This window comes from Drepanopeziza brunnea (genome assembly GCF_022702325.1).
Source record: "Drepanopeziza brunnea f. sp. 'multigermtubi' strain 214-2 chromosome Unknown ctg19, whole genome shotgun sequence".
NCBI lineage: Eukaryota > Fungi > Ascomycota > Leotiomycetes > Helotiales > Drepanopezizaceae > Drepanopeziza > Drepanopeziza brunnea.
The window spans coordinates 494,837-737,500 of record NW_027094082.1 but is presented as its reverse complement, the minus strand read 5'-3'; the positions used below and the strand labels follow the sequence as shown (position 1 = coordinate 737,500).

General features: G+C 49.9%; 78 protein-coding genes across 80 annotated transcripts in view; 48 read left to right on the top strand and 30 right to left on the bottom strand.

Annotated features, from left to right (window-relative positions):
• Window positions 1-508, bottom strand: part of L3040_008986 (uncharacterized protein) — a gene marked incomplete at both ends in the record, with an annotated part of 1,381 nt that extends 873 nt beyond the window's left edge. Inside the window, one exon of the mRNA XM_007297821.1 lies at window positions 1-508. This exon is cut by the window's left edge and continues 779 nt beyond it. Within this exon, the coding sequence (XP_007297883.1) occupies window positions 1-508 (508 nt within the window).
• A 10,199-nt stretch (window positions 509-10,707) lies between these two features.
• L3040_008985 (uncharacterized protein) lies at window positions 10,708-12,823 on the bottom strand (the record flags this gene model as incomplete). The annotated part of the gene is made up of 7 exons (XM_066155793.1): window positions 10,708-10,830; window positions 10,895-10,913; window positions 11,158-11,442; window positions 11,578-11,836; window positions 12,145-12,260; window positions 12,312-12,420; window positions 12,469-12,823. The coding sequence occupies 7 exons, from the start codon at window positions 12,821-12,823 to the stop codon at window positions 10,708-10,710; spliced, it is 1,266 nt and encodes a 421-aa protein (XP_066010082.1).
• An 899-nt stretch (window positions 12,824-13,722) lies between these two features.
• On the bottom strand, window positions 13,723-18,501 carry L3040_008984 (uncharacterized protein; the record flags this gene model as incomplete). The annotated part of the gene is made up of 3 exons (XM_007297824.2): window positions 13,723-15,477; window positions 15,532-18,410; window positions 18,468-18,501. The coding sequence occupies 3 exons, from the start codon at window positions 18,499-18,501 to the stop codon at window positions 13,723-13,725; spliced, it is 4,668 nt and encodes a 1,555-aa protein (XP_007297886.2).
• Window positions 18,502-19,665: 1,164 nt separating this feature from the next.
• L3040_008983 (uncharacterized protein) lies at window positions 19,666-24,679 on the bottom strand (the record flags this gene model as incomplete). The annotated part of the gene is made up of 2 exons (XM_007297825.2): window positions 19,666-24,581; window positions 24,634-24,679. 2 exons carry the CDS (start codon window positions 24,677-24,679, stop codon window positions 19,666-19,668), a joined length of 4,962 nt encoding a protein of 1,653 aa, XP_007297887.2.
• Window positions 24,680-24,719: 40 nt separating this feature from the next.
• On the top strand, window positions 24,720-25,720 carry L3040_008982 (uncharacterized protein; the record flags this gene model as incomplete). The annotated part of the gene is made up of 6 exons (XM_066155792.1): window positions 24,720-24,786; window positions 25,012-25,022; window positions 25,077-25,202; window positions 25,259-25,282; window positions 25,334-25,645; window positions 25,697-25,720. 6 exons carry the CDS (start codon window positions 24,720-24,722, stop codon window positions 25,718-25,720), a joined length of 564 nt encoding a protein of 187 aa, XP_066010081.1.
• A 575-nt stretch (window positions 25,721-26,295) lies between these two features.
• Window positions 26,296-28,162, top strand: L3040_008981 (uncharacterized protein; the record flags this gene model as incomplete). The annotated part of the gene is made up of 5 exons (XM_007297827.2): window positions 26,296-26,392; window positions 26,467-26,724; window positions 26,793-26,996; window positions 27,093-27,238; window positions 27,320-28,162. 5 exons carry the CDS (start codon window positions 26,296-26,298, stop codon window positions 28,160-28,162), a joined length of 1,548 nt encoding a protein of 515 aa, XP_007297889.2.
• A 5,218-nt stretch (window positions 28,163-33,380) lies between these two features.
• L3040_008980 (uncharacterized protein) lies at window positions 33,381-33,885 on the bottom strand (the record flags this gene model as incomplete). The annotated part of the gene is made up of 2 exons (XM_007292737.1): window positions 33,381-33,555; window positions 33,614-33,885. The coding sequence occupies 2 exons, from the start codon at window positions 33,883-33,885 to the stop codon at window positions 33,381-33,383; spliced, it is 447 nt and encodes a 148-aa protein (XP_007292799.1).
• A 4,437-nt stretch (window positions 33,886-38,322) lies between these two features.
• On the top strand, window positions 38,323-40,676 carry L3040_008979 (uncharacterized protein; the record flags this gene model as incomplete). Its single annotated transcript, XM_007292735.1, has 3 exons — window positions 38,323-39,648; window positions 39,708-39,865; window positions 39,917-40,676. The coding sequence occupies 3 exons, from the start codon at window positions 38,323-38,325 to the stop codon at window positions 40,674-40,676; spliced, it is 2,244 nt and encodes a 747-aa protein (XP_007292797.1).
• Window positions 40,677-41,774: 1,098 nt separating this feature from the next.
• On the bottom strand, window positions 41,775-42,751 carry L3040_008978 (uncharacterized protein; the record flags this gene model as incomplete). Its single annotated transcript, XM_066155791.1, has 4 exons — window positions 41,775-41,838; window positions 41,947-42,312; window positions 42,381-42,638; window positions 42,693-42,751. The coding sequence occupies 4 exons, from the start codon at window positions 42,749-42,751 to the stop codon at window positions 41,775-41,777; spliced, it is 747 nt and encodes a 248-aa protein (XP_066010080.1).
• A 313-nt stretch (window positions 42,752-43,064) lies between these two features.
• On the top strand, window positions 43,065-44,674 carry L3040_008977 (uncharacterized protein; the record flags this gene model as incomplete). Its single annotated transcript, XM_007292733.1, has 2 exons — window positions 43,065-43,606; window positions 43,657-44,674. 2 exons carry the CDS (start codon window positions 43,065-43,067, stop codon window positions 44,672-44,674), a joined length of 1,560 nt encoding a protein of 519 aa, XP_007292795.1.
• Window positions 44,675-45,921: 1,247 nt separating this feature from the next.
• L3040_008976 (uncharacterized protein) lies at window positions 45,922-47,933 on the top strand (the record flags this gene model as incomplete). The annotated part of the gene is made up of 3 exons (XM_066155790.1): window positions 45,922-46,220; window positions 46,269-46,302; window positions 46,491-47,933. 3 exons carry the CDS (start codon window positions 45,922-45,924, stop codon window positions 47,931-47,933), a joined length of 1,776 nt encoding a protein of 591 aa, XP_066010079.1.
• Window positions 47,934-48,845: 912 nt separating this feature from the next.
• Window positions 48,846-53,581, bottom strand: L3040_008975 (uncharacterized protein; the record flags this gene model as incomplete). The annotated part of the gene is made up of 3 exons (XM_007292731.1): window positions 48,846-52,675; window positions 52,726-53,401; window positions 53,489-53,581. The coding sequence occupies 3 exons, from the start codon at window positions 53,579-53,581 to the stop codon at window positions 48,846-48,848; spliced, it is 4,599 nt and encodes a 1,532-aa protein (XP_007292793.1).
• Window positions 53,582-54,106: 525 nt separating this feature from the next.
• L3040_008974 (uncharacterized protein) lies at window positions 54,107-55,117 on the top strand (the record flags this gene model as incomplete). The annotated part of the gene is made up of 3 exons (XM_007292730.1): window positions 54,107-54,232; window positions 54,362-54,409; window positions 54,464-55,117. The coding sequence occupies 3 exons, from the start codon at window positions 54,107-54,109 to the stop codon at window positions 55,115-55,117; spliced, it is 828 nt and encodes a 275-aa protein (XP_007292792.1).
• A 1,101-nt stretch (window positions 55,118-56,218) lies between these two features.
• Window positions 56,219-59,358, top strand: L3040_008973 (uncharacterized protein; the record flags this gene model as incomplete). Its single annotated transcript, XM_007292729.1, has 8 exons — window positions 56,219-56,527; window positions 56,583-56,927; window positions 57,136-57,564; window positions 57,668-57,775; window positions 57,822-58,328; window positions 58,386-58,643; window positions 58,722-59,216; window positions 59,269-59,358. The coding sequence occupies 8 exons, from the start codon at window positions 56,219-56,221 to the stop codon at window positions 59,356-59,358; spliced, it is 2,541 nt and encodes an 846-aa protein (XP_007292791.1).
• Window positions 59,359-59,622: 264 nt separating this feature from the next.
• L3040_008972 (uncharacterized protein) lies at window positions 59,623-60,602 on the bottom strand (the record flags this gene model as incomplete). Its single annotated transcript, XM_066155789.1, has 3 exons — window positions 59,623-59,674; window positions 59,757-60,109; window positions 60,531-60,602. The coding sequence occupies 3 exons, from the start codon at window positions 60,600-60,602 to the stop codon at window positions 59,623-59,625; spliced, it is 477 nt and encodes a 158-aa protein (XP_066010078.1).
• A 1,257-nt stretch (window positions 60,603-61,859) lies between these two features.
• Window positions 61,860-63,273, top strand: L3040_008971 (uncharacterized protein; the record flags this gene model as incomplete). The annotated part of the gene is made up of 5 exons (XM_066155788.1): window positions 61,860-61,895; window positions 61,948-62,017; window positions 62,073-62,427; window positions 62,767-62,909; window positions 62,960-63,273. 5 exons carry the CDS (start codon window positions 61,860-61,862, stop codon window positions 63,271-63,273), a joined length of 918 nt encoding a protein of 305 aa, XP_066010077.1.
• Window positions 63,274-64,554: 1,281 nt separating this feature from the next.
• L3040_008970 (uncharacterized protein) lies at window positions 64,555-65,335 on the top strand (the record flags this gene model as incomplete). The annotated part of the gene is made up of 3 exons (XM_066155787.1): window positions 64,555-64,995; window positions 65,123-65,170; window positions 65,306-65,335. The coding sequence occupies 3 exons, from the start codon at window positions 64,555-64,557 to the stop codon at window positions 65,333-65,335; spliced, it is 519 nt and encodes a 172-aa protein (XP_066010076.1).
• A 190-nt stretch (window positions 65,336-65,525) lies between these two features.
• L3040_008969 (uncharacterized protein) lies at window positions 65,526-66,858 on the bottom strand (the record flags this gene model as incomplete). Its single annotated transcript, XM_007292725.2, has 5 exons — window positions 65,526-65,599; window positions 65,671-66,061; window positions 66,113-66,648; window positions 66,710-66,751; window positions 66,804-66,858. The coding sequence occupies 5 exons, from the start codon at window positions 66,856-66,858 to the stop codon at window positions 65,526-65,528; spliced, it is 1,098 nt and encodes a 365-aa protein (XP_007292787.1).
• A 307-nt stretch (window positions 66,859-67,165) lies between these two features.
• Window positions 67,166-67,877, top strand: L3040_008968 (uncharacterized protein; the record flags this gene model as incomplete). Its single annotated transcript, XM_066155786.1, has 2 exons — window positions 67,166-67,756; window positions 67,809-67,877. 2 exons carry the CDS (start codon window positions 67,166-67,168, stop codon window positions 67,875-67,877), a joined length of 660 nt encoding a protein of 219 aa, XP_066010075.1.
• Window positions 67,878-69,582: 1,705 nt separating this feature from the next.
• Window positions 69,583-71,262, bottom strand: L3040_008967 (uncharacterized protein; the record flags this gene model as incomplete). The annotated part of the gene is made up of 3 exons (XM_007292723.2): window positions 69,583-69,967; window positions 70,020-70,724; window positions 70,778-71,262. The coding sequence occupies 3 exons, from the start codon at window positions 71,260-71,262 to the stop codon at window positions 69,583-69,585; spliced, it is 1,575 nt and encodes a 524-aa protein (XP_007292785.2).
• Window positions 71,263-71,284: 22 nt separating this feature from the next.
• L3040_008966 (uncharacterized protein) lies at window positions 71,285-71,533 on the bottom strand (the record flags this gene model as incomplete). The annotated part of the gene is made up of 2 exons (XM_066155785.1): window positions 71,285-71,365; window positions 71,414-71,533. The coding sequence occupies 2 exons, from the start codon at window positions 71,531-71,533 to the stop codon at window positions 71,285-71,287; spliced, it is 201 nt and encodes a 66-aa protein (XP_066010074.1).
• Window positions 71,534-71,730: 197 nt separating this feature from the next.
• L3040_008965 (60S ribosomal protein uL10) lies at window positions 71,731-72,814 on the top strand (the record flags this gene model as incomplete). The annotated part of the gene is made up of 3 exons (XM_007292722.2): window positions 71,731-71,904; window positions 71,960-72,605; window positions 72,693-72,814. The coding sequence occupies 3 exons, from the start codon at window positions 71,731-71,733 to the stop codon at window positions 72,812-72,814; spliced, it is 942 nt and encodes a 313-aa protein (XP_007292784.1).
• A 1,243-nt stretch (window positions 72,815-74,057) lies between these two features.
• Window positions 74,058-75,065, bottom strand: L3040_008964 (uncharacterized protein; the record flags this gene model as incomplete). Its single annotated transcript, XM_007292721.2, has 1 exon — window positions 74,058-75,065. One exon carries the CDS (start codon window positions 75,063-75,065, stop codon window positions 74,058-74,060), a length of 1,008 nt encoding a protein of 335 aa, XP_007292783.2.
• Window positions 75,066-75,660: 595 nt separating this feature from the next.
• On the top strand, window positions 75,661-77,342 carry L3040_008963 (uncharacterized protein; the record flags this gene model as incomplete). The annotated part of the gene is made up of 5 exons (XM_066155784.1): window positions 75,661-76,357; window positions 76,412-76,649; window positions 76,696-76,752; window positions 77,074-77,088; window positions 77,231-77,342. 5 exons carry the CDS (start codon window positions 75,661-75,663, stop codon window positions 77,340-77,342), a joined length of 1,119 nt encoding a protein of 372 aa, XP_066010073.1.
• Window positions 77,343-78,760: 1,418 nt separating this feature from the next.
• Window positions 78,761-80,752, top strand: L3040_008962 (uncharacterized protein; the record flags this gene model as incomplete). The annotated part of the gene is made up of 5 exons (XM_066155783.1): window positions 78,761-79,075; window positions 79,126-79,412; window positions 79,464-79,782; window positions 79,846-80,228; window positions 80,287-80,752. 5 exons carry the CDS (start codon window positions 78,761-78,763, stop codon window positions 80,750-80,752), a joined length of 1,770 nt encoding a protein of 589 aa, XP_066010072.1.
• Window positions 80,753-81,081: 329 nt separating this feature from the next.
• On the bottom strand, window positions 81,082-84,495 carry L3040_008961 (uncharacterized protein; the record flags this gene model as incomplete). 2 transcript variants are annotated; one of them, XM_066155782.1, is made up of 2 exons in its annotated part: window positions 82,175-82,202; window positions 82,247-84,495. In XM_066155782.1, the coding sequence occupies 2 exons, from the start codon at window positions 84,493-84,495 to the stop codon at window positions 82,175-82,177; spliced, it is 2,277 nt and encodes a 758-aa protein (XP_066010071.1). The 2 variants fall into 2 exon arrangements, with proteins under 2 accessions (XP_007292781.2, XP_066010071.1); XM_007292719.2 differs by having other exon boundaries at window positions 81,082-84,495.
• A 1,170-nt stretch (window positions 84,496-85,665) lies between these two features.
• Window positions 85,666-86,062, top strand: L3040_008960 (uncharacterized protein; the record flags this gene model as incomplete). Its single annotated transcript, XM_066155781.1, has 4 exons — window positions 85,666-85,676; window positions 85,723-85,740; window positions 85,794-85,876; window positions 85,929-86,062. 4 exons carry the CDS (start codon window positions 85,666-85,668, stop codon window positions 86,060-86,062), a joined length of 246 nt encoding a protein of 81 aa, XP_066010070.1.
• Window positions 86,063-88,705: 2,643 nt separating this feature from the next.
• On the bottom strand, window positions 88,706-89,005 carry L3040_008959 (uncharacterized protein; the record flags this gene model as incomplete). The annotated part of the gene is made up of 1 exon (XM_007292717.2): window positions 88,706-89,005. One exon carries the CDS (start codon window positions 89,003-89,005, stop codon window positions 88,706-88,708), a length of 300 nt encoding a protein of 99 aa, XP_007292779.2.
• Window positions 89,006-90,853: 1,848 nt separating this feature from the next.
• On the top strand, window positions 90,854-91,966 carry L3040_008958 (uncharacterized protein; the record flags this gene model as incomplete). The annotated part of the gene is made up of 5 exons (XM_007292716.2): window positions 90,854-90,905; window positions 90,992-91,118; window positions 91,207-91,324; window positions 91,498-91,812; window positions 91,898-91,966. The coding sequence occupies 5 exons, from the start codon at window positions 90,854-90,856 to the stop codon at window positions 91,964-91,966; spliced, it is 681 nt and encodes a 226-aa protein (XP_007292778.2).
• A 777-nt stretch (window positions 91,967-92,743) lies between these two features.
• On the top strand, window positions 92,744-93,566 carry L3040_008957 (uncharacterized protein; the record flags this gene model as incomplete). The annotated part of the gene is made up of 4 exons (XM_066155780.1): window positions 92,744-92,800; window positions 92,874-93,285; window positions 93,409-93,482; window positions 93,555-93,566. 4 exons carry the CDS (start codon window positions 92,744-92,746, stop codon window positions 93,564-93,566), a joined length of 555 nt encoding a protein of 184 aa, XP_066010069.1.
• Window positions 93,567-96,812: 3,246 nt separating this feature from the next.
• L3040_008956 (uncharacterized protein) lies at window positions 96,813-98,773 on the top strand (the record flags this gene model as incomplete). Its single annotated transcript, XM_007292714.2, has 5 exons — window positions 96,813-96,965; window positions 97,091-97,135; window positions 97,293-97,453; window positions 97,508-98,246; window positions 98,336-98,773. 5 exons carry the CDS (start codon window positions 96,813-96,815, stop codon window positions 98,771-98,773), a joined length of 1,536 nt encoding a protein of 511 aa, XP_007292776.2.
• A 548-nt stretch (window positions 98,774-99,321) lies between these two features.
• Window positions 99,322-101,846, top strand: L3040_008955 (uncharacterized protein; the record flags this gene model as incomplete). The annotated part of the gene is made up of 5 exons (XM_066155779.1): window positions 99,322-99,346; window positions 99,404-100,149; window positions 100,201-100,927; window positions 100,992-101,591; window positions 101,710-101,846. 5 exons carry the CDS (start codon window positions 99,322-99,324, stop codon window positions 101,844-101,846), a joined length of 2,235 nt encoding a protein of 744 aa, XP_066010068.1.
• Window positions 101,847-106,410: 4,564 nt separating this feature from the next.
• L3040_008954 (uncharacterized protein) lies at window positions 106,411-107,355 on the top strand (the record flags this gene model as incomplete). Its single annotated transcript, XM_007292712.2, has 3 exons — window positions 106,411-106,601; window positions 106,743-106,982; window positions 107,229-107,355. 3 exons carry the CDS (start codon window positions 106,411-106,413, stop codon window positions 107,353-107,355), a joined length of 558 nt encoding a protein of 185 aa, XP_007292774.2.
• A 1,000-nt stretch (window positions 107,356-108,355) lies between these two features.
• Window positions 108,356-110,473, bottom strand: L3040_008953 (uncharacterized protein; the record flags this gene model as incomplete). The annotated part of the gene is made up of 6 exons (XM_007292711.2): window positions 108,356-108,735; window positions 108,829-109,141; window positions 109,194-109,486; window positions 109,546-109,785; window positions 109,872-110,218; window positions 110,322-110,473. The coding sequence occupies 6 exons, from the start codon at window positions 110,471-110,473 to the stop codon at window positions 108,356-108,358; spliced, it is 1,725 nt and encodes a 574-aa protein (XP_007292773.2).
• Window positions 110,474-112,322: 1,849 nt separating this feature from the next.
• L3040_008952 (uncharacterized protein) lies at window positions 112,323-113,601 on the top strand (the record flags this gene model as incomplete). 2 transcript variants are annotated; one of them, XM_066155777.1, is made up of 2 exons in its annotated part: window positions 112,323-112,655; window positions 112,708-113,601. In XM_066155777.1, the coding sequence occupies 2 exons, from the start codon at window positions 112,323-112,325 to the stop codon at window positions 113,599-113,601; spliced, it is 1,227 nt and encodes a 408-aa protein (XP_066010066.1). The 2 variants fall into 2 exon arrangements, with proteins under 2 accessions (XP_066010066.1, XP_066010067.1); XM_066155778.1 differs by lacking the exon at window positions 112,323-112,655 and having other exon boundaries at window positions 113,095-113,601.
• A 64-nt stretch (window positions 113,602-113,665) lies between these two features.
• Window positions 113,666-114,349, top strand: L3040_008951 (uncharacterized protein; the record flags this gene model as incomplete). The annotated part of the gene is made up of 1 exon (XM_066155776.1): window positions 113,666-114,349. The coding sequence occupies one exon, from the start codon at window positions 113,666-113,668 to the stop codon at window positions 114,347-114,349; it is 684 nt and encodes a 227-aa protein (XP_066010065.1).
• A 396-nt stretch (window positions 114,350-114,745) lies between these two features.
• On the top strand, window positions 114,746-116,004 carry L3040_008950 (uncharacterized protein; the record flags this gene model as incomplete). Its single annotated transcript, XM_066155775.1, has 3 exons — window positions 114,746-114,751; window positions 114,821-114,878; window positions 114,938-116,004. 3 exons carry the CDS (start codon window positions 114,746-114,748, stop codon window positions 116,002-116,004), a joined length of 1,131 nt encoding a protein of 376 aa, XP_066010064.1.
• A 1,645-nt stretch (window positions 116,005-117,649) lies between these two features.
• Window positions 117,650-118,892, top strand: L3040_008949 (uncharacterized protein; the record flags this gene model as incomplete). The annotated part of the gene is made up of 4 exons (XM_007292709.2): window positions 117,650-117,724; window positions 117,842-117,990; window positions 118,106-118,168; window positions 118,217-118,892. 4 exons carry the CDS (start codon window positions 117,650-117,652, stop codon window positions 118,890-118,892), a joined length of 963 nt encoding a protein of 320 aa, XP_007292771.2.
• A 678-nt stretch (window positions 118,893-119,570) lies between these two features.
• L3040_008948 (uncharacterized protein) lies at window positions 119,571-121,488 on the top strand (the record flags this gene model as incomplete). The annotated part of the gene is made up of 2 exons (XM_007292708.2): window positions 119,571-119,795; window positions 119,863-121,488. The coding sequence occupies 2 exons, from the start codon at window positions 119,571-119,573 to the stop codon at window positions 121,486-121,488; spliced, it is 1,851 nt and encodes a 616-aa protein (XP_007292770.2).
• A 56-nt stretch (window positions 121,489-121,544) lies between these two features.
• L3040_008947 (uncharacterized protein) lies at window positions 121,545-123,224 on the top strand (the record flags this gene model as incomplete). The annotated part of the gene is made up of 1 exon (XM_066155772.1): window positions 121,545-123,224. One exon carries the CDS (start codon window positions 121,545-121,547, stop codon window positions 123,222-123,224), a length of 1,680 nt encoding a protein of 559 aa, XP_066010063.1.
• A 2,249-nt stretch (window positions 123,225-125,473) lies between these two features.
• L3040_008946 (uncharacterized protein) lies at window positions 125,474-127,208 on the top strand (the record flags this gene model as incomplete). Its single annotated transcript, XM_007292707.2, has 4 exons — window positions 125,474-125,560; window positions 125,625-125,787; window positions 125,850-126,013; window positions 126,123-127,208. The coding sequence occupies 4 exons, from the start codon at window positions 125,474-125,476 to the stop codon at window positions 127,206-127,208; spliced, it is 1,500 nt and encodes a 499-aa protein (XP_007292769.2).
• Window positions 127,209-128,751: 1,543 nt separating this feature from the next.
• On the bottom strand, window positions 128,752-133,513 carry L3040_008945 (uncharacterized protein; the record flags this gene model as incomplete). Its single annotated transcript, XM_007292706.2, has 3 exons — window positions 128,752-128,841; window positions 128,905-133,252; window positions 133,299-133,513. 3 exons carry the CDS (start codon window positions 133,511-133,513, stop codon window positions 128,752-128,754), a joined length of 4,653 nt encoding a protein of 1,550 aa, XP_007292768.2.
• Window positions 133,514-134,386: 873 nt separating this feature from the next.
• L3040_008944 (uncharacterized protein) lies at window positions 134,387-135,779 on the top strand (the record flags this gene model as incomplete). The annotated part of the gene is made up of 3 exons (XM_066155771.1): window positions 134,387-134,448; window positions 134,502-135,643; window positions 135,712-135,779. 3 exons carry the CDS (start codon window positions 134,387-134,389, stop codon window positions 135,777-135,779), a joined length of 1,272 nt encoding a protein of 423 aa, XP_066010062.1.
• Window positions 135,780-139,699: 3,920 nt separating this feature from the next.
• Window positions 139,700-140,679, top strand: L3040_008943 (uncharacterized protein; the record flags this gene model as incomplete). Its single annotated transcript, XM_007292704.2, has 2 exons — window positions 139,700-139,872; window positions 139,929-140,679. 2 exons carry the CDS (start codon window positions 139,700-139,702, stop codon window positions 140,677-140,679), a joined length of 924 nt encoding a protein of 307 aa, XP_007292766.2.
• A 1,010-nt stretch (window positions 140,680-141,689) lies between these two features.
• Window positions 141,690-143,832, top strand: L3040_008942 (uncharacterized protein; the record flags this gene model as incomplete). The annotated part of the gene is made up of 4 exons (XM_007292703.2): window positions 141,690-142,454; window positions 142,574-143,007; window positions 143,072-143,535; window positions 143,684-143,832. The coding sequence occupies 4 exons, from the start codon at window positions 141,690-141,692 to the stop codon at window positions 143,830-143,832; spliced, it is 1,812 nt and encodes a 603-aa protein (XP_007292765.2).
• A 470-nt stretch (window positions 143,833-144,302) lies between these two features.
• Window positions 144,303-145,129, bottom strand: L3040_008941 (uncharacterized protein; the record flags this gene model as incomplete). Its single annotated transcript, XM_007292702.2, has 2 exons — window positions 144,303-145,032; window positions 145,098-145,129. The coding sequence occupies 2 exons, from the start codon at window positions 145,127-145,129 to the stop codon at window positions 144,303-144,305; spliced, it is 762 nt and encodes a 253-aa protein (XP_007292764.2).
• A 2,021-nt stretch (window positions 145,130-147,150) lies between these two features.
• Window positions 147,151-148,461, bottom strand: L3040_008940 (uncharacterized protein; the record flags this gene model as incomplete). Its single annotated transcript, XM_007292700.2, has 5 exons — window positions 147,151-147,399; window positions 147,537-147,817; window positions 147,867-148,081; window positions 148,135-148,400; window positions 148,456-148,461. 5 exons carry the CDS (start codon window positions 148,459-148,461, stop codon window positions 147,151-147,153), a joined length of 1,017 nt encoding a protein of 338 aa, XP_007292762.1.
• A 421-nt stretch (window positions 148,462-148,882) lies between these two features.
• L3040_008939 (uncharacterized protein) lies at window positions 148,883-150,048 on the top strand (the record flags this gene model as incomplete). Its single annotated transcript, XM_066155770.1, has 5 exons — window positions 148,883-148,949; window positions 149,107-149,244; window positions 149,315-149,670; window positions 149,751-149,818; window positions 149,910-150,048. The coding sequence occupies 5 exons, from the start codon at window positions 148,883-148,885 to the stop codon at window positions 150,046-150,048; spliced, it is 768 nt and encodes a 255-aa protein (XP_066010061.1).
• Window positions 150,049-151,822: 1,774 nt separating this feature from the next.
• On the top strand, window positions 151,823-152,360 carry L3040_008938 (uncharacterized protein; the record flags this gene model as incomplete). Its single annotated transcript, XM_066155769.1, has 2 exons — window positions 151,823-151,851; window positions 151,913-152,360. The coding sequence occupies 2 exons, from the start codon at window positions 151,823-151,825 to the stop codon at window positions 152,358-152,360; spliced, it is 477 nt and encodes a 158-aa protein (XP_066010060.1).
• Window positions 152,361-153,994: 1,634 nt separating this feature from the next.
• L3040_008937 (uncharacterized protein) lies at window positions 153,995-154,852 on the top strand (the record flags this gene model as incomplete). The annotated part of the gene is made up of 2 exons (XM_066155768.1): window positions 153,995-154,244; window positions 154,320-154,852. 2 exons carry the CDS (start codon window positions 153,995-153,997, stop codon window positions 154,850-154,852), a joined length of 783 nt encoding a protein of 260 aa, XP_066010059.1.
• Window positions 154,853-155,898: 1,046 nt separating this feature from the next.
• On the bottom strand, window positions 155,899-157,286 carry L3040_008936 (uncharacterized protein; the record flags this gene model as incomplete). Its single annotated transcript, XM_007292697.1, has 3 exons — window positions 155,899-156,204; window positions 156,390-157,150; window positions 157,220-157,286. The coding sequence occupies 3 exons, from the start codon at window positions 157,284-157,286 to the stop codon at window positions 155,899-155,901; spliced, it is 1,134 nt and encodes a 377-aa protein (XP_007292759.1).
• Window positions 157,287-158,015: 729 nt separating this feature from the next.
• On the top strand, window positions 158,016-158,659 carry L3040_008935 (uncharacterized protein; the record flags this gene model as incomplete). Its single annotated transcript, XM_007292696.1, has 2 exons — window positions 158,016-158,224; window positions 158,275-158,659. 2 exons carry the CDS (start codon window positions 158,016-158,018, stop codon window positions 158,657-158,659), a joined length of 594 nt encoding a protein of 197 aa, XP_007292758.1.
• Window positions 158,660-159,065: 406 nt separating this feature from the next.
• On the top strand, window positions 159,066-160,021 carry L3040_008934 (uncharacterized protein; the record flags this gene model as incomplete). The annotated part of the gene is made up of 6 exons (XM_007292695.1): window positions 159,066-159,099; window positions 159,159-159,204; window positions 159,252-159,266; window positions 159,319-159,353; window positions 159,410-159,650; window positions 159,703-160,021. 6 exons carry the CDS (start codon window positions 159,066-159,068, stop codon window positions 160,019-160,021), a joined length of 690 nt encoding a protein of 229 aa, XP_007292757.1.
• Window positions 160,022-161,138: 1,117 nt separating this feature from the next.
• On the top strand, window positions 161,139-163,082 carry L3040_008933 (uncharacterized protein; the record flags this gene model as incomplete). Its single annotated transcript, XM_007292694.2, has 4 exons — window positions 161,139-161,149; window positions 161,579-161,602; window positions 161,663-162,812; window positions 162,861-163,082. The coding sequence occupies 4 exons, from the start codon at window positions 161,139-161,141 to the stop codon at window positions 163,080-163,082; spliced, it is 1,407 nt and encodes a 468-aa protein (XP_007292756.2).
• Window positions 163,083-164,120: 1,038 nt separating this feature from the next.
• On the bottom strand, window positions 164,121-165,883 carry L3040_008932 (uncharacterized protein; the record flags this gene model as incomplete). Its single annotated transcript, XM_007292693.1, has 3 exons — window positions 164,121-164,227; window positions 164,379-165,603; window positions 165,656-165,883. The coding sequence occupies 3 exons, from the start codon at window positions 165,881-165,883 to the stop codon at window positions 164,121-164,123; spliced, it is 1,560 nt and encodes a 519-aa protein (XP_007292755.1).
• Window positions 165,884-166,284: 401 nt separating this feature from the next.
• Window positions 166,285-169,401, top strand: L3040_008931 (uncharacterized protein; the record flags this gene model as incomplete). The annotated part of the gene is made up of 9 exons (XM_007292692.1): window positions 166,285-166,902; window positions 166,958-167,276; window positions 167,327-167,367; window positions 167,432-167,701; window positions 167,750-167,837; window positions 167,892-168,304; window positions 168,363-168,637; window positions 168,683-168,831; window positions 168,878-169,401. 9 exons carry the CDS (start codon window positions 166,285-166,287, stop codon window positions 169,399-169,401), a joined length of 2,697 nt encoding a protein of 898 aa, XP_007292754.1.
• Window positions 169,402-170,153: 752 nt separating this feature from the next.
• Window positions 170,154-170,903, bottom strand: L3040_008930 (uncharacterized protein; the record flags this gene model as incomplete). Its single annotated transcript, XM_007292691.2, has 2 exons — window positions 170,154-170,576; window positions 170,670-170,903. 2 exons carry the CDS (start codon window positions 170,901-170,903, stop codon window positions 170,154-170,156), a joined length of 657 nt encoding a protein of 218 aa, XP_007292753.2.
• Window positions 170,904-171,810: 907 nt separating this feature from the next.
• L3040_008929 (uncharacterized protein) lies at window positions 171,811-173,773 on the top strand (the record flags this gene model as incomplete). Its single annotated transcript, XM_066155767.1, has 7 exons — window positions 171,811-171,939; window positions 172,000-172,081; window positions 172,142-172,388; window positions 172,468-172,523; window positions 172,578-173,215; window positions 173,299-173,347; window positions 173,403-173,773. 7 exons carry the CDS (start codon window positions 171,811-171,813, stop codon window positions 173,771-173,773), a joined length of 1,572 nt encoding a protein of 523 aa, XP_066010058.1.
• Window positions 173,774-180,725: 6,952 nt separating this feature from the next.
• On the top strand, window positions 180,726-183,775 carry L3040_008928 (uncharacterized protein; the record flags this gene model as incomplete). The annotated part of the gene is made up of 4 exons (XM_007292688.1): window positions 180,726-180,748; window positions 180,959-183,360; window positions 183,416-183,682; window positions 183,735-183,775. The coding sequence occupies 4 exons, from the start codon at window positions 180,726-180,728 to the stop codon at window positions 183,773-183,775; spliced, it is 2,733 nt and encodes a 910-aa protein (XP_007292750.1).
• Window positions 183,776-184,421: 646 nt separating this feature from the next.
• Window positions 184,422-187,126, top strand: L3040_008927 (uncharacterized protein; the record flags this gene model as incomplete). The annotated part of the gene is made up of 3 exons (XM_007292687.2): window positions 184,422-184,706; window positions 184,827-186,910; window positions 186,967-187,126. The coding sequence occupies 3 exons, from the start codon at window positions 184,422-184,424 to the stop codon at window positions 187,124-187,126; spliced, it is 2,529 nt and encodes an 842-aa protein (XP_007292749.2).
• Window positions 187,127-187,356: 230 nt separating this feature from the next.
• On the top strand, window positions 187,357-190,377 carry L3040_008926 (uncharacterized protein; the record flags this gene model as incomplete). The annotated part of the gene is made up of 4 exons (XM_007292686.2): window positions 187,357-188,074; window positions 188,134-188,765; window positions 188,821-189,393; window positions 189,454-190,377. The coding sequence occupies 4 exons, from the start codon at window positions 187,357-187,359 to the stop codon at window positions 190,375-190,377; spliced, it is 2,847 nt and encodes a 948-aa protein (XP_007292748.2).
• A 1,058-nt stretch (window positions 190,378-191,435) lies between these two features.
• On the top strand, window positions 191,436-192,175 carry L3040_008925 (uncharacterized protein; the record flags this gene model as incomplete). The annotated part of the gene is made up of 2 exons (XM_007292685.1): window positions 191,436-191,448; window positions 191,502-192,175. The coding sequence occupies 2 exons, from the start codon at window positions 191,436-191,438 to the stop codon at window positions 192,173-192,175; spliced, it is 687 nt and encodes a 228-aa protein (XP_007292747.1).
• Window positions 192,176-194,518: 2,343 nt separating this feature from the next.
• L3040_008924 (uncharacterized protein) lies at window positions 194,519-194,948 on the bottom strand (the record flags this gene model as incomplete). The annotated part of the gene is made up of 4 exons (XM_066155765.1): window positions 194,519-194,548; window positions 194,612-194,653; window positions 194,710-194,763; window positions 194,823-194,948. 4 exons carry the CDS (start codon window positions 194,946-194,948, stop codon window positions 194,519-194,521), a joined length of 252 nt encoding a protein of 83 aa, XP_066010057.1.
• Window positions 194,949-200,930: 5,982 nt separating this feature from the next.
• Window positions 200,931-202,708, top strand: L3040_008923 (uncharacterized protein; the record flags this gene model as incomplete). Its single annotated transcript, XM_066155764.1, has 10 exons — window positions 200,931-200,960; window positions 201,122-201,196; window positions 201,525-201,587; window positions 201,889-202,020; window positions 202,076-202,153; window positions 202,215-202,280; window positions 202,333-202,365; window positions 202,430-202,462; window positions 202,535-202,635; window positions 202,699-202,708. The coding sequence occupies 10 exons, from the start codon at window positions 200,931-200,933 to the stop codon at window positions 202,706-202,708; spliced, it is 621 nt and encodes a 206-aa protein (XP_066010056.1).
• A 3,954-nt stretch (window positions 202,709-206,662) lies between these two features.
• On the bottom strand, window positions 206,663-207,685 carry L3040_008922 (uncharacterized protein; the record flags this gene model as incomplete). Its single annotated transcript, XM_066155763.1, has 3 exons — window positions 206,663-207,328; window positions 207,391-207,615; window positions 207,683-207,685. 3 exons carry the CDS (start codon window positions 207,683-207,685, stop codon window positions 206,663-206,665), a joined length of 894 nt encoding a protein of 297 aa, XP_066010055.1.
• Window positions 207,686-208,039: 354 nt separating this feature from the next.
• On the top strand, window positions 208,040-209,786 carry L3040_008921 (uncharacterized protein; the record flags this gene model as incomplete). Its single annotated transcript, XM_007292680.2, has 4 exons — window positions 208,040-208,072; window positions 208,602-208,709; window positions 208,760-209,563; window positions 209,655-209,786. 4 exons carry the CDS (start codon window positions 208,040-208,042, stop codon window positions 209,784-209,786), a joined length of 1,077 nt encoding a protein of 358 aa, XP_007292742.2.
• A 3,771-nt stretch (window positions 209,787-213,557) lies between these two features.
• Window positions 213,558-215,061, top strand: L3040_008920 (uncharacterized protein; the record flags this gene model as incomplete). Its single annotated transcript, XM_007292679.2, has 4 exons — window positions 213,558-214,121; window positions 214,191-214,702; window positions 214,796-214,857; window positions 214,922-215,061. 4 exons carry the CDS (start codon window positions 213,558-213,560, stop codon window positions 215,059-215,061), a joined length of 1,278 nt encoding a protein of 425 aa, XP_007292741.2.
• A 1,171-nt stretch (window positions 215,062-216,232) lies between these two features.
• Window positions 216,233-216,967, bottom strand: L3040_008919 (uncharacterized protein; the record flags this gene model as incomplete). Its single annotated transcript, XM_007292678.2, has 1 exon — window positions 216,233-216,967. The coding sequence occupies one exon, from the start codon at window positions 216,965-216,967 to the stop codon at window positions 216,233-216,235; it is 735 nt and encodes a 244-aa protein (XP_007292740.2).
• Window positions 216,968-218,901: 1,934 nt separating this feature from the next.
• Window positions 218,902-220,265, top strand: L3040_008918 (uncharacterized protein; the record flags this gene model as incomplete). The annotated part of the gene is made up of 4 exons (XM_066155762.1): window positions 218,902-218,934; window positions 219,001-219,036; window positions 219,134-220,122; window positions 220,178-220,265. The coding sequence occupies 4 exons, from the start codon at window positions 218,902-218,904 to the stop codon at window positions 220,263-220,265; spliced, it is 1,146 nt and encodes a 381-aa protein (XP_066010054.1).
• A 345-nt stretch (window positions 220,266-220,610) lies between these two features.
• On the bottom strand, window positions 220,611-223,640 carry L3040_008917 (uncharacterized protein; the record flags this gene model as incomplete). Its single annotated transcript, XM_007292676.2, has 1 exon — window positions 220,611-223,640. One exon carries the CDS (start codon window positions 223,638-223,640, stop codon window positions 220,611-220,613), a length of 3,030 nt encoding a protein of 1,009 aa, XP_007292738.2.
• Window positions 223,641-224,474: 834 nt separating this feature from the next.
• L3040_008916 (uncharacterized protein) lies at window positions 224,475-225,738 on the top strand (the record flags this gene model as incomplete). The annotated part of the gene is made up of 4 exons (XM_066155761.1): window positions 224,475-224,601; window positions 224,808-224,890; window positions 224,942-225,503; window positions 225,578-225,738. The coding sequence occupies 4 exons, from the start codon at window positions 224,475-224,477 to the stop codon at window positions 225,736-225,738; spliced, it is 933 nt and encodes a 310-aa protein (XP_066010053.1).
• A 1,897-nt stretch (window positions 225,739-227,635) lies between these two features.
• On the bottom strand, window positions 227,636-228,413 carry L3040_008915 (uncharacterized protein; the record flags this gene model as incomplete). The annotated part of the gene is made up of 2 exons (XM_007292674.2): window positions 227,636-228,316; window positions 228,381-228,413. The coding sequence occupies 2 exons, from the start codon at window positions 228,411-228,413 to the stop codon at window positions 227,636-227,638; spliced, it is 714 nt and encodes a 237-aa protein (XP_007292736.2).
• A 3,881-nt stretch (window positions 228,414-232,294) lies between these two features.
• L3040_008914 (uncharacterized protein) lies at window positions 232,295-233,870 on the bottom strand (the record flags this gene model as incomplete). Its single annotated transcript, XM_007292673.2, has 4 exons — window positions 232,295-232,630; window positions 232,682-232,755; window positions 232,990-233,783; window positions 233,848-233,870. 4 exons carry the CDS (start codon window positions 233,868-233,870, stop codon window positions 232,295-232,297), a joined length of 1,227 nt encoding a protein of 408 aa, XP_007292735.2.
• Window positions 233,871-234,201: 331 nt separating this feature from the next.
• On the top strand, window positions 234,202-234,972 carry L3040_008913 (uncharacterized protein; the record flags this gene model as incomplete). Its single annotated transcript, XM_066155760.1, has 3 exons — window positions 234,202-234,271; window positions 234,329-234,562; window positions 234,623-234,972. 3 exons carry the CDS (start codon window positions 234,202-234,204, stop codon window positions 234,970-234,972), a joined length of 654 nt encoding a protein of 217 aa, XP_066010052.1.
• Window positions 234,973-235,317: 345 nt separating this feature from the next.
• L3040_008912 (uncharacterized protein) lies at window positions 235,318-235,971 on the bottom strand (the record flags this gene model as incomplete). Its single annotated transcript, XM_007292671.1, has 3 exons — window positions 235,318-235,495; window positions 235,658-235,770; window positions 235,825-235,971. 3 exons carry the CDS (start codon window positions 235,969-235,971, stop codon window positions 235,318-235,320), a joined length of 438 nt encoding a protein of 145 aa, XP_007292733.1.
• A 284-nt stretch (window positions 235,972-236,255) lies between these two features.
• L3040_008911 (uncharacterized protein) lies at window positions 236,256-237,505 on the top strand (the record flags this gene model as incomplete). The annotated part of the gene is made up of 3 exons (XM_007292670.1): window positions 236,256-236,278; window positions 236,334-237,426; window positions 237,482-237,505. 3 exons carry the CDS (start codon window positions 236,256-236,258, stop codon window positions 237,503-237,505), a joined length of 1,140 nt encoding a protein of 379 aa, XP_007292732.1.
• A 1,125-nt stretch (window positions 237,506-238,630) lies between these two features.
• L3040_008910 (uncharacterized protein) lies at window positions 238,631-239,831 on the bottom strand (the record flags this gene model as incomplete). The annotated part of the gene is made up of 5 exons (XM_007292669.2): window positions 238,631-238,749; window positions 238,800-238,804; window positions 238,853-239,446; window positions 239,589-239,715; window positions 239,765-239,831. The coding sequence occupies 5 exons, from the start codon at window positions 239,829-239,831 to the stop codon at window positions 238,631-238,633; spliced, it is 912 nt and encodes a 303-aa protein (XP_007292731.2).
• Window positions 239,832-240,584: 753 nt separating this feature from the next.
• On the bottom strand, window positions 240,585-241,477 carry L3040_008909 (uncharacterized protein; the record flags this gene model as incomplete). The annotated part of the gene is made up of 2 exons (XM_007292668.1): window positions 240,585-241,278; window positions 241,329-241,477. The coding sequence occupies 2 exons, from the start codon at window positions 241,475-241,477 to the stop codon at window positions 240,585-240,587; spliced, it is 843 nt and encodes a 280-aa protein (XP_007292730.1).
• Window positions 241,478-242,664: the final 1,187 nt, after the last annotated feature.

The following is a 242,664-nucleotide window of genomic DNA, read 5'->3' as shown; positions in this document are numbered from 1 at the left end:
CGCTGGGGAAATCGGAATCGATACCAGGAGGCACGGTGGCAGAGCTGTTGCCGTTGGCTGAGGGGGTGTCAGGGGTCGTCGGGTAAGAAGGCGTTGGATTGGAGGTCGGGGTCGGGGTCGGGGTCGCGGAGGTCGCCGGTAACTGTGGAACATAGGCTGGAACTGGAGTTGTGTTGATGCTCGGCTTCTTCTCCAGGAATACGGCGGGTGGGCTAAAAGACGGCGTTGGTGTGGCGGCTGAGCTAGGGCCCGCGATTGAAGTGACCTTGTCCCCATTAAGGATGTATTTGCCATTACGAATGCCAGCCTCCACCTCATCCCATGGGATGAACTCTCCATTCAGTTCATACACGGTCACGACGGCTCCTGGGACGGTGGTGGTGGTATACGCATCGCGCCCTTCCACAGGAGATCCGTTTTGTCGGACGGGATGCTTGTGTACGTGGTTGTGAGGTTGAGCGACAGCGAGCGTCGCCGCGCCGAGAACCGCGATACGTGAAAACTTCATTGTGAAGAAGCGAATTCGTGAAATATGTTTATTCTAAAAACCGTTAAAAGTCTCTCAGACGAGACTTCTTGTTCCACTTATATATATGCACCGAATATCGCCGGGGAGCCGTGGTTGCCGATTTTTTTCGCGATCGAAAGCTGCGCTGAGAGTTAGCAGAGCGTTCTCGATGTAGAGCGCACATGTATCGCCTTGGAAAGCATAACAACTTCGACCATCCGATCCGAGCTCCTCCCCTCTCCTCTCTATCCGTTGACCATGGTCCACCGCGCGCGCGCAAACAATCGCAGCAGACCGAGTCGAAAGGGTACATACGTACAGTGCAAGGTGACCGGGACAGATTGCAAAGAATCTGCGAATCCTTAGAGAGGTTGGGGATGTCGCGGCTCTTGGGTAAGGGGGAAGACCGAAGGTTGAGTGAGTCGAGCTGGCTGGCTGACTTGGGACAATCTGGAGCCGAAAGGCGAGGGAGAATGAATTGAGGTAGGTAGGTCTTGAAGACCGATTATAGTCGCTGTTCCAAAGGAATGTGGTAGAGAGGAAAACTCTCAGTTGGAGGGAATGCTTGAGACGGCGGTGGTGGGGAGGGAAGGGGGGGGGGGAGGGAGGGTTGAGGGTTGGCTGCAGGAGGGGGAAAAAAAGAAGGGAGTGAGATCTTGAATCAAATGGCGGGCGAGGGCAAGCTGGGATGAGAACAAGAAAGAAGAGGGTGGAGACGAAGTGAAAATGGGACGAAGAAGGGTAAATGTGACTTGACTGGGGGGGGGGAGGGGGGAATGCCAAGAGGCCAGGAGGCCAGGGCGCGTTGAAATGAGCTGTGGAGAAACACCGGGACTAGTTCGGGCGGGGCGGACGGGCTTACCTAGTTCGGCATGAAGGTGACGCTATCGCTTACGCTGACGCGGGTCCAGGAACGTGCCAAGCCAAGACGGACGTGGGTGCACAGGTGCAGGTACTGCTACAATACGCAGGAGACGGGGGCATCGGGACGGGGAACGGGAGACGGGGGGACAGGGGACGGGGAAGCGGTAAAGAAGACGAAGACGAAGAAGAAGAAGAAGAAGAAGTGGGTAGGAGAGTCGTCAGCAACAGCAACAGCAATAACAACAACGACAACAACAGCAACAACAAGAGCGATAACCACGACCATAATAACAGCGGTCACACCAAACACAAAAATAAAAATAAAAATAACAACACCAACACCAACCCCAACCCCAGGATGGTGAACAGAGCCTTCTTCACGTTCGCTTGCGCAAATTGCCTCCCAACTAAAAGCCAATGGTCGGTCCTTCCCACCCCCAGCAGAAGATCAAATCAAATCATCTCACTCCAACCCGCAACAGCAATCTCAGCACTTTTCTTCATTGGGCCGCTGCAATTTGACTACCACCGCCGCCTGCCCAAACCAAACAGATACAGTAGTAGGTACTACTAAGTAGGTAGTTCGTGCTCCGTAGATACTTGTACTGTAATTGACGGCCAGCCCAGGTACCGGTACTCTGTAAGCAGCAGCCAATCTCGCTTCGGCCCCAGCCACTCCGAGTCTCCGATAGGCTTTCTCTCCTCTGGGCGGTCTCTTCTTATATTTAACTGCCACGTGATCTCCGTCCGGAATAAGTACAGTAGGTATTACCGTACAGCTTTCCTGCACGCCCGAGTAGAAAAGTACGGTACCGGTACTACACAACCAACTCATCAACTCATGGACGGACGGACTGCCTTGACTGACTTATTTTTACCTCGAGATGCCGTGCTCGCCGCGGATTTCACACTCCACACTCCACACACCACACACCACGCAGTCCAAGCCCACGCGCATGCAGCTGTCGTGACCCCCCCGTGGGACCGGACCTCGTTAAGTAGCAAGGCGTAGTAGGTAGGGCTTATCCTTCAGGGCTAGGCGATCTCGGGGTCTATCCTCGACTCCGTAGACTCCATTTCTTCAGCCTCTGCGATACTGCTGCTGCAGCGCTTGGAGTACAAGCGCGCGCTTTTCAGCAGCTGTGGGCCGGCCTGGAGACCAACGATCGGTGGCGGAGGCGAAAGAAGAGGTTGGCCGGTTGGTTCAAGGGATGGAGCTCCACCCCGACCAACAGAGTTCCGAATCTACCAAGAAGATTTCTTCTCCGCATCGGTCCCAGCCAGCCACCGACCTACCTACGGTACTACATTCCTTGCCTGCCGTATGGCAAGTACGGAGTATGTGAATGGCGGGCAAAGAGTCGATTCGAAGTAGGTACCAACTGTAGATTGATCATCGCAAAGACGCTCGCTTCAAGCGACCAACCAAACAAACAACAATGGCACCCGATCCTGTAGGATTCTCGGTTAGATCTGCATGCGCTTAGAACTTAGCGCGTGCCCCTGCATAGCGATGCTCAATCGCCATGACCGTGATCGAGAAAGGCATGGACAGGTACCTAGTAGTAAGTCCCTGATGATGAGCTGGCTGATGTGGAAAGATAATCATGAATCGCGATAACAGAAGCAGTTCTCGCGAATCTAAACATTTCCGGGGTAATCAAAGTGGAGCAATGGAAGGCGGCAATGTCTGCGAACAAGCTCTCCGTATCACCAGAGTCTCGAGGTCGAGGATCATGGCGGCTCCAGCGAAAGTTGCTCCAGGTTGCACGTCGACTCCTAGACCCGTGATATTTTTTATCAAAACGTGAGGTGGTGAAGACCATCGTCTCCTTTGCTCGTAGCTACGCGGATCCGAACAACAGGACTAACTGTTCCTTACCTTATTCCGCTCCAGGCTCCAGCGGCTAGCCCGATGATTCAACATATCACCTCCTTCCAAAGCATCGCCCAGCGTCACTGCCTAGTAACAAACAACGGGATGCTCTCTCCACCACCGTCATTTTCATTCCCAAAAAGCACCTTTTCCCTTCGTCGATGCCGCTGCGCATGGGTCCTCTGGCTTGACCGCAAGCTTCTTCTGCTGAAGAGGGACCTACAGCAAGCAACCGACCGACAGCAGGATACCGGGTCTCCCTCGCTGCCAGATTTGGAGTGGCAAACCAAGGGCATATTGGTGGACTCTCCCGGCGGATCGTTCGTAGAACAGAGCCATATCAGAGCTGCGTTTTCCTTCCCTCGGAGCTCTGGCCCACTCCAATCGATCATAACCGACGTACCCGACTGAGACAAGCCATCCCTTTCTTTCTAGAAGCCCGACAAGCCATGCTATTGTCTTCCCACGTGCCGACCTCTCGGGGAGTACCAAACGAAGATTATTGGGAATCTGGGAATGTCACACCTGACACCAAGCTGCCAGTTCCAGCTGACCGCTCGATCCCGAAGCTGGGACTTCCTCTCCCCCTCGGCGGATTCACGAGGCAGGACGCATGGCATCTTTCGGATTCCGTGCTGGGTGGACTACAGCGAAAACATCAGCATTCAGCTGGAATGGAAGGTCGCGCGACTACAGACTCGCATGAACTGTTTCCATGACAAACTTCCCGACGCCGCCTTTCCCATCGAGGACTGGCTGACATGCATCCCTCACTGCCTCGAGATCAGACAACTTCGCCGTTCACCCGACAATGGGCTTCAGCTTCCCCTCCTCGACAGCTTTAGCGAGCGCATCCAAGTCCTCCGTCCTCCGTCCTCCGTCCTCCCCTCCACCTTCAAATACTTACTCGTACTGCACCCCGTTCCACCAACACCACGACCTGTAGAACCAGTCCCCGACGTTCAGTAGACCGAGCAGCCAGTTTGGCATGCTGGGACAAAATAGAGACCCCCTTGACCACTTGAACACCGTCCCATTCGGCACCGTACTAACCGATCCGACCATCCCGCCCTTCTTCATCACCGGCAGCGCCCCTACCGTCCCCCACCGTACCAAACATGCAGTCCACCTCCCCCTTCCCAACCGCCCTTACCAAATCCTCCCTCAGAGAGTCCACCACCACACCCGGCCGGCTCCCCACCGAGGCCCACCTACCGTTGTCACGACCCTCGCAGCCCCAACCACGTTTCCTAGCAAGCACCCGGTCTACCGTGAAGCCGCCCGTCCCGCTCCGGCCCACACCCACCAACACCGTCTCTGCCCCTCCAGCCAGCCACCCGGGCCCGCGCCGCTCTCCTCCCATGCATGCGCAGGGCCTGAGCCGCCATCATGTGGTGAGCCAAAAAAAAAAAAAAATAATAATAATATTGTATCTACCATTTTCTATACCAAAATTAGCTCTGAAAAAATCGCGAAAGTTCCAGTTCATGATTCGAAGATCTTCACAACGAATGAGAGTGTAAAAGATTACAAATATAAACTAAAAGAAAAAAAAAAAAAAATTGATCGGATTGGCATCATCGCCTAAGCCGCCCTTTCCATTTGCAGCGTCCGATTGCCTGCCGCCTCAGCGATCAACACCAGCGTGGGGCTGCGCTATCTACCGGTACCTATTTCTGATAGCCACAGACTCACGCACTACTAGCATACGGTACCCATCAATCAATACATTCAGGTCTGCACGATAAGGCGTGGTAATATCTGCCATAGAAAGCTCAGTGGTCTGTCTTGTCAACCCTTCGAAAACGAGATGAGATCGGCGTCGAGACCAGATCGGCGTCGATACGAAGGACCGGTAAAGTATCTAAGGTACGCTTGAAACCAATACTGTAGTAAGACTCCTCCTTCCTCTGATCATTTTTGAGTCGGTGCGTGCAGACATAGGTAGGTAGGTAGGTATACAGACCGGTATCTAAACTACGTACACGCACGTACGGATGGAAAGGCGAAAAGAAATCAGGACAGCCTTCTGTTTATCTTATTTGTTGGACGGGATTTATTTACGCTCATCTGCTAATACGTAGTACTTGCATGCTCAAGCTTACCTACCACCGGTACGTACGTACCCCCTTCGACTGTCAGTCAATAAATACAGCACACCGGTTTTGATGGTAGAGGGCTCGCTTATATGGTTTTAGACGCGTACCGGTATACCTACACAGCTCGTACTATCCCTCCCATAAGTACCGGTAGTAGTAGGTAGTCCTAGTAGGTAGTAGTAGGTAGTACCTACAGTACAGTACATGTCAGAAGACCCACTCGATAGAAGCCTATTTCAGCCGTGAAGTTGACCGCCGATTACGTACCGTAGTAAGGATAGGTCGCAAAACGATGTATACCGGTACTACTACATTGATTTCCTACTTAGTAATTTCTTAATACTATCTATCTTGTAAGCCCTCTCTCTTTCTGCATTAGCCACTGGCTTGATCTCGATCGCATTACGAATCATACGCAGTACCATAAAACGATGCATGCATTCCCAAAGGCCTGCTTCGTAAGCCTCTCAAATACTCACTCGGCGCCGATCCAGAGCTCTCGAAGCCGCGTCGCAGTAAGCTTAACGCTGAACCAGATCGCCTCTGGAAGCCATCGTTTCTCACCGGCTGCAGGTCTAACCGCGCTCGATCGGATTTTGAGGGCGGGAGAGGACCGGTACCTATCGAGGTTGCTGAATCGCTGGGAGACCTCGGCGGCGAAGGTTGGGTTCAGGGGAGCCCGTGATTGCTGGCTACGAGATATACCGTAGGGGGTTCGGCTGGTTTTTTTTTTTCAAGGGTGCGTGCGGGTCGTGTTTTCTACTTAAGCTAGTTGTAAATTCTAGGGGCTGACCTGTCTGGGCTCATTGCCATCTTCCCCCAAACCCCCCCCATCAACCCCTACGGTACGGTACGGTAGTACTGTACGGAGCAAAAATGTACTTTCGATGGTATGTACGTACTACCGGTACGTACCTGTCCATGGGTGGGGGAGAGTAGATCGCCGGTAATGCTTCGGAATATTACCAACCTTTAATTATATATTGGTCATTACATACTCCCCCATTAAGTACTACGTACTAGTAAATGTACTACTACGTACGTATTAATACTGGGCCTCCTGTGGACCGATTCCAGGGTGTATACGTAGCAGGGCGCATAGCAAGGGGTAATACTACGTACTACTTACTACTAGGTACGTACGTAGTACTACGTACGTACGTAGTAGGGTAAGCAAGGGTTTAAGCCAATTGAAATAAAGGCCACTTACTACTAACTCTCCTTACCCTCCTCCGTCTTGCATAAACCCTTTCTTTCCGCTTATAATTCTCGTACCACTCACTATATCCGACCCGTTCCAATCTCTTGATCGCTATAGTAGATAGTAGTATCAACCAGTTATTGAACCCATCCATTCTTTTCCCAACACAGCTTTTCCACGACTTTGGCTCCTCCAACACCGAAAAAAAAAAAAAAAAAAAACGACGGCGACGCTCGAACGAAAACGCCTCTATTGAGAACAAGATATTTTCTAGATATTTTCTATCTGTTTGTAACGAACGCTCAATCGTTCTCTGTCAAGAGAGTACGAGGAATCATATCCGAGGCTTGGGGACGCTATTCCTGCTAGCTAGTTACCACTATTACTATTACTACCGCTAGTAGTATATCGAATCTTGATCCGAATCGTAATAGAGGCGTTATCAAGCTACTACCGGTACTACTATAATCGATGCTCAAGGAAGGCCCAACTCTACACGAGATCAAATTCTTAAATCGATTTTCATATTTTTCTTTCTTCCGGTTGGCTTGAAACCCTTGTAGTATATATTCTACTATGTAGTACTTATTGTATCAGCCTTGCTATACCCCCTGGAATCGGCCTATAAGAGACCTAGTATTGCATTTATGTAAAGGGGGGCAGGGTGTTAAAGTACCAGTACAGTACAGAAATGCGAAAAACATATTGCCTCAATTTAGCGCCGTTGAAGTCTTTTTTCTTTCTTTTACATTTTCCCTTGATCAATGCCGGACCCAGTTTAGCTACACAAATCGTAGAGCGGTGGTTTCTGAAGGGCTCAAAGCCCTATCAACTCTATTGCACAGATCGAATACTACTTGCTTAAAGATACTTTCCCAGGCTGGATTCTTGTTCAAATACTACTTGCTTAAAGATGCTTTCCAAGGCTGATTCTTGTAAACTGATTGGTTTAATTAAGCCTTGGTAAGATCCCTTGCGAAAAATCATACTTTCGTTTTGTATTCATGGCTGTACTACCACTTCAGGAAAGGAGTTGCATTCTTTGAAGAAGTCTCTGCAGAGTATTGTACGGAGTAAGTTGCAAGCACGGCAAATCTTTTCCGCACCTTTTTTTTTTCTTCACCTCGTCTTGACGCTTTTGCCTTGAACTCTACACCCCCCGCAAGACTCCCGAGATCCCGAAAGAAAGAAAAAAAAAGGTAGTTATTGATTTTTATCCTACGCGTCGAGACGTGTTGGATGGAGATTGGGTAGCGTTGCCACGCTGGAGAAAAGCGGTGTATGGACGGACAGTCGATCGAATCTCCTGAGGCAGTCAACCAGAGCCAATCCGCCTCTTAATCTTTCCTGGGAAAAAAAAAAAATGGGAAAGGAAAGGGTGATAAAGGCTAATTCAAATCAAGGACTCCAAGACCAAAAAATAACCTTTTTTATCATGTCTGACACTCCGGCAGATAAAACCTCTTCCTCGGAAATCTGCTACGTACGTAGTAGTACGTGTAAATGGATGAACCAACTGAAACTATGCCAAAAAAGATAAGCATGACGGGAAGAGGCAGGACCTCCGAAGTCTAGCGGAGGGGGAAAGAAATCCCTACTGTACTACGTATTTCTGCTGCTGCTGGAGATGTCGTTATCTACAGAGGTACAGCGGTGAAGTGTTGGAACCCTTGCTACTCCACAGCTACTATTCTAATTCGTAGTAACTGAGCAATAACCTGACCTTAAGCGCGGAACCTTATAGAATTCCGAAATGCCTTGCGGAGTAATACTCTACTTTGTATTAAGGTCGGGTTATTGCGCAGTTAAGTTGGGATAGTGATTGTAGAGTAGCAAGGGCTACAACACTTCACCGCGGTACCTCTGTAAACCATTCTTGAATAGGGTGGTTTAGTACTGACTTCAGACGGTCCAATGACCATCTATTACAAAGAGGGTTAGAGTAATAGTAGTAGTAGTTCGTAGGTAGCAGCAGCATTGATTTACGTCGGGCGAGTATCCAAGACCCTAATCCTTAGACCTTGAGGACCATTCATAACGTACGGCGATGTGCTGAGGGAAAGAATTATACAGCATGTAAAGTACCATCCAATCGAAAATACAAACTACGTCAAGGAAAAGTTTTCTTTGAGATAGCTTCGAGTCTTTGATCCCGCGGTATCGCAAACTCCTATAAACCTTTTGAGAGCATTTTCTAGTAATACCGGTATGCGCCGAGTTTTATCTCGGTAATTGTCGAATACGTATGTATGGCTTGACGAGCGGCTTCGATTTCTACGAATACAAACACCGTTCTCGTGTATCGTCAAGCTGTAAAGGCTCGCGTCCGTAGCCTTTGTGTCAAGCCGGTGTGTTTGCAGAACGCTCCTCCGAAGGCGCAATACCGTGTTTTCGATCCAGCGAACGAAGCCTTTCTTATCTTTGCTACCCGTTCCCCTTTCATCGCAAATCCTTCTAGTCTTTTCAATCGGTAATCGTCGGCTCGCCCTAGGTGGGCCTCTCATCATCCTTTCAGTCTTCAGAGCCGACGATGACACCCGTTAAGTGTAAACCGTAGTCGGCGTAAGTGGTCGAAAAAAAAAAAAAAAAAAAAAAAAAAAAGGGAGGGCCGAAACCGCCGATAAAGAGAAATCTCTTCGAAGAGACGGCGCATATCGATGATGCAATTTCGGCTCTCCAGACTCTTTCTCCCGCGAGAAAGAGAGCTGGAGGTTCGTCCAGGGCATCTCGTACAGGTGAAGAACGAATCGTAGCCCTTCACTGATCAGCGCGTGGACTGCGCGAAGGTCTAGATGGACTTCGGAATTGCGCTAGAGCTGGGTGGGCGAAAAAAAACATATCCTCTGAAATAACCATATCCCCCGTCGGACTGATATTATTATTTGTTCTCTTAATATCTCTCATGGTGTACTAAAAGCTTGACAAAAAACAAGATAATCTATTAGAATACGATTATACGGAAATTTTTGATTCGGTTTGCAATACATTGATATGATTAGTTATCGTGTTATTTAGATTCCAATATGCTATTCACCTGATGAAAGACTCGCTTGATTTTAGCTTTGATTTTACGTATTCGCACTATGAAAATCCTTGAAAAGCATTGGAAACTTCTATCTCCTTCAATTCTTCGCTTAACCACGTAACAGTGGGCCTTGACGTCGCAACTTTTGAGGCCCCTTTACACAGACAAATCAAAATTTAACATATCGATACGATACGAATATACAGACTTGATCAGTAATTGTTATTCTTACAGCTTCAATGTTCGGTAAAATGCTCGCGGTTGAAATCGTTTAAACTCGTCATCCAAGCTCGTGGAAATCCACATTTATTTTGAATTTGGCGTATGATCCTCAATCGGGACCTGGCTTTGATATGAGTGAGTCAATCCAATCATGGAGCATAGGTCGTGTCGTTACACCAGAGGGGAACGGCCCCTTTTCATAGTAGCCGAGCGTTGAGAATTGGACTCGATCTATACAGATCGTTACTTATTACGCGAAGCTAATGATTTGAATGAACAGCAAACAAACCTATTGACTGGAAGGGTGGAGAAGGGCGTTGGTATCGTGCTATCAAAGCGAGAAAGGATAAGATTGAAGATATCGGCAAAGTCTATATATCCTGAGATCTTATAGAAAACCGACGGACGATATTGAGGGAGTGAGGTTAGGGGACGACCAGTGGGGCCAATATGAGACGACTTTCCATGACCGACACTCTTTCTAGGGCTTAAACGAAGATGTTATCGTGGAGTATATCAAGTGGGAGAATTGGTATCAAAGCCCAAGAAAGCGCAGAATGCGCTATGTTTCTCTTGGGTTAAAGGTATCGAATAGGAGCTGCAGATGCATAATTCGAACTAATGTGGTAGATGAATTTATGGGCCAAATGCCTTGAATCAGAAGCTGAGCTAAATGAATATTCGGACGTGGTCATTAATCGGGAAGCATGGAAGATCAAAGGGGATCGTGGAAATCGGGCTTCGGCGACTTTCGTAAGTAGCACAATCAGAAGGGAATAGTCATTTTTCCCCTCTCTTTTTCTGTTTATGATACGCAGTCCTCCCGGAGGAGACTGGGAGGCTTCGGTCAGGCAGTATAGCCCACCGTCCGAAGTCTGAACAGCTACGAACACCCTCTTCTCCTAAGCCCTTCTACTCGGTATGATCCAGGTTCTTCCTGTGCCAGCCTCCCATCATTCCGACCTGTTCCCAAAAAGAGCGGGTTTTCTCGACCATGTTCGCCTCATAGGCGTCGATAGCAGGGCGTTTCCAGACCTACGGGGTGTCAGTCCACGTCGGGTGAAAGAAGGGGTCCAAGGGGAGGAGGCGCGGTACGTACCAAGTTCGCCTTTTCAGGCCTGACGGGTGTCGTCTTCCAGTACACTTTCCAGCCTATATGTAAGATCGGGCACACAAAGACCACGGTGTAGTATGAGAAGAGCGTCCCAACGTCCCACCCTGATGAAATTGATGCAAAGTTCCCAGCGGGGGGGTCTCAACTTATATCCAGGCAGCAAAGTGGAATATCCATAACAGCACACCGTGAAAGTCATCGTGCCCAGACCAGCCCAGGCACAGTACGGTTGAGCCCACCCCACGTACGGCAGACCCCGCCTATCAAAGCCCTGCACCTTCAGCGCCCGATAGAAGTGCAAGTATATCCAGCAAATGCAGATGCAGTCTATGATCTGCGAGGCTTCGGTAAGGTTTGCGAGCCACATAATCACTTGACCGGAAGAAGATCCCAAGGCGAGGAAGCTGAGGAAAGGGAAGATCATGGTAACTGAGAGGCACCAGATGGGCACCCCCTTCTTCGCGCATTTGCGGAGGAGCCTTGGTGCGTGGCCGTCGAGGGACAGGCTGTACAGCGTTCGAGAAGCCGCGTATCTGTAAGATAGTAAATACGTGCAGCATCAAGACATGATAGTGCTGAACTTACACGTAAGAGTTTCCAGCCGAGAAGATTGAAGTCACCAGCAGAGCATTCGTGATGTGAGGGAGAACGCCATCCCGAGATTCTACATGGCAATGACAAACGGACTGGCAGCAGCGGCTCCGGAAGCCGAAGCGTCGGTCAGGGCATTGATGCGGTTTTCATCGTTGTGTGCAATGACGATCCCATAAACCAATGCCCCGCCGATGAAGAAGAGTCCGAACCGAAGGTGGATGGTTTTGAATGCTCGCTTCAGGTTCTTGCGCGGGTGGGACGCCTCTCCTGCCATCATGGAGATGTACTCGGTACCGACAATCGTGAAGCTGAAAGCACTCTTCACCAGAGGTCCTTGGATAGAAAAGTATCAACCATGCGTACGCAGCTTTCCATAATGCGGCCAAGAAGCCTTCAAATCTCTCCAGACTCCCAGTGGCAACATACTCCGCGAACGCTCCCTGTTTGGCAATTTTCAGCGTTTGAAGAGAGTTGAAGAGTGTGGTCGTTGTTAGAGGTTCCCGTTGTAGAGGCTTGGCTGGTAGCCGAGAGTAAGGACCTCTTTCGAACCGAAAAAAACGCCGAGGATCCCATGGGGGGAAAGAAAGTATCTACAGGCTCTCTCCCGTACCGAAATCCGTAAGCATCATGTTTCGGATTACCTCCCACCATGGTAACGAAAGTAGAGCAGAAGAGCATGATGATGAGCACCAGTTTCCCACCTGACAGCCAGGATTTGGACTCGCCATACCATTTGACGGCGAAAAAATTGATAATTCTGATCTAGTCAGAGCTTTCCCAAGCTTTGGCTTTAGGATGTTCTGATTACCCGTAGAGTAAAATGTACCCGGCGCAGACAGCAGCAAGCGGAATGTCGTTTCTCCAGAAAGTCAAGACGAGATTCAGAGCCGAAATCTTCCATGGGATAAGAATAGCCTCTTGTCACAGGGTTGGGGAGAAACATGAACGAGTGAGGATACACTGACCATATAAGCAGAAATTCCACTCGAGCATGAGACAAAAGGCTTCGTCCACCCATTTACTTCCCATCCTGACGAACCCACCACTCACCAGCATGAACACTGGCATCTCAGCCATACAATCATTGACCAGTGCCAGCCAGCACGAGAACAGCGTAAAAACAATGAACAGCGCTCCGGGACCGCCTTGAACAAGTCCACTTCCGATACCGACGAATAACGCCGTCCCGATCGACCCTCCCATTGTGATCATCTGGATCCGCTTGCCGCTCAGATTCCGATGCAGACCTTCGACATCATCAACATCGATGTTACCAACATCGCTGTCTGACACGTCGTAGACAGGGATATCCTTTTCCATGGAGAAGGAGGTCTTTGGTACACTATTGGTTTTTGCCGTCTTTACACAGGGCATACGTGATGGTTAAATCAATATGGTCTAGAGGATCTGAGCAGAGTTGGGCTTGGGGGCCTGGCTTGGCCTGGCGTGGATATATGGCATTTGTGAGATGGCCTCACTCGAGGACTAGAAATTTGAAGGAAGAGGGAGGGAAGAGGGAAGACGGTATCTGATCTGCAACGAATGGAGAGGGAATGCCGGCACTGCAGCAGTGCATCGCATCTCATTCGCTTCCCACCATCACCTCCTTCGCGGCCCCAGCGGATAAAGGTTCTGTAAAGGTCCTTTGCTATCTGTTGGAAGAAGGGTCGATGAGCTGCAATGATAAGAAACTGATCCAGTGTTGACGTTGCACGGCTCGTCTGTTACCAATCAGCATAATATTAACGTACGCGAAGATCAGATCTTTATATACGATACTGATCGGATTCCGGGAGTCAAAAGTCTTGCAAGAGCTTCTTTCCACACTTGTGAGAGAGTATAAGAGTAACGCGGTCGCCGGGGGAGTCGACGATATCAACGCCATAGAGCCTAGCGAGCGCGAGGCTCAGATCCGTGGAGTCAACGCAACCGGTGGAAGCTCACGTGAGGCGAGAACGAAAACGTTTCCGTCAGGCCTATATTGTCTTGATTCGTCATCGGCGGGATCAGCTATGATCCAGACGATCGAAGGGAAAACTTCAAACCTTCCCAAGAAAAAGAGAATCTAGGTGATCGTTCAGATCCAAAACTAGCGTAGTAAACACGCTTCACTAGAAACGAACAACGTGCTCTCGCAACGGGAATTTCGAATCAACGTCTCTAGGCCGCGCTTGTATTTGGACTGTCCATCTCTCCAAAATCGCACACGAACCTTATTTTTAGACCCCAGGAGCAGCTTCCCCATGCCCAAAACCCCTCCTCGCACTCTCAAGCAGCCAGGCGCCTCCCTGTGGCCCACTCGCATCGAGACTGAGAGTTGTCTGCAACGCATCGCTGATAACCCTCATAGTCTCTCCAGCATTTTTGTAGTCCGTCTCGCAACTCGCCACCGCAGCCTTCTTCGTCGGGCTCCCTGCTTCAGCAGAGGTAGGGCTGAGCAACCTCACCGCAGACTTGATATCCACGTGCGGAAACGGCAAATAACCTTCTCGCAATGGTACTAACACGATTGGGAATTTGAGCGTTCGTTTGCTATCTGAGCTTGAGGCTTTGCTGGGTATTCTGAAGTGGCCTTTTCGCTTGCCACCAATCAGCCAAGTATCGGTAGCACCCGAAACTTCGTAGAAGAACTCTAGGTAGTCGTCTGAAGAAGCTCCGCCGTTTGATTCCGGAGCAGTATCCCATAATCTCGAGTATTTGACCGCCAGCGAGGCTGAAACAGGTTGGTTGGAGGCCACCACGATTGGACTGGTAGAAACAGAGGGCCGAGGAAGTTTAAGGTCGGCAGTGCACACGACCGTCACAGAAGGAATATCGACTGGAATAAGGATTGATCGGCTCTTCCTAATAATGTCGTCTGTGATGGATATAGGTATCAACGGAAGGCTTGGCGTCTGATCCTGCCATTTCTGCAGACATTGCTCGATGAGGATGGCGACATCTTGATTCTGCTCTTGGCCGAGACCGTCAAAATGGTCCCGCCACCTCACGGACGAAATGATGGAAGTGGAGAATTCACTAAGAATGGCTATCCGCTCAAAATCGTAGGATGAAAGCGTTGCTCGTACTTCAGCAAGAACGGTCGATATTATGAGTCGCTTGTATTGCTGTAACGAGCCTGAGTCCAGTAGTCGATTGAGATCCAAAGTAATGGCGTCCTCTATTTCCTCATCGAGGCATATATAATTGAGAACGAGCGATAAAGAGGACTTTACTCCGCTGCGAGAATGGGGACCCGGCTGTGTAATCGACTTAGTGATCTTGTAGAGCATCGAAACAGGTTGGCGTGGAAACACAACAAGGGGCCTAGATATCGTGACCCCAGAATGCGCTTCAAACACTTTGGAACCTTCTAGCTTGGAGCCCAGCAAGCGCAGCGGCGTAGAAGTGGCCGTGGAGATGGTAAACTTCGAGAACAGAGCTTTGTGTTTAAAGACGTCCTGAACGTTTACTCCCAGCGGGAGCATGATGGATACCGATAGGGTCGTGGCGAATAAAAACGACCCACTGTCAGTTGTGTACGATATCTCCAACTTCAAAGAGATATCGTTCACTTCGTGCTCGAGACTGAATGGCATGATGATCTTCGCACTAGAAGCAGGCTCCATTGGACCAAATCGTACAACGCCAGTTTCCGTATTTTTTGAAAGTTCAAGAGAGCCACTGTTTACTTTGGCTTCGCTGGTCTGCACTCTTAGTCCCGCAGTGGCAGCTCGAACCTGGAGCTCGCCGCTGGTAACCTTATTCCACCCGGATGAGAGCTCAATTTCGAGCGAACGATTGCGATCGAGATGCATGTACCTAGATGCGAAAAGCTTGGCATCGAATGCCTCAGATCTGTGATAGATAAGAAGCTTCGGGCACTTAAAAACCATGGTAGAGGGAATATTTGCACTGCCGTGCTCATAATGCAAAGTAAGATTGTTACTCTGCAGAATGATATGGCTCACAGTGTATGTGCCTGGGAAGATAACCTTAACAACATTAGTATTAGTAAGGGTAAGTCTATGCATAAAAAATATACTCACATTGCTTTGCACGGACAAGTTCATTGTACCTTTCCTAAGAATGGTTTGGCCCTGCATTTCGAGCCATAGTTCTCTATTCAAGGCACCGCTCAGTGGTGTAATTTGGACTTTGGCCTTTTCGATCGGTAGTTCATCTGTCAACAAATAATGAAATCGAAGCAGAAGCCCAAAACTGTCCTTTTCAGTGTGGTATCTGATAGTACCATCAACCTCGATTCTATCACAGAAGTTCTGTAACGGCACACGGAATTCATGCTGCAATCCTTTGGTGGTCTCTAGTAGCCCAGGGAGGTATGGACCGTTTGGCAAAACATCCAGGTCGAACTGGTTGCTCTGACAAATTTTGAAGGCAGACTTTTGGAGAAGTCTGTCATGCTCTACCACCGCGGCTTTCGACAGTAGCTTCAGCACGACCCTGACATACTCTTCTTTACGCTCAAGCTTTCTAAGGCATGTTGCATACATCACAAGCATCGAAAGCTCGACCTGTGCCCAGCCATTTTCGCCATAAAAGGGAGTCATGCGATATAGATACGAGGCCGCCGCGGCATAATCTCCAAGATGATACTTGAGGACAGCAAGATCAGCCGTGCTTGCCTGGACAGATTGCAGATGATTAGCTACGGTATAGTGCCGAAGTGCCTTGTCTGTCAAGGTTTCATAGAGTCGATAGAAATCAGCTTGATTGTCAACCGCAGTGTAGAGCAATTTGCTATCAATTCCGTGGGAAGAGGGCGGAAGGACGGGCGTCTTCGGAACTTTAGATGAATCTTGATTTAGGTCAACTTCTTCCATCTCTCCGACATCGTTGCCTTGCAATTGGGACAATTCTGCCCAACCAACGCTCCACCCATGTTCCTTGCCAACTTGCACCAGAATGCTTCTTGATAAGAGGTAGAGCTCGGCTCTATGCGCAGCCAGTTCCTCCAAACCAGCCTTCAGGAATGTCGAAGGAGCGGCTCCTTCTGGTACACTTGCTCTCCGCATGCCAGGGAACTTTTCTACTGCTGGTGGTTCTCGAGATCTGGATCGCAGGGCTAGAGAGCTGCTTCTAGTAGGATGCATCATCGTCTTTGGCTCGGGTATACTGGCCTTGGGCTCTTGCCCACCAATACTCATAGTTCCACTAGGGGGAGCCAACGTAGATGGAGGAATCGGTAGCGCTTTCGTGGAAGTTTGGGCGAGTATTTGCTGAGCTATGGCAAATATAAACGAAATTACCATGTTTTCAATTACATGGTCCATGACAGGATCCAGAGAGTCGGAGCCAGCATCCTCTCTAGCCTGCTTGTTAGTTCTTCGGGAGTTCCAGATATCTTCTCGCATGATGCGTGATATTGATGGCATGAAATCCATGGATCTTCGACACACCTCGCCAAGAACAGAGAGGTTCTCGACATCCTCAGTGGGCTGAGAAGCAGGTCGCCGCGCAGCGACCCCTTGTAGACTTGACTCCCGCTGCTCTTTGAGTTTTGCAAGAAGTTCCTCTTGCGAGGAAGACGCGTTGGCGAGCCGAAGTAGCAACGTGAGTTGACGCGCAAAAATGTAACAACGGAAGTCAAAAATCGAGATGTCATTCGAGAGTATGAGCTCTCGATACCGTTTTTTGGTTGCGCTCAATGGGATCTCATCGGCATCGTGATCGGACGTATCGACCACAGATTGAAGATCGATAGGGTCATCAGTCTCATCAATTTGATCTGAACCTGAATCTTTAAGAATATCAGTTCTTGCCTTCTCAGCTCGCCGCTTCAGATTCTCTGTAAAGGGCAAGAAAGATCCTCCATGTTCTGCACCAGACCCTGTAGCAGATTGTTCCCTGACGATGAAATCGAGGCCCATTGCAAGCTCATCGTATCCCACAAGTGCATCTTCGATGAGTCCCACGCTTTCAAAGCCTCTCGCGAGACCTTCCTTTAACATGAAAAAAGTGCAAAAGTTCCATCCTGGGAGTGATCTCTGAGCATCCTTCTCCCGGATGTCTTCTTCGTACTGAGTGACGCGCATGTCAAATGAAGAAAGAATCTGCGATTTCAACTTGGAGATAAGGTCATGCCAAGCATTCTCATTCTCTTGCGGTGTCTCGGTATATGAGCCCGGGATAGCTGGAACCACTCTTGGGAGCATATCATAAGGAACATCGTTGATACCAATGCGAATCTGTGCAATACGATCAACCGAGGACTTGGAAGAGCCATTGAAGTCTGCCCGTAGCTTCTCCAGGATAGTTGATGAGCCCCCTCCCCTCCATCGCGTCGATGATTTCTCTGAAGTGGACCCCGAACTCCCTTCGGCCCCTTTCCCGCTCGTTCTAGGCTGCGTTGCGGCCGCAGTATTCGGCACAATTACATGAACAATTAACCATTCGTATGCATCGTGATTCTCTTGTGCAGTAACCTTCGCAGTACTCTGCGTCGGTGGTGTATGCTCCTTGATCCACTCTCGGACTTGCCGCCGGGCCTGCGCCTTATATGTATCATTATCGTCGCATCGTAAAAAGAACACTTTCAAGTATGGCGTCTGTCGTAATCCTGGGATCTGATGCCTGCGCTCCCTGGCGACATGTTTTGGTGGCCCCGACCGTGATTCTGGTTTTTCTGCCGCCGCTGTACCCAATGCCTGTGTTCGAAAGCCATCGTCGCCACTCAAAGTCGAATCCTCACTTTTCACTCTCGATGTATTCAATGCACTCGTAGGTCCAGCATCTACAGACTGAGGTGGCTGCAAGGTTTGGTCGTCAGGGACTAGGTCGATGTGGAGGGACGAGATTGATCTCAGAGGCCCGGCGTGTGATTCCCAGTAGAGGTTTCGGAGAGGAAGTCGTGGTAGTAGACCGGGTGACAGAAGCTGGTAAACACCAAACGGATCAGAGTATTCGACTGTGTGGAAGTGCGTTAGCTCAGGTTTGCTTTTCTTTTGAAAGTGCCCGGGAGTACCTGTGACTTTGGAGCTCGAGGATGGCTGCGCCATGTTTGATGCGCCTATCGCGATGGGTACATCACCAGGCAAAAGGCACAGGACTACAACTAAAATAAAGATCGGTTCTTGGGAAACGCAACTCTGGCTTCTGGCGCATTGTAGGTCAACCGCTGGTCGCTGATCGGGAGTTCAGATACTGCCAGTGCTCAACACTGGATCGAGGTTGAGGGTGGTGAGGGCTGGGGCGGTGTAGCCTACCTAGGCTTTCCTTCAGGAAGCTCAATGGAAGGAGTAACATTGTTTTCTTCACGCCATAAAATTAAGTTTACTTCCAGATTACAAACCTTCTCTTGCTTCTTCTCGAGTTGCTTTTCTCAGTCCAGACCTAACACGATGGCTAATCCTAGTAGTCTGATATATCCATATCCCCCCCCCCCCCCCCCCTCCTCAACCAAAGTCGCCCAGATATTCCAATATCTTGCTCTAGCTGATGCCACTAGCCTGGAACTATTCTCACCAGTCCTTCTCAAGAACCATCGCCATATCGACCAGTGAAGGATAAATTCTACTTGGCTCGCACATGGTCGCCTGCTCATCTCAGGAGCGCGTTCGAGCTAACACGGTCCAGTTGAAGGGGATATCTCGAAGTCAAGCATGTTCTCTGAGATTAAGCAACAGCTTGCAAATTTCCTCTTTTACATTATGATCTCAAGACGCCTGCATAGGTATCGTTCAATCTCATGATCAGATCAGCTCTTAAAATAATGTACGCACTCTAGAGGCACGGCGTAGAGTTCAGGGTCGTCCAGAGAGCATCTCTAAATAAGTCTGAAAATGATCCACCTGACGCCTATACTCAGGTCGGTAGCTGTTCCTATTCAGCTTGAGCGAGGGATGCGGAGAAATCCCCGGTTGTTGATTAAGGAACTGTACGCGACAGCCAGCCGCCAGGTTGACGAGAATGGTCATAGCGATGCAATGCCAGGTTCATGTCAGTATTTTACAGCAAGTGGTCCTTTTTTCCTTCCAGCCTTCCAGGTATGCTCAAGCATCCATAAACACGAGAACACAATCCCATACTTTGAACTCCCCTCGATGCCCCTTTTGCTAACGCCGGAACCCAATCCCATACTCCTTGTAACGTCGCTCATTCTAAGTCGTACTTAAACACACTCCTGGAATGTAAAATATTGATATACAAAAAATCTTGGAACTCTACCTCGCTCTGTGAGAGCGATGGTCTCTTCCTCGCCTTCTCCTACTCTTATCTTTGGGAAGCTCCAACGGGGTGCTTTTGAGCTGATCCGCTACCAATCTCAACAAGTACTCGTCTATCGATTGAATAGGCTCTCCCCATGCGTTATTCTCATCGTCCTCGATCACTTCGTCTATGGCAGGGGTATCGTCGGCAGCTGGTGTAGGAGCGCCGTCTCGCGGAGTTCCGGCGGACGTGGGTGCTGAGGCGATAGCAGCATTCTCGTCGAAATCCGCAGCGTCTGTCTGGACGATTTCTCGCTCAGCTACCTTGGCTGCTGCTACGTCCTCTTGGTCCTCAGCTTGTGCGAGGACATGAGATACGTTCTTGTTTGTGCCAGGTCCTCCCAAGACACGATCCATTGCATCGTTGGCAGCTCGATCGCCATCGAGGAGGTCCGGATCCGCAGCAATTACGTCTCGGACAGGTATTTTATTGAAGTGGTCAGTCGTGAATTCTCCCTCCTGGATGACCACGTCGTCTAGCATTTGCTTCTGGTTAGCCTTGCGAAGAATGTTCGCCTCGATGGTGTGTTCCGATACCAGTCGATATATGTGAACATCACGGGTTTGTCCAATACGATGACATCTATCTTGGCATTGTTTGTCCATGGCCGGATTCCAGTCAAGGTCGTAGAAAATGACAGTGTCGGCTCCAGTAAGGTTGATGCCCAATCCACCAGACCGAGTTGAGAGGATAAAGGCAAGAATCCGTTTGTCGTTGTTGAAGCGATCCGTAAGCACCTGACGCTGTTCGATCTTCGTCGATCCGTCCAGGCGAAGGTATTTGTGGCCGTGGATGTTGAGGAACTGTTCGAGAATATCCAGGACTTTCGTCATCTGGGTAAAGATCAAAGCTCGGTGGCCACCCGCTTCTAATCTGCGGAGGAGCTTCGCGAGAGTCTGTAATTTTCCACAGTCGTACTGGAGCAATCTCTTATCGGGAAATTGAATGGAAAGCCTCATGCGTGCCTCGTGGAATGGATCGATTTCAGAGCTGGTGATGGTACTTTGAACCGTGCCCAAGCTTTTGGGGGAGAGGATCGTGGAGTTTATATCTCTCGCAACGACAGGAGGTGTTACGCAAGCGAACTTTTGGATGGTTGTGTTGAGAGATTCGGATCTGGCCTCTAGACTGGGGACCATTGACATCAAAGCCGGGGAGCGAGTCTCCAACCAATTTAAGATCTTCTGTCTTTTATCCGGGCGAGGTTTGAAAGGTCGGTCGTGGACACCAATAGTAAGAAACTCCAACAATTTGCTCCCGTACATTGGTTTTTGCTGCCGTCGTAGAGCATTGAGGTAAACACAATGCTGAAGTTCCTCAAAACGGCCCCATCTGGAAGCGCTCTCCAGATAAGTCAGGTTCGATTTCGCCGTTAATGGATCGAAACTTGTCAAGGCATTCTGGGCTCGCGTACGCTGAGCTTCACGCATGTCCATAAGTACACGCTGCGCACTGAGAACAGCGCTTCGAGTAGTGACGGCACCAGAGAAGCGTTCGTGTTTTGTTGGGACCAGATTTAGGAATTCCAAGCTTGCCTTAGTCATGGGATCTTCGCGAAGGAGTCGCCTACGGACAAGAAGGTCTTTGATCTCGAACTCTGCAAGGGCAGACCTTTCCATGGGGAACGAGGTCATGATTGCTCGTTCAACAAAAAGATCTGGGTGATTGCAAACTTTTCTCAGCTGCATCAAGCAGTTGATAATCGACAGGTAGTTTCCTCCGGCCAAGGTATCTCGCGTATCTCCACGACTCAGGAATCCATCATACAATTCTCTTTGGCGCTTCGACAAGCGACAAAACTCGACATGCTCGTACTTGGCCGGCATCTGCTTTTCAACATCTACTTTCAATCGTCGCAGCAGATAAGGCCGCAAAAGTCTGTGTAGCTTGCTGATAATTGCTTTTGACTCGTCGTCCATTTGTTCTCGGCCGTGCTCGAGGATCTGCTCGGACGGCTTCTTGAACCAATCTTGAAATTCCTTCAGATCAGCAAATCCAGCAACACCTTGGCCTGAACCATCCGAGGGCATCAGGAAATACAACAGAGACCACAATTCCGTAAGGTTGTTTTGAAGAGGGGTGCCGGTGATCAAAAGCCGTGCTCGGGTATTGAAATTAAGCATGGTCTGCCACCTCAGGGAGTTGAAGTTCTTGATGTTGTGGGCTTCATCGAGAATCATATAATGCCATTGGCGTCGTTTGAAGACTTGTTGATCCTGAATGACGAGTTGATAGGAAGTGATACATACGTTCCAAGTATCTTCAGTCTTCCAGCCTTGTCGTTTCTTCTTGCGCTCCTCTTGATTGCCGTAGTAAGTCAGAATCTTGAATCCCGGACACCACTTCTTGAATTCCATTTCCCAATTCAACATCACACTCGTGGGCACAATGACAAGATGCGGGCCCCAAACTTCATGCTCACAAGCGAGATGAGCTAGCAGAGCAATGGTCTGGATGGTTTTACCCAGACCCATCTCATCGGCCAAGATTCCATTGGTATTTTGGGCGTAGAGACCAGCCAGCCATTCTAAGCCGTAGTGTTGGTACTCTCTCAGTGTTCCTCGAAGCAGAAATGGGATCCTTATCTTCGGTTTGTTCAGAGATTCTGGTGTGACGCTTCGTGTGACTTGACGACTACTATGGTGAGGCTCAACAGAAGAGGCAGAATCGACCTCGGAAGGTCTTGTTTCGGTCGTCCTTGGAGTAGGTTGACTACTGCGATCTGGACTAATGGGAACCAAGTCTGTTGATATCTGTTTCGAATGGCCATCCGCTTCTGGCTCGCTCGGCTCCGCAGCTATCTCAGTAGACATTTCCGCAGGCTCTTCGACATCCGGTGCTGGAATCGTAGGCAATTCCAAGCCTCCATTAACTGTTTCAGTTGAGTGCTCTATACCTACGGGATCTGGTGCCAAAGGTTTCTGTTTCTCTTCAACCTCAGGGTTTTCGCCATCGATTGCATCAGATATGGGTACAACACTACCAAGCTCGACGGCTTTTAGTTCCGAAGGGGCCAAAAAACCGAGAAGCGAGGATTCTCCCACGTCTTCATCGTCCTCTTCACCAGATAGGTCCTCCTCGTCGCTGTCCCTGTCTTCGTCACTGGATCCCATGTCGTCATCCATATCAATCGACTCGTCGCTTTCATCGCGAGTGTCTTCCATTTCGATATCTGAGTCAGGTTTCGACCCATTTGCCTGCCTCACATCTCCATCAACTATTTCTTCATCTTTAGGCTCAGGTTCTACAGCAGGCAGTGCAGCGTATTTCTCTCGAAGTTGATCCACGGTCAGATGTTCGTCATCAACCGCATCTATTCGAGCCTGGTCTTCATCGGCTTCGGACTCTGATGAAGACATGTTACTGTCCCTTTCTTCCTGTTCTGATCCATCGTTTGATCCATCATCAGTCCCAGAGTCTTGGTCCGATGCATCAGACCCGTCCGATTCCTCGTCAGAAGCTATATTTGAGTCCATGTGCGATCTTCGGGCTTGCAATTTTTGCGTTGATATTTCGACAGCTTGGCTGAGGGCCTTCCTGACTCGGGCTTGCTCTTGGGCATCCCATTCCACCAAGCGTCGGCGATTGACCTCCGCTTTCACATTCTCGAACATAGCATCAAGAGGCTTGGTGATTAGTCTCGTCCAGTAGGCCCTCCGGGCCAGGAAATTCTCCTCATCGATCTGTGCCTGGCTCTTTGGCTGCCTACGACGCCATTCTATTTGGCAGGCGTCTGCAAGTCGTTTGGCAGTGGCTCTGTGCTTCCTTTGCTCGATCAGTAGCAGCCTTCTAAATTCGATAGCGGCTCTGGTCATATGGTCTGCATGTGCATATTGTTGAGGGATCTCATCGTTTGCCTCAGGTTGGTAGGCAGAGCATCTCTCCGGGCTCAATATCCCACCAGGCTGAACAGCCTCCTCCGCGCGTAAAAGCGTAACCGTATCTCTGGTGATTTGGTCTTGGCTGTAGTCAGAAGGCTCGTCGGGGTCGTACAGCCCACCATTCTCAATAGATATGTTTGCTCCATTTTCGAAGAACTCTCTCAGTGTTGGGTACTGCCTAGATCGCGGCAGGACAAGTCCAGGATGTGTAAGAGGTATAGTAACAGATTTAACTTTGAATTTGATTCGTGCAAACGGATTCTTTGGGATAGGGACATCTTTTTCTTCGTCCGGTAGGGGCGTTATTCCATCAGGCTCCTGACTGTCCAATACCTCAACAAACCTCCCGGAGCGGCGGCCTTTGGCCGGTCGAGCTTGCGCCGGTGCAGATTGTGTTAAAGGATGTGGCGTTGGTTGTGGTGTTGGTTGTGGTGTTGGTTGTGGCGTTGGTTGTGGTATGTCTAGGTTCGGGGGCTTCTTCTTGTGGGAGCGCTTTGGGGCTGCTGCTTGGTCACTAGGCGTAGACTTGCGGTGATGGGATCTCTTTGGCGAGGCAGGTTTGGCTGGCTTCGGTGGAGGCTGAGAAGGAGTCCCAGAAGAGCCGGATCTCTTTCTTCCAGTTGGTGACGGCGGGGGTACCTCCCGGGTTTGAAATGGAGACTTCTGCCCATTCGCGTTGCCCTGCATGCCTTTGGTCGAGTGTTCCTTCTGCGCGCCTCTTGTCTGCCTTTTCCCGGACACAGGCTGCAGCTCGAAGGGTATATGGTTTGTACGGCCGGACTTCCTCTTTCCATCCAGAGTAAAGGACGACGGGCCTTCAGCCTTCACCTCTTTCCATGGTGGTGACGGAAACTTGTCCTTCTGCTTCTGTTTGGACAGAGGCGTTACCTCCTCGACTCGCTGCCTCTTGTTCGGGGGCTCCCCATCGTCTTTGCTGTCTGCCGGATGTTCACTCTTCGCAGGGCGTTCAATTTTGGTGGTAGGAAGACCTGGGTATCTTTATTAGCTACATATAGGCGCGTTGGTGGTTGGATAGCACACCGTCTAATTTTTGTTCCTCTTGCGCGTCCAACGCGATCAGTGACATGGCTTCTTAGAAGAGGGGGGGAAGCACTATCGAGAACTTCATGAATATCACATCTGAGAAGATGAAAATTACTTCGGAAGATGCGCAATCGACCCAAGTTTTCCTTGGTAAAATTTGAGCATTCACAGAGCTTAGTTGCGGCTTGCTTTGACGAAAATTGCAATTTTGGTCGAATTCGCGGTTGTCGTCAACTAATTTAATTGCTTAGGTGCTTGAGGCGATCCTAAACGGCAAGCATGACTAAGCCCAAAGCTAGCGGACCGCGACCATTTCAACCTCCAATCGATTTCGGGCTGTGTCAAAGGGACGACGAAACAGGACCATTGGGACAGCAAATATCAAGGTATGGGCTTGGAGTGTTGCGAGACTGTCAGGCACAATCTGACGTTATTCCCAGATGCTTTCCCGGCGAATTGCAAATGCACGCCCGCTACGAAATTCCATTCCCGTGGTCCGACGAACAGTTCTCCAACAACGAGGAGCGGCGCAACAGGCAGCATCTGGACCAAAGTATCCTAAACTGGTCAGTGTCATATCCTGCCGATAATTCGAAGAGCTCTGGCTAATGACCACATGCAGACCGATGCTGAGGATCCAGGAATGGTCGGTCAAAAGGAATACTTCTACATTGGTTTTGGCTGACAGGCTTCACAGAATGGAGGATATATCAATCCGCCCCCAATCAAGAGACAATTCCGTGATCCACATGCAGATTGGTGGGACAAGCAAGAGCGACGAAACTACGGAGAGCCAATTCATGAAGACAATGATATCCTAGGAATGTTCTCCCCCGAGGAGTACACACACACCAAGCCAGGAAAGGGTCTGTTCCAAATTGGTTGCTTCGTAGCAGCTGTTCTTGGTCTCTGTGCTGTAGTTGGGTCCGTATACCCGGATAAGCAGTCAGCGCCAAGGGAGTTTGAGGGTGGACTTGAACGGGAATTAGGTGGACCCAACGCAGTGAGGGTGGGTTATGTCTGGAGACCGTTGGTAGTCCAATTACTGACTTGTGTTTAGGCGAGAGCTCCTGGGGATGAATAGGTATCCGCATGGTCCATTTGTAAATAGAGAGGGCTGGTATTAAGAGGCGATCGATGGCTCCATCAAGCTCTTTAAAACATCAAAATGGTCTTTAGTACATTCACGTCGACTGAGGTATTGACATATCGAAATATAGAATCGAGAGGCTGCTCGAGATGAGAGATCCACTCGCGATCTAGATATTGGCAGACGTCAAGGCTCAACATTACCGGTCAAGTCGGGAACATACACTTTGGTTGGAACACAGTCTTTCTTCAAAGAGCTTTTGAGTGTATGCAATATCTCATTCTGAGCGGTGGCTCCTTCTTGCTCGGTGGTCCAGTGTCTCAGCTACATTTTGCACATTTTGGTGGCTTACCGCCAAACTCTGCCCTTGGCCCCTTCCGAATAAGATATTGGCAGTGTCCGTAGGCTAGTCCCGGCATCCGTCTTGCAACCGCAGTTTTCCACCCAGCTTCACTTCCCTTCTGCATTCTCTCCTTGATAGACAACACCGTCCTTCGGTCTCGCTACAGCTTTTAAGAGCTCTTGCTTACCGCCGATACTTCGTATACGCGAGCCTGCATCCTTTCGCAATGCGCTACCAGAACTGGGATGTTCTCCTCTTCCCAGACCAATATAAGGTTCCATTACAGGAGTTCAAGACTTCGTGCCAGGTCATCCAGGATCCGGGTCAGCATACCATCTACCTTCTCCCTCCAATCGGGAAAAATTCTATGCTTTTAAAAAAGCTGATCAGAACGCAGAAGCACAAAATCTGCAGCCTAATCCATTCCTCCTTCCTACGGTTACATCCTTCGTTCCAGGCATCGCTGCAGGAGCTGCTTTTCGTGTGTCTATCCATTGCTGGCAGAACCCAGAGATCAGCCGCTATGTCCAGTCTTTGAAGAAGACCGGCGATACTATAATGTTTGAAGCCCGGCTGTTTATTGATGGAAGACTCGCTGGGTCCAAATGGTTTCATCAGACGGGTCCATGGCCCACCATCATCGAGCTCAGTATGGGTATGAAAGCTCCCGTTCCCATGAGCTATCTGATGTGGTCAGTCAGTTCATCTGCTGACAACCTATAGATTTGGACAAGCATGGCGAGTTTGAAAAACTCAAGTTCCCAACCTTTCACAAGGAGCTTCTTTCACAAAGCTACTGGAACCCGGGTGATGACCTTGGCCGCGTCAAAGTCATCATCGCGGAAGGCTTTTCTCGAGAGCAGATGGCCTATCCGTTCGAGCGCATCAAGAACGTCGTTGCATTTTCTTTCCAACATGCTCCTCTCGGTAAGTCAATGACCGTCTCGCGAACTTTGACAATCCTGTTGGAGGATTGCCTGGACAGTCGTTGGACGTAGTGCTGATATCCCTTGCCCATTCTAGATGTACTTGAAGCCTCTTCTATTGCCTGGCCAAACGCTGGCATGTGGCGCCAAGTCTCCCACATGGGACCATACTTTGGACAACAGTTCTCCCCTCGCCAAGGAAGTGATGTCGAGGCCCACAGCCACTCTCCGCGACATGGACAGGTCTGTACATCTGAAAATGAAATCCGAATCCAAGCTATGTTCCTGGGACTTCGATTGAACGACTTACTGAAATCTGAGTAGCCTCTCAACTTCAAATCGGCTTTTTCGGCCACAACAATGGGCACCATGCCACCACCACCTCTTTTTCCCAAACAGTCTACTTTTGATCCATTCGTTGAGGCAGGTAACCCAGCTTTCTCTGGTTGGCGTCAAGCATCCAAATCCGACACTTCTATGCCCGACTACACCAACTCGAATACACGTACTGTCAGCAGCCGCCAGGTATCGGATCCAATGCAGTATGAGAAGACGAATGGACGTTACGAAAGTATCCAGATGCCCGGCGCTTTTGAATCCCTCTGCGAAGCTTTGCTCCCATCTGCCCCAGTAAATACACCGAATATGGGTACGCGACAGCCCTCTTCTACCGTTGTCCCAAAAACAGCTGGCCCAAACATCAAGAGCAGGAAGGAGAACATCCTGGATTCACCCTTCCCTTTGGTGGTGGCTGACCTCAATCCTGTTGGTAATGAAAATGCCACTCGGAAAGTTAGCTTGCCATTCGTCACGGACAGCCCAATTCAGAGCATCGTAGAGCCCATCCGAAAGCCTAGTCATCAATTGCCTTCTAAAGTCAACACGGTTAGCACACCTCCCGCAACAACAGCATCAAACTCCGCTAGCCTGGAGAACCCTATGCGCAGGGTAAGCCAACCTTTCACCACAACCAACAGCGGTACCAAGAGGCAGCGAGTTGTCACGCCAGCTGCGTCAAAAGTCATTGACGATGAAGACGAGCCAGCCAGATCTACACCATCGAGGGCTGCGTCACTCTCAATGAGAAAGGCGTCACAAGCCAGCATACGAGCGGCGGACAACAAGGAGAATGGGAGGGTTATATTGGGTGGGATTGAGAATGTTTAGATTCGGGTCGCTACAAGAAGGCTGATGCATGGCATTTTTACATTCCTCCATATTCAGTACAATTGATATTCAGGGATATCTGCTAGCCGGGGAAATTGGTGGAATTATGTTCCTCGGGAGTATACATTATCTAGTATTAGCCAGTAATAAATGCAAACGCAACAAGTGGAACACTAAACCGATTATCTACACTGCGCAGTAATAGTGGAATTCGGGAGTTTTTAAACCTGCCAAGGACGTGATCGATCGATCATCTGAGCTTTGAGACGAGGTTTGTGACGATAGAACTTGGATATCTGAAGAGTGCCGATAGCTTTGCGCCTCTCCGGGCACATTACAGACGCAGCGATGCCGTAGTAGGAGATGCTTTACATGAAGGCAGACATACCAAGAGCCAGTTCTTCTTTGTCACTTCCACTCCCTCTCCCCTTCCCCCTTCTCCACTTCAAAGGTCCTGGTGTCTTAACCCTCAGGCGGTAAGTATTACGCCTGGGAGGTAGTACCAGCATCCCCCCTCCCCACCCTGCTGAATAATACTCTACCGCCAGCATCTTTGTACACCGTACTTTACTCCGTCTCAAGCGGGACAATCATACCTTGAAAATATATGATAGGGGGTGCTGCTAAGTAAAGAATACAAAGTTTCCGAAATGACAGTATACATCGGAATGAGGAGGATCTCAAAGTGATGCATTAAAATCAACAACTACAAAAGGTAGAGGCTGAAGAAGGCCGAGAGAGAGTTATGTATAAACGGAGCCCCGCCAGGGAGCTCCAGGCGTACGCAGAGTCGATTTGAAACCAAGGGAGTTGACCCGTCACCCATCAACGTGGCGCATAGGTCACAGGCTAAGCAAGCTGCAGCTTGAAGCTGTCTGGGCTCGACGTAGAGAAAAGCGGAGAGAGCTGCTTGTTGCTTACACGAAGAACAGGCATTCGTTTTCACAAGTGTCGAGGGAAGAGACGGCTTTGTGTTCCTGTTCCAAGAGGGTCACCTTCAACCTTCTGTCGGCTTCGATGCGACTTCAACAGGATTGACAAGGAGAAAGAGATCCGACTTACTGCGTTCGTTGGGAACGTAGATATGTACATTAGAATCGGGATCTTCGCAAACGCCGATAGATTTTTCCTTCTCGCAAACCGTACTGAGTTCAGTAAGAAATTAATGAAATACAACTATCCTGATATTGTTTTTATTGTTGTTGCTGTTATTCCATTATGCTAGGTTAAAGGAGGTAGGTAGGTAAAGATGGGAGTGACCGACTTACTCTTGGGGTACTTAAAAGTTATTTCATATTATAGATAGGTGCATGCACTGACTAAGCTCAGGCGTTCGTTGTCCAAATTCCCAACCTCTTCATCAAAGTAATCAATCGCGCGAGTAGGTACGAGTATAGTCGTCCAGTCTTAAAGGATGTAAGGAGGCCCGCCTAAGCGTGCCGACGATAAAATCGATACAGTACTAGGCAACTGCTGTTGGCCACTTAAGCGAGAACATCAAAATCAATATCAGACACTCAGCTATCACTTCTTAATTACGCAATCATTACAAATCCAAGTTAAATAACAAAAAAAAAAATCTATTCTCTAGACTTCTTTTATTCTTTTCAATTTTTAAGCTAATACGTACGTATCACACCACCTGTGCTCATCATTCCATACCACACACCTGATCAGCCCATCCGCGCTTGATAAATCGCCGTCTGTCGTCTACGACATTCTTCACGCCAATCGTTGCTCGATTGGACGTGCGTTAGCCGGCAAGCTAAACCGAACCTGGTTACGATATCACAAGAGGTTTGCTTGCTTGCTCTGTGGGTACCTTATACGTACATGTCAGGATTGCCGTGTAAATGAATACCTTTTGGGACATCCCTGAGCGAGGAACAACGAGCGAACAAAGTTGACTTTCCTTGAAAAGAATACATTCTTCTGTATTACCGCTGCCTTTACTTTCATCGTATCAGGTATATATTTTCTTTGTTTCTTTGTGATGTAACAGAATCATGTGTTTGCCGTCGACGCATGCCTTTTTTTTTCTTTCTTTTTTTCCTGCAATTGGAGTCCTCTAATAATGAATATTAAAATGATTTCGAGGCTGACAATTTTGAAATTTTGATTATTATTCTCGGACACAGCTTTTTTTAAGCCACCTTTTCATACTCATTTTTAACTAAATCGCGATGGTTTTTAAGAGAAGACCTGCAAAGAATACCTTAAAGGCAGGTAAGGGGGTCATTTAAACGCTCAGCCGAGCATCCAGTAACCATCTCTTTCAAGGACGGTCTTAAGAAGCTGGTATAGCTAGTGGATCACCTTAGGTCTATGTCTCCATAGCTGAATCAAAATCAACCCTATACGTAGATCGTTTGAGAGATTTAAATAGCTACTGGCTCACCTTAGGTCTACCGGTACATAGCTGAATTAAAATCAAGCCTATAACGAGACCATTTGAGAAATTGAAACCACAGCTGAAATTGGAACCATCTCCCCCGATCAAACCGTCTTTCTACAAGAGCTCGTCTTTTCGCCCAAAGATTATTACTAAACTGAGACCGCCTTAAATCGATTGCATCGTCGTTTAGCCAAAGTCATTATTTTTTACGAAAAAAAAAAAAAAAAAAAAAAGAGAGAGGGCCATCCTATGTAGGACCGTCTACGGAAGAGGGCTATGGGCCAGTTGATTACTTATCCAAGCTGTTCAACATCAGCAAACACACAGAGAACCTACCTACCTACCTACCTACCTACCTTACCTTAATTACCCACTACCACTACCACTACCTACAGCACAGCATCCAAACCAAGCCCCGCCCCGCCCCGCCCCGCCCCAAGCAGTCTCACAAACCCTCTTTCCTATACCTACCTACCTACCTACCCACCTACCTCCCTACTTCAAAAAGAAAGTCAGAAGAAGCCCATCAAAACCATTAAAAACAACCCCTCAAGGACCTGCCTCCAAGCTAGCTAGGTACTACCTATAGATCGATAAGGCACCCAGATACCGATTTTCTCTCATGTCGAGGATACAAAGGCAGGTAGGTAGGTAGGTATTAATCCAGTTGGGCTTTCTACGCATACATATATACATATATACATACCGGTATATATGATCTTTTGTTTTTTTTTTAAAAAAAAAAAAATGGAAATAGGTGAAAAGATGAAAAAAAAAAAGGTGAAAAGAATATATATGTTTCAGATTGGTTGATACGGTAGAGAGAGTAGGTAGTGTTTCAACAGAGCCGTCCCGTCCCGTCCCGTCCCGTCCCGTTCCGTCTTGGATATGCTGGCGCTACCGAGTGCCAACCGACCGACCGACCTGGCTGGCTGGCTGGCTGCAGGAAGATAGGTACCTACTTACCTACCTACCTACCTACCTAAGGTACCTACTATAAGTCCAAGTCTGTATTACTTACTTACTTCCTGGACCTGTACCTAAGGTATTTATGCATCTAATAGCCGCCACACCTACCGTACCTACCTACCGGTACCGTACCTCACCCACGCCGAACTAATAAGGTACGGGAAACGATTGATTAGGTACCTTACCTTACCTTTTACCTTACCTTGACCTTACCTTACCTTTTACCTTACCTTTTTACCTGTACATTACCTTACCATACTTTACCCTTTACCCGTTACCTTGACCTTTCTTTACCTTTACCTTACCATACCATACACCCAAGTACCTACTACGTAACTCACTCGCACAGGGGAATGGAGAAATCCATCAGAGAAAGAAAGAAAGAAAGGGGGTATCTACCTAGCTACCCACCTACCTACCTACCCACCTATCTATCCATCTCCCCATCTTTTAAAGAAACCCCCCCTCCATCCCCCCTTTCCCCCTTCCCTCCCCCCCCCCCTTTCCCCACCCCCAAATCAAAAGAATCAAAAGAATCGATAAATCGATAAACCAATGAAACTGATAAATTCTCTCTCACCCACCCATCCACCCACCCATCCACCTATCCAACCCAGCCCAACCCACCTTACCAACCCAACCAACCCACCTTACCTACTTCATAAAAATAAAATAAAAAAATATGAGGAGCGCAGCATATGATACATACATACATACTCTTTATATTAACTTCCATAAATAAGTAAGTAGGTACCTTACTTTATACGTACTGTCTATCATTAGATACTCCTCTCCCCTCCCCTCTCCTCTCCCCTCCCCTCCCATCGTCCCATCCCACCCCATCCCACCCTATCCTCTCCTCTCCCCTCCCATCCCATCATCCCCTACCGTGTACCAAGCCCTCCCCCCCTCGCCCTCCCCCATACATACATACATACATACATACATACCACGGTACAGGCCTAAGTATTACCCCTCGAGGGTGCCTTAAAAGTTTAGTTTCCACTTTAAACCCCCTGTTTTCCCTACCCTCGAGGGGTAATACTTACGCCTGCGACGTAGTACATACATACATACATACATGCATACATGTGCATACATACATACATACCTCCAGTCCAGCCCTACCATGGTCCTGTGTAGAGCACCTACCTACCTAGCTCTGTTCTCCCATCTCCACCTCCATCTCCACCTCCACCTCCATCTCCACCTCCATCTCCATCTCTACCTCCATCTCCATCTCCACCTCCATCTCCACCTCCATCTCCACCTCCATCTCCACCTCCAACTTTGGAACCAGCCGCCTTTACCTTGACGGAACCTGCCGTGGGCGTCTGCTCGGCTCTCCGTGTTGGGGTTTGGGGGATGGCTTTCTTTCAGCTTTCTTTCAGTGTTTTGCAAACGGCGCGGATTAGGCACGCGTGCGAGTGAGTGTTGATGGATCCCTTCCCTTTTTGAGTTTGCGAGATAGAGATGCAATAAAAGTAATAGATTGATGATAGGCGTTGGGTGGTGCATGGTAAGGAAGAGAGGACGCCGACGCTGTATGCCTAAATCCAAGGGACCCCGTTTTCTCTGTAGAAAGCAAGCACCGATATCCGGAATGCGTACTTAAAGCGAGAAAAGAGTCAATAACATAATTCGTAAAAGCAAGACTGCCAACGCCCGCCGCAATGCCCTGCCCTCGCCTGCCTTTCCCCCTGATATTGTGAGTCCTCCTCCTGCTCGTCGGCCTTTAGTTCTGTGGTCTCGTTGATCGGATGTAATGAGTGGTGTTGATACATATTAGGCTTTGTTCTCCCGCTAGCTTGCAGCGCTCATGCGCGAGAGCGCGTGGTCCGCCAGGATGGCAGGTTATTTCTTCCTTCCTCCCGCGGCACCGGTAGCCGTTATCTTCGACGTGGACATCAGGTCGCCGATATACTTCTGCAGGAATTTATTGTTACTGTCCAACTTGTCGTGTTCTTCCTTCACGGCCTCGATGCGGTTGAAAATTTCCAGGAGCGACTTTTGGAGGATTTTGGCGTGTCTGTTTGACTCGGTTAGCTAGGCATGCAACCTGGTACTGCGAACGGGGACAAACGTACTCATTTAATTGCAGCTTCGCATCCTCACTCATCTTTTCCAGATCCTGACTACTCCTCCGCGGACTCATAGCTCTCGCGTCGTCTGCGTCAAAGACCTCGTCGCCTTCCTTCAGTTCGACTCGTGGGTGTTCGCGCGGGACGATGATGGTGCCGCTGCTCTTCCGCGAGTGAAGTCGCGGACGCGTGGGAGTCGTACCACCACCGTCATCGTGGACAGAGGAGAAAGACGAGGAGGTTGCTGAGAGGGGGTGTGTGGGCGAGGGCGAAGACATGGTATGTGTAGTTGGGTTGGAAAGATGTGTGGAGACAAGAGGTGGGCACGCAGAGGAGGCTCGAGTCGCCCTGCTGCGGTGCTGATTATGCTATGCTGCTGTGCTTTTGTGCCGTACGGCGGCGCCTGACGTCGCGATGTGCTTTGCCTCTTGATCGGGTTCGAGAATGCAGCTTCTCGGGTCGAGGGTAGACGGGGAACACGGGGCAGAGACGAGACGAGAAGAGAGGAGAGAAGAGGAGAGGAGAAGACGCTCTTTTCGAAGTTTGCCTTGCCTGTGGTGGCTATAGTAGTGTGGTGTGATGTGATGTAGTGTAACGCAATGCCTTGCGGTCACCGTCAGCAGGCTCCTGAGGTTGCGATGGTTGATATCCGCAGGAGGGGCTGGCGCTGCTGTTTGTCGGGTCGGGTCCTGAGAGCGGCGATTTGAGGATTTGGGGATTCCTTGGAAGATGAGGTGGTGGTGATGTTGTTGGGGTCGTTGTTGGTGTTGTCGGTGTTGTCGGTGGTGGTGTTGGTGGTGTTGGTGTTGTTGGGGTTGTTGGGGGGGGGAAGCATTCAATGAAAGGAAGCATCGAAAGCACAAAAGGTACCGACAGCTAAGGTGGACCCTGAGATTTAGTCCGTCTTTCTGGCAGCGCCGACGTCGCGTCGCCTCGTATTAGCGTTTGCGTAGCGCTGTCGAGCTCGAGCTCGAGGAAGTCGATTCGTTTGGAGTTGCAGATCGTCGTGCTTGGGGAGGGAAGGTGAAGCGACGAGGTGGAGCGTGGAGAAGGAGATTGTTACTTATCAACACCGAATAGGTAATCATCATGATAGTATTATTATTATTATTCGCATCATCATCATGGATATCGTCGCATATTTCTTGACGTTCAATGACACACACGACTGCAAGTACAAGTATAATACAACTATCACCATAGCTATCGCCATAACTTCAACAGCAAGCGTAAGCGCAACAATACTGTATAGACAGACATGGGGATCCTATGCTCAGGATTGCAAAATGACGCCGTCGGAAACCGAACGGATACCTAGGTAGGTAAGGTAGGTAGGAACATCCTGATCCTGGCTTCAGGGGGGGTATGCACGACCACATCATGTGACCAAATCAAATCTTATGCTACTAAGTACCACCGGTACCACGTACCACGTACGTAGTACTTACGGAGGTCCTGACTGTAGGCCCGTAAGGTGGTCCATCATACCTATCTCTCGTCTTGTTCTTCTCGATATCGTTTAAAACAGTTGGGACATCAAATCTGAAACATCCAACATCAAATATCGAACGAACATCAAACATTAAACTTCAAACTTCAAACATCAAACATTAATCACCACTCTTCCAATGCCGACAACCCCTATCCATCCCCATCCCCACCCCTCCTTCCCCAACCCCTTCCCCGTTCTCTTGACGTCATCCTCGTCATCATCAGCAGGGTCCCACCTCCAGATATAATTATCGACACCCCGACCGCATGTTCCCTGCATATTGATTGTTTTCCCCCCCCCCTTCCCGCCACCGCTGCTCAATTCCGCAAGCCAGTTCCCAGTTCCCAGTACCCAGCCCTCCCTTACCTTCCCTAACCTTGACTCCTTGGGCCTCACATGATCAGCCAGCAATCAGCGTCTGTCTCCGTATCTGGATCTTCCTTTCTTCAGGAAGATGTGCTGTCCCTGAGTCGAGATGGAGATCGACCTGATCATCCCGTCTGGATATGGATGGTAGTGGTCTGTCTGTCTGTCTGACAAGCATCTCGTCATTCGTGAGACGACACGAATGCCGAGTTCGGCTTCAACGAGTCTGACTGGCAGGCGGTGAATCACAATCGGCTTAAATCACGGCCTGTCCAGCCGCTTTGGAGGCCTCGTCCCGTGCCTGCATAGATCCCGGGATGCTCCATTCCATATGTCGCGGCACCATCGTCATATCATCCGTCTTCATTCTCATCTTTTACTTCTACCTCTCACATCTCATAAGGGAACCGTGCCCAATCGATCACGTTGGTGTCAGTCGGTTGGATACGGCCAGCCAGCTTTGTTCATTGGTTCGGTCGTTGTATGGACAGGCCGAGTCTATCCGATGATGCGATGATGCGATGATGCGATGATGGAAATTCAGGCATGATCCGTACGTACTACCGGACTATTACGGTATTGATAAAAAAGTCTATCCTTATCCTTTATGCGCCCGCGGCTACCTAAGGGGAATGAGGAAGAAGACTCTTTGGCGAGAGGAGTCTTGCTCCGTGGGGCCAAAAGATGCCGCCGGCAAGCACCAATCATCGTCGCTGTGACGGAGAATGAGACAGTCTGCAGTAGTACCACCGGTAGGTGATTGCATGGCAAATGCGGGTAAGCAAGCACGGCAACGGCGCATGCATATATACATAGGTACATACAGTACATACTACCTACCTAGTAGTTGTACAAGTGCTTTTACCGTACTCCTCTGCCTGTTGAGGCCATCACACATCATATTGGGACAATTACGCCTACCGAGTAAGAAAGTGAGTGGCAACAATAGGTAATACCGGTATACCGATCCCTATAATACAATACAACAGTGGTCATGTTAAGCGAGCTTCGACGAAGAGCTTTGTGCCGGGACTTTAACGCTGGCCTCTGCAGCCTTCTCATGGGTACGTACTACCACAAGTACGTACGACTTTGTGTCGTGGGTTTTGATGATCATGGTCATCCGGCACTCGTCCCCCCCCGCGCAAACTTTTGGTGTCGGTGACCCTGGCTGTACCTATCTCATCCCTACACGGGGAAAGCGTGCCGGGGAGCTAGCTATGCACAAGACGCCTCTCCTCTCCCCATACTGTACTACGTATTTTCTCTCGATGCTTCCGAGAAGCGGGCAGCCAGGGAACAAACAGTCTGCTCTGCGGACTGTACGTTGCGCGAGTGGGGGTGGGGAGGGGAGGGAGCATTCACGCGTAGCGGCAAGGGCAGAACAGAACAGAGGGGATGGCAGATGGGTGTACTGCGTGGTGTGTGAGCTAGCAGAGGTGAGTGAGTAGTCGAGAAGGTCACCGGGTAGGTACGTAGAGTGAGAGATGGAGAACTCCATACGGTCAGTACTGTAGATGGATGGATGGGTGGATGGATGGATGGGTGGATGGATGGATGGGTGGATGGATGTATGCCGCTGTGGGTGGCTTCAACTGTGACTGTGGCTATTGCACGTGTGAGAGCGGGACGGATCGAGCAGAGCAGAGCAGAGCAGATTCAGCAAAGCGATAAATGCCAGGTATCGCTTGTGACTTTAAACAGCGTGGAGCTGGTCTCTTTACTTTTCGCTCTCTTCTTCTTTCACATTTCTTCTTCTTTCACTTTTCTTCTCCTTCTCCTTCTCCTTCTCCTCCTTCTTCTTCTTCTTCTTCTTCTTCCGCGGGATCGCTCCCCGAGAAAGGCGAAACGGGAATACGAAGCCTGAACTTCGCACCTACCTCTTTTGGACCAGCCGCCTTGACTCCTCCGCGGGCCGCGTTCTGCAGCGAAGCAAAGAAAATAAGAAGAGTAAAAAGAGGGCTTCCGCTCTTGACACTCCAAGTCCGGACCTGACCTACTACAAACACGCCGAGATACCCGTACTCTTCCTGAGCATCCCCGTAGGCAAGCCTCCTCACTCACTGGCCTTGGCAACGAGTGTTTTTTCCTCTCCATGAGTGCGCTCGCTGAGGCGCCGTGTGGATAATCTGAAAACGGAACAAGAAGATCCAAGGACTTTGTTGGATAGGAGCATGCTCATTCCTCGGGGATCAGCGACTTTCCTTTCGCGACCTCTTCTCCAACTGCTGTACTCACCCACGGCTCAGTCTCACATGACCATCTGCCTCTGACGACTACCTGAAGCTCATCTTGAACTCCTAAGTCCATCGTATTTTCCCACTTGTGGCCTCCCTGCTTCTCATCTCCACCACGAGCTTCTCAACCTCATGGGCATGCCTCAATGCACACTTCAGGTCGTACAGTACCTCCATCTCCAAGAGACACCCATAGACCTCTCTTACGTACTCAATTCCGAGGCCAGCTCTGGTGGAAGTGAAGTCCTCACCCTTGCAAAGCATCACACCCATTCCTCTTTTCTCCTACACAACTGGAGGCTGACTTCGGCTTTGACGAATTCTAGACTCTGCCCGTGTAAGTACACTTTGATTACCAACGGGCCTCATCATCCACGTTTCGAACACGAGGTGTACCTACCTACCTCAGCACTCGGTACTTTCCACTATCACCTTCGATTCGCCATCTCAAATTTACATTTGTGAATACTGATGTCTACTGACGATGTGATCAGCACGGATAGATGGTTTCCACACCCAGCTGACCATCCGAGAGTGCTTTAACATTACGAAGTACTCACGACCCCGAGTCATAAGTCTCACATAGTTTCCTCGCAACAGCCGGAAGGCAAGCTGCCAGCATGTCTCCCCCATTTGGCGGGCGCAGGTACTCGCCAGTCAAGGACATGTCCAAGGACCAGATGGACAAGGCTGTCGCTGAGCTGCGTGCCATCTGCAACTCGCCGGAAGACGAGATCAGAGAGGCGATTCACGCCACCGACGGGGATCTGGATGCAGCTGGGATGCGCCTGTACGGAGAGCCGATCGAACAACACGCATCTGCTTCGGAGGAAGCTGCCGCGCGAAGGTCTGTAGCCGTCGACCAGAAGGCCGCGGACGAAGAGTTCCTCGGAACCATCACGGAGGAGGCCCAGAGGAGCGACGTGCGGAAGCTCCTCGAGATCTTCCCGAACCGCAAGCCGTCGCAGATCCAGCAGGCGCTGAGACGGCGGAACTACGAATTCACCGAGGCAGCCGAGGATCTTGCAGACCTGTCGCCCTCGTCGTCTCCAGAGCCTCCTTGTAGCAGGCCCAGGCTCAAGGTCAGATTCACCAACAGAGCAGGCTCTCACGGAGCACCACCCTCTTCGTCGTCGCCGTCATCGTCCTCTGGAGTACCCCGTCTCTCTAACCACGAATCCCCAAGTTCCGAGTCGGATTCACCCATCTTCACACCGCGGACTACTGCCAGCGTGTCGCCCAAGACGGGCTCAGCGGTCTTGCCACTTCGCTATGCTGATTGGGGATTCGGTGAGCTTGGTCGTCCGAAGACTCCTGAGAAAAAGCGCGCCGACGACGAGATGGCCCACGACGGCGACAGTTCGACACCCAAGACCAAGCGAGAGGGCCGAGCCCCCGCAGTGTCTCGGCCAAGTAAGTGGGATCACTACATCATTCTAGACTCAGACGATGCCGACGATGTTGATATGGACAGCCTGCTCGACAGACCAGTCAAGAAGGAATCGAGTCCGGCCACCAGCCACGAGTCCGGAAGAGAGATTGACGTCGACGCGCTCCTCGCGGGTGTGACTGCTGCTGACGGGCATAACGCGATGATGATCGAAAGCGATCAGAACCCGAGTAACAATCTTTTTTCCAAGGAGCCTGCTCCGGAGGGAGAGGGATTACTGGGAAGTATATCTTGGGACGACAAGGTTGAGCACTTGATGACAGTCTGTCCCGCGGCGGGACGGTCCATGTGCGCCGTCGAGCTACAGCTCGCAGATGGAAACGTCGAGGAGGCTTTCCGCGAGTTGGAAGGCGAGTTCGGTGTTGGTGGTGCGATGCGCGAAGAGAGTGCCGACGAGGACGACGAGAGCGAGGAGGGTGACGACGAGGACGAGGTAGAAAGTTCCGTTGCACGCGGAAAGCGTCCAGCTTCGCTGAAGAGGCGGGCACGTCCTTCGGTAAGTTTTTCTTATTTGACCCCCTAGTTAGCGAAGGAAGCTGATCTTTCACCCTGTAGAAGCATAGTCGACCACAGAAGAGACGACATCGAGCGGAGGAAGAAGCAGCAGCAGCAGCAGCGCTAGAAGAAAGTCGGAAAATCAAGAGCACAGAAGAGGAAGAAGGTGACGACGACGATGAGGCTGAAGGTCTGGAGCCAGCATCTCAATGGGTCCAGTGAGTGCATACCACCATGTCTACGAGCCTTACCTCATTAACGGTTCTCAGAAGCACCATCCACGCCGATGACGGCGTGACGATTATTCTCGACACGGGCAGCCACGCCTGCAAAATCCCGCGCAAGATCCTCCGCAAGCTCCCCGAACTGAAAGGGATCGAGTCAATCGACGACGGAAGCTTGAAAGTTCCCCACGTCTCGCAACACACCTTCGACCTCGCCCTGCAGTGGGCCGTCTGCAAGAACGGCCGCCTCGAAAAGGCGCAGCGCAAGGACAAAGCGGCCGAGGTCGGAGCCTACGTCGATCTCGCCGTCTTCGCATCTCGCGTCGGCCTGGGTCTCGGAAGCAGCCAGTCGCCGCTGCTCGCCCGGTTGAGAGCCGTCCTGACGAGCGACCGCGACGCCCTCCTCGGGACGCACATCCGCCAGGCGTACACCCGCCTCGGCGAGGGCCACCGCGTCCGCCAGCTCCTGCTCCAGGCGTCCGTCAAGGCGTACGCGCAGTTCAAGCACCAGGACCCTGCCGACGACGACGACGACGACGACGACGGCGACGATTCCGAGGACGTCTCGGCGGAGGAGGCGCTCGCTCTGAATCCCGCCCAGCGCGCGAGCTACCTCAAAGAGAGGTTCCGCTTCGGCGCCGAGATGAGAAGTATCAAGGCCTACCGTTACGACCTGATGGAGGAGTTCCAGCGCGTGTGGTGGAGGAGGACTTCGCACCAGGTCCGGTACCGTCGCACGGCTCACTGGTGCACTCGGACGGAGCTGACGGACCCGTTGTCGGATGAGCAATTCTTCATCTCGTAGGCTGAGCCTGACGCAAAGAAAGAGAAGAAAAAAAAAGGAAGAAGAATAAAGAAAAGAAAACAAGGCCTCGGGAAAAAATCCATGCAGCAACCTTTCCGACCCCGAACGACCAATGCAACAACATCTCTTGCCCCATCCGGCGCTATACCCGCGTTTTCTTCTTCTTCTTCTTCTTCTCTCTTCATCTCTGCATAGCGCGGCGTCATCTGCTAGGTGGTCCTGCGTTTTCCCACGCCAGAAGGATAAGCATGTTTTTGTTCCTGATGTGTACATCTTCCCCACCATATGGTGGCGTCACGATTTTTTTTTTGGCTGCTCTTGCAACACACACACACATACCTATACACACCCACTCACACAGGCACACAGGCACAAAGACAGAGACACAAGAGCACCCCCACAACGCATCAAAACAAAGCACAAAGCTTGCTAGCTACTTACTCAACCGACTTCTTGGGGCGGTATCCTCCCTACCCAGCTACTGTCCCAGGCTGATCTGATCTGATCTGATCTGATCTGATCGATTGAAGGAAGGAAGGTCGGTCGAAGGAGGGATTTTTTTTGCGGCAATCAATGAAAAGAGCTAAATAGCCGCGACCAGGAACGGGTGTTGCTCGCTAGGAACGGGTCGCTAGGTAGAAAGTGAGGTGGGAAGGTAGATAGATAGGTAGCACTTGCGAAGTTGCAATTCAAGCGAGCAATCATTTTTTCAACACAGCGCAGGATAGGATAGGATAGGATAGGAGAGGATAGGAAGGAAGGTGATCGCGTGATGTGATGCCGTGAGGTTACTGCGAGACTTTTTGAATCAGGAGAGATGGTGTGATGTGTTTGGCGTGACGGGAGGTGGTTGGGGCGCCTTTAAACGTGTGGTTTGGAGGAAGGGCGAACAGGAATGTGGAACATGAACATCAGGAAATCTCATGACGGACTTGGAGAGCAGAATCTTGGCGCGCGCCATCTTATATGGTCTGTTCCCGACCGCCTCTTCGCTTAATCCGGGTTTGAGAGTCAACAAAAGAAACTTCTATTGAAGCCTGCCATAACGGCAACTGGGCAACGTGTCTGCGAGAGAACTGCTCTCGGAACCAGTGGGATCTACATCAACAACCTCCATGCACCAAGAATCAAGGCCGCGGTACCTGTGCATACCCCCATAAGCCTATTCACCCAATTAGTAGGTGCATCAATCGATGATTCGGGGGGCCGAGAGGAAGTCCTCATCTCGGATACCCAGGATCCGAGAGTGTCAGGGCGAAGGCCAACATACCACTGCAAAGTCTGGAACTTGACCGCCTCCAGCTTCTCCCGCAACCCGCCTACCTCCTGCTCAATCTTCATCTCCGTCTCCTTGATCTTGAGCTCCTGCACTTTCGCCTCCTCCCTGATCCGCCCCTTCTCCAGATTAAGATCCAGCCTCACCGACGCCTGAGTCCTGACCACCTCGTCCCGCAGCCGGCTGTTCAGCTTCGCGAGGTCGTTGGTGAGGCGCTCGTGGGAGGCGCGCGTGGTGGCTACCTCGGTGGAGTCGGCGGAGAGGAGCTCGGAGCGGAGCTTGGCGAAGTCGACTTTCTGCGTGTAGGTTGCCTTGGCCTGGTCTTCGCGGAGGACCATGGTGCGCGTGAGGTTTTGGATACTGGAGGGGGAGGGGAGTGTTAGCTGGGTTGGGTTTCTGGAAGGGGCTTTGGGCAGAGGGGAGCGGACCTTTCTTCGATAACGTCGCTGAGCACCTTCATCATTGCGACGGACTGGGCCTCGGTGAATCCCTCTTCTTTCAGCCTCTGCACGAACTTGAGGGTGTCGAAGTGGTGGTCGCGGGACCGGCGGGCCGTGGCGTGGAAGGCTCGGTGGTGGGAGGGGTTTTGCAGGATGCTGCATCTGGGGCGCGGGATGCCATCTTGTCTTTTGCGAGTGAGGGACTTGCTGGAAATTGCGCCTCTGTGCCTAGAGGGCGCGATATAGCTGGACTGAGTGCTTAGAGCTCGGAATGTTTGTTGTTGCATGGGCGAAGCTTGCCAGCTCAGTTTGGGTAGGAGAAACCTTGGAAGCGCTTTGGATACGCCTGCGGTCGTCATGGTATATGAATAGTAGATGAGTAATGATTTAACGAAGTGCTAAGAAGTCTGCTGGATGCTGTAAGTATCTCCATTGACTCAAACGATGATTCAAAGACCTCGAATTTCCTCTGTCGGGCTGGTACCACGTGACACACACCCCTCGTTACCGCCCCGCTTCTATCTAGCCCACTCAAATATTTATGACTGTCCAGTAACTCTATCAAAAGACCTCTTTACGCCGCCACCGAATACCCTCGACATACGCACGAAACCAACCGCGAACTCCAACAGCCTCAATCTGAACCTTGCATCAAGACCCCCTACGCTCACCATGGCGGCGATCGGAGATAGGTACGGTAACGATATGGATAGCGACTCCGACTCTGCTCCAGGCTCCCCTGGTCTGGACGCGCAATACGACTTCGACGACAACGTCGAGGAACTCGATGAGAAGCACATCAAGTCCGCGTTGAAGAAGTCGCCAAACACGGAACCCGCGCCCCAAATAATCCGCCCTATCCTGCCCCCCCAAACAGAGCCCAAAGACCTCGACCTCAAGACCCTTACTCCTTTGACCGCAGAGATTATCGCCCGACAGGCTACGATCAACATCGGCACGATTGGACATGTGGCGCATGGAAAATCGACGGTTGTTAAAGCCATCTCGGGCGTGCAGACAGTCCGCTTCAAGAACGAGCTGGAGCGGAATATTACCATCAAGCTAGGTTACGCCAATGCCAAAATCTACAAGTGCGACAACAAAGAGTGCCCAAGACCGACGTGCTTTAAGAGTTTCAAGAGTGACAAGGAGGTTGATCCAGCTTGCGACCGCGATGGATGCTCTGGAACATACAGATTACTTAGACATGTCTCGTATGTATGCCAGGCTAGCAGGAAGAGGGCTTGTGGCTAACCGATCACAGTTTCGTTGATTGCCCCGGTCACGATATTCTCATGAGCACTATGTTGTCTGGAGCGGCAGTTATGGATGCTGCGCTCTTGTTGATCGCAGGTAACGAAACATGCCCACAGCCTCAAACCTCCGAACATCTTGCAGCCATCGAAATCATGAAGCTTGACAAGATCATTATTCTCCAGAACAAGGTCGATTTGATGAGAGAGGAGGGCGCAAACTCACACTACATGGACATCCTGAAGTTCATCCGAGGAACTGTTGCTGGAGGTGCACCGATTATTCCGATTTCTGCTCAACTGAAATTCAATATCGATGCTGTTAATGAGGCCATTGTCAACACCATTCCTGTGCCTCTGAGAGATTTCACCCAAGACCCACAGATGATTGTTATCCGTTCATTCGATGTCAACAAGCCAGGTGCCGAGATTGATGAGCTAAAAGGAGGTGTTGCCGGTGGAAGTATCTTGCACGGTGTTATCAAGCTTGGTGACGAGATCGAAATCAGACCTGGAATCGTCACGAGGGATGAGAAGGGAGCAATCAAATGCACGCCTATCTTCAGCAGAATCGTAACCTTGAATTCGGAGAACAACGAGCTGAAGTACGCAGTACCCGGTGGACTGATTGGTGTTGGAACCCGAATCGACCCTACACTCTGCAGAGCCGATCGCCTGGTTGGATTCGTCCTCGGACTGAAGGGCCGCCTCCCTGATATCTACATCGAAATTGAAGTCAACTACTACCTCCTCCGCCGACTTTTGGGTGTCAAGACCGCCGACGGAAAGCAAGCAAAGGTTGCCAAGCTGGCGAAGAACGAGGTCCTGATGGTGAACATCGGATCCACTGCCACTGGCGCGAAGGTTGTGGCCGTAAAGCAGGATGCCGCGAAGCTGGTTCTGACGAGTCCCGCGTGCACGAACGTTGGGGAGAAGGTTGCGCTGTCTCGCCGTATCGAAAAGCATTGGCGATTAATCGGATGGGCTACCATTGCCAACGGTGTGACCTTGGACCCAAGCACTTCTTAAGGGTGTTGTTAGTACCTTTTCTTATTCATCTGTAGCCATTGCATAGGGACTTGATAGGCGGTGAGGCAAAAGCTACGATGAGATAGATGGAAATTTGCACTTCATGAGTCATTCCTGGAAGGCTGTCCCGCCCAGCTAGGGATGATATGTATGTATCTAGACCCTGCAGGCCTTGAAGAAGCCTCGGCTACTCTTGAGTTCCGGGGCCCCTTAATGCCAAACCAGATTTATTCCGAAGTTGATGATGGTGAAGGCTGCAAGGATTAGTCAGTACCCAAGATAAAGTAAGCTTTGCCATGGACCTTAACTTGCTTAGGGTCAGGTTTCTCTCACTTAGAGTTCCCGGGGTCTTCGCTTGTCATGATCAACAAGAATGCCAAACCCAACCTCATGTTGACACTGACAAGCAACGTCAGCCGAAATGGCCTAGGAATCAATGGCCTCCTTTGATATTGACATGGTAAACGCGTTGCCTGTTCCAGTCAACCGAAGCGTTAAATACCATCTCAGACCCGGCTCGGACACTCCTCATACCTCTGCACCGGCTTTTTCGCACAGGCCGAGCCTATGACCGATCAAGCGACGCGGGCAGTGCAGTGCAGAATTGAAGAAGGGGAGAAACATGACATGACGACGGAACGACCGCCTGGCTGCCTCAACTCACCTGGACCGTTTCCTCGGAGATGTCATGGATCGATCCCTTCCGTCCACTTGTGGCCCCTCCGTTTGCTTGCAAGTCCATGTGCATTTCACATTCCACAGCACATGGATGGCATGGCACGTCGCCACCCGGTACCTACCGGTACCTTTCCTGTGTACGGTAGCAAATGTGACTCTGGAGAACACCAAGATTCGTCTTGTCTTGCTGGGTGCCGAGAATGTTGAATGTTGAATGTTGAAGTTGCGATTCGCTCATGCCAGCACGTTTTTTGAGCTCGTTGATCATCTACGAAGATGTAAGCTTCGACCGAGCAGCGGTGCGCTACTGTGAGGTAAGTAGTATACCAAGTAAGTACGGATAAGTAAAGATGTACTGTGCCTCTCTGCCTCTGTCTCTGCCTCTCTGCCTCTGCCTACCGCCTACCCCTGCACCCACCTGACCCTGATATAAAAGACTTCCCAATCTCCATTCCCCGTAATCCCCAAGCCTAGACAACTTCAAAACTCAACCACTCTTTTCGGGCTCTCACGCACCGGTAAAGCTTCTCCCCTCCACAACGACACGGCATACGCTACACTCCCTCACCATGTCGGATGTAAAGGCATACGAGATGCAGCACGAGCCCGCCACTGCCAGCCCGGATGATGCGCCGTCCAGGGCCGAGACGCTGAAGAGTCCTTCGACCGTGAACTTCATGGTCCACGAGAAGGCTGGTGGTGAGGCAGATGCCGCTGAATCAACGGCTCACCCAAACAAAGAGCTATCGGCGGTGAATGTAGAGGATTCGAAGGCGGATAGCTTGACCAGAATCAATACAAGTTCGGAAGGAACTGAGTATCCTACTGGTGTCAAGCTGGGTCTGATTTCTTTGGCGCTGTGCTTGAGGTTTGTTTACATTCCACCACGTGTAGAGAAGGTTATTGACAGTCGCAGTGTCTTCTTGATTGCTTTGGACAATACTATTATTGTAGGTTCTTATGTTGCTTTTCCTACCGTTTGTCCAGCATGATCCATAAAACCTTATACACCTAGATACATCTGAGCTACGGTGCAAAGGGGCGTCAGATCCAAGCATTCCTTGAGCCACTGATCACATCAGATATATACCATACAAAACCCAATGTCTCCAGTCTCAGAATGCTGATATAGCCACAGGCCACCGCTATCCCCAAGATCACAGACGAATTCCACTCCCTGCCGGATGTTGGTTGGTACGGTTCCGCGTACTTGCTTACGACCGCCTCCTTCCAACTTCTCTTTGGGAAATTCTACACCTTCTTCTCTATCAAATACGTCTACCTCATCGCCATCGCTATTTTCGAGTTGGGATCTTTGGTTTGTGGTGTTGCTCCCAACTCGACCGCTCTGATCATTGGAAGAGCTATCGCAGGTCTTGGATCCGCTGGCATCTTCTCTGGAGCTCTGATCATCGTCGCATACAGCGTGCCACTCGTCAAGAGACCCATGTACTCGGGCTTCATCGGGGGCATGTACGGGATTGCTTCAGTGGCGGGGCCTCTCTTAGGTGGCGCGTTCACTGACAAGGCTACATGGCGCTGGTGTTTCTACATCAACCTCCCCATTGGAGCCATTACCATGCTTGTCATCCTGTTCTTCTTCAAAGCACCACACAGAGAGAAGGCAGTAAGTGGAGGCTGGAAGGAAGACATCAAGGTCTTCGACATCTACGGAACCGCTGTCTTCCTCCCTGCGATCGTCTCCCTCCTTTTGGCGCTGCAATGGGGTGGCACCCAGTATGCTTGGGGCTCTTGGAGAATCATCTTGCTCTTCGTCTTCTTTGGAATTCTGGTCATCGCCTTCATCGCGATTCAATTCTGGAAACAAGAGACAGCAACTGTCCCCCCTGAGATCATGAAGAAACGCTCTATTTGGTCCGCAGCCTGGTATTCTTTCTCTATTGGATCCATGTTTCTCTTGCTCGTCTACTACCTGCCGATCTGGTTCCAAGCAGTGAAGGGAGCTTCAGCTGTCAAGTCTGGAATTATGAACATCCCTATGGTCCTGTCCCTCGTTGTCGTATCCATTAGCTCTGGTATCGGAGTTACCCTGCTGGGCTACTACACACCCTTTATGCTTGCAGGTACCGTCTTTGCAGCGGTTGGTGCCGGTCTTCTGTCAACCTTCACACCTGAGACGAACCATAGCGCTTGGATCGGGTACCAATGCATCGCTGGCATCGGTGTCGGCCTCGGCTTGCAGCAGCCCATGATTGCTGTCCAGGCCGTCCTCGACATCTCGCAGGTTCCCATCGGCACATCGATCGTCATCTTCTTGCAAACTCTGGGTGGCGCCCTCTTCGTTTCAATCGGTCAGAACGTCTTCACCAACAAGCTTGTTCAAGGTCTCGCCAAATACGCACCAAGCATCGACCCCAAGGCCGTCCTCCAAATCGGGGCTACTAGCCTCCAAAGCGAACTCTCTGCAGCCGAACTCCCCGGCGTGAAGATGGCCTACAACGAGGCTCTCACAAAGTCCTTCCTGGTAGCTGCCGCCATGGCCGCCTTCTCCATCATCGGCTCGGCAGCTATCGAGTGGAAGAGTGTAAAGGGCAAGAAGATCGAGATGGGTGCTGCTTAGCCTTTCGTCTGACTGCTTGCGCGCGCGGAAATATACCCCCCGGCGTTTGAAGGTTTATTATGCCACTAGATGGCTCTGGATGGTCGTCTTGCAGTTAGTTACTTATATGGACTTCTTGTAATCTGTAATTGTATTTTCGGGGTCTGACCATCCACATATGGGGATTATTACATTCTTGCATTTCCCTTTCTCTTCCGTGTGCATGGATCATGGATGGATGGGGATGGGTAGCCTTGGGTTATGGCTCTCTTTCTGTGATTGTAGCATAGCATAGCATAGCATAGCATAGCATAGAATGGGTGTTTTAGTCATAGAAATAAGCCACACCCTCTTCTCGTGATTACATTGATGTTAACATAAAGGTGCTTTGGAATCAATACACAAATACTTCTTCCATCTATATCTCTCTATCATCCATCGCAGCTACGAAGTATAGGCAGATGGATATACCCAGATAGAGAAAGATATTAACAAGACGGAAGGCTTGGAAGGGGGGGTGTCGCTACTTCGTATCGATGTCTGTCTGTCTGTCTGTTGGTTGATTGATTGGTATCCGGGATATTCTCACTCGGATGCTGGTTGCATAGGTTGCGTAGACACGGGAATCACCCGCCGCCTCCGTCTCGCTTTCCTCCATGTTAACCTGATACTTCCTTCGCACGTCCATATCAAAGACAGTCACACCATCCAGGAATTCGAAACGAAATGTCTCGACTCGTGGCCATTTAAGGAAGGGATCATTCATCCACCATCTACCCACCCTGCTGCCAGATTAAACTTATACAGAGAATCGCGTCTAGCCTACACGCCTGATCGCCCGAGTTCCACGCTCTAGATAAAGTAGCGGCAGAGAGTATCAACGCCCAGAAATACCCCCGTGTTTTGTTTTCCCTTGTCCAAGCAACCCCCCTGCTACTCATCATCGTCACCATCAGTCATTTTCCGGACCTTCGTCCCGTTCTTCAACAACGCAGCCTTTAGCTTATCCGTGACATCCTTCTTTCGCGCAACCTGCGCCCGCAATATCATCTTCTCCTCTGCCGAGTAGCCACTCAGCTTCTTCTTTGGGGGCGAGCCTCTCCCACGTGAACCAACAGACGACATCAACGAGTTCTGGAACCGTGAATGGCTGTCTTTGACACTTTCCGGGGTGTGGAACAAGCTCGAGGCACCGAGATTGCGCACCGATGCTCTGTTGTTGGTTGGGGTCGCGAATGGTGAGCCCTCGCGGCTACCACCAACAGAGCCGAAGCGAAGTCTACGCATCTGGCCCTCGAGGACATCGATATCGCCGCTGCGCTTCTCGGCCATGCCCGTCATCTTTGTGATGGTGCGCATGACGGCTTCAACGGTAGGGCCAGCGGATCCACCATCCCGGCCGTTATAAGAAGCATGCGAGACGAGCTTCGCTTTTAGCACGGATAGCCCTTCCTCAGCTTCTGAGAGAAGGCGTTGAAACTTGGTGAAGTCTCTTCGGAGGTCTGTTTGTTGTATGGCTTGGTCGGCGCTTAGAGGCTGTGCCCGAGCGATGGCGACCGTGTCGGGATCCAATAGGGAGTTCAGTGCCTTCTTGACTTCTTGGGACTTTGCTCGTAGTCTGTTGAGGTCTCGCTGTAGACTTTCGCATGCCTCGAGCTTGGTTTTTGCGTCTTTGACACGTGCAGCCTCGAGGTCTTGCCCAAGATTTTCCTCAACGAGTCTCGAAAGACGTTCAATCTCTGACAAGCACCAATCATCACTCTCCTCAAGATCTTCCCTACCGCGCCCTTCATCCTTGTACTGGTCTTCATGAGCCAGAATGAAACATTTCAGAGACCGTGAGTTCCATCCTAGAGTATCAATCATACGATTAATATCTCGGAAGACGGCCTCGATCTGTGCTGGGACGTTCTCCATCGTTGAATTGCCATCGTAATCTGTATGTGTTGCAAAGTCTTCCAGCTTTCTTGACGGTACGACTGGCGCATGAACTTCCGCCTGGAACTTCGCATCCTCTGCATCTAATTCCAATGTCTGGGATTCCTCTGCTTCCTGTCGGGATTTGGCGGCTTGGCGACGCCTATGTTCTGCTTGCATCTCCTCTTGGGTCTGTTTGAGTGTGTCCTGAGCAGGCCCATTGGGTCGAACGCCCAGACGTCGAGATCCTAGCAATTCAGATGCAAATCCGGGAGCGCTTGATGATCTGGGAGCTTCCGGACGATGTAGCCTGCCAGGTATCGCACTCCGTAAAGGGCTCGGTGATCGAGGACTGTTTTGCATCTTGGGTGGGGGAAGAATAGGAGCATTCCTGTTTACTTCGCCAAAAAGGGATCTTGTCTGACTCGATTGATCTGGCTTGTTGATTTTAGTGAAAACGTTTGCTTCCTGGTTTCGGGTTTTCGTTCCACCAATGGAACTCTCTGGAGAGAACGCCGGAGTCTGGTTGTTCTCCGATGTTGGGCTAAGGTCTTTTGCAACATCTTCGCCGCTACCCTCTTCGCTGAGCTCCTCACTGGCTTCTTCGCTTACTTCGCCCTCCTCTTCTGTCAAAAAACCGGAGTCGGAACCCTCGTCTGGGCCGCCTGGTACATCACTGGGAGGGATAAGATCAGCTCGGATTGGATTGAGGACGGGCAGAGCTAGGGCTGGAGCTGGAGATGTCTGCTTGCGCTTCGTGCTTAAGAAATCTGGAGGCAGAGGAGCATCATTTGTGACAGAAGATCCGCTTGATTGTCCAGCGGCATAGCTAGATTTGCTAGTCGTATCCGGCGGTAGAGGAGCCTCGGGGATTTCTTCACTGTCTGAGTCGGGTTCTGGCTTCACTTTAGGCGAAGACGGAGTCTTCGGGAACGGGGCTTGTGTTTGAGACTCAATGAGTGTAGGTGTCTTGGGGCCAGGTGAAATGTCTTTGTTCAAGTTGCTGAAAGTACTAAATGGGCTGGGTTTTGGATTGTCACTGGATGATGGGTCAAATACAAAACCTGCAGAGCCTGCCTTGGGGGGTTGGTCTGATGGGCTTCCAAAGACATTGCTTCCAGCGGGAGCTGAGGTTCCGAAAAGCGACGTTTTTGGCGGTGCTGGAGTAGAAATTGGTGTTGTGGAGCTGAATATTGCGGGCCCGTCTTTGCGAGGACTGTCATCGGCATCCATATCAGCTTCTTTCGACACGGGTGTTTCTGCAGTCGATTGATTTGCAGCTTCTCCCAGAGCACTATCGAAATTGCTACCAAAGAGCCCACCAGACTGGCCCGGTGGCTCTGAGTCGTCATCCTTGGCAGAAGGATCGGCCTCGAAAGAAGATTTGAGGCTGAATCCACCACCAAAAATGTTCTTTGACTCAGTGGCGGGAGCGCCACCGAAGAGAGTGTTCTTGCTAACAGGAGTAGCGGCAAATGATGTGCTGGTCGTGGCGGCAGGAGCTCCAAATGGTGTGCTGGTCGTGGCGGGAGGAGCTCCAAATGCTGTACTGGTAGCAGCGGACGAAAAGGGGTTTGGTGTCTGAGCAGAAGTACCAAATATACTTCCGCCTGATGCTGCAGCCGCTGCGTTACTCCCGAAGCCACCCTTGGTAGCAAATGCAGCAAAGCCAGAGGACGCCGGGGCATTGCCAACATTTGCGGGGGTTCCAAACGGCGAGGCTTGAGTGGTCAGTCCGCCAGGCTGGCCAAAAGCCGCGGCAGGGGCTGTGCTCCCTCCAGTTGCCCAGGGAGAGGCTCGGTTTCCTAGAGAAGGTACACTGGTAGCTCCAAAACTTGGAGTTCCAAATGATTGGTTTGGTGCAGCGGAAGTAGCACCGAATGCTGTTGATCCAAATGCTGGGCCACTGCTTCCAGCCGGCGCGGCAGGACTAGTACCAAAGGTTGATGATCCAAAGGCCGGGCCACTGCTTACAGCTGCTGGTGTTGCGCTTGCACCCCAGGGCGACTGCTTATTCCCGAGACCAGACGGGGCACCAAAAGCACTAGTTGAAGGTACAGAGAGGGCTGGAGATCCAAACGCAGCAGTGGGTCGAGGTGCTCCAAAGGCAATGCTGGTACTTGGCGATCCTCCAAAGGGACTTGATCCGAATGAAGGCTGCGCGGGTGAAGCAAAGGCTGGAGCCGGGGCCGTAGATTGTGTTGATTTTGGTATTGTTGCCGTAGTCTGAGATCCACCTGCAGCCACAAGGCCAGGAAATGCCGTACCTTGCCTGATCGAGTCCAGATAGATAACCCACCAAGCAGCCAAGACTCCCTCATTATTCAGAACCATAAGAGCAGGCACTGGAGTGGGCGATTCGTTCATTTCATCCCCTGGGATAGGCTTCTCGACCGTTTCCTTGCTGGATAGATCCATGGCGAAACCAATAGGGGAGGTATCTGACAGCTCCGCAGTCATAGGAAGAGCCGCCCGACGAGAGTCATCTGACATCTCTGTCAATGTGAAGACCCCCGTAATCTGGTCTGCTGGCTTGTCAGAAGTCAAAGGGACCTTCGACCTGCTAAATAAACCAATGTCTGCCGATGCTGATGAGGCAACAAGGATGAGATCTTGCAGATTGGGTGGAAAGTCCCTGAGACGAAGAAGGAAGTGATGAGGGGGGGAACGATTCAGTCCAAATGGCCCAGCCGGGTCAGCTATTTTCTGGAACATGAAATTTGATGGCTGCTGCTGTTGTCTAGTGACGATGTTGAATGTTGACTGTGGTGCCACACTGGTATCATACTGAGATGGCGTATAAACCACTAGGAAGACGTGGTTTTCGAGCCATGTAATGGAAGAGACTGTGTATGTTAATGGACATTGCCTACTATTTGATTTAGAATTAGCTTACCATGGTCTCCACCATTTCCACCTGGTGGGAAAGGAATTACTGCTTTTCCCTCTCCTTCTGGGGTCATCTGATAGGCGGTACCGTCTCCAAGGCCGGCTACCAGCTGTTTACCCTTCGCACTCCAGGATACACAGCTCACACCATCCTTGAGGACCGATCCATTGGGTCCAGCCATGATTTTCTTTTCCTTCAGATTGGCCATCATCAACTTGCCATCTATCGTTACCAGGGCGATCAGCTCTCCCTTCTCTGGTGTAGGATTGGGAACAAGAGCCCTCAGCGACAATTGCTCGGTAGAAATCTGGAAGGCCGAATTTGTATTGCCTTGCAGCAAGGTCTGAACCTCATAGACAGCTAGTCCCCCTCCGGTCTCGGCAGACAATACTAGGTACTGCTCATCTGCAGTGAACGCAACCTGGGATAGCCGCATAGACATCTGGATCCTCAATTGCGGTTCGAATGGCTTTACGTCTCCCCCATCTGGACCCTCAAACGCCTTGCGAACCGACTCGGTGGTTGCGAGTATGACCGTATCTGGTCCAGCTGCTGCAACGAGACCTCGCTGCGAAGCTATGCTCATGAGAGACGATGTGGGAGGTGGTAGCTGGTCCGCGGGCCATGCTGTTGGAATTAATTGGATCTTCGCCGAACCAGACAGTGCTCGAAAGTATATGTTCTGCGGCGTAGTTAGCATCTCGCTCGTGTATTGCGCTTAGAGCGACCAGCAACCTTGCGCAGTTCCCTCCTCTCTGTTCTTACATACCTCTGTTTGAATTACTGGAAGGTCGGAACCGGTCTGTACATTGGGCCCCACAGACGCCGCTGCCGGCGCAGAGTTCCCAAAGCTAAATGCCATGACGGTCGCAAGATATCCAGCCTTGGGAGGGGTTGCGAGCTACGGGAGACTCCTGCGCATTGAGTCCAGAGGTGTCGTGTCGACGTTGATCAAGGCCGAGAACTTTTTGTAGCTTAGGCACGCGCTGGGCTGGGATTTGAAAGTTCTTGTGAGTACAGACAGACCGCTCAGCTTCGAGATGAATTTCGTGTTAGAGACGCAAGCTTTGGAGGTGAGTGCAAAGGTGGATTTTCCAAATTCCAGTGCTCTTTCTTGACCTTTCCCTCGAGATGGTTTACTGGGAGATGGTTGCTGGTGAAGCTACGGGAGACCCAAGAAAATAAGCACCATGTCACGTGCCTGGTAGCTCTCCCTGTCGTTTGGACGCGAGGCGCGAGCTGCCTGCGATTGAATTACAACCGAAGCAACAGCTCTCCTAACAGCCTCCGTCAACACCATAAAATCATCTGCCCCGTATCTCGATCCCGCCACCCGCCATATCTGCTACAGATCAAATTCACAAGTTTCTGAGCTCCATCTGCCACCATGCCCGGCTTTGACTTCTCTAACCACACTCGCAATGCTGCGTTGCACGCAAGAGGTGTCCCGCTCCCCAAGGCTACCAGTACTGGAACTACAATTGTTGGTTGCATATTCGATGGGGGCGTTGTGGTATGTACATGTACTATTCCAGAATACTGGCCTTGAAGGGATGGGATTGATGCGACTCAACCTTGTGCCCAGAGAGCTTCCTCCAGACTCAAAACACTTCATGGTTCGTTGCTAATTAATTGTCTTCAGATTGCTGCGGATACCAGAGCTACCAGTGGACCAATAGTGGCTGACAAGGTAAGTTATTGAAGATATGTGGTCAGGATCATGAGCTGATCTCCATGTCAACAGAACTGCGAGAAGCTTCACTACATCGCCCCTCAGATCTGGTGTGCCGGAGCTGGTACTGCTGCAGATACAGAATTCACAACCGCCCTCATCTCCTCACAACTAGAACTCCATTCTCTCTCCACTGGCCGCAAGCCTAGAGTCGTTACCTGCATGACAATGCTCAAGCAACATCTTTTCCGTTACCAGGGACATATCGGGGCGTACCTGGTCGTAGCTGGTGTAGACCCAACCGGTGTTGGATTGTTCACTGTCCACGCACACGGAAGTACGGACAAACTTCCGTATGTTACCATGGGAAGTGGTTCGCTCGCAGCTATGTCCGTTTTCGAGACCCAGTGGAAGTCGAAAATGACAGAACAAGAGGCAATCGACCTGGCATCTAACGCTATCCAAGCTGGTATTTTCAACGATTTGGGCTCCGGATCAAACGTTGATGTCGCGGTCATCACTAAGGAGAAGACGACACTGAAGAGAGGTTACATCAAGCCCAACGAGCGAAGCAAGAAGCAAAAGAGCTATGTCTTCAAAAGAGGTACTACGGCTGTTTTGAACGAGAAGATCATCACAAGGGAAGAGATCAGCAAGTATGTGACGGTACACGAGCTGGAGGGAGGGGAGGCGCAGTTGGGGGAGAAGATGGATCTGGATGTTTAGAGAAGATGTTTGGAGAAAGGACCAATTGTACCAACATCGTGGCTTGGAAGGCTGCGTATTCGTCTGGTGTGTATTATGAGCAGCTGACGAAAAATGCACGATTTTCGAAGCATTTGCATGATATTTTTACCCAGAAACGCAATTTCAGTGACGGTTACTCGACAAGCTCTGCAGGGTATCCTTCTGTAAAGCTTGTTCAACAACACAACATAGTTATCTCGCAGATTCTCGAACCCATTCGTCAATGACATGTGTACGGGGCCCGGGTGTGTTATCGACGCGACATCACATTTTCGAGCTTCGTTTTGGCTGACGCTCCATCGCTATCACTGTCGAAGCATGAGCAAAGGAAAACTCGCCATCTTTTAACTTGTGTCCTACTAGGCGAAAGCTGGTCCCTGTACTATACTGCGAAAAACTGGACAATTTCCAAGATATCGACCTGAGTCGCGAGCTACAATCAAGCTGAGGTCCGGAGTTGTCCTCTTGTTTTTTTTTTTGGCTTAGTTGGTTAATATCTAATTATCCAAAATTTCTCAGATATTTGCAAGGCTCTAAAAGCTCGGTGCAATAGACCTCCAAACATGACGAGTACCGTACCCGCGATCAACAACTAGCTTTTGCCGTTATTAGGGAAAATGATTTGTCAGGGAAAAGTAACCCCAATGCTACTCGGGTTCTCCTCTCTTTCTGGCCCGGCTTTATTTCTCGTCCTCATATAATGACGAAAGTTGACTACTACCTATACCTGCGACATTGCTACGCCTGTACGTATAATAAGCGGAAAATACGCCCCCAGGTATCAAAACAAGCCGCTTTCGAGAAAAATTCTTGACAATTGGAACATCCCATACTCGTTCTTGACTAATTTCATTGGTTACATATAGTTGGACCAACTTGCTGACTAACCGAGTCAATACCAGCCTGGTCTTGCACTTCCACATTCAAATCCGGCCGAAGATTGAAGTCTATGCATGAGCTCTGAGTTGAGACCGTTAGGATCCAATAATTATCATACCTGGGCTGGATTTATAACAGTAGTTAACAAAAGCTGCCCCTGAATCCTGGCCGTCTTCCCCACTCGAGAAGCCTTTAGACAACATGGATTACTATACAGGCTTTGGCAACGCCAACTTCCAAGAGCAAACCTCTCCTGAAAAGAGTCAGCAGTCCTCTAACGACGCTGTGAACTCGTCCTATGTTCCTACAGCTACCGAGGGCTTCTCATCACCAAGTTCTTCCGCGCATGCAGCTAGCAACGCAGCATCGATCTCGTCTAATCAAGCGCCACCTCCACGCATCAGAAGGAGGAATCGCATGATAACAAGTTGTCTAGAATGCCGTCGCCGAAAGCTGAAATGCGACAAGTCCCACCCGTGTACCAATTGCACCAAGTTCAGGAGGGATTGTGTATGTCCCCTGCTTATCGAGAAGAAAGTACATACGATATTGACATACTATTTAGGTCTTCCTAGCGCCTGCGCTCGACCAAGCGAGTCAGCTCAAACTCAACGAGATCAAAGAGAAAGTTGGCTCACTAGAAAGGCTGCTGGAACGAGATGTCGCAAAGAACCCTCAGAACTCAACGACTATGCCAAGTCAGGATAGAGCGTTGCCTGATGATACGGATGACGACTTGCCTGCGAAGGAGGATGAGAAAGACTTGGAGGTCACTCCTCTTGCTGTAGTTGATGCTGCCTATGAGGTAGATTGCGAAGATGACGATCTCTTGGACCTGGGAATCCAAATGGGGAAGATGAGAATTACCGAGCGCATTGGAGGCTTCTTTCGTCCAAAGATCAGTGAAGAGGTGTGCGAGTTTTCTGTTGTCAACCCTTGTCGCCTGTGATTTCCCTTCTGGTCTCTGACGAAATCATGATCACATTTCGAATATTCTCCAGGTACTCGAAGTACCTGAAGACATTGTCGGCTACACATGCTGCGACTATTTTTTTCTCTCTCTCGTTCCAAGTTCAGTGGTTTTCGCAGAGACATGTTTGTTGACCAGAAACTTGTAGCTGGAATTTACGATGTCGGAAACGTTTATGACCGGTGATAAGAATGGAGACGAAGAAAAAGTACTTTCAAAGCCCGAGGTTACATCACCACCCCCTGCCACAGAATGGCTGAAGCCAGGGCCCGCTTACATTCTACCAACGTCTGGCTTCTTCTTTGGGGGCACTGGGTCACAAGCTTCACTGGTCGACTTTCTCCCATCTCGACTTGCCGCGGACAAACTCATTAGGCAGTATTTTGCCTGTGTGCATCCAATCTGTCAAATTTTGCATCGACCTACGTTTGAGAGAAAATGGGAAGCCTTCTGGAAAGAGGTGACCCTTGGCATTGAGCCGCCAAGCTCAGTGCAGACAATTGTGTTTGCAGCCATGTTCTCAGGCGTTGTCAGTATGGATGATTCTGAGATCATGCGGGGGTTTGGTGTCTCTAAGGTATGTGCTCCTGGGCCTTGACGGAGTGGATTCAGAGCGTTTTATCATTTCCAAACCCCTTTCAATTTACTTGAATGTGTTGCTGAATCAAGGTCAATTACAGGCCAGTCTGATAGAAAACTTTAAGCTGGGTACCGAAACCGCCCTGGCAAGAGCCAATTTCCTTAGAACGACCAAGATAGAAACTCTCCAGGCGTTTGTGATGTATCTGGTAAATTCTACCACTAAGTCATGTTTACTCGGCTAATGCTAGCGAGATACCCCTTTGTCGAGCAGAAATGTCCCGAGCGCACTCCGTCCTACTAGGTGCTGCAATTAGAATGGCGGAATGCATGGGACTCCACCGCGACGGACAAACGTACGGCATGAACCCTCTGGAAACCCATGTCCGCCGGCTGGTCTGGCACCAGTTGTGCTTCCTCGATATCCGTACCTGCGAAGCTCAGGGCCCGAGACCGACAATTCGCCGCGACGAGTTTGATACCAAGCTGCCCCTGAATGTGAACGATGCCGATCTTCATTGCACTGGGAATGCACCCGTAGGCGCCGATCAGTGGACTGACGTCACTTTTTCCTTGATACGATTCGAAATCAATGAAATGATCCGAACCATCTGGATCGATAGACCCCGAATCGAGCGCCGGAAGATTAGTCTGACGGCAGTGCTCAGCAAGATCGAGACTTTCCGTTCGAACATGGCAGCAAGATACGATCATCTGATCGATGAGAGAATACCACTTCAGAAGTGTGCAAAAATTGTCAAGGTAAACAAGAACCTGCTAAACATTGATCTGAGGATGTTTTTTCTGATTTTTTTTTAGGCCCTACTTATGTCTCGGCTGCAAATCATGGTCCTTCATCGCTATCACAGCTCCATTGTAACTCCAATGCCAGATCGGCTGAGGAAGATAATGCTCTCCGCAGGTACAACCACACTGGAGACAGCCATTGCTTTGGAGACTATCCCAGAATTAAAGCCTTGGTCCTGGTATGTTGGTGCTTACCAGCAATATCACACTGCTTTCCTTCTGCTCATGGAAGTATATGTCTATCCTGAGAGGAAAGAGGTAGATCGAATCGTAAGTGACCGCCTCCCTCGTCTCGTTTCGCCCAGAGTATTGTTACGGATTTGGGACATCTATATTGACACTCTCTAGTGGGCTTGCCTAGACTACGTTTTTGAGACAGACGCAAGCCAGCCCCGGGGCTCCAAGGGTAAGAAGATCTTGCAAGAGCTGCAGCAGAAGACAGCCGTTTACCAAAGCATGCGCGGCATGCGGGCGCCCATAGTAATGGAGAAGCACGTTGGACAGCGCGAACCACGGGTCGCCGACAGGCTGAAGGCCGCGCTACCAGAACAGCAGAAACAGCAACAGCAGCAGCAGGTTGATCCCGAGCCGCTGCTGTATGAGCAGACTGCACTGCCAGCTTCAGCATCTGGTATGATGCCGACGGTAGGCAAGGTACCCTTTGCTATGGCACGAGACATCCAGTTCGCAGGCGTGAGCGACGGACAGAGTCTCTGGGCGTTGCCGAATAGCCAGTCGAGTCCGGAAGCGAGTAGTGACACGGCGAGCTTGCCAGGTCAGATGGCTGGGAACGCCCTACCGGCTGGCGCGCTTCAAGACGACCTGATGGCTGATATTGACTGGGTCAGTGTTCTGGGGCGGCAATCCCTCTTATCTCCTTACTGATGATGCTCAGGATGCTTTCGACGCTCTGTTTCCCCCAGGACAGCAGGGTGAACCTGAAATAATCGGGTTCTCGTTCCCAGGGGCTCAGGGTGTTTACTGATCGGACACAATCGTAGGGGGATGATGAGGGTGCCAAAAACATCAACAGAGATAAGAAGGGTTGGTCGGGGAGAAGGAGAGTCCAAATTTTTTACTTTTGAGTTGGTGCTGGTGCTGGGTGCAGGAAAAGGGCAGATTTGAGCCCATGCTTCGCTGCGCAGAAATGGTATCCACGATCACAACACCTCGTCCGCATACTAGAAACCCAATGACCCCCCGTTTCCAACGATCATGAATATCCAGCTTCTACATACTCCAAATTCATCTACTTCAACTCCTTGGAATAGACCCTCTCCTCCTCTCCAATATCCTCATTCCTACACACTCTCCAGTCAGCTCGCTCTCCATCCTTCCCACCTCCCCTCCCAAGCTCGACCACTTCCCACTAGAACGACTCACCAAATCTCCGGCTTCTCCCTGATAAACGCCTCCATCAACCCCCTACACTCCTCATCCCCCAAAACCACGACCTCCACCCCCCTCTTCCTCAACTGCGCCTCGCCGCCCAGGAACGTCTGGTTCTCGCCAATCACGACGCGCGCGATGCCGTACAACAGACAGGCGCCGGTGCACATATCGCAGGGCGACAGCGTCGTGAACATGGTGGCGCCCCTGTAGGCTGAGGCCTGGAGACGACCGGAGTTCTCGAGTGCGGAGGTCTCGCCGTGGTGGATCGCGCTGCCCTTCTGGACGCGTTGGTTGTGGCCGCGGCCGAGCAGGGTGCCGGCGCGGGAGACGAGGGCTGCTCCGATCTGGGGGTGGGGGAGAGAGAGGAGTTTAGCATGTATGTCTTCAGTAGCAAAGTTGGTTCAGTCGAGAGACGTCTTCTGGCATTGATGTGGTTGAGAACGTGCTGTGCCGCATCTTTGGGCTGAAGTTCACACACACATATATATATATATAGATGTGTGTGTGTGTGTTTGTGTGTGGTAGGCTTTCTCTCGGTGGACTGACGATACCTGCGCAATGTTCCCGAGAGAAGTTGGGGATATTGAGGATTCAAAGAGACAAAATCTTGAGCAGGTAATGCTCGGGCTTGAACCAAATGTTGACCATCGCACCACACTATCATCATCTCACTGCCCCATTCCAAATTTTCTTGGTGAAGCTCGCGACGGGTACTGCTGATTCATCGAGGTAGAAAGACACGGGAGGACGAGCGGAATATCTCACCGGTACTCCACCTTCTCTATAGCTGATCTTGGCCTCGTCCACGGCGATGGCGAAAGCTTCTCGGTCGTTCATGTTAAGGAAAATGGATGTGAATCGGTAAGCGAAAGGAGAAGGTTGAACGAAGTGGTGTACTTTGGATCGATAACTCTTGTGGTTTATGATATTTATCTTATTACTATATGTTTGATATCTTCGGCCTGACACTTGAGTATTCGTAGATGGATTCGCTGAAGCCGAAGAGTTGTAAGTATATAAGTAAACAAGCAAACAAGTAAACAAGTAAACAAGTAAACCGAGTATTTCTTTTCATGCATTTGACGTCTTTCTGTACCCCACTTTACCCCTCCACTCCATGAGTCCATTCGATTCGACGTCGCTGTTGACCCGGACTTGTTTGTGGCTTTCGAGTAAGAATTCAGATGAAGCATTCCTAGCTGGAAATCATAGGTATGAAGCATCCTCTCCATGGCCATCTTGGAGTTGGGATTGAAATCATCAATGTACAAGTAGTACCGGTACCCAGTGGAGGAGGATTGCTTTTTCATTTTCCTGTTTGATCAGACTTCCTTGCCAGGTTCTTGGTTCCCATTGGCTGTACGACCAACTGCGGATCCACCATCGCAGCGCTATGCTATTCTGGGATGGAGAAAATGCGACTTCTATCGAGAAGAGCTCATAAATCCGTGGAAAATATAATTAAAACAAATGTATTAAGCTCTCAAACATAGCCGTAACGTGCGGCTATGTTCCAGTAGATTTTTCGCGAGGTGTTGTTTGCTATCCAATCCCTTTATTTGCCATTTTCTTCGGCGAAAACCATGGATACCGAAAGAATCACGGCCTCGAATTTATTCCGCTCCTAAACAGCAAGCAGAAGTCGCCATTGCAACCAAACTTTTCTCTCTTCACAAAACAACTTCAAAGTCTCTCAAGCAAATACGCCAAAGATCGAGATTCTCCCAGCTTCCAACTGGAAAGACTTCTACGATTAATTACGACAGCACGGCGAAAAAGCATCGTTCGTGCGCGCAAGTCCTCCTCAGCCTCAGCAACAAACCTGTCAGTCTACCCGTCTGCTTCCACCCTCTGCCGCCTGACCCATTGTGCTGTATCTCTCCATATGCTGCGCAGGAGTGAAATGGGACACTAGAGATCTGCGATTGCGATTGCTATCTCCATTTAGCCCATTAGAACTGGACTAACGGAACATTCTAGACAGACCTTACCGCGCCCCTCACATAAGAAACTCGAAAATACCTCCTCACAACGAACCCGTCTGCTGGTTCAAGTAATACCTCAAATCCTCTCCCTCGCACACAAGCTGCAAAAATGGTCAAGGACACGAAATTCTACGATATCCTTGGGGTAAGCTTATCCTGGCTCTTCTGGGTGAGGCGGACACTCAATTACGACATAGGTTTCCCCATCGTGCACCGAGGCGGAACTCAAGAAGGCGTACAAAGTCGGGGCACTGAAGCATCATCCTGGTAAGAGCCTCGAGCTATCCCCAAGCCCCGGAGCAGAGATTGACACAACTCACAGATAAGAATGCACACAATCCCGCTGCGGAAGAGAAGTTCAAAGATCTCTCCCACGCTTATGAAGTCCTCTCCGATCCCCAAAAGCGCTCTATCTACGACCAGTATGGCGAGGAGGGTCTGGAAGGCGGTGCAGGTGCGGGTGGCATGAACGCCGAGGATCTCTTCTCGCAGTTCTTCGGCGGTGGAGGTGCATTTGGAGGCGGTGGTGGACTTGGAGGCATGTTTGGCGGTGGTATGCAACAACGTGGACCTCCCAAAGCCCGGACGATTCATCACGTACACAAGGTCTCGCTGGAGGATATCTACCGCGGCAAAATTTCCAAGCTCGCGCTCCAAAAGTCCATCATTTGCGCTAAGTGTGAAGGCCGTGGTGGAAAGGAGGGTGGGGCCAAAAAGTGCTCTGGATGCGATGGTCACGGCATGAAGACGATGATGCGCCAGATGGGGCCCATGATCCAGCGTTTCCAGACGGTCTGCCCAGACTGCAATGGAGAGGGAGAGATCATCCGCGAAAAGGACAAGTGCAAGGCTTGTGAGGGAAAGAAGACTGTCATCGAGCGAAAGGTGCTCCACGTCCATGTGGATAGAGGTGTTCGGACTGGACACAAGATTGAATTCCGCGGCGAGGGTGACCAAACTCCTGGCGTTCAGCCTGGAGATGTCATTTTCGAGATCGAGCAAAAGCCCCACGCCAGATTCCAACGCAAAGAAGACGATCTTGTCTACCAAGCCGAGATTGACCTTGTTACGGCGCTTGCTGGAGGGACTATCTTCATAGAGCACTTGGACGACCGGTGGTTGAGCGTTGAGATTCTGCCAGGAGAGGTCATCTCACCAGGTAAATTTCCATGCTTCCTATACTGCTAATACTTAGGCTAACAAGAGCAGGTGCCGTCAAGTTGATCAGAGGTCAAGGCATGCCTTCCTACCGCCACCACGATTTCGGCAACATGTACGTACAATTCGACGTCAAGTTCCCCGAGAAGAACTTCACCGAAGACCCCGCCGCCTTCGAGGCCCTTAAAGCCATCATCCCGCCCTCAAAGACTATCACTACCCCTCCCGCAGAGACTATGACCGAAGCCGTCGATATCGAGGACGTCGACCCCTCCCAGCAAGCAAGAGCCCAAGGCGCCGCAATGGAGGAGGATGACGAGGATGGCCACCCAGGCGGCGAACGTGTTCAATGTGCATCGCAATAAACTAGACACATCGAATTTGCGTGCAGCTGAACATGATAGGAGGCGATAGAGTTGAAGGACTTTTATTTTGCATCTTTGCATGGATCAAGTTGTTATCGTATGCGCAGCGAGCATCGTACTATTGGGAAAGATCCGCCTACTCACGTGCCTATCTATGCACGGCAAATGCTACCTACACTCATCACGAGGGACGAAACGGGAAAACGACGAAACCTATATGCATTTGGCGGTTCATGTGCGGATGAATGGATGCTTTTTTCTTCTCTTTTTTTTAACCGGATCATGAGAACGTGAGATGGGCTACTATTCTCGGACCAAAATTGGGGCCTTGTTCTTCTCCTTTGTTCTCATGTGCTAGGTCTGGTGGCTGGCTGGTGCGCTGAGGTAATTGGGAAGATAGGTATTGTGTCTGCTTTGATGGCGTTTAGACGGATAGATAGCACCCCTGGAAAATTAAACCTTTCAAAAATAGCATCTTGTCCATTTCAACCTTAAATGGATGCGGCGGGTGGGATGGGGACCAGAGAAGAATAGAGAGACCGCGAACCAACTACCTAACGTCGCTCGACCCGAGTTCGAAATGCAAGCTTCATTTACTCCGAAGGAACAAAGTTGAAAAGTTTAATTTGAGCCCGGCCCACAACTCAAGGCTTCGCAAATTACAACCTTTTATTGGATCTTTTTTTAAAAATCCAACAAAAGAAATTACAATACTCTAGTTATACACCGGGCCTCATTAAATCATTAAATGAATCCTCTTTCGGCTCATAATCCTAATATCCTAATGTGGACTTTTCTTTTATTTTGTCTATTTCTGACCACTCGGAGGGAAAATTGTGGTATTATCTGTATATTAGGTGTTACCTAATTAGGCACAACAACGTCCTCGGTAAGGTAGGGGATGGTAGGCACCAACCATTACCTAGGATAGGCAATTGTGATTACACCCTATTATTGGTAGGTGCCTATTTGGGCCGAGGAAGAAGTACTACTCCCAATGTTTCTATAATCGATCCATAGGTAGATTATCCAGCTGCTCTCTGCAATGGTTCTGGAGTACTTATAGTCTGCCTTGATACTCCAATTCTGAACACTTCAGTAGCCAGTCAGTCTCAGTCGCTCATTCTTCAAGATCTCGGTCTTCTCCACACTCGTTTTTCCAAAGACTTTCTCTCTACCTTTACCTTTACCTTTAGCTTCACCTTCACCTCTACCTTCACCTTTACCTTTACCTCAAAGCTAACAATCAATCAACCCATCGTCCTACATACATCGGAAACCATGAAGTTCAATCTCTCAAGCCTCTTCGTCTTCGCAACGGCGATGCTCGCCGTCAACACGTTACCGACCATCCCGACTCAACACGGCGTAAGCCCGGCCCTCGCTATCACGGAGCCACGGGCAGAGCACTTGGTAGCGCGGGCCATCCCAGGCTTCTCGGGCTCGAAAGGCATCGGCAGTAGCGTCAAGGGATTCTTCACAACCAAGAACTTGAAAAAATATGTTCCCAACAAAAAGAACTTGAAGAAGGCGATGAAGGAGTTAGAGGTGCAGAAGAATAAGGCGATAAAGCAGGTGAAGGCGATGAATGATAAGGCGCGGAATGCGATGAAGGCGAGGAAGGCGAGGAAGGAGAAGGCGGAGAAGGCGAAGAAGGCGGAGAAGGCGAAGAAGAAGGAGAAGATGGAGAAGGCTAAGAAGGCGAAGAAGGACGCGAAGAACGTAAGTCTACCTAACGTCCTCAAATTTTCGCGCAGATTCCCTTGTGCTGTGCCCTCGACTTTTCAAAAAGGGATTTTCCCTCGGTCAAGAAACGTAATTCGAATATCAAGCTTACTCGTTACTATAGAAGAGTTCGAACGGCGGTTTCATGAAAGGCAGTGTCCAGAAGATCAAAGTAAGTTTTTTTTTTACCCTTTGACACCTTTTGTGTTTTGCGAAAAAACCAGGAATGGCTCCAATTGCCTATTCGCAACAAATAAGTAAAGCAATGAGACTACATGAGCTGATAAAATATTTCTACGAACCTCAGGATATGGGCAAAAAATTTGTGCCGAACTAGGCTGTTAAATGCAGTTGACAATCGTATTCGGAGACAGACAAACATGAATGTACTCTTTGTATAATAGAGCCTGGAGGCCTAGCGCTCTCTTTATGTAGTATTAGGGAGTTCAAATCTCAATCATTAGTACTTTTTTGGAATGCAAGGTTCAGGTTGCTTCAATGTTCGGAGCTTGTTCAAGGTTTGAACATCAACTGCTAGTCAGGCGGTGGAGCTCCTCAAAGTAGAATTTCAAGTCATCCGGCTTGACTCCTGGTGTGATTCCTAAAAAGGGGAAGGGGGGGGGGGGGAATGTTAGCCGAGCTCAGAACAGTCAGTACCTTCCAGGGACTTACCGTGACCAAGATTCGCAATCCATCCCTGCTTTCCTCCGCCAAACCCCTTCACGATCTTCTCAACCGTAGAGGTAATATTCTCCCGCGTTCCGTACAAGATTCCCGGGTCCGCGTTACCTTGGAACACAATGGGTCGGTTCCCTCTGATCTTGACAGCCTCCGCGGGGTCTTGCAGCCAGTCTAGTCCGACTACTTGATATCCCAGATCACATAGTGAGTCGAGCGCGTACCAGGCTCCTTTGGCGAAGACGACCATTGGGACGAGGTCTAGCTTCAGCTCCTTCAGTCTCTTGGGGAGATTCGCGGAGATGTAAGCGAGGTATGGTTGAGAGAACTCTTTGAACGCATCTGGGGAGAGTTCTGCTGCCCAGGAATCGAAAACTTGGATGAGCTGTACCACATGTCAACAAGCACCCCTGCCATGTAAGAATTGAAGGCGTACCTGAGCTCCAGCTTGAACCTGCAATGCCAGATACTCCACACAGATCTCCGCAATCTTCTGCAAGAGATCCTTCGTAGCCTGGGGGTACTTGAAGATCCAAGTTTTCGTCTGGATAAACAGCTTGCTACCACCACCCTCCACCATATAACACAACAGCGTCCATGGCGCACCGCAGAACCCGAAAAGCGGAACTCGCCCCTTCAGTTTATGCCTCGTCATAGTGATAGCCTTGTAGACATAGTCCAGCTCAGCAGCTACATCGACTTTCTTGTTGAGCACCCTGCTGTACTGCCCATCGTCAGGGGACTTCAACGGCTCCGGGAAATGCGGGCCCTTCTTGTCGACCATCTCAACGGTCATGCCCAGGGCTTGAGGAACCACGAGGATATCGGAGAAGATGATCGCCGCGTCAACGAGGCCGGCGAACCGGTCGATGGGCTGGAGGGTCAAAGTGGAGGCGATTTCTGGCGAGCGGCAGCATTCGAAAAAGTCGTTGGTTCCTTTGGCTTCGTGGTATTCGGGGAGATAACGACCAGCTGTCTACATGTATTAGAGGAATATTATATATGCAAATCGCCGTGGAAGGGGGAAGTAGACCTTGTCGCATAACCCACATAGGGGGTCTCTCGACTTTCTGGCCTGCTTTAAGTTAGCGTGAGTTCATTGATTGAGTCGATAGACTTTTTCCTACCCCATGCTGTTCTCAGAATGAGATCGTTCTGCAATGGTTCGAATTCATGAGCCATATTTTCGAAATGTAGTCAATTTTGTAAAAAATGGGCACCTTTCAACAACAAAGCGAGCACCCCGCCGGGGCTGCCCGCATGTTGTTCCTAAGCTTGATCCAACCACGCACGGGCCACAAATCAGACAGGTTTAGCGACTTCAATCTCGAAATTCGATTGAGCTCAACCTGCGTCTGCCCTTGGAGCAATTGGGCCCTGCAGCTGTCCTGCTTTACCGGAAGACATCAATTGATAAGCTCCCTCTCTCTCTCTCTCCCCGAACCATACAACAAAGGCCTTTCGAATGCGGCGCGAGTCTCCATAGCCCATGCTCCCCCAAGCTCCTACCTGCCGCCGAGCACTGCAGCGACAGGTGACAATATCCTCAGATTCACAATGGGTGTCCGACGAAGCTCTGAGCCACGCGTACCAGCGCTTCTTCGCTGTCTCGAAAACCAGGAAACGCTATGGAAGCTTCATACCGGGACCGCTGGAGAGTCGACGGAGGATAGGCAAGAGGAGGATGACCCTGCAGTCTGAAGCTCCTCAAACACCAGCAACTGGACTTGGAACCCTATGGGCGGGGCTCTTTGGTGGAGCGGACCGGATGGATTGGCAATGGCAAGCGCCAACTCCTCAGGATATGAAAGCGGAAGAAGCTGTGTCGTCATTGGCAAAGTGCTTTAGGGGTTGGAGGAGCGCTGCAAAGGTGGCTATGGCGAATCCGACAGTACCGTCGGAGTCTACAGCAGCAGCGGTTAGAATGAGGGCTTGGAATTTCAGGGACGATTTTCTAACGTTTCGACGGGCGCTGAAAGAATGCACCGCCCAGAATCGATCAACAATTTGCTACGACTTTAACCAAAAACTGAAGCAAACTCTCTATCTTGGCCTCGACTCGAAAAAGACTGCCTCTAGTGTTCTATTGCTCATCCCTGGAGATATTCGAAAAGCCTTTTCTGAGTCTGAAGACCAAGCGAATCGACACTGCCTGGAACTTTGTCAAGCTATCTGGGAAGGCATATCAGTTTGCAAAGTGATGCAGCCGACTGACTTTGATGCTTGGATCATTTCTAAAATGATGATAACTCTCTCTGAGTTGAATATGTGCCAAGGGGTGCAGACTTTAGCAGATCAGATTTGGTCTGCAGTCTCTGTCCACCAACTTGAGAGAATGAAGCCAGGCATAGCTCGCCTAATCGATTCCTGGGCAGAAAGTTGGTCACGTCTAGCGGTTCCCGACTCGTGCAAGCATTTATTGGCTTTGGCTGAGGAGGCTGTACTGATTGTTGAACGCCTTGCTCTCGATATGCAGACTTTTCTTCTAACGACCGGAAATACTTCGTTTTCTGAAGCAGATCTTGAAGCAGCTCGTAAAGTTCTGGAGCAGGCGAAGTCAGCGATCGATCGAGCTGCAGATGCAATTATCAGAGCAGATGACTTTCTTATACCTCAGCGGCAGAGCACATGGGCTTTGGCCAATGCTCTCAATAACTTACCTCATTGGATTCGCAAGGCCGTGATAATAAGCTGCTCTGCCCGCATCGCAAACGCAAATACAGCTTCTCATGCACCATTCAGTACAATACGGAATTGCTGGCTATCTGTTGTTGCCAAAGTCGATCATGTAGACGTGACGCCAATGTTGGCGACTAGCTGGAAAGCCTTTGAAGAAACCAACGCTGTCGCGGAAGATGTTGCTAGCGAAGTTATCTTTGATCTCTGGGTCAATCAGGGCCTTATCGAACGGCCATCATTGACTCGAGTTTTCTTTGAAATTGCCGCAGCAGAGAAAAATCGCCGGGACTATAGCATCTTGTTATTCGCTCTTGATGCAGCGAGACAGAATTTCTGGAGTCGGGCTATGTCCCTTTTTAAATTCATTGATAAACTTAGTCAAGAAAATTTTGTTAGAGACACTCAACACACAGTTATCTCTGATACCATCCGACGCATGAGGGAGTTGCAGATGCTTTTACCACATTGGGTTTTCGATACAACCCTCGAAATGATGGCAACCTCGATGGCAACACAGCAGAATTTCAGCAATATCCGCGAGACCCTCCGTTCCTTCGAAAGGATGCGCATCAATGAGTTGCCTTTACGACTTCATAGATGCCCCAACTTCATATTCTTCCTGATTGAGGAACGAAGCGAGAAATTCAGTACGAGTTATTTCTGGGAACAAATCGGTATACCTCTCTACGAAGCAATGCCCGCTTCATCACGAGCAAAGCATGCCTTCGTTGACCAACGGACAACACCTCCTCTTACCCCCGCCACGATCGGAATCATTACGAAAATGGCGATGCTGTTTGCATTCAGCAAGCAGCTCTCATCAAGAACGGCATTTCGCAACGTCATGCAATGCGTCGTTCATCTACGGAGACACCACGTCCCAATCACCCCCGAGCTAACAAGGGCGATTGTGCACGCTGGGGTCACACGTAGCATACTGAATAGAAGGTGGATTCCAAAGGCGAGAGTGAGATGGATGCTGAGTTTAATTGAGATGGGTGAAGGTACGGAGGTTGCTATGAATATTGATGATATGATAACTGTGTGGAATCAACATTTGTCAGAGAAATTCTCGATGCAACATACAATTCTTGCAAGGGAGAGGAATGTATTGCGTAAATATTTAATTTAAAAGGACGGGTATACACCAATGAAGGATCAGCCGTGAATATGCAATTCAGTTCATATCATGGGCGGAAAGACAAAGCTCGGGTGTCTTAATAGGCCTCATTCGCTTTTGCACTCCTCGTTGTCCCCCTCCCTCTTCCTCAAATTTTCAAGATTATACAACAGACCCCCTAAGCGGTCAGGAGGACCACTTTCTCCTTCCACATCATCAGCTGGCGAGAACGCTACTCCTCCTTCAACCAACATCCCCTCTTGGAACTTGTATGACTGGAGGGAGCTTTGGAGATCCGTCTTACTCTCTCTCTGCTCGCTTGTCGACCCAGCCTTATGTATGGTGTCGATAGACACAGCCAGGCCAGCGGTAGCATCAGATTGTTCACCTGATGTGATGATAAGCCCCAAAGCATTGCCTAATAGCTGTAAAGTCTGGAGATGCTCTAAGGTGTTCTGGCCAGTAAGAAGGAATGTGAAAAGCGCCGGAACGCTAGATTGGTATCAGGTTTAGTTCTCCAAAGGTGAAGGATTGGAATGCTTACCCTTCACACGTAACAACGATAGCATCTTTCACCTCGCCCCCAATTGTCAATTCCACAGAAGAAATCCCCGAGACGACACTCTTCGCCGGGACCTCACTCCCCTCAAACATTGATAAGCCGCTCCGCACACCATCAACGTGCGTCTTTAAATCCACCTTTGCAAGCAGGCGTCCAGATAGCCACTCCCAGACATACAACTCATCATCTCCACCCCCTGAAATCAACAGATCACTCCTCCCCGCCAGAAAGCAAAGCCGGGTAATAAAATCAGTTTGTCCAAGACAGAAACACTCAATGATATGCGCCTGCGGAATTCCCCTCGAGACACGGATATGCTCATCCCGGTCCGCAGTCACGATGTAAGTGCGGCCCTCGACGGCAACGAGGGCGACGTCGGTTAGCATGGAGACGTGGCCGAGGAGGAGCTTGTGCTCAAATGTTGGCTCGGTCTTCTCGACGCGTTGAGCTGCCTGGCGTTTCTGGTTCTCGAGCGCCCTGCGGTTGCGCTGAGAGTGGATGGTGAGTTCGTTGGCGGCGGGGACAAAGGGCTTCGCTGCTCGAGTTGGTTCGGGCGTTGAGTTCTGAGTGTCTTGGATGGGAGAGGGGATTAGGGGGAGGGAGTAGACGTCGCCAAATTTGTCCGCGCTGACTATGGTGGTGGAGTCGAGGGAGAGCGTAACGGAGCAGGGGCGCTTGGGCATGATACTTCTCACTTGTTAGACGCATCTTGGATTTTAAAAAGGTTCTGCACGGTATACCGTTGACTTATCTGGTTGAGCTTTTGCACTCCACCCTCGTCGGTGCTTTCAAACACCCTGATGCTCTTGTCTTCTCCCGTCACGGCAATCACGTGTCGTCCATCTTTCGTAGCAGCCAGTGCAATAACAGCTGGAGCTTCCAGACCACTTGACACAGCAGCTGATCTGCTGTTCGGCTTCGCCTTCTTCTCATTCTTTCCCCTTTTTTGCTCGGACTTCTTGTCTGGATCCTCGTTCGGTTCCGGCTCATCAGATAGCTTCCTCTTCTTTGCAGGAGGGCCAGATTCCTCATTAATTTCTTCTTTTAACGGCATTGGCTCTGAAGTCTCGGTTGTAATCGGCAGCTCTTTGGAGTTTCCATTCTCATTTTTGGTCTCTTGAGAAGCTGGGCATTTCCACACTGATAGTAGCGAGCCGGTTTGGAGGTTGAAGATGTCTATGCTGGACCCTCTGGCTGCAACCAACTTATTTCCGGACTTGGCCATGCATTGATAAGGCATGCTTGCACTAGTAAACGGTGACATTCTGATTCTCAAGCCAAGTTTCCGAGAAGCGGCCCAGATGCTCACTGGGCGAAGATTTGAAGATCTAGCAAGCCATGTGAATGGAGATCCTCTCATTTGACGGGTATCGTACCTCAAGTGATGGGATTTTAGATAAGCAAGCCCGAGGAGTCTCAATGATGAGATCTATCAAAGATTTAAGCCTCAAATTATACATCATGCCTGCTGGGAGTGAAGTTGAAGAAAAGCTCATGATGATTTTAGTGGGTCTTACCAACTAGGGCTTAGCGCCACACTAGTACACGCACACAGCGCACATAATCAAAAATTATCGCGATGCCCAAACTTTCCTCTCCATCCATCATCTCTCCAGTCTCAACCGCGCGAGACCATTTCACCAACACCCAAAAATCTGACCCTTAAAACATCCCTGCCTTCACAAAAGAAGATATGGGGGGCAGATCCGACAACAAGGCTGGCTACTTCGAGAAGCTCAAGACCCTTCTCGAGGGATACAAGAGCATCTTCATCGTCGGCGTCGACAATGTCAGCTCTCAACAAATGCACGAGATCAGACAATCCCTCCGTGGTGAGGGTGTCGTCTTGATGGGAAAGAACACCATGGTACGATCTGCCCGAATCGAATCCATGGGATGCAAGCTGATGTAGAGGTGTATAGGTCCGTCGTGCCCTCAAGGGCTTCCAAGTCGACACGCCCGAGTACGAGCGTCTCCTGCCATTCGTCAAGGGCAACGTCGGATTCGTCTTCACAAACGGTGACCTGAAGACTATTCGTGACAAGATCCTCGCCAACAAGGTTGCCGCTCCCGCCAGAGCTGGTGCCGTTGCTCCCGATGATGTCTACGTCCCCGCTGGTAACACTGGTATGGAACCCGGAAAGACCTCTTTCTTCCAGGCTCTCGGTGTCCCAACCAAGATTGCCCGTGGTACCATTGAAATCACCACCGACTTGAAGCTCGTCGAGGCCGGAAGTAAGGTCGGAGCCTCCGAGGCCACCCTACTTAACATGTTGAACATCTCTCCCTTCACATATGGAATGGGGATCTTCCAGGTTTACGACCAAGGCAACACCTTCCCACCCAGTGTTCTCGACATCGAGGAGTCGCAACTGCTGAAGACGTTCTCCAGCGCCATCGCTACCATCGCCGCTATCTCATTGGCTGCCAACTTCCCAACTCTTCCATCTGTTATGCATTCTGTTGTTAACAGCTACAAGAAGGTTCTGGCCGTTGCCATCAGCACTGATTTCAGCTGGCCCGAGATTGAGGAGCTCAAGGATCGCATTGCCAACCCAGAGGCTTACGGTATGTCACCATCCACCCATCTGCTATGCACACCGAAGCCGAGGATCCTCGCCCAATGATTACTTACTATACTGACCGAAAAATTAGCTTCTGCCGCTCCCGCTGCTACCACCGAAGCCGCTCCAGCTGCTGCTGCCGCGGCTGCTCCCGAGGAGGAAGAGGAGGCCGAGGACTCCGCCGACGAGGGTTTCGGAGGCATGTTCGACTAAACGGGCCAACAAAATCTCGCATAGACTGATGGGTTTCATGAGGGAGGGCTTTACGACACGAATTCATGAAATCACAACATAGATGCAGATACACTAATGCAGCTCACCAATGCATATTCGGGGAAAAACCACTGGGACATGAGCAGAATGGTGACTGAGTTTGGAAGTGATATGCTAATCTGGATTGGATGGCTATTTCTCGCAATCTTGAAGGTCAGTTTATCTCGCTTGTGTCCCTCCACCCGCTTCGCACTTTGGAATGATGACAAACTTTACCCTTAATGGAATTCACACCTTGAAGGCATTTTTCTAATTTTTTACTTACCAAATCTTACCATTTCCACCTCTTGGTACTTCGCACATATCGAGATATCTTGCTAATTTTGACACTCAGGTTTCCAACATTGCAGCCTATCTCCAATCCTTGTATGAACACCAACTCCAGTTCCACCAAAGGTTCGTCCATACAGCTTCATTTTAACTGCCCACTTCCATTACGCATAATGATGAGCACTCAAAAGCTTTTTAACCCTGAACGGAGCCACCTCCTTGCAGACAAAAACACAACAACAACAAACTACCTGAAGTTTGCCCCTGTCCCATACTTCTCAGTACATTTACACACAAATGAGAAGTCATGCTGACTTTGATACATGAATTCTCAGCCTAGACTCATTCCCCTTTCGACCATGATGAAACTTACTAGTCTGAAATTCGAGACCCTTCCCAGATATTTACCCTGTCTTGCTTGTGACTTCTATTTTGCCGTTCGGCATGCCCTCACAGCTCATCCACTTTTCATCTCACCTCGCGTTGCTTCTCTCTTCTCACCAGTTCTCCTTCCGATTTCATGCTCTCCTTACGACCTATTTTCCAAAATCATGCCTCCTCCGAGCAACGACTCGTCTTAAGCAAACTAGTGCGAGTCCGATATTGATCCAGGTGACGGAGACCGTTCCCGTCACGAATCTTACTGGTATCTTACTGGTCCTCTTAGTATTGCAGAGCTCTGTCAGAGTCCACAGGAGTATCGGCGTTGGTTTAATTTCTGCCTCGTTCATTATTTGCCGTTTTCCTTGTTACCTGTAATTTGTTGGTGATTTACCGGGTACCTCATCGTTACAAAACGGGATAAGTTGTGACCACAGGACGAATCACACTGACTGGTGCAAAATTGGACTTCAGTCTGAAGTTGAAATTTCATTGTATCTTCGTACATTACCTGCCTTGCGCTCTTCATGTATCATGCAAGCCTGACACTCTTCTCGCACCACTCGGATTCCCCCTCCTCTCTCTTCTCCTCCCCAGTAGTCCTCTCCCCATCTCCAAAGTTCTTCTTCAACACCCTATCGTAGCTCTGCCACATACCCGTCATGACCAAGCCCAGTATAATAGCCAACCAGCTCGGTATTTCCCCTTGATCATTCGCGAACACTTTGCCAAGCCGGAGCAAAAATAGCAGTATCGGCATCCACACAGCAGCAATCAATGCATGGCCCGCTCTTTGTCTTGCAGAAGTGATGGTGTAAGGACGGAGGCTATATAGATAGGCCATGTACTCCTCCGGCAGCTCATGCTCTTCCGCGCCAGATGTTATGAGGCGTAAATAGCGGGCGGAAGCTTGAGCGTAGGAGGGGTCTGGACGGACTACGCCATCATTTGTCCTGATATCTCCTTTTTCTTCATCTGATGGTACAGGTCTCATAAGAGTGTGCGCGGAAAATGGAGCTCCCGCCGGTACATGGTGTACGGATTTAGACCCAGGTGGGATGGCGTAGCAAGGGACAATCACATCCTGGTAGGTGGCCCCTCCACCCTCTGTAGCCACGATGGTTCTATAGTCTTCGGGGGTGACCTCGTAGACGACGCCAATCAGACCTTTATGCCACCGGTCTTTGTGGTAGTCGCTCGTGGAGATGGGAGGAGGTGAAGCGTAGCGGGTGTTGGCGAAGCAGGGTTCGGTGTAGGGTATTCCTGGGAGGTCGAATGTGAGGGTCAGGGAGGGGACGTGGACATTGCAGGCGGAGATGGGCTTGACGCCTCGGTTGCCGCTGAACGTTTCTGCGGAGAGATTGCTGCCGTAGGCGAGGTATAGAATGGTCTTCTCAGCATTTGTCGAGTTGAGGCGTTCGGCGGAGGTAGCTGGGAGCGGAGCTAGTTCCACGGAAGGATTTCTGGAGCCCCATAGGTTCTGCAGAGATGTGAAAGCTTGTTGGCCGCAATAGGCAGTGAATGGTTGCTTGGTTGCCATTCTTTTTTGATATATTCCTTATTATTTATATGTGAAGAGTAGGAAGTGGGATCACAGAGGGGGAGAAAGAAAGAGAATCTGAGCAATTCAATTATTGGGAAAAAGAGTACTCTGTACTCTGTAAAGAACATAAGGAAAAGTTGCAGACAAACGTAGCTTTGATAAGTGTAGAGACGTCTAGACATGGCGATCTTGATGGCCTACCAATAGGAAGAAAGAGTCAAAAATTCCGCCGACGCGGACGTACGGAGCAAGGTAAATGCTGAGCCGCTACTGCGACACGAGATGGAGATAAGGAGAGAAAGAGTTGAAGATATGCACACATTGCTGCTTGTTTCGACGGCGAATAATATGCGAGAAGCTGGAGGTACTACAGTATTGCACCGTGGGATTTAGCCCAAGTCTCGTCGTCGAGGCTATGACATACGGAGTAGGCTTTTGAGGGGGCAGGTGTAGTCTCTGATTGGCCACCTTAGCGATCCGGCTGGGACAGGCAGTCCAATTCCTTAGCTCCTCTATGAAATCTCACCCTCCCGATTCTCACTTAGGCTGCACACATTCAAGTCTAGATACGGTACAATCGAACACCACCAAAATGTCTCTCGTATCTGGTCCTGGCCGTGCCTCCACTACCACTTCCTCCCTCCCCACCGAACTCCAACTTTCCATCGCCGCGCACGTCAAATACATCCAGTCTCTCGACACCCGCAAAGACGAGCTCGAGTACCACCTTACCGAACACCTCCGCCTAAACGGACTCTACTGGGGCCTAACAGCCCTCCACCTCATGAATCGCGCAGATGCCTTACCTCGAAAAGAAACAATCGACTTCGTGCTAAGCTGTCAAGCGGAAGATGGGGGGTTTGGCGCAGCGCCGGGCCACGACGCGCATATTCTGTATACGTGCAGTGCGGTGCAGGTTTTGGCTATGGTCGATGGGTGGCAGGAGTTGGAAGAGAGGGGAGTGAAAGTTAGGGGCGTGGGAGGGAAGAAGGCTGTAGGGGCATGGATTGCGGGCTTGCAGAATAGGAAAACGGGGACTTTTGCTGGCGATGAATGGGGCGAGGAGGATACGCGATTTATTTGCTCCTCGCTGATCGGACTTTCGCTGCTGAAGCTTTTGCAGCTGGCTGATGTCCCGCTGGCTGTTGCGTATATCACCTCCTGTGCGAACTTCGATGGCGGGTATGGGGTTAGTCCGGGGGCAGAGAGTCATTCTGGGCAGATCTATGCTTGTTTGGCGGCGCTGAGTATTGCGGGCAGAATCGACGTCGTTGATCGGGAAAAACTTGGTAGGTGGTTGAGTGAGAGGCAGGTTGAGCAGGGGGGGCTGAATGGGCGGGCAGAGAAGCTGGAGGATGTGTGTTATAGTTGGTGGGTGGGAAGTAGTCTGGCTATGATCGGGAAGCTGGGCTGGGTGGACGGGGAGGCGTTGAAAGGTTTTATCTTAAGGTGCCAGGACCCTGACATGGGTGGCATTGCGGATAGACCTGGAGACGTCGTTGATGTCTTCCATACGGTGTTTGGTATTGCTGGGTTGAGCTTGCTCGGGTACCAGGGCTTGGAGGAGGTTGATCCTGTTTAGTACGTTCTCCACCCCCTGATTGCTTATTCGACTGACGTGATCTAGCTGTATGCCGAAAAAGGTCATTGCACGGGAGCTTGGTCATGGAAGTGACGGCGAGCCGTAAATGATGAGTATATCTAAAAATACAGTCTCATGATACCCCTTTTCCGTCTGCAGGTACAAAAATTATAACTTGATTAGAGATATGCTAAGCCAGACTCGAGCATCTACCTACGGTATTATGTCTCTGCGACCTCGAAACGGAGTAGGACCATCCAGAACAAGAGACCTCCTGCCATCTAATACCCTCGTATCTATACATATATAGTGGTTCTAGGATACAAGGCAGGAGAAGAAGAACTTCATGGTTAATGAGAGCGCCTACATGCAGCACTCCATAATGTAGGCGCTCAAAAAGCCTTGACACATGCGTAAATACAGAAAGTATCACGCAAAGTAACGTAATCCTTCTTTCGTAGTCGTCTTTCCTTCCCAACCCCAACCTCGTCATAATTTTTTGTTATCTTGTTATTTTTAAGCGATGCGTGAGATTCGTCTTCTCGAGCTCCTGTTCCATTGCTGATCGCATCAATGTTAGACTACCTCTGCAAACACTGTGGGCTCCGGTGATATTGATTGCCATGATAAAGCTCGCTCTAGTTGATATGGGATTCATTGACACCGGGCCTGCGCCCAAGTCTATGCCGTGACTATGAGTTTTGTAAGCTTCTGTTGCACGTAGCCGAGTTATGGTTATTTGGCTCTTTAGTATATATTACGTATGTTTTGATTGTCTGATGATGTATGAGATTTGTGCTTTCACAGTCGCGCTCCTCTCTCTGTTACCTCGTTTCGTGAAAAGACCAAGTCCCCATCTATCGAGCTATAGGCAATCCTCGGCCAGCGGCGATAAAATACACCGTTCAGCGATTTCGAATTCGGCACGTGTTATCCTGTTGTTTTTTGTTGCATGTCGCAGACAGATTGTCGAATGTGCCCGAATCGGATTCGAAGTGGAGGTTTTGCAATTCTTGATTTCGATGTTAGGTTCTCGCTCCTAGTCTTATGGACGATGTATTTACTCACCGACAATAATTTCATTGAAGTCTTCTTGTTTCAATTGCTCTCCTCCTTCGTCACAGCTGTAGTTGTGGTGTGTACTCACTCTGCTAGAAGGGAGTTCGACGTTGAGCAGTACTATATAGGTCTTCCTCTCGAAGCTACTTACCCCCATCATTGGGAGGCAACACAGCACAAAGCCCAATACCGCTAGAGGATGTAGCAGTATCGAGAGGTTGAAGTACGAGTCGGAGTGTGGTGATCGGTGTGATATTATATTGCATTGCTGCAGGTGTCGTTTATCACGGCTCACGTGAGGACTTCACATTCACTTCTTCCTCTGCCTGAACTCTCCTCCGAAAAGGAATCGGAATTTCCCTCATCCTCAACTCCGCTGTTACTTTCACCTTTCCGTCTCGAAGTTGAACTCGCTCTGCTCACTTCTCACTTCTCTCTCCTCACTCCTCTCTCCTCTCTCCTCATGTACCGAGTGTCATTCACTCACTCACCTTTCGCTTCCGTCTGTTCTTCACTTCTCCCATTGACCCCTCCATTCCCCATTTGGTCTCCGACCTCACTCTCCTTCTACTATTTAAGGTCAAGACCTTCTCCTCCTTCTCTTCCTCCTCCTCCTCCTCCTCCTCCTCCTCCCCCTTCTTTCTCTTCCTCGGCACCTTCCTGCCTTCCTCAAACCTGGACACTTCATCTTACAATTTATAACCTTCCTCAACACCACAGCTTCCCAACTCGTGGTTCCCCTCCTCAGCTCTGCATCCGTGGCTGACGAACCTCGAATTAATACAACTGGTAACGATTGCTCATTCCCCAACTACTGTCTTTTCCACACCTCGCCCAGCCGTGCAGCAGCACAGCTGTGAGCCCCTTCCTAAGGTCAGTCAAATTACTCGCATTATCTTCGACGATCTTTCATCCAATTGAGCATCGGCGAATTCAGTTTTACTGCAATTGAAAGATCGGCTCTTACATCAACCTCCCCCCTCCGATCTTCCAGCAGCTGTCCCTCGCACTAGACAATGGCTAATCGATCTCAATTCGCAGCACCGCCAACATGCCGAAAGCAAGAGTTGGCAGCAGCTTCGCTTTGGAGTGCAGAATCTGCCCCAATGACCCTGTCTTCTCCGACGTCTCTCACCTCCTCACCCACGTTTCCTCCAAGTCCCACCTCTCACACATCTTCAAGCTCACAATTCGATCTTCCAAGGAGCCTGATTGCAAGAAGAAACTCGAGGACTACGATGTATGGTACAACCAGAACCACCTTGGTAACTTGCTTGCGGATCGACTCGAGGCCAAAGATCAGAAGAAGTCTAAGAAGAAGAGAGGATCCAATTCTTCTACTGCTACAACTGCTTCTAGTGCTGCTGTAAGTGTACAGTTCGAAATTAGCTTGCTATTGTAGCTAATAACTTCAAGGCCGCTCCAAAGCAAAAACTCAAGCCCCAGGAGAGAAAGACAACGAAGAGGGGCAAGAAGAAGGAGGAGGATGCTACACCAGAACTGGCCAATGAAGTTCTCGCACAAACTCCCGTCTTCAGAGCCCCCGTCCCCCGCATGCACGAATGGGAAGATGAAGGTGGTGCTATTTCGCCTGCGGCTGATGGAAACTTCGAGGTATCTGTCTATGCCACTCCCACGGCAAGACGTCAAGTTCCAAACTTCACTCGTCAGCGCAATGCATCCACTGGCAAGGTTGATCCCAAGTATGTTCAATCAGACTGCTAACCACTCCACTCTACTGATGTTTCTACCAGTCTTAATACCCCAACCCGGATCAATGGCATGGTAGATGACGAATATGAAGAATACACCGAGGAGGCGAGAAAGCCAGGAGAGAAGTTGACTGACAGTGCCACACTCAAGGGTGTCGTCTGGGATGGGATGGGAATCTTCGACTCTGCCACACCCGAGATGAAGCGTATGAGAAACCAGCGCAAGGATCGTGCCGTTCTTGATGAAATGAAGGCAACTTCTCTATCAATAGAGCCTGATGAGGTCAGCTTCCATCCTAATGGTGAGTTTAGAGCGTCCAGAGATATCTTTGGCCCTCCATCCGCGGAGTCAAGCCCTGTCGTAAGTCCTCGCCTGTCCAACCGCTACCTCTGCCTGCTTGATGTCAGTACTTACTTCCGGCAGGCTCGATCACCCCCGTCCCCCAGAAAGCGGAAGACACGCAAGGTTGCCAATACCCTCTCGGACATGAGCGTCAATGCTCCTCGTATCAGAGCTCCACGTGCAGCAAAGAACGCCAATCGCAGTCCCCAGAAGAGACCGATGCCAACGACACAGTCTCGTCCAAACGTCTTCCTTCAACCTGCACCTGTTCTCAATCCACTGGCCTATGATAGAAGATACATGCCCAGAGGAGAGCCGTTTGCACCCACTCTCGATGAAGAAGAGGAGTTCAGATCGACTGTTGCCGAGCTCAATGGTAGTAAGAAGCGGGGGTTCAATATCTTCAACGACGGTTTTCCTGAGATTAGCCCAGGTCGCACTGAAACCCCTCTCGAGGATCATCGGTATGAAATTGTCTGGCTCCCAGAAGGATGCCGCCCTGCTAATGAAGTCCCACATCAGATTCGATTTCCCTTCTTCTCATGGTTTGACTTCATATCACAGCAACTCGATGACCTCGGCTCATGGCCTTGCCTCCCCAACCCCAGTATCCAAGCCAACTTCACACCGAGCACAGGGAAAGGAGAATGGACAGCTTGAGATGTCCTCACACCACCACAATAGACGAGCCCTTTCTGATTCACAGCTCTACCCTACACATGTTTTCTATGACTCGGCATCCAACCCGCTGTTCAATCAAACCCACACCCGTTTTTCAGGCTTTGGTGCCAACAACTTCCACAGCTACGTTGGCAGCTACTCTGGCTATGGTGAACAAAGATCCCCAGGCGGTTTCGGCTCTCAGTTCCTCGGTGACTACAACAAACACCAAAACCCAATGAGCTACTTGGAGCAAAATCAAAACTCTGGTATGGGCAACAGCAACGTCAGCAGCGGCCACAATGGTGGCATAGACTTTGGCATGTGATTCCAGACTGATGACAGGGCGTTATTTCGTTCCAAGGGGCTTCATTTTCGTTCTCATAATAAATTCACGAAGACTCTTAAGAGGCACAGGGAGTTTGGCGTTTAAAAGGAAAGGGGTGGGTTAATATGGCTGGCATGGAATGGGTTGGGAGGCATGGATGGCGCTTTTGATGATTGCATTTCTTTGTTCATTAATTTTCTTCTGCCGCTTATTTGCTCAGTCCTTTCATTTCGCATTTCGACTCTAGGACGCATGGTGGATGGGGTTTCGAGTGTTATGGATTGCTACTACTCTTATTCTGCTTATTTCGACTCTGTATCATACATACATCATAGCTCCTCCATAGACATTACAAGTTGCTCTAGGTCAACTTGAGCTTTAGAAGCAGACATTACATCAACTATCATTTTCGAAACGCTCCTCAACTTCTTTTGTTTCACTTCCATCTCCAATTCATGAGACTTTGTCGCAGCCATGTCCAACACGGCCTTTGGGACGTTTGCTAAGCGGGCCACATTCAACCCATAACTCCTATGCGCCACCCCTGCACCCACCTCATACAGAAAAGTAATTTCCTCCTCGCCGTCTCCTCCACCCTCGCCAATTTCTACCCCACTCCCTTTCTTCGCAGCACTAAACTTCATGTGCACATTCCTCAACTCCCCATCGAAACTTCTCGCCACACTCGCCAAGCTCTGATAATGCGTAATAAACAAACACAGACACCTCGTCTCCCTGACCACATGATCCAGCACCGCACCGGCTATGGCCACGCCGTCGTGGGTACTCGTCCCGCGGCCGAGCTCGTCGAGGATCACCAGCGACTTGGGCGTGGCCGATTTCAGGATGCTGGAGGTCTCTGACAGCTCGACCTGGAAGGTGGACTGGTTGGTGAAGAGCGAGTCGTAGGCGCCCATGCGGGTGTAGATGCCGTCGAGCAGGGAGAGGGTGGCGGAGTCTGCGGGCACGAAGGAGCCGAGTTGGGCGAGAAGGCAGATGAGGGCGACCTGGCGGACGTAGGAGGATTTGCCGCCCATGTTGGGCCCTGTGATCAGGATGGCGCGGGGGTCTGTGGACGGGGAGGGGGCGTTGGAGAGAGTGGTCGAGTTGGGGATGTAGGTTGAGGGGAGCAGCTGCTCGACCATGGGGTGGCGGCCTCCTTGGATGGAAATCTGGGTGTCCGGTGAGGAGACGAATGTGGGTTTTGTGTAGCCCGGGAAGGCGGCGACGGTGGCGAGGGACAGGAGACAGTCGAGGGTGCTGAGGCCTGAGATGGCGTCTCGGAGGGGGCCGTAGTGCGCTGATATCGAGGAGAGGAGGGTGTGGAATGCGGTTTCGCAGGCGGCGGAGAGGGATTCTTTGTGTTGGTCCCTTTCTCGCAGCATGCGGATTACATCTGGGGTGTGGAAGCGCGACGCCTTCTTAGTACCCGAGACTTTCGTCCACGATGCTGGTACGCGCTTGAGGTCTTGGTTGGGCACTTCGATGAGGTACTCGATACCTGCTACGGTACTGTATATTATCTTTTTGCGTTGGTGAAGGGTATCGGTCGCGACTTCGCGGTGGGCATCGAGTTCTTGCTCCACGGCTGCGATGCCGAGTTTATGGTCTGTGATGTCTTCCGTCTCGTGGTCTTCGTGGAAGAAAGCGTATTTGTCGTCCTTGCGAGCTGCCTCTGCACTGATCATATCCAGGAAGGCAATCACTGTTTCTCCGATAGCTGGTAAGGAGGCGATGGCATTATTGATCAAGGCCGATTTAAAAGGGGCATCAGCAGGGCCACGGACGTAGGAGTACTCGTTTGATATCCGCTGCAGAGTTTGGAGTGCCGTGAGGAGCTCAGGTCTTGTACACTTGCCGTAGTATATCCTAATCAAGCTGCGCTCGAGATCGATTTTGATATTCCGAAGCAGAGCTTGTAATTTGTCGACCTTTGGGGTCTGGTGGCCGTCTTTCAGCTCTTCTACTGCCGAGACTCGGTCTTCGAGTAGAGTCTGGTCAAGCAATGGATGACCAACCCATTTTCTAAGGAGTCTTCGTCCGAAGCGAGTCTTCGTCTTATCGAGAGTCCAAAACAGGCTCCCTTTCTCGGAATAGTCCGTCTGGTTTTGGTATACCTCCAAACTCGTCAAGGTGTTACCATTCAGGAGCATGTGAGACCGAGTGCTGAAAGACTGGAAGTACTTCGTGAGGTCGAAAACGTGTTCAAGGCCATATTCGGTCATGTGGATGATCATGGCCGAGAGACAGAGAGTGACTTGCTCAGGAAGCTTGAGCACCTTATCGAGAAGGCTTTGGTCGCGGTCTTTTTCGCTTTCATTCTCTTGAGCCTTAAGTTTATCTGCGTAGAACTGTGTGACATGCGAGTGGGATTCAGCAACCATGGTCTTGCCCTGCTTGACCCGCTCCACACGAATTTTATCGCCAAATTGGTTGGTGCTGCTCCCCGATAAGTGCTTTATTAGCTTGTCCGTGGCCTTGGTCAACTCTCCAACAAGCAAGAATTCGCAGGGCGCGATGTGCAACAGTCTCGTCTCTAGCTCACTTCGCATGAAGCCGTCCTCGAATGTGTCGTAGATAATATCACCCGTCGCTGGCTGTACAGCTAGAATTCCCACATCCACTTTCTCATCTGTACCCCATCCTTTGGCTTTGGACTCTGTGATGCACAACAAGTACCCAGTAGCAGGAGCGGCTCCTTCTGTTTCCTGGTCCAGACCATCGATATCGTCTACATATGTGCCTTTCGTATAGACATTTGTCAGCTTCCGAGTGAAGGGTGCATTCCTGTTATCTCCTGCCTTCTTTAGTGCTGCTGTCTCGATCTGTCTGACAACTCCAACCTTCAGACCCGCGCCGACCAATCTCTTCGCGTGTACTGACAATCTATGGACGGGTATACTAGCGGATGCGAATCGGTCCAAGTGGGCTTCGGAAGGGTGCTCATCATATCTGAATTTTCCTGGTATGCACACGATACTCAGCACCTTTGCTGCAGTCCTTGCATCTTCCCCAAAAAATTTGAACTTGTAGCCCACTTCCACAATCAGCACGGTGTCCATCTGTTTCCGCTTGATTTCCAAGAATTGTAGTTCCAAAGGAGTCAATTTCCCTGTCTTGGCTCCTTTTTTCTTGGTCTTGGGAGGTGGTGCTTCTTCCTCTTCCTCGCCATCATCTTCGTCGCCCTCGGTGACTACTGAAGGTTCCTCATTTTGCCGACTAATCTTCAACCCTCCAATCTTCTTCACCCACTGCTTGTGCAATTCCACCTTTCTCGCTTTCTCAGCCTCGTCCACTACCTCCTCCTCAACTTCGGGAATTGTGGGTTCGCTGCTGACAATTTGACTTGAGCCTGTGTACACGAATTTCACGGTCCGCGGAGAGATGATCGCCTTCGTAGATGCTGTGGTAGCTTTGGAATTTGCAGATTTAGAGGCAGCAAAGAAAGCACTGCTTCCTTCTTCCTCGTCGCCCTTCTTCTTCTTCGCCAGCGGCTCTACGCTCTGATTGGTTTCGTTCGACACGTCTGCCAGAGGCCTCTTGGACGAAGTCCTTCTATGCGCCACAACAGGCTCGCCATCCTCCCCAGAATCGGCGTCGTATAGGTTGCCGTCTTTTTCCGGTGGTGGCGAGCTTTGGGTCTGTGCCGGTTGGGACGCGTTAGGGGCTTTTCGCGAGAAGAAACTCGAGATGGCTGTTTGTTTTCCTTGAGAAGAAGTCGGTGTTGAGGATAGCTTCGCCATTTTTCCACAAATGGGCGAGCAAGGTCTCTGCTGAAATGGCGATGTTGGTTGAAAGGCAGACTTCGCTTCGCTGGTGGACGCGACTGACGCGTAGAGTGGATCACAGCCTCTGAAATTTAGCGCCATCAAGGGTTTAGCGACAGCACCAAATACACCAAATACTATACTGGCCGACCTCTCTCGCATCGCGATCCTGGTCTTCTTTCTTTTTGAGCATCTCGTTCAGAACCACAAACCACCATTCAACCCAGTTTTTCAGGATCTGTTAACCACACGCGAACCAGGAGACTGTAGTCGATCCTTCTCCGGTCGAATAATCATCGTCACACGGATCCCGACAGTCTTCCGTGTCTGATCCCAATCCAATGTCTGCTGATTCTGGGTCCTTCATATAATTTCAGCCCTCATTGGGCCTGTGTAACCGTCGCCATGATCCCAACGAGCTACATATCTACACGGACCTTTCACTCGATTTTGCACAGACTCGGCTTGAAGTTCTTTCTTCGTTGTCTCCGTAAGCCTCGGAGAAGAGGAATTCTATGATCAGTGGAGGGCTCCAGGCGAGGGATCATGCGAGATGTTGACGACGATATATCATGTGTATCGTTGTCAGCAGCTGACGAGCCTGACCATCATATGCCTCTTCTACATCCTGTCATGCCAGGGTGCTCACTATATACGAGAATATATGTAGATGGGCTCAAGAAGCTGCAACAGGTCGAACATCTTCCATAGGGAAAGCGACCTGTTTCTGCTCCCGAGAGTCCCTGTGCACTGAACATTCCTCTATGGCATCAGACTAGCCTTGGAGGCGCAAGCGACCCAAAGTCTGTTTCATTTAATCTCTTGCGATCGTCTTGAAATAACGGCCGTAACTGGGTCAGTTACTATATCGTTGAACGAGCCTCTGGCCTACATTGGTCCGGTCTATGACTGACTGTCTGAGCACACCGGAAAATAACCCCAATGCCCATGTAGAGTTTGATCCTCAACCCCAATTTTTCTCTTGATGTGAAGACGATTCCCCAACCTCCAAAGTACCTCTCCTTGCCCGTGAAATGCTTGCAACAACATGAGACTCAGTGTGTTGTTCTCGACCTTCGTCTTCTGCGCGACGGTCAAGAGCCAGCAATCAACACTGTTAGAAGATTACTTGAAGAATTACCCACAATGCGCACGCAGTAAGGTATTCGTCATCAGTATTCAATCATTAATAACAATTCTCAGGCGCAATGTGTTCTACCGGTAATCCAGGACATGGGCTTCGGCATACCAGTACACAGTATCACAGATATCAGCACAAAAACGTGCCCCGATATCTCGTCCACTAGGAGTATATACTTTTGTATTCAAAGAAACTGTAGCTACGCGGACGAAGTGGGTATGCAAACTGCAGGTCTGCACTGCAATAAAACAAAGCTCACATAATTCAGCATCATGGCCAATCCAGGAAGCGCTTTGTCCAGGCCATCAGGTGCCTTTTCGGGCTGGCTATATCCGAAATCTCACTTTGACCATGACTCTTCTTACGGCGGTGTTCGTGCTGGGATCGATTAAAGCGTCATGAGGCCATAAGGCAGAAACAAGCATAACACAGCCTCCTTCGCTACTTCTCCCGCCACTTTTCCCGCTACTTTCTTCGCCGTTTGATTTAAAGCAAATTCAACGAAATAAAAACTATTTTTAGCTTCTTAATAATACCAAGCACGTGCGCTCGACTTCTTTTACGTTACCTTTATTTTTTTTTTTTTATTTTAGCTAATTATAAGCTATTTCAGCCTTAAATAGATAACGTGTATTCAGTTCGAAATAAACCACTACTTATATTAAAAAAGCTTTACGTTTATTATTACGTTACGTGTTGATTCGAGCGTGCACGTAAAGCTCTTTAAACTTCCGCTTTTAGCCTTCTTTTTGTTACTATACGGTGCTAGCAAGCAGGCCTTGGTTAAAAGAATAAAGGCGAAGCTAGCGGCCGCTTAACGAGCCTCGCACGTAATATTCGAATCAAATCAATCACGAGCGAAGCTTTAAATTCGATTCGAACTCGAATTTTTATAGTATCGGAGTTTAGCGACTTAGCCGATTTTGTGAGCGCGTTTATTAGTCAATCGTTTACGGAATAGTTAATGCGGGAATAATATAGGCTATACCCGATTTAGATTAGCTCCGTCGGAGGTTCGGCGTCCGAGTGGCTGTCTAATGCGTGTGTGCCTGTTTCTGCCTTATGGCCTCATGATGCTTTAATCGATCCCCACTAGACGGACCCATCTTCTATAAGAGGGCACACATCTCCTAGCTAGAACAATCAACGATCTTTCCACCCATCTTTTTTGCACTCCCTTGTGAGGACCATGAGGTCCAGCCCTGATGCCGGGCTTCTATACGACACTTCTTTTTTGGCGCTTCTACATTGGGAGTCGAATTCGAATGGTTGGAACCCCAACAGGAGGCGATGAGACTACTCAAGGAAGCCCTACTCTCTGCCCCTGCCCTGATCAAAATCGATTACAGCAAGGAAGGAGGAAAGATCTACTTGACGGTGGACGCCAGCCTCAAGGGATGGGGAGCCGTGTTGCAACAAGAGGACTCAGACAAGAAAAGACATCCAGCCAGATTCGAGAGTGGCCTTTGGAACCCTGCTGAAAGCAAGTACGATGCAACCAAACGAGAATGCCGCGGCGCCCTCAAGGCCATGAAAAAGATGAGGAGCGAGCTGTACGGAGTCCACTTCATCTTGGAAACCGATGCTAAAGTACTTGTTGATCAACTGAACGGATCCGCGAGCGACCTACCTGGAGCTCTTGTCACGAACTGGATCGCATGGATGAGGCTGATGGACTTCGAGGTCAAACACATCCTTGGCACCAAGAATGCGGCGGCGGACGGTCTGTCTAGGAGGGGAAAGGAACATCCTTCGGATAAAAATTCTTTTTTATTGGCAATAAGAGAGAGTTTTTGCCGGGGAGCCGAAATATTGCACTTTGGCCATTGCGGCATTCCGAAGTCCGAACCCATCGGGGATGGGGTTCTGATGATTTGAAGTCGTAATTGTTGAGTATGAGGAGGGAACTGAACGAAGGTCAACTTGACTGCGAATCAAGCGATTATAATGAGCTGTATAAGGACAAAGACCAAAGGTTTGAATCCCTGCGTAGGTCACCAATATAAAAGCACCAAAAAAGAGGTGTCGTATAGAAGCCCGGCATCAGGGCTGGACCTTATGGTCCTCACAAGGAAGTGCAAAAAAGATGGGTGGAAAGCTCGTTAATTGTTTTAGTTAAGAGATGTGTGCCCTCTTATAGAAGATGGGTCCGTCTACCGGTAGTGTGGCCTTAGTGGCCAAGGTGTTTACAATACCTTTTCACAAATACGAATAGCGTATAACTATAAGACGGTTCTATTCCATATTATTGTTTGATAAAGTTAGGTAAAGCAGAAAGTATAGAAAGATAGCTTTCGCTTAACATTTATAGTTATACCCGCAAATTTTGGAAAGGATAGAAAAGAAAACAAGAGGGGAGCGATTTCAGCTCTTATCTTATGCATCTAGTTCTATTAAATAAGCAGATTTAAGCTTCATGGTCCAATTAACTAGTTTCCCAAAGGCGGGACTGATGTATTATGGCTAATGTGTTTTTTTTCTTCGAAGTGTTGACCCTTTGTTTTGGTGCGAAAAGTGGGTTTATGCATTATAACATCGTTAGTGCTGTACGTACGCAAAATGTATAAAAATAACTGCAGCCCCAGAACTGCCAGACGCCATGATATACCGCCTAGAGCCCACATTAGATGCAGGGCAGGTGATATACGGAGCCTCTCGAATGCTTTTCCCGCTCGAAAAGCGGGAGCAGAGATGGCCCTGGATAGCGAGAAGCTCAGATGCAGGTCCCGCGCTGGGAACGTAAGTAGTGACGCCGCCATCGCGGAATCTGTGGGATGAGTTCCAGACGATGAAAGGCTGTATACGGCGCGTGGTTCCGCATAAGAAAACTTGATGATGATGATAACGACAATGATAAAGGATAAGTTTGTAGAAGCTCTCCAACATTTTGGTATCCGGAGCTACTTCACTTACTCAAGCTGTTACCTCTGTTGTAGAAATCGAATGATTGTGTAAGAGGTTGCTGGCGAAGCATCATGCACTAGCCCAGCTACAGTGCTGGTACCAAGGAGAAGCCGAGATACGCCAGAATAAGACCATCGAACCCTACCTTTGGTTTTCGATTGTGTGGTACTCTGCGACGACAGCTTCGAGCTCTAGTAGCACTTCTTCGATGTTGGCAATCATTCGCGCAAGACTGTCGTTGGCTTGGCCTTGTCCACGCCTTTTCGTAGGCGACGCTGGATCTTTCAAGTCGCTTACAAGAGCCTCAAGGGTTCTGTATGTACCGTATAGTTGGTGGCTCCGCTCCAAACAATCGCCTTCGCCATCGGAGAATATTCTCCAGAGCTTGGAGGCGGGCTCGCTTTCTCGAAGGATGTCGCTGACGCCGAATCTGAAGGACATGTTGAGGAAAGATCGTGTTTTGAAGATAGCAGCCCTGGATATGTTGAGATTTGAGGAGAGGGGAGATAATTTGCACGAGAACTATCTATCAGGACTTGTGGTTGAAGCCTTATTGAGGTTACTCGAAAAACTGTGTACAACACATGTACTAACACAGACCAGTCCTTCTACGGCTTACCTCCTCAAGTGGTGGCGGAGCGAGGCCGAGGATCATATAGAGCTAGATTATTGCGTGTCAACACATTGCCGTTATCTTGTTTCGATACCTTTACGTAGGCTTTTCTTGTCGACTTGATATTCGGGATCGCTGAGGTTGGCCCAGCTAGCGGGGTCAATGTGTTGGGTTTTAAACGATACACTGGACGCACTGTATACTGCTGGATACCAAACTAAATTCGACTCTCTATCTTTGTAATTTTATCGAACTCAAAACCTTATTTTTGGAGTCAGAACAAGTGCTGCCTCGTCTTTCACGCATCCCCAAATCCCCGGGCCTACATATTTCGCTTAATCTTGGGGATGATCCAAGCGGCCTTGTTTACACCTGGGTCGCTCAATCTTCGGGATTTGAGGACCTAGAAAGCGTTGGAGAATCCCAATATTGGTGTATAGTTCCCATTGAACGTTCTTGCTTCCAAGAACTTGATCTCCGGAGTAGGCTGTGCAGGGTTTAAAAGCATACACCCCATCCCCAAAAGAGGAGTCACGTGAGTACATGAATTATCCATCAATACTTATTCCGATGAGGGTTTCGTAGCGATTAAAAATCATCTCAACTTTGAAATCTTCGATCGTCCTTATAATACTCTATACAAAGAAAACTCTTTATTCAAAGCGTGTAGTCAAACAAATACATAAGACCTCGCAACCAGAGGAGAAAAGTCGATATTCTAAATACAACGAATACTCGAATTGAATTCTCGGTTACTGCGGCCGACAACTGCAAGATCTGTGCCGGACTCAAAATCTGTACACGGTGCTCCACTCAATTCCAGATCAATCTTCAGGATCTAGGAGTCAAGGGCGTTGCGCTGGTACTCACGAAGTGGCAAGACCTGGGAGAAGGAAAGGAGCATGATGACTGGACGTGGAGGAGTCACTTGGATTTCCAGGACAAGAGGGAGAGCAAGTCCGATGGATGGGGATACCACTATAGGAAGCCACAAAAGCGCAAGGGTGTGTATAGCAATCTGAGAATCCGCGACACATACGAGGGGGTGGGAGTTGATGCCGGCGGAAATCTGGTTTTGAGAGAGCCGGAAAAGCCATTCACGCGAAGAGGAAGCCCTACGATGGAAGAGTTGGAGCCTTTTTTTTCTGACGGAGCTTGAATCTAAAAGTGTCAAGAATGAGGATCGAGATGAATGAGAGACTACCCGTTGTGTCAGTATTCGCGGATTCGATTGAATACGAACATATGTATTTTTCTTGGTCTCAAAACACTGGGGGGAAATGGGAGACAGGATTTTAAGAGAGGATAGACGAATGGAAGCAAACATCAACGCCTGAAAATCTGCGAATGAGGTGTTCGCACTTATATTTACAATGTCAGTAATGCTAAATCCGGATTACTACAAGAGCTGGTAACCATAATGTCATTTGAAATTTGAAGCAAACTATATCTGAGATTCAAATGCTCCTTATAGGCGAGAGGCAATGGAGTATCCTCGGAATTTTTAAATCGTAAATATCCGAGAAACCGATAGAGACTTGTTGTTGCGATATACCATTTGGGATCGTACCTCGGCTAAGTTGCCGATCCGGGAAGGCCATGGCCAGACCGTGCGTTCTCCAGCCGTCCTCAACAATCTTTCGATACTGAATACTCAACCAAGAACACCAAACGCAATGATGAGACCGTCGCCCCGAGGTGCCAGCCTAACAATCTACGTCGACTGCGGTACCCACCCTTCTCAGCCCCCTTAATTATATCCAGCACCCACCGAGTATCACCGTCTCAAAACGATACTGACTAATAAACCTTAGTATCGCCCTACTCGTGGTTCGGCACCACTGCCCTGCTTAAGCACCGGCCGGCTATTCTCGCGCATGGCGTAACTGTCGATATCGTGCCGTTCTTTCTCGGCGGTGCCCGAGATGCGGCCGGGAATCCGTGAGTGATTTATCCCTTGGAGGCCTCGTCAGAAAAACCACCATCCAGACGGAAATTCGTGTTACTGAATGAAGCTCGGGTTGTCTAGATGGCAGCCCCCGCCCAAATACAGAGAGGCATTCTCGAACCAGGATACAGTTATGACGGGGGAGCTGCTCGGATTGAAGATCGTGACGCCGAAGGAGTTCCCGATCATGAGTCTTTTTGTAAGTACTAATAAACATGTCGCTTCCCATTACCATGGTTGGAACGTGTCCGTTTCAGCCTCAGAATTTCGGGGACTGGAGAGTCTCGGGAGCTATCTGGGAATTCACGAGTTGGAGGGGGGACGATGGAGGACGGGATCGGAGATATTGACACTCCTTGTTGACTGTCCCAGCCCGTCCGTGTAGCGACCTACATCAAATCCCAGCACTCCGCCGCCAGGTTCGAGGCTTCCTTCCTTGCTCTGGCGGCCGGGTACTGGTCCAAGGGGATCAACATCTCCAAGCCCGAAGGCATTATCCAAGCTCTCTCCGGTATCTTCTCTGAGGAGGAAGTCAGAGAGATCATGCAGGGAGCAGTGAGTCCCGCGAACAAGAAACTCGTGCTGGATCGCACGAGGGAGAGTCAGGCGTTTGGCGCGCCGTGGATCGTGGGGGTGAATAGCGAGGGGGAGAAGAAAATGTGGTTTGGGAGTGATCGGTGGGATCAGGTAGGTAACGGGGAGCTGATATCTTCTTTTCCTTCTCCGGAAACCCCCCTAGACAGACATCTACTGACTCTCCCCTGTCCATCAGGTTTTCTATCATCTGGGTGTGCCGTATAAGGGGCTGGAGGTTCTGGGTGTGAAGGAGAGTAAATTGTAGGGCTGAAGAAAGGATGAATGTGTAAAGTAATGATAGAACCAAACCGTTCCAATACCGCAAGTCCCGGCTTGAATGCTACTACTTTCCTCGCTTATTCATAAAGATATATCAGAGAAAAGAATTCCTAGGTCAATATAACGATAGCGCAATGAATAGAAATGATACTTACGCAGAAGTGATGAAGAAAACTACTCAAGCCTATCTCGGCATAAGAACGCCGACGATAATTGAATTCGTAATAGCGAAGCTCAGAAATACTATACATACCGACTTGACTGATGGAATCAGAAGTCTTCAATCTGTCACATCAGAATAATTTTAATTCCATAATTTTAATTCTAAACATATTTAATCGTCGGTTACCTTAAATTTAATTCGTGAACAATCCCGACCTGGCGTCTAACCGACGATGAGATCGTAGACATTGAAAATTTCAAAGCCGGGCCCTTCGAAGTCGCTGATAATGAATACGTAATATGTGACAGAAATATGAGGTTTCTGGTCCTGATATCCTTACTAGAGTTAGCCTCTTGGCTACCTCCATTGTATATAGGTAAGTAGGTAGCGCTCAACTCTCTCTCGCTAAAATCTACCGGAGGCCTGTTGCTCTCTCATAGTAGCAATTCAGTGAAATCAATCAAATGTCAATCGATCGATAAAAAAAAAATAACAACTCTCTCATAGCTTGCGTGTTCGGACGTAGCCAACCTGCTTGTACAACGGAAACGCTGCAAAGTGTCTTTTGTAATAACAACAACGACCCTCGACAACAACAACATGCCGGGACAGAGCGACGATGAGAAGGCTATAGTCCTGAACTATGATATCTTTTTTGTCTGGAAACCTGGGGCGATCAAGGAACTGATCAGCCAAGGCGTCCTGAAGTGGGCTATTGGGCCTGTTCCAGGCTCAGCCTGCAGCAAACGATGAGGCTCTTGAGGATTTGGAATGGATATGGGACGAGAACAATCGAAAGGCTCTAGGTGTAATCTGCGATCTTTTTGGCCCCGCCATATTCGCCAAATTCATGGACACAGCTATAGAGGGCGACCCCCACCAACTGTGGGAAGTCATTACTACAACCCAGGGCGCCATAGCACTAAACAACGAGGGCGCCTCGAATATCCTCAGGGGACAGCTGGCCACCGAGAAGTCAATCCCTGCGGAGGAATCTATCGACCAGTACTTCTCACGCCTGCGATCTCTTCAAATGCAACTCGAAAACTACCCCAGCCCGCCGAGTGACGGTCACATGACGTGCATCATGTGGAATGGACTTCCTAAGGATCCAACGTGGGACGTGATCAAGCTTCGAATGAGTAGGCCGAGCAAAAGCCTGAAGAGACCTTTCTCGAGCTAAAATACAAGGAGGCTTCATACGCCGCCGAAATTCGCGCTGTCAGTACGGCCCCCGAACCTGACGCTGTGGCGTCTCATCGCAGGGCCCGAGGTCTATTTAACAGTGGTGGATGAGGTGGTAGACGTGGTGGCGTACAGAAGGGGGAAAGAGGCCGTGGTAGGTGCGATAGGGGCTGAGGAGGCCGGCTGGGACTGGAACAAGGACGACGCATCGATAACGATTGCACAGGGAAATGGGTGATAAGTGCGAATATTTACTCGAGTGGTTGGAGCCAAGTATATGCTTAAAGTCTGCGGTTTGCAAACTGGACTCCGAATGAGCGCTATATGCTGGTGCCAAGGCATACGTATCTAGTGTACTTCGTGATCTAGACACGTGACCTAGAAGCCTGATTGCCTATGTTCCAACACTGGCAAAAAAAAGGAGGGAAGATGGGAAAAGGACTCAGAATCAAAGGTTCAGCGGATATTGAATCTATCAAAGGAGAAGTGAGAGCGATGATAGTGGGAGCTGACCTCGTAACTTTTGGGGCATAAGCGTTTGGCCAGCCATGAGGCTAACTATCCATAGTAGTGAAAATGAGGGTCAGAACCTTACTTACACTTCTATCAGTATATGTCTAGCTGCTTCGCGTAATGTTTTAAATCTGGATACACATATACATATATCTACCGACCTATCTATAATCATGTATCTATAATCATATCCTTCAGCAAGGTACGTCGTCTATCTATTTACCTAGACCCTCTCGTACCAAACCCGCATCTCTGCACTCCCCCCCTATCCCACTCAACCGCAATTCAAAATTTCAAAGCTCTCATTATTTATCGCCTATATTCTCGGCGCGAAAAAAAAAAGTTCAATATCAATCTCAATATCAACAAGCCCCCCTGCTGCTGAACGCCCAACGGCTACCTGCGCACAGCTACCTAGATACCTAGCACCAGCATCAGCATTCTCAGCAGGAACTATGTACATGTAAAAGTACGCGCATGCATGCATGTATACACAGCAGCATCTTCCCGACTTGGACAACAGGAACTAATGTGGCTCTATGCTTTCATGTTATCCCGTTTATCGCGCTAGACGTACCTGGTACTAGAGGGGGCGGATACTTACCTACCTACCTACTTACCTGCAGCAGCATAGGATAGGATAGTAGGATAGAATGTAAGGCTAGCCGAAATCGACTTCGAAGTCGAAGTAGTGGGCTGTGGGTTTTGTAGATTGGAGGAAAGATGAAGAGAGGAGAAGATAAAAAGGGAGAAGGGGTTGAGTTTTGATCTGAGTATGTTTATGTTGTATAGCATTTATATAGACGGATGTTATTGCGATTGAAAGAGTTTGAATGACTTCTGCAAAAGGGATCTTAGCTGTTTGTTTGTTTGTTTGTTTGTATGTTTGTTTGTTTTGTGCCGGATGTATCACCAGCACGTCATGCATGAAAACCAAGCTGTACGCTGTTGTTACTATACGTGGTCGTTTTATTCCAGCACTACGTCCGTATACCCTTTTCAATTTTTCTTCTTCTTCCTTAAATTATGTATATATACCATAGAGTATGCATCGATGAGTATTAGATTTGAGTTGTGAAGAAGGGTCCCGGGAATATAGGACAGACTGAGAGGAATGGAAAATTCCCAAGCGAACTTTTTACCTTATCTGTATTTTCTTCGCCTTGCAGTGTTAGCTGCATCGTTGATAGGGAGGCGATATTTCAGCCTAGGTTAAGATAGGGGGCTTTTCTTCTTATTTTCTCTATACGTGTATGTACCTTCCTTTCCAGTGTCCACCCTGGCTAGGCTGCATGGCTGGCTGGCTAGCTACCTCGAAGTCAAGATAGCCGAATACGCTTCCGGGGCTTTTTTTCGTTTTCAAAGTTCTTGATATTGATCTTGACATTAATCCTGTGGGAGTGTGGATATGGACATTGGGGACATGCCATGTACTACTACTCCCCGCGTACACACGTAGAATAGCTTCTCTCCTTAGAGTTTACAACACTGATACACAGAACTATATTTGAACGAGGTTTCAGTCAGTGTGCATACCTATGTATTACAAACAGATCCACCTGCCTACTCGGAAGACGGCGGCAAGCCTTTGAGCCCGTAGTGATCAAGGACGACCAAGAGGAAGGTGGATACGGAGGAGTATGGATGCAGAGTGAGAGGAACGCAGGAAGATGGAAAAGAACGTAAGTATCTGCTAAAGAGGGTTTGGGGAGCTATAGCTCAGTGCTGATGACTCGCCGACTCGGTAGAGGACGAGGAGGTTATCTGAAGAGGGAAAAACGAGGGGTTGGCGGTGAGGATTAGGGGCTGGCCTCTCATGCGGGTAGCCGCTGGGAAGTCTGCATGAAGGGATGGATATTGGCCGCTTCTTTCTTCCTCTTCGTAGCGGTGCAAACACGCACGAGGCCGGCTGGATTGAGGCGCTGGGATGCAACTTTGAGTCATGCATTGATCGATCGAGATGCCGGGAGCCTTCGCGTGCTTGCTTGCCTGCTTGCAGAAACTGGTAAGAACGGTTGCTTTTATGCTGTGTAAGCGTACGGCAAATGCTTCAGACCCGGGCCGTACGTGTATATCCATCGCGCTTAACTCCGAAGCCGATGTGATAGGGGCTCTCCTTTCTCTTTTGTTTTGTTCGCCTAATTAACTCGCTCGCTTCCCCACGTGGAGCCCCCAGATTCATAGGCCGACGACGCTCGAATGAACTGTAATCCGGAGCCATGTCGGCTTAAAACAAAGAAGGTGGACGGATATCATGCCAGCCTTAAGGGATTTCGAGGCTCGTGATGTGTATGGAACAATAACAGCTTCGGTCTGGCCTGTTCCTAGCAAATAAGAGTGGTGTTGCTGCGGGGTTGTGGAGAGAAATCCTGGAGAAAGTGCCGATCTCTCTTGGCCCTGAGCAATGAGGGTATCGTCACATGTGTTGTTTACTTGTAAGAAACGATGAAGAAACGAGTAAGAACGTGTTTGATTTCAGGAAAGTTCTCGTCCACAATAGGAGAGGAACATATCAGTTGCCCGGGTATTTTTTTCAATCAAAACTTTGACCGATTGAGTGACTCGAGAGCCGTCCTCGTCATACTCATCCTTCTTCTCCTTCACCTGTTCCCATGCCGGGGGACACAAAGACAATGTCCACACACATTAGCGGAGAACTCAGAGCTCCCCTAACAAAAGCCCCGAGTACCAGGATATCGGCTCTCTGCATCCGTTCTGTGCCTGATCCTGGCAAGTAAATCCTTTGACAGGTTGGGGCCATCTTCCTCAACCTTCGTCGTCGTCGTCGAGATCTGCACGTCATCCCATTCTTAAATCATCTTTCCCTCTTCCTCCTTGTTCCCCTTATGCCGCCACTCCGATTACCTCCCCGATTCCTTTTTTGCACCATTTCATAGTACTGGACTGAGAAAATCGATACTGCATACATTACATACAATAACATATCGCAACGTGGTATAGAGTCGCAACCATGAGCGCTCTCCAAACCAACACGTCGAGAAGCGACGAGAAGCTCTCCCATGGCGGCAGCGAGGATATTCATGTCGACAACCAGCGCAGTACCATGAATGACCTCCCTCCTGATCCAGATGCGCACCTGACCGCCGAGGAGAAGGCCGCGGTGGTAAGCTTTTTCCAAGACACGGGTATGGGGTAGCGCGGGATATACTCCGTATACACATATGTATACATATCCTTGGCGTCTTTGAAAGTGCCTGGGCTGATTGATATTTGGGTGTGTCCTCGCAGGATCGCAAGTTGCTTTGGAAGCTGGATCTCACGCTGATTCCTTGGGTATGTGGTTTTCATTTTTCTTCTTCATTTTTCTTTTCTTTCTGGAGAAGCGCTCATAGAGCCAGGTCGATGATTTATCAATGAGACTGGGAATGAAAACTATCCAAAACTGTGACCCAGATCATTTATCTACTCATGCTAACCATTTCTTGTACAGTTATGCATCCTCTACCTCCTCGCCTTCCTCGATCGAACAAACATCGGCAATGCCAAGATCGATGGACTGCAAACGAGTCTAGGTCCGCCAGGCCATCCTATGACCACTGGAAGATACAATGCCACTCTGTCCATCTTCTTCGTCTCCTACTCTGTCTTTGAGTAAGGCTCCTCTGAATGTTAGCATATCGCAATCCAGCTGACTGACTTTTATAGGCCATTGACCAACATCCTCCTCAAGCGCCTCCGACCATCGGTCTTCATCCCAATCATTATGGTCATCTGGGGACTCTGCATGACGTTCATGGGTTTTGTCGAGAACTGGTCTGGACTCATGGCTGCGCGCTGGTTCCTTGGTCTCGCAGAAGCCGGCCTCTTCCCTGGTATCAACTACTACCTCTCCTGCTGGTATAAACGATCCGAATTCGGTATCCGCGCCGCCATCTTCTTCTCCGCCGCTGCCGTCTCAGGTTCCTTCGGAGGTCTGCTCGCGGCTGCCATCGTCAAGATGAATGGTCTGGGCGACCTTCCCGGCTGGGCGTGGATCTTCATTCTCGAAGGAATCGTCACCGTTCTCTTTGGATTTGCCTCCTTCTGGTGCGTCCACGACTTCCCCGATGGAGCGACTTTCCTGTCTGAGCAAGATCGTGCCCGCGTCATCCGCCGTCTGAAAGTCGATAAGCAAAGCTCAGCCGAGCATGAAGAGTTTAAGATGAAGTACGTCTACATGGCTCTCAAGGACTACAAGATGTGGCTTGGCATGGTAATTTACATGGGTTGCGACATGCCACTCTATGCATTCTCACTGTTCCTGCCGACTATCATCAAGCAGATGGGTTACAGCAACAACACTGCTCAGCTTCTTAGCGTTCCTCCGTATGCCGTTGCTGCATGCCTCACTGTCCTTATCGGGTTCATCGCTGATCGCACACGTCAGCGTGGCCTTTGCAATATGGTAGGTGATGAGCATGTCCTCTCTACTCATATTCTTTTCCTCAAAGCCTTTATGAGCAGGCATTCACTGACTTCCCTGCGTCCCTCTAGGCCGTCGCATTGATTGGTATCGCTGGTTTCGCCATGCTGCTCGGATCTGATCAGCCAAACATCAAATATGCAGGCACTTTCCTCGGCGCAATGGGGATCTACCCTTGCATCGCCAACACCATCTCCTGGGTCGCAAACAATACAGAAGGCGTCTACAAGCGCGGCGTCGTCCTCGGCTTCGTCATCGGGTGGGGAAATCTGAACGGCATCGTTTCATCGAACATCTACCAGAAGTCCCCATTCGTCTCGGGGCATGCAACTGTCATGGCCTACATGATCGTTTGCTTGTTGGGTGGTAGTGCGCTCCTGAGGTTCCTGTTGGCGCGAGAGAACAAGCTCAGAGGTGCGGGCCGCCGAGATCATTGGGTCGAGGGCATGAGCGAGCGAGAAGCTGAGAAACTGGGTGACATGAGACCTGACTTTAGATACACTTTGTGAATAAGCGCTTTCTTTAGTCGGTTAGATATCGTTTGTATACGCTGCGTGAGAATTTCAGAAAAGGTTTTGATCGCGATCGTCGAGCTTGCGTGGATGAAATTCCGACCTTGAAGTTGGTGAAACCCAACAGGCTGAGTGAAGCTTTCGAGAGGACTGTGGTCGAACAATCGGAGTAAATAAAGTAAATCCGTCAAAAAGCTAAGCTTATGTGATGCATGTTTATCGGCATGACAATAGATCTTATTAAGCGAGACGGTTTGGATTGGGAATCGCCTGGAGTCAGGTGTGCCAGGATCAAATCCTCGCCATACTCTGTACACCCCGCAACCCCAGATTCTGCAGTCATGATCAGAATCTCGGTTCCCATCTCGACTACAGCTGACAAGCACCCCAGTCTCACCACTCGGTTGTAAGCTGTCGATCTCTCATCAATCTCATATTAAAAGACCTGCCGAAGCCTTTCGAGTCCCTCCCAATACCCTTGACCTACTTTCATGATTCTGGCTTCCAAAATATTGAAGTCAAACTCGAGACGGCATCTCAGCGCCATGGCTAAACGCGTCTGCATAATCGGTACGTATCCTCCTCTCTCAATCCCAATCCCAGCAACATCATCTAACATCTACACAGGTGGTGGTCCTTCCGGGCTCGTCGCCGCCAAAACGCTCACGCACGATGCACCACCAGGCGCGTTCCACGTGACTCTCTTCGAGTCCTCTCCCCGCATTGGAGGGCTCTGGCCTGTGTCTACCGTAGACGACGGCCTGGTGAACCCAGACATGCGTACGAACCAGTCCCGCCATACGGTCTCCTTCAGTGATCTGGCGTGGGAGAGTAGCGCGCCAATGTTCCCCAAGGCGTGGATGGTGGGACAGTATCTGCAGCGGTACGTGGCTGTTTACGGGGGAGGGTGGGACGTCAGACTGGGTCGCCGCGTTGTGAGCAGTGAGATGCTAGGAGATGGGAGATGGAAGATCCTGGTTGGGGATGGGATGCCGGCCGAGGAGATGCTGTTCGATTATCTGGTTGTCGCGAGTGGCTTCTTCGGGAAGGAGAGAATGCCTTCTGGCCTCAGCGGCTCTGGTGTTCCTGTGGCGCATAGCTCGAAGGTCAGGGATATCAAGACCCTTTTGAGCGATGAGATGGGGAAGGCCAAGGGGTGTGGGAGGAGGATCGTGGTTGTTGGGGGCCAGATGAGTGGTGTTGAAACGGCGACTGCGGTTGCGATGCAGATCTCAAGCGCGGCTAATACGCCTGGGGGTGAAGGGATCGAGGATGCGGGGAGTTATGTCGTGGAGCATTTGGTGCAGAAGCCGGTCTGGGTCATGCCGCTTCACTTCCCTAGGAATCCATTTGTCGAAGTGGATGGGAAAAAGGTCTGTCACCAATTCCTGATATGTGAGGAGCGGGCACTGAGGAAGAAGCAGGAAAAGAACCGAGCGCCTGAGTTCCTGCCAGTCGACTTGGTCACGTATAACATCGGTTGGCGGCCAGAAGGCCCAGTGGCGAATTCGTCCGGACACATCACGGCCGAAGCTGCAGTCATCACCCACGCTTTTATGGAAAGCTATATCGGCAGCGATCAAAGCGATTTTGGGCCTGATCTGGCAGTTGTGGGAGGAAATCGGTCCGAGCCTCCGAGGCTGTCATTCAGTGATCAGTATCTCGAGTTTATCCGCCACAAGAAAATCGAAGTGAGAACAGGTCGCTTTAGAGAAGCTTCAGGCGACAGTGTTACTTTGGAAGATAGATCCGGGCACCTTGTTTCAATTTCGGGCGTTGCAGCCATCGTCTGCGCAACAGGCTTTGACGCCGCTCCTTCCTTGGAATTTCTCCCTCAAGATGTACTCAGAACTTTGGACTTCAATTCAACAGACGAAAGCTTTCCTCTCGCCCTCAATTTACATACGACGCTTAGCAGAAAGATACCAACTTTAGGATTCGTAGGGTTTTACAGGAGCCCGTACTGGGGAGTCATGGAGATGCAAGCACGATTACTGGCCAAGCTGTGGAGTGGAGATGAGAAAGCCAAGCAGGCATTACAAGAAGACACGACGATGGAGACGATGATGCAGCTGAGGGGAGATCCTAGGAGAGCGCAATTCCCGATGGGGGATTATGCCTATCTGATGGAGTCCTTTGCTGGGATTTTGGGTAAGCTATCCATGCCATACTGACCTTGCTATCAGTGTGTTTGGATTTACTGAGCACGAAACAGACATCAAGCTTCAAGAGACTCCCGATTTCTCTGGCCGAAGCGGAATCATCACACCCTACCGCTACACTTACGCCACAAAATCGCCTATCCAACAGATCGAAGTTAACAAATCCATGGCAGAATACAACGCAATCTTTGCTGCCTCTTCCAAGCAAGCAAAATTCGTTCCCAGAGCAGTCTTCCGCGGCCTCCAAGGAATCTGGACACTCAACCGAACCATCACATCCCGAATCCCCACCTTCCCTTCCGGAAAGCTCGTCGGCACCGCCTCACTCCTCCCTCGAAATCCTACCGACAAGCCCTCCCCCGCTTCCAGCTCGACCACCCCCGGTCAAGAAGGGGAAAAGGAGGAGGAAGCAAAAGCAGACATGGAATACCTCTACTTTGAAGAGGGCGAATTCAAGACGGACTTCGGTGCTACAATGACCGCGAAACGCAGTTACGTGTATCGGTATTTTGAGGAGCGGGATTGCATTGATCTGTGGTTCGCGAAGCAGGACTACATGTCCGCGGATTACTTCTTTCATCGAGTCAAGTTTATCATCCCTGAGGAGGAGGCCGGGCCGGGAAGACCATGGAGGGCGGCCTCGAGTCATCTGTGTAAGCCCCCTCCTTTCCAAACTGCGACTGTTGTGGCGTCTTGACGAAAGCGCGACTGTGGGGATGGTAGTCATCTGATCCTGGAGAGTGGAATGGGGTTATGGCTAATGATTACCAGGCATCGAGGACATGTACGATGTGAGCTACGCGTTTAGCTTCAGTGGTGCGACGCTCGAGAACTGGAGCGCCGAGTACACGGTCAAGGGCCCGCAGAAAGACTACACGATTCGGAACGTGTATACACGCCCCATTTGAACTTTTACCCTCCCAAATTCACCACGCTACTTTTCTCGCTGGAATAGATGAGATATTCATAGAAGAAGAGGGGAGTGAGGGCATCCATCATACTATCCCTTCCCTGCTCGCTCTTGGCTTCTGCCTGCCTCTTTGTTTTTTTATTTTTTCCTTTCCTGCAGGCTCATTTGGCTAGATGTTCTAGTCAATTTTTCTTTTTGCTGTGCTTCTCCGCCGCCCTGGCCGACGAGAATGCAGAGTGACTGCAAGCCCGGTTTCTTCACAACTTCTGAAGCTGGCCGCACGAGTAGGTAAAATCGCCGCAGGAGCTCTAATAAGATGAGTTCTAATATACAATTGACGAGCCACTCCTTTTGGATTATATCATCTAGGATCTCTCGCACTATCCCCACCCGTCCAGGCAACGGTTTCGCCCGGATATTCCTCTAGCTCCTTTTCTGTTTCCCAGCATTGAGCCTATAGACCCAACTCATCGTTATTTGCCGTTTTAGTTGGGATGACCATTTGCAGCTTTGCAGCATCTGAGACATATCATCTGTACCAAATGAGTTGATCTTTGAAAAGCGCAATGCCTTTTCCGAGTCTGATTTTATTGCTTAGATATACTCCCCGAGCCTCTCCGTCTCCGGCCCACGTCCCAAGTAGCCTCGTCATCTCAACTAACTGGCTCGTAGGATTCTGGGATCCACACTCTGCGTACAGCATTCATCTTTCCACTATCCGCTTTGACAACACAACCCCATTCCTTACCACAAGCCGGGAAGCCAGCCGGTTCGTTTACGATCTCGATAACCAGCCGCCGCTCCCGCGCAGCAAGTGACGATTCCAACTCCACCACGACACAACCCACTTCCCTAACCGATTCACGTACGCAGCCTGCGGTATCGAACCTCCCATCCCGAAAAACGCCTCTGATGCCCATGAACAAGCTCGCCTCTGGGCTCTCGGCTCCTTCCTACCGTATTCTACTCCTCCCGTAATCAGTACCTATACGCCCTCTTTTTTTTTGCGATACCTCCGTGCGGACAGAGATCCAGCAGCGTGCAGCACCTCCTTGGGAAATTGTCTAGAAGCCGATGCATGGCTTCTCCATCTCCGCCTTGAGCTGTACTAACGAGAAAAGCCGAGGGAGGGCTGGTGAGATGGAGCGGAAAAATTGGCGAGGGGGAGGGTATGGAGTCGGTGGACCGATCACTGCCATCACCATCTTCTTCTACGCTTTACATGCCTTCTACTACTTGGGGTTTGTATCCGTCCTTGGGGATTCGCTATCGTTTTTTTTTTTTTTTAAAAAACATATCATATATATATATTTCCAAGTGCGCCCAGCCGCGAAGCCAACGAGCCAAAAATGAAGAGAGAAGAATCTTTGCAGCCATCCGACGCTCCAAGATTTTTTAGCCCTTCAGATGCCGACATGACGCGTGTGAAGGATCGCGGCTCACGTTACCCACCCAGCCACCCAGCCACCAACACGCCCACTTGGAGTCCTAGAGTCGAATAGGTAGGTAGGTAGGTAGGTGGGTGGTAGGTAGGTATCCACAGGCCCCCGACCCACCCAGGCGAGGCGAGCTGCGACGTACAGTAGGGTAGTGGCGGCCGAGAAATCCGTAGAGGATCGACGTGATGTGACATGGTTAGGTACTTACTGTACCGTAGTCTGTATGTACCGGTATGTACGCGCCTCACCGAAATTCTCAAGAGGATTTTTTTTTGGGGGGGGGGGGGGGAGGTGGGGGATCTACCTGGTCTATCGAGAGGGCGATCGGATACGGCTCGCTGGCTGGCTAGCTCTCCCAACGAACGAAGCGCGATACCTAGGTCTAGCCATCCATCCATCCATCCACTGCCCGACCGCAATGAACACCTGATCTAACCCCCTGCTCTCTCTCACCGACACAGCGATTGATCGCGCTCGGAAAGGAGCAAGGAGATCAGATAGATGAGTCTCTGTCGGTGGGGTGGGCTGCTACTGTAGCTCGCCAGCGGCGGAGGACCGACCTAGGTACCTTACCTTATCTACCTTCCCGTATATACCTAAGGTAGGTACACCTACCGGTAAACCCATACCTATAGGTACCACCCCCACCCACTCCCCCCCACCTCCGAATAGCTAGCTACTGTACTGTACTGTACTGTTCTGTACTGTACCGGTAGGTATAGGTACCCTGAGGGTGTCTTGTCTCCAAAGTTTACAATTCCCGCGTTGAGTAATAAGTAGACGAACGAACGAACGAACGAACGAACGAAGGAGCCCCCTTGGTTGCTTTCCTTTCAGGGGTGTGGTGATTACCGGTGCCGGTACCTATGTATGCCTGTGACGGTGGATAGGATAGGATAGGATGGGATGGGTCGGTAGGTACCTAGGTACCGCGCTGTTCGAGCGAGCGATAAGTGAGGAAGTGAGTAAGTGAGTAAGCAGTAGTCTTCGACGCGGACCAAGAGCAAGAGCGCGAAAGAGGTGTGTGTGTGTGGCTGCTGCACGAGTAATATAAATAAATGGTTGGCTGCGTGAAGATGTCTCAGTAGAAGAGAGAAGTACCGTAGCAAGTTCACTCGGTACCTACCGTAATCATCACCAAATATACACACACACACACACACACATGTAGATATATATATATATATATATATATATATATATATATATCCTCATAACCGTATCTCAAGTTCAAAGTCGACCGACGCGCGATGACCCACGTGCAAATCCAACCAAACCACGCAGGTACACCGGTATCCACGTCTGGCACGAACACCTCTCGAATACCTCCCGACCGACCGTATTCGGCAGCGACGGCGACGGCGATCCCCTACGTACGGTAGGTAGGTAGGCGTTTACCCACCCACCCACCTAACCGGTATCCGGTAGGTATCACTCACCCCCCGCGGACCCGCGGTTACCGGCTGGCTGGCTAGCCACCCCGTCCGTCTCCCTTCCCTTCTACCAGCGCAGACGGGAGCCGCGAGAAGTGTGAAGTGAGAAAGATGAAGTGTGAAGTGTGAAATATGAAATATGCAAAAAAAAAAAAAAAAAAAAAAAAAAAAAAAAAAAGCGATCCCGAAGAAAGACTCCGTCAGGGGGAGAAGTCGTTCGTATTCAGAGGCTGTAATTTTACTTTTCGCGTATCGATTGATTGGTTAGTTGGTTGAGTTGATTGAATTGATTGATTGAGTTGATTGAGTGGACCGACCGACCGGCTGGCTGATTGGCTTTAACGAGCGATTCATCACGTCATTTGTGTTGAGTGTAAATTAATTTCGAGAGAAAAAAAAAACATGGGCTTGAATACGGTAAGGGCGAGTCGGTCATCATTATCATCTTCTTCTTCTCATGAAAGGGTTTCAGGTGGCAGGCGACGGTGAGCGACGAGAGTGGCTGTGAACCATGTCCGTACTGTCCCTACCGTACCAGCCGTAGAACTTCTGTATACGTACCGTAGTACTACGTAGCGCCTACAGATTGCTGTCTTGCAAGCGCATCCCTTGGCTCTGGTGGCCAAGACGTCCCCCGGCCGGCATGGCATGCTCGGGAGTCGAAGGGACGGGTGGGCCGACGCTATGAGTACCGGTAGGTACGGTACGTACAGTAGTAGTAGTACGGTAGAAAAAGGACTGTACGTACTACCGGTACGTAGATGCTAAGTAAAGAAGAGGAGTAAGCGCTTCCAGCCCCCTCCTTACTTACTTACTACGTACTTATAATAAACGCGGTTGCTCGCAGGGGGGCCGTTGGCTCGGTAATCAATCACGGGCGGCTAAGAATGCAGTGCATTTACTACTACTACTACTACTACTACTACTACTAGTACGGGGTCTTCGATACTTACCGGCTGCTTGGGTTGGGATGGGAAGGGATGAGCCTGGGATGGGCCTGGGATGGGGAAATAACCATTTACTAGTACCGGTACTACCGGTACCTAGTACCTACTACTACAGTACAACTACCACCTTTGGCCCGCCGCCGCTACGATCGGATCGGAGCACGCCTGCATCCGAACTTCCCGATCGGGCCCTTAAGATTCCAGAGCGGGGGGACCCGTGACGGGGGCTGTGGTGCGTTGGCGTCTGGCCTTGGCGTCGAATTTCAGTGTCTTGTTTTATTGTCGTTGTTGTTGTTGTTCCTCCTCTCCACGTTTTGCCCAGATGCTTATGCTTGCCTGCCTGCCGCCCCGCGGGAGCACTACGTAACCCCATCGTGCGGCACCCGTAAATACTTCCACACGCTCGCAAATAAAAGAAAGGCGAGATAAGGTTTAGAGCTATTGGCTTGGGGCATGGCTCAGGTACCGGTACCTTACCTACCGGTACAGTACTTGTAGAAAAAGCTCGCCCGCGCGACGCTTCCCGCTGGCTCATCGCTTTTTCCGCTGTCGAACCTGCCCGTCGGTCACCTCCTGAAGAGCTGCGAAGAGGAAATCGAAGAGACGCGAGACGCGAGACGAAGCAGAGGAGAGGGAACCACACCGGGCTGCTACTTTTTTTTCTTCCGTTTTTTCTATTTTTTTTTTTTTTTCTTCTCTTGTTTCCTTTTTCCTCCTTCGCTCTCCCCTTCTAATAATAAACGATGCAAAAAGTCAACACGCGCTCGCTTATCCAGCACCAGACCTGGAAGCGGCGCTTCATCGTCACCTTCTGGAGCCTCCTGATCCCCCTCCTCGCCATCGACATCGTCGTCCTCGGGGCCCTGCTCGGGATCGAGCAGAACGGCCTGGACGACCCGATGCAGGCCGCCGACGAAGACACGTCCATCCAAGCGTACGCTGAAATCCCTTTTCCTTTTTCCTTTACCTTTTCCTCTCCTCCCCTTTCCCTCCTTGCCTCTCTCTCCTCTCCTCTCCTCTCCTCAACGCTCCCCGCGGCCCAACAACTAACAACGCCCACCTTCCCCCCTTCCAGCTGGACGGTCATCAACATGCTCGCAGCCATCACCGCCTTCCTCACCAACGTCGTCAACCTCTCCATGTACACCCACTCCGACCTGAGCCCCGCCATCTACGTCGCCTGCAACGGCGCCGTCCTGGCCCTGTGGTCCATCCCCTTCGTCTACAACATCTACATGAACACCACCCGCTGGGCCGACAAGGGCTACAACTACATCTACGTCTACATCGCGACCGGCCTGTCGAGCGTCATCTTGTGAGTCTGCGCCCGCTTCTTTTGTCTTCGTCCTTTTTTATTATCATCATCATCATCATCATCATCATCATCATCATCATCATCATTCTTTTCTTTTTTTTTTCAACTTTTTTCAAATTTTCAAATTTTCAAATTTTCAAATTTTCCCTATATCCATATCTATATCTATGTAAATATCCCAGCCCCCCCCCCCAAACCCATCCAAACTCACCCAGACTCACTCACTCACACACCAAAAAAAACCAGCACCACCATGCTCCTCTCCACCCTCTACGCCGTCCAGGTCTTCCGCGCCCACCAGAGGCGCTCGCGCACCATCCAGGAGAAGTACGCCGCCGAGTCGGAGCAGGCGCCCGACGTCTTCTACAACTAGACGAGAACGAGACGAGAACGAGACAGCCGAGAGACAGCCTCGCCCTCACGGACTTCCATCTCGTCCCGCGAGTAAAGCTTGCAAGCAAGCAAGCAACAGTACCGCCTTCAGTCATGGACCCCGCTCCTTCAGAGAAAGAAAGAAAGGATGGATGGATGAAATGAATTGAGATTCCTGCTCTCAGACTGAATGGGGGGAGGGAGGAAGGGGAGGCAACGGCTCGGCGAAAAAAAGGGGATCCGCTTCCGCTTCTGCATTCATCCAACCAAGCAAGCAGCACAACGGCGGAATTCCTCTCCTTTCTCCTCTCTCCTCTCTCCCGTCATCTCCCATCCTCTCCCATCCTCTCCCATCGCACGACCAACGAAACCACCCAATCCACCCAATCCAACGAGGCGCAGCGGGGGAGCAGCGGGGATGCAGCAGGAGCACTTTTTCTCCTTGGCTGCCTGGGGCGGCTGGCTGGCTGACTGACTTACGGACTGACTGGCTGACTGACTGACTGACTGGCTGACTGACGGACTGGCTGGCTAGGTGATGGACTGAAGGACTGGCTAGCTGGCTGGCCGAGAGGAGGAAAGAGAAGGCTTTCTTGTCGGGGTCCGCGCATGGCGGGATGGAGCTGCGTTGCACGGAAGATATCGTGACCTCTCCCTCCCTCCAAACCCCCCCCCCCCCACTCGGCCAGTTTCGGGAGATTGGAATCGAATCAGAAAACGGCGCTTTCGGGGAGGCGGGATGGATGGGCGGGCCAGGAAGGAAGGCAGCAGGGAGAGAGGGAGCAGGGAGAGAGGGAGCCGGAAGAGAGGGAAACGGGCAAACGGAAATGGGCTCTTTTACGGGTATATCCGAAGGGAGTAAATCTATCACCATGAAGTCATGAAAGTCTTTTGTCAGAAATATATATGTTGCATATTTAATGTATCAAGTTATTAAATCAATCGGCCAACCAACCAAGAAGGCAGTCCAATATCCTACCCTACGCTACCGATCGAGCCTCTCAAACGCTCTTCCCTTCCTGATCACTACCGCCCATCTTCTCCTTGGCCAGGACATCATCACCAGCACCAGCACCAGCAGCCGGCTCGCCTTGAAAGTCATACTCGCCCGCCAGCTCCTCGAGGGTCTTGCGCTTCGTCTCGGGGATGAGCAGCGAGGTGAAGATGCCGAGGAACATGAAGAGTGAGTAGATCTGCATGACGTGGTTCTGCCACGGGGACGCGTTCTGGGCGGTGGCGCCGCGGGTGCGGAGTGGCGCGATGGCCGCTTGCGCGATGATGGAACCGATTTTACCCATGCCGGCCGAGAAACCATGCGAGGTGGAGCGGTAGCGCGTTGGGAAGCATTCCCCTGGGACGATGAACGTAGTGGCGTTGGGGCCTGCGCCGTGGTTTAGCTTTGTGTCTTGGTGAGAGGAGCCGGGGGGGGGGGGGGGGGGGAGGGGGTGAAAGGGAGGGATAAAAATTTTAATACCAAAGTTGAAGAAAAATTGAACGAGGATGTACAAGCCAAGCATGTCATGCCCCGTGAGGTTCTTAAAGTTGAAACCCCAGACGACGAAGAGTATTGTTAGGATGATGAAGCCACCCAGTTGGATCGGCTTGCGACCGATCGTATCCACAGTCGCGACAGTCGTCCAGTAACCAGGAATGGCCCCTGCGGCAATGAGGATACAGTTACCGGCTGCCAGGTTGTAGAGAATCTTGTATACGTTGGGACCAGTTCCGTAGCCGATGGAAGCGAGTACGGTGGCACTGTTGAGACCGAGGCCGTAGAAAGCGACATCCTTTGCTATGATCAGCACTCTTCCATGGAGGTTACCGGAGGAGGCGATTTACCAGCAGGAACCATGAGCCCGCCGTGCCAAGAAGAATCTTTCCATTCTTCCACTTGCCGTAGAAACTGAGAAAGTCCCGGACGCTGGCCTTGGGCTGTTCCAAGGCCGCAGAGTCTTGCTTGGCCTGGGTAATGGCATCATCGTCGACAACGCCCTCCTTCTTGCCGGTCACGTAGGCCTGGACATCCGCTTTGGCCTTCTCGACATCGCGAGCAACATCGAAGGTGTATCTGGGCGTCTCGGGGATCGTGAGACGGAAATAGAGAGCGATGCACGCTGGGACCGCTCCCATACCTGGTACGTACTGTCATTAAAGCAAGCACGAGATATTCGGAGAGTCGGGGGGCTCTCACCAATCAGGATCCGCCACATCTTGTCGACTGCGAGACCGCAAACGCCATCGCACTGACCGTAGCTGGTAGCAGACTCGAGAGAACCTTTGAAGCCGACGGTGATGACGAGCATGACCAACGCACCACCCAATTGGCCAAAGCCTTGCATAGAGAAGACAGCAGCCATCATCGCTCCTCTCCACTTCGTGGTAGCGAATTCTGAGGTAATGATAGAGGACAATGGATAGTCGCCGCCAATTCCTTTTACCGAGTATTAGCGAGTGGCGACTCCAGGCTATGTATGTACAGATAGATCTAGGATCTCTCATCTCGGATGTTGTGCTTACCGATTCCCATGATCACTCTCCAGAAGATCATGGTACCAACGATAGAGACGCCGGGTCCGGCACCGAGGAGAGCCTGAGCGAGGGTAGCAATGATGATCAGGATCAGCTCGAATCCATACATCTTTTTCCGTCCGAGGATGTCTGCGAGGGCGCCGAAGCCGAACTGTCCAATGACGGTTCCTGCCGAGGTGGCGACCTTGATGGCGGTGTCTTGCGAGGTGTGCAGCTTCCCCTTGTTGGTGTGCTCATACACGATGCCCAACATGACGGTGAGGAACGAGGCCGTGAAGATGTCGTACTGATCGGTGAAGAAACCAACACCGGCCACGGTACAGGCACGCACATGGCTGGGGAGATGCAGCAGAGTCAGCATTGAGACGTGGAATAGGGATTCAAGTAGGGTAGGCTAGAGACAGAACAGAACAGAACAGAACCGTTGGTCGTACGTACTACCAGCCAAAGGGCGCCTTATCAATCTCGGCCAGAGCCAGTCGACGTCGCTCGTTGGGATCCTGAATATGAGCAAAGTCGTTGTGGAAGTTGTGAAAGGCGGCATTGCCCCCGGCCGTGGTGCCGTCAGCTCGGGTCGCGATGGTGGCCATGAATGATGGATGATGGTATGGTATGGTATGGTATGGTATGGTGGGTGAAGCCAGGATATGATGTATGGGCGAGGTTTTTTGTCTTCTTGGGGGTGGGGGATGCACTTGTTATATATGGATGAGGATGCGGATCAGGATGAGGTGGCAGGTTTGGGGGTTAGGAAGTCTAAAGGTTAGGATAGGAGTAAAGTAAGTTGAAGTAGGTAAGTTGAAGGTAACACGTGATTCACGACTTGGGTTGAAGTGGAAGTGGCAGATGTTGGTGGAGTAGCATCTCGGAATGGAAGGGGGGGCCTCTTCGCCGCCCTCTTCCATCGAGTGCGACCGTGATGTGATTGGCCGGACAGAGAGGCGTTGTCTATCATCCCCGAGACGGAGGACCTGCAGCCACACGTGGTGGAATGGCGATAGCTGATTGATTGGGTGAGAGGTGGAAAGTGAAAAGTAGTAAAGCTCTGTATACTTCGTAACGCTCCGTATCAGTCACATATCCACAACACGCGTCAGAGGAAAAAAAAAAGCTTTACGCCCCGTACCCCGTATCCCGTACCGTGAAAAAAGCTAAAGCTTGAGTTTCTGGGCAGCACTTGGCAGCTTCCAAAATTAGGACCATATATCACGTGATAGAGAGCGGTTGAACGTGATGGCGAGCTGATCAACACTTATATTGTGTGAGTAAGCACTTACACCAAAACGATCGATTCATGGGCAGAGAGTCCAGCTCTGGCAAACTGGTCCCAGGTAGGTTCCAAATGAGTGAAGGGTCCTGTACGCCAGATGCCCCAGCTTGAGTTGCATCGACTGAGGGCATACTCTGTGGGTATACCACGGTACAGGCCTAAGTGTTACAGCCTGAAGATGCCTCAAAAGTCTAAATCTCCACTTTAAACTTCCTAGTTACCCTACCCTCAGGGTGTAACACTTACGCCTGTGACGTTGTACTACGTACATACGTACTACGTCGTACCTAGCTTGGAAGCCAGGTAGCCGCACGGATTGCTGTCCGGCATGTACGGACATGTTTGGCAGCTCGATTCGCTTAATTGCTTGGTCGATTGTTTATTTACTAGTCGGAAGTCGAGAGCCGAGGGCCGAGAGGCCAGAAATTGTCTTTCTTATCTCTTGGGCGTTGCCTGGGCTTGGCCATTTTTTGGTGTTCTGAGCCCGCTCCTCCTACCTACTTGATCAATGCCCTGCCTCCTGATTTGTAGGTGATTCCCAGCACCATAACTTCGGTCATGAATAACAAACACTTCTTAAACGTGAGCTTGTCGTGCGTGGCCTGAGGCCACACCAGTAGAGGAGGCTATATAACCTCACGTTGCACAGTGCTCTCTAGAAGGATCAGCGTATACATTTAGATCACCTTCCAGAAGCGAGGAAGGAAAATACAGAGGACGTCCCCATCCCCTGCATAGGGCTATTGTCGCTCATATCATAGCTGCAGTTCTCCTGCAGTCAAGGCAAATATGTGAGCTTCCATGATATTCACGTGCCAAAGCGCGAGGGGAGAAACGTGTTACCCGAGAGTAAAGATAGCTTGCTATTTGAAGCTGCAGGTCAGCGCCAGCCTCTTCCAGGCTGCAGCCCTTCACTCCATCATCCAACGGAATTCCGACGTGTTGCCAACATGATTACTCTGAGACGGGGGTGCAGCTGCTGCAGCATCTACTCCCCACTCATCTACCCCAGATGTCGTCGGGCGTGGGTAGCGGAGCCGTGTATAGCCACACCACTGATTCTTCAGCTTTTCAACTTAAAGTACACGCACGCATGGCCGTTCCAAAGTGCTATTTCGTGACAGCCTTACAAGCTTCCATTTGCAATCGACAAGGCCAAGGACGTCGCGATGTCCTCGTATTCCTCTCTGCAGTGGACACAGACACAAAACGACGACATCTCGCTTATCTCACAAACATCTATTCCGCGACCTTCGCCGCGGTCTGATACCAGGCCAGCACCGGATAGTGGTCTATATTCGAATCCTCTCGTCCCAGGATGGCCCACTCGTCCCCAGAGCCTGCGGAAGACGACGTCGGAAATTTGTTTCGAGCTTGCGATCGAGACATTACTCATCCTATTCTCGTTATCCTTACTCGCATTAGCCATCGCAGTCGTGTACTATGAGGATGAAATAGTCGTGGAGTCGGAATGGAGGGTCTTCAAACAGATTATCAACTCGGTAGTTGACATCCTGCAAATCTAGCGGATCTGGGCGCTGACAGAGTAGATAGGTCGGCACGGCATTCCCGTACGTCTTTGCGCTCGTCGTGGGAAGAGCTGTGAAGCTTTTTGCGGCATGGAGACTAGAGCAGGGGATCAGTCTTGGTGTCCTTGAGCAGATCATTGGAAGTACGACATTGGGCGGGCTGTTGACGACGCTTTCGTTGCTTCGACCCTTCAACTTGGCCAGTCTTGGCCTTTTCACGCTGTGGATTTTCTCTCCAATTGGAAGCAGAGTATCCCTAGGACTGATCGAGCCCAGATATCGGCCAGTGGTATTTAACGCAGCACTGCAATATCTTGACACGGCGCAGCAGTCGAAATTCTACTCTGAAGTTCCGGAAGAAATAGTAGAAGTTATCGCGGGCCCTATAACTTCTGTGTATTCGTCCAGTCTGATGACACCAGACGCTTTCAAGAACTCCAGTACGGATATATGGGGCAACGTCAAGATCCCATACTACAGTCGGCTACCCGAGCCCATCATAGCCGATGCCTCAGGCTGGACACAGGTTTCCGAGTCGAGAGACATCGTGTACTCATCCTTTATAGGTATTCCCATGTCCAAGAACAATACCCAAGGTGCGAATACAACCTGGACTATGACAACAACTTATTTGGAGCTCAATTGCTTCAACATCACAAAGAGTCTCTACATCCCCGCTTACAAGGAGAGTGATGGCACCACCTGGAGAAGGCTTGGCGAGCCAACGTCTTTTACTGTGGCTATCAACGGTTTCATTTCGCCAAGCAAATCAGCCGAGTCATCTCGTTCCGTCTCTGCTTTCATCAACGCAACTAACAGTTCCTCGATCCCCCACACGTTGCTCTTCCAATCGGTTTATCTGGGGGGAGAGCTCTGGCGGTATAACGAACTCGACCATAATGGCAACATCATACTGTGATCTGTCGCAAACGTATGTCGATGTGAAGGTGCTCTGCCGGACCATGGATTGTCGAGTAACAGCAATGCGTCCGAGTAAATCGCCCCATGCCCCAGGAAATTTCACTGTTTTTGGCTTTGAACATGGCTTCCGTATGTTTTCCTGGCTTCTCCCACTCGCAACCGGCGAGAGTCTCATGGGACAGGTGGCGCAGTCGACAGCGGCTGAGCTTTACATATCTGGAATCACCTCCTCGCCATCATCGAAGCTATCCAAGGTCGACCTGTCTCTTGTCTCGAAAGACGACATGGAGCGGCGCCTGGGCCAAATCCTGAACACTTTCTACCTTGCCACTCTGGCACCATACGAGCTAACGGAGAATCTGACAGAAGGGAATGCATCCACGATTCGAACTTCCGCTGTGGTGACCACTTGGGTCAGCCGATACTACGTTAACAAGATGTGGCTCTCGCTCTACTTTATCTCCTGCTCGATATTACTAATGGCGGTGGCTTGCGGAGTTGTGCTAAATAGGATGGTTGTAGCTCCGGAGATACTGGGCTTCATGTCAACCATGACGAGAGACAATCCTCATGTGAGAATACCGGGTGGTGGAACAGCCATGTCCGGGATACAGAGGAGCAGACTGCTGAAAGATGTGAGAATTAAACTTGGGGACATAAGAGAGGAGAGGGACGGGGTGGGTTATATTGCTATTACTTCTGAGCAGGGTACAGTGAAACTGCGAAAGGATATGCTTTATTCGTGATGAGTTCGCAAGAGAAGCATATATGAATAATTAGGGAAAAAGATTATGGAAGAATCGGACTTGCTCTTCAACCAAGAGGTGGTCTGAGTAGGACTGGGCGCGTAGTATCAAGAGTTTCAATAAATTTCCCCAAGAGAAGGGTGAAATGGAAGAAGCAGACCCGAGATGAGTAGTGATGAGATAAAAGAGCAGAGGGAGGGAAGCTCTCAAGACCTTGCTATCAGCTGCACGTGTTAAAGTGGACCGGCTTCACATCGGAAAATCCACAAAAAAAGCTTGATTGTTCTTCCCCGCCATTGCAACAACAAAGGACATAGTTTGAAGTTTCTATCACTTCAAATTTGCTATTGAGCACTCGATTGAGTATCAATACAGCCGTTCAACCAGATTACAAACATGGCAGTAGGTAAAGTTCAGGAGAAAGAGAAACAAACTGTCTCCAGCATGTAGTTGACCTCGCTGACTTCACAGAGTTACCACATCACAAACCCCAACGTGGGCAACAAAGACGATACCGAGGATTGGCGCAGTAGGGAACTCTAAATTGAATACATACTGCGGATTCGAGACTAATCGAAAAACACATAGTTCGGGGTTACAACCCTCTGACTCCCCCCGATCTCCTTCAACATGAAATCCCCCAAACGCCCAAGTCGAAAGAGACTACAGTCCAAGGCCGCAACGAGTCCGTCGCAGTAGTCACAGGCAGAGATGCCAATCAACGCCTCCTCGTTATCATCGGCCCCTGCTCGATCCACGACCCTCCTGCCGCGCTCGAATACTGCGACAAACTTGTAGCCCTCAAAGAGAAGTACAAAGATGATCTCCTGATCGTTATGCGATCCTACCTCGAGAAGCCTCGCACGACCGTCGGCTGGAAAGGCCTGATTAACGACCCTGATATCGACAACAGCTTCAAGATCAACAAGGGCCTGAGAACTAGCAGACAGCTGTTTGTGGATTTGACGGAGAAGGGGATGCCGCTGGCGAGCGAGATGCTGGACACGATTTCGCCGCAGTTCTTGGCTGATCTTCTGAGTGTTGGTGCTGTTGGTGCGAGAACTACGGAGTCACAATTGCATCGGGAGTTGGCGAGTGGATTAAGTTTCCCGGTGGGCTTCAAGAACGGCACGGATGGAACACTGAGCGTGGCTATTGATGCTATCGGTGCCGTAAGACATCCACATCACTTCTTGTCCGTTACGAAGCCTGGCGTGGTTGCTATCGTAGGCACTGTGGGTAACGAGGACTGTTTTGTAATTTTGCGAGGTGGTACCAAGGGCACGAACTATGACGCTGCAAGTATTAAAGAGGCGAAGGCTGCTCTGCAGAAGGCTGGTGTTAGGGAGAGATTGATGGTGGATTGCAGCCATGGTAACTCGTTAAAGAACCACAAGAATCAGCCAAAGGTTGCTGCAGTGTTGGCCGAGCAGATTGCGAATGGCGAGGATGCTATTATGGGAGTCATGATTGAAAGCAACATCAATGAGGGCGCTCAGAAGGTTCCTGCGGAGGGAAAATCCGGCCTCAAATACGGAGTCAGCATCACGGACGCCTGCATTGGCTGGGACGACACTGAAGATGTTCTCAAGACCCTCGCTGAAGCCGTTGCAAAGAGACGAGCTCTCTCCAGGGGTCCTAATGGTCACGCATAATCTTTTTCACAAATACTACCAAATTCCACCACAAATTGCCTGCTTGGAGTTCAGGTTCAAGATCTCCAAATACCCGTAGTGGTTGGGATATATGCTAAATAAAAAAAGATTTTAGTGGGCTGGCACCGGAGGTGGTTTAATAGAGGCAGGGCTGGAAGGAATGTACACATGATCGGAACTGTGATTGAGGACAGCATACACTTAATGGCATCACGTTCGTTAATTGGAGATTATGGAGCACTCTTGATATCTATTGACTCGTACGACGAAATCCGCAGGAGGTCCGCCTCCCTTACGTAGCGAACACCCCTTTCCACTCCGAGATAGGGAGGTCTCTCTCTACCACCGGCCTACCTACTGGATCGAACTTTCCAACGAGACTGCATTGAATGGTGCACTCGTGTGCTTACACCTGCTACCGAGCCCACTGACTCTGATCCAGAAACATTTTTCTTCACCTTCTCCTTGACGACTTCTCCAACTCTGCAAGGAGTGTAATGCGCCCCCCCCCCTCCCCCCATCTTTACTTCACACCCAGCGCTCTTTTCGCCAGAGTAGGGAGCCTGAGATGATATGCGGAATAAGTTATGATTCACTTCAGCATACAATCAATCCACTTCGAGATATATCCCAAGGCTAACTTCAACCAGCGCTTTCTAACAACTGGGACTGAAATCGTTCGAAAGAAGACCAAATGCCAAGATAGCACTCAAAAATCAACTCAGGCGCCGTATCAGCTCGCTGCCCTTAATGCTTCTGCTTCGCGCACCTTGAGAAGTTTACAGCCCCAACTTTTGAAGTGGGCATTCAGGTGACGTTGGTGAGACTGATGGGTGTAGCTATAGTCGCAATCTCCAGGAACCTGGCGTGGGTTTCGTGCCTGTGTAGGCTATTTATCCAGCTCGAATCACCGGGGGGTGGGAGTTGAGAAGATGGTATACTTGTAGCGAGAAGTGAGGAATATATTTATGTGTGACACTACCGAGACGGGGAAAACCGTGAGGGTAGAAATTACGTCGGCGGTGCTTGAGGAGGTTCCTGTTTTGTATCATCGTCGGCTCGCTTAGGTGGGCCTCCATTTCATCCTTTCAGTCTCGACGATTAATGTGAAGAATATCCGTTGGTACATGCGATGACCGGAGCTATATATGATCAGAGGGTATATATGCGAAGCAAAGAGGTGATATGCAAAGTAGGGGAACACGCGCATCCCTTTGTTTGATGAGGCATCCCTCGGAGGAGGGCTGTGATTTATGGAGTGATTCCTACAGGACGATGGGTTACTTTGGGTTTACCTGTGTCTGGGTCACGTGACCATGAATTATCTCAAACCTCAAAACTCCAACTGCTATTGGATCTAGCTGTCTATTCTTTTATGCAGCAAAAGAGAATTGCAGATTCCGAAAAAAAAAATCTGCATTCGTAGTTGCCCATCGAGTTCGAGAAACGTGACCCATGATCCGTCGATTTAATCTTCAGCCAATCAAGGCGAGCTTGTTGTAACCTCGCGCTAGGGCAAGAAAGAAGCCCGGAATTTCACGACTCGACTCTTGCCACTGTTAATTTCATCCTCCATACTCACCACCTAGTCGAACAACAACATCCCTTGCGAGGTGATCTCTAGCTGAGGCATATCGCGCTGAAAATGTTGTCCAGATCAACTATGCGCTCGATGCGCGCAGTCGGGGCTGTTCGGAATGGCGCGATTCACACATCGAAGGTACGACACCACACTCCGACGGGCAAACGAAGGCCGGAAAAGGAAGAGAGGTCAAGAAGCCAGGAGGAGCGGACGCACAATGGGAACGAAACTCCAAACTAACGATGCGTCTTACAGCGTGCCGCTTCCTCAAGCTCGACAGCTGAATCTCCCTTCGGATTGAACCTTGCCGGATCTGCTGCCACCGCCGTAGCTGCTGGCTCGATTGCCTGGTACTATCACCTCTACGGCACCGAATTGCATGCTATGACACCTGTTGAAGAAGGGTAAGCTATTTCTGGTCTTACTTGGACAGAGCGGATGCCGGGCCAATTGCTCTGGGATACCATCAACAGCCTCTCCCGTACCGGACCGACAACGGATCACTGACGGCCAAAACAGTCTTCATGCTACAAAATACCCTTGGGTCCATGCCAAATGGACCAAGACATTTGACCATCAAGCGTAAGCAACTCTATTCATTGGATGAGAGCTCCAACTGACCTTTCCCAGTCTGCGCCGTGGATTCCAAGTCTACCAAGAAGTCTGCTCTTCGTGCCACTCTCTCAGCAGAGTCCCATACCGGTCCCTAGTCGGAGTTACACACACAGTCAACGAGGCAAAGGCAATGGCCGAGGAGAACGAGTACGACAGCGAGCCTAATGATGAGGGTGAAATTGAGAAGCGACCTGGAAAGCTTTCCGACTACCTTCCATCCCCATACAAGAATGACGAAGCTGCTCGTGCTGCAAACAACGGTGCCCTCCCCCCCGACTTGAGTTTGATGGTTAAGGCTCGCCACGGTGGATGCGATTACATCTTCAGCTTGTTGACCGGATACCCTGAGGAGAACCCAGCCGGAACCAAGGTCCCAGCAGGATTGAACTTCAACCCATACTTCCCCGGTACCGGTATCGCCATGGGCCGAGTTCTATACAATGATCTCGTTGAGTACGAGGACGGGACCCCAGCTTCAACATCACAAATGGCAAAGGACGTCGTGGAGTTCCTGAACTGGGCTGCAGAGCCAGAGATGGATCAAAGAAAGAAGATGGGTCTCAAGGTCTTAGCTATCTCTGCGACATTGTTTGCATTGAGCGTCTGGGTCAAGAGATACAAGTGGGTGGCAGTTAAGACGAGAAAAATTGCCTACAACCCACCGAAGATGGGAGGACGTAACGGTCACTAAATTCATTCCGGCTTCTTTTCTTTTGTATTACACGGAGCAGATGGAAGCAAAGCAATGTTCTATTAGTGCTCATACCTGTATAAAGTGGCGGAGAGCGGGGTTGGCATGCTTCAGTTTGGGACAGTGCATTAGAGATTTTAGACATGAGACTGTGCCAATATCGAACCAAAGCAAACTGACTGGCCTCATTCTTTTATCGGGAAGATCATTCGAGCAATGGCTGCTATTTTGGCCTTATGACGCCAAGCTGTACGGACATAGATGTGCATCACCAGAAAGTCAATGCATGATCCAATCCTAGAATTGCCTGGTAGCGAGACGGTCTTGCAATGTAGAAATGAACATCCTCCCAGTTTCTGATTCAGGGCGGCTCCAGCGAGAGTGACATGCTTCCAGACTTGCTGCCTTAGAAGGAAGGTTTGGAAATATGCTTTTCGGCTATGTAAAAGAAAAACATCGCGAATTCACCTTCAGGTTCGTAGACGTTTAGAAGATCTCCCACCAATTTCTACACGCGACCACTTACTCGCACACTACTCGATTTCTCCAACTCAGATTAACCATGAGCAGGCGGCCATTTCATGTCAATTAGTGACTCCGACCTATCCTCATGCGCTGCGCGAGAAGCTCATGACCCCGAGAAAAACGATCTCAGAGCGGGAGCAAAATCTGGTCGACATGGCGAGCTTGGAGCCAGTATGGGCCGGTCGCAATTCTGGCAATGACACTAGGAATAGTGACGGGCCATCTTCGAGTGAGGACGGTGGCTACAACGGCGAGGGAGGTGTGAAGATTGGAGGGGTGGTTTCGTCTGCCGACGGGCGGAGGTTGAACATGGTGAGAACCGAGATTCCCAGCTCGACGCAAGGCAGCGAAAGTCAGATTTACAGTCAACAACGTGTGGTTTGTTTTATCTATTTTCTCCGTGTGCGGGGACTCGAGAGGGCTGACCATTGGACTACTCGAACAGGACGACCATGATGCGCCGCCTTCTAGTCAACCACAACCGGTGAGCTCTGAAGGAGAAGACGAGGACGACCAAGATGCCACGATGGGTGCAGACGCGGAGCCCGGGTTTATCGACTTCAAGACGCCGTTCCTGGCAGCGCTCCTTCCGCAGAACTCTCCTAGGACTCAGCACGATCTCCTGCAAATCAAGACCAGTGTTCAAGACTTCGCAGAGGAGCACCCTTTCTGGACACAGTCCATCCTTGTGGAGGAAGAGGCAGTCGAGTTTGAGAAGGATGTTTTCGAGTTTGCGAAGGCAGCGGGACTTACGGTTAATCTGGCGAAGGTGGAGGTCATGCGTGCTATGGGGAAGTGGAAGGCTGCCAAGGGGGTGCGGATTGGTGAGCGAGAGGATAGCGGGAGCGTTGGGCTTGGGCTTGGGTTTGGGCTCCTAGTAAACAGCATCGAGAGAGGCGACGAAGCTGGAGTCGAGAGGGGTAGTGGGAACAAGCGGAAGAGAGGCGGGAAAGTTGCTGAGCGGGTTGGTGAGCTTGTGGATGCGGGAGTTGCACAGCCGAGCACAAAGAGACAGAAGAGGCGGAACAGGAAGAAGCGAAGTTCTGGACTGGCTGTCTCGGAGCCTAACAATGGGCAAGATGGTACCCCGACTCCGAAGACGAAAGTTTTCAAGGTCTCAGGGGAGGTGGCTACTTCAGAATCGAAAGCGAAGGCTATGAGCTCCAGGGCTGTGAAGGACGTGACGTCTGCAAAAGTGGCCAAGATGGAGAAGCGGAGGCAAAAGAAGCTAAGGGCAAAGCAAGGCCCGATCACTTCTTCTCACTTCCCTCCCAAGGTTTACTCATTACCCAATTCAACAACGCAAATGGAGACGAAAACAGGATCAAGTCTGGGCGCCAAAAATGATGGGAAAGACAAGGAGGTCTTGGAGAATGACATCGATAAGATTAAGGAAGCTGTTGTACCAAATTCTGTCGCAGCAGGCGGTAAGAAGAGGCGCAAGAGGAAGAGAAATAAGAACAGCCTTCCGGCCACCGAAGTTGAAGCCCAGTTGTCCAAAGTAGCAAGAGCTTTGGCACCCGCCGGCAAGTCGAAACAGCTTACCCCCGGCAATGCTTCTCCTCCACGCACCAAGAAAAAGCGTGTCAGGAGTAGGCTCTCGAAGGTCGCGACAGCTACCAAAGCAATCGAGGAAGGATCAAGTGTTCCAGAGGCAACTGTTGATGTCACCAAGTCTGTGGTCGAGCCAACTCATGCTGAGCTACCGGCCGAACCCGAAGAGCAACCGCCGAAGAAATCTCGTAATAGGAGGAGAACTTCGAGGTTGGAGGCTGAAAAACCCCCAGCGCCAATCGCCACCGCTGCTGAAGCTGAACCGGACACTGTGCCCATTCTGTCGGAGAAGCCTGCCAAGAAGAGAGCCCGGGACCGAGGCAGAAAGTCTCTCGGCAAGGCGGACGTCAAGACGGACAGTGCTGAAAAGCCTGACTTGCCTTTAGCTCCTGTGACTGAGCTTCCAGACGAGACCTTTAAGAAGGAGAAGAAGAGCAAGCGAGATGAGTCACGCAAGCGCTCCATTACCATGCCGGATATTCAAGGTTCGGAGGCGTTAAACTCTATCCACTCGTAGAAGGCCAGGCTTCTGCGGGTGGTGAATCGCTCCTGGGCCATCAGAGTAGTATCGGCATGGATCTGCCAGAGAATAATATTGTGTTTGAAATTTGGGAGAAGACCAGATCCGCATCTGTTGCACCTTTGGCTGAGGATGATGGTGTCGCACTACTTTCTGAGAGCTGTGAGCAGCCATCCGTCAGAGGTCAATCTGTCCCCGCTGAGCCAACTGATGACCACGAATACCGTTATTCCGCCACCGCAGGTCCTCAGTATGAAGATGAAGAGAATGTCTCAGTTTGGAGTCAAACAAACTACGGCCCTTTGGATTGGGACCACAGCGGAGACGAGTTCGATAAGATCGTTGTCAAGCCTAAGATCACCAGAAGGAGCTCTAGCATCTCCGCCAATAATAGAGCCAAAGTTCAAGCTACATTTTCGAGAGCTTTCACGCCAATGAAGCGAGAGCCTAGTATGCTCTCGGTGAGCAAGCCATCCTGCACCAAGCAGGAGCGTGGTGCTCATGGCAGATTCATATCCAAGGATTCATCACCAACAATAAACATGAAGCGGAGGCTCAAGGAGACCCATCAGATTCATCCTGAGCCTGTTAATTACGAAGTCCGGGACTCATATTCAACTGGTACTGCACCAGGCAAGACCACTCCAGCTAGACAGCGAGACGCGAACGGGAGATTCGTGAAGGAGAAGCCTTGTCTAGAAAAGACAGCGAAGGACAGTTCTATAGGGGTGGCTACAGAGCCTCTTACTTCTTCTATTTCTGTGGTCATTCCTGCAAAACCGAAAGTCAAAGCCCCTGCCAAATCACCCTACTTTGTTCCACCTCCCATTACACCTTCGAAGTTGCGAAACAAGAAGGCCACGCAGGAAGTAGACGGTGGAGTTGTTACTCCACAAGCCTCTACTTCTCAACCAGACGCCCTGGAAGAAAACGAAGACTACAAGCCCTCATCCCAAGGGTCCGGAAGAAAACGTCCCCCGGTCTCATGCATACCATTTCCACCTCTCTCTGCCCCTCATTTCGGCTTGATTCAAGAGAAGCTTGCTGACGACCCATTTCGTCTGCTTATCGCCGTAACGTTCTTGATTCGGACCCACGGGAAACATGCGATCCCCGCTTTTTTTGAACTCATCGAGAAGTACCCGACACCTGAATCCCTCGCCACAGCCGACAAAGCCGATATTGTATCCATCATCCGGCATCTGGGTCTGCAAAATCAGCGGGCCTCAACCTACCAAACGTACGCCCAAATTTGGCTCAATGACCCTCCCCAGAAGCATAAACGCTACCCAGTCCGCGGCTATCCTACGCCTAGCTGCGGCAAGGACGTCACTAAAGGCGAGATAATCCCCGACGACGACATTCGCTCAGCATGGGAGATTGGACACATGACGTTTGGACCTTACGCCTTAGATTCATGGCGAATCTTCTGCCGAGATAAGTTGCGAGGTGTTGCGGAAGGCTGGAATGGCGAGGGTGCCCAGGAAGAGGGATTCCAGCCCGAGTGGATGCGCGTTCTACCTGAAGACAAGGAATTGAGGGCGTATCTGCGATGGATGTGGTTGAAGGAGGGCTTCGAATGGGATCCGTTTACGGGGGAGAAGGAAGTTGCGGGGGAGGAACTGATGAGGGCTGCGATGGAGGGGAGAATTGCCTGGGATGACGAGGGCGGGATGAGGGTGCTTGAGAAGGCCGTACAGTTTGAGGCTGGGCTGTCGCAGGTAGCAGGATGACGGGGGATATTTCGATCATGGCTCCCTGATCACGAGGATTTCTTGAAGAAGGATGCTTAGGTACCTTAAGGTACCTTAGTTCATGACCTAAAAGTGGTGTATAGTGTAGCTAAGGCATCCCCGTACGTAATTGTCGGATCAATTCGGATGTTGCTGATTCCATGAAGCTCGTGTCCCGGCGGTGGGTAGCACGTCCAAGAGAGATAGCAATAGTACTACCGTACCTACCTCTTTGTCAGCCTCCTGTGCACAACTTGCTATCCAGCCTAGGCGACGACGACGGCGCAGCTCGATGTGGCGTCGTCTTCGCAAAAACCCTTTTTTTGCTTTCGAGAACGCGATCTCTGGGGCGCTGGATTGCGGGCTGGATTACTGTTTTGTCCGTCCAACTGTTGGTACTACCGGTACTAAATTTGCATGTCGTATCGTGCGTGCACAGACTGACATACATACTACGTTCTATTTCTCCCATGGGATCCTTGGGTAGTTGGTTACCTAGGCTCTGGCGTGCTTACTTATCATACTTCTACAGAATACCGGTAATCCCTCCCCTCTCATCACTGGCTGCGGATCTTTTTTTTTTTTTTTTTTTTAGAATTTTGAACTTTGAACTCTTGTCCGACCCGAGGGCTGGCCGGCCCGGCTGTCGACCGTTACAGTAGTAGGTAGGTAGTAGTTGTACCGGTATCCCATGGTACAGGCGTAACTGTTATACCCTTGAGGCTAGGGTAACCAGGGGTTTAGAGTGGAAATTTAGACTTTTGAGGTACCCTCAAGGGTGTAATACTTGTTACGCCCTGTATCGTGGTACTTAGTACTTAATACTACTTACAGTAGTAATAAGTAAGTGGCAAACTTTAAAGCCCGCCTCCCCCGCCCCCTCTTTTTTTCTTTCCCCATCACGCGGTATTTATTTACTCTAAGTATAACGTTTGCAAACTGGGATGGGCTTACAGGACCACGATACTACCGGTACTGTATACCTCAATTGAACGCCAATTTTTTTTTCTTTCACTTTTTTTTTCTTTCCTCTTTTTCTTTCTTTTTTTTTAATCGGAGGATGCTTTCGCTTTCTGTATGGCTGTCGTCTACGTAGCAGATCCTATCCGGATCCTGCTCGATTTGATTAGCTGATTAGCTTTTTCGTTCCCTCTTCTTAGCCTGATCGGAGGAGCCCTCTTTTTTCTCTACGGAATCCGGAGACGTGTTGTATTCCGGAGTATTAATAGTAGATAGTTGTAGTCGTTGGCTTTCCTTCTGGAAGAAGTTCGGACGTAGGGCAGTTTTGCCTTTGGAGGTGGTTTTTGTTTGGACTGGGGTTGCTTGCTGGGCATGTTGAAGAGTGGATGGATGATGCTTCTTCTTCTCGCTTAAGGTTGTAAGTAAAGAGGCTGTTGATTGTACGGAGTGCGGAACGTTCGGAACGTACGGACCTACTATCTTCCTCCCCCCCATCCTACTTTTTGGATGTAGTATACCTAGTTGTACTACCTCTGGGATCGATCGATCTTTGAAGAAGCTTTTGCTGTTGACTGAGTGCTCTTGTCAGCCCTACGGAATTTGTAGATTTGTTTTACCTACCAAGATTAGGACGTTAATGGCTGTACTCTGTTTGTGCGGAGTAGATCCTAGTACCATACTAGGTACTACTACTAAGGCTGTAATTTGAAACTCCCAGAGCTTAAGAGTGACGTTTGGATTGGCTCAATACTCTTACGTTATGCACAGAGTACCATATAAACTAAATTTTTCTATGTTCCATAACAAGAGGGATAAGCCTAGCAACATTCTCCATTTTTGATTTATCTGTAAGGATTTAAGGGAACTCTGGATCTAAGGCGTGGTCTACACGCCAGACGGAAACCTGCAATTCTGCGATTCATCAGCCAGAAAATCTTACGTACTGATCAGAGAAGGCGGGCTGAACATATCCCAGTCCTCAATTCTCGTACCTACTACTCTGCGCCCAAAGCGTAAATAAGCTCAAGGTTTATGCCATCATCTCGAGATGCGCATCCTCCGGGAGCCCTGACAGCTCTGGTGCATTGCCGCTTCCAAGGGAACAATTTCTTGAAAATGAACTTGTCATGGGGAAAAGAGGCAGTGCCTGAAAGCTCTTTAAGTACCGCAACGTAGCCCCCCGTCGAACGAGAGTCTCTTACCCTTGAGACCCAACTCCGAGGGAAGTCGATCACTCACACTAATAATTTTAAACCTAGGCGCAACTCTTCATTCTTGAGCGTCCGACAATGAAGTTCACTCAGCTAGTGTCGCCAGCTCTGGCCTTGTGGGCCTACGCTGCTACCGCGCAACCAGTCGAGGATATTGGTGAGGCTGTAAGTCCCCCGGTGGCAGTTCTTCACTGCTCTATTCGACGTGAACGTGCTAACCTATCCAAAGTGTGAGACTGACACAGGATCCACATCAACCGCTGCGCCTGTCGAAGTAGACGTCGATGTCGCTATCATCGGTGGAGGTAGCGGTGGTATTCACGCTGCCATCCAACTGCAGGCTGCTGGTGCCAATGTCGCCGTGATCGAGAAGGAGAACCGGATCGGTGGCCGTACGTCTCTTCTCTCCGTCGCTGATTCTAGCCCCCATGCTGACAATTCGTGCCTTGCATAGACTGCAAGACCTTCTACGCACCGGTTGATGTTCCTATCAACACTGGAGTCATCATCTTCGAGAACAATACCGCTGTGATCAGCTACTTCGAGCAACTCAATGTCAACCTGACATTTACTAACCCAGTCACGGACGTGCCGGCATCAACGCCTGCAGCCCAAAACGTATGTACATATCCTCATGTATAATACTCTAGAGAGGGTTCTAGATGGGACGCCTCCCAAATCTCAGATCCCTAGAATTGCCAAGAAGTAGTGCTAATGCGCTTGAAAGTTTGACTTCTCGTTAGGCATTCCCATCCCCGCTCAGAGCGCAAATGACGCTCAAGCACAACAGGCTGCTATCGCTGCCGCTGTCCAAAGCTACACAACGAACATTCTTGCCGTCTACCCTTGGATTGACAACGGCTATCTTGTTCCCGACCCCGTGCCAGCAGACCTGCTCCTGCCGTTCGGAGAACTTGCAAAGAAGTTCTCCTTCGAGCCTCTCCTCCCTATCATCGCCCAGTTCAACTGGTTCATAGGAGACGTCGCGACCATTCCCGCCCTCTACGGTATCAAGTGCTTCGGACCGGGCTTGGTCCAAAGCTTCTTTGCCAAATTCATCATCCCAACCTCGACCGACGCTGAAGACCTGTACCGAGCTGCCGCCAATATGTTGGGAGAGAGCATCTACTACCAGTCAACCATCATGGAAGTCAAGCGAACTGTGGAGGGTGCCAGCACGAACGGTACCAGCGTGACCGTCCTCATCAACCAGCCCGGTCAACCCGCCAAGCTCATCCGGGCCAAGAAGCTGGTGGTCGCCATCCCCCCGACCATGTCGAACATTGGCACCTACGACCTGACCAGCGAAGAGACCGACATCTTCTCCAAGTTCGCAGGCATGGGCCACTGGGCTGGCGTCGTCCAAGTTCCCGGTCTGGCAAACAGCGTCCGGAACATCGGCGCCATGACCCCCTACAACACGCCCGTCATCCCCGGTGCCAACGGCATCGAACTCTCCGCCTCCCCGGGCTACTTCTCCACCTCGGTAGGATTCGAAGATACCAACTACACCTTGGCCGATGGCGAGAACGTCGTCCGCTCCGCTCTCGCCACGCTCGAGACCGTCGGCGGTGTCCCTGCTGGATCATCAGCGGCAGCCACATTCCCCTATTCTGCCGATCACGCCCCGTATAACGTGCGTGTCTCCATGGATGATATCAGCCAGGGATTCTACAAGAAGCTCCTCGCCCTCCAGGGCCAGAGAAACACTTACTGGACCGGCGCCGCGTTCGCCGCTCACAACAGTGGTCTCATCTGGAAATATAACCTCGAAACCATCGTCCCAGGCGTGATCGCCGATCTTGGCCTGTGAAGCGGGTGAAGCGTGTAAAGCGTTCGTTGCTGGACTCGGTGTATGGTTGACCCCAGTCCCGCGTCGAGATCTCTTGACTGATCAGAGGTTTCGAGGAGGATGAAAGTCGGGACTGGACTACGATCTACCCCTCGTGTCGAATCCTGAACCGGCTAGGTTGAACTAGAACCTTTTTTTTTTTTTTTTTTTCACCATCCAAGACTAGATTTATTTCAGTTGTACATCTTCTCTTCAATCTATCTTCACACCCGAGCATGACTTCCCTGGTCACCACCACACGTGTTTACTCTAGAGATCATCGTGGCGCATGAATGAATGCACGCTCCGTGCCAATATGAACCTGCAACCAACAACGAGATTCTTCTCTGTCCAGCTCAACTTAAATAATACCATGCATGTTCTTCTCACCCTACTACAGCCGAGCTTCTCCCTCGCCCTCTCCTTCATGATCAACCACGATCGACCACGATCAATCTCCTCCTCGTCCACGTCCACCTCCACCTTGGGCTTCAAATCCCCAGTTAAGACTGAAAGGATGTAAGAAGGCCCACCTAAGCGAGCCGACGATTTTACCGGTAGCTGAATGTCTAATGTCTGATTTTGCTGTTCTCGCTTAAGTGGCCAACAGCAGTTGCCTAGTACTGTGTGTAGCTCCAGCTCCAGCCGTAGCCGTAGCCATCCATCCATCCACCCACCCATCCCCCTTCCCCTAGTGATTCACATAAAAGTACAAGCAAGAGTGAAAGAAATCCGACGAGAGAACAACGCGCGCTACGCCAGGTTATCCTATCCTAACCTAGGTAGTCCAACTTCACGATCAACTAATCCATCCTCGCCGAATCGCTCGCTCGCTAAGCCGGTTGGTTATTCATTTTGATAACCGTCAACCGATTCATTTACATCTTACAAGTTTCTCGGATTTTTTTTTTTTGTTTGTGTATTCGGGATCGTGAGGGGAGGCTAGGATTGGGGTGGGGATTTCAGATGAGGGGGTCGGAAATCGAATATCGGGTGAATCGTAGAGGATTCTGGATGGATGAGATCGTTATCGCTTGTGTATATATGTGTGTGTATATGGATATATATATATAAATAGATAGATAGATCGTTCAGGTCCTTTAAAAATGACCGACTGATTGATTGACTGGGTCTGATTACTTCGTCTTACTTTCTTGTTGCTTGTTTCCTGCTTGCCCTGAATAAGAAGGCACAAGAGTAGGTAGGGCAGTAGGATCCCAAACTGTCCTTTCCGTATTCTACACCCGCTCTCATAGATCGATTGATCCATGTCCTCATCAATCTCGGGGCTTGGGGACACAGGACTTCGAGAATTAGCTGGGCTGTGGCTAGGCAGAGCCAGGATTTCAAAAAGTGGTCGTGGATCATGCCTTTTCATTCGTTCAATCTACCTATCTACCGTGGTCGTCGTGAAGTATAACCCTATCTTCAAGCCCTTCTCTTAGTCCTGTAAAGCCGCACCTCCACGCGCACGAGCGCCCAGTTCTCCTCCCTCCACCCCCGCTCACAGCTAAGTCTCGCCCATTTACTTCCTCGAGAGCTGCGAGACGTCGTACTGCGCCGCATCATGGTATAAGTCGATCAAGCACCCCGCACTCCAAGCTTGTGTCGGAGACTATCACACACATCATTAGCCATCGTCCCTCCCTACCCTCCCATCAATGAAGCGTCGACTTACCGAATCCCCGCAGAACTCTCCCCCCTTTTGCGTCAACTCCGTCAGGCCCGCCCATGGACTAGCTCTGATCGCCGCTTTGCACCCCTCCAGCCGTCGGGTAATCTGCTGGAAACTCTCCGTGCGCTCCTGGCTACTAGTCTTCCTCATGAGGTCGAACTTCAGCAGTGCCCTCAGGAAGAAACCAGTCGGCCACACCCACTCCGGACCTTGGTGGTAATTTCTACCCTTGGAAGTCGCGAAATCCGTCGAGTCTTCGGAGTTGTTGTAGTAAGGGCGGTAGTTAAGATCCGCCGGGTCGAGCGTCGCCATACCGGTCGGACCACGCAGGACTTTGTCGGCAACCGTCAACGCATGCAGTGCATGCGTCGGGTCAAACAAATCTGGGGCGACGGTCATGGCGATAGGGAAGTTTGCTCTCAGCTGGTAGTCCTCGTACTCCTTGCCAGACTTATACAAGTCCTTATAGATCCCCCTCCGGTTGACAACACCAGCGTTCACATCATACTTCTTGTCGTCCGCAGAGTCGAGAGGGACGTAATAGCATTTCTCAAAGTTCGTCTTTATGCGGCGGGCCCAGTCGCTGAAAGTGATGACTTTGAGTTCGGGAAGAGTGGTACTGACGCCGGCGTATTTGTACTTTCCTTCTGCGTGCAGCTTGGCGACCCAGGCCAGTGTGCTGTAGAGAAGACCGGCGATTTCGATTGCAGAGCCGTCGCGAGGGGTGCCAGGAACACCTTTGCTATTTGCTCGATCGGACTCGCCCATCTTATCCATCCAGGTTCCACAATTGTGCTGATTTCCGCCGAAGATAAGACCGTTGTCCCAATCGACTTTGATATCTTGCTGGAACCCTGCAGAGCTCATCTGCATATCGAGACCGGGACCAGCATTAGCTTCTTTGAATGACATACCAGTGGCGTGTCTTTGCAGTGCCTCCTGGATGATGTCTTCCAGCGTCGAGGATTTGGAATACGCGCGAGGGTCGTCAGCTTCGAAGTAGGTATCATCGTAGGGGAGGAAGCGGCGAGGAATCTTCTCCTTCAGAATGTCAAGACCACCCGGGACGATTTTCGTATAGTCTTGGATAGTTTGCAACATGAACCAAATGGCATCTCGCGCATTGTATCGAGGATTGGCACCGCTCGACAGAAGGTTAGGAACCATACCATGCTTCATCACACTGGCAAAGGCGATGATGTGCTCCTTGCAATCTGCATAACGACCAGTGCCGAGGAAGAGACCACGAGCTGAGATGAAAACGTCACGGCCCCAGCAGCGTGCCCAGGAGACTGCAAAATGAGGAAGACCAGCTGCGAGAGACGGAACTTCCTTCTTGGGGTAGAGAGATGCCGACTTGACGTATCCGGTTTGCTGGATGCTGACCATGGCAAGATCTTGCAAGAACCATTGTCCTTTTCTCACGTTGTCATTCATGAGCTCCAGACCACGATTCCAAGCTGCTGTGTATGCAGTGCGGATGACAAGACCAAAGTACCTGGGAAGCAGGAAGCTGGGCAGCTTCCGAATAGCGTCGAATCGCTCCTTAATCCATGCTGCAGGCTTTAACAAGCGGTCGTAGCCAGACTTCTTGGATATTCTCTCCAAACGTCCGTAAATGTAGTCAAGTGGCCACTTTCCGTTGCGTAGATGTTGACAAAGCGGATGTGCAAGATCATTATCCTGGATGATATTCTTCAAGACGCTCCAAAACCCCTGAAGACCAGCATACACCAGCTTCCCGTGTCCAGGAATCTCATACACACCATCTTTACCCTCACTCGAATCCAGCTCCTCTGCTTCGCAACGGTATAGCACAAAGTTGAGATCGATTAGGTCCGCATCTGCGAAGGCAGCCTTGGCACCAGATGTAACGTAGGAATCAAGGCCAGTAGAATGCTCCGCTTCTGGAATCCAAGTCTCAAAGAGTGCAATGCTGCCAGGAGGAAATTTATCACGGACCGAAATGACAGTCTCATCGGGTTTGACCTCCATCCGGATACCAGGCACGTCGATGACCTTGCTTGGGAGACCTCTCAAGAACTTCTTGTCATCCGCTACTGCCTTCTTTGCTTCATCACTCGTATCGACCTCGAGCATCCAGCTTCCAAGGTGTCGAGCCTTGGTACCGCTGAGATGAACTGGGCTAAAATTTCCGTTTCCATTCCCATAGCCTGGGAACGCGGTATGAGCAATCAGGAAGTATCCTTTTCTTGACTCGGGTTGGACACGATGAACAGTGATATATTGATCCTCGTGATGGATGTGAGTCTCCTCATAGCCATCCTTGCCCATGAGGGTGTGGATTTGGTTCAGAAGCTTCTTGATTCCCCCGATACCACCCTCGCCACCGCCAACCACAATCGGTTTATCCTCGGAAGATTCAGATGTGTACAGCCTGGTCTCGGACACGAGATCAATAAGCTTGGGGTATACTTCGTCGTATCCCATCACACTACCAGTAGCACTAGCGCACATGTTCACCAATGCAGCATTCGGCAAGGTATCGCGAGCATCTCGCTTCTGAGCTGGTACCTCGTTATCATGAGTACAGTCCATGAACAGCGCATGGACTGGAGTTTGCTTGATCCGTCGAATGACTTCGCGCTTAGCATGGCCGTTGGTCTGCCCGGCTGGTGTATTCTTCGTCTCCTGTGAGATCTCATCGACCTCGAAACTTCCGATAGGTCGACCACCGTGGCGATGAACAAGTCGGCTGAGCTCACCAGTTCCCCAAGCCTGCATGGCCTCACGGATTAACGAGCTGATTCCGAGTCGCTTGACAAACACGTAATCCATCTCCTCGGAGCCGGTGAAAAGCTCAGCAACTACAAACAGATTAGGGCGAACCCGTCTGGCTTCGTCAAGGAGATATTCAGCTACGTGGATGGGAGTAGAATGGCAGTTATCGATTCGGATACCGGTAAAGTACTTGGCCATCAGACGAGTGTATTTGGCCATATGTTCCCACAAATAAGGGCTGTCCTCTGGACCCTTGCCGTACCGCAACTTCACGCAATCGCCCCAAACGATGACTTCACGTCGAAGGTAGGACCGCGAGTTAGGACCTGCGTTATCGACCAATGCGTTGGAAGCCCAGATCCACCCGTTGTTCACGAGAGCAAGATCTTCTTGGTTATGCTTGGCTGTGACCGAGTTCTGGGGTAATCTTGTGAAGTATGGCTCAATCAGCGGATTCTTCTTGGTGATAGGACCGGCTTTTGGTCCATGATCATCGATTCTCACGTATTTAATTCTGTTGAACAACTGTTCCAAGATTTCTGCAACATCCTTGTCATATTCTTGGTAGAGAGGCAAGTTGACCTCGTCCAGAATGTGAACCAGTTTGCTTCTCACAGCTGCTCGGTCTGCCGAATTCGAATTATCTCCATGGAAGCGACCGTAAATCGCGGTTATTAATGCAGCGACGATTTTGGGGTCTGTAGCCCGTCTATACCGCTCCCCAAGCCTGTCGGTATTGAGCAAGGCCTTTGAAGTCAAGAAAAGGGCCATCTCCGCAGGTGTCGAGTTCTTGATCGTCTCCAATCCTCCAAAATCATTGCCCCCGAACCCGCCTTCTGGGAAAGAGATTTCTCCCTTTGCCCAAGATTCAACGGCAGCGTCAGCGTCTCGTTCTACATCAATGACATAGTACTGCCAGAGTTGGAGCTTCGCAATCACTTCTGACTTGATGACCTCCATTACTTTCAACAAATCGTCTACAGTCTTCAGATTAGTAGCCTCTGATGCCAATGTATCACTGAACTCCAGCAGTTTAGTGTCCAACTCCAACGCAGCACGTAGCCATGGTGCTGTCGAGACATTATATCCAACCTCGGGGTGCTCCTGGAGCCACTGGCTGTTGTTTGCAGTATGGTTCCAGACAACATCCGTCAACCCCAGCAAACCATGGTCTTTCTCCATGCTGCGAACCAATTTTTGGATATCCGCCTCTCCGTTGGGAAAGCATTCTGGATCCCAGGAAAGCTGGTCGTATATGCTGTAGGGCGAGTTAGACGATCCTCTTTGTTGCAAAGGCGTGAAGTGGATCATGTTGTAGCCCCTCTCGCTTATTCCGCGAATGTGCTTCTCCCAGTCTGTCGGGTATTTCCCCATGAATTTCGAGATCAGAGAGAAGATCGAGAGGGCAGCCAGTGGCATCTGCCTGCCCTCCAACGCGAGACTTGGAGCAACATCGATATAGAAAACATCCGTCTTTGCGGGCTCCAGGGCTTTCTGGATGGTTTCGGAGAGGTCGGGGAGAGGGGTATAGGTAGTGTAGAAGGCGAAAGACCCCGCGCCTTGGATTGAGACGGAGATCTCGATGGTCCGATTGAAGTCCGGCTCGAGCCTGGGGGCCATTAGCTCGGGAGCTCCCGCAGGTTTGACCGACTCACTTGAATTCGCGGAACTTGTTTCTTTGAAACTCGGCGCCTTCCTCTGGGATGTTGGTCCACAGACTTCCATGTCTACAGATTGAGGATGTGCCTTCGATTGCAAAGCGAAGGGTGAGAGGCGCAGAACTCTCGGGCGTCAGATAGACATAGCCACCTGGGACATCTGGACTCCCATCGTCCTTGAGAGGGAGCAAATATACATCTTCGGAAACCATTGTTGTCGGGATCATTGATTGATGAGCGGGGAGGGGGGAGGGGGTCTCTTGCAGCTTGGATGCTGCAAAAGGGGATTGAGCTGTTAGTGCAACAGAGGCACATACAACGAGCGTGGGAGTGGGAGTGGGAGTGGGAGTCGGAGAGGGAGAGAGAAGCAAGAGATGAGGAAGGAAGAAAATAGGAAGAAGGATGGATATAGGTACGGTAGGTATCACGACTCGGGGATCAACAGGTAGGGTATAGGTACGAGAAGACGGTGTGAAGATATTACGGTACTAGGGGAGGAGGTGAAGCTTAGAGCTAGAGCTACTGTACCGTCGCCTTGTAACTTGTGCAGCAGCTGCACCTGGCGAGCTTGCACGAGCTGGGTGGATGGGTGGGGTGATGGCTGACGACGTCATGAGGGGCTGGGCTCGGGTGTTGGTGAGGTGAGTTGAGTTGATTGTCTTGACACATTCCATCTCATCACATGATTCCATCAATGTGGCATGACTAGTCACGTGTCGTCTTATCTACCTATCCCACTCTGATTCTCATCCCGCCATCCCCGCACTAAACTCCTTTCGGCCTCAACGCGGGCAGTACTCTTATGCTCAGTCAACAGTCAACAAAACATGAGAAGGTCCAATATCAACATCCATGCCTATACAAAACCACACAGACTTTCTTCTCCTGTATTGTCCTTTCTTCTCCTTCACCCCCGTCTTCCCTTCATTCGCAGCCCGCATATGCTCATTCTTCGATTCGCAGCAGCTCAAGCCAATCAAGCTTCTAGACGGACACCGCAACCTTCCAAACAGCTTCAACTCCTTCACCTTCACCTTCACCTTCACCACCACCCCAAATCCCCCCACCACCCCCAACGAGCAGCCATGGCCACCCTCGGCGCACACTCAAAGAAGCACAAGGTCACCGTCGTAGGATCTGGTAATTGGTACTGTACACAATCATCCACGCTGCGACCTGGCACCCTTCTAACCTGCGAAGGGGCTCCACAATCGCCAAAATCGTCGCCGAAAACACCAGAGCGCATCCGGACCTCTTCCAGACAGATGTACAGATGTGGGTGTTCGAAGAGGAGGTGACTATCGCCAAAGACTCCAAACACTACGACCTCTCCAAGGGCGATACTCCGCAAAAGCTCACTGAGATAATCAATACCTTCCACGAAAACGTCAAGTATCTCCCTAACATCACCCTCCCATCCAACATCATCGCCAACCCTTCCCTCGTCGACGCCGCGAAGGACTCCTCGATCCTGATCTTCAACCTTCCTCACCAGTTCATCGGCCGCATCTCCAAGCAGCTCGAAGGCAACATCCTACCCTTCGCCCGTGGCATCTCCTGCATCAAAGGTGTGAACGTTACTTCCTCCGAAATTTCCCTCTTTTCAGAATGGATTGGCGAGGGACTGGGTATCTACTGCGGCGCCCTCTCTGGCGCGAACATTGCCAATGAGATTGCACAAGAGAAGTGGTGTGAGACGACCATCGCATACGATCCTCCGCCTGTCGACTCGCGCGTCACGACACCCGCTGGCCCTTCGCCTTCCTCCTCGTCTATCAACCTTACCATTACGCCGGTGGATGAGCCGCACAGAGATGTGCTGGGACGGGTGAGCAAGATCAAGCTGAAGGCTGTGCCGGCCCAGTACCCACCCCTCGACCACGCCCTGTTCAGAACGCTGTTCCACAGACCATATTTCCACGTTCGCATGGTATCAGACGTAGCAGGCGTCTCTCTCGGGGGAGCATTAAAGAACATTGTTGCTCTCGCAGCCGGGTTCGTGGAAGGCAGAGGGTGGGGAGACAATGCCAAGGCCGCAGTAATGCGAGTCGGACTGTTGGAAATGGTTAAATTCGGCAAAGAGTTTTTCGGGCAGACGGTGCATGCGGGAACGTTTACAGAGGAGAGCTGTGGCGTCGCAGATATGATCACCAGTTGCAGCGGAGGCAGGAATTTCAGATGCGCCAAGATGGCTATCGAGAAGGGTATCAGTGTGGACGAGGTAGAGAAGTTGGAGCTAAATGGGCAGAAGTTGCAGGGAACCAGTACTGCAAAGGAAGTGAACAGCTTTTTAAAGTCCCAGGGACGGGAGGATGAATATCCGCTGTTCAAGGCGGTTCTCGGTACGTCCCCTCTCCCTACATAGTCCCGAAACGTGAGTACTTCCAAAGTAGACTCTAACGAGAAACAGATATTTTGGAGGGTCAGAAAACAGTTGATGATATCCCCGCCTTGTTGGCGCGCGCCGACGGTGACTAGTTAGTTTTGCGATTCTCGTAGTCCGCATGCCCTCCCGATTCTGGCAGGGTCATTCCGCCTCTGCTTCTAGTTCTGGTTTAGGTCTTTGAGACAAATACAAGCAGGCATTTGCTGAATCTCGGCAGTCTTGTTGTATCCTTTCTCATCCTATTTTATCTCCCACCATGCATAGGACTTGCATGCCTTTTGTGACTCTTTCTGAGCTGAAACGTGACGTTCTATGATTGTTGTTGTTGTTCCGCTAAGCCTCATCTCCGCTACCGATTCTTTTCTTATCGCATTTTCCAATGCTATTTCCTGATCTGCACAATAGGTTGTAATTGCACTTCGGGCCTCGGGCCTCGCTTTTCGATATTTTCTTCGACGAAAACCCCATCCTTCATTCCTGCCAAGTTTCTTCTCCTAGGCTCCGAGTTTCTGGTCCCGAGAAAGCGAAGCGCGGCGAGGAGAGAAGAGGAGAGGATGACAGCTGGTAGGTTGGTAGAAAGGGAGGCAGAGAGGGAGGTAGGTGTATCGATTGCTTCTGGTGAATGTTTCATTAGGTAGGTAGCTAAGTTTTCGTCATTGGGTACGGAGGGAGGAGGCTTTTCTTGGCTTTGTGTTTTGGGGTGTTTTTGGGTTGCGTTTCTTTTTAGTTTCTCTTGTGGATTGGGCTGTACTGGTAGGTGGGTTGGGAGAGGGGAAGGAGAAGGATGGGACGGAGGGGATTGGAGGGAGAGGCGAGGAGAGGGATTGAAGGGAGAAGGGGGAGACGAGGGGACGGAATGGGATAGAATGAGGTTTTCGGCCGACAACGATAATAACTCGATGATCAGAAGATTAGAAAATGAAGATGTCTGTTGAGATACATCCGCTTATGAACTGTTATTTTATAATTAGGGGCTTTTGTATCGTTGATAAGGGTGTGGTAAAGAAGTGATTAGACGGTGAAGAGACGGGTGTCGTCGTTCGAGATTCAAAGTTGGAAGTTGGAATTTGGAGGTTCGAAGTTGTTAGTTAGAATCGAATCTTATATTTCGATGTGGAAATGTCTATTCCTTTTCCTTTCTTTTTCTCTCAGGCCCCCCCCCCCCCCCCCCCCCCCCACTTTTTTTTTTTTTTTTTTTTTGAGAAATCGGGAGCGTAGAAGCTGAGTAGCTGAGCGGGGGTTACATTTCTATATCCAGCGTTTCGAGGAAAGAAACACAACCGGAGGAGGGCAGACATTATCGCGGACTAGAATGCCGAGGGTAGCGTAGCTAGGAAATAGGCGTCCTATTGAGGTTTTGGGGATTTCTGGGGAGGAATCGGAGGGATAAGTGTTCTAGATAAAGGACCGTGAACCTTAAATCTTTTGAATACATACAGAGGTATGAAAGCCTCGATGCCACGAGTATGCTGAGGAAACTTGCAGTTGTAAAAGAATTCTCCGTGTCTGGCCTGCCTTACTGACACGATTACCCACTTGGTTTACCCATGTCAACGAATCTGAAGTTGGAATAGAATTTATGAGCCTATTTTCTCAAAACTTTTATCCCAAGGGGCACACTACACCCTCTTCATTTGTGAATCTGGCTGTAACGAACTGATTTGAGTGAAGTACTTGACTGCGAGCGGACGAAGCCGTGCCAGGAAGGAGATGGAGGTGGCTGCTGCCATTGGCGACAGAGCCAGCAGCATGAAAAAAACTGCTTATCGAGGACTTCTGATTTGGGAGCTGATGTAATTTTCAAAGTGGCGGCTAGTAGTTGGGCAGGTATGAATGCAGCAGGTTTGTTCAGTTTTCCTAGGGAGAAGAGTTATCGAAAGACTTACTATATAATTGGCCACTATTTTCGCAGGAGTTACGGTGAGCCGACCTCTAAGACCGTTTCTGATCTCCAAAAATTGACGTTGTCTTCGGTCTTGCGGTTCCACCACATTAGAGTATCCGGAAAAAGATGAGACCAATGAAAAATGAATAGTTGGAATAAGGAAATATATGCATCATCATACTTCAGCGAGTCTGAGAACACAAGTCCCTGTACGCGACCAAATTCAAGAATTGGTGTTAAGGCCAGAATGCGGACCACGCCACTAACATGGAGCAGCGACCTTGATACCCGCGAAGAAAAAAATCCACTATATTTCAAAGTTTTCACTCTTCTCCAATGTCTATTTGCAAGCCGGTGAGCCTTCAATGGGCGGGAAAATTAAATAATATGTCCCAGTAAACAACAACATTCGCTTAAAAAGTGGGGCCGGACGACTCACAGTTGACTCACCTTGTGGCCTGCAAAAATGAATCAGGGAGTAATTCGGTTACCTAAAATTAAAATGAAAAGTCATCCAAAAGCCTATTTAGTCCTAGATTAGTTCTCAAACTTCTACCAGGGAAGTAGAAGGGCCCGAAACTCCCAAGTGACATTCGCCAGATCGATCAACAAAACAACCCGAGGCCGATCTCGCAACGCCAGACTCAAACACCGCTTTCAACGTACTTGATCTCACCAAGAGCCTATATTTTTCAAGGTGATGGAAATATGAAGCTCTAGCTCGGTCATGGGCCCCGGCGGATGGGAGCACAGTGGTGACGCCCTCCCTGGGTGGGAGTAGACGATGAAGCTGCAGGTCACCGCTATTCGGAAGTATATGAAATCGCGGAGACCACAACGTCGAGGACTGTTTTGGGGGCTCTAAGCGCCAGTCTCAAATCGTCATTCGCTCGGAATCGATCACTCCATTGCTCGATCTGTGTAAGAGTCACATTGATCGAGGGCGACCATTCAGCCGTCAGCGGTGGTACTCGGAGTCGCACATTAGAAAGTCTCCTGGGGAGACGCGAACCGATCAATGATGCCCGGAAACTTTCCCTGGAAAGTCTTAAATTATAACTGTTGCCGGACGCCGAGGATCATTCATCGATGATGGAGATTTGTTGCTCCTCGGTTGTCAGCGGGAGCGACCGACAGTACCGACGTATTGAAGTTTCTGTACTCTGCGACGGAGAAATTAACTTCAGATCTGGATAAATTGAGCCATGGTTGCAAGAAAGAGTCGAGTTTAACAACTACTTACCTCCAGGTAACAACTGGTCAAGACGGGGTCAGAACTCAGGACGGGTTCGATTTGGCATGGAATACTAAAATATCCCATCCGTTGCTTATTTTTCTTCAAGCCATTCGGTCATCGATAGCGACCAGTCCTGGTTCAGAGAAAAGGAGAAATATCAGGAGAGTGGGGGTTGGGGGGATGAACAAAAAGAGATGACCACCAGGCTCTTGCGATGGACGCGTTACCGACGCGTGTTTCTTGGGCGATCCAAAATGAGGGCCAAAAAAAAGTCAGGGAAACAAAAAGAAAGGCGCCCGCGCTCCTGCAAATGAGGTGTTAGCAAGCCCGTCCAAGTCAGAAATGCTGAAGTCCGATTTACTGCAGGGTCGGTATTCCACTATACCACAGCGGGGGTCACCTGATAGATGCAAAGTTGGTGGGTAGATGGATATTTACATTCACCAAAAATAACTTCCCGCACCCAAGAAATCTTCGGTCAAGGTACCATCGGTCTTAACTCACCACTAGTAGAATATATACAAACACCACTATAATATTCAATGGAAAATAGTTTTGCGCAGCGCCAGTTCACCACTTCTCCGTCCCTTCGCCTGTCCTGCAGCAGCAATACGGTCGCGAGTTACTCTGAGGATTAGAGAGCGGAGGAGGGGGAAGTTCTCGATTAAAAAAGAGTGATTCTTGAGGGGTATCTCTTCTTGGACAGTATGCAGCTATCAGCTAGTCTTATTTGAATTCTTTCTCCAGGGTAGTCAATGATAGTAAACAATCACTAGTCATTAACCGAGCCAAGCCGGATAATTATTGATACGTGATGCGGCTCACAAAAGGCAAATCCAATATCAACGACCATCCTTTCCTCCTCACGACATCGGCCCAGGTCAATCACAATGGCCAGCTTTCGGACACCAGCTATACGCCATGTTGTGTCTGGTGCAGCTCCTTATCTGCGAGCAACACAACGGCGATGGGCACAGGTTCACGATATCCGGTTCTTGGCCACTCAGCAGTCAGACGGGGTGCTAGAGAAATACAAGGACAAGCTCGCAGAGAAGGCAAAAGAGTAAGAAAATGTATCCTCCATGCAAGAATTCCATGCTAATGTTCTGCCTTCAACAGAGAAGGATTACGGGATATCAATGAGTTGAAAGAAGTCTACAAAGACAAAATCAATCATCTCAAGAAAAAAGCCACCTTATCCATTCCCCTCGGCCCTGGACCACCTCCACAGCCATCCACAACCGATTCGCCATTCCCACCGCCACCTGCTGCCCCGCATACACCCACAGAGAAGCTTCCATCAGCTAAACCTGGAATAGAGACTCTTTCTTCATTCCTGGACCTGGAGAAAACCCGCGCGATGCCCCGTAAAGAGCTTGAAGCTATCTGGCGCCTGCGTCATGTCAACAATCCACAGTCACTATGCGCTGTCATCCCAACAGATGTCTACAACGTATTACAAGCAACCGCGAAAAAGTTTCCACATTTCATACTGCCCCTCCCCAAAGAAGGGCAAGGTGCCGAAATCCACATCCTGCAATGGACATTCCCAGCAGAGAACATAGTGACGGTACTCTTTACCCATCTTGCTGAATATAAATTGAGAGGAGAGTACAGCGAACCACATACAACGATTACACACCATTTGGAACTGTCACAGGATAAGGGTGTAGTATTGCTGCAAGGACAGGTTGTGGAGGGGCGGGGCGTGAGCGTAGATGAGGCCAAATGGTTGGTTATGTGTCTACAGAAGTTTTATGGGGTCCATGGAGAGAAGAGCGAGCGGAGGCGACTGTTAGAGCTGTTTGGTAAGGGAGATCCTGCCTTTAAGGTGGAGGACTTGCTGGAAGAAGCCGAGAAAGTTATTTGAGTTTATGAACTCGTACTTGGGCCAAACGGCCACGCGCGAGCTCACCTGAAAGACAGGTGTAATCGAATGGTTATATGGGATGTGGAAGCCTTGGCCATCAGCAATTGTAATATCAAACTTCGGAAGATGTAGATGAGAAGACATGAAAGTCAAGGTCGGCGTTTGGGACATGATGTATATTCTGAAAGATAGATGAACTCTTTCCCCCAGGCCTGACGGCTGTTCTCGCTCAGTTCGAGGCGTGAGAATGCTCTCGCTCTAGGTTTTGGCTTAGAGCGTTAGAGCTTTGGCAATTCAGAGTGCAGAGGAGTTGTCATGGCATTTGATCCCTTGTGCGAATGCTTGGTATGAGCAGGATCAAAAATCAGTTTTATTCTTCGTCTTATCAGGAATTCCACGGTCCTTATTGCTCTGTTGTAACATTTGCAAAATGATACATTGGATCCGAGTTGCGGCAGTTGACGATCTTGGACCCTGAGTGCCTGGGATCATGAAGTCGTCATTTTGGCAGTATATCCCAGCATCCAAAGAGCTTTTACGAGTTGCGTTTTAGTTTCGTGTGCATTGGTATTTGGCTCTTGCACGCAGTCTCGATGCTGGGACGATGCGTTCAGCATGCCGTGGGTCTGGTGGCCCTTCCGGAATAGCTTGATGACCGTTGTGCAACGACATCAAAACTACGGATTCGGCGAGCATTGTCCCATAAACCATCAAACAGAAGTGAATTGGTATATGGCAATGCTCGGTATCTTGATCAAATAGTGGGTCCGCGCTAGCTTCTGTTTACCAACACATCGCGTAAAAAAGGGTGAATATCGCAAAGACTTCAAAGCTGAACTGCTAACTCGTTGAATCGCAACAAGATCGAGCCACCGCACCATTCGATTTCGCTAAGTAGAAATTTTCTTTTCCTCTCATCCTATTTCCTCGCACATCAACTTCAACCCGAGGAAACGAACCCACCAACTCCAATCTCGCAACCCGCAATATCTGCAGCTCCAGTATGCAAGATGTCGCAGTGGCAGGCAGACCGTGACCGTAATACTTACGGCCTTGCTTCCAACCCCCAGGATCAACCAAACAAGCGCCCTCGCCTCGAAAACGAACCCGCTCCGGCCATTATCGCTGAAGGCGCCGAGCATACCTCCATTGCAAAACCCACCCCAGCTACAGCTCCTATTCATAAGATGCCCAACTTGCATGCTCTCTATCACCCCTATGGCCCTGCTCCCGAGGGCAAGGCACAACAAGTGGAGCGCGTCGAAGTTGAGGCCACCGCGACCTTCATCGGCGAACACTCTAACCCAACCCGCTCCTATCTCACCCCAATTCCGCTTCCAGCAGGCAAGTTGTCTCGGTGGCAAGCTGTACGCACCAAGAGCGCCGATGATCTTATTTTCGACCGCAAGACCAGACAAAGACGCGTCGATGTAACAACCGTAACTTTGATCTCCGAAGCCTCCGGGAACAGCGGCAGCGCGCTCGGTATTGAAATGGATGGAGGTTTGAAGAAGCCAACCTGGAAGTGCTTGACCTGGCCCCTCGACGAACTCGACGACCCCGCCGAGGACGAGGCAGCAAATGAGGCAGAGGTCGAACACCACGGCCCCGAAAGCAACTTTTCGATTCCCGTTCCCATTAATTCTCCACAAGCTCTCCGTAGCCGCCTGGCCAAGAAGTTTGTGTTCAACACCTCCGAGTTAAAGATGATGTTACGATTCATGAGAATTCACCGCACCAGCAAGGTCACCGGCCACAAGGAAGACTTCGCTGAGGTATGTAATGAAGGCATTCTCTATTTCATGATCTGAGTGTTTCGAAACGATTGGGGCATTTCATCCTCGTCCAAGAACCTTCGTGAACGGGAAACTGCTGACTAGCCCGGGCTATACAGCTGCTTCAACATCTTGGTTACTCAAACAGTAATCTCGAGGCGAAAGAGTGTATCCAATTGAGAACAAAGACACAAAATAAGATACGCAGCCTCGAATCATCTCTCAGAAAGTCGGGAGCTATCGAGAGCGGGTACGAGAACGCACCTCTGCACTTTGCGGAGTGGACGATCATATGGCAGAAGCCAGGCTGGGATGGCTCGATCTCTAAGCCCTCCCAGGCAGATTATATGAAGGCTATGAACATTAACGCTGGAGCTGTTGGTGTTACTGCTGGTGCGAGCGGCTCAAAACCGGGGGGTGTTTACGATGGAATGGACCTGTTTGTGGTCGAAGAGCCAGAGTTCTCAGATGAGCCAGCAATGGGCGCCAATCAGTCTGCTGAGGATGGAGGATATGTTGGAGGCTCAGGCGGCGCAGATCCTAACAAGTGGTAGTATGCTCACGGGCCTGCTTAAACTATTCTTTGCCCGGAAGCACACTGACTCGAAAATTTGCAGTAACCGGGAACTCATCCAAGAAACCATCGACAGCAGCGACTGGAACTATCGCGTCGTAGCGGCTCAAAACCTCGGTCTCAACCTCTCGGATCATGCCGTCCTCGCAAATGATCCTTTCCCAGGCTTCGAGTACTCTGGCCCCATCGTCGAAACCCCCGTTATGCCTGCCGCTACCCATGCTGTCAGAGCCCCAGCTACACCCAAGAATCTTGACCAAGTCATCACCCTCGATGTCTCACCCACCGCCAGCTCGAGCGCCTCCGCCAACAAATCTCACTCACTCGGTGATGTCGACTCCCACTCTGACGAGGACGTCGCCCGATATGCCATCGTCGCCGAGCCAGCCAGAGTCCCAGATGAGAATCTCTATGATGCGGAGTCTGACACCGAAATCTTGGATGACCACTCGATGGTGGGCAGCCAACAAACCTGCGGCTCGGAGAGCACGACTGAAGCCACCGCCAGTAAGTCGTTTTCCATTCCTTATTTTAGAGTTCTATTGCACTTCGCCGACACGTGCGTGTCTCGGACTTTGACTCGAAGCACGCCTGAGAGATTTCATTCAGTCTCAAAGATTGTTGAGAAATTATACTAACGTCCCATATCTTGCAGGCCCGCCTGCTTGTCCGACCACTCCCGTCCGCCAGGCTAGTCGCCAAAACATCGAACCGGCGACTCCCTTCAGCAACCGCCTGTCTGCTGCCACGCCTCATACACCTGGAAGCGCTATCATGGCAGTCTGGTCTCCTAAGGACGACTAGAATCTTGCGTCACATCACAGCTGCGGAGGAATTTGTACTGGAGCTTGGATTTTCTTCTGGCGTTTGGTATTCTCCGATGATGCGGCCCGAGATGTGTCTTCATTTCCCTCTACGATTGAAGATACTGGATCCAATGTACTTTAGGATCTCTTTCCATTAATCGCAAGGCTAATTTTTGACTTTGGGTCAATGTAACTTTTACAACGGGGGATGTTAGGATCAGCCTACTGTCCCCGCTTCCATAAGCAAAGGAATAAGTTTTCCAAATGCACCACTAAAGTTGAGAATCAGATTAAGTCTCTTTGATGTACTTTTCCTTGCGTAATGCTCATAAATCTGTCATGGAAGCCCCTTGCTTCATCCGCGATGCTGAGACTGAGTTACAAAGTGCCCATGTGGTAGAACTGAACTTCCTCGAATCTATTTGCTTGATTATGCCTCCCGCCCGGCCTCATCCAGTCGTCGTTCTTCTAAACTTTTTCCAAGTCAAGGTGGCATGTGCTATTCTTGAGATGACTGTGGAAGAAACATCGTCCCAATCCCCCTTCATCGGTCCGCTTTAGAATATTCAATACTCTCAGCTTTCCTTCACGGAACATCTGCACATATTTCCATTCATATTCCAGATAATCCGATCCGAAGTCGGGGTGTCGTTGTACCACCTCTCCTAAGGCTTTGCCCTGGTCCTGGTGCGTAACGTTGATAGATACACCCTTTGCCCTCCAATTGACCATGAGCAGACACATCAGAACACAGTAGATCCGCAGTTTGCTCTTTTCGCTGGTGTTCTGGTACGCGAATGCGATCATGGGGAGGACTGGGAATCGAGTCTGTTCTCGTTGCACGTCCTGTATCATATCCATGACTCGATTGGCAAGATAGTCGAAACATATTTTGGAAGCAAAGGCGAATTGTTGGAACAAGACGACGTTGATGAAGGCGCGTGTGCCAGCCGCGGTTGCTGGATACTTGTCACTCGGAAAGGCTGGCAGGGCGTCTTGGTAGATGAACATGTTCGTGACCTCGAACACATCGGCGTCGTCTTCAGGGAGGTACATAATACCCTCGGCGGATTCCTTGAAGCCACCGTTCAAGGCCTTCGAGAAGAACTCGGATCGATCGCAGAGCAGCTTCTTGTGGAGGACGAAAGGCTTGCGCTTGGGGCCAACGTAGATTGTGACTATCTCTGTTCCCATTGCCCTGTGAGAGAGTCAGCAGATTACCAAAAATAGAAGTGGGCTCAAAAAATATGGAAAGGAACTTACTCGGCACTCAATTGAAATACTTTAGATGTCATTTCGTCATGAATTCGATGATCTGGACCGGAACGGAGTAATTGCCGAGCTGACTTTTGGTGGTAATTAATGAGGGGTGCAAAGAACGACGTAGGCGCAAGTATCGAGGAGTAAACTTATTGGTATCACAGGGTGTATGTGAAGCAAGTTAAATACGTATTCAGTCTGAGTGTGTGTATTCAGTTGATTTTGCATACCGTTGATTAAGTGGAGTTGAAGCTACTTGAGGTATAAACGGAAAAGCAAACGGAGCAGTCAAGTGGCCTGACTGACTTGATTAAATTGACTGACATGACTGAAATATTCCTTGCTTGACCGCTACTCTCGCCTTAGCCTTATTAGTTACCAAAGTTGCTAAGGTTTCAGAACGAACTGAAGTCTCAGTTCCAACAAAACTAACGGGCCCGAACATCAAGAAAAATCTTGGCTGCAAAGTCTTCAAGATCTTCTCTTATGATTCTGAATGCGAAATTGTGCAATTATTTCTAACAAAAATCAATTTTCGTAGTATAAAAAGGTCTTGTAAATCGAGTTAAAGTTAAAATCAAAGTCAAGTTGATATTGCTATTATTATTATATTTATTTGCGTCAAAAAGTTAGCAAGCCGAGCTTATCGCATTAAGACCTTTTATAAGGTATAAGTGATAGATAGTCGGCTTTAAAGTCAAGCTGTTCTTTCAAAAATTCCGCATACTAGCTGATAAACCTCTCTTTAACGTTTCTAAACTAATAGCAAACTATTATAATATCGTACTTTCGCAACTTTCTGTTCTTATATATATTGATATAATATCTTTTTAGCTCGAGAATAATAAGTCTTATCTCGAACTCGCGCGATACGTCTTGCATTTTATCGGTAATCCTCTTTTATAACTCGTTTATGCAAAGCTTCTTAGCTAAGAAATAAAACGAATACAAGATATTGTAATAATCAATGGCACCGTCCTGGAACCCTGGAAACGTCTCGCTTGGAAAGTGCGGAAAGCGGTCCTGGTAAAGGAAGACCATCAGAGTCTCGAAAGCTGAAATATGTTCTTCGGGCATATACATGACTCCATTTGATTGCTGGAGGTTGCCTTTGAAAGCCTTCTTGAAGAATTCAGACTTGGCGCAGATCGATTCCTTGTAGATACTAAACAGTTTTTTCTCCAGTCCAACGTAGATCTTGACAATCTCAGTCCCAGGAATCCTATGCTAGCAGCCAGAAAAGAATTCTAGAATGAAGGTGAAGTTCGCGACGGATGCTTACTTGGAATCAAGACCGCAATCCTTTGTGATTACCATGATGTATTCCACCTTCGGGGGATGGAGAGTCGACTGTTGAAATCCAGATTAAGAGAGAGATTCACGTAGGCAAGTCTGCTCCGCGTCTTCTTTACCTCGCGCTGTACGAGACAAAGAGGTCATGTGTGTCGTTGCTGCGTCGGGCTGTGATGAAGAAGAAGTACAGGAACGGCAGGTGTGAAAGTCGAAAGAGTCTAGGCTAGATAGCGCGCGCTCACCCGACGCTAGTATGAAATTGATTGATTGGGTAGTCATATTTAGCGCTAATGTGAAGTTCACAACATGGATCAGATAATGAAAATGCTGCTACAGCATCGCCATAGGATTATTTTGTCTGAGAATAGCAAAGATGATCTTTTGCCATGTAACATATATAAGGAAGTTATCTATATTCTTGGCGCCGACGGAGGGTCGGCCCAAAGCTCCTGGGCTCTTGCAGCGAGCCTATAAGACCGGAAAGTAAAAAAAAAAACATCTGAGAATATGGTTATAGAGACTTTCACGGACGAATCTAAGGTTTCAAAAGCACATAAACAGCGGAAGAAAACAAGGATCTGCTTTTATTCGGAATGAATAGAGACGAAAAAGGGCACCTCAGTGTTGCTCCAAACTCTCAAATCCTTAAAAGCTCACTCTAAGAGCCGCGTAGCCACCAATCTCGAGTATTTGACAGAGGATGCCTAGACAGAGGCTCGAACCTCAATTCAACCTCGCAGAATATGGCACCGGACGAGGATATTCAGGCTGGACGCCAGAGATGGCAGATGGGTTCTCCAGCCGCATCCTTAGCACCAGTATGGACGTGGAATCGGCATGGCGTGACCCCGTCAAACCGCGTCAGGTAGTCGCTTCCTCCTGCTCTCACACACTCCATGCAATTCTCCTTGTATCTGCAGTGGCGAACTCGGGGGTCCTGGTGTGGGATATAAGCACGGAACGCATCCAAGAAGTCCACCAGAAAGTCGTTGTACTTTGCGAAAAAGGCAGGCTAAGAAAATGTCAGCGTTCTTGAGACTAAGATACGGCCACTGATTTATAGAATGGCTCTAAGCATTTGCCTAGAGATATAACCCCTTGCCTGCATCTTCTATCACAAAGTTACTGGAGAAGGGCAAAAGTACTTACAATAGAACCGTTTTGAACAAAAGCTTCGCTGCGAAGAAAGTAAACCAGGGAGGCGGCGCAGAACTTTCGCATCATTGAGCCAGGAGCACTGTGCAGGCAGACACCTTCAGTAAGAATCAATTCTGGGAACTTCTGTATCATGTAGAAGCCATCTTGAATATTATCCATGACCTTATCACGAACTGTAGCACTCAAGTGGTATTTCTCGATGAATACGTAGAAACGCACGAGTATGACAAGAAGTGTAGCTTGGAAGGTGACTGGGGCATCATGTGGGATGGCTAAATCTATCAGCATCCGTATCTCTGAAGATCAATAGTATCTACTCACCTGGGATTTCCTCGGAGTATATGTAGTTGATAAAGAGCTTGAGGGCGTCAGGATCCTCATTATTCAGCATCACTGTGTCATAGCCTGGCCCAATATCTTGGCATAAGGCGTCGTACATCCCACCGCACTCTCGAAGAAGGTTCTTGTGGATAGTATAAGTCTTTCTACGGTAGTCTCTGCCGACGACCAAGGTGACAACTTCGGAGCCCATGCGGCTTTGCGACAGATTAGTTAAATGCTTGCCATTGTATTGAATAAGAACACTTACTCGCAAATGCTTAATTTTTGCGGATCAGAAGCGATGACCAAAGCAGTGCTGGGGCCTATGCTAGCTGCTTCATTGACACTATTGGCAGGATTGTTAACCGGGTGTGCAGCAGTGATAGCTCGTCCATTGATGCCATGCTCGACACCTTTGTTAATAGGGTTGTTAGCCGGCTGTTTCAAGACATCCCAATCATGATTATCGCCATCGTCCATCTTTTGCGGCGTCGGTGGAGAGATGCCAATGCCTTGATGAGGATGTTTTGCGGGCTGGATCATCTGCGTCAGTGTATATTCCCTGAAGTTTCCGGACCACGTTACTTACATCCATCTTCGAATCCTTGTTTGCTGCTGTAGATGTGCTGCGTGATGTTTTCCTGAAGTTGAGCAGGCGAAGGTCTAGGTTAATATAATGAAAAGTGCGCTAGAACACGTGACCGACATTTGACAGTTGTGCTCCCAAATTCATTGGAAATATCGAACCATGGTACGAAAAGGCTTTAGTATTATCTCAATTTTTTCTTCTAAGATTACTCGCCGCTTTAGACTCCGATTAGATACAGGAGCACTAGATCTCTACACATGATATCAAACACCTTTCGAACCCTTTCTTTGTCTCTACAAAGGCTTCTCACCTACATAGAGCCAGCGCCAAAAAATCCGGCGGAATCAGGCTTCTAGTTATTTGGGTGCTTGATCTCATACGCCAGCAAGCCAATCCAAGGAAGGCCGAGCAGTTCACGTCTAGAACCATGATTCGATTGAGCACGCCGACCAAAAGCTTACCAAGAGCATGGCGGCGACAAAGGTCCTTAGAGAGTATGGTTCTCTCAAAATTTTGCTGATTATCTTTGTGCGAATGTTACTGCAGCGTGATAGGAGAGGAAACCGTCATCATCACAGTTGGCAGTCACAAACGCAAGAATTTTATCGTCCACAAGCAGCTTCTGTGCGATACGTCCGAATTATTTGCCAGAGCATTCAAGGGTGGCTTTCAAGAGCGCAGTCGCTCAGCAGCCGCCGGACGCGCTTGGGGCAGATGTGCAACGCAGACGGGGAGACGGAGGACGGGCGCGGGCGGGGTCGTCACGGGTCGCGGGACATGGAATGTTAGGTATGGCAGGAATAAAATCGCTCTTTCCTAATCCAGAAAATCCTACACGGCTGACCCATGATGCCTTCAGACGACCACCCTGATGCATTTGCATGGTTTGTGACTTGGCTATACCGCTCTGAAGTTCCCGAGGGGAAGACCGTGTCTTACCAGCGGATCCTCTACAATCTTTATGTTCTTGGAGAGAAGCTTCTGCTCAACGAGCTGCCCAATAAAACAATGGATCGAATCAGGGAGAATCATGCTGCTACACACAAGGTATCAGGAGCCTCCAGCCGCCACTCGGAATATGTTGGAATGTTATACGACAACACCCTGGAGGATTCCCCAATTCGGAAGTTCATTGTTCAGATGATGGCCTATGATTACTTCAACTCATTAGTCGCATCTGGAAGTGCCGGTCTAATTGGTGGAGATGCTCTAAGAGTTTGTGGGAGATTACAAGGGAGTATGGAGATCTCTTTGAGGACTTCTTTGCTTATGTTTTGACTTCTTCGATGGTCAAGTATCCCCTAAACCCGGCATTTCAATTATCCTTCACTTTCGATAATTGTCGCTTTCATCGACACGGGAGGTATGCGATATCCCGGCGAATTTCTCTCTGATTGTCAACATATAGCTTCTTGGTCAGCAAATGCTAATTGCTCTCTTCTTCACCTTAATAGCGGTGAAATCTGCTACTTGAGAACGACACACTTAAATCAATTAGCGACATCTGCAACTCCATCGAATTCTTTGGCCTCGTCCCAGCATCTAGGAGCTGTACCAACCAGCCAGTTTCTTTTTGTATTTGGCCGCAACTAGATAGGGGCTCAGACATAATAGCATATTCGCGGTAGATATGCGGTGGGTTTTCAGGGGATTACATAGGAAGCTGCCGCCACACAAAATGTTGGAATCGCCTTGGCTGGATTCGACTACATTCACTCAGGTAGGTACAGAGACATCAAGGATGGAGAATTCGCTTTTACGGGTACCGGGGCAGTGATGTTTAGCTGCAAAGCATGGTCTGGGTCTTTGCCAGAGGGTTTGTGTTGGAACCTTCTGAAATCTCATGAGGCAGTATGATTGTACGATAAAAATGACCTACTAAGGTCAGATCATACAGCATTCTGTTTGCAATTCTGTTTGTGCCTATGCTAACTATTCACGTAGCTTGGTTTCCCTCCTTCTTAGAAGCATGTACAAACCGACAACTCAAAGAATACTTATTCAATTGCAACACCCCCCTCTTCCCCCTGTGATACCAACAGTTTGAGACTAGCTACATAGCAAAAAAAAATACTTGCTTTGCCCTTTATTTTCACACCTTCGAGAAGAACATGCTAACAGAGAATTTGGCAATCATGGATATTTGGAAGCTAATTTATGCCAACAAGGCACTCAAAACCAACTTATCAAACCATTGAGGTTTGTTTTTGCAGACTCAATATGACGCAGACTCAAAGGCTACCGTCCGCTCAGTTCCATAGCATTGAGAATAATTGTTAAAAAAAGGACAGCCAACACAGCCTAAAAAAGCATATCGAGCGAGGCCCAAAATTTGATAGTAGCAAAATGACTTTCTCGGCATACATTTCAATCGCCCCCAAGCAATTTCCTGAAGACTAGCTCCGCTTCCTTCACCCAATGGCCTTTCCTTTTCCAAGGAGCCAGGAGCAGGCAGGCTACTCTCCCTCGAAGGTCGACCACCACACCACCTCTCGCTCACGGCATCAGCCTGTTCGACCCTCAGAAGCATCGAGTCCGGCGCCAGATTGTCTCTAGTCAAGATCCTAGAGATATTGGCCGAGTATACGCAAGTCCTTCCCGCACTCTGTTTTTGTCTGATGACGCAGCTGACCGTATTCAAGCATGGTCGGCACAGAAATCGTTACCATACATACACGTAGGCCAGGATCGCAAAGAACACGTCGTCCACAAGAAGGTGATCTGCAAAAAGGTCGCTTTCTTCCGCAAGGCTTTCATGGGAAACTTCAAGGAGAGGGATGGAAATATGGACTTGCCGGACGACGAGCCAGCTATCTCCACGTCATTTCTGGGATATATGATGGCTTGCTGGATAGCACAACAATCCCAATGTATCTGAAGCCAGCCAATAGGAACCTCAGAATGCATTGCATGAAAAATAAGGAAGGAACTTACAAAATCACCTCCTGGACTTTGTACATTCTTCTCTTTCCTATATAGCGCTTCTGTTCATTTATCCGACAACGCCAAGGCCAAAAATAGTCTATTTCGAGAAGACGATTGTATTCTTTTCGGGCGTGAAAGAATATCAATTTCAATTCACTGCTAAAGTTATGCCGGCCTTACTTCGGGAACAGAATCAAAAGTAATAATGTAAATATTGAATCCCTGTTAAGGCCGTATAAGCGAAGAGGCTAGAAAGACTTTGAAGACAGACTTTGTTTTCAAAACCACCGCTTTCGACTCGTCAACACCACAAACCTATTTGCACGACCTTCGAAGCAGCAAATTACTGATCGCGCTCCATCATATAGAAGAATTGAGTCGCGACAAAAGTCATCCTTGGATTCCGAACAACCGCAGTCCGAACAACCGCAGCACAAGCGCAATGGGTCCAACGCCGGCGCCTCTCGGCGAGTACGTTTCCCTTTATCTCCCTCTATCTCCGTTCTCAGTTTCGTAGCTGATAGTCTCCAAGCCTGGGTACTGAACTCGTGCATATCTACGTTGGCAAGAAACGTAAACATTACGCTGTTCATAAGAAACTGATTTGCGAGAAGTCGGAATACTTCAACGCGGTGTTCACGGGTAGCTTCAGAGAAAATGACGGAGAGATGTCTCTGGAGGAAGTAAATGCGGAAGTTTTGCGGCTGTTCGTCGATTGGCTTTACAGTTCTCGAGTTTCGCAGCAAGACACCGCAGAGCACCTTCTCAACCTCTTCAACCTCTACATCTTTGCGGGGAAGATCTGTGATAGCAATCTCTCGAACCGAACGATGGATGCTATCAGGCAGATCTTCTATCGCTGTAGAGATGCACGAACCACGCCCGAGCTTGCTCTCCACATACAGCCAGACAGCGGAGGGTTGCCCCCTTCGAAAATTCTGCATCCATCACCTTGCCTGGTCGATCTTCCTGGACTATGATAATTTCACCGACGAAAACCAAATTTCGATCCCCGGTGGCAAACGCTTGAGGGAATTCATCAAACAGCTCTGCAAGCACGAGGACTTGATCGTGGATCGTTTTGCGTTTATCCGAGATAACCACAACAATCTTCGAGATCCGGTCCCTTTCAAGTGCCAATTCCTCATGCCAGACAGTCGCTGTGAGCATAATTTTCACCGCCACGATGGCCACGAGAAGGAGAGAAAGTGCTACCTGGAGGAGGTCTCCATTTTTGATGATTACGTGCAGTGGCCGGAGGGACATAGAATGAAGGACCTTGTGGGGGTTTTAAATGCAGACTGATGCAGGGCTAGTGGGTATTGAGATACAAGCGCAGCAGTTTAGCATATGAGACTTCGTTCAAGCCGGTCAGCTAGAATGCGCATTATACAAAGAACTTTTCCAGACACCAGCTGCGGCTACTTTACCAGACGGGGAGGAGAACAAGAAGCGCTGATAGAATTATACCTGCTTCACGGTGCTTGGCTCGGGATGAGAAATCATGCAGAGGACATTGCCTGGTCTTAAACTTCAACGCATTCGCTGCCCGAAGAGGGACCTCGTTTAACTGTACTCATTCAAACTCGGCGCTCTTCCAAGCCTGGATCTCCAGGCCCTTGAAGCGCTGTGCAACTTCCCCACCGTCAGAAATTCAAGATTCTAGCTCTCGAGTATCTGATAGCTTGACCATTCTGATTGAAGATCAAAAACTTTAAACTTTGCCCATTCCTTTTATGATATCTCCGAGTAAGGTATGATGGAGCCGAACACTTGGCGATATATCAAGAAATCTTGGACTCCTTGACAAGGATGTATAAATTATGATGAGTTCTAGTGAAGCTGGGATTCTGGAAGTTAAGGAACCCGTATATATTTACAATTTCCTCGAGGAAACTTATCTGCATACAGGCTAGCAGTGGATACTATGAGACCGGACTGCGGAAACCGTTTTGGAATTGCAGTCGTTCTATGTATCCTTTAGTAGGCCAAGAACTTTTACAAAGTGGCATTATTAGAAGAGAGAGTCAAAGAATTGAATTAGCCTAGAAGCCAGGTGTGAATTATAGACCATACATGCCCATCCTATTCGACTGACGCGGCGCTAGCGTAAGTGAGGCCAGGCCGGGTCAACGTCGGTCCGTGCTGGAGAGCGGGATACAGATTAGCGCTAGGCATATTCGCGCAGCCTCGCTCCTCTCTCTCTCGATCAACACGTCCTCCACTCCCATTCAACTCGCCGCTATGATAAAGGTCGGCGGCAGGCGGTATAAGAGAAGATAGACCAGGGTATGATATCTTTGTCACCCCCAGATGGCCTGAAGTCTGCAATTTGACGCGCCTTCCCTAATAGTCAAGCAAGAGCAGCGCACCCGCACCGAGCAGCGTATCTGCATCAGCCGAAGAAAAGAACAAAAACATAGTACATGCATCGCTTGTGCTGATATTGGAAGGGGGGCTAACAATTCTCTCTGGACTACGTCAGCGGAAGCATCGAAGACTTCTATCAACTACAAGGGTCGCTTCAAAAGAAAGCGAGTCATTACATTTCAATCTCCATGCATGCTCGACCAGCTGACACCCCGCAGCTTTAGCGACGAAGTGGTTATCATCTATGTCGGTCCCAAACGAACGCAAAAAGTTCGTCTTGCACGAGACGCTGCTTTGCAACTCGGTCGACTTCTTCAACGGCGCCTTCAACTCCTCGTTTAAGGAGGGGTGCGAAGGAGTTATGAATCTGCCAGAAGATAAACCAGCCGCATTTGCGATTTTCGTAAAATGGCTCTGTACAAGGAGAATTCCAGGCGGAAGAACCCAATCCTACTTGGACAATCTCGTCGATCTCTACATCTTCGCCGATAAGAGTGAGTGAGCTCGAGCAGCAAGCAAACCCCTTTTGTAGGGCTTAGGAGCAACACGATACCAAGAAAATGTACTAGAGAAATGCAGACCCGGCCACTCGATAGTATGCGAGGTTGCTTTGAAAGACACTATTACGGACGTCATCCAAGACATCGCAACAAAGTACAAGCTCCGCGACGATGCCTTCGTGCCTATCCTCGAAAAGCTATGGAGCATTTCCCTTCCAGAGCCCGGTCTAGTTCGTTTGGTCGCATGTATCATCGTCGACTCGTTTGTCAGGAAGTCGCATAAGGAGAAGGCCAGTTGGTCTATAGTGGGTATCAGACTCCAGGATGATAAGGTGATCTGTAACTTGACCAGGGATAACCTGGAACACCTTCAGATCATGATGAGGCTTCTTGATTATGTACTCGTCGTTCCATTCTATCCTGCTATTTCGGGCTATAGTCCATGGATGAGGCGTGAGGCGTCGAAGGGCAGCCGGTGCTTCTTTCATGTCTATAAGGACGGTCGGGACTGTAGGGCTACCTCGGCCATGAAGACGAAGAGGATTCCGCGAAGGACGTACGGAGTAGTTGCTAAAGCAGATAAGGCAATTTCACAAGACTAGAGCTCTACCATAATTGTTTTTGAACCATCTCCTCAAACACAAAAACCTTAATATCTTCATAATCCGTTAAAAATCTTTGTATCACAGCTTAACTGCCTTTCAAAAATCGTGTCAAGAGTACAAAGTCCAAAGAATACGGCGGCTGGTGACAGTTAGCCGTACTCTCCTACAGAGTCGCCTGGTAGATGCGCAGACCCGGTAGAGATCTACCGTTACAGCCCCCCCACGTTAGCAGATCAATAATTCATCTAATCAATGAGATCTCTCACAGCTTGCTATCCACGCCTATCAGCTCGCCTCGCCTCGTCAACGAAAGAAAGAGGGAAAAAAAAAAAGGAGTAGAAGAAGGGAGGCGTGGAGAAGTTCCACAGCCAAACAAGCACCAGCCCGACGGGTCGGACTCGCTGCTACTGTACCTGGGGATGTCCACACCACCACCACCACCACGAGACGGGGGAAAACGCGTGCCGCCACTTCCTGATTTGGACAGGTGTGGTGAGCAAGCCGCTGTGCTCAGATGGTGCTTGACAGGTACAGTACCTACTCTGTCCCAGAATCAATTGGGAGAATCGCTTGAGCTGTTAGCGGGCAGTCGTCGAGGTGTCATTTCGGGACGCAGATTGGGTGGATCGTCGGAGCGGTTAAAGGGTAGTGCGAAGATCTCGGGCTGACGTTTCATCTTTCTGGTTGATTGGGTGGAAGAGAGATGAATTGTTCTAAGTGGGGGAAGCCACGAGAAGTGGTATAGCGGTAATATTGGGTTAAGTCTTTGACACTATACTTTGTCTGTTATGTACTACTGGCATCCGGTAACAGGTTGATCACTTGGCAACTGTGTTTCTGGGTCTGAGGTGGAAAGTTTTTGAACGAAAATTATCTTGGAACCGTTTTTTCCTCTTCGAGGCTCCTCTCAATCTCAAAATACCGTGATCAAATGGCGGAGAATGCGTCTTTTTATGCAGTTTGGACCTTCGAAAAGTATCACCCGATTCGCAGCTTCAGATTGTGGTTGGCATGAGTCACTAGGTTGAATGTTTATATTTCGTTCATGGCAAAGCATCGACACTTGCACCATTCGTCACATTCGACTGCTCGCCCGAACTGTACTTCTTTGAATCCGTCTCCTCAACCTTGCTATTCCAGCCAAAGGTATCTTTGATCTTCCCTGTCTGGATGCCTTTCAGTGTCGTAAGCAGCTTGATACAGATTGGCCCTGGCTCCTGGGAATCGGCAGCGATGTAGGAGAATGTTTCGTTTCGGGAATTACGGGTGATGGACTTGATGGGTACGAGGGCTGCTGCAGTACCAGCAGCAAGCACTTCTGAGAATTCGGGAAGCTCCTCGTATTTGATCTGTATTTGAATTAGCGTATCGTTTTTGCGGACTGTACCGTGCACCAAGACATCCAAATTGCCTATTCGGCATTGCGGGAATCGACCCCACTAAGGTTGGAGAGGATCACGTCGAAGTCTGACTTCAATTGTGACAACGAAAAGTGACCAATGTGAGCAAAGTGGCGAGCATAAAAGAGGCTTACAGAGCGAGTTTCCGTCTTCCACCCAAAACTTCTAGCAATCTCAAGACACGAGTCCGAGGTCACACTGGCAATCACACACTTGCTATCCGGAGTCACCAGCGTGATATCATCTCCAGTACCCTTGACGCCAATAAACCCACTTGTAGAAAACTCGTCAATCTCAGAGCGAGTCTTGCTGTCCAGATGCAGTGTGATGCCGTAGCCCTCTGTTCTTGCTTTGTCACTCCACCTCAACACCGGCGCATAGTTTCCTCCGACCTTGGCATTGCCTGTTCCATCCGGTGCCGCACGGTCGAAGTCCTCCAAAATCAGAGCCTTGACAGGGTGCACGCCATGATAGACACCCACTGGCAGCACGTATACGCAGAAGGTGTATTCCTCAGGAGGATTCAGACCCAATTGAGCACTAGAGCCGAAGACCAGAGGCCGGATGTACATGGCAGCGCCGGTCTCGTGCGGAGGAACGTAGGCAGCATTGAGGGAAACAGCCGCATGTACACATTCGGAGAAAACAGATTCAGGTGCGGGAGGGATCGATACTACTGTGGCAGAGTGGGCAAAACGAGAGGCGTTGCGGGTTGGGCGAAAAATGGTGATTTCGTTGGTAGGAGAGCGGAAAGCTTTCATGCCTTCGTAACATTGCTGGCCGTAATTCAGGGCTGGTGACATGCCATGGAGGCGGAGGAAGGGGTCAGTGACGAACTGAGGTTTGGACCATACGCCCGTCTTGACGCTGAAATGGGACTCGATATGGCCATTGACTGAGGGTGAGGGATGTGAGCGAAGGGCAAGGGGGTGGGGGGGGTGGATGGGGATGATTTCCTTCTTACCTTCACGGACACGGAAGCCAATGTCGCTCCAGTCGATAGTGTTGACCGGTGGTGGTGGAAATGCCATATTGGTGTTGATGTTGACGTTGAATGGAGACTGGAGATAGGAAGGTTGGAAGATTGGAAAATTGGAAGGTTGATGGTTGATGGGAAGAACTGTCCTGAAATACTACTTTGGCACTCTTTTGACAAAGTTTTTTAAGCATGCGTGCGGTATGCGGGGTACGGCCTCGCAGCGACTTCGGCGGGGTCCGAGGGGTTCAAGGTCCAACGGGCACCAATCTAGTAGTACGTAGTAGGTAGTACGTAGTAGTACGGTACCGGTACTACAGTATGCTGAACCCTTGGCGGCAGAGTGCGAGTGCGAGTGCGAGCACAGAGCACAGAGCACAGAGCACAGAGCACAGTAAGTTCACACTTCCTGTCTCCGTCTCCATACAGAACAACGATGAAACACCATCATTCCATGAACCTTCGAGTACCGGTAGACCCTCCCTACTCTGCTTGCGCCAGCAACAATGAAATGACCCGTCTATTCAGAATTCTTTAATTGACCGCTTCTTTGTCACCCACATACGTACCGGTAGTACAACCACTCTTCCACGACCAAACTGCGAACTATACACGAGACGCCGAGGATCGCCGCTGGGAAATAAGCTTTAAGAAGAGATACTTACCGGTACTTACTACGTACATACAAGTACGGTACCTACATCAGGTACCCCTTAACACTCTACCTGACTACCTGGCACCCGGATACGCTACAGCAGCAAGTTTTTATTCAGCAAACGCCACCATGCCTCCTCGCCGGAACAACTTCACGCTGCTGACCCTAGTCGGAGTGGCAGCCTTCCTAGGGATTCTGTTCATCTCGTTCTCGAAGCGAATTACCGGAGAGGATTCAGACTACTCAGCCTCCCAAAAAGAATTTCTAAACCCACACGTTTCAGAAGGGATGCTCCACGGAGAAGCAAAGGCCGCGAAGATCGAGAATGCCACCTTGAAGTGTGTCCCCTTCTGCCAGAGTCACAGGCGTCACTAACAGAAATCCGCAGAGCAGAACTCGGCCACGCCGCCTGGAAAGTTCTCCATACGATGATGGCCAAGTTCCCGGATGAGCCCACCGAAGAGGACAGCGCAGCCCTCAAATCCTACATCCATCTCTTTGCTCGTCTATATCCCTGCGGTGATTGCGCCAGGCACTTCCAGAAGATCCTGAAGAAGTTTCCGCCTCAGGTGGCTACGCGGTCGACGGCTGCAGCGTGGGCGTGCCATGTGCATAACGAGGTCAATAAAAGGCTGAAAAAGGAGCTATTTGATTGCTCGAACATTGGAGATTTCTATGACTGTGGTTGTGCAGAGGAGAAGCCGGACACGAAGGGAAAGGGCGGCTTCACAAAGTTGCAGTTGGAGAAAGAAGGGTTGACGAGAGGAGGTTGAGGGCGGGAATGTATGAGTATCATGGAGAGTAATGGCACTTTCATAGCAAGGAGTTTGGGGTTGGGAATTTAATTGACCTTCCGTGGGAGTGCCGTTACATAGCAACACTAGCTGTTGCATGTTGTCAATGGATAAACATCTGTATTCAGCTACGGTTACTTCTCTTGCGCTCGATCTAGCTTGATCTGTCACACACACACACACAAAATACGGGGGAGACGTGGCCAAGAGAGCCCGAATCCCATGTCACGTGAACCATATACCCGCCTCGCGCTTGCCTCGCGTCTAGGCTGCCTGAGCGAGCTCGAGCTTGAGCTTCAACGACGAATTCCTTGTCAACAACGTATACTGAATCAACGCCTTACGAAACCTCCCAATCTCTTTCGCAAATCTCCCAGCATTCAAGATGGAGTTCGGCAACTCAGGAAATCTGAACGAAGGTACTTGGAGTTCAGGGAACAGCAGCTGGGTGCACAACAGCTAATCAGAGCTCCCCTAGATGGCATCCACGTTGATATGGACCGGTTGAAGAAGGGAGAGGTCAAGTAAGAAGATCAACCTTCTCTACCTGGATACTACTAACACGCTGAAGCCTAGGAACTTCGATGTAAGCTTGATTTCAAGTCACCAAATACGGCCTTCATATTAATTCGAATTAGCATGGCAATCAACTTCAAAGACGGTGTTATTCTGGGTTCGTTGCTCTGCGACAGCTGCATGGGCATGAGATGGATGCTGATGGGTGCTCAGGCGCGGACAGTAGAACCACGACCGGATCATACATCGCAAACCGGGTCACCGACAAGCTTACACAAGTCCACGATACCATCTGGTGCTGCCGCTCGGGGTCTGCTGCGGACACGCAAGCTGTGGCAGATATTGTTCACTACCAGCTGGGAATGTACGGTATCCAGAACGGCAGAGAACCCACTACACAAACGGCGGCGGCGATGTTCCAGGAGCTGTGCTACGAGAACAAGGATAGATTGAGGTGAGGGCTCGCTCGACATTGGGGAAGGGAACGCAATAGCTAATGAAGATAGCGCTGGGCTGATTATTGCCGGCTGGGATGAGCGACACGGGGGCCAGGTCTACTCGATACCCTTGGGAGGCTCGTTACACAAGCAATCGTATGCCATCGGCGGCTCAGGCTCCACCTACATCTACGGATACTGCGACGCCAACTGGAAGGAGGGGATGGACGAGGCGGCTGCTGTGGAGTTTGTCAAGGGCGCGTTGCAAGAGGCTATCAAGTGGGATGGCAGCTCCGGCGGAGTTATCCGGATGGTGGTATTGACGGCGAAGGGCGCAAACCGACATCTGTACCTGCCAGATACAGACTATGCTGTTCGTCACCAATAGGTCCTTGTGCAGTAGGCCATAGGGGGGAATTGTAATATAGACCGGGGTTGGGGCAAGGGATCTGGCGCACTCAAGCCCTGGGTAGGATGCAATAGCGGTCAATGTAGCAGAGCGGTGAGCCGAGCAGAGAAGCTTGGCAACTGTCTGAATGAAAGATCTTGAGATAGTGTGGGCAGTGTGATTTGCAAGTGCCTGGAGCGTAGAAGTGGGAAGCCTTGGTTATCAGGAAACCTCTGTCCGAACCTGACTGGGTTCCAGAGGGAGACAGAAGCCTTTATATATACGTGCGAAAGGATTACGACGCTGATAATGATTCTCCCTCCCACAAAGACTCCCAGACGGATGATCTGACGGGGAATATTCGGCCAGCTCTCGTGTCAAGACTCCGGGAGGGTAGTTAGCGGAAGGGAGAGACATAGGGCTAGACTCGAGCATCTGCCTGCGTATGCGGCTGCGTCCGCATCTGCGTCCCTATGCATGTTGTCTTACGTAATCATCAAAATGTAGTAGCAGCAGTATGAGAGCGGTGACTTTTGCCAGAAACCTGGATATGAAGATAGGGACCAATAGGTAGGCACCGGGCAAAAGTCATGGCTGTTACGGAAGTGTTGCATATCAAGTCGTAAACGAGATCGTAACGGGTGGGATCCCATTCGACACCGACACCGACACCGACACCAGGCGTGGGGGTGTTCGTCATAAGTACCTTACCTAAGTCTTGGATCAGCAATTGGACTGACTGGACTGACTGGACTGACTGGACTGACTGGACTGCCTGGACGGACTGGACGGACTGGACTGGACTGGACTGGCTGGACTGACTGGACCCTGGCCATGGCATGGCATGGCATGGCATGGCCGGTGAGGCACTGACCTGACCGAAAGCCCGCTAGTCCCACATTCACAACGATCACTCCACTCTACCGTACTCCCACTCCACTCCAAACTCCGCCTCACCTCAATTCTATCATTTTCCTATTCAGATTCAACAACACCAAAACCACAGAACACTCCTATCGACGCCTGCCCGCTGCCCGCAGAGTCGAGATCGGCGTGTTTACACCAGCCTTACAATACCTGGATCCCCTCTCTTCTTTGCTCTGCCCGACAAACAGGAATGCTGTGCAGGTAAGCCTCCCTCCCGTCTCTGCTTCGCTCTGCCTCCCGATAAGCCTCGCCAGTCCCCCCACGGCAGGAAAAAGCAATTCATTCATGCGACGCCGACCTTCACCTTCCACAAGGCCTACAAACAAAGAATATCGGGAGCCTGGCTAGGGAATGCCATTACAACTGCTATCAAGTGAACCTGTCCTGTTGTCTGCCGTAATTCCAGTGCTGCGCGGAGCCTCGAGGTGACCACCGCTTGTCCTTACATCACAAACAGCTGCGCTGGGAGTCGGGTTATCTCACCTTCGAATTTGGTCTCGATCGCGCGCGCCCGTGGTCAATTTTCCTGCTCTTGCCTAACTGTCAGACGCGTTGGCTCACGCCAAACATCACAAAGCATCTTCATACATCACTGGTATCACACGGCTAACCAATATTCTTTCTCACTAGCACCTCCCTCCGTCCATACGCATCGTAGGCTGATATGGCCGAGGTGGTGAGCGATTTCGTGTCCAACTCGTCGCGCTTCCACAGCAGTCATACGATGGTAGCTGGCTCTGGTCAGCAGCGAACTCCAGCTGAATCCCCATACCGTCAACGCCCTCGATCGGCAGTCGAGCCTCCCCTGTCTCCGCGCAACCAACCCACCGCCTCAGCACCGGGAACTCCTCCTTCTACCTCCTCCGCTCGAACTCTCCCAATTGTGGCTAGTGATGCGGTCAGTCGATCAGGAAGCGCGAAGACAGAGCCTCACACACCTCCAGCGAGCTCTAGTCCAGTAACTCCCGCGACCAAGCAACGGATCTTAAGCCAGAAGGAATTTCCGGAATCGCCAGCACCAGTCCTTGAATCCTCAACCGAGTCGCGTCCGAAGAAGGAGGAGACATCGCCATTACAAGCCTCGCCAATCCAGAGATCGGCTAGGTCGCTGGATGATGTAAAGAGGTATGGAGGAAACACCATCAAGGTCCGGGACCTGGCACACATCCAAAGATTCGCTACGGAAGAGTTCCTTTCATACAAAGGCCAATCAGGGCGTTTGCGCACAGCAGATGATCCAGCGTTGAAGTACGATATCAGTGGGATGCCCATTTCAGATATAATCGAGATGGTAGCAGGGCTTCTGACCAAGATTACAACTACAAATGACCGGCAGCATGAGAGCCTCCACCGACCTCTTCCTTCGGGTGAGGCAGCCAACTTCAGCGGGCAATCTTCTAGTGTCCTGGCTTTCCACGGAAAGAATGTACCGAGTATTACGATTCTGAGCTATCTGAGCCGCATACACAAGTACTGCCCAACAACCTACGAAGTATTCCTGAGTTTGCTGGTTTATTTCGACAGGATGACGGAACGGGTCAATGCAGGCACAATTCAAGCTCTGAACAAGAATACTGTTGACCAGGGGAGCTCCCCACCATCTTCAGGATGTTCCGCAGAAGGATCAGACTTAGCAGACAGCCCCCCAGCAAAAACCTCTAGGAGTGTGCCTGAGCTGTCGGCGGAGCTAGAGAGGGCACAGTATCCGCATGCACCACCCCGTGAACAAAGTCCTGGCACATTCCCCCTTTCCCATTTCTTTGTCGTTGACAGCTTCAATATCCACCGCTTGGTCATCGCGGGAGTTACCTGCGCGAGCAAGTTCTTCTCTGATGTATTTTACACAAACTCTAGATATGCAAAGGTGCGTTTCATGGCATATCTCGGCTGGATCACATGCTAACTAATCCAGGTTGGTGGACTTCCCCTACCTGAACTCAACCACCTCGAACTCCAATTCCTGCTCCTCAACGACTTTCGCCTTTCTGTGCCCGTAGAGGAATTAGAAGCCTATGGCACTATGTTGGTTGAATTCTACGCTCGTGAGATCATTGCTCAGCGCTCGGGCCAGTTTCCGCTCGACATGGGGTATCCGGATGACAGCAAAGCAGCTTTGGCTTCGGCTTCTCCTTGATCTCGCTTGAGAGGACGCGGTGGGTAGAAGATTGTGCTCACCAAGAAAGGGCAATTGATTTGGCGAGATCGCGCATCGACCTCTCGTTGCAACGTTGAGTGTTTTGCTCGGCTTGGTGCTTGGTTTTGCTTTTCTCGATGGAGGAATGATCCTCGGAGGAATAGAAGACTAGGAGGAATCGTGCATAGTGCGAGCAACGCGACAATATTTATGACGACTGTACTGGACTGGACTGGATACGACACGGAGGAATAAATCTCGGGTGGCTACTCTGGCGCTGGCTTTTGCTACAATAACTTCCTTTTCTCTCTCCCCCTCTCTTTTCCTCTTATTTTTTCTATTCTTTTCACGGATACAAACAAGCGAGCAAGTAGTGCACATAGAATTTGGCAAGCTGACTGGCTGGCTGGGTTGGCTTTGGGTTGGCTTTTAATTCAGCGAGCGATGGTCGCCTTGCAATGCGACGCAATGTTATGATTGTGTTTCCTTTTCATGACTTGACGGTCTGTGGAGGGATTGCTGGGGGAATTGGGGGAGGGAGGGGTGTGAAAGCGGGGAGGATGGAATTGGGGCATGATATCAGCGCCATGGGCTTGTGTTTTGCTGGCCGGCGGGGCTGAGTGGAAGGGGAGGCTGGGTTAATAGGATGGGATTGGGTGTGGGATCCGAAGGGGTTGTGGGGTATGGGTGGAGGGTGTGGAAGGTGCGTTGAGCTGGAATAATACTACAGAGGGATGGAATGGGATGGTATGGGATGCGATGCGATGAAATAAAGGCTGGACGGACGTTTGGACGGACGGACGAGCTGGCTAGCAATAGAATCCTTTAAAAGCGCTGTGGCTCTTCTTTCTTCTTTCTTCTCTCGTCTTTAGTCTATTGTCGCATCTTCGAAGCGTAAATTGCGGGCTCGGTTCTTTTTTTTTCTTATCTTGGTAAAGATAACTCTGCCCTGCATTTTTTTCCCCCATCAAGTTTACCTACCTATCACATTTTTCTCTCTCTCCGCGATTCTCATCACGGAGAGAGTAGGGATTCCATTCAATGTCTCCAAACCCGCACAGCTTTATCCTTTCCTCCACTCGCCACCTTCTGGCCATCAGGGCTCCAGTCTACGGCGTACACCTCATCTTGATGTCCCGGAAGATCTAGGTAGGGGAAGCAGGAGGGTTTTGGTTAGAGAGAAAGTACTAAGTTGGTATTTTAGGGTGGGGATGAGGGAGAGCTGAAGAAGAGAGAGGGAGAGGGAGAGAGATGAGAGAGATGAGAGAGATGAGAGAGAGAGGACTCAAAACTCACCAGCCGAGAGTTTCTGGGTTCGAAGATCCCAGACCTTGAGGGTCGTATCTTTACTTGCCGTGACGAGCAGTCGCGAGTCCGGGCTGAATGCGCACTGGTAGACGGGTGCGACGTGACCGCGCAGGGTGTTGATGAATTTGCCGTCGCGGGCATTCCAGAGCTTGGTGTGGTTGTCGAAGCCGGAGGAGGCTATCAGCAAGCCGTCGGGGGAGAAGGTGACGTGGTTGACTTGCTTCTGGTGGCCCAGCATGCGGGCTACAGGTTTGGTTCCCTTGGCTGGGTCCCAGAGGTACATGGTGAAGTCGTCGCTGGCGGAGACGAGTCTTTCGACGACCTCGCCTTGGATGGTAGATGCTTTGAGGAATCTCTCTCGGGCTTTGGCGACCTTTTCTTCCTCTGTGACGGGTATCTTACCTTTGTGTTCGTGAAATCCTGTTCGGATGACGAAGTCGGTTGAGAGTGCGAGGTGATTGACCCAATGTGCGTGTGCGCTGAGCGTGTGGGCCAAGGTTCCATCCTTTGCATTCCACACCTTCACTGTCTTGTCGTGGGATCCTGTGTATATGAAACCGGTTCCTCCCCATTTGACGCAAGAGACCGAGCCCTTGTGCCCACTCAGTACAAGTTCGATCGTCTGTTGATTTGTCGACCATACTCTGACAGTAGAGTCCTTAGACGCTGATGCTAACCGAGGTTCTCCGGGCTTTTGAGAATGGTAGGGTTCCCACGCAAGACTCGTCACCCATTTGGAGTGGCCCTTCATGGGATTTCCAACTTGCTTTCCTGACTTGGGATCCCACATCCGTACGGTATTATCCATACTTCCCGTTACTATCCTCGAGTCGTCTGGAGACCAGCTTACTGCCAGAACCCAGCTGGTATGTCCTTTCAGAGTGTGCACGGGTGTTCCTGTATCACAGTCCCATACCCTCGCTGTGTTATCTCCACTTCCGCTGACCATTCTCGACGAAGATTTGGGAGAGAACTGGGTGGCGAGGATCGCTTCACCATGGCCTGGTATCGTTGAAGCACACCTCGAGACTGCTTGTACTCTGAATACTGCTTGGGGTGCTGCTGATATGTTCTGAACCTGTTCCGTGCTGATCAGACCGGGTCTGATCAAGGTCTTCCAGACATTCGTTGGGTATGCAGTTGTGATCGGCTCGAGAGTCTTTTTGTCTGGTACAGGAAGGGTGAATCGGTACGGCACGGTCTCAGAGGAATCCTTGGTAAGATCAGTGATGTGATTCGTGACAGTGTTCTCCTTTCGCACTCACATGGTTCAATAGCGCATTCAGGAGAAGCTCGAGGTTCTTAGGGGTCGCATCCGCAACTGGCACAAGCACAGGGCCTTGGCCTATAGGAAGACCAGTCGTCTCGTCAAAGAACTGTATCCGAAGACTGCCAGCATCACTGGGAATCACCTCGATGTCCTGTTGCTCTCTTGCTCTCTCTGCGGCATCTGTTCGTTGTCTTTTGCTTGGTGGGGGTAGGACTGTCGCCATTTTGAATGTTCAGTCTGATCTGGACAGGACCTAGAAATCTTATTCGCTTTGTAGTCCGATTTTGTGGTTGTTTCCTTCTGCAGGAAGTTCCACAGAAATCTTCAAAATGTCCGCGGGGTGATGCAAGGCGCGAAGAACTCTACTCGAAAATATTTTAAGTGGAGCATCAGCCTTGTGGCTTGGCTTTGTGGTGCATGCGCAGCTCTCATGCCCTTAACCTTAAATCGACTTCCAAGCTTCCATTATCCGTGACCCGCCAACCAACAGCCGTCAACGACACCAACCATACTCAGTATCTAGGAGTAAAGACACAAAACTCATGTGTCCATTGGGACCTCACTGATTACCACAATTGATATACCAAACTAACATCTCAGTTGACTGCTCATCTACAACAGAAAATGCCTCCTCCGAGATCCTCTACCTCTCAAAGCTATGCTTCTACCTCTTACCGGAATGCAGGAACCACGTCAACATCACAGACACCATTTGGAACATCTCAGACTCCCTACGGAACTCGTCCGAGCACTGGTCGTCCCAACTCTGCCTACCAGAGTCGGCCAGGAACAGCTCGTCCAAGTACCGGCCGTCGATCAAGATCTCGAGGAGGGTCTACCATCGGTGGCGGCGAATCTCAGCACATCATCTGTGCTCTAAGTGACGCTCGTGGTATCTCTCCCACCGTTGGACTCGCATTCGTGAATATATCTACTGGGGAGGCGGTTCTCAGTCAAATATGTGACAATCAATTCTACGCGAGGACCATCAACAAGCTTCATGTCTTTGACCCAACCGAAATCCTCATTGTTTCTTCGAGCGGTCCTCCAAATCCCAAGTCGAAGATGTACTCTATTGTCGAGGAGAACATTTTCGGCGCCAAAATAGTCACTATTGATCGCAAGTACTGGTCAGAATCGGCGGGGCTTGAATATATCCAGCATCTAGCCTTCTCCGAAGACGTTGAATCAATCAAGGTTGCTATTGGAGGCAATTACTTTGCAACCTGTTGCTTTGCCGCGGTAGGCTGTATCATTCTCTGTGAGGACCTCTTAACCTGATTCGATCCCTTTACAGGTTCTTAGATACATAGACCTCAGCATGTCTCTGACTTTTGCCTACCACTCGCTCCGCATCAAGTACCAACCATCCGAAGGTTCTATGATGATTGATCTCTCTACAATCCGGTCCTTGGAGCTCATCCAAAATCTGCAGAACGCCAAGTCCCGAGCTTGCCTTTACGGTGTAATGAACCAGACCTTGACTCCGATGGGGGCACGTCTTCTTAGAAGTACCATCCTACAACCATCAACGCAAGTTAGCGTCCTTGAGCAACGCTATGACGCCGTCGAAGAGTTGTCTACGAAGGAGGACACGTTCTTCCAGCTGCGACAGGGTCAGCAAGTCGAGCCCTGTTAATGTGTCTGGCTAAATTTCTCACATCAGCTTTGAAATCTGTCATGGACATCGAGAAATTGCTCAGTAGTGTATGAAAACTTCCCTCTTCCCTATGAGGATCCCCTCTTATTCGCTGACATGTCTCTCTTGTAGTTGATCATTATGCCTACCCAGCCTGACATTATGTATGCAGAACAATCGATCAACCAGGTATTAATGCTCAAGAGTTTTATTCAATCCGTCCTCCCAGTCTACGAATCGCTCGCAGGTGCCAACTCAGATCTTCTGGTAATGATTCGGGAAAATTGCAAGCCCGAGTATCTTGCCCCAACGATGGACCTTATCAAGGAGGTTATCAATGAGGATGTGACTTACCAGAAGACGCCCTTAGACTTGCGAAATCAGAGAACATATGCCGTGAAAGTATGTTTTGCGTTTTCAAGTCATCCGCAAGCACTGATTGCGTGATAGTCCGGAGTTAGTGGTCTCCTCGATGTGGCACGCCAGACTTTCAAGGAGACTACAGAAGATGTACATCAGCATGTCACGGATATCAACCGTGGGTGGCCTCAATGCAGCCTCGTCGGTCCCGTGCATCATTGACTCGTGACAGAACGGTATGAGATGGTCGCAGAGACCAAATATGATAACGCTCGCCGGTATTACCTGAAGTTGTTTGAACACGACTTCGAAGGACGGGATATACCCGATATTCTCATTAACAGATTCCAGAAGAAGGGCTGCATTGAATGTCAGACCTTGGATCTCGTCAAGCTGAATCAAAGAATTGAGGGCTCACATCAAGAAGTTGTTTTGATGAGTGATCAGACTGTTCAGGAACTGATTGATAACATCCGAGGAGACATCCCGACTCTTTTCAGAGTTTGCGAAAGTATCGCCGTTCTCGATATGATTACCGCTTTCGCACATCTCGCTACCACCGCAGATCCTCTGGCTGAGTACACGAGACCCCAGATCGCGGATGCTATTGCTGTCGGATCAGGACGACATCCCATCAAGGAGAGAGTAAGTGGTATTCCCCAGCGCAGATTCAGACTCTGACCTATACTGACTCCTTCCACAGATTCACAAGGACAAGTTCATTGCCAACGATATTTATGCGAGTGAGCAGAAACGCTTCCAGATCATTACTGGCTGTAACATGAGTGGGAAGAGCACCTATATTCGATCCGTTGCTTTGATTTGTGTAATGGCCCAGGTTGGGAGCTTTGTGCCAGCAGCTCATGCTGTGTTCCCACTCATTCATCAGCTCTTCGCTCGAGTCTCTATGGATGATTCTATCGAAGCAAATGTGTCAACCTTTGCGTCTGAAATGAGAGAGACTGCTTTCATCTTGAGGTAATCTCGCGAACTGAGTGTCGTTGCTGTATTGACAGAATACAGAAACATTGATAAAAACAGCCTCGCGATCATTGATGAGCTTGGCCGAGGCACTAGCAGTCGTGATGGGCTGGCTATCTCGTTGAGTATTGCTGAAGCTCTTGTTCAAAGCAAGGCCTTGGTATTCTTTGCAACTCACTTCCGAGAGCTTGGTCTGCCCACTTCCTCCGGTACAAAAACTTTTCTGACTTCCGACAGCCCAGATTATGCAACAAAGACTGGGGGTAGTCAATATGCATCTTGAAGTGGATTTGAGTCAAGAGAGCACCATGACAATGCTTTACAAGGTCAGAGATGGATATGTCCAGGAACAGCATTATGGTATCGCTCTCGCCCGTGTCGTCGATCTGCCGCAACAGGTAATCGAGGTCGCGGAGAGAGTGTCGAGAGCGCTAGAAGCTCAAGCACAGGCCAAGAAACAGTCATCGAAAGCACAAGCACTCTTCAAGAGAAGGAAGTTAGTTCACGCTTTAAGAGAGAGCTTGAAGCATGCAGCGAATTCGCTCTTGGACGACAAAGCGTTGCTAAGCTGGGTAGTCAGACTACAGGATGAGTTCATACGCCGCATGGATGCAATTGACAAAGATATTGCCAGCAGCGATAATGAGTCTTCGGTGGTCGCGGGTGGGGAGGAGGAGGATGAGGAGGAGGAGGAGGAGGAGGCGGCTGGGATCGAGCATGGCGAGGACGCGGTGGAAATAGAAAGCAGCAGTAGTGAATAAGTCGGGCGATACGCAAAGAATTGCAGTTGGTAGCCCAGATAGTTTAAAGCTTGAAGTTCAAAAGTATTGGCCATGTTGCACCTTCCCGACAGACAAAATGTCACGGTCACCATCTGAACCTTCTGGGATCCCAGTGACTTCCGGGGTGTAATTCTCGTTTTCCAGTCGTTGACTGGCAACATGCAGAATTTAATATCGGTATTTCTCAGGACGCCGGAACACTCTTCGTCCTCGTCCTCGTCCTCGTCCTCGTCATATCACGGTCTCTTTCCACGTCGATCTCGTCGTTGTCTTCACTGTGGCTTTTCCGAGAAGCGAAGCGAGTGAGTAGTGGAAAGAAAGAAAGGAAAGGAAAGGAAAGGAAAGAAAGGCGCATTATTCACGTGAGGAGACCCGCAGCACTTTCGCCCATCTTCTCTCTCACTCAGAAGAATCTGCAAACAGATGAAGATGGTAAACAAGTTACTACTGACCTGACCGTAAGGAAAGGAAAGACGCCACCGCGGTCGTGCGTGTAGCTGTAGCTCGAAAAGCACAGGGGGCAAACCGCGGTGGTTGTATCAGGCTCGAAAACTCCGTACAGATAGATCATAAGTCATCAAATTCATAACGAGGCAGAAAATTGCCTTTGCATACAGGGGTATCGATACTCCAGGAGAACAGATAGATCTCTTCCCTCCCTTGATCCAACGCTACATCTCGTAACCGGTTTTCTCTATCGTAGATCAGGACCGCTTCCCATGGATTCTTGTTTATACCGCGATCACGAATCCGACCATTGCGGCAATGACCACCGCCCCTACGAGATTCCTCGTATGCTTGTGCCCATGCCCAGAGCTCGTGGTACCCGATTCGACGGTATCCGTCTCCTCGCCCATGGTCTGCTCCAGGACATTTTCCTGGAAGAACTGATTTTCGTTGCCCATCACGTTGCCGGGGGGGTAGTACTCGCAGACGACGTAGAAGCCAGGCGTGCCGTTCCGGCCCTGGCAACTCGCCACCCCGCAGCCTACCGTGGTGGTGTTGCCCCAGACGAGCTGGGTGAAGTGCCCTGTCTCGTCGCTGAAGCCAGTCGGGTCCCCGAAGTCGTATTCTTGCCGCTCGAGACCCCACGCGTCGATGCTGGCGCTGGCGTTCGCGTAGCCGGCTGCGAGGTTCTCGCCGGTTGGTCCGCCCTGGTGATCGGTGGTCAGCCCATGTCTTCGCGCCGGCGCGAATTCGCAAAAAAAAAAAAAAAAAAAAAAAAAAAAAAAAAAAAAAAAACGTACACTGTGTTCAAAATTGCACGCCGCAGCCCATTCGGCAGCGAAAGAAGCAGAGGTATCGTTCCACTGGAGATCCCCGACGCCGTGCTGCTCTCTGTAAAAATTATGTGCGGCTATCGTGTCGTTCTGAAAGGTTGCCGCGTCTGTAAAGGACGGACTTGCGGCTTGGGACGCTGCGAAGACGGGGAGTGTTGAGAGGAGCAGCGCGAGGCGGGGGACAAGGGAGAAGCTGTGCATCTCGCGGAATATGTATACATGTGTATATATATATATATATATGTACATATATATATAGTAGTAAATGGTAATGCTCTGTTGACGGGTAGATTGGAGAAAGATAGATCCAAGGACTTGTGTTATTGATAGTCGTTGAAGTCGAGTCGAGAGGAGGCAACGCAAGGCAAGGCAAGGCAAGGCAAGGAAGGCAACGCTCTTTTTACCTTTCCTTCTTCCCCTCCCTCTCACCCAGCCCATGCGCTCCATCTCCACATACATCATATCATCGTTGTGCAGGCTGGGCCATGATCCGGACTGACTGCACGAGAATACATTCTGTCGAGTCAGATCGCCCGTCTGCTCGGGGCAGAGACTGTAAGCAGCAACGGAATGCTTGTTCAGCTCGGGAGCGGAGGTCGGCTTGAACAGAAGACTTTCTGGCGGTGGAGATGAGTTTGTTTATCTTGGTGGGATGACGTCGATGATGGGGCAGGGGTTGGGTTGCGATGCTTATCTGTACAGATCTTGGGGTCTGGGGTTTTGGCTCTTGGTACCGGCCCGTCCCCTTCGCTTGAGGGCACGTGAGAGATTTTGGGTTTGGAGATGGAGATGGAGATGGAGATGCAGATGGAGGAGACCTGGACTGTCTCACGTGTTAATCATCTCCCTCATACTTCGTAGGGATATGGAATCAATCATGGAGACACTGATCTTCCATATTCTCAGCTCCGTTAGTCTGAAGTGGAGCGAGTTGGGCCTCTCGAACCGTCTCGTCCACCTGCACCTTCTTGACGCACCGTCAGGACTGGAAGGCACGGAGGTTAGTTGGCCTTGGCACGGTCACGGGAGCGGATGAAATCCATCGACTTTCAACACAACCAAAACCCAAGTCTGCCGAACCACTTACCAATACCTACCCACCATCACCATGTCAGATAGACAGAACGAGTCTATACTCGTCGCTGCTCCGGTCAAGACGAGGCGCCTGGGAACTCTATATCTCGAAGGCCGCCTGAGGGATGGGACACTGAGTCAATCGTCGCTGGACTGCGGCCTAGTAAGTTGAGAAGAATACCAGACGAAGGCCTCGTTGACAGCCAAGCTGACGACTTTGAAGTACGCAAGAGTGCTTGAAGCGCAACTGCTGTCCGCTGTGAATACGTTTGACATGCTGGAAGATATTCTTGCGGATGAAAGAAGTAGGTTCCTGTTGGACCAACCCAAGCTGAAACTCGACATTCTAATGCGCCCATCTGTAGACGGCAATTTGAAGCTCGGATCTGAGTACCCTCGCGCAAAGCAAATCTTAGACTCTTTGAAGGTGGTTGAGCGCATTGGACCAGCGACGGAAGAGACCTGTTTCTCATCACTCGAGGTGAAGCTGAGGGTCCAGGTCTTTGAACTCTGGACGGCTTCGTCCCCTCTCGAAGAGTCAGATGAGGGGGACGAGCAACTGGGCGAATTGATATCCATGCCGCATACTCGATTTGAGGCTGTTTGGGACGAGTAAGAACCATCCTTAGGTCACACCGAGAATATGATCGCTTTGTAACGCAGCGGAAAACACAGCCTGATCTGTATCCAGGCTTGTATTCGACCACGACATCAAGGCAGACCTCATCTGGATGATGACAAACATCCGTACGCTACCAGAAAACCAGACAACATTGAAAATGCTAACTTAAATGAAATCAGTGCGATTCTCACAGGCTCTTAAAGCTTCCAACTTCCGCCGCAAGCTGAATCCTCTCATTCTCCTCTACGGACCACCCGGAACTGGGAAGACAAGCCTCTGCCAAGGCCTCGCGCAGAAAATATCCATTCGGCTGAGCGAGCAATACGAATCAACGACCCTTATCCAAATCAAGACGGCAACCCTACTTTCCAAGTACTTCAGCGAGAGTGCCCGGCACGTTGATGAGATATTTACCAAGATATCTCACATGTGTCAGGAGGGCCCCGAGAACTTTATATGCGTGCTCATCGACGAAGTCGAGAGTATAGCGAGTTCGCGCGAGTTCAGCACGAAGGAGGGTGAAAGCCATGATTCGCTCAGGGCGACGAATGCGCTGCTTACGGGCCTCGACCGGTCCATGAGCTTTCCGAACGTTGTCTTCCTGTTTACTTCCAACATGTGCGACGTCCTGGAGCCGGCCTTTCTCGACAGGTGCGGCTTGAAAGAGTATGTTGGGCCGCCGAGCGTTGCCGCACAATACGAGATTTTGAGGAGTATCCTGCAAAATCTCATCAGCTCCAATGTTGTGAAGTCGACCGAGGAGATACCTTCGTACGACGATGCCGAGTATCAAGCAGTTGCCAATCTTGGGAACTCGGTGAGCAGCTCATTTCTCCACACATTGGCTCTGTACTAGCTTTTCCGTGAAAATTTGGAATAGCCCGTTGACCATTTTCCTAGGGCCCGAAGCTTCTTGACCTCGTCAAGCTGATCCGGAGTACCAACGAGAGTAGGGTTCTCATCATCTCGAATGACGATGCCTCTGCTGATTGCCCATTTCCCAGGCCTAGATACCGAGATCAGTGGTCGCAGCCTTGCCCAGCTCCCCGAAAAGGCACTTATGAGATACTTGCGAGACGAAGATTGCGATGTGGATACCCTCATGGGATTCATGGAGAGATCCGTACTCGAGGGCGTGAAGAAGACGGGTATCAGCAAAGACGAAAAGCAGGACAAGGGGGGGAAGCGAACCTGGGCGACGTTTCTGGAGGAGGAATGTGATTTCTCGAGGTTCGTGGACTTGGTGGAGTCGTATAGGGCGGGTGTTGAGCGCCAGGCAAGGTTGAAGGGCCCGGTGCAGAGTGAGAGCGAAGCATACTCTGGCAACCAGATACAGGCTACGGGCCAGGCACCGGCTGAGAGAGCCCCAGAATAACGAAGAGGGCGCGTTTTAGCTTTGAGACTTGCTATTTCGGGGGGGGTGGGGGGGGGGAGTTGCTGGATGTTACGCTTGATACCCGGATTTGCTGCGCCTATATTTGCTATATTATCTGAATGTCAAGACTTGTAGAACAGCAAGACTAGTGAGTGTTTACTTAAAGTTGAGATGTGCAGATACTAGATATCCAATGGAAATGCTGGAGCTGGACTGTCAACTCCTCTTTATAAAAAGAGAGAGAGAGAGAAAGGGTGCCGCTAATGTAGTAGAGTAAGTCGACCTCAGACCGGGATATATTACCAATATGGCCTTTTTTCATTTTTTCGTTTTTTTCTTTTCTTCTTTTCTTCTTTTCTTCTTTTCTTCTTTCCTTCTTTCCTTCTTTCCTTCTTTCCTTCTTTCCTTTTTTCCTTCTTTCCTTTTTTCCTTTTTTTCTTTTTTCCTTTTTTCCTTTTTTCCTTTTTTCCTTTTTTCCTTTTTTCCTTTTTTCCTTTTTTCCTTTTTTCCTTTTTTCCTTTTTTCCTTTTTTCCTTTTTTCCTTTTTTCCTTTTTTCCTTTTTTCCTTTTTTCCTTTTTTCCTTTTTTCCTTTTTTCCTTTTTTCCTTTTTTCCTTTTTTCCTTTTTTCCTTTTTTCTTTTTTTCTTTCTTTCTTTTTTTCTTTTTTTCTTTTTTTCTTTTCTTTTCTTTTCTTTTCTTTTCTTTTCTTTTCTTTTCTTTTCTTTTCTTTTCTTTTCTTTTCTTTTCTTTTCTTTTCTTTTTTTTTCTTTTCTTCTTTTCTTTTCTTTTCTTTTCTTTGCCAGTCTTGAAATTTTCACGTATCTATCTAATGGCCGAGAGAGTTGGGTATCACTTGCTTATTTGCTTGCTTGTTTGCTTGCTTGCTTACTTACCGCTTGCTATCCGTCTATTCTTTCTCTCTGTCTTTGCTACTTACTGTCTTTTTGTTGTTGGGTTGAGGGAGGTTGAGGGGGAGAGGGAGGTAGAGAGAGGAGAAAGAGAGGGAGAAGGGAATGAATGAGTCTCAAAATGAGGTGAGGTAAGATGGAAATCAAGTGCATGGAAGTGTGTCGTGCGGCTGGCTATACAGGGTTATAAGACTGGTTACTGCAATGTGCATTGCAGGTCTGCTTTTGCACATCAAAGTGGAAATCAGATAAGATGTGAATTAGGTTGAGGTCGAGGTGCGCTGAGTTAAATTTGATTTCTAACATCAACGCGACAAAAGAGGGACAGGGCGACAGGGCGACAGCTGTGAGACTCGATCGCGATTCGCGACGGGTGCCGAATCCAGTGGATGAATTCGGCGTGTTCGGTCGGTGAGAGACCTGCTGCTTGACTTTTCTTTTGCCTTTTCTTTTCCTTAATCTTTGCGTTTCTTCTCCTTTGCGTTTGATCTTTTCTCCTCGATCAATCGCTCGCCGGCCCCTATTATATATATATTTCCTTTTATATCTTCGTCATATACTGTTGGTTTTGGTTTTAGCCTGACTTTGGCCTGTGGATGGAGAGAGCTTGTATGTGTGGGTTTTTTCGACGTGGGCTTTGGGCTTTGGGCTTGCTCTGCTCTGCTCTGCTCTGCTCTGGATAGTCCGTCCTCCTCCTTCTACATTGCTATCGGTTAAGTTAACTTAAGTAAGCTGTGTGTGTATGTGTGTGTGTATGTATTCGTATTCACGGCTAACATGGAACGCAAGATCATCATCTTGTTTGCGTCCTCATTTCTCGCTCTTCACGGAGTAGAAAAGAGCCATGCTCTTCGACAAGTGCTACGGCTGAGAAGAGGTAGTATTGTATTAGCTACCAATCTGTACGCTTGGTATTGAGAAGGAAAGACGAGGAAGGAAGAACTAGAATACAGGAGGGCTGAGAAGTCTTGTACCAGAAGGCGGGGCGGCCGCTAGCTTTGGCTGACTAATCCCCCATTCCCCATTCCAATGCCTGCCTGCCAGCACCGTAACACTACCCCCCCCCTCCGAAAAAACTGCGTCCTCGCAGTTGCAACCAAGCCTGTCAAATTAATTGGTACTCCGTATTAATCTTTATGGCTCTCGTTTTGAGGTTGCTCGGCTAACGCAGAGCGAGGTGGGGAATCGTTATCGTCAGAATCGTCAATGTCGGAAGGCTGAGTGAAGAAGGTGCGCTGATCTTGTGGTTGAATGATTGGCGATTGAGCTTCTTCGGACTTGATATTGCGAGACTCTTTGTCAATAATAGCCAGGTACTCGTCGAGGCGCTCGTAGCTTCCGTGCATCTTATACTTCTCGACCATCAAATGGGTTTTGAGAGCTGGGGAAACCTTTTCGCAAACGTCCTCGAACCATCGAGCTCGAGAGATCTTGCCGGTGATAGCATACGTAGTAAACTTGACTCGGAAGTCATCGTAGGATATGCGTCCCATGGTAAGCTGATAGTAACTCTTGCGGGCAGCTTGCACGCGGTTGTGATCGCGAAAACGGTAGTCCAGTATACGCAAAACATCAGCAGCATTAGTGCAAGTGTCGGCGAAATCGGGGAACATATGCTCGAAGATCATTGATTTCGCCTCTCCAGAAGTGCACTTGAAATAAGCTTTGACTTGGGATGGACCAGAAAGGAAATTGCTAGAGTAGTCCTCAAGGAACAATTTCATGTCCATTTTCCAAGCGTCGTATTCAACATCACCTCGATGGTCGCTAAATTGAGAGCGGGGCCACTTGACCTTGTTATGCTCGACGAGAGGTACCGAAGGGTCCAAGATGGGCAGGTACCGGTAGTACTCGGGCATTGGTTGCAAGTCAGCTGCCGAAGCGATATGGGTATGCTGAGGCTGAACAATAGCAGGCTTGGCTGGCTCGGCAGCGTATAAGGCTAAAGCTTTTTCAATTGCAGCCAGAATTGATTGGTTGATCAGCTCTTGCTGAGCAGCAGTGAAAGCGGGGGCTGGTGGAGCCATTGTTGGTTATCTCGTGCTACTTGTACAATTGTACAAAAGGGCTGATCGGGCTAATTGGAAAGTCGCGAGAGCACGTGAGAAAGAAAGCATTCAGGTTCAGGAAGTTTCTCTGAGGCAGGTTTGTTCTCTGCAGCCCTAGTCTTTCAATCTTAATATGAATCCTCTATGAATAGCTTGAGAAAGAGTTCCGCGTATTATCGAAAGAGAGGGGTCGTCGCGAATTGCAGCGGAGGCAGTTCCGAGGTCGTAGAGAGGGCGGTCATGAAGTGCAGCGGTGGCAGTTCGAGGGGGGTCGAACCAATGCTTCGCAGCGGAGGTGGTGGTCGGTCTTTCCTTATGCTACGGCTGAGAAGAGGTAGTACCGGTATTGTACCGGTATGAGCTACCAATCTGTACGCTTGGTCTTGAGAAGGAAAGACGCGGAAGGAAAGAACTACCAGTACGGTACGATACACGAGGGCCGAGAGTGTCATGGAACATAAGGCGGGCCGGCCGCTAGCCGGGCCGGCCGCTAGCTTCGGCTGACTCATCCCCCATTCCCCCATTCCAAGGCCTGCCTGCCTGCCCGCCTGCCGGCCAGCACCGTAAGAACAAGAACAAGGCACGTTCAGCTGGTCCTCTTCAAGAACTTTCACGAAGCCAGAAGACGGAGATAGTACGAAGGGGCTGTATGGACTTTACCTCTCTATTCTACTCTACCTTACTTTCCTTTTCTTTTCTTTTCTTTTCTTTTCTTTTCTTTTCTTTTCTTTTCTTTTCTTTTCTTTTCTTTCCTTTTCTTTCCTTTCCTTTCCTTCCCAGTTACATTTCCCTTTCATTCAATTTACACCCCCTAGGCAGTCCGATCCAATCCAGTCCAATCCGATAGCTACATCCCACAACCTACAGCAGACCCGACGCCATATACACCACACAGCCCAACACCCAGCCGGGCTCACCTTTCAAACCCATGGCAGCTGCGGCGCGCGTACTAGTCCGTAGGCAGCCCACAGCGAGCAGCGAGCAGCGAAGCCTTGAAGCCCACGCGTCTTAAACGTAGACACCAGCCCCTTTTCGATGCCTATCACGATGTTTGTCTCTCTCTTTCTGCCTCTACTTCTGCTTTCGTGTCGTGGCGCTCGCTCGCGCGCGCGTGATGCGAGATCACGTCGTACTGCATATATATATGCGTTATACGCAAGGATACAATAACATGGTGAGATGTACACCTGCGCTGCATTGTGTTGGCTCTTCTTCACTTTTTCTTACTCGGTGTAGGTGTGGGTGTGTGTATGTGTATACATGTGTGTATATGTGTATGTATATATGTGTTTGTATATATGTATATGTGTGTCTCTCTCCTTTTCTCTTTTTTTGTATTGGCTACTTTGTTCCTGGTCTGCAGCATTTCGGATTCCGCTATGAGTGAGTGGATGCAGTTTATTTGTTTGTTTGTTTGTTTGTTTGTTTGTTGCCCATGTGAGCGGGCTTACCCCGCTACTCCGTACTTATCTGACCTGCCGCTAGAGTTACCCCTCTATCGGTGCGAGGTGAAGAGAGCGGGGAGAGGGATGATTAATAGCAGGCTGGCTACTGGCAGGGCGGTGCGTTCGTTTGCTTGTTTGTTTATTGCGAGCGAGGCTTAAGCCGGGGAGAAAGAGAGAGACAGAGAGAGAGAGAGAGAGGGGAAAGACAGAAATGTGAGATGTGATGGTATTGCGGTGCTGGTGCCCAGAAGGTCCCGGGGGAGCAGCGGGTGATTGATGGATTGATTACCTATACAGAGTACACTACATCACCTGTGTGGTTTCTTCTTTGAAGTTTATAGGTAAATTGATATATTGGTATATATGTGGTAGGGTAGGGTGGTTGGATACCTGATATACTTGTATACACACGACTGACATGCTGAATATTTTCTACCCTGCCGCATACACATACCTACCTACATATATGTGGGCGCTGCATGGGTGTGCGTCAGCACGCAGTTCGAGTTGGAGATGGATTCCCCCTGGCTCGTGTATGGCGGTCATGTTCGTGTCTCCTCGTCCGGCAACGATCGGCTCAAGGATAGCTAACTAGTTACCTTAGGTAGCTGGCAAGAGAAAAGCCCCCTCTCTTATCTCTTACTAAGTACGTACGTACGTAGTATATTCATTTTCCCTTGCGATGGATAAGTGGATGCATGCGTGCATGCATGCATGCCTTTCTACCGTATCTCTGCAGGACCCTGGCGCTGCAGTGCGAGGTTACAGTCTACCACCTATCTACAGAGTATATCGCGTGCTGATGGAAGCATGATTACAGCTGAACTTCATCATCCGTGTCTTGATCGGGTGTTATCTTTGGTGTATGGTCGTCTGCCTTCTCCCTCTCCCTCTTCTTCCTCTTCCTTTAGCGGTCCAGCCGTGCGGTCCAGTCGTGCAGACACGCCTTCTAGAAACCTCGCATGAGTGGCCCGCTTGTGCGTCTATTATTAGTATTACAGGAGCGTTACAGTAAGGCGTCCGGAGACTTCCGCGCCTACCGTTACTTGCATCCTTGCTTGTCTGTACGCACTGGACGTAGCGTTCAAGACTCGTGGTCGATCCGATCGCGGCGGGAGCTTGGGGAGAGAGCCGTAAGGCGGTGAAGGTGTGGCTGGAGATGGCGACTGTAGCCCGGGAGACGTGTCAGAGGGGCCCAAGGGGAAGCTGATGAGGGGAGAGTTTTTGATGCTCAATATTTGCGGCAATAATCATTAGGTAAAGAGGATACAGTAGGAGTGGGCGAAAGAGATGCCACTTGCAAGTTGGTACCTGCGGCTGAGTGGTTCGTGACGGATATACTTCGCTTTCCCGCGCAGCTCGCTTCGCATGTCAATACAAGCAAGCGATTTACCGGTATCTCCTTTATTTGGTAGGGGAGAGACTTATTTTTACTTTTGATTTCTCGTTATAGCTTTTTAACCCGAGTACTACGTATCAACTGAGCGTCAGCCAAGTCGAGACGTAGACTTTGGGCAGCAATAAGCTTTCCGTCTTTCCAGCTTCCCTCTCTACCTTTGGACCGGATTTGGGCCAGACAACCCTTTTCATTCCCTCCGTATATGCCTCTCTCTTCTCACCCCTCGCTAGAGATTCGCTAGAGGCTCGCTGGAGGCTAGAGACACTTTCTCACCAATCCTTCATACTTGCAGTCCGAATAATCCCGACTCGCCTCGTTATCAGATCTTTTCGACAGCGGCAGGGTTCTTGCTTGCGAAGTCCTTAAGTGGCTATATTCAACCCTTTGACCTTTAGTCGCCAGTAGGCCATAGACGAATGTCCTGCCAATAAGAGCGCAGGAATAAACAAACAGGCTTGGAAAGGATGAAGTCTATTGTCAGTATCTAGCTAAATTCGAAAAAAGGATTGTAATCTTATCTTCTCATTCTGCCACATGTGCTTTGGCCCACTGGCCCATCCGCCCACCCTGGACAGCGGCACCCAATCCAGGCCGCACAGCTAAGAGCATGTAGGTACTCTGTATATGCCTGACCTATAAGGGAATATAACAAATATGAGCGGGATGGTTCTTGTTACCTCACGTCGTCGCTGAGCAAGGAAATCGCAGATGAGCTGAGCACTGCGGATGACCATCTGTGTGTGACGCGCGCTTCGAAATCCTAGCCTTCTTCTTCCTCTATCCTTCCCACCTACCCTCCCACTTGAACTGCCACTCACCAGTCCTGGAACTCTAAAAGTCGAAAATCGAAAAGCCCACGGGCCTTCCAAGACCTTTATACCCCAGAGTTTCTCCATCACCACGACAGGAACTTGTCGTTGTCGCCTCAGCCTGTCCGCGGATCCAGACGTCGCTGTCTCGTACCACACAAGTGAATGCACACCTTCATCACCCAACGTCATCCCACCTCTCTGTCAACAGTCCTCCTGGGTCAACTCCTCTTCGTTTCCGTACAGAGCCCATGATCGCGCCATTGGGATCTTTCAACCCAGGCGTTCCTCTTCTGCTCTCTGTACTGCGAGCTGGTCCTGAGGATCCACCCAAGCCGTCACCATGACAGTCTTTGTCGTCTCCCTGTAAGTGTAACCAGACCTACAGCTCCTTTCCATAGCTCCTGGCCCAGAGAAGCTATGGTCTTGCCTGCAGGCCTTCCCTCAGCTCTCTGCAGAGTGCGGGGGTAGCTCGTACCGGGTTCATGGGCTTGCGGGAGGTCCCAGGCATAGCTCTCCACTCTTTCTCAATAGCCTCCTCGGTCTATCGTGCAAGCTTCTAACAAGACGCAATAGGTTTCTCCCTAATACGATCCACTTCACTCTCCCTACCAACCCTCCGCGTGGCCCGGGTGCCAGCTCATCTACACCGAAACGAGTAGCTACCCGGATCGATACATCTGGCAAGCCGAGTCTCTTCGGCGAGCAACGAGACCTCACACCTCCAGAAACCCCAGTTGGAGATAAAAACACCGAGAGCTTCTTCACCAGCAACGAGAACGTCGAGCCTCGCAGCCACTTCCCAAAACAGGAAATCCCACGCTCCCTGATTACCCTCAGCGACCCACACTCGCCAGCCTGGGGCTCCGGACATCTCTTCACTCAGCCTCAATCAAGAGCCAGCTCTCCCCCTCCCGCGAATATCTTGAAGCATAATAAGAGCCCGGAGAAGGCAAAGATCCTTGGGCGAGCAAGTGTCCGACAACCACAGCTTGGTAGAAAAGGGAGCATCGACAGAGTCTTTGCCCATGCCGATTGGACGGTTGTACCAGCAGAACAAGGCAATGGCGGGCTCAGAAATGCTGTCCGGGCTGCCGTGAGAAACGGAAAGCTGCACGACAAGACCTGGGTCGGAACTCTGGGAATGCCCACAGATGCCCTCGAGGAGACACGACAGAAGCAAGACATTGAGGATCGATTGGCTACAGAGCACGACTCTCTGACTGTGTTCTGTAAGGACAGCGATTTTGACGGACATTATACGCACTACTGCAAGCAGATCCTCTGGCCTGTCTTCCATTACCAGATCCCGGATAATCCAAAGAGCAAGGCTTATGAGGACCATTCCTGGGTGTACTACGTTGCTGTCAACCAGGCCTTTGCGGACAAGATCGTCAAGAACTGGAAGCGCGGAGATGTCATCTGGGTCCATGATTACCATCTGCTCTTGGTGCCGTCCATGATTCGCAAGAAGCTCCCAGATGCCAAGATCGGATTCTTCCTCCATGTAGCATTTCCCTCGTCCGAGGTGTTCCGATGCCTCGCCGTGCGAAAGGAGCTTCTCGAAGGTATGCTCGGAGCTAATCTTATCGGTTTCCAAATCCATGAGTACGCACGCCATTTCTTGCAAACTTGCAGCCGGCTCCTGTGCGTCGAGGCTACCAATGATGGGGTCCAGCTCGAGGACCGCTTCGTTGATGTCTTCAACCTTGCCATTGGCATCGATCCCGTCGCTCTGGAGATGAACCGCACCCAACCAAATGTCACCCAGTGGCTCAAAACCATGCAGGAGCGATATCGTGGTAAGAAGTTGATTGTTGCCAGAGACAAGTTGGATCACGTGCGTGGTGTTCGACAGAAGCTCCTGGCCTACGAGCTGTTCTTGAACAAGCATCCAGAATGGAGAGATCGTGTCGTTATGATCCAGGTTGCGACCTCGAGTACCGAGCAAGCTGAGCTGGATGCCACCGTCTCGGACATCGTTACCCGAGTCAACTCGTCGTGGGCCAACTTGGCGTATCAACCTCTGGTTTACCTGAAGCAAGACATTAGCTATCCCCAATACCTCGCTCTTCTCACGGTAGCTGATGCTCTGATGATCACTAGTCAGCGCGAGGGTATGAACCTCACTTCTCACGAGTATCTCTTCTGCCAAGATGGAAAGTTCAAGGGACACAACCGTCATGGCTCTCTCATCTTGAGCGAGTTCACCGGAAGTGCTTCGGTCTTCGGTGGTAACGAGCTCTCGGTCAATCCTTGGGACTATCGACAATGCGCCGACGCCATTGAGCAGGCCTTGCAGATGGGCGACGACGAGAAGAAGACCCGGTGGGATAATTTGTATAAGGCTGTCATGCATCACACTGCTGAGCACTGGCACACCGCCTTCCTCGCCAGACTGGAAAAGGTCTACGACGAGCAACATCGACGTGATACTACTTCGGTTCCACGATTGGCCATCAACCAGCTAGGTGCCCAGTACCAACAGTCTAAACGCAGACTTCTCATCTTGGACTACGAGGGAACTCTTGCTTCGTGGGGATCGCCCAACGACATCATTCTCACCAGCCCCCAACGTACGCTTGACGTCCTGAATGACATTCTCCAGGATGCTCGTAACACTGTCTACGTTATGTCCGGTCGTCAACCCGAAGAGCTTGACCGACTCTTCAAGCGCGTTCCCAACCTCGGTCTCATTGCTGAGAACGGCTGCTTTTTGAAAAAATTCGGCCTGCACAAGTGGGTTGAGATGGCCGATCCAGAACAGATGCGTGCTTGGAAGGACTCTGTGAAGGGCATCATGCAGTACTACCACGAGCGTACACCCGGATCGTGGGTTGAGACTCGGCACTGCAGCATCATCTTCCACTACAAGAGCTGCGAGGATCAGGACAGTGCCAGTCGTCAAGCTGGTGACTGCGCCAGTCATATCAATGATGCTTGCGAGGAGCAGAGAGTTCGGGCTATTCCCACCGAAGGTGCGTTTGTTCATCACCGAGGTATCTCAAGAGACTCGTACTGACGACGATACAGGCGCTGTTATTGTTGAGCCAATGGACTGGTCTAAGGGCACAGCCGCTATGCAAATCTTCGCTGATCTCAAGAAGGATATGGCACCGAATCTTGGCCACGACTCGCCAGTTGACTTCTTGATGGTTGCTGGTGATGGCCGTGACGACGAAGTCATCTTCCGTTGGGCCAATAATCTCGAGCAGGATAAAACCGTCAAGCATGTCACGACAGTTAGTCTGGGCAGTCGTAACACCGAAGCCAGTTGTTCTCTTACACAGGGCGTTAATGGTATGTCCACAACCCTTGACCCGATTGTGAAGAGACTGGCTAACGTTACCAGGTGTCTTGAGCGTCTTGCATAGACTCTCCACACTGACATAATTACACATTCTTCTCCAGTCAGCAAGCGGAGCTCTTTGATGGCCTCTCCCGATGATGTCTAGGACTTCACTCTTTTTTTATTTGCATGCAGGCAGGGATGGATGAATCGCAACGGAGCACATTTGATAGCATAGCAAGGGCGCTTTACGGGAAAATTCTGCTTGACAGGAAGGCATACAGTACCATGCTGGTATGCTGTGAATTTCCGCTTTTGCTCGATGCGACAGAACATACATTGATGCGTGGACGGATGGATGGACGGCGATGATAAATGTACGATGGAAAGGGGGTTGAGAACAGAGATACCTAGCTAGCTAACTTTACTTGCTTTGCTGCACGAATTACATTGCTTTGAATTACATTGCAAGGAACTGGAATCGTGGATTGTGACCCCAGACTATTGACGGATGAATTGCTTATGCTACAAAAAACTGTAATGTGCTGTGTTACTCTTGTTCATTTATACTTGCACCCAAAGTTAACCCTAAAGTGCCAAGCTTCAGCCACCCCTTCCACTCGTCATCGTGCATAGGCCACCTCCAACTCTTAAACTCCCAAGCTCACCTTTCTCTCCTCGATTGTGCATCAATAACAACGACAAGGATCCTCTCCGACAAGAAACCAAGCACCAACGACGAGCGCCATCATGGCGGCAAAGGAGTGTCCCAAGTACGACCCGACGGACCCGGCGAACGGCCAGAAGCAGATCTACGTGCAGCTGGTGCTGTCGCTGGCGCTGGGGGCCGCGGCCTTCCTGGGCTTCTGCTTCCTGCGACCGCGGTGGAAGAGCCTGTACGCGGCGCGCAAGCGGCAGAAGGACGCCGCGCAGAACCTGCCGGATCTGCCGGACGGCTTCTTTGAGTGGATGCCGGTCCTGTATCGGGTGTCGGAGGAGCAGGTGCTGAGTTCGGCTGGGTTGGACGCTTACGTGGTGAGTCTTGTCTCTTTTTTTTTTTTTTTTCAATGTTTCTGTTGATGTTTGAGGGGGCTGATTAGAGGAGGGTTTGCGGTGTTGGACCAAATTGTGGCTGGTTTCTGATCAATTGTGCAGTTCCTGGCCTTTTTCAAGATGTCGATTCGGCTGTTCAGCGTCATGTTCGTGCTGGCGAGCGTTATCCTAGCGCCTATCAACATGCACTTTGATTACCTGGCTACGCCGAGCAACCCGCAGGGTCCGGAGGGGCCATCGAGCTTGTACATGCAGATGGTTGATAAGACTGGCGTCTGGGAGGATGTTGGTGCGCTGGACAAGGACGGCAAGAAGAAGCTGGATACGAGTTATCTGTGGGCATACCTGATGTTTACGTATTTCTTCACGTTCCTGGCTATCTATTTCATGGCGACGGAGACGCGGAAGATCATAAAGATCCGGCAGGATTACTTGGGGAGTCAATCGACGGTTACCGATCGCACGATCAAGCTGTCTGGGATACCGCCTGAACTGAGGAAGGAGAAGGAAATCAAGGAATTTCTGGAGAAGCTGGAGATTGGAAAAGTGGAGAATGTGACAGTTTGCAGGAACTGGAAGGACCTTGATAAATTGATGGAGGACAGAACTTACCTGTTGCGGAAACTTGAGGAGGCGTGGACGGTGCATATTGGCGGGAGCAAGACGAAGGAGGCCCATCCTGACGAGCAAAGATATGGCGGCATTGCAGGAGATGAGGTGGACGAGGATCAAAGAGAAGATGAGGCGTTAATGGGGACAAGTCACGTTACTGCGTACGAGAATCCAAGGCCGACGACGAGGATCTGGTATGGATTCTTGGGGATGCAGAGCAGGAAAATTGATGCAATCGACTATTATGAGGAGAAGCTCAGGATTATGGATGATAGGATTTCCATGGCGAGGAAGAAGAGCTACAAGGCTACACCTGTGGCGTTTGTCACAATGGATTCGATTCCGGCTTGTCAGATGGCTGTGCAGGCTTTGCTGGACCCATCGCCGACGCAGCTTTTGGCGAAGCTGGCTCCGGCACCTACTGATATCGTCTGGCAGAACACCTATCTGCCACGCTACAGTCGGATGTGGAGGTCTTGGACGATCACCATTTTCATTGTGGTGCTTACGGTCTTCTGGCTGATCCCGGTTGTGGGACTCGCTGGCCTGATTGATCTCTGCTCGATCCGTCAGGTCTGGCCTGGACTCGCTAACTTGTTAGAAACGCATCAGATCATCAAGGCTTTGGTGCAGACTGGTTTGCCCACGCTCGTTGTGTCTTTGCTCAACATAGCAGTGCCTTTCTTGTACGACTACCTTGCCAATATGCAGGGTATGATCTCACAAGGCGACGTTGAGCTCTCCGTCATCTCGAAGAACTTTTTCTTCACTTTCTTCAACGTTTTCCTGGTCTTCACTGCCTTCGGATCCGCGGCCAAGTTCTTGCCGGTGCTTCAGGACTCGTTGAAGGATACTACGAAGCTGGCGTACAAACTTGCAAGCTCCGTCCAGACCCTGGCTGTCTTCTACACAAACTTCATTCTTCTGCAAGGTGTCGGCCTGTTGCCATTCCGGTTGCTGGAGTTTGGAAGTGTGACGCTCTACCCAATCTTGCTGATGTGCTCAAAGACTCCACGAGACTACGCAGAGCTGGTGCAGCCCCCACTTTTCAAGTACGGGTTCTATCTTCCCTCAGCACTGCTGGTGTATGTCCTCTGCATCGTCTACAGCATCCTGCCAGCGGGCTACATGGTCCTGTTCTTCGGCCTCATCTACTTTATCTTCGGCTACTACACATACAAATACCAACTCCTGTACGCTATGGACCACCCACAACATGCTACCGGTGGTGCCTGGCCGATGATCTGTTACCGCATTCTCCTCGGCCTCGGTGTCTTCCAGCTCGTCATGGCTGGTATCATTGCATTGAAGACCGCTTTCACAGCTGCAGCTCTGGTTGTGCCGTTGATTCCATTCACGATATGGTACAGCTACTACTTTGCAGGCACGTACGAGCCGCTGATGAGATTCATTGCGTTGAGGTCGATCAGGAGGGAGAGCAATGCGGATGTGAATCTGCCGGGTGAGAATTTGGGCATGAGTCGCCCGCCGGGGTATGGTCGTCGACCGAGCACGACGTTGGACGAAGCGAGAGAGGAGGGGTTGAAGTTCATTAATCCGAGTCTGACGGTACCGTAAGTACTCTCTCTGGTCTTCCGCTAATATTTGAAGGGTGGCTGATGTTGTATAGATTGGAGAAGCTTTGGATCAATAGAGATGGTGACGAGGGCAGTCACTCGAACGGCGACATACCACCCGAGTCTGATATTTTCCGAGAGGACAGTAACACGAGTAGCGTGAGCCTGGGGGACACCCACATCTGGAGAGACAATGGGGATGCAAACGTTTAAATTGATGACGGCTGCGCCTTCCTCTGTAGTCGGCCTCTCTTCTGCTTTTAGCACATATACCCTACCTATAGCACCTTCCCAAAATGGAAACCACTCCTAATTCTCATGTTCCAGTTCTTCGTCATGTTAGCCTTCGTCCATCATTCATCCTACCTACGCTTCCGTATATCTTATCGATTGTTTTACACCCTGAGATTGTCATTCATACCTTACCTCCCTCTACCTACCTGATGTTCGCGGCTATGTCCTCGCATATTCTTCTGTCCCGAGGAGTAGCCGGTCCCAGCAGAGAAAGCGACTGCGACGCCGAGATCCTTCCAACCAGCCCTAGGCTGGTAACTTCTTTCTTCGAGTCTGGTACTCGGCATGTCATGACTCTTGGAGATGCCGCCTCTCACAACATCTCTGCTCTTGATGGGGCCGACTATAAGGGCAAAGGCAAAGGCAAGGGCAAAGGCAAAGGCAAGGGCAAAGAAAGCGACGTCTACGAGCCATCTGACTCGACCTCGAACAAGCCCTTGTACCAGTCCACGATCGACTCCGAACTGATACATAAGCGGCCCATCAGTCGTAGCGGCACTTTCTTCGATAACCCCGCCGACCCACGAGCGATTCTGGACGACAATATCCTCGAGCCCTGCCCGCACTCCCGAGTCCGCAGCTCTGTGTCTGAGATCCTCCACGGGGATCCTCTACAGAAATCTGCGAGCGACGATGGGATCCATGCCAGTCTGCGCCGGTCGTTCACGATGCTGAGTGGCCCGTCCCAGCCGGCATCTGCCTTGACGGAGGTCTTCAGCGAATGCCGGCCCCTCTTCCCTGCCCCTACGTTTCCGCCGAACAAAAATCTCCACGCCCTCGCGGACATTGAGCATCTAGAGTTCATGGCTAGCAGATCCGACTTCCGTGCCCAGCGGCAGGCTCTCGAGGCTCGGCCAAGTCCAGCTGGTACGTTCCAGTGTGCCCTCAGGTTCTGGGAACTTTTGCTAATGCCTTTTCTCAAAAAGTCCATCTACCAACCGAGGTGATCCAGCATATTTTTTACCTCCTTGCTCCTTGCGACTTCAACTCGGCTAGACATACATGCCGCTCTTGGCTCATAAGCTCGCTTAACAAGTCACTATTAACAACGATGCTCAAGCGAGCCGGCTACTCGGATGGCACAGGCATTGCTGCCCCGAATGGGATCAGCTCCACTGGAAAATTTAGCGACGAGTGGTGGATGAGCAAGCGGATCGCCCGGGAGTGCGCCCTCGGCCCGGATCCTCGAATGTTCCCATCCGGTTCAGCACTAAGCCAGATTTGCCATGTCGACTTTACGGAGATTGAGGTTCATTACCCGGGCCCGGATCTCGCGAGTACGATCTTCAATATCAGCAGCTGTGGGCGGTTCCTGATGGCCGCTCATGGCTGTTTGGTCTATGTCTACGAATTGAATCGTTCTCACAAGTCTGCGAGGGATGATGGCTCGTATCCTGGTCTTTTGAGGCCTGTCACGAGCATTATCTGTCCGAGGAGAGTTCTGGCTTGTAGCATGGATACCTCGTCTCAGAGGTATGCCATCGCTATCCTCTTGGAAGGGCGGATGGGGTTGGTCTGTGACATTGCAGCCTTGACCGAGAAGGGAGCTGCTACTACAGTGAGTTTCCAAAACGCCCTGTATTCCTGGGACGTTGCTTAATGCATCGATCCAGGACGACGCATCCAGCAGGCAAGATGGAACGGCAGGCTTGAAAAGGGTCGAATCCGGCACCTCGATGCCATTAGAAACTGGTCCAAGGGCGTTATATCGAAACTTGTGCTCTGAGGACGACCCTCCTCGCTCGGTTGCCATATGTCCTCAGAGACGTTGCGTAGCTTTCGGGTGCTCTTCAGGCCTTGAGCTACACTGGGTCGATGCTCTCACTGGTCAAGATCTGAACAGGTGGTTCCCTCTCACGGCCCCGAGCGACTACCTCTTCTTTCTGCCGCCTCGGAAGGGTGTGGATTCCGCCAAGAAATTGAGATTGATTTCTAGCGCTGGACGTCCTGATGAGCGAAGTTCAATGTCACGACGCACTTTCGGACCGTCACCACGCTCGAGTCCTTTTTGGGAGCGATTTGGCTGGGGATTATCTCGGTTTGAGGAGGATAACGAGACATATGGGGCCAGCAGCCCTTCGGAAACCCAGGGAATATTGACTCGCTTGAGGATTGACGCCAGCAGGAGCTCGCTTGTTGGCCGAATGGACTGCTCGGATCACTACCGGGCAACGCCTTTGAGCGATGTAGGCCTTTCCTCAATGATCCCAGACCCCTTGGTGACTGTGGCTGACCAAAACTTCCAGGGGTATCATATCCTGTTTACCGATCCAGCATCCGGAGTGCTGTGCCTGGGTAGCGACGCCCCGGTGGGAGGCCCTACCAAGCTACTCCGAAAGATCTGGTTCTGTTGTCCCAGCCTCGACGGAAAATTTGCAACCCCAGTGGCATATACAGCCGGATCCGACCTATCTCATGGCGTTCGCGTAGTCGCTGCTTTTGATACGGGATCTGACGAGCAAAGTATCTGGCTATTCTCAGTGCCTTTCGATATATTCACATGCGGTCAAGCCAAACCCGCCTCATCTACCACCGCAGCCTGGCTCAGTAACTCTTCATCCCGCGAGGCGGCGCCGGCTGAGCAAGAGTGGATGAACTGGTGGCCGAACGATGGGTTACAGCAGTGGCTGAGCAATACCCAGGATCCCGTCCCTGACATGTCAAGCAAAAGCGTGTGGCCTGTCAAAACGGAAGGCCAGCGGATCGGCACATGCAAGGGTCTCGTCGATCTGGCGATTGATTCTGGGCCACACTTGGTGGTCTGGGCATTCTCCCGGACGGGAAGCGCGAAGGTTTGGCGGGTCGATGACGGCCAGAGTCATCCTGTGCAGAAGATTCTAGTTGTCCGTGATGGCACCGTCCGTATTACTGATGGATCTGGTGATCTGGAAATGATTGATGCAGCCAGTTCCTCCCCTGAAATGCTGGGGCCCTCGATTCCGCTTGCTGGCCCGGATTCGTATGATGGGACTGTGCAGTACGACTGGGAGGGCGATGTTGTAATGCAACCGGTCGAGGAGGAGACAGTAGAGGCAGTACTACTCGATGCGCAGGGTATGGGGGTCCGCTACCAGGCTGAGACGTGGACGCGAACGAGCTACGCAAGGGCTCTAGCGGGCTTTGTCGAGGAGCTGACGGGGGTTGCGGGGATCGATTTGGAGATCTGGTAGAGGGTAACCATGGGAGAATGGACGGGCCAGGAAACAGTCAGAGGAAAGCGAGATTGGTGCTGAGATAGATTCCATGCAACGCCGTGGTTTGTCTACTTTCGCCCCTATTCCCGAGCCACCACATGATGACGATGGTGACGATGATAATGAGGATAATGATCTTGTGATTTGCTTTTTGTTATCTTTTGCCTGATTCTATATTCTATATTCTATGTTCTATATTCTATACTCTATACTCTATATCTGCATAATCATCAACTATTCCTGCTATGTCTTCTCGCCACTCGCCTCACTCTTTATCCATGTTTACACCCCACCCCTATCCCCGTTCCGTAGCGAGCCTTGCGCGATGCATATCACGTGTGCATATACCCAGCGCAAGGGCATCCCAGGTCGCAGCGGCCGTGGGGCGGTGGCAGCCCAATGGCAACCCAAGTTACCCAACTTCGGCCCAAATGCCCCACCCTTCGGTTGTGAAGCCTTGACTCGGAATCTGGGTTGGCCCGGAGTCATGGAAGGAACACAAGACGGATATGGGCGACAACACCAAGGAAGTTCCCCGTCGGGTAGGGCAGCGCGGGGCAGGGCAGGGCAGGGCAGGGCAGCGCAGGGCAGCGCAGGGCAACTCGGGCACTCGTCATCAGTAGTCATCAGATATCAGGCATCGTGCCCAACCCACCAAAACTCGGACAATCCTGGATGGTGATGGGCCTTTTTTTTTTTGGGCTTCGGCGGTCGCTGCCGCTCTGGATCGGGGCATATAATTCGCTGCTGTCCCCCCTTCTGCTCCGCCATGTACGACGGACGCGCTGCTGGTGTTACTGTTACTGTTACTGTTACTGTTACTGTTACTGGACAATTGCGCTTTGCTGTGCTGTGCGACTCGACGCTTGACATTTGACATTTGACACTCGATATATCCGGCCATCGTTGCCCAAGAGAACGAAGAGCAGAGCGGAAGGGCTCTAACACACGATATATATCTACATACATCGCTACGTCTCTGACCATTACGTACGGCCTGCGACGAGAGGAGGATCGCGGTCGGCGCAATAACAATGTGTTTCAGCTGTACGTCGCCCCCCTTCCAGACGCACCAACCAGACTGACGAGGCCCGCCGCAGCAAAACCGCGATGGGAAGAAGACGTCGTCTTCGCGAACCGTCGCCCGCGTCGCCGCATCGTAACGGAGACGGTGATCCGCCACTCCCCTCGGGCCTCCGTCCAATACATCCAGGCACCGCCTCCACCCCCCTCCCCTCCCTCACGGCGCACGCCCACGCCGCCCCCAGCGCCCAAACCCATCGAGGCTCCCCCCGACCCCAAACCCATCGAGGCTCCCCCCGACCCCAAACCCCCGACCCCGTCCGGCTCCCCCTCGCGCATCGAGCTCGTCAGCGTCGAGGAGGATTTCCGCCGGCCCGGCTCGGCGCGGAGCAGCAGGGTCAGCGTGTCGCACGCCGGCACGAAGAAGAGCTCGCACAGTCGGCACGGGAGCCGCGCCGGCGGCGGCGGAGGCGGAGGCGAGGAGGTGTACATCGAGCGCGAGCGGGTGCGCGAGCGCATGGTGCCTGCGCCGACGCCGCCGCCGCCGCCTGACACGTTCCGCTACGTCCCGGGGAGTGGGTACCTGGTGGATGCGCGCCCTGATGATCGCGCCGAGAGGAGGCGGAGCAGGAGTATCACGTACGAGACGCACCCGCGGGTGAGCAGTGGGAGGGTGGTCGAGAGGGAGAGGGTGGTTATCGAGGACGAGGGTGGGGGCGGCAGGAGGAGGGAGTATTATCGGCGGCCGTGAGGGGGGCGTGCTTTCCGCGTGACGGGTTGAGGGATTACTGCTTTTGAGGCGCTCGGATGGGGTTTTTGATTGGGTGGAGAGGCAGATCTGCGTATGTGTATAATGGATGCATGTACATCCGGATTTTGATTGCGCTTTCTCTTCTTGTGTATATCTTATTCCTCTCTGCTTGCTTGCTTTCTTTCTTCTTTCCTTCTCTTCTTGGCCGGGATCGCGAGAGGGAAGAGATAACGAGGTGAAAGGGTCTAAGGGGGGAGGGAGTACACTACCGGTACCTACCTTAGTTACAGCGACTCTCGTGTTTTGGGGAGGGGGTGGGGATGGGATAGGTAGGTAGGTAGGTGTGGATGGGTGGATGGATGGGGAATTTCGGCTTGGGTACTTTAGTTGGGTTAGGTTGGGTTGGGTTAGGTTGGGTTAGGTTAGGTTAGGTTAGGTTTTAAGTTGTCTGCTTTAGATAGATATCTTGATATCTTCAACTTTAACCTTTAACTTTTTTTTTTAAGAAAGAAAAAAAGAGGTGCCGGGGGGGGGGGGGAACGTCATGTACGGTAGATCGATACGAAATGACGGGATTCATCACATACAATCCGTACGGAAAGAAGCGTGAGATGAAAGTCGATGGCTTGTAGAAAGTGTGTGTATGTATGTATGTGTGTAGGTAGGTAGGTAGGTAGCTAGGTATCTTGAGGGGGGGGTTCTTTCTCTACACTTAGTTAGTAATGGAAGTCCGGTTTTCCTATGTTCCTCGCTTGTTCTATCCTATCTATCTAGGTAGCTAGCTAGCTAGAGAGGTATTTATTTATTTACAGTGCTATGAATTCTTACATGATTGATATATAGAGGTATAGGTATATATTAATACGTATATAAACCAATACCGAGATCGGTATCGAAACCGGTCCTTACCGTACCATCAGCCCGTCGTACCTACCTAGGTACCGGTATGGTCGTACGTAAAGGCAGCGGGGAGCACGAGCCAGCGATTCTGAAGACGGGTAGGTACCGGTAGGTACTTGCAGCTTGCTGACGTAGGTGGAAGAGGGAGGTAAGTTGGTAAGTAGCTTTGCGACTGTATGGAAGAATGTAAATAAGCGAAACAAGCAAACATGCAAACATGCAAGCAAGCACCTTTCCTGCTTGTTGCTTGACTGGTGCAGCTACCGTAGGAGAGGGAGAGGGGCGGTGGTGGACTCTCCTCCTCGCTTGGTCGGCGCATGGGACCGATCTTACCGGTAGGTACCGGTATAACGCTCATCTAAAAAGTATCTCAATAAGTACAAATATATATATATATATTTACACGTTTCTAACCCAGCACAGAAGTAGTATAACAAAATGAAGATAGTTGCATCTTTTTCACATGCTGAAATAATGCCGATTTGATCAGCGATTAGATTCTTCTGTCGACCAAGAGGTTGGCTGTCCCGCCTTGGCGGTGGTGCCCCCCCAGGTCGGGAAATTTTTTTTAATTTTTTTTTAACTTTTAATTTTTTAATTCTTTTTTTTTCCACGAAAGTAAAAATTGAAGGTTAGAATTTAAGGTTCGGATTTAAGGTAAACCGACGGTTAGACTATTTCGTTCTGGGGATTTTTCGTCTCCTCTTGCATTCGCATAGGATAGCTGTTTGTGACTGGTTCGTTGGTGACATACAAATCTCTCTCTCCTTCTCGTACCTCTCTCTCTCTCTCTCTCTCTCTCTCTCTCTCTCTCTCTCTCGCTCTTTTTTTTGGGGGGGGGATTTATTTATTCCTTCTGCCTTCATTCTGCCTTCCCCCCTGTATACTTTTTCTCCTGCGTATGCTATGCTAGGCGAGGCTATGCTAGTAGAAAGAAGGGGAGAGGGAAGGAAGAAGAAGAAAGCCTTAATGGGTTTTAATTCGCGTTTGAGTTTGGGGAGGGTTGGGATTTGGATTGGTTTTTGGGGCGTTGGGAAGTTGGGGATGATGAAGGAATGTTGTATAGCAAGGTGGGTGGATTGTTCTCTAGAGAGCTGTGTGCAACCTGAGGTTATGTCCTCCTCTGCTGGTGACAGTTCGGGAGTTGGGGAGTGAGGAGGTTAGGATTTGGGATTTGAAATTCGGGATTTGTTTGGGCTGGGCGTAAGAGGTCACGGAAGAGAAAGCGATGATCTCAAGCATCAGATTTGGATCAACGACCACAAAAGGTATAGGTTGGTTGAAAGTACTCGATATCTGTATATGCAGCAAACGCGAAGAAGACCACCAGGGAGCTCCAGGTTTGGCAATCAGAAATAAAAAGAGAAAAGCGGTTCCGGCAGGACTCGGGGAAGGCCTATTGGGAGAGAGATATAATCTCCGAAGGCGGCACCGTCTCTTTCTTTACGGCTTGCAACACGAGACATAGCAGTCCTGACGTAATGAATAATATTAGTATCTGTACTTCTAAATAGTAATCTGCTTGAAAGTACTTACATATTCGCGCTCAACAGGGCATTCACCATCATGGCAAGTCTCCTAAAATAAAAGTTAGTAAGCTCTTCCTCTTCTAAGTCAGTAGAGGAGAGGCTTACAGTTGAAAGACATGGCTTGTATAGCCAATTGTAGTATTTACACTTGGGGCTGGGCTGTTTTCGACGTTAGTTATTTGGATCCTCACATCTTATAATATGTAAGAGAAACTTACAAGATAACGAGTCGGGGCACAAGTGTAGCGCGGCTGGATAAGTGGGTTGGCTTGTGACTGAGTAGGGATTGCGAGGGAAGGGGTAACAATAGCCGCCAGTGCGATAGCGAAGAGAGTGAACTGCATTTTGATAGAGTGTATATAGACTCGTGGAAAAGGATAAGTGAATAATAGTAGACGTTGAATGAATATGAAGTGAATGTGGTTTTGGTCTTGTTTCTGCTGGACACACTGCTTTCTTATATACTGCGTCCGGTGTAAAAGAGAGGGTTATTAGCTTGTCGGTTCCTTGTTCATTGAACTACGTACGAGTCATTGCCCCTTTGTAATGTATTGTAGACACCTGGTCTGCCACGCTTACTGCCAAGGGCCATTCTGGCCAAACTAGCTAGGGTCATCATCTTCGATAGAAGGCCACCCTTACAGATAAAACAAATAACGAACTTTAAACCTATCCTTTTATGCTCTTTTATAAGGAACCATGAAGTCTTGCCTTCTTATGAAGCTCTTATATAACAGCTTTTCTTATAGGCTTTATGTTAACAACTTACGCAAGGATTTGAATCTTTAGATCTCGTCCTTATATAGTTTATTACAATTACTCGATTCGCAGTCAAGTTGCTTTTACTCGGTTTCCTCTTTACGTTGTACCTATATTTCATAATCAAGACTTGAGATTAATGAACCTCTTATTTCAAAAGCGCCGGACCTGGAAACGCCGCAATAGCCGAAACACAATCTTTCCGCTTTCCGACAAAAACTCTCTTTCATTGCCGATAAAACAGATCTCTTGTTTACTACTGTGGTGGAGCTGGCGTTCTGGTCTATTTTTGCCCTTGCATTAGGCCTTGTATCAGGCCCTACTATCACGTGCCTCTGCTCTACTAGGCACGTTGTCAAGTCACGTGCACACGCCTATATAGACGAGTAGTTGGTTCCTCCCTGAATCATTATCATCATCAATACAACACATATATACTTACAGAACACAATCGAGTGTCTTTCGAACGTCCTCCTTTACCCCTCCTTCTCACCCACGACTTTACCATGATTATATACGCATGTATCTCTTGATTCGCAGTCAGGTATATGTCGGAGCTCTTCCCCTCCACATTACTAAAAATACCTTTTTTCTTTTCTAGCTTTTATTTGGAACAAAAAGAATGTTTGATCACCGATCGCGATCGTGTGATGGATATTTTTAACGTCGTAATATTCTTGCAATTGCAAAACACTTGATTGCTACGGTGCTGGCAGGCCTCAGGCCTTGGCGTGGTTAAGGGTTGGTTGGACTAGTCAACTAAGACTAGCGGCCGCCCTAGGTACAAAACCTCTCGGCCTTCTTGTATTGTAGTTGTTTCTTTCCACGTCTTTCTTTCCTACTCTCCCCCCCCATGAATAAATGTCGAAAGTATAATTTCGCAAGGGGATCTTACCAAGGCATAAACCAATCAACTTACTACGTACTACGTACTACGTACTACGTATAAGGATTCACTTTTAGAAAGTATCTTTGAGCTAGTATTTAGTCTATACAGTAGAGTTGACAGGGCTTTGAGCTATTAAGAAACCACCGCTCTATGATTTATAAGCTTAAACTAGGTCCGACATATTCATAAAGGAGGAGAGTAACGCACACGATTCCTTCTATTCGTATAAAAAGAGCCAGCTCCTTTGAACGTTAGAAAGCATACAGAAATCGAATACCATATTTACTAATGTAACGGTTAAGAAGAGGTAGTATTATAATAGCTACCAATCTATACGCTTGGTAATACTCTCCCCCCTTATGAATAAATGTCGGACTCAGTTTAAGCTTATAAATCATAGAGCGGTGGTTTCTTAATGGCTCAAAGCCCTGTCAACTCTATTGTATAAACTAAATACTGGCTCAAAGATACTTTCTAAAGGTGAATCCTTATACGTAGTACGTAGTACGTAGTAAGTTGATTGGTTTAAGCCTTGGTAAGATCTCCTTGCGAAATTATACTTTCGACATTTATTCATGGGGGGAGAGAATAGCTATATAATAAGTTTTCTAGTCAAGTTAGGGATTCGTTAAAGCACAAGCGCGTGCCATGCTAAGCGAAGCATGAACCTTGGTTCATAAGTAAAGTTTAGCCATATCACCTTTAATTATAATTAATTACATCGAGTCGATATGTAGTAGTAATAGTAGTAACAGTAGTATTGTTTTAACGCCTGCTGCGGGTCTTAAAAAGGAGTCCGACCTACCACCTCCTTAAGGGTATAATTCGGTAGCGTGCCGGCATTAAATCCCACCTATAAGCACTCCGCAAAGGCAAGTGGCATCTTGATTAATTAAACAATTCTTTAAATACGAAGTTCATCTACACCGATAAAGTAGAAGCCCGTAAGAAAAAAGGCTAAATCGATATAAAGTCCCGGATCTTTAATCCCGCGGTACAGGCCTAAGTACTACTACTTATAACCCCTCGAGGGTGCCTTAAAAGTCTAGTTTCCACTTTAAACCCCCTGCTTACCCTACCCTCGAAGGGTAATACTTACGCCTAGGACGTAGTAATTCTAGATTTCGGAAAGGGTCGGCCCGAATTAAATATCTCCTACAGCTAAGCTTAATTTAACCACCGCTATCAATTCTGCCGCACGCAACGGCGCGTCGACGCGTTATATAGGTTCGCGTGCACGGACCACCTTTTTTTCCCTTTATATAAAGACCACTCATTGGTATGAAAGTGCACGGGCCATTTTTCTTCTTAATTAAGCTTTTAAAAAGACTGATAAAGCCGCATATTAAAAACTGCGATATGCAACAAAACCAAAAAAAAATTCGAGCTTATCGAAAATTTTGACTTTAATATATATAAGCTAGTATTAGCAGGAGTTCATTCGAGAGTAAAATAGAAAGAACCTTAGTAGTCTAGTGATAGCAGTTCAGTAAGTAGAAAAACTATGTTTCTTAAGTATACGTGCAATTTTCCTTTTTTTTTTCCTTTTTTTTTGGTAAAAATATATAATTTGTAAAAACGTATACGATTAATCGTCGGTTACCTCGAATTTAATTTGGAAAAAAATCCCGAGCTAGAGCAAGTCGGTCAATTCTTTCGAATTAAATTTAAGGAAACCGACGATTACGGGCCAACTTTTGTTAATATAACTAATTCGCAAAGGGGTCTAGGGTTGCTCTAGTGAAAAGGGGGCTTTAAGGGGGTCCCCCTTTTATTATAAATTATTAAAATATAGTAGTAAGTAATGCGCAAAGGGGTCTAACGTCTCCCCGGTAAGAAGGTGGGTTTAAAGGGGTCTCCTCCTTATGAAGAAATATTGAATAAATCTTTTCCTATGTAATAATACCTCTATATTATGGTAGAGCTGAGGGTCTGTATTTGTTTTGTCCATATATGTAATACTATCTCTAGGCACCCATGTCACGTGGATGCATCACGTATAAGGCAGTATATAGACGAGTAATCGTCGGCTCGCTTAAGTGGGCCTCCTTTCAGCCTTTCAGTCTTAGTCGGTATAAGCGACTGCGGATCGGAAGCGAGTGCGGATTTTTCGAATGTGTTAAAAATTTTTATATACTATAGCAATTAATTACTATTACAACTTAAAATTATTTATATAAATAATTAATCTGCGATTATATCTTCTTTCGAAACATCCGAAATCGTATCATTTGATAAAACATTTGACTATCGATTGCTATTTTCAAAGTCTGATTCGTCTTTTACTTTACGCAACGAATCGTTTAAATCTCTACTATTATAAAATTGAAACTATCGCTATCGATATTAATACTAGAAAAAGGAAAAACATTTTGCTTTAAAAAAGGGTCTCTAATAGTATCGGTTATAATTATCAGATCATCGTTATCGTAAGAAAGTTCGAGTTGAGAAAGAGTTGGTCGAGGAATACCTTTTTTACGAGGCCGCAAAATTTAACCTTTAAGAAGTTGTTGCATCTATTAAATCTTTTTCGAATCGAGAATTAGAATGAGCATTGTATTGTCGTCTTTAATAATTAAGCTTATAGCAAAGCGTTTTCGTATAATACTTTTACGCCCGCGCTCAACTATGCGATTCCTTTACGATATTTAATATCTTTTTCTTCTTTTTAAATCTTATCGACGCGTTGTTATTTTGCAGTAGATTCAAGATTTTCTTTACTTTGCTGCTTAATAGCAAGCTTGTTATCGATTAATAATACGATTTTAAATGTTTCGGAAAAAGATATGCTCGTAAATTAATTATTTATATAAATATTCTTTAGTTAATTATAATAGTAATTGCTATAATATATAAGAATTTCTAATACATTCGAAAAATCCGCACTCGCTTCCGATCCGCAATCGCTTATACCGACTAAGACTGAAAGGCTGAAAGGAGGCCTACTTAAGCGAGCCGACGATTAGTTGGTTCCTCCTTGAGCCATCATCATAGAACATACACACACATATACAAAACACATTTGAATGTCTTTCGATCGTCCCTTTTTTCCCCTCCTTCTTACCCACGATTCTATTATGATTAAGTAAACATATTTCTCTTGATTCGACGTCTGGTATATATCGGAGCTCTTCCTTTCTACAATATATATTTAGCTTATATTATTATTTATTTTATTATTTGAATTTAAATATCTTTGATACTATTAAATATAATTTTGAATTTGAAATAATTTATCAAAAAAAGTTGATTATTAACTTTCGGATTTGATTTTCTGCTTAAGATTATTATAAATCGAGTAACTAGCCCGTTGGTGACACTACAGAGAACTTGGTCCTCTGCCCTGGTCTATCCGATGTTCCCCCTCTTCCTTTGTTCCCTGAACCTCGGCTTACTTCGGTATGGCTCAGTTGCTTCAGCGACTCTGTCACTGTCACGCTTCTAGGCTGATCACGGCTTTCTGCCTCACTTTGTTTGAGACTTGTCCTTGGTGGCGGTTCGTTGCCTCTGTGATCCATCCTATCCAACCGGTAAGCTGGAAATACGCGGCTAATGCACCTTCCCGAATTTGCTCGCAGTAGCGCATCCTTCAACCTCTAGAACCTTTGGCGGCACGATTGTTGATTCTTAACCGGTTATAAAAATAGCGAGAACCTACCCTCAGGCTGTAACACTTAGGCCTGTACTGTGGTACTTGTACAACCGTCCGAACCCCTTATTCGCAGGGCACGATCATACCGTATTGTTTGGTTCAAATGAGAGCTGAGCTAGGCAAGCCCTGTACGACGGGGGCGGACAACGGCGAAAAGTTGCCGATTGGCAGGAATTGATGACTCAGAAATGGAAGTTATTCTTGATGTGTGATGTCTTCAGGAATTTTTCTTTATGACGTGTCATAGAAGATTTGAAGATCCTGGTGTAGGGGGACTTCGAATAGCTTGAAGGAAGCATCCAGTAGTTGGAGAAGTTTCCGTGTCTTCAATCAATAAAGGTTTGCCAATGACTACGTATTAATCTTTCTCCTGAGTCTTCACCATCTGTGATTTTCTGAATCCAAGTGGCTGCTTCAATCTGTATATATCAATGGAGTCTTGTCTCGAGAGTGTTGTCTTTGTTTGACGCGGTAGTGAAATCTCTGTTTGTTTACAGTGTGTGGGGCGGGGCTTCAGCTTCCAGTTTCTTCTACCTGCAGCGGTTGATTCATACGTTGTGTGTGGTTCGAATACATTCAAATTTGAGTCAGTGATGTCTTTAAAGTTCTCCATAAAGAGCGTCATCTTTCTTTGACGCGGTAGTGACATCTTTGTTTGTTTACAATGTGTGGGGCGGGGCTTCAGCTTCCAGTTCCTTCTACCTGCAGCGGTTGATTCATACGAAAAGGCTTCTGTGTGATTGTAATACCTTCAACTATGAGTGAATAATGACTTCGACGTCGTCCGCACTGGTAGAGGCAGCGAAAAGCTTTACAATCACTCCATGAGGCACCTGACTGACCGAGACTAGCTCCTCGCTTAGCAACCTAGCGTCTCATCGCACACTACATAAAGGCCACCCTCCTTCCTCAACCTCTACTTTCCTTCCGCCATCATATAAAGTCAACAACCTCACTCCACATCCACCACCTTAACACTGTGGCTTCCATCTTTGCCTACTCCCCCAGCTACATCTTTTACACCACATGCCTCGTAATTGTAATCGGTACACAAAGGTATGTCGCGCTTGCTTGACTCATTCGCCTGTTCACCTTCCACTCCGAGTTTACCTTTTACTCCACTCCATCTCAGCTCAGAACCCCTTCGCACCTTCGACATACATATAGTAGCGAAAGGTTCTATACCTTGCAGCATTTTGCTAACACTCAATCGCCAGGAACAAGAAAAGAAACATCCTTACCTTCCTCGAGGCAACAAGGTAAATCACACTTCTGAAGATAGAAAGCGATGGGTAAGCAGTATCTTCCCTTCATCCCCGCTGTCTGGCGCCAGGTTGTAAGTCATTGCTGCCACAACAGCATGTCCGGCATTCTTTCGTTCAATTTGGATGATTGAGTGGGCGTACCTGCGATGCGAATTATGTTTCTGTGTCCCTCGCGATGGACTGTAATGGTCTTGACTGCCGCTGGAATCCCGGGGTGTGCGTTGCCCGGGGCGTACGTAAGGAGATGACCAAGGTGGCTAGAAGGAACATTTTTCATGAGATAGCGGGTCGCAATCTGGCAGAATCTGTCTTACTTAGTTGGTCAATCCCAGCTAACACTGAGTCTAATATCTAGTTTAGCTCACCACCGAAGCCGAATTCAGAACCCAATCCCACTACAGACAGCCGCAAACAACGTGTAAGCAGTCTCTTCCCTTCATCCCCGCTATCTGGCGCTAGGTTATAATTCATTGCTGCAACAACAGCATGTCCGGCATTCTCTCGTTCAATTTGGATGACTGAGTGGGCGTACCTGCGATGCGAATTATGTTTCTGTGCCCAGGGGCTTGCCCGTTCGCGATGGACTGTAATGGTCTTGACTGCCGTTGGAATCCGGGCTGTGCGTTGCCCGGAGATGACTTAGGTGGCTAGAAGGAACTGGCAGAATCTCTGTCTTACGCAGATGGTAAACCCCAGCTGACACTGAGTCTACTATTTAGTTTAGCCCACCTCCGAAGCCAAAGCCAGAGCCCGATTTCACCATGGCTAGTAACAGTCAAGAAGTCGCAATTGCAAAAGGCATGCTAGCAGCCACACAAGATGAGGACAATATGCGCCTTGCCCAGCAGTTGGTAAGATCATCAAGTAATTGCTTTATTGCGAAATTTACTGATACGTGCCTTACAGTTTAACGAGAATCTCATCTTCGAGAGCCAGCGTCTGAAGGAAAAATTAATCTTCGAGAGGAATAATACAAAGGAAACTGTGAGCCTCAAGTCCAGCCACCCATAATTTGCCATGGAAGCCACATCCTAACTCACCCAAGTATGCAGAAGTCTCTCGTATCGTGAAGGAAGACATCATGGCAGCCTCTAAGGCATTCACAGACAATGTAAGGACCTTGCATTCGGTGTTTGAGATGTGCGCTGACTCGGAACCCAAAGTTCTTTGATGGCTTGGAACTTACCAGCAGAAAGGTAGGAGCCACAAAGACCTTTTATTCAATTCAGTGTTTAAGATGTGCTGACCCGAAACCCAAAGCTCGCTGATGGTTTGGAACGTGGCAGCAGAAAGGTAGGAGCTACCCCGCAACCCTTCAAGTAAGATTTCTCCCTGACTGGTAACATTACTAATTCTAATCCAAAGATCTACTTGTTCATGATTTTTGGGACCATCTGCTTGATCATCTTGTTCTTGACGTTCCTCGTCATCTGCCCGGTCTTGCTTGCCCGCTATCTTCAAACGCAGTAAGTAAGGTTCTTTGCAGAAATTTATATCCTGCCACATCTTTCTGACGATCCTCCCCCCAGAGCTACCTAGTAACATGAAGTCTGTTTCACGGATACCGATGCTGCTCGCCCGACACAGCGATGTTGAGGCACCTAGGAATACTCCTTTTTGGAGTGGGTTTTGGACTGGAGCGTGGCCGCTTGCAGGTTGCGATAAAGGATAGACATTGTTTTGGACATATACCCGGTTGAGCTAGTAGCAAAATAAGATTCCATTCGCGTTCCTAAAGACTCTATACTCAGTGACGCCTATATCCTGAAGCCAAACATCTCGTGCTCCCTACCAGAAAAACTTTTCAAGCCAATGCTGGATGATACTACGAATGGGACGCGCCGAGGAGAACAGCGCCACTTTTCTCCACCACGAATCCTTGGAACATCCCTCTGGCGATTTCGAACGCAAGACTAGGCTCCGGCAAACTATTGCCACTCCCTTCCTCTTGCTCGAGCAGTCCCGTCCGGATATACATCACGGGCTGTCGATCTGAAAGCAGGAGTCCTCCCTCCCTCCTCCCTCCCTCCCTTGAACAGCGGCAAATGGTCGGCCGGGGCAATATCCACAAGTTTGCTACTAAAGCGGCGAAACCGTTCACCGCGGCTTTGAGCGGTCGCTTTTCTGGCAGTCGATATAAACCTCGCAACCTCGCCCTGGACAACCCTTTTCCAACTCGCAATATCAACAGCAGAAGATGCACCGAAAAGCGTGAGTGCTCCTCCAAGGGCCGTAGCCATGTGTGAAACCTGCAGCGCAACCACCGGCAGCCATGTCAACCGCAAGCATTTCCGCTCCCGCCGCGGCTGCAGACGAAGTCGTGCCGCTCACCTGAGATCGAGAAAGCCTACCGGAAGCAGAAGAAGGAACCGCCCACGTTTACGTATTGTCGCAGAGCCCCAGCTACGATATAACACGTCTGTCGCTAACAGATATGCATGGAGCGGGACGTATTCGTTTACCTTCCTGATCGGCGCTGGAGACGCGCCCAAGCGATATATTCGTCATACCTACGCGAGGAAACCGCCTGCTACTATTGCAAGGGATTCGACGCGGGGTTCAAGAGCGAGCTCGTTGAAGGCGAGACGCAGACGCACAAGCTGGTGGACGCGACCGAACGAACGCGCCTTTCGACTTCTCACGCGATGTGGATGTATTTCCAGAAACTGGAGCTTGCTTAGCCGAAGCTTGACTTGCCTAAGGATAAACTTCTGTGGGCTCGCGAACAAGCGTAGATGATAGAATCAGAGAACGCCAGTCTCGCTGAGGGTTTGGGTCTTGGCTGACCGAATCGACTTGGACTCCGAACTCGATGTTCGGAACTTCTTCATTGGAGAGGAGGAGGATTGATTGTCGTGCTTTTTCGCGATTCTCTAACCAGCTAGCCGATAGATCAGGTAAGGTAAGGTATACCTGCACCTACCCGCGAATAGGACTTTTAGCATGAGACCAACCACCGGGCCTGCAGACTCATCTCACGTGAGATATTCTCACCAAGCCACTCCCCCAGGCCGTTTCTCCTCCAGCTTTTCCCTGTCACGAGAACGATTGATTGGCAGATGTTTTCTCGAAGGAGATTCGGTGGTGGATAGTAGGTAGATATTGGATGGAGACTGAACGATGATGGAAAGGTCCAAAGAATCGCTTAGGGGTTTTCTTAGGGCAGACAGGTAGTTTTCATTATTGGATGCATACATATTCGGTGCGTCTGAATGTTTGTAAACCTGGAAAAAAAAAATATATATATATATTTTTTCTCCTGACGACCTTCTTGAAGTTCTTGCCTGCCTTTTCGTAACGAAGGAGACTGCCCTACCTACTTGTGTCTCGCTTCGGAAAGCAGAAAGACAGGTTCCATGACACTTTCCAATTGATGTCGAAATATTTTTCAGGAGGTCTGGAATTGACTCTCGCCTCGTGGTGATCACTCACCATGCTGTTTGAGATGCTAAGCTCGGGAAGTGTGTGCGACTGGAGTTGAATTAAGCAATATCCCTTGCCGAGCAGTCGATGCGTTCGTGTATTCTCTGCCATGCGTCGGAGATGAGAGAGGAGAATAGGTTTACAAGGTTGATTGATTGATGATTTTCTACGTGAGTAGAGAGATCTGTGCAACGTGAGGTTGGTTATATCTGTGCACCTTAGTAGCCGGAGTGGCCTCAAGCCATCAAACTCGGTGACATGAACCCCAACAAAGCTAAAGAGCAGCCAAATAAATACAAATACATGATAAAAAAAGAGCAGCTCTTAAAGCAACCTAAATGCGTACCGCATACACCAAGATCATCTTCAAGAAGTCCCGTGTTTCGGGGACAGGTAAAAAAAGCCAATATATAATCTCATTCTCACGTCAAATAACTCAAGGACTTCCGTAAGAATAACTAACCTGCCTGCCCACGTATTGGCCTTCGACGTCGCAGGATAAAGAGCCAAGTAAGAACGTAGTACTCACAGCTCATAGCTCACGCGAAAAGCCAAAGCAAAAGCCCCCCCAAAAAAAACAAAAAAAAAAACCCCCTCACAGAATACCAGACTGCATACATACATACACCTTATCCCAACAGCAGGCCGTCTATCTACCTATGCATGAACAGCCACAACCCCCCGTCTCTGCCCCCCGCCCCCTAACCCGCACCCATCACCATTTGCCCTCCTCGTCTGACCCGGAGCTAAAGCCACAACCGCAACTCTCTTCCCCTCCAGGAGCCGGACCAAGACCCTACCTAGGTCTCGCAGTTCCTCTCTCACTTTCCGTACTGCATCCCCTTCCCCCATCCCCCCGAGTTCCTGCATCGTGTCTCGAGGTACATCGAGCCGGTTCGAAAGCAGCTGTAGGATATCACCGGCGGCAGGCTTTCAGGGTTGGATACGGGAACAGAACGATGGGGTTGGTGAAGAGAAGAAGATTATCGGAGCGTAGGTCGTAGGTCGTCAAGAGGGGTGTGGGGGGGGGGCATAGGGAAGAGTTTATATAGGGGTTGTCAGAGGCACAGGCACAGGCAAAGGGAAATCTATTAAGTCCTAGTGGCTATAGGCCGGTGCATAGATAGCCATGCCCTTTTTTTTTTCTTTTTCTTTCTTTCGAGTGGTTTGTATAATTTTCAAGTCTTGCAATACTAATCAAAAAAAAAAAAGGATAAGTTGAAATGTAAAAAGGAGTGTGGCTGAAACGGCTGGCATGAATATTATATATATATGTATAAATATATATGTGTGTGTGAGAATATAAAACTAATCAGCGGACTCAAATTCACCAAACGTAGTTCCCAAGCGCGTAATCAAAAGTAAAAGCAAAAAGCAAAGGGAAAATCTGCCGATTCAGACCAGCTCGAGGCCAGCGCATCCAAAGCCATGCTTTTCTTCTTTCCCACTAGTGACTAGTGGTTCGCGCAGTTGCTAGACTTGCAACATACCATATCCCCGGTCTTGCAATACTAAAGTGAAAAAGATGGGTGGAAACATGAAGAAGAAGAAGAAGAAGAGTGTTGCTTGCAAGGCTGGCATCAGTGCCAGGTCTAGTAATGACACCCTCGAAGGCATTTGAAAGTGTAGATCCCCAATTTAAACACCTGATTACCTAGATCTCAGGGGGTAATAATTATGCCTGTGAGGCTGTATATTTGTGTAGAACCCGTGATGGGCTTTGTTCGGAGAGAGAGAGAGAGAAAAGATTGGCGGAGCAGAGAATAAAAAAAGCGCAAAATTAATTTCAGGAGCGTGTTTGCGATAGCAGATAGCAGGGGGAGTGAGGCTTGTTGCATGTGTCTCCTATGGTTCGGCATCTGCTATTGAATATAGTGTACCTAGGTCCAAAACCAAGTATTGCTTGGTACGCTAAAAACAGGGTTAATGGGACACTCAGAAGGAGAAGCACCTTCCAGCCTAAAATTTGGTTCAGCATATGGGAAACTAAACCGGAATGACAATTCGATTATTGTCCAGCTTCCCAATAAATCAAGAAGTATTAGTACAAGGTGATGGATACCTACAAGTTTATTCCTCCATCTTGTCTTCCTCCGCCGGCTTCTCAGCCTCAGCCTCATCTTCATCATCCTCGCCCTCTAGCGCCTTCTTTGCTAATCTTTCAGCCTCCTCCAACAACTCCTTTGGCACCTCTTCATGTCTTCCCTTCGTCGGCCCTTCGAGATTGCTGATCCATGTCATCTCGAGCTCAAACTCCTTGTCCTTGTTATCAGCATGCGCAACGTATATGATATTCGCGGCTGCCTTGACACCATCCAATAAGCTCAGCTTTCCCGCAGCCAGATCCAACTTCTCCATCTCGGCCTTGGCAGTCTGACGTCCCTTTCCAGTAGCAGCGCCGTAGTATCCCCAGTACAGCCCGGAAGGCTCGATCATGTAGAGACCCGGACCGCCGTACTTCTTGCCTTCGACCTGTCCCCCCGAGCCGATTGATGGGCCGCTGCCTACTTGTCCGTCGACGGGTAGCTCGAGCTCCGAATCCCAGCCTCCTACGATCGCCGTCACACCGAAGGGTCGGACGGAGGAGTAGAGTGTGTATGCTTGCATGTATCCGCCCATTCTGCTTGCGAGGTCCTTGGTCGTGATTGGCGTCTTGTAAGTTTTTCGCCAGGCTGCAGCTTCATCGCGAGCGCGGGACACGAAGTGACGTCCATCTGGTACGAGGCCTGAGGAAACCTGGGAAGTACATTAGCATTGATTCCGTATGCTAAGCGGTACAAGTGTTATTGGCAACGTACTGCGCCCATATGTCGGTCGATTGTAGCAATGCGCTTGTTCGCTTCGGCTTTCAGCAGCTTGCTGGTGATGATCTTCTCAACTGCAAGCACAACACCATCTTTGCACCGGATTCCAATCGAGGTTCCGCCGTTCTCTACCGCCTTGACTGCATACTCGACTTGGAAATTCCGTCCGTCGGGCGAGAAGACCGAATTCGTGAGATCATAACCCGTACCGATGGAAGTCTGTGGATGTTAGCTCTGGGAGGTTCTGCTGGTAGGGACCTAGGGTTTTCGTGGATTTGAAGCTTACCATGATGAATTTGGTGGGGTGAGCAAATCCAGCGGTCCAAGGGTGGATGATAAAGTTGTGTACGGGGAGTTGTTGAAGCTCTGGAAATGTTGTCTCCTCCGTATCCCCGTCGTGGTCCCCCAAAACGCGCGCTTCATCGTGCCTGGACTTTAGCGTCGACCTTAATTTAAGGCACCACACTTGATCCGTGAGGCAGCAACATACGCATCACGTGAATAAATGTCAAGTACCTAGTTGTATGTACGGTATCCACGGGCAGTTGTTCTCCTATTCTGTACTCTGCCCTCTGTACTCTGTACTTACAGAGGTATAGTAGAGTGGAGTACCGGTAAGTGGTCCGTCCTACATAATCTCCGTATGTGCCTTTGGGCAGAAGCCGTTGGGCATGAAGTATGCAAAAGCGGATATCACGAGGGCCAAGCTCGAATCGAGATCTTCGTGTCACGGATTCATTGGTAGCAAAAGGCTTGTTGGCACCGCGCTAGCAGATCTTTGGGAGTCTGTTTCGTTTCATAGAGGTTGGAGGTAGGACCTCCCCACCCAACCGTGTCATGGATTCGGGGATTGGGAGGGGTACTTATTCAAGTCTCTATCCCTTGCCCACCGCAACTTCTGCGTCCTCATCACGACAACGACGACGACAACAACAACAACAACAACTGCAACAACTGCAACTGCAACAACAATAACAACACCCGCGCGTCTTTACAGCTATTCTGATACATCGCTCCTTCGCTCTTGCCAGGCTGCCCCTCTCTCGCAATAGTCCCATCCGCTGCGGAGACCCTGCCCCTCCAAGACTCGTTGTCTCTTTCAAGTACATAGCATAGAAATAAAGAAAGCTATCCTTTTGCAACTATCCTCGTCTGCTGTACTCCACTCTCGAGTCCTTGCTTGCATTCGCACTACCTGACTCTAGGCTCTTCCTCTCCTCCAGACGACCGCTCTCGTCCCTTTGAGAGCCTCCACAGACAGTCTGGCACTTTGCAGAGCCACCCGCGTACATCTCGAGTCCATCCGCAGCAAGGTATGCTGCAATTCCTTGAACGGGTCGGCAAGCTGACAGTCCTGCAATAGCCTTTTGCTACCACTCTCGAAATCTCGCCTATCATGGCAACCCAAGAGGAGCTGGCAACACTCTTCCAACAACAGTTCTCTCTCCAACCTCAATCCACATATGTTGCTCCTCCCCCTCAAGTGCAACCCAAGCAAGTCGAGGAACCATACGTCTACTCCATCTCGCGCCATTACCACCACTCCACCCATGTCGTCCCTCATCAGCCCGCAAGACCTGCCTCTGAGCCCCCGCAGACCGACCAGCTCACCACAGAGATCATACTTGGTCGCCATGGAGTGGACGTAATGAATCTGTTCCCCTCTCAGATCGACCTCTTCAAGACCGCAGACGCCTCCCAGCAAATGCGGCTGATCGAGCTCTGGAGAGCAGCCCCACCCAACTACGGTGGACACGCTTTGGCACAAGACTTGGGCAACTGGCCATCGACCTCATTCCAACAAGAAGAGGCTATGGCGAAGCTGCGGTATGAAAGACAGATGCTCGAGGAGCGTATGGCGCGGGCGGGCGGAGACGCACAAGGCATTAGTATGGACGGAGCTGAGGATACCATGAGCGATGCTAGCACCACTGCGCCTCTCACACCCATCACAGGAGGAGATGGCCGGTGGTCGAATGCTGAGCCATACATGCAGTCCGGGTACGAAGCTCTTGCTCAGCGGGAGTATACAACCTCTGCTTCCCAGTCGAATGACACATACTCGCACTTCGGGTCGGCAGTTGGAGGACCAACTTACAAACAAGCAACTGACCCTGTCTATAATAACATGGAAGATGTCCACAAAAATCCAAACATTGGTGGTGGCGTAAGTCATGATTTGTTGAAGTCAATTTCTTTTTGCACTTGCTTCATTTCTTTCCCCAAGCGAGAAACGCGTGCTAATCGCCAATCATCAGTGGGCAGTTCTCCTCGAGCAGCGACAGCAGGCCATGGAGAACCAATACGGAGCATACGATCAACACTACCACCACAACGTTGACGGCGTCACTATAGCAGGATACCAAGGCGAAGACGAAGAGATGTTGTAGATACCAACTTGCGTACATAGGCAGCTAGTCACATTTTCCTTAGACCCAGTTTCGTTAGTTGCATCGAGGCAGGAAGCACGGCATATTGTTTTTGGCGCAAGGGATGTCTTTATTGGCGTTCTGGCATGGCATTTGCAGTCTCACGACCTGACGCTTGCTTTTGGGCTTTGGTCGTTGGGCTGTGGCGCCGACGGGAGTCTGACGAATGATGGTGGCGCGTACTAGGCATCGCATCTACTCTCTCTTCTCAGTCTCTTCTCCATAGTGTCTTCTTGATTAAGCTGAGGGGGCATGTACACGTTACAGTTGCTCTACCTAGCACGGAATGTGAGGTACGTACTCTAATCCACCGATCCCCGAATCCTCCCCAACCCCATTCCCCCGTCGTTCGGTCTTCTGGCTCAGGTTAGTGGAGTATATGGCTGGTATATGGGTATGTATCACTACCCTTCCCTTCCCTTTCCAAGCTGTCTTTACTACTTACCTCAAAGCACCACCGGATGGACGACAGACAGCATCTGGATCCTGGAGCTGGAACTGGACACGGGACCCAGTCCCCTTCCCCCCTTTTCCCCTTTCCCCTTCACCCCCATCTTCCTTTGCCTTTTCTTTATATTTTTTTTTCTTTCTTTTTCTTTCTTTCTTCCTTTTCTTTCTTTCCAGCCTCCATAATTGAGTGATACCAATGATGAAAATAGAATTCCAATCAAAAGAGTTACTTTCAGAAACAACTTGAATACCTTTATTTCACATGACCATTACTTGAAATTAAATGAATGGTGTGTTCAACCTGCCCTAATGACCTATGTCTCTTTCCCAGCACATTCCTGAAGCAACAGGCCATTTGATCTCGCCGTGAGCTCACCCGCTTCTTGCTCGCTTCTGGCGGTCGGTCGATCTTTCCGTGTATTTTGGGGCGAGCACAGCTATCCTCTGCGCACTCGAGGGGGAGGGACTGACTGGACTAAAGTGAAGGAAGGCAGGGCAGGTTGGCTAGGAGCATGAGTAGGTCTTTACCAGGCACCTCGGTAGATAAATCTGATAGGCTGTTGTATACGTATATATGGTTAGAGATGTATATAATGTGAATGCAGATTCCATGTTGAGTGAGATGGTGAGGGAATGGAATGGCGTTTGGGGGTTGGGGGGGAGGTTGATCGTTAGTTACTTTATGATGTGGATAGGGCAAGGTAAAGTGAGGTAAGGTAAGAAATATTGGTTTTTGGAGATACGAAGGTATTTGGAGAAGGAGGTAGGTAAAGAAATACGTAGGTATGTATGCTCTACAGTGATATCTTATGCTTCTGTTACTATGCGATGTATGGATCGTGGTTGTGATCGTGATCAGTCTTGACTGGGTTTGGAACTCGAGTCTTGAGGCTTGACATGGAGGAGATCTGAAAGAGCATCGGGGTCCAAGTGGCTCGCTGCATTCTACATGAGTATACAAGCTTATTCTAACGGCTGTATCTAATAGTGGTAGGAGATCTGCATGTCCACTGATCGCGTCAGATGACGGTTGGTTCTGTTTTCCTGGCGGTATGCATGCTTACAGAGGACGGCTTGAGTACTGACTGGTGTTCTGATCAAGTCGTTGAGGGAAGGGGGCTTGGGCTTGTGATCAGGCCCTGGATATGCTGAAAGCAAACATCAGGGCTTCGCAAACCGTCCCACGTCAGGAGTTATATTGTATAAGTACTCCTTTGACGTACGTTCTTGATTATTGGCACATCTGGACATCTGATCGTTTGAGTTGCAGCCATATTAGTTTGCAGTTGGATTCTTGATAGTGCCAGTGCGTTATTGGGTTGAGAGCCCATCATCTCGGTTTCTTCTCTTACCCTCTGCATGGAGATGATGCCTTTTGAAATAATCTTATGATCTGAAATAGTTCAAGAAGCTTATTTTGAGACTATCCTTGCGCAAGGTTATCGATATCTGATGATCTTATAAGGGCAATCTATCGGTAAATCTTCGGGATTCTTTTTGTTGACTTCTCGCTTAACTGTCGACGAACTGCGATACCGCTATTCACTTTGTAATTATTCAACCCTTTGAGGCCTATTCACTTGTTCGAACTTGTAGTTTACCTTAGTACCTAGCCTAAGGTTTAGAGATTTGGTATCGATGACTCCTCAATAACTTTCTATTTGATCTATAAGCTTCTTCTTTCAGCCGTCGTCGATAGTAGTCCTAAGCTCACCACACCTTCTCATGACTCCACAAAATACCGTGCTGGTTCTGACAATTTATATGGATACCTTGTAAAGCCCCATGTCCTTATAGAACAGAGATTAGTTCCTGGGCAGGTGGTAGAAGCGAAGGCCTGTAGTGAGAAGGAGTCGGGCGGGATTCCCAACGGGCTTCCCATTCGATCTGGCTCTCCTCCCCGCCCAGAAAAATCTCTGCCTAACCCCCTCCAAGCCAGCCAAAGGTCACTATACTTGGAAACCCCCTATGCGCTAATGTTACCAAAGTGTTCCCGAGCCCTCATGAGAACGTCACATATGTCCTGTGTTCCCCGGTGCATAGAATAATCGTCACGACGCTAAAGTCTTTCCCGTCCATTCTCAGAGGCCGGAAGGATCAAAGCCATTTCTGTAAGTGATAATCGGCTCGCTTCTATTGACGTCTTAGGGAAAATCTACTCTGACGCCTTGATTGTACGCGCTCGGGTTGGCGGGGGAAAAAAACCCCCCCCCAGATACTAATACCAGCCAATATTACAGGAAAAGACCTCCGCGAGTTAAGCCGGTCCTCCAGCAGCACCGGATCAACTGACCTCGACGAGTAATACGTGGACGCGCGGCTGGATGTCGGCCCAGCCTGCTGCCCGAGAACTGGGAGATAGCTAATGAGTACGAGACGCCGATGAGGCTGGCGCGCGTTAGGCGGGTGCGGGAAGAGCTGTGGAAGCTGGAGACTCTATTTATAGAAAAGGGAGAGTGGTGGGGAATGAAGTTCGACGCCCTCGTGTGTCTGATGAGATGGATATAGAGATCTTGGTGATATTGCATGCAGGGTTCTTGCTCGAGTTATTGGTTCACGATCGGAAGAGTAAGGACCACTTTCTCTTCCTGGGTTGGGAGAGTATTTAATTGCTGATGCAAATATCACTGCGCACTGCTGGCGCAACGCTGAGTGGGAGGCTTTCAAGTTCCCGTCCGTCGTGAAGGTGGCTGAGGGTTACTGATCATAAAGAAGATTTTTGATGCGAACCCTTGAACGCCACTTGGAGTTGTTATATATCGTTAGCTTTAATAGTGATTATTTATTGATTCTATATCTTTGTCTGTTGCATAATATTTTGTTGTAATATAGCTGGTAGTATCATGTAAACGGACTGCCAAGTACAGCCGCTAGTTAAACGGGATATATAGCAACGCGCTAGTCGATCCTGAACAGCTTCTGAATTGATAATGCACTCTCCCAATGTATTTGATTTTTTTGATAACGCGATTTTCTGTTTAGAATCGACATCACATCAAAGATCTTTCTTCTGCAGGTATCCTGCCGGATTTAAACAACAGCAAAACAGCTTCGATACATTTCAATATTGTCTGCTGTAAGTATTGCGAGTACTCTAATGGTTACAAGATGTTTGAGATTCGACCTCAAGATTTCTGACCAAATTGAATATTTCGCTAACGCGTTGATAGGTCAAGCTCGGGGGCTCTTCTACAGCCATTCCCGACTTCTGCCTACAACAACTCGACACCTCCTCACTATCAATACATCGCATACCTTCTCTACTCCTCAAAAAACTTCGTCATGTCAGATATCAACACGAAGATCCGGTGGTACGCTAAAATGCGTGAACTACTCACCAGACTTGACCTCCTTGAAGGCCAATCAATCGCCGCACGCGATCGCGCGGAAATAATTTCGGAACTCGGAATCGTACTCAAGATCTTTGGATACAGGAAATTTTACGTCCCAGTAAAGAGGTTCGCGAGGATTGACTGGTACCCCCAGATGCATGAGCTACTTTGCCAACTGGAAGCCCTCGAGGACCAGGAGGATGTGGTGTTGGCTCGCCAGCATATCGTCAAAGATATCGGATCGATGCTGAAGGGATTCGTGATTGATGAGCCTGTAAAAGAGCCGAGGGGGTTCATGATGGAGGCGCTTCCTCTCCGCTCACGGGCGGCAGGCAATGGAGCCACGGGAACTGTTCCCAGTGTGGTTGCTACAGCTCCGGAGAACAAGGGGGAGAGCAACAAGGTATCCGAGGTCGCACAAGTTGCGCCGAGCAATCCTTCAGCCCTGGCTCATTCTGCTGCCCCTGCTCTCAAGAAAGGCAAGACCTTCTTCCACTTCATCCGTCACGCTCAAGTAAGCTAGCCCCCCCCCCCCTTCCCACCCACCCTCTCCGACCACAGCTGCGAGACTGACCCGCTCCAGGCAACCTGCAACTTGCGTGGAGCAGACTATACCAAAGTCGATCCCGAACTCACAGACCTCGGAATGCGCCAGGCCGAACACAGTTTGGCCCCCAACTTCCCACCCATGGCTCAGATCACTCACATCCTCGTGTCGCCAATGCGACGTACAATGAAAACCATGATGCTTGGCCTCGCACCTGCATTACAGCGTGGCATAATCCCGATTGCGTGGCCTGCGCTGAAGGAGTTGGGAGACTTCGGCGCCAACACTGGCATCAGAGCTGCTGAGCTGCAGGCTTGGATAGCGGGTACGGTCGATATCAATATGAAGCTTGTTGGTGAAAGCTGGGGAAAGCCTATGGTGGAGGATAATCATGCAGCGCGCAGAGCACGAGCAATTTATGTTGAGCATTGTCTTGGGACGTTCGCGACGGCTGTGAGAGTGGATGGTGCTTGTGGCTGGGCCTGGCAGGACTCGGAGAACGAAATGGGCGTTCGTGTAAAGCGCGTTCCTGAGGAGGAGAATGTTCAGTAAGTATCCGTCCTCGCCGTCATCACCTCATTTTTCTGCATTACACACAGACTGTCTTTCATGGCCATGCTAATCACAATTCGCTATCATAGTGTCGCAGTAGTCAGCCACGGGGCGCTTTTGAGGAGAGTCGCTCGGTCTTGTACTCAGACAGGTATACCGACCTTCTCTCTTCCATCTCATCTCCTGTGCGCGAATCAGCAGCTGATAATGCCTAGAATGGAAGCCCCTCAACACCGAATTCCGCAGCTTCGAGTACTGCCCGGACAAGAGGACCTTGATAGAGACGGAAGAGAGTAACAAGTTCTTTGCTGGCGAGAGAGCGAGGGTCACATCCCAGGCCTTCATTTCTTTGTAAGCCTGGGCGCAAGGATATTGGTTTTGTACAAGATATGTAGAATTTTAAATGATATCGAAGGGTCACGAAATCAAAACTCAAACAAGCTAAAGATACCCATATAGTAAAGGTCGGTACTCTATGTATAACAACTCGAGTGAAGAAATCAAAATAGGTTTTGGAACATAGCATGGGGCATGATCTCAATCTTGAATTGACGCACAATTTAATCGATAAAAAAACTTCTCTCTGTATTGTAGTTTGTGATTGTATAAATTTCCCAGCTGAACGGGGAGGGGACGTCGTTCAATGCGGCTGATCTGCCGCCTTTGGAGCGAGGCGCTAGCCGGTCTAATCAATCTTCCGGCCAGCTTCTAAGATGGACGATCGACAATTTGAAAAAAGCTAAAAGCAGCGATAGATTTATATCAAGGACAGCTGAACAAATAAAATCCTCGCAATTAAAAAAGAACTGTTATGGAGAGATCTTGGGCTGCGCCGAGTCGGCAATTTTCTCTAAAGCTCGTCCGTTAACGCTTTTAACGGTAAATCGCTTGACGTTACAAACTGCGTAAGAGAACATGCACGATATAGAGGGATAGGGATGCACGTAGGGCAAGAGTCCGGCCCTGACTGAATGTTTTCAAATGGGTCAGTGGAGCCACGGCGAGGAAATATCCGGCCAGCCCGAGTAGTTTGTGAAGAGACCGGTAGAGACAGACCAGTGGAGAGCACGGAATCCCACAAGTCAAAAGTCCATGTCACTATCACATCACATGCAGGAAGAAGGAGACTTTGAAGATTTTGGAGCATAATTGCTTTTATATCCGAATGAAATATATGCCCAATTTGCGTGCCCTGTTATGACCAAAGTGTCACAAAAGAAAAAAAGCTCTCTCTCATAGAGCCTGTGGTAGACAAAAAAAGTGTAGTTCCAAGACGGCCTCCGAACAGAAGGCTACCGTTTTGCGAAAGAGTCCGTCTCGGCAAGAGTCCCGCTGACCCCCTCTCCGAAACCGGCCGGTGTTGAAGAAGTGAAATTTGTTGAAGCGAAAAATGTTGCGTTGTGGACGACCAGGAGGAAATGTTCCTTCAGACGGATGAACCGAGGACCAGACCTGGTAGGGCTTTCTTTACGCTTTGGCCCAACAAGATACTCGACCATATCCGCTGCACCGTGCATGCTGCACGATTACTTCTTGGGGCAAGGCTGTCCGCGGTAGCCACATCGGGCCTCTGGCTCAGGAAGAGCCTCTGCCTCACGCTTGGCCTTGGGGCATGGCTGTCCGTGGAAGCCACATCTGGCCTCGGCCTCGGGAAGGGCCTCGGGGAGAGCCTCTGCCTCACGCTTGGCCTTGGGGCAAGGCTGTCCGCGGTAGCCACATCGGGCCTCTGGCTCAGGGAGAGCCTCTGCCTCACGCTTGGCCTTGGGGCATGGCTGTCCGCGGTAGCCACATCGGGCCTCTGGCTCAGGGAGAGCCTCTGCCTCACGCTTGGCCTTGGGGCATGGCTGTCCGCGGTAGCCACAACGGGGCTCTGCCTCGGGAAGGGCCTCGGGGAGAGCCTCTGCCTCACGCTTGGCCTTAGGGCATGGCTGTCCGCGGTAGCCACATCGGGCCTCTGGCTCAGGGAGAGCCTCTGCCTCACGCTTGGCCTTGGGGCATGGCTGTCCGCGGTAGCCACAACGGGCCTCGGCCTCGGGAAGGGCCTCGGGAAGGGCCTCGGGGAGAGCCTCTGCCTCACGCTTGGCCTTGGGGCATGGCTGTCCGCGGTAGCCGCATCGTGCCTCAGCAATCGCCTCGCGCTTGGCCTTAGGGCAAGGTTGTCCGCGGTATCCGCAACGGGCCTCAGCGTTGGCGACTGGAAGGGCGCTGGCGCTGACTGTTGCAGCGAAAATGAGAGCACAGATGGCGCTGGTCAACTTCATGTTGAAGGAGTATGGGTGGTCGTTGAGAAGTGGTTGAGTAGTAAAGAGTTGTACTTGTGTCTGTGTGTGTGTGATGAATCGAATTGTAGTGTTTGCTGTTGTAACGAAAGTATGATAAGGAAGAGAAGATGAACATTCGAGGACTTCGAGGTAGTATTTATGCTTCCCATTGAGAGTTGTTCTCAATAACCACCGTTCGCCGTCAATAGGAACAGTGGCAAGCGAAGCTTCCTATTGGCACCCTATTGAGAACCCAAACAGGCGACTCGAAGCTGAATTCGACAAAGGGGAATCGGGATTTGACCAGAGTACAGAAGATACTTCAAGTATTCTAGTATGTAGAGAGATACTCATTGTACTGAGTTCAAAGAACTTTTGGGGTTCTGATGTGGAATGGGTCGCTTAGTATTGACGCTTCCCATTGAGAGCCAACCCCTGAACATTCAACTTCAACACGTGCAAGATACCCAACCTCATGATTTGGAAGGGAAAGCCACAAATTTCCAAGAACATACATATGATATGAGGTACTTCAAAGGACTCTTGAGGTTCAATCCTGAACCAGAGAGTGTGCAACGACACCCATCGAAGGCTTTGGAATGAAATGAAAGTTCTAGCCTCAATTGTCGGAGTCCAGGCCGTCGGAGGCGCATCCGCTCGGGTCTCCCGAAGTCATCCATAAAGGAAATCAGAGGCAGAGACTTCTGTTGTGGTGACTTGATGCCAAATGTCGCCGCATCCTATTCAGACCCCTTTTCTATTCAAGTCCCGGAGCGGAAAGTTTAGCGAGATTTCCTTTGAGCCGCATATTTTTCAAGGCTTTCGTCTCTCAAGCAAATAAAGCTTGGGATACAACGGATTTGAAACGATTGAACGCCATCATGGATGATGAATGGAGCTATGAGTTTACTTGCTGGGGACCCTTGCGTCTCCGCAACAGCTCAAGGTCTGCCGTTGAGTCTTGACTGATTTGGGTTGGAAGCGCCGCACTTTTGTTTATCTCGGCTCTCAATATGTTCAACAAGTCCCATTCAAATCTCAAGCCCGCCCAAGAGCTGTCCCTAAATGGGTTTGAATGATCGCAGATAAAGGGTGGATGTACAGATGACGTTAGCCTTCTCGCGGCCTGAGCATGGCCGTGGGTGAAGGCCACCTCGAGGAATTTTCATAGATTATTCAACAGTTGACCTCGCATATTTGGGATTCCCTATGCATCTGTCTCTTCGCGATGAAAATCGAGCGTCGTCCCTTGGCTCTGCGCACGTGGATCGCAAACTGCCATAAAGACTCGATGACAGATGCGGACCACAGTATAGCTCCCGAGTCCGAGTTCAAGTCAATAAAGCAACGAAAAGAAGAAACGGCTGTTCAAGACCAAATTCAGAGATGCTCGTCTACCGGTCACTTAAAGCCAAGATAGACAAGCAATGCAAATGGCCTTTGGCATTTTTGAGGGCCTTGAAATATGAACTTGCGAAGAACGACGGATCAATAAAGCGCTTGACGATAATACAACCGAACTCTTCTCTCTCACTCTCTCATATTTGGAAGGGTTTGAGCCCATGGCTGATAATGGATGGTGTTGGCCAGGGCAGAGGATGATGCGGAGATAACAAAAATCATGTGCAGCCGAGCAGATATGCTGTCGCGAGAGTTGCCAGGAGAAAGAAAATGATGGAAGCGATATGGGGAGATGTGAATTGGTTTTGGTCACTATGCAGACGTGTTGTTGTTACTTTTGTTGTTGTTGATGTCGTCGTCGTCGTGGTTCTCGGGTTGAACGGGGAAGAAATCTCATCCCGTGGGATGCCGAAAACTCGTCCCGAAGTGGGCCCTCTCCCAGGGCAACAACCTCACCTCAATTCAAACAACATCGCTATACTCTACACTCTACCAACTCCACCCTTGACCCTCTCTCCTCCAGATTTTTCACAATGTTGTCGCGTAGCTCCGCCAGGTCGGCGCAGGTATGTCGCGCATCTCTGCGAGCTCCAATGCCAATGGCGTATGTAGCTAATCAACCGCCTTATCAGAGCCTTCTGCGAACCGCCCCGTTCCTTTCTGCCCAGGTACGGCCCTCCGAGATGCGAGACGCGACGAGACAACCGCAGAGAGCAGAGAGCAGAGAGCAAGCAGAGAGCGGCAACTGATTATATTCTCGTATAGCCCCTTCGATCCTTCGCAACCGTCCAATCCGATATCTTCAAGCCCACGAAATATGGCGGAAAGTACACGGTCACTCTCATTCCCGGAGACGGAATCGGCGCCGAGGTCGCGGAATCAGTGAAGACCATTTTCAAGGCGGACAATGTGCCCGTCGAGTGGGAGCAGGTCGATGTATCCGGAGTTGAGACTCGAGGCAAGCCGTCAGAGGACCTTTTCCGCGAGTCGATTGCCTCGCTCAAGAGGAACAAGCTCGGATTGAAGGGTATCTTACACACGCCCATCGACCGGTCCGGCCACCAATCCTTCAACGTAGCTATGCGACAAGAGCTTGACATCTACGCCTCGATCGTCCTGATCAAGAACATCCCCGGCTACAAAACCCGCCACGAGAACGTCGACCTGTGCATCATCCGTGAGAACACCGAGGGAGAGTACTCTGGCCTCGAGCACCAATCCGTTTCGGGCGTCGTCGAGTCCCTCAAGATCATCACCCGCGCCAAGTCGGAGCGCATTGCAAAGTTCGCATTCAGCTTTGCCCTTGCCAACAACCGCAAGAAGGTCACCTGTATCCACAAGGCCAACATCATGAAGCTCGCAGACGGTCTGTTCCGCAACACCTTCAATGCCGTCGCCAAGGAGTACCCCACTCTGGAGACCAATGACATGATCGTCGACAATGCCTCGATGCAGTGTGTCTCGCGGCCCCAGCAGTTCGATGTCATGGTCATGCCCAACCTGTACGGAGGAATTCTCTCCAACGTCGGAGCTGCCCTTGTCGGAGGACCAGGTGTCGTTCCTGGATGCAACATGGGCCGTGAAGTTGCCATTTTCGAGCCTGGCTGCCGTCACGTCGGTCTCGATATCAAGGGCAAGGACCAGGCGAACCCAACTGCTATGCTCCTCTCTGGATCCATGCTCCTGAGACATCTGGGCCTGGACGAGCATGCCAACCGCATCTCCAAGGCCGTCTACGACGTAATCGCTGAAGGGTAAGCCAAAATCCGGCTCTATCCGCTCTCTAAAGAAACCACTAACGATCTACAGACACGTACGAACGCGCGATATGGGTGGCGAGTCCAGCACACACCAGTTCACAAGAGCTGTTCTGGACAAGATGGATCTGGCAGGATAGATCAGGAGGCCGGCTGTACAAAGGGGACTGCAGACGCAACGCTGTACTTTAGTATGCATGCATTAGCGGGTGCATTTTTAACCGTTCGGTCGTTTTTCATTTTTTTCAATCACTGCCTTTCCTGCAATTTTTCTGCTCATGCTTCGTGTGACAAGTTTCAAGCTTCAATCTTCAGCAACGCACTCGTAAAGATTTGCTTGCATTTCCGTTCTTATTCTGGTGTCGATGATGTACAAGAAGTTTCAAAATCTCCCATCCGCAAGACCTACATAACGCTCAGGATTCAAAGTAGAAGAAGCAAATTCTGACCGGGCAGCAGGGCCACCGAGATGCGATGCACAAAATCTAGCTCCACCTCCAGCCCACAACGGAGAATTTCGCTTGGCTAGTAGTGGTGGTGCCGTCCACCTGTCTTCCCTCCCCACGGGCATCCATCTCCACGCCCTCCATCTTGACATCCGCACTCTGAACCTGGCGGCTCTCGGGAGCAACTCCATCATCTCCAGCCAGCTCGGGCTCAACGGCAAAAGGAGGCTCCTCCCTCTTCTCCCTCTTCTCCTTCTCCGCCTCCTTCTCCGCCTCCTCCCGCTCCAGCACCGCCATGATCTCCGTCACGGTCTGGCCCTTGAAACGCTGCATGAATACCTCCTGCTGTCTCACGCTCAGCACCTCCTCGCGCCCCCAATTGTTGGTGCCTTCTCCGCCGTTGTGAAGATGTTCATCCTCATCATCATCCTCATCCTCGCCCTCATCATCATCCTCATCATCATCCTCATCATCATCCTCATCATCATCCTCATCATCATCCTCATCATCATCCTCATCATCATCCTCATCATCATCCTCTTCGTCATCTTCGTCATCTTCTTCATCTTCGTCTTGCTCGTCACCAGAGCACGAGCTCGAGATGATTATCGCGTGGTCTTCATCGCCTAGGTCGGAATCGCTGGAGATGGAGATGGCGCCGCTGGGCTCGGGCTGGTGGGGCTTGGAGTGTTTGTTCAGCTCTTGGCTTTTGTCGTCGCCTTGCAGCTTTTGTTGTGCTTGATTGAGTTGATGGTATCCATGCGGGCCTGGGGCCGCAGCAGGTGCGGAGTTGCACTCTCTGGTGCGGAGGAGCTCGGCGGCGGGTGCGGGTTCGTAGGGTGCATAGTCAGGGTCGGACTTGAGCCGTGGGCTTGGTGGGCATGGCTGGCCGGCGACGTCGTTGCGAGGTGCGAGGTTGGAAGCGGCGGTACCTGGACGGGGATGGTGACGGGGAGAGGGAGAGGGAGCATCGTACAGGGACTCGTCTTGGTAGGTGTTTGGGTCTGTAGATTCTTTTGGTGCTGCTGAGACGCTGTGAGGTGGTGGCAGGCTGAAGCTCGCCGTCTTGGTCTGGCCGGAAGAAGAGGCTGATAATGCATCGGCCGGGTTTTCGGTGCTGGCGTTGCGTTCGGGGATGTGAGTGCCCTGTCCTCCGAATCCGTTTGCCTCTGTCTGACTCTGACGTGGGTTTCCCGATCCTGCGGCTGGGTTTTGCCCGCTTGGGCCCGCCACAGCCGTGAATGTCGCGGTGTAGTTGCCCTGCCCTTCCACGGCTGTCTTTCTCTGACCCGGGTTCTCAAATGTATGTTCGTTTACAACACCGAGTCCTGGTATCTCAATAACCTGATCTGAGAAGCTGTCAGGATCTGTCGGGCTCGATTTGTCGAAAGCAGCTCTCAAGTCCCCAATATTCGTGATCCTGTTGCAATTCGGGGTCGTAGTGGTACGACGAGTGGTCGCTGCTGCTTTGAAACGATGTACTTCAGCGGTCGAATTGATGCTTGCAATTGCCTTGTTCCTGTCTTTCTCCGTGGTAATGTTGGTGAGGGTACTGATGGCTGAAAGGGGGTAAATCGCTCTCAGACTTCTGCTGGGCCCATCTGCATTGTTGGGCGTGCTGATTGGCGTGAAGTTTCTGGTGGCTCCATCGCTCCATGCGAGTTTGTTGCCGATGTTCTGGACGTATGGGGCGGTGACGGCTGGTGAAGGATGAAGGCATTCGGGGTCTGGGGGAGCTGGCTGGTGAGACTGAGGCTTGTTGCTGACAAGAACATCTTCCATAGAAGGCGAATCTAAAGCTTGAGTTTCAGGACCTGGGATGGATGTTGTGGTTGCTGCGTCGGTACCTTTGCTGAGAAGCGTATGCTGCGTGGCAGATGCTGACGGAGCAGGAGTAACTTGGGCTGGTAGAGTCTTATCCATGGACAACAGAGCAGCCGAGACTCCGACAAAGGTCTGCTCTTCTACCATCTCGCTCTGTCCTCTGGATTCAGGAACACCGTCGTCGACCAATGGCTCGAGCTGCTGCACATTGAGCTGTATCTTCTTGGGCAGATACGAAGCCATGTTCTCCTCCAAGTCCTTTGCTGCCGCTGCCTCTACGTTCTTTGCCATTTCCTCCTTCTCGGCATGCAACATATCCCACGTAATCATGTCACCAACATCCTTCTTGACTCTCGGGATATCACCTTGAAACTTCTTTGCCCACGCGATGGTGGTGCGGAGGCCGTCAAGAACAGTGATAGCCAGTCCAGCGCCGGCGTTTTGTCTTAACCAACCTCGGCATTCGAAATCCACATCCTCGATGTGTTTCTGGTACTGCCTTTTCAAGTCGGCTTGGTATTTGATCAGCGATTTCTCATAGATGTCCTGGTATTCTTGAAATATTTCTGGGCTTTTGCTCAAGAGTTTCGTGACTGCTTTTGGGCCAAGATGGAGGTTACAGGTTGGTTTCGACCCACTGGTGGTCTCGCCATTATAGGCGGCGACAGTAGTCAGGCTCTTATCGACCATACTCCAAAGTCTCCCCCTGCATTTCACGACGAGCTCGGCAAGGTCTTGCTGGTGTTTTCTCAGCTGTTCTTGCAGAGCTTCATTTCCCTTGGCCTCAAGTTCTCTCTTGAAATTTTCTAGTTCATCGCTCTTGTACTTCTCGATTTTGGCTTGGAGTGCTACGCTGGCTTTGTCTTCCATTTCTCTCTTGAACTTCTCCAGCTCCTTGCTATTGCTTCTTTGATCGTCTCGACGCGGCGGGACTGCATCTGCGGTGCTGCATACTCGTGTTCGGCCTGCTTGATCTTGCTCTGCCAGCAAACCTGTGGACGCATAACGGTCTCTCAATTCCTGTGCGCTCAGCTGACTTGGAAGAAAGTTGGTGTCCTGAAGACAGAAGCTCAGGACCGTGTAGGGTGAAGTGCTACCGTCTTTCTGGTGTTTGATCCGTCTTTCTACCTCGATGCCTCCGACAGGCACATGATAGAGCTTCCCCACCAGGGCCGCTGCCTCTGGATTCGTGACGAGCAGCTGCTTGACATTTTGTATATTGATGTAATTCATGAGAGGTTCCATGGTGAAAGTTTGGTGTTGTGGAAGGCAGCCGCGTCGGCGGTTTGGTTTGCGATGGCAAGCGGAGCGCAAGTAGAGCAGTTGTTGTTCGTGAGGTGCCTGGTGGACCGGGTGGCTGAGGTATTCACGCGACGGAACCGCGTACCTGGAGAAGATAATCCGAGCAGATCAAATTTGGTAGGCGCGCAACGTGACTTCTTTCGGATTTTTCTTCGGCACCTGGCTGGCGATATCTGCCATTTCAACTCGTGCACTTTCAAATTTATTGCTCGTTCTTATTTCTTCCGACTTCGAAAAGCACGCACAGCTAGCGGCACTTGCTTGCCTCTGGGATAGTTTATCAGTCTTCTGGTTGGGTTCCTTCCGTTTTACATGTTTGGTGATTGACTGATCCGCGATGGCATAAATAATATAAGTACCCATCTTCCGAATCCCACCATCCACACCTATTTGGATCAAAGTCAATCACCACCCCCGTTGTGGCGTTTAATATATAGCTTATAAAATGTGTACATCAACAACGTATTATTGGAAACCTCTGCTGGCTTGTTCTTTCACTCGGTTTTTCTAGCTAGTGGTATTTTATATGCTAGGATAATCTGGTCAGCCTTGAGAACGAATATCCGTGATATGAACAATCATTAACCTAGTCTTCGGCGGTGCAAGCGCGTGCTTCGATTCATCTCTCGTCGCTTAGTATGTTTCCTTTCTTAGCCCGAATCTTTCACCTTTCAAGTTTCGCTTTCTCTCGACAACAAACCAAATCAACAAACCAGATCGATCTCCCCCCCCCCCCCCCCCCCCCACCGTCTCTGAATCTTCTATCTATACCACAAAATGCCAGAAACAGACATCACCTCCGACCTCAAGCCTGATCCTTTTGGTCGCATCAAGGAGGACGAGACGACCATGTCTAAAAATAACAAAGGCAACAAAAACCAGAAGTCTAGGCGGGCCAATCTACGTAAGAACAGTTAGGCAGCAGCTCTTCCTTTCCTTTCTCAGGTTTCATGAGTATCCTGCTCCTGAGACTGCCCCCGTCCCGATGACCATGGAGACGAACGATTGCTAACCTTCAGATCGTACATACAGTACTCCTCCGTTGCCTACAGTATATCTCCTACATCAGCAAACCACTAATATTTGCTGGCTTGATGGACGCTTCAACAGCAGAAGTGAAAGGATCCCCCAATGAGTCCGCAGCAGTCTTCCCAGAGAGAAAGGTCACAATTCACTTGGTCCGCCACGCACAGGTAAGCATAATTCGCGTCGTCACAAATTTAAAATTCTCACCGACTCACCAGGGCCCTCATAACCTTACTCATCTCCCAATCAAGATGCGCGTGAATTTCGTCGATCCCGGCCTCACAGATCTCGGCCTGGCCCAATCTACGCTGCTGCGATCCCGTTTCGAGCCCATGAACCGCATCACCCACATCCTCTCCTCGCCCATGCACCGGACCCTCCTAACCGCCCTCGTGGCTTTCGAGCCCATCATCGCGAAGGGCTTGCAGATCGTCGCTTTGCCGGAGCTGCGCGAGTATGGCATCGCGCCCTGCAGCACGGGCTCGGACATGTCCCTGCTTCTCGCGAGCTTGTACAGCAAGGCAAAGGTGTCGCGCGACGACTGTATCGACGCGAGCATGGTCCCGGCCGGGTGGGAACAACAGCACGAGGGCGTGGACCGGGCGGAGTGGCTCCAGACCCGGAAGAGGCGGGCGCAGCTTGTGCTGGAGAAGCTGCACGCCCTCGCGGTGGCGGCTACGAAGGCGGAGCGCGGCGTCTGGGAGGGACGCGAGGTTCATCAGGGGAGGGACGTGGAGATCCTGGTCGTTACCCATAGTGGGCTCATTATTGACCTCGAGCGTAAGTTCCCATCCCACCCCCTTCTGCGTCAATCGTTTTTTTCTTTATGTTTACTTGAGCTGATCCCTACGCAGAGAATGATGATGCACCGAGCTACCAGAACGCGGAGTATCGATCGTATCGGTACCCTACGAGGGATGAAGTCGAGAATTGCGGGATGCCATACTACAAGCTCATCGAAACCAAAGAGAGCAAGAAACGGGTCCATAAGTTCGCCGCTGATAAGTTAGAGTGATTGAGGGAAAGTTCATAATTATTGGACGGGCAGGGCAAGGCAATATTGCAACATAGGTTGGGGGTGGTAGTATATGACTGAACGAGGTGCGATTGGCTGGCCGGTGTTGTTTGTCCTGAGATCTTCAGCTTTTCGTTGGACGATAGCAGTTCGGAATGCTATCCCACACCATAGGGAGTCAATTGAAAGTTTCCAATTCCAGGAGAACTGGGATATTACTTGACCGTTTTTTTTTTAAAAAAAAAAGGAAGAAAAACCTTTCCCACCCACCTCGCTCAAGCGGCTTCTCCGTAAGCTCCTCCTGCTGAGAGTTGCAACCCAACTGACCAAGGCTTCTACCGATAGTAAATGACAAGTTGGGTTCTGATGACGGACTTATCTATATTTATATTAAAATTCAGATCCATGTACGGATGTACGATTTTTGGCCACAGGGCATGCATGCATATCCTCCGTCGTCGTTCCTACGGGCCGGGCCGGGTCGGCTCGGCTCGGCTCGCTCCATTTGCCTTGGCGCGCGCATGCAATGCACGCTTGACAGACATCAAGCAACTCCGTAAAATAAGCATCCGCCTTCTTGTTACTGAGCCGCAACTCTAATCCGACTCGGTACCTAGCTCCGTACACTTTTTAGCAAACACGTCGCCCTACCTAATTCATTGCGAGTGCGCACATCATGTGTCGAGACGGAAAATAATTCTTTCTTTCTTTCTTTTTTTTCCCCCGAAAAAAATATGGACTTGGTAGCCCGAAGAACTTGTGTTGCCTCTCTCTGTCGTCGACGTATATATCCGCAAAGAATTTCTGGAAACGTCGAAGGATCGGAGTGGGTTTAAATGAATGAATCAGTTGGTCAAAAGAATGATGAAGGGATTTTAACTACTCAAGTGTCTCTCTCTCTCTATTTCTGCGTGATTGAAATGTGTTTATTTTTATTTTGTAGTCTGGGACTTTCCGAGTCGATGAGATGTGGCCTGGAGGCGAATGAATGCTGGCCCCCAGGTTCTTCGCACACATCGAAACTTGCAGACCTTTTCTCTCTGCTCTGCTTTAGAATCAGATTGTATTAAGACAGCATGCATCTCCCGCCCATAGCTAGAACCAACCCTACGACCGAGACTTCCTGCCCTCCTTCCTCACTCCTTCCTCACATACTCCCTCCTAAATACACTGTACTCTCAAAACCAAAAACTTCCTCCTCAACTTCATAACCATAAACATACAAATAAAAAAATGAATCACATATTATTTTACATCCAAGATGCGCTTTCATCAAATCCGATTCCCGCCATATTTAATTTAAGCCCTTAGTCTCCCACCCCGCCTCCCCTCCCCTCCGAAAGATTTCTACCAGTTTTATGTAGCGCGGTAATGCGAGGCTCGACATCACCATCAGAGCACAGCTCTGGTGGTGTAGCGGGTACCCACTCCACGCTTGATTTGCTTATCTTGATTAAAATCCTTTCCGCTCTGGTTAAAGGGTTTTCAAGGCGCATATCTCCCCCGGGACGCCGGGAGAGGTGTGTGACCGGAGTTTTGCTATTTTTCTCCAAAATATATAAATATATATATATTTCATACGTGAGAGATTCTGGGACTTTGTTTTGGATAGGTGGGGTTGCTGCTTTCTTTGATCCAATTTCCCCCCCCCCCCCCCTTTTCGTGTACGTGCAGAAAGTTCTAAGGGGTTTTCATTTTCAAATATATTTTTTTACATCGATGTGATCATCACTTCACAAGATTCCATCTCGTTCATTTAAACGTAGAGTCTCAAAAATAACATTACTGAAGTCCATTGTCCACAAGATTTTGCTCTAGCTATCCAGCCGCCATCCACCATCCACCTTCAGTTCCCCAAAGCCAACGCACAACCCCGTGACGCACACCCACACCCTAGCTATTCAGGCAGGAGCTTCTCCAATAAAACCAGATCCCCCTCCTTCGTAGCCACCAGAGTCTTCATCTGCGTGTTGAGCATTTGCCTACTCTCTCCCATCAACTCCGCCAGGAACCCACCGTGCGAAATCACCACGATATGGCAGTCCTTACCCTCTTCCACCGCGGGAATCTTCACACCCTTCCCAGGTACCTTCACACCCTTCTTCCACTCTCCTCCCCCATACAGAGCTCCTCCCCCAGACAGAGCCATCTGGCCCAAGTTCCACAACATCTCCTTGACTCTCGCCACCCGCGTCGCCATATAGGCTGGATCCACCAGAGCGTTCTCCCAATTCACCCGCCAGTTCTCCGGGACCAGCGCCGCCTCCAACGTCTCCTCGAGCGCGGGAAACTCCTGCAGGAGCGTGGAGATCTTGGAGCCCGTGTTGCAGGGAAAGACGCCCCACTCGCGAAGATCTTCCATGGCGATGATCTTCAGGCCCTTCTCGCGGATCGTTTTTTCGAAGCAGATCAACGTCGTCTCGAGGGCTCGCGACATGGGCGAGGAGAGGAACATGGTGGCGTTATCGTGGTGGGGGAAGGCCTCCCGGAGGAACTCTGCTTGCCGGATCCCCTTTTCGGTGAGCCTGGGATCGAGGAAGGCTTCGCGGTCCTTGCGCGGTACGGCGTTGTGTAAGGCCTGCGTGGTTTTGGGTTAGCTGATGTCGATCTTGCAATGTGCTTGGTGGACTTGGGTTCTTTACCTGTGCGTGACGGATTACGTGAACGTAAATCATTCCGTCGGGCGAAGTACTCGAGGTACCTGGTGGTGGTGCTGGCTCGGTCACGTGGAAGGGTCGGAGGGTTTCTTCGAGAGAAGGTAAAGGCAAAGTGCGTTGGTTTGCTGTGGTATTCTCCTTGGTTGGCTTCAAGTCTTTCAAAGAGATATCAAGCTGCTCTTGTGTTTCTTTCTTTGGTAGGGGCTTTGAACCTACTATATATACTTTGCAGTTGTCGAAACATATCTGTTGATTCACAGACCGATCTGAATGTTGCTTGCAGAAGTTCTTGCAGCAGCCAAGTCACAGCGATACTCGGTTTCACGATATATAGAGACTCATGAGCTAGCCAGCTATTGTCATTCTATCTCTGAATATATAGTATTGTCCAGCGATAGCCGATGATTGAATTGTTTGTAAGTGTTCGTTTGGGTTGCTTTCTTCGGACTGATAAGCGAGCGCTTTGCTATTGTCGGTCAAGTGCACTTTTATTGCGATTCTAATACAGCAGGGTAGTCAATAATAGTAAGTTAAAGTTTACCAAATATTAGACAATATATACAAGAGCTTGTGAAAATAAAGACAGAGTCATTGCTGCTAAGCTGAGAATATATATGAAAGGGGGCTCACTTCTGGTTAAGAGAGAGCTTCGCATCAAATTAATGATAGCAGTATGTCTCGGTAGCAAGATGTGATTGAAGAGCCTGAGCGGAAAACAAATAATCCCCGGGCAGAAAAAAAATCAAAGCATATATACATGAAGGGCCATGATATGAGATCATGCCTGTTCGGAACTATAGCAAACAGTCTGGTTCCGATCTGCTGTTGGCCTTTATGTAAGTACTGTATAGAAGCAGCGATATAGAAGCTATGATATTAAGAAAAGCCTCATTCAACAAAACACAAATTAAAGGGAAATTCCGAGCGACAAGGTCGGATTGATTCCGCTTGACCGCAACAAAGATGCCCATGTGCCCAAGCTTCTCGGTCACACCAAGGCACTACCAGTCAGTCCACTACCCTTCAACCCAATAGACCAATACCCATCCCCATTTCCCAAGCACCAAATCGTAATCTCAAGCCAAGATTTCAAAGGTATTCAGCGCTCCTCTGATCCCTGAGTCAAAGATATGGATTTCCACTCAACGAGTAGGCGACAAAGCAGCAGCAGCACAAGCAGCCTATGTAGCAGGTCCCCAAGGCAGAGTAACAAGCTAACACTATAGTCGGGGCTGAATCACCAGCCGTGGCACCCCACGCGTCACCAGCAGTTGCGTAGCAGGCAGTGACGACGGCTGCACAGCCAGACTGAAACGGTCGTCAGCATAGTCTTCACGGGGAAGAGAAAACGCGACATCTCGCTTCCCGATCAGACCTAGAAAAGTCTAGCATCGAGACTAATTCATTTTTGAAGTCAAGTCTATTTGTTTTTGTTTTTTATTTTAATTATTTCTTAAAAAAAACCGGGCTTATAGAACCAATGGTGTGACATCAACATTCGCCCTCACCAGGCACGTAACGCATGTTTGGCTCGGTTTGTCATAAACATTTTACTTACCGCCGAATAGGTAATCCAGGGCCCCAGCATATGAAAGAAATCCTTGCTAGGAAAGCAGAGACGCCAAAATTCGACTTTGACAAGAATCCTTAATATATAAGGACTCCTTAGTAAAAAGATTTTAGAAGACGCCGAAATCCGGACTTCGGAATAGAGTATTCGAGTACGTTTGTAACCTAGGACATGAAGGGTTGCTGGATGAGTTTTGGTCCCCTTTTTTTTTCGGATTTCAGTAAGCGCTTTTGAGGGTAGGTGGACGGATCTGGCAGATATCGTAGCCGATAGGATGCCAGACGCATCATGATTCGTGTTGGTATATCACAGGGGGTTTGATAGGCTAGTCTATGCGATTGTTGTATTGTATTGTTGATGGTTGATTCTATTCCTACAGTTGTGGGCTGTCCCCTAAGGGGCAAGAACCACGGGTGCACGTGCCACCCTCACGTGCCCAGCCCACAACGGTCGCAGTGATCCGACGATTCGCAAAGATGATTTGAATGATTGTTTAGTTTCTATAATCATACTTCTTGGTGTATGATTTATATGAAGTGTTCGTAGGGGCAGAGGTATATGAGAAGAGAGCTGAAGTATGTCTACCGTTGTTAGCGATCAGATTTATCAATAGAGAGGCATGAGAGAAGTGAATTGAGGGAGCCATATTATATATTTACTGCTCTTCTTTCTCGATTGCTTGATTCTGGAAAACACTGATATGTAGGTACGTTACAGTGTTACAGTGCCTAAGTGAAGATTGCAGCCTTATCCCGCTGGCACCATACAAAAACGTCTTTGTGGTCTGGAATCAAACGTGGAAAGAAGTGTGTACAAAAGCTTGCATGTCAGAACGTCATATTGGCTATAGACGATTCTTGATGGGTTACACGGCGTTACGTTGACTCGGACCGGGACTCAAGAAATTCACACCAACGGTGGTCGGTGAAGTACTTATTACTTACGTGTGAGTCCAAATCATCTGGTTCTTGATAGGAAAGTTTGAACTAGCATATAGGATATTGGATCATAGCGTCTTTGATTCTCGGACAGGTCGGAACAAAGAAGTTTTGCTTACATTTATACTTACCTGTTTGTTCCCTTACTGTAAGATATCATTAAAGTTACCTAATACTTATCCAAGCTTACCTAGCAAAACTAAATAAAACACAAACCTCGGACCAAACAGAGACTTGCAAACCACCCAGCTTCCCCATCCCAGAAACTAGGAAGAAGCGTAAACAAGAGTACGCTTTACCTGGCAGAGTCCAAAAGAAGCTTTTAAAAACACTATAGATGCAGGAGTAAAGAGGCCAAAGCCGGCCCAGTATACCGCGGCGAAGGCATCGCAGTAGCTTCGGCAGACAGACGGTATAGGCAACAGAGCTTGCTGAGGACGAGAGCTGGTACCGTGGTGAGGGCGAGGGTGCTTGGGAAACGCATTTCTTGATGCATTTATTTTATTTTCTCGTTTGCTTTTCCGATATCGCCCTTCGGTGTTGGTGTTTGTGGTGCTGATCGAGTGCATTTCAGTGGGGGGAGTGAGGTGGAAGGAAGGCTGACGCGGGAGTTTTTTCACCCAGCGATACTTGGACATGGGTGGGGGGCGTAGAAGCTAAAGAAGATTTTCTAGGTCTGCTGTACATTGAACTCCTTCTTTGTTTCCTACGAACCAGTGGTAGCGATTGAGTTACAGTGCACCTCGAAACTTCCAGCATTGTCCTTCGAGCACTTAGATAAAGCGTTCCTGGTACCAAATGAGTTTGATCACAAGATGGGGTCCAGCTGTCTCTGAGTCTTTTGAGTTTCAAAAGGCTTTGGTTGAATTTCTGAGCCAGAACTCGAAAGGTTCGACTGACGAGGTGTAGGGGATCAGGAATCCAAAGTCAAGAAGACTCTAGGGATCTGAGACTGCTAGATCAAACTGTCTTAGTCCACAAACATCAGCATGAGAAGTGCTCGATGAGAGCGAGAGTTTCTGGGATTTTCAAAGCTGGAGTTTAATCGCAAACACAGGAACAAAATTCCATACGGCACAGTAGAGAGTAGAGAGTAGAGAGTAGAGAGAGAGGGACATACTACTGAATACAGCCACCATGAGGACAGAGATAAATGCCAAAGAGAGAAGAAACCCCTTAAATATGAGCGGCCCAGCCAAAGAAGGTCACTCCTCATGAGACGCAAATCCGGCTCGCTAAGGAAAGAGTTGTATTTTCGGCTATGGAAAAACCAAAAACAACGTAAACACCACGATTCCTTATCTATCGCGCTATCAAAACCCCCAGATACCCTCCTCCAGTTGTCTGCCTACCGCACTACATCTGTGCTGTTCCGAGCTTCTTACTCCGACTCACAACGTAGGCGTCAAAGCCACAACAGCACACCCGGCATAGCACGTCCCTTGGGCGGCATTGCACGCCAGGATGGCCGGTGAAGCGGCGACAGTGAGCACGGCGCCGAAGACAAAGCCGGCAGCGGAGTAGCAGGCCACTACTGGAGCCATGCAGGCTGCTTGGCAGAGGGCGTAGGCAAGGGGGCCGGCGAGGCAGGGGGAGGCTGCTGCTAGAGCTGCGAGGATCAGGGAAGGACGCATAGTGGCCGTTGAGGAAGAGGAGGAAGTTGTTGTGGAGAGTGGTGTGTGATCGTGCAAGGTAGTGCTGTAGGCTGGTTTGATGGTAGTTGGGTGCTGTATGTAGTGAGCGGGGAGATTTTCTCATGGATCTTTAGGATAGAATACCTGGGATACTGGTGATGTTGTTGCTGTTTGCAGAAGATGTGTGTAGTGATGATTGATTTCGAGTTGGAGGACGTCTGAAGCTTCCTTTTGTAGTATATGTTTTCGTGTCTCGGTTTAGATGTGAGAACTTAACTCGAAGATACCACTACTCACGCCGTGCGTCCACAAGATACCACAAGGTGGTACAGAAAGGTCTCGAAGACCTCCATTTTTATATCGTCAATCATAATAGCCCTTGACCAAAACGCCACGCCATGCAAACCAAATGAATCATACGCCACTCTAAAACGCGATGTTCCTCTTCCGACCCGTATACTTCGAGTTGGCCTTGACCACCTTGCCCTTCCGCTCCATCTGTTCCTTCTTGCTCAAAATCCACTGCTTACTCCCCTTCACTACCTTTCTCCCCTTCTCTCTATGCTTCCTCCTCGCATCCAACACGTCTACGCCTTCCATCCCCTTCACTACCCCCGTGATGTCCCCATTACCACCGTCTTCATTGCCCCCTCCAACCGTCAACACCAGATACAGCTTCGCATTCTTAGTTCCCGGATCATCCTCGAGAATACCAGCGCCGAAACCGGCTTTGATGGCAGCTCCGCTGATCATGGTGCGCTGCTGTTCGTTCTTAGGATAGAACTGACACACTGCCCTCCCCCCTCGCTTCAAACACGCATACAGCCCATTGAAAAACCGCGATAGTCTCCCCTCGCTCGAAACCTCACTGCTCTCCGCGTTACAAAGCCACTGGATAGCGCTGATGCTCACCGCGGCGTCGAATGTCCCCGCGCGAAATGGCACGCCCTGCCCAATATCCGCCAGCATGAGATCGCCCTCCAGATCCCGCTGCAGTGCAACGTCCAGCATGGACGCCGAGATATCCATACCGACCCAGATGTGCGGACCGCCTTCGGAGGGATCGACGGAGGACAGGATCTCGCCCGAGAGGCCGGAGCCGCAGCCCACGTCGAGGATCATGGCGGGTGCATCGAGGGCGAGGAGTTCGAGGGCGCGGTTCGTCATTGAGGCTTGGATATTTTGGATGCGGGACGAGGAGGTGTATTTGCGGGCCTCGGTATCGTTGTAGTGAAGGTCGGGAGGACTGTTTTTGCGAATTAGCAATTGTCGCATTCATATTTTCGAGAAGTAGATAAAAATGTACCTACAGGGTATCCTCAGGACGAGACATGATTGCGGTGGTATATCTGTCTGGGCAGGTGGATTCCTACTATCACACACAACGATTTGCCTGTTTCTAGGAATCCTTACTTGCTGTGTGGATTTGCGATCGTGTTTTCGAGACTCCGGTCGAGACATGTCGTCCGAGAGTGATTTTCTGGATATCAAATTTTGGTGGGGTTGTTTCCTTGGCATTACCGCGAAATCTGGGGACGCTTAACCGACGTGGATGCGATTAGACCACGCGTTCAGAACCCTTTCAGCCCACATCACTGCCTCCTCTTTCGACTTCAACGCTCTTCAACTCGTGAGATGAAAGTCTTGTCACTAGGGAGAACAACATGTGGATCTTACCACTCGTCGGGTATATCGGCTTTGGTATTGGATTTGGTTTCTTGACCCTCGCGATCGGTATGTTGAATGGGAAGACGCGCCGAAAGCTCGAGCACTGCTGACAATTCGGAATAGCATCTGGACTGTACTACCTCTCTGAGCTCGTTGAGGAGCACACCGTTGTAGCGAAGAAGCTGCTCACGCGGCTGATCTATGGAGTGATTGGTCTGCAAGCGCTGCTCTGTCTGGTCGATGGCTTCCCGTTCATGCTCTCTATGCTAAGCATAAGCTCGCACATCGTATACTTGGGCAACATGCGGCGCTTCCCGTTCGTCAAGCTCTCGGACCCTCTATTCATTTCTTCGTGCAGTGTGTACCCAGAGTTCTGCAAAGCTGTTTTGGAAGGCTTATGGGCTAATGTTGGGACAGTGCTGGTGCTCCTTAACCACTACTTGTGGTTCACGCATTTCTCATTTGCGTCTCTCGTCGCAACCCCGGCGTCCCGATACGATCCTTCAAATCTTCCTACGTTTACGGAGATAGCGTCGTACTTTGGACTTTGTGTGTGGCTTGTGCCATTCTCCCTATTCGTCTCTCTTTCAGCAAGCGACAATGTGCTGCCGACAATGGGTAGCGAGGCGCCAGGCATACCAGGTGCATCAAGGGATGGAAAGAACAAACGACAAGGGATGTTCAAGGTCGTAATCGATGTGATCCGGGATTGGATGGGGGAGGTCGGACGGCTGGCAGGATATAACAGGCCAGACAGGGGGTTCTGATGATTGTATGGTCTAAGGAAATTCTTGGCGTTGGAATGGCATCTGGCATACAAACGAGACCACGAAGCGATATGGAGCAAAACTTTTGAGAATGAAGCTGTTAAGATGTCTATTATGTGCTAATGAATCTGCAAATATCTCCAGGGGTATCTACCAGCAATATTCCTCCCGACGCCTTCCAAGTAAGTTGTCTCTGAGTATGTGTATAGCACAGTAATGTGTAGCAATGTTTCATCAAACCTTAAATTCCCTGTAATCATCTGGCAAAAGTTAGCAAAAAGTACTAAGAACCCCGGGTTGACGATGCCGCAGATATACCAAATCATTCGTTTTGGACCAGTCAGTCTAGCCCGCCATCTCCATATCATTGATACGGCCTCTGAAAATTGGTTCGAGTTCCCCGGAGAACTTGATAGAGGCCTGCTCGATGGTCTTCATGCTCTTCAGGATTTGCTCCTCGATATTTTGGCGTTTCATGTTCAGAGCATCGAGTCTTTTCCAGAGATCTTGCCGAGACTTGGTTCTGGGGGAAAATAAGCAGGGTCAGCAATTGCAAGCATACATGGGCTTCCATCTCGAAGGGGAGGTAGGAAGCTGGGTATTGCTTGCTGCAAGCACCTACCGCGCCAAGCAGGCCGGAGGAACGCCTCTTGGGGTACCCGGGACTGGGGCAATCTGTACTTACACTCGATTCTTCCTGTTGTTGAACAAGGTATCTATCTTCGTCTTGAGGTCCTTGACCCGCCTCTCGTGCTCTGCCACAATAGCCTTGCGCTTCTTGTCTCGCCGGGCATTGGTCTAAGGTTCCCTTAGCAGGACATCCACATAATTCAAGGCCACGGATGTACGTACGAATTCTACAAGCTTGCTTGCCTGCTTCATGACTTCCATGGCATCACCCTGCGTGGTCTGTTGCGAGCTATCCTCCTCTTCCTCCTCCTCCTCCACCACGGACTCGGATTCCTGGCGCCGGGCTTTGCGAGATTCGCGAGGCGCCATTATGGATTCCTTGACGCGACTTTTGGATGGTGAAGTTGGATAGACTTATATGAAGGTGCCGTGAATTGAATAATATCCTTGATTTTTCTCTCGGTGAATTGCCCTAAGTTGTATCTTGTTATTCGTAGTAGAGGATGAAGTTTGGCCATGGGAAATCGTGATGTCCGCTCTCTGACCAATCACACACTAGTGCCCTTTCCGGAGGCCGCTCAACCAAAATTTCTCAAATCCATCATTCTGCCCACAGCCAAGAACCACACTCTCCCACCCAAAACTCCGCAACGATGGGTCTCGCAGGAGTGAAAAAGTATGGCTTCGATCACCTCATTTGCTTTTATAAAATGCTAACGAGAAATCCACAGGCGCATGAAGCTGTCCCACGACCCCAACAACACCAAATGGACCAACGACAGCACCAGCTTCGGGCTGAAGATGATGACGGCCCAAGGCTGGACGCCAGGCCAGTATCTCGGTGCCAAAGATGCCGCGCACGCTGAGTTCCACACCGCGGCCAACGCCTCGCACATCCGTGTGGCGATAAAAGACGACAATCTCGGCCTGGGCGCGAAGATTGGGACAGGCGTTGGGCACGGAGAGTGTACGGGCTTGGACGCTTTCAAGAATCTGCTGGGCCGCTTGAATGGGAAGGAGGAGGCGGAAATTGAGAAGGAGCAGAGGAGCAGGGATGAATTGCGGAGGGCGATTTATTCGGAGAGGAAGTGGGGGACGCAGCGGTTTGTCAGTGGGGGGTTCTTGATTGGGGATAAAATCCAGATTTTGATTGATGCGGAGGCGGAGCGGATACGCAAACTGGCGTCAGGAGGGAGTGAGAGGTCTTCGGATGGTTCTGATTCGAGCGAGGAGCCCGAGGGTGAGGTCGAAGTTGTGCCCGTGGAGAAGACTAAGAAGTCGAAGAAGAGAAAGGCGGAGGCGCTCGATGAGTCTAAGCCTGAGGTTGTCGCGATTAAGGTCAAGAAATCGAAGAAGAAGCGCCGAGTTGAGGAAGCTGCTGAACAAGAGAGTGCGCCATTTGGGGAGGATAAAGCGTCCAAGAAACACAAAAAGTCTAACAAAGACCGCAAATCGAAGCCCAAAACAGAGGATACCGAAGAAGAGTCTGAGTCCGAGTTTAAGAGGCGGAAGAAGGAAAAAAAAGAAAAGAAAGAGAGAAAGCGGAAAGAGAAAGTCGGATCCGACGATGTAGAAGTAGAGATAGAAGAAACCGAGAAGGAGAAGCGGAAGAGGGAAAAGAAGGACAGGAAGGAGAAGAAGAAGAAAGCCGCTGGAGAAGATACCCCCGAGGACCCCGAGTCGTTAGTGCCAGCGACGAAAGAAGCTATACCTGCTGTAGCGACCTCGAGAGCGGCGACGATGATGCAAGGACGACATGCTGTACGATCGAGATATATTGCGCAGAAGCGCTTGGCTAGCATGGACGCGGTGTCTCTGGCTCAGGTACGTTATCTCTTTCTTCAAGCTCCCAGATGTATACTATACTGACCAGACGCAGATCTTCATGATCAAGTCTCGGTAGAATTAGATATAGATCACGAAGTACATATATCTTGTTCCTCTCCCTCCCCGTTGTTCTATTGTTAATTCCACACGGGAATGTCTACGTGCAAAATGGTTGGATGCAGATATATCTGCGGGGGCGCTCGGCCAGAATCATTCTTTGCATCGGCTGTCTGGCCAGACTCGAGCATCACACGTCTGGAGCGGCGATACAGTTAACTGCTAGTAAGAAAGCAGTGCTGCTTTCCATACCTAGGTATAGGTACAGATCTGCTTCCTGTACCGTATCACATTCTACCTCGGGGGTTTGACCCTACCTGCCTGCCTCCCAACCTATCTATCTCCCTACAGCTAGCATGCATACATGCCCGTCCCAGGGTTCAATTCTGGACCATTAGGAGGGACAAGCGCATCGACCCTCCAATACATGCACACATATGCACCGCGTAAGTAATACTCACCTCGGTTCTTGCCTTTCTCACTCTCTTACCTCCCTCACTCCCTCCTTTCCCTCCCTTTCTCCTCTTTTCTATCCTACCCTACCCTACCCCACCCTAAAACACCGCAGGCCCCTCTCTCTCTAAGCAATCACGCAAACAAGCAAGCGTCTCATTCGGGTCTTCTAGATAAAAAGCTATCCAAAAGTGTCTATGTATATACAAGATAGCCGGCTCTCTAGAGATAGAGATAGAGATGGAAGAAAGGTTCTATCTATCTATAAATCTGATCTTGTTTTGATTCTCTCACTGTTTATTTTGTTTTGTTTTCTTTTCTTTCTAAAAAGTTGATTTTTGAAGAGGATGAGTCTGATATAAGATACGATGTATTATGGACGGGGTGTGTGAAGGAGGTTTGGCTTAATGATACTGGTGTTGGTAAGAAGGCATTGAGTAAGTAGCTTGGACGCTCAGAAGGTGGTGTGTTTATGAGACGAGATAAATGACTTTTCATTTGTATTTATCGGTCTATCCTGTGACGACGGAGAAAGACAGACGATGGAAGGACCACCTGATCTCTCCCTGTCCACGACCTCAGATCTAAAAACGTACAAGCTGATCACGCCCAGCAGAATGTGGTTGCAAGGTATCCGAACGCGAATTATTTGCCATGAACATGATAGCAAAATGATCACCTGAAAGAGCACTCAACTAATTTGATGAGCCCGGTACCCAGCAACTCGCAATTTCAAGTCTTGTTGCTCTAGATGAAAAGTAAAGCCACCCACTCCAATCTCCAGCTCAGGCGACCTTGCTGCTTGTGCTTCTGCATTCTGGTTAACGAAGCTCCAAAGTCTGAATTTGAGTGAGATGTACCTTCGCTAGCGTCTCAATTATCAGCCACGTGGTAGAGAGACAGATCTTTTGACGGCGTTCGAGTGCTTGAGATAAAAGTTGGGATGACGGCACTGAATTTCGAGACTACATCAAAGAGCATTTCCTTCGGGTATCTGTCGCTCTTGCTTTCGTATCTTCGTGGCTTGCCATAGCGAACAAATAGATCCACGTAAAGACGACGCAACGGGCTTCCTTCGGGAGTATTATCGTACACATATTTCAGGACTGAACTGCTGAGGAGGTGACTGTGATCTCTGATGCGCACGATCTCGTCAATTATTTGGTCTTGTAATTTTCCGATCAAGAGCTTGTCGGCCAATACCCAGGTCTTGGCGAGGATTATGTTTTCTGCCATTCGTTCTTCGATATAATTTTCCGGGCCATCGTAACGGTTCTTCTCGGTGAGTTCCATGGTATCCAGCTTTTGAAAGTAGAACCAATGGACTAGCTGGTGTAATGCTTCCTTAGTTGTATCTCGGAGTCTATATTCTTGAGTTTGGCCTTCCATGAACTGGCTATTGAACGCAGCCTTGAGGACCGGCGAGTAGTGACAAGCAAACTCTTTATGGACGACGAACTTCTGCTCCTCGGCGGCAGCGAACAGAGTCACAAGTTGCTGAGAGTTCCTATGGCAAGTTAAAAGTTCTTCTTGTAAAGACCAAAGCCCGCCGGATTCCAGATCTTAGCGCCAACACACACGGGCAAACCGGAGTCGTGAACTTCTTTGACGTTCTCCAGGTTCAAGGGGGGCAAACAAGGGTTACATACTTGAGACTCAACTTCTTTGGCTTGTGATCTCTGAGGGGCTTGAATGGTGCTGAAAGTGATCTAGCTGACGAGATGGTCGTAGGGGCAAGGCCAGGAAGTCGATCCGCCATTTCTCGCAAGTCTGTAGCTACACGCTGGTCAGCTGGCGCTCCAGAAAGATATGCCGGATAACCCACGGTCGATCTTCGAAACAAGGATCGGGCTTTTCTGGGATCTATCGTTGCTATCGTCGCTATGCACCATGTTGGTTTCGAATTGAAGTTGAAGGTTGAGGGTTGAGGGTTGAAATAGAATACGTGGTCGAGGGTCCAGTTGACCTGTAAATGTCAACCGAGTTATTTCAGTGCCGTTTAGCGTAACGTAACGTGACCTCCCCCTTTGATGAAAAGGCAAGTGCGACCAACTCGACAACTCCACAACCCGACCAGCAATAAACCGACAAACTGCATCCAGACCTCAACGACTTTGGCTCAGAACTTCATACCTAGTCTCCTCGAAACGATTTTGCGATAGAACTTTGCCCGCTCGACAAGAGGCGTTGAATGGTCATTGAAATTGATAATCCAGATCTGCCACCAGACTCCAACTCCATTAAACAAGGTAGGCTGAGCCTCCTGTTCGGTGTTCCCGCTCATATATGTGGGCTTGACTAACCATTACGCAGGACAATGGGGGAAAGGTCTTGTCCTTAGGGATACTGAAAAAAAAATGCATCTTTGAATTGATTTCGTTGCGTATGTATCGGAGCGCCACCCTCCCTGTGCGTAACCGTGAACATCTCCAAACGATCATTGATGCTTGAAAACACCTTATCACCTCCATCCAGTATTCTAGCTCCGGTCTCTGTAGGTTTAATTTCCAGTGACATAAGAGCCGCAATGCTACCCAGATGCTTCCCAGTCCCCATCGTACTTCCCTTAACACCAAACCACCAAACCACCATATCAATCGACCTCTCCAGCCATCTTCCCCTCCATAGAAAAAGGCCTCAAGCTTCTAATAGACCATGAACTTCCTCATCTCTGGATGCTCCATGATTCCAAGCTGAGATTCATCCCGGCAGACCATACCGAGATACATTGCCAGAAATTCCAGCCGCTCAAACTTGTCGAGCTTATCCATATCTCTGTACGCTGCCCACGGGTAGAGGGGAAACGGCTCCAGCTCGACCCCCAGCGCCGTCCGAATCAGCCAGCTCGCGCAAACCGCCGCCCTCGTCAGAATCATGCCCATAACGGTCCACGAATCGCGCTCCTTGGGGTTCATCTCCCGGCCCCACTGCTCCATCTTCGCCTCCTGCAGCTTGATTTCCTCCGTGATGCGGAATATGAGGTGCGATTGCAAGCGGCGACACCTCAGCTCGTCGGCGACGACCCAGAGGCGGATCCAGTGGTCGAAGCGGTCGGCGAGCGGCCGGGAGAAGGTTGCGTGCATGAGCGGGACGTCGTCGCACCACTCGACCGCGCCGGTGTAGAAGAAGCGCACCAGCAGCCGCACCGTGATATCCTCGGCGTTCCAAACCGTCCAGGAGTTCAGGTAGGGCCCGTGGGGGTTTATCTGGCCGGTCCATCGCTTCAGCACGGGGGAGTGGGCGTGGGCGAGCTCCATGTCGACGGCGAAGCGTTCCGTGGGTACGCCCACTTGGTGGTGAGAGCCGACGATGTACAGTAGTCCGGGCGGTGCCACCACCCTGTGTAAGTGTTAGCCTCTTGAGATGCTGGGGGGGTGATGGGGTCTTACGGTCCTGTAGGCTGCTGGATCACGAATTGGCTCGGATTCGTGGCCGGCGATGCTCTGACAATCGGGGCCGGCAATGCTCTAAAGATCTTGGGGGCCTCTTGTCGTGTGCGCTCCGGCATAGGCCGTTGTCTCATGTCCAGCTGTGACATGTTTGCTTGTTGTTCGAGTTGCTCCTCGAAGGGTTCTGGGTGTATCTCGAAGAAGTCAACTTGCAGAATTTCGAGGGGGGCTGATTACAGTTGTTCTGGCGGAGTTGTGTGCGAGATGAGACGGAAAGTATCCACGGCGCGGAAGATTGTGCGGCTTAGATCTGAATTTTCTTTGCGTTTCAAAGGTGAATAGATCGGGAGTGCTAAGCGCCTTCAAAAATTATTCTAAGCGAGTGCTGATTTACACGTTAACCATTATGGAAACCGAGGATGCAGAAGCCAATCCCAGACCCCCGTCCCATTATAGCGCACACGCACGCACATCCAGCGACCGAATTCTTTCTCTCTCTACGATCTCAAAACTATTGTTTTCGCGGCTCGTATTGCTGGTGGAGTTGGAGTTTTGAAATATCCAGACCGGGCCGACGCGATTTATGGCTTTCTCATTGGCTCGCTTAGATCAAGCAGGGGTGAAGTAAACAAAGTTATCCCGCTCTGGGCTCAAGGTGCTACCGAGAAAACCCAGCGCGTAAATACCGCGTCGGTACTTTCACCATTGCAGCGCGTGTCACTCAGGATTCTTGATACTAGATTACGAAACCCGGTTGGTCGACAGCGACAGTCGTCCTGAGGCTGCGTTGGATAAAACCTAAATCCCATCGAGTCGGAGGTGTTTCTTCTCTCAGCTCATCCGAGCTTAGAGTCTCTTTTGGTCTTTTTTTTTATATAAAACATATGATGATTATTGAACCTTGATTCTAGGGGGAGAAGAAATCGAAACGTAACTAACACATACCTTACTTACCTCATTTACTTGCAGGTTGCCTGCCTGACCGACATCACCATAGCACCGAAGTTAGCCAAATCAACACCCCCTCCCCCCCTTCGAAAAAGAAAGCCACGACTTCATGTACCGTCATTGAATTTCCTGTCTGTCTATCTTTCTGCGAGAGAAAAAGATTATCCATCTACCCCCCCTCCCCCCCTTCCCACTACTCGACCCAATCTTGATCCAAGGGAGAGGCCCCTTTATTTTGGCTGAACAAAAACACCCCGATCTCCAGACTCCCCCAAATTCTCCCTTAACCCACCACAACCTGGTGTATCAGATGAAACCTCCAAACGGAAAGCACAAAAATAATCCCCCTACCCGAGCCATTCAGCTTCAAGGGATTCAGCAGTTGGTC